Source organism: Nycticebus coucang, chromosome 5 (assembly GCF_027406575.1).
Source record: "Nycticebus coucang isolate mNycCou1 chromosome 5, mNycCou1.pri, whole genome shotgun sequence".
In the NCBI taxonomy this organism is placed as follows: domain Eukaryota; kingdom Metazoa; phylum Chordata; class Mammalia; order Primates; family Lorisidae; genus Nycticebus; species Nycticebus coucang.
Genome location: NC_069784.1, coordinates 21,948,233 through 22,236,590, shown reverse-complemented (window position 1 = coordinate 22,236,590; position 288,358 = coordinate 21,948,233). Strand labels below are relative to the sequence as shown.

General features: G+C 39.2%; 2 protein-coding genes, 1 non-coding gene and 1 pseudogene across 12 annotated transcripts; 1 reads left to right on the top strand and 3 right to left on the bottom strand.

The window, feature by feature from the left end:
• Positions 1–36,702: 36,702 nt before the first annotated feature.
• On the bottom strand, positions 36,703–36,805 carry LOC128586979 (U6 spliceosomal RNA). The gene has a single exon (XR_008380426.1). It is a non-coding gene; the product is annotated as a U6 spliceosomal RNA (small nuclear RNA).
• Positions 36,806–70,748: 33,943 nt separating this feature from the next.
• Positions 70,749–226,323, top strand: ZNF644 (zinc finger protein 644). 10 transcript variants are annotated; one of them, XM_053591313.1, is made up of 7 exons: positions 70,755–71,025; positions 141,601–141,716; positions 144,821–144,881; positions 202,184–205,218; positions 205,404–206,009; positions 223,718–223,820; positions 224,609–226,323. In XM_053591313.1, the coding sequence occupies exons 3-7, from the start codon at positions 144,838–144,840 to the stop codon at positions 224,799–224,801; spliced, it is 3,981 nt and encodes a 1,326-aa protein (XP_053447288.1). In that variant the 5' UTR covers positions 70,755–71,025; positions 141,601–141,716; positions 144,821–144,837; the 3' UTR covers positions 224,802–226,323. The 10 variants fall into 10 exon arrangements, with proteins under 10 accessions (XP_053447292.1, XP_053447288.1, XP_053447290.1 ...); XM_053591315.1 differs by lacking the exon at positions 141,601–141,716 and having other exon boundaries at positions 224,873–226,323; XM_053591311.1 differs by lacking the exon at positions 141,601–141,716.
• Positions 87,105–88,047, bottom strand: LOC128585907 (tRNA-dihydrouridine(20a/20b) synthase [NAD(P)+]-like; annotated as a pseudogene).
• Positions 90,127–91,434, bottom strand: LOC128585908 (RRP15-like protein). The gene is made up of 2 exons (XM_053591322.1): positions 91,341–91,434; positions 90,127–91,081 (listed from the first exon to the last, which is right to left on the bottom strand). The coding sequence occupies exons 1-2, from the start codon at positions 91,432–91,434 to the stop codon at positions 90,333–90,335; spliced, it is 843 nt and encodes a 280-aa protein (XP_053447297.1). The 3' UTR covers positions 90,127–90,332.
• Positions 226,324–288,358: the final 62,035 nt, after the last annotated feature.

The following is a 288,358-nucleotide window of genomic DNA, read 5'->3' as shown; positions in this document are numbered from 1 at the left end:
AGAGGGTACCGAAAAATGTATATGCATTTCAAGAAGGGAAAAAACTATGTTAAAATAGTAATACTTGGCCTGTGGCTCAGTGAGTAGGGCGCAGGTCCCATATACCGAGGGTGATGGGTTTGAACCCGGCCCCAGCCAAACTGTAATGAAAAATAGCCTAGCGTTGTGGCGGGCACCTGTAGTCCCAGTTACTCAGGAGGCTGAGGCAAGAGAATTGCCTAGCCCAGGAGCTAGAGGTTGCTGTGAGCTGTGACCCGATGGCTCTCTACTGAGGGCAACAAAGTGAGACTCTGTCTTAAAAAAAAAAAGAAGAAGAAGAAAAACAAAGGTAATACTTGGGGCGGCACCTGTGGCTCAATGAGTAGGGCGCTGGCCCCAGGTACCGAGGGTGGTGGGTTCAAACCCAGTCCCTGGCCAAACTGCAATTAAAAAAAAAAATAGCCAGGCGTTGTGGCGGGCGTCTGTAGTCCCAGTTACTCGGGAGGCTGAAGCAGGAGAATCGCCTAAGCCCAGGAGTTGGAGGTTGCTGTGAGCTGTGACGCCAGGGCTCTCTACTGATCTCTAAAAAAAAGACAAGAAAGGTGATACTTAATATATACCAATAAAAAAAGATGAATACGAGTCACACTGAACACCTCTTGTAATTGCAGAAATCAAACATGACTTGAGTATTACAATTTTTTTTTTTTTTTTTTTAGAGACAGAGTCTTACTTTATCACCCTTGGTAAAGTGCTGTCGTGTCACAGCTCACAGCAACCTCCAGCTCCTGGGCTTAGGCGATTCTCCTGCCTCAGCCTCCTGAGTAGCTGGGACTACAGGCGCCCGCCACAACGCCCGGCTACTTTTTGTTGCAGTTTGGCCGGGGCGGGGTTGGAACCCGTCACCCTCGGTATATGGGGCCGGTGCCCTACCGACTGAGCCACAGGCACCGACTGAGCCACAGGCACCGCCCGAGTATTACAATTTTAATACAGGTTTTTTCTTACTTAAAATGTGTACATTTTGGCCGGGCGCGGTGGCTCACGTCTGTAATCCCAGCACTGTGGGAGGCTGAGGAGGGAGAATCGCTTGAGCTCAGGAGTTCGAGACTCGCCTGAGCGACAGTGAGCCCCCGACTCATGAAAAAAATGGAAAAACCCAGCCGGGCGCCGCGGCGAGCGCCTGTAATCCCAGCGGCTTCCGGAGGCTGAGGCAGGGGGTGCCCGCAGCCCGAGTCTGAGGTTGCCGTGAGCTACCACGCCCACTGCACTCTGCTCAGGGGCGTAGGGTGGGACCCTGTCTCAACAAAACAAAACAACAAAAACTGTGTACATTTTGGAGGAACCCTCTGGCGCGTGTACTTTAATATGGCTGCTCGGAGGAACTGCAGACACAGAAGCAGCTCTGAAAGGCCGACTTTGGGGGGGAGAGATGCCCGTGTACAGAAAAATATACGTTAGCGAAATAAAGAGTGGATGTAAACAGGCTTTCTCTGCCTCATCCAGATCTAGAAAAGACTAAACCCACAGGAAAATGAGACTGGAAGTCTGATACTTTCACAAGTCTGACAGAGAAACTGACACCACCCGCTACCATTTATTCTTTCTGAGGGCAACTCTTGAGATTACCTGAGAGATTTTTATCTGAATGACAAGACACCCTTTGTTTGCCACACTTTCCTCCCCTTTTTACACAGTAATGGGCTCACTGTCCAATGCACAGAGAAACCGATAGGATTGACACAGGACAAGTGGCGCCCCAGCCAGCTGGGTGGAGCTGAGGGGCGGACTTGCCACCTCCGCCCTGGCGGTGGCGACGCTGCGGCAGCCGCAGAGCAGCCACCAGGCTGGAGGGTGGTGGGTGGGGGCGCGGGAGGCTCCAGTAGCCGGAGCAGCCGGACAACTGCTGTGGAGACACCAGCGCCTGGGTGTCTGCCTCCCCTTGCACCTGCAGCTAAACAGGGACACCCCCCCCACCCCCCAATTTCCTGGGCCTGGTCAATTTCATGTAAGTTTCCTAGGCCTGGAATGAAAGGGACTGTGTCCATTCATTAGTGCTTTCCTTCACTTTGCCCCAGCGGAAGGGACTGTATCCATTCATTCATACACCATTCACCTTGCCCCACCGGGTAGGGCTGTATCGGTTCATTGGTTACCAAGTCCCGGCCTAATGTAACTCCAAAGCACCCAGGCGACTATATGCCGCTGGACAAAGAGCCCAGAGACAGAGCTTTTTCCCCAGACTTAGGTTGTTTCTCTCTGCCCAGAGCTTTGGTCTTTTGTATTGTTTTCTGTAAAATAAATTCTGTCTTACCACTGATCTGTGATCCGTGGATTCATTCTTCGAATCACCAAAACCAAGAACCTACTGTGTACAAAATTCTGGTATCATTATGGCACCTGCCTTTGAAAAAAGAAAGGCCTTATACTTACAGTGAGTATGAGCAGCAAGGAGTCAGGAGGAGCAGCTTAAATCTGTCTCCCAGATTGGGGGCTTGGGGCACATTTTAGGGGTTTGAGGGCAAGAAAATGTCTTAGGGATGTTGGTGTTGCAGGATCAAATTGAAGTGCTTCAAATTTGACCCCTTACGATAAGGTATATTGAAGCAGATTTTAGTCCTGACTTTCCTGGCCAATAGGCCCCTCACTTCTGAAAGGGTTCTGGCTTTCAGACCCCTAACAGGAAGGAAATGTTATTTCCAGGTGTTGTGAGAGGTTAAAGCCTTTTCTGCTGTGCAGACCTGCCTACATGACTTGCAGTTTTGGCTCCATTAGAGCAAGGAGGTAACTTGATATTCTTATTATCAATGGAGCAGGGCCTGTTTGGGGTGGTCCTGCAGTTATACCCTCACTCTTCCAAGACCTCTTACACCAATTCCCCACCTCTGAAGGCCCAAGTCCCCATTCATTCTGAACTTCAGAATGGTGTAAGAACTTCAGTCTGGCTCTTCTTTGAGTCTCATATTTGTAGGACTCCCATGTTAATATACAGGTTAAGGGTGGCGCCTGTGGCTCAGTGGGTAGGGCGCTGGCCCCATATACCAAGGGTGGCGAGTTAGAGCCCAGCCCCAGCCAAACTGCAACAAAAAAAAAAATAACTGGGCGTTGTGGCAGGCGCCTGTAGTCCCAGCTACTCAGGAGGCTGAGGCAAGAGCCTAAGCCCAAGAGCTGGAGGTTGCCGTGAGCTGTGATGTCACAGCACTCTACTGAGGGCGACAAAGTGAAACTCTGTTTCAAAAAAAAAAAGAAAAAATATATATACAGGTTAATATATTTGCACTATTTTCTATCTTTTAATCTATATATTGTAAGTTCATTTCAAAAGACTTAGGTTTGAACCTTCACCAGGGGGAGAAATTCTCCTCACCCTTACATCTTGGCATAGTCATCAGTATGACAAATCACTTGGCTTCTTTTGAAGTCTACAAATGGAGTCTAGGACAAGTGAAAAAAGAGCTGATGAGAAAAGGTAAACTTTCTTATCACAGTCATCTCCCCAGATCTCTGGCTGTGATGTCTGGTAGAGTGAAGGTAGTAAAAGTCTTTGTCATTTTCCCTTTCTAAAATTGGGTTAACAGGAGAAAATATAGATGATCTAGTTTGCTTTTAGAATAAAAACATTGGCTATGTTTAAAAGGAAAATTTCTAGAAGAGCTCTCATCTTCAACAACTATTGCTATCTATAGAAAGATCAAATTAAAAAGATAATACAGGAGCGGCGCCTGTGGCTCAGTCCTTAGGGCGCCGGCCCCATATACTGAGGGTGGCGGGTTCAAACCTGGCCCCCGCCAAACTGCAACCAAAAAATAGCTGGGCGTTGTGGCGGGCGCCTGTAGTCCCAGCTACTCGGGAGGCTGAGGCAAGAGAATCGCTTAAGCCCAGGAGCTGGAGGTTGCTGTGAGCTGCGTGATGCCATGGCACTCTACCGAGGGCCATAAAGTGAGACTCTGTCTCTACAAAAAAAAAAAAAAAAGATAATACAAAGAAAATTAATCACTAGCCTTAAAAACTCCCCTGGCAAGGTTAAAAAGCTTTGGATTCCCTGAAAGATTTGTAAAAGAGGCGCCACAGCCTGTGTCCTAAAAGTTATAATGCAGAGACTCCAGGTTCAATCCTGATCAGGGAAACAGTCTATTAGTGATGTAAATCCTTTAACTCAAGGGAAACAAAGGAACATAAGAATTATGTATTTGTTCTCAATTTGTGTTAGTATGACTCTTGGTTTTTAAAGTGCTCATTCTTTATAATCTTCTTCTTTCTATGATTAGCTTCGGGTTTTCTGCTTTGTCTTATCAACTGCTGTGGTTTGGATATCGTTTGGCCCCACCAAGTCTCATGTTGAAATCTGAGCCCCAGCGTTGGAGGTGGGGCCTGGCAGGGAGGTATTTGGATCATGGGGGTGGATCCCTCCTGAATGGCTTGGTGCCCTTCTAGAGGGAGTGCCTGAGTTCTCTGACTTGCTTCCCGTGAGTACTGGTTGTTGAAGAGTCTGCACTTCCTCTCTTTTCTTTACTGCTTCCTTCCTCTCACTATGTGATGCTGGCTGCTCTCCACCTTCCACCAGGAGTGGCAGCTTCTCCAGTCCCTCACCAGAGGCAGATGCTTATACCGTGCTTCTTGTACAGCTACAGAACCATGAGCCAAATCAACTTCTCCTTGCTATAGATTACCCAGCCTCAGGTATTCCTTTATAGCAACATAGAGGGGCTAAAGCAGTAACCATTGGTTTCTTTTTGATTTTCCATCTATCAGGGGCACATAGGTTGTCAGGCCTTTGTCTGCAAACCATCAACTGGAAGTCTGGGAGCCCTGAGAATATGGCCAGACAGAAGCGTGGGTTATACCCCATTTGTGGACAGTGAAACTTCCTTTCTTTAAGCTGTCATTGGGAGTAGTCTAGATGGTGGGAAGACTACAGCTTTTTGCTCCTCGGTTAAAGCTAGATAGGGCATCTTGGTTTTGGTCTGACGTGTGCTTATTTATTTTGGTTTTGAGTCACTTGTTTTGTATACCTTTGGTTTATATTCAGAGTGTGATAGCAACCTCTTTTCCATTCATCTTGCTTTCTCTACTAGACTAAAATGAAAGTTTATACAAAAAAAAAAGGTTTATTAAGACAAAAACCGGACTAAGTCTCTGGAAGCTCTCTTTGCCCTGTCTTTCATATGTTTTTCTATTAGATGTCCTCTGCAATTTTTCTTTGGCATGGGCCAGGGTGGCCCACAGAGCCAGGCACACTCTGTGCCAGAGGGATGTAACTCCTGCTGCTACTGCTACTGTTCCCTTGGCTCTGGCAAAAGCCTGGCTGCTTGTGTAACAAAGTTTGCTGCTTGTCCTAGATTAAAAACCTAATAACAAAATTTTTTTTGGCAGTTTTTTTGGCTAGGGCTAGGTTTGAACCCACCACCTCCAGCATATGAGGCTGGTGCCCTACTCCTTTGAGCTACAGGCACTGCCCATAACAAGATATTTTTAACGGATTTTTTTTTTTTAAGGTCTCTATGGTCAGAAGCCACCTTAATTAAAAGCAGACATTCAGAACATACATATTTTTTTTCATTCAGTATATATATATATATACTTTTTTTTTTTAAGTTTCTCTGTTCCCTTTTGGATCCGATTTCTCCCGTGGGAACTTCTTAGTCAACTAGACTCATTTTGTATGAATTCATGATAAACAGAACTTCATTGGACTTTTTGGAAAACTTTGACTCCGCCCACACTGGCTCCCCTACAAGTTGTTCTTCCATTTACTTTTGCTTCTCCCTTTTGTGACCTTCAGTAATCCTTCTGGTTCCCTTTAATCTCTGCTATATTTGCCTTCAAGCCGCTACCTTCACCATTTAGTGGTAGTGGATGGAAAATTACTAAGAAAAACATCAGAGTTCTGGCTGCATATGAAGGGATCTGAAGAAGACTTCTAGTGACCCCAAGACCCCTTGAGGGACAGAAAAAAGGGATTACTGCTCCTTGTTTTGGTGGGAGAGGGAGTCTTTTGTCCTCAAAGAACCTAAAAAGTCAGGGTGGGTTCCTCTCAGACTTGAAACTCTCGGCTTCTTCACACTGGGATCCCTGTTTTCTCTGGCTTTAGGACATACGTATGTGTCTCTGTGTTCATTATATGTTGTGTCTATGTGTATGTGTCTGCATATGTGATTGTAGATTGTCTACAACATACCAAATTGACTTAAAAATAAATGAATGCTTATAAATTATAAAACTAGCCCAAATGGTTTTCAAGTTCACATGACCCAGGTAAATCTTAAGTAAGTTAGACTAGTTAAATAGTCTTAGTTTTATAGAACAACTTTGTCTTCTAAGTTATCAGCAAAATACCCATGTAATTAACTTTAATACTTTCTTGTTTGAATGGTGATTGCCTAATATACATGTGCTATATAGTTCGTGAATAAAAAATTGTTTGATAAAATGGCCAAGCATTGTTTAATGTCTCATAAAATTTTCCAAGCATAATTATTAAGGACAAGTAAACTGGGCGGCGCCTGTGGCTCAAGGAGTAGGGTGCCGGTCCCATATGCCAGAGGTGGCAGGTTCAAACCTAGCCCCGGCAAAAAAAAAAAAAAAGGACAAGTAAACTACAAAAATATAGGCGGGATAAAATCTATACATGTACTTTTTTTTTGAACTATAATTATGTTTTATAATATGTTTACTTAAAAGGTTTCCCAAATATTTTTTGACAGCTACACCCTTAAAATTTTGCTGAGTTAAGTGATATATATTCATCAAATTTCTATAATAAATCATTCCACATAAGATAAAATACTGAAACATTATCAAGAGGTTTAAATTTATCTACTTTTGACTTCCAATTATAGAGAAAAAGTATATTTGGGTGTGTTAGTAAACATGTTCTACCCCACATTAAGCAAAATTATGGGGAAACATTTATTTTTAGAATTATAAAGTTCTTATGCTCATAGATTAGAAGAATCAATATTGTTAGAGTGACCATTCTATCCAAAGCAATCTACTGACTCAATGAATCTCCTACCAGAATAACAATGACATTTATCACAGAAATAGAAAAGATAATCCTAAGATTTGTACAGAAGCACAAAAGACCCCCAATAGCCACAGCAATTCTGAGCAAAAAACAACCAATGCTGGTATTGCACTACCTGATTTCAAAGTATATTTCAAGACTATAGTAACCCAAACACCATGGCATTGGTATAAAAATAGGCACATAATAGATCAATAGACTCAAATAGAGAACCCAGTCTATGGCCATATCCCTATGAATGTGCCCAATCTTGTCTGATCTTAGAATAGAGAATCCAGAAATAAAGCCATGGATTTACAAACATCCAACTGATTTTTAACAAAGGCACAAAGAAGATTCAATGGGCAAAGGACATCCTCTGAATAAATGGACCTTGGAAAACTGAGTATCCATATGCTGAAGAATGAAACTAGACCCCCATTTCTCACCATATATAAAAATCAATGAAGAAGGATTAAAAAGGTAAAGATAAGACCCCAAACTGTATAACTACTAGAAGAAAACTGAGGGGAAACACTCCAGGTCATTGGTCTAGGCAAAGGTTTTATGGCTAAGACCTTGAGAGCACAGGCAACAAAAAAGTAGACAAGTGGGACTATACTAAGCTAAAAAGCTTCTGCACAGCAAAGGAAACAATCAACAGAGAGAAAAGACAACCTGTTGGATAGGAGAAAATATTTGCAAACTATTCATCTGAAAATGGACTAAAAACCAAAATATACGAGGAACTCAACTCAAGAGCAAAAAAACTCCCCAAATAATCTCATCAAAGAGTGGACAAAAGATGGCATATATGCTGTTGGTGGGGATGTAAATTAGTACAACCATTGTGCAAGATAGTATGGGGGATTTCTTTTTTTTAAATTGCATTATGTTTTCTTTGCAGAATGGAGCTGTCTGCTTTTATGTTTTTTTCTTTTTTAAATTTTTCTTACTTTTTAATCCCTCTTATAATTGTGTCCTGCCTCTAAGAGGTGTGTCACATGTCATGACCTCCCTACCCCCCTCTCTCCACCCCTCCATTCCCCCGCCCCCTACCATGTATTAGCATCGATTATCTTCATAGTGTGGAGATTTCTAAAAAAACTAAAAATAGAACAACCATATGATCCTGCAATTCCAGTGCTGGGTATTTAAACTAAGAAAAAGAAAATCAGTATATTAAAGGGTTACTTACACCATTATATTTATTGTAGCACTATTCACAATAACAAAGAAATGGAAATCAACCTAAATTTTCATTAATGGATGAATGAATAAAGAAAATGGAATACTGTTGAGCCATAAAAAAAATTGAAATCTTGTCATTTACAGATCATGGATGGAACTAGAGGTCATCACGTTAAGTGAAACAAGCCAGGCACAAAAAGACAAGTATCACATGTCCACTGTATGTGGAAGCTCAAAGAGTTAATTTCACGAGGTAGAAAACAGAATGGCAGAATGATAGTTATCAGAGGCTGGAAAGGGTATGTGTTCGTTTAGGAAGTGGAAGAAGGAAGAGAAGCTGGTTATTGGGTACAAGTATATAGTTAGATAGAAGGAATAAGTTTTATTCTAATTCTTATGTTTGATAGCAGAGTAAGGTGGCTATGATAAATAACAATAAAATTCTAATTTCAAAATAATGAGGAGAAAGGCCTTGAAATGTTCCAAACACATAGAAATAACATATGTTTGAGGCCATAGATCTCCTACATACCCCGAATTGATCATTGTAACAAAATATCATAAACACCCCAGATATCTGTACAAATACTATATATCAGTAAAAAAAATTAAAAACTAAAAAAAAAAAGGCTCGGCGCTTGTAGCTCAGAAGCTAGGGCACCGGCCACATACACCGGGGTTGGCAGGTTCAAACCCAGACTGGGCCTGCCAAACAACGACAACTACAACAATAAAAAAAATAGAGCTGTGCATTGTGGCGGGCACCTGTGGTCCCAGCTACTTAGGAGGCTGAGGCAAGAGACTCTTAAGCCCCAGAGTTTGAGGTTGCTGTGAGCTGTGATGCCATAGCACTCTACAGAGGGCGATGTAGTGAGACTCTATCTCAAAAAAAAAGAAATGTTTTATATGTTCATAAAACATTGGTATATGACAGATAATTAAAAGTTGCTTATTTCCTAGGTTTTTCACTACAAACTTAAGGTTACTCAGAATTAAAATTCTAATTAATGTATGTAATTAAAACTACAGGAAATTCAAGAAGCACTTCTGTATGCAGAACATACAAGGAAAAGAAGATACGTTTTTGGTGAAAAGGCTTACAAGGAAGGTATGAAGTTCCTTCAGTTTTTGCTCAAGTAATTTTGTCTGGTTAGAGTTACTTAAAGATTGTTTCAGAATAAGTGATGCAAAAAGGAAAGTTCTAGATAAAAATAAATGGCTATGAAATGGAGGAAAAAGAAAAATCATGTAGAACTAAGATTAAATAAATTTATCATAAGGTTTTTTAATTGATCCTTTATGTGCCTTCTCTGGATCTGGGAGAGATTAACCCACAGGAAAAAGGAACTAAAAGTCTGACAGAGAAACTGTTTATTCTTTCTGAAGGCAGCTCCAAGATTAGCTCAGAGATTTTTATCTGAATGACAAAATAGCCTTTGTTTACCATGCTTTCCTCCCCTCACTATCTCTTAACTTGTGAGGCCACCTCCCTACCCAGGAAGTCCCAGCCCCCAGTCTTTCTATAACCTCAGGATAGAACAAAAACTTTAGCCTTTGGGTTCCTCTTGAGTCTCCTCTGTGTAGGACCCTCCCCCCCCCACCCCACCCCCGTGTTTCTGCACAGGGTAATAACTTTGTATGTCTTTTCATCCTGTGAATCTGTCTCTTGTCAATTCATTTGAACAGCTTTGACTCAAAACTTCAGAGGGGGAGGGAAGGTCTACTGGTCTCTACATTTAAAAAGCTGTAGAGCAGGGTGACATTAGCAGAAAGATTCTGGAATCAGGCAGAGCAGAGATCATGCTTTAACTCTTCTGGTTCTTCTATATAATGGAGATAATAATAGTACTTTTTTCATAGGTATTTTTTGTTCTTCATTTGGGATTGGTGGGAATAAAAGCGACGTTATACAGGCAGTCCCCAAATTACAAACATCCAACAGATGTATGACTCGCACTCATGAATGGAGGTTATTACAGGTAATAGGTAAATGTACCTGTTCCAACTTACATACAAATTCAACTTAAGAACAAACCTACAGCATCTGGGCTGGGTGGCTCATGCTTGTAATCCTACTGTTCTGGGAGCTTGAGGAGGGAGGATCCCTTGAGATGAGGAGTTTGAGACAGCCTGAGTAAGAGCTGGACCCTGTCTCTACTAAAAATAGGAAAATTAACCAGGTGTGGTGGTGGGTATCTGTAGTCCCAGGCTGAGGCAGGAGGATCACTTGAACCCACGCGTTTGATGTTGCTGTGAGCTAGGCTGTGCTACTGCACTAGAGCCAGGGCAACAGAGTGAGTCTCTGTCTCAAACAAACAAAAAACAAAGTAGGCCAGGCACTGCCTATAGTTAAAGCACTATACAAGGGCCCTGTATATAACATGCCACTGTCATGTCCTTAGCAATGTACTTAATGATAAGGAAGATGATGACAATGTCAAGGATAATGAAAAATACATTTTCCATGTAATATGTTGAAGAGCTCTCAGTATGCTAACTACACATGACTTTGAGTATTCTTCTCTCCAAAATACAATGGCATGTCCATCTGAATCAAGCCAAACCGTAGCTGTCTGTAAATAGACTCCCACCTTTATGCTCTGGAATGGCTGAGAATGTGGCAGGGCGCCACAGAGTATACCAAAAACTTTCACACCCATTATCTTTTCTGTTCCTTCCAGCTGTTCTTCAGGATAGAGGCGAGGGCACAGCAATGTAATTCAGAGCACTAGACGAGAGTTGGGCTGGCTTGCACAGCATGCAACTTTGAACAACCCTTTAACCATCCTGGTCTCCATTTTGCTCACCTATTCTGTGGAATCCACAGTGTTGTGGGAATCAAAAAGGGAGGCTGTGTCTCGAAGTGCTAAACTACAGCGCTCACATACAAATATCTGATCTTCCCTTATTTTTAAGGGCGATATGGAAACTAACATTGACAGCAATGACCTGACATGTGCAAAATCTCTCAGCTTACAAGAGGGAGAGGCGGGATAGGAAACTGGGTCAGCGTGCCTTCCTTCACACAGCGCGGCTTCCTGCAGCCTGACATTCCCTGCAGGCCCTTCACCGCAGAGGCAAGACGCAGGTCACACCGAGCCCTGTGGTCAGGGTTTTGCAAAGCAGTCCTGGCTGACAGATCACTGCTCTCTGTGGAAAGCAAGGCTTCCTATATCTGCCTCTGTGCCAAGCCAGAGTCCTGTGGGGATATTTAACTCCTTGCTACACTTCAGTTTATACTAGGGTTGTGAGAGGAAGAGCAAGGGTGAGGGGGGACAGGGTTTAAGGTTCCTGCTGTGACCTTGCAACCATTGCACATTGATGATCTTTGCTTTAATTCAAAGTAAAAATAGTTACCATTTCTTGAGTGCTCCGTACGGGTACGTTACTCAAGTTATCTCATTCAATTCTGCACCGGAGCCCTCTGAGGATGTAGATGTTACTGTCACCACCCCTCAGGTGAGACAACTTAGGCCTCTAAAGGTTAGGACACGCAGCTGTGTCTGCTGTCTCGGGAATCTGCTCTTAATCACTTTCCTGTTTCTCTAAGAATAACTTGCAGGCCTATATATCAAAATCTCCTGAAGTACACTCCCTCTCCCAATCCCACCTTCACCTATCAAATCAGATAGGGGTTGGGGAGCAATCATGGGAACCCGAAGATCTGCCTTCCTTCAAGGCTTACAGTCAATTCCCATGGACATCTGAGTCTGAGAAGCACACTGCCAGCCTTCCAGAAGCTTTCTGTCAAAAGGCAGGCAGGAAATGAAGCAGTGTGACCTTTGATACTGAATGCTTCTTTGGCATCATCGTGGACAATAAGAGCCAAGCCCCTTTCCCCTTATAATTTGCTGAATAACCTACACAGCTTTCCTTTAGTAGGTCTGAGTGGGACAAGGTTGTTCCTGTTGATTGACAGAGATTTTAGCATGAATATTTAATGGGCAGGGCAGCCAGTACCCTTGGCTAATGTAGTATTTCAAGCTCTGCTTTCCTACTGAAGGGATTTGCCCTCCCTTAATGCATGTCTACATCCTGTCCCAGTCCTTCCAACAGCGTTTTGCTCACAGATAATGCCAGTTCAGGGAGCCTCTATTTCCCAGACCTTAGAGTAAGCCAGCACTTACTCTTATTTCAAGATAATGTCCTTCATGCTGATGGAATGCCACTGGGCATTGCCTTGATTTTTATCATTTCCTGCCCAGGCCCTCCATGCCCTCTTGGTTACAACCCTTTGACAGACTGGCCAATGTCATTCAGATGAATCATTCATGACTTACCATTCTCTCTTCCTCTATTTTTCTCTGTCTCTATCTCTTCCTATTTCTGTAATATCTATCTCTATATGTTCCCTAACTTAAAAATTATTTGGATCCAATATTGTACTCAGGGTTTACTTAAACCAATTAGAGGGACAAAGAACTCTGTCATCAAGATGGATGGAGTTTGCCATGTTTCTAAAAATACTTTTTTTTTTTTTTTATTAAATCGTAGCTATGTACATTAATGCAATCATGGGGTACAGTGTGCTGGTTTTATATACAATTTGAAATGTTTTCATCAAACTGGTTAACATAGCCTTCATGGCATTTTTGAAAATTCTTGAAGAGCAATTTCAGCTAGCTTATACTTAATGAAGAAGGACTAAATACTTTCCCACTATGACAGGAACAGGCACGGATATTTATTATTACTCTTCTATAAGACAAATAAATAAGTTCTTTCAGATTGGAAAAGAATACACCTGTAGTCCCAGCTACTTGGGAGGCTGAGGCAAGAGAATCACTTAAGCCCGAGAATTTGAGGTTGCTGTGAGCTGTAATGCCATGGCACTCTACCCAGGGTGACAGTTTGAGACTCTGTCCCCCCAAAAAAAACAGAATAGGTAAAACTGTCCTCATTCACAGGTGACACGATATTATATGTAGAAAATCCTGAAGAATCTACAACTACTGGAACTAATAAACACAAGATACAGGAACAATACACAAAACCCAATTGTATTTCTATGTATTAGCAATAAACAATCCAAAAATAAAATTAAAGAAAACAATTTTATTCATAATAGCACCAAAAATACATGTAGCAATAAATTTAACAAAAGAAGTGGAAAATGTACATAAAAAATACAAAACATAGATGAAACATATGAAAGAGAAAGACAATCTAAATAAATGGAAAGACATTCCATGCCCATGAAGTGGAAGACTCAATTATTGTTAAGGTGGCAATTTCCCCCAAACTGAATTATAAATTCAACACATCCCTATCAAAATCACAGCAGCCTTTTCTTCTTATATGTTTACAAATCAAATAGATCCTAAAATTTATATGAAAATGCAGAAGATTTTTGCAAGGTTAAAATGATTTTTTAAAAGAGAACACAGGTGAAAGACTTATACTACTTAATATTAAAATTTACCACAAAGTTGGGCGGCACCTGTGGCTCAAGGAGTAGGGCGCCGGTCCCATATGCCAGAGGTGGTGGGTTCAAACCCAGCCCCGGCTAAAAATCACAAAAAAAAATAAAATAAAAAAATAAAATTTACCACAAAGCCACACAAAGACAGTGTCGTATTGGTGCAAGGATAGGCCTAGAGATTAAGGAAACAGAACTGAGAGAGTCTAGAAATAACCTTACATATGGTGAACTGATTTTCACAAAGATGTCAAAACAATTCAATAAGGAAATCTTAGCTTTTCCAACAAATGGTGCTGGGAAAATTAGATATCCATATGCAGAAAAGTGAATTTACCTCATAAAATATGCAAAGATTAACTCATAAAACTAAGGGTAGGATCATAGAACTACACATAACAGCTAAAATTATAAAACTTCTAGAAGAATATATGAGAGAAAATATGACTTTGGATTAGACAAGAATTTTCTTAAAAATAACATCAGAAGTAAACGCATTTTTTAAAAAACCTGATAAATTTCATGTCACCAAAATTTAAAACCTAGGCACTTTGTATCTAGAATCTCAAAGAACTCTTATAGCTCAACAATTTAAAAAACTAAATGAGGGAAAGGGTGAAAGATTTGAATGGACATTTTTCCAAAGACATACAAAAAATGGTGATTATACACATGAGAACATAGTCAATATCATTACTTAATTAAGAAAAAGCAAATTAAAACCACAAGAAATACCAATTCCCATCAATTAGAGTGACCCTCTTACAGTGCTGTGGGGATGGAAAAGGCATATATATGGCGAGTTTGGAAAACAGTTTGCCAGTTTTTCAAAAAATGTCAAGCAGGGTTATCACAGCAATTCCAATCTTTTTTTTTTTTTTTTTGTAGAGACAGGGTCTTACTTTATGGCCCTCGGTAGAGTGCCGCGGCCTCACACAGCTCACAGCAACCTCCAACTCCTGGGCTTAAGTGATTCTCTTGCCTCAGCCTCCCAAGTAGCTGGGACTACAGGCACCCACCACAACGCCCGGAGCAATTCCAATCTTAGATATCCATCCAAAATAAGTGAAGACAGATATCCACATAAAAACTTATATGTAAGTATCCATAACAACATTATTCCTAATAGCCAAAAGGTGAAAACAACCCAATGTCCCTCAATTGATGAATGGATAAGCAAAATATGATATATCCGTATAATGGAATATTATCGTCAATAAAACAAGACTAAAGTATTGATGGATGCTACAACATGAATGAACCTCAACAACATTACACCAAATGAATGAAACCAGTCACAAAGGGTCACAAATCATATGATTCCATTTGTATGAAATGTCCAAAATCTGCAATCTAGAGAGACAGAGAGTATAGTCAGTCAGTGATTGTCAGGGGAAAGGGGCGGGCGAATGGAGAATGATGACCAATGGATGGGCTGTTTCTCTTGTGGATGAAGAAAATGTTCTAAAATAAGGGCATGAGACATTGCATGATTTTGTAAGTATAATAAACGCTGAATTTGTATGTTTAAAACAAGTAGACTTTAGGGTATATAAATTATATCTCAACAAAACTACTTTAAATAAACCTGGCTTGGCACCCATAGCTCAGTGAGTAGGGTGCCTGCCACATACACTGAAGCTGGCAGGTTTGGGCCTGGCCTGAGCCTGCTAAACAACAATGACAACTGCATCCAAAAGAAAAAAAAATAGCTGGGCATTGTGGTGAGTGCCTGTAGTCCCAGCTACATGGGAGGCTGAGGCAAGAGAATCACATAAGCCTAAGAGTTTGTGGTTGCTGTAAGCTATAATGCCACAGCACTCTACTGAGGGCAACATAGTGAGACTCCGTCTAAAAAAAAAAACTACTTTAAATAAAATTGTAAAAACAACAAAAGACAACATTAGGAAAATGAAAAGACAACAGACTGGGAGAAAATATTTGCAAATCATATATATGATAAATAACTTGTATCCAGGATATATAAAGAGTATTTGCAACTTAATAAGACAAATGATCCAATTATAAAATCGAGATTTAAATGAACAATTCACCAAAGAAGATACTAAAATGGCTAACAAGTATGTGAGAAGATGCCCAACAGAACTGTCATTAGTCATTAGGGAAATGGAAATTTAAACTATAATTAGATACCACTTTATATCACCTGGAATGGCTATTATCAAAAAGAGAACCTGCGTACTTAGTATCGAAAAGGATATGTAGAAACTGGAACACTCATCCTTTGCTGGTGGGAATATAAAACAATATAGCCCATGTGGAAAACAGTTTGGCAGTTTCTCAAAAGTTTCACGTTGAGTTACCATGCTGTCCAGTAATACCACTCCTAAGATCTAGAGAAATGAAAACATATATGTTTGTGAATTTTCACGCAGCTTTGTCATAGCCAGAAACTGGAAACAATCCAAATATCCATCGACTAATGAAGAGATAAATAAAATGTGGTATGTTTATAAAAATACTTTATACTATGGGCGGCGCCTGTGGCTCAGCGGGTAGGGCGCCGGCCCCACATGCCGAGGGTGGTGGGTTCAAACCCGGCCCCGGCCAAACTGCAACAAAAAAATAGCCGGGCGTTGTGGCGGGCGCCTGTAATCCCAGCTACTTGGGAGGCTGAGGCAAGAGAATCACCTAAGCCTAGGAGTTGGAGGTTGCTGTGAGCTGTGTGACGCCACGGCACTCTACCAAGGGTGATAAAGTGAGACTCTGTCTCTACAAAAAAAAAAAAAAAAATACTTTATACTATTATTTAGCAGAAAAAGAAAAACAAATAATATATTGTTAGAAGACAATGGATGAATGTACCACAAACACTTTCAGAAGACTGAGAGAGAGGGGCGGCACCTGTGGCTCAATGGAGTAGGGTGCTGGTCCCATATGCCGAGGTGGCGGGTTCAAACCCAGCCCCGGCCAAAATATAAAAAATAAAAATAAATAAATAAATAAAAAGAAGACTGAGAGAATTTGTCCCTCTGGAACAGAGAGATGGCTTGTTTGATGCGTAGTTGAATAAAGATAATGTCTCTCTCCAAGGCTAAGGTTGAAGAGGTTTGCTTGCAACCCATTATAAATAACTAGGGTTTCCTAAGCTTGGGGTTCCTCAGCTTTGACATAAACCCACTGCATGTGCAGGGTTCATCTAGGCCTACCTCTGTCACCCACGGGACCTGAGAGGGATGGGGAACTGGCACAAACACAAAACTCGCGCTGCCTGCTGGGCCACGAGTAATGATGTCCTTTCTTCATGACCTGGGAGGCTCATGTTTTCTGTCATTAGATGCGAAACTGCAGCAGGCTAACTTAGCTTGCAAGTACAGTAAAATCTCAGACTATCTGTAGTTCTTGATAAACAGGCTAACCATGGATGAACCTCAAAAAATATTCTGATAAGTGTTAGAAGCCAGAAGCAAAAGACTGCCTGTTGTGTGATCCCATTCACAAGAAATATTCAGAAAAGGTAACTTTATAGAGATAGAAAGCAAACCAGTGTTTCTCTTGGGCTAGGGTCAGGGTAGAGACTGCAAATGGACATGAGGGAATTTTTTTTAAGTGATGGAAATATTTAAAAACTGGTTTGTAGTGATATTTATACAAATCTCGAAGTTGACTTAAAAATCATTAAACTGTACACTTACAATGGTGAATTTTTTTTTTTTTTTGAGACTCTCACTCTGTCACCCAGGCTAGAGAACCATGGTGTTAGCCTAGTTCACCCCCAACCTCAAACTCCTGGGCTCAAGGGATCCTCTTGCCTCAGCCTCTTCAGTCCCTGAGACTGCAGGTGCCAGCTTCAATGCCTGGCTACTTTTTCTATTTTTCGTAGAGACAGGGTCTTGTTCTTGCTCAGGCTGGCCTCAAGGCCTTGAGTTTAAGGAATCCTCCTGCCTTAGCGTCCCTGAATGCTCAGCTTACAGGCGTAGGACACTGCGCCCAGGCCAATGGTGAATTTTTATGGTTTGTAAACTATACCTCGAGCCACAGGCGCCGCCCTGTAAACTATACCTCAATAAAACTATTTAAAAAACACAGTGAGACAGTACTTCATACTAACTAGAGTGGATAAAACAGAAAAGATGGCAATATTTTATAGCACAGGTTGGCAAGGACATCGAGCAAGTGGAACATTCCTGCACTGCTCATGGGAATACAAAATGGGGCAACCACTTCAGAAAACTATTTGGCAGTTTCTTGAAAAGTTAACCTACCTTAGGCCTATGAGCCAGCAATTCTGCTTCCTAGGTGTTAACCCACAGAAGGGAAATGAAAGCACCTGCCCACAAAAGAAATGTCCTTGAATGTTATGGAAGTTTAATTTATAATTACCTTAAATTGAAAATTACCCAAATGTTTATCAACAGGTAAAGGGATAACCAAATTGTGGTATATTCATTGAATTGAATACTATTTGGCAAAAAAACCCCAAAATGCTGGTATATGAGGCAACATAGATGAATCTCACAGACATTATGCTGAGCAAAAGAAACCAGATACAAAGAAATACACCATGTATGATTTTGTTTTTATAAAATTCTAGAACAGATAAAATTGCTCTACAATTGGCGGCGCCTGTGGTTCAGTCGGTAAGGCGCCGGCCCCATATACCGAGGGTGGCGGGTTCAAACCCGGCCCCGGCCAAACTGCAACCAAAAAATAGCTGGGCATGGTGGCAGGTGCCTGTAGTCCCAGCTACTCGGGAGGCTGAGGCAAGAGAATCGCTTAAGCCCAGGAGTTGGAGGTTGCTGTGAGCTGTGTGATGCCATGGCACTCTACCGAGGGCCATAAAGTGAGACTCTGTCTCTACAAAAAAAAAAAAAAAAAAAAAAATTGCTCTACAATAATAGAAATCAAATCAGTGGTTGTGGGTCATGATGAGGGAAGCAAAGGCTATGTGGGAACTTTCTGGGGACTGGCAATTTTTTTTTATATATACATATTTTTTAAGATTTTATTTTGTAGAGACAGGGGCTTGTTTTGTTGCCCAGGCTGGGTGCAGGTGACTATTCATAGGTGAAATCATAGCATAGTCTGGCCTTGAAATTCTGACCTCAGAGAATCCTCCTGTCTTAGCTTTCCAAGTAGCTGGGACTGTAGGTACAGGCCACCATGCTCGGCTTATTTTATATCTTGATTAATATGTTGGGTATACAATATAAATATTTACCAAAAGGCATCAAAGTGTTTCATCAGCCTGTTTAGTGTGTGTAAATTTTATTAAATGTAAGTTACCTTAGCAGAGTTAAAAAAAATTGTATTGGGTGGCGCCTGTAGCTCAAGGAGTAGGGCGCCGGTCCCATATGCTGGAGGTGGCAGGTTCAAACCTAGTCCCGGCCAAAAAACAAACAAACAAAAAAAAATTGTATTATCCTCCCTTCAAATCGTCTTTATCACGAATGATAACCAGGTCAAAAACCTCAAAGGTTTTGTTGATTTTTCCCTCTTCTTTATCTTTCAAATCCAGTTAGCTATAGGCTCAGGGAATTTTCCCTTAATCTCTCCATTCATTACCACCTTCTCCCCTATTTTCATGGGTCTTGCATAGGCAGAGTGGTGGGGTAGGACGGGAAAGGAAGAAGAGAGACAAGGAGGGAAACTTGTAAGAATGAATTTTTTGTTCGGCGAGGTGGCTCATGCCTGTAATCCCAGCACTCTAGGAGGCCCAGGTGGGTGGATTGCTCGAGCTCAGGAGTTCAAGACCAGCCTGTGCAAGAGCAAGACCCTGTCTCTAAAAAACAGCGGGACATTGTGGTGGGTGCCTCTAGTCCCAGCTACTCGGGAGACTAAGGCAAGAGGATCACTTGAACCTCAGAGTTTGAGTTTGCTGTGAGCTGTGACACTATAGCACTCAACTCCTGGGCAACTGAGTGAGACTCTGTCTCAAAAACAACAACAAAAGAAACAATGAATTCTTTGTTATTTTTTTGTGCAACAGGACTATTTAAATTTAAGCTTTGGGCTGGGCGAGGTGGCTCACACCTGTAATCCTAGAACTCTGGGAGGAGGCCTACATGGGTGGATTGCCTGAGCTCATGGGTTTGAGACCAGTCTGAGCAACAGCAAGACCCCACCGTCTCTAAAAATAGCCAGGTGTTGTGGTGGGTGCCTGTAGTCCCAGCTACTTGGGAGGCTGAGGCAAGGGAATTGCTTGAGCCCAAGAGTTTGGGGTTGCTGTGAGTTAAGATGCCATGGCAATCTACTGAGGGCAATAAAGTGAGACTGTCTCAAAATAAATAAATAAATAAAAATTTTTGTGTGCCATTATCTACTTAAATATTAAAAAAACACAAATAACAAAAAGAACCATTATATTAGATGGTATAATAGAGATAGTGACAGAGTGCTGTGGGAAAATGGAAGTAGAGCACTACCCAGTTAGCTGAACTTCCAAATTTGAGGGCAATGCAGTCCCCTAGATTACACCCATCAGCTCCAAGTTCAGGGGTTCCCCAAATCACCTGCAGATGCTATAATTAGTTATAGAGACTCAGAACTTATAGAAAACTTTAATTTTCATAGTATGGTTTAATTACAGGAAAGTATGCAGGTAAAAATAAGCCAAAGGAAGAGAAGTGTTGGCCATGAGTCTGAGAGGGTGTCAAAGGCAAGGCTTCCATTGTCCCATCCCCATGGATTCAGGACACGTTGTCCTCCCTGCATCATCAGTGTGTGACACGTGCATGGAGCATTGCCAAGCAGAAAGCTCGCGTGGACTTCAGTGTCCAGAGTTATTTTTTCTTGTTTATCTTTTGAGTTTTTAGAAAGAGGTGTCAGGCTTGGCGCTCATAGCTCAGTGGTTAGGGCGCCAGCCACATACACTGGGGTTGGTGGGTTCAAATCGAGCCCAGGCCTGCTAAAAACAATAATGATAACTACAACCAAAAAATAGCCGGGCATTGTGGCAGGCACCTGTAGTACTAGCTACTTGGGAGGCCAAGGCAAGAGAATCACTTAAGCCCAAGAGTTGAAGGTTGTTGTGAGCTGTGACACCACAGCACTCTACCAAGGTGATATAGTGAGACTCTGTCTCAAAAAAAAAAAAAAAAAGAAAAGAAAGAGGTGTCACTGTGTTGCCCAGGCAGTTCTTGAACTTCTGGGCTCCTGAGATTCTGCTGACTCAGCCTGTGGAATAGCTGGAACCATGGGCTCAGGGTCCAGAGTTTTTACTGGGGGTTCATTATATCATCATGATTGATAGATTGCAATGTGGTTGAACTCCAGTTCTAAGGATACAGTAGGACCCAAATGCCTGACCTTAAGTCACACAGTTGGCCTTTCTGATGTGCCCAGTCTCCATACGGACTGTAAGTTATGGTCAAATGCACCCTAAAATGTGGTGTGACCATTGCCCGCCCTAGACAAAAAAGTGACAGAGTATGCCTCTGAAGTCTAGGGCAAAAACCAGATCTTTTCCTTGGGTAAGGATAAATTCTTTTTTTTTTTTTGAGACAGAGTCTCACTATGTTGCCCTCAGTGGAGTGCTGTGGCATCACAGTTCACAGCAACCTCAAACTCTTGGGCGTAAGTGATACTCTTGCCTCAGCCTCCCAAGTAGCTGGGACTACAGCCACCTGCCACAATGCCCAGCCATATTTTTGTTGCAGTTGTCATTGTTGTTTTAGCTGGCCCAGGCCGGGCTCGAACCTGTCAGCCTCAGTACATGTGGCTGGCGCCATAACCACTGTGCTATGAGCGCCAAGCCAGGGTAACGATAAATTCTTTACTACACCTAACCCATGTTTGGGAGCCAATGTTATGGTCAATATGAAGATAAATTGAAGCCTAAGTGAAGTCTGTAGAAGAATCTGACAAAAGCTATGTTTGATTAATTTGTTATTGATATTTTGATGTAAAAAAGAATCATATTCCTATATGTTTAAATATTTGTGGCAATAATTCTTACCTCTAGCCTTTTGTGTTATCACGGTCATCCTTTCTTTTTTCCTTGTTACTGTTTTATGAATATTTCATGTTTTCCTAAATGTTGTTAGACAAGCTATAACAAAGGTTAAGCACATATATTTTAATTTTCGAAGAAGAAAGTAAAGGAATGGTCAAAATCGGGTTAGAGAGTTTATCTGTTTTAGTAACCCAGGCTTTGGTCTGAACTGCTGTAGATAACTAAAACTTGTCTGAGTTTGGTTTTTGTAAATGCTTAATTTTACCAGTTTTTACAAGATAGTCATTTAGCAAAAGAAATTTCTAAATGATTCCTTATTTCAGCAGTAATAGGAAAGAAAAGAAGATCAAATCCTCAAACTATTTACTCAGATGAACAGAAATATCCTTTTTTGAAATAATGGATATGCAAGATTTAGCCATTAAAACGGTAGGGTACAATGAAAATCCTCTGGTAATTGTTGAAATCTGAGAAAATCTTTCAAGGAAATTAAACACTTGATCAAAAAGAGGAAAGAGTTATTGGTGAGAGCTGAGATTAAACAGCAGCGCTATTTGAGAAGAGGCCTCAATTATGAGAAGCGGGCAGCTAATAACATCCTCTCAGGGATCTGCTTCTTCTCAACACGTCACCTTGGTAAATGCAAGAGGGTTTCATTTTCTTTGAACTAAGACAGGAAAAGGTGCCTTTCCTTTGAAAAATATAAAGAGAACTCAAAAAAAGAAAATTTTTTTTTTTCTTTTTGAGACAGAATCTCACTATGTCGCCCTTGGTAGAGCGCGGTGGCATCACAGCTCACAGCAACCTCAAACTCTTGGGCTTACACGATTCTCTTGCCTCAGCCTCCCAAGTAGCTGGGACTACAGGCGCCTGCCACATCGTCCGGATATTTTTTGTTGTAGTTGTCATCATTGTTGTTTAGCTGGGCCAGGCCAGGTTTGAACCCACCAGCCTCGATGTATGTGGCTGGCACTGTAACCACTGTGCTATGGGGGCCGAGCTGAAAACTAAAAAATTTTAAATTTGAAAAAATATTAAAACCAAGAAGGAAGAATTTAGAAACATATTTCCAGAATAATTGATAATCTGATAGGAAAGTGCCATCCCAAATTGGAATGGAAGACATTTTTAAAGTACTCTTCCATTACATTTAATTTGTAAACTGAAATATAGAAATAATACAAAAGCAAGATAATATAGATTCCCACTTACTGCCATGAAACTTCCATCATTTGAGCACTCTGGCTCATAAGAACACAGAAATTTCCAAATGAGTCTGATATTTGAACCTTGCCGCATGACTGTCATATATTAACTACCACCCAGTACAGGCATTGTGCCATGTACTTTCCATAGTTATTTAATGTAATTCTCATAAAAGCACCAAAGGTTAAAGTGTTATTATTCCCACCTACCAGATGAAAAATGTGGTGCTCAGAGAACGGACGAGAGCTAATCCTGATGGTGCTGGGTCTTAGTAGGCGACAGAGTTAAGTTACAACCTAGTTCTGTGAAGCTTTAAATGCCCCTACCCTTTATCCCTGCCCCTCTGGGTCAATAGTTTAGTATTTCTTATAAGCAATTTTATTTATAATTATAGTCAATATTCAGAACTAGTTTTCACCATGCATATGCTAGGGTTAGCTCAGTGCCTGGAAGGACGGTAAGGATTCTGCCATGTTTATGGACCTACGATTAACACGTGGTGGGTTCCTACAGTTTGATGGGAAATGGGCAGAATGAAGCAAATCGTCTTAACTCGGCTGTGAAGACTGTTCTAATGCAGCTGGTGGCCAGCAGCAGGCAGACCAGTCTCTGACCTGGGCTGAATGAACCACGTGGTTCTGATTAAATTCTCTCACACTCCAGCCCAACACCGAATGTTAGTAACAGGTGCCTGATGCCTCATGGTATTCAAAGTTCTTTCTAATATTCTGACGAGTGCAGAATGACCTTTGTTACAGAATGCTCCCTTCTAAGTAAATATATAAACAATAATGTTCTTTTGATGAAATTAGACCTCTTTGGTAGAAGAACAAAACTCCAACTTTCACCTAAGCAAAACAGACAAATCTACCTAACCACATAGCAAAATTGTGAAAAGGGCAGGAATGAAGTTCGCCTGAGGACACAAAGACCAAATCCAGAAGACCCAGCTCCATCAGGATTATCTCTCATCTCTTCATGGGAAGCACTGGTGACTCCAGGGTCACCCCCTCAGAGGGTCATAACCAGAAAGGAGAAAGAGTGTGCGTGCGTGTGTGTGTGTGTGTGTATACCTCTACTCCAAAAAGTCCTAGGAAGAGTTGTGACCCCAGCTTGGGTCATGTGCCAATCTCTTGAACCAGTCCTTATGGCTGGGGGAGAGGGGGCGCAGAGTCGTGTAAGAGGATGGCAATTCCCATTTAGACCTCAGTAGTAGAATACAGGAAAGAGGGCCAGGCATGGTGGCTCACGTCTGTAATCCTAGCACTCTGGGAGGCCGAGGCAGGTGGGTTGCCTGAGCTCACAGGTCTGAGACCAGCCTGAGCCAGAGTAAGAATTCATCTCTAAAAATAGCTGGGCATTGTGGTGGGCACCTGTAGTCCCAGCTACTTGGGAGGCTGAGGCAAGAGAATTACTTGAGCCCAAGAGTTTGAGTTGCTGTGAGCTTTGACACCACGGCACTCTACCAAGGGCAACAAAGTGAGACCCTGTCTAAAAAAAAAAAAAAAAGAATACAGGAAAGAGGGACAATTTCCCCAAAGAAGGGAATTGCTGCAATTATCCAGGGAATGCCTGTGGCAGCCTCCCTAGTCCTAATCAACAAAAGGGTCACATCTGAAATAGGGGCCCGGTTCTAAAGTCAGCCCAAAGGTGAAGCATTGCATATATCAAAATCATCCTTCAAAAATCTCTAAATTAGGGCAGCGCCTGTGGCTCAAGGAGTAGGCACCAGCCCCATATACTGGAGGTGGTGTGTTCAAACCCAGCCCCGGCCAAAAACTGCAAAAAAAAAAGAAAAAAAATCTCTAAATTGGGTACACAGCCCTAATTCTCAGTCACACAAGCAAAGAAAAACACTGGGCTTGATTAAAAGAAAGAACAAAATAAATGTCTACAAGCTGATGTTTGGCTGTTGAAATGAGCTTGGTTTTAAGACAGTAATCATATCCCTTCCCAGGAACAGGAGATACAGAGAAATTTCCAAGAGTATTCCCCTCTTACCCATTGAGTAATCTCCCTTGTTTTTTGATATTAAGCTTCGACTATCTTAATGCAAAACAGACAAAAATTATTTGTGGCGTGGTGCCTGTGGCTCAGTGGGTAGGGCGCCGGCCCCATATACCGAGGGTGGTGGGTTCAAACCCAGCCCCGGCCAAACTGCAACAAAAAAATAGCCGGGCGTTGTGGCGGGCTCCTGTAGTCCCAGCTACTCGGGAGGCTGAGGCAAGAGAATCACCTAAGCCCAGGAGTTGGAGGTTGCTGTGAGCTGTGTGAGGCCACGGCTCTCTACCAAGGGTGAGACTCTGTCTCTACCAAAAAAAAAAAAAAAATTATTTGTGTAAGTACATAGCACGGAGTCTGGTCATAGAAGGTACTCAGTAAATATTTGTGGGATTTAAATCCAAATCGTCCTTAAAAGTGAAAGAGAAGTTTCTATTTGAGTTGACATTTTCTTTCTTTTTTTTTTTTGTAGAGACAAAGTCTCACTTTATGGCCCTCGGTAGAGTGCTGTGGCGTCACACAGCTCACAGCAACCTCCAACTCCTGGGCTTCCGCGATTCTCTTGCCTCAGCCTCCCGAGCAGCTGGGACTACAGGCGCCCGCCACAACACCCGGCTATTTTTTTGTTGCAGTTTGGCCGGGGCTGGGTTTGAACCCTCCACCCTCGGTATATGGGGCTGGCGCCCTACTCACTGAGCCACAGGCGCCGCCCTGAGTTGACATTTTCAACTGTGGCTCCTCCAAACAGCCATCATTTCCTGCTAATTTGAGCTTGGTCTCCTGACCTTCAGCACAAGCCCCCTTAGAGGAGTTTCCCACAGTGCGGGTTTTGTGCTAGGAGAGGCAGCTTGAGGAATATGGAATGTGCTGGGGTGGCTTAAGAGTTCTAAGTCTGGCTCTGCTGACATTAGCCGTGAAACTCTGGGCCAATCCTTCCAGTTCTCTCCCTGAGTTTCTTCGCTTGCAAAATTGGGACACCAATACCTCCCTATCAATAAAGCCCTTGGCAGGATATTAAATTAAATAGCATATAACTGACAAGCTAGCTCATGTTAAAGTAATGTAAATTTCTTTCCTTCCTGGGAAGGGATCACATTGTGCCAGGCCTCAGGATGCCCACACGAAAGACCAGAATGCCTACATTTGGCATAAAATGGTCAGAGCAACAACTTCTGACTCCAAAAGAAAGGCAGCATGCAGTTCTTCACTGGCCATTCTTCTCGGGTAGGCAAATATTCTCTCTGTTTCTACCAAGTTGTTGAATTATTATTTTTAAATATATTGACTTGTGCCTAGTAGGAAAAAATAATTTTTGATTTGGATTTACACATGTGTCTGTGATAGAATGTTGGTGAAGGGATACAGTGATAGAGTGACTGAGCTTTGAAAGGCATTCTGGACATACTGCTGAATGTTACAAATATTCATTCATTCATTTATAGTTTACAACTTGCTTTAAAAATAAGGATTTTTTTTTTATACTTCATTGCTGGTAATTGAAATTTTTCCTTCCTTAATACTAGCATTAGCTTCTTCAGCATTTCCAAATTCACTACTCCAAAATAGTTTACTGTTGTTCATTGCAGAGTAGCTCATGTATATGTGTTTAACACATGTTATGATTATGAGTAGCCCTTTGACCCACGGAAACCCAGATATGTCACTAATATATATAACATATGGCCCTTGGAAATACCTAGCCTGGAGTTCTAAGATAACATGGGATTAGTTTGTTGTAATTTAAAAAATGAGTATAATTGTGATGGATATGTTACTCAGTTCAATGTACACATTTCACATTGTATATCGAAGCAGTATCCTGAATCCCATAAATGCATCAATGTACAAAGTTATTATTTAATAAAAAATAATAAAAAAATTGATGTAATTCAATCTCTTGGCAAGATTAACATACTTGTCTTAACATTATATTTACTGATTGGTTAATTTGGATAGGAATGAATTCTTTTTGATAAATGTGAATTAGAATCCTGTGCTGATTTTACAGAGGAGGTTAAGTTATTCGTTTTACTTTAATGGGTTCCAGGACTCCAGTTCAATTATTGGTGAAATATAGTGTTGCTCAGTAAGTTGACACCTGGGTTTAATGAGTTTCTTGGGGGAATTATTACAAAATGGCATAGACCATCAACCCAACAACGCAAAGTTTTAAAAACAAAAATCATGTGACATTTATTTTCTTGGGCCACACATTCCCTATTATTGGGTCTTAGTTCTGGGATACATATTTCTCTAGAACAAATAGAATATTCATGATCATTACATATGTTAAAACACCTGCACTCTAAAGCGAGTTTTTCAACCTTTTTAATCTCATGGCACACTTGAACCTATAGTTAAACTTCTGTGGCACACTTTATGTTTATTAAAAAAAAAAAAAAAGGGTGGCACCTGTGGCTCAAAGGGGTAGGGCGCCAGCCCCATATGCTGGAGGTTGTGGGTTCAAACCCAGCCCTGGCCAAAAACTGCAAAAAAAAAAGTAAAAAAAACCAAGGTACTTACTGCGCTTGGAACTTGTTTTCAAAATAATTTAATTAATGATCTTTAAAAACTTTTTCAGCACACTTAAGATCCTCTCACAACACAGCTGTTGAAAATCACTGCTCTGGAGCAAGGTCCAGCATGGGCCTCCAACCTGTACCTAGAAGATGGCTTAACGCACCCTCATGAAATCAGTTCTCTTGCTTGATCATTGACCCAGTGAGAAACGCACTAGAGTGCCGGACAAGAGCATGTAGATATATTGACAACTTTAGTAAACGGGAAACATGAAATGTGACTAGAGCTAAGATCTGACCATTCAGTACAATAAATAGCTCCTGCCACCTCCCTGCCTGGTTCACGTTGCTGGTCATAGCAGAACCAAGTGATTCATACTTTATTTCTTTATTAGGGTGAGAGAGAGAGTGTAGAGCAGTGGTTCTCAACCTTCCTAATGCCGCGACCCTTTAATACAGTTCCTCATGTTGTGGTGACCCCCAAACATAAAATGATTTTCATTGCTACTTCATAACTGTAATTTTGCTACTGTTATGAATTGTAATGTAAATATCTGATATGCAGGATGTATTTTCGTTGTGACAAAGGGGTCGCGACCCACAGGTTGAGAACCGCTGGTGTAGAGCATTGCAGGAAGAGAGACCTGCATCCTTAGGACCTAGGGACATGAGATCTGGGGTTTGGGGAGAGAAAGGAGGAGAGAGCGAGAAGGGAATTCTCATGGAAATGAGTTTGCAGACCAAAGAGAAGAGAAATGAGAATGCATTCCTATCCAAATGAGAAACTGAGGGCATGGGGAAGCCGCTGAAGAGTGCAGAGTAAGGAAGGCCCAGGATCGCGTTTGTGTAAGTTTTTGTCTAGCTACAGGATGGAGACCAAGGGGTTAGGGAAGCAGGAGGAAGGAAGAGGCGGGAGGCAGGAAGGACTCCTAGACTCCTGACTGAACAGCTGAGGTTCAGGGGCCATTTATGAAGCAAACCAACGCTAGAGGAAAGGCAGTATTTTTTGTTCGTTTTGCTATTTTTGGTCATTTGTTTTGGGGAGGAGGGGAGATGATGAGCTCATCGTGAGTAGTTTTGGACCCAGTGAATTTCAAGTGCCTGTGGCACCATGTATGACAGCCTGGCTGTCACAACAAAATACCAGGCAAAGGGGGATTTTGGAGAGTAGAAAAGCCAAGATCAAGGTGCTATGTGGCTGTTTCATCCTGAAGTCTCTTCTCTAGGTTTGTAGGGAGCCGCCAGCTGGCTGTGTGCTCGAGTGACCTCCTCTTTATGTTCTTGAGGAGAGTGAGAGAGCCCGTGGGCAGGAGTGCGCTCTGGGGTCTCTCTTTTTAGAAGACACTAATCCCCTTGGATCAAGACCCTAGCTTTATGACCTTGTTAGTCTTAATTAATCCCTTAGAAGCCCTATTTCCAAACACAGCCACACTGGAATTATGGCTTCATTATATGAATTTGGGAGGAGGGAACACCACAGTCCATCGCATACCCAAGCAGAGATGTCCTGGAGTCGTCTGGAATAGATAGGGGTTGTTGGGGTGTTGGAGCTCAGAGGGAAGGGGTATGTTGGAGGTCCTGGTTTGATAGCCATTGGTATAAAATGGCCAACCTGAAGCCTCAGGAATGGGCTGAAATTTTTCAGGGAGAGAAACTCCAGAGAGAGAAAGGAGTTCTGTCTGGTACTGAACTTAAGATAGAAGATGAGAAAATCTCCTTTTGATCTTTCTTACCTATTACTGCTGAAATGAAGAAATAGCCAGAAATCTCTTTTGCTAAATGACTATCTTATAAAAATTCTAGGGAATTGAGGTGGAACAGCAAGAGAGTTGGAAAGAAACCAGAATAATATAGTAACTTAACAACCAGGAGAAGAAAGATTGATCCCATTTTCCTTCTGGGCAGGCAGCTGGAAGGTCCCAAACACAGCCTGCCCACAGGTCAGGTCACAGCAGACCACAGGTCAGGCTGTGGTCCCATCCCTGGAACAGACATCTGCTGAGCAATTGGTATGTCTAAGCTCTACTGTAGCCTCCCTGGAGGACAGGAACGCAATGAAGAAGCAGGTCTTCCCTATGCTATGGGACATTTTTGTAGAGAAACAATTCACAGGGCAGGCCCATGAATATCGACTGATACAAAGTTTATGCAGTGGACGTGTAAGAGTTTAGAGGAAGCAGAGATTGCTGTGGCCTGAGGGAGTTGGAGGAAATGTGGCTTTGAGTGAGATGGACCACGTCTTTGTGATCTGAGCATGCATTTCAAGTAGAGGGAGACAGAGACATGGTGGACACAGAGACAGCAAATCCACCCCTAACACCAGTTTGCAAGGGCCGGCTGGGGCTTCCGTGCTCTGGCTTCTGTCTGTAGCCCACATTCACCTCCTGCGTCCAACCCTCTCCATCTAGAAGGTTGTATTTGTATTCCAGCAAATCAGAATGGCTTGTAGCTATTCACACACATACACTCACGCACACCGAGCTGTTTCTGGCTTCTGGGCCTTTGTTCATGCTCTCTTCTCTGCTCTCAATGCCAACTTCCCCTCCACTGGCTCCCCCTTACTCTGCCTCTAAGGCCAAGCCCACACCAAGGCCCTCAGGGGGCGGCTCAGGACACTCCAGCCACCCCTCACGGTGCTCACAGAGCAGCTTGAGCAAACCCATCTCCAGGAAGACGTCTACCAACACTCTTCTAATGTCTAATCACTTACGTGGCTGTCGCCCCACTAGACTGCCAGGTTCCCAGGCAGGTACACTGTAGCTCTTGTTTTTGGACATAACCCTAGCATCCAACCCAGCCAACACTGTTGACAGTGTTAATGAAACAAGTGGTGACTCTCCACCCCGCTATGCTAAAATTGACTTAACTGACATTTAACCTTACACCTCCCACTTCTTCCAGAATGCAATAAAATATACCAGAAGTAAGGAAACCCAAAGGAGCCGGGCAAGCTTGCACACCCGTGCCTGGAAAGCTTTAGAGAGGGCTTCTGGGGTCTCGCCCGTTTTGTCACTGTGAGCAGCAGGCTCAGAACTCAGAGTGGTTCACGCTGATCAAATTCAGAAAGTGTCATGTATTAGTGAGAGGATAAGACCAACTGGTAAAAAATGAGAAATTTATTTTAAAACAGAAGAGGAAAATACTCAAATATGAAAAACTAATAGCTAACCTTCAGTGGGAATTTACTGTGTGCTAGGGGCTTACTATTATGAAGTCTTTACAAATATTAACTCATTTAATTATTACAATAGCCCCATGAGATTGTTTTAAGTGAATAAACATTTAAGGGCTTAGTGGAGTATGTGAGCATATAGTAGCACCACACGTATGTTGGCTATTTTCATCTTTATGATCATGTTACAGAAGAGAAGCTAAATGGCAATGTGGATGAACATGTTGTCTTATATAACTTGGTAAGTGGTTAAGTTGAGATCTGAAGCCAGGTCATCAATTTCAGAGCCCAAACTATTAACTACTGCATTAGAAGGTGACCAAATCCTTTCTTGCACTGCTGGTAAAGCTGCTTCAGCTATTTCATTTAAAATAAAAGAGTGGGCTGGCGGTGCCTGTAGCTCAGTGGGTGGGGCAACAGCCACATACACCGAGGGTGATGGGTTCAAACTGGCCCGGGCCTGCTAAAACAACAATGACAACTGCAACAAAAAAATAGCTAGGCATTGTGGCGGGTGCCTGTAGTCCCACCTATTTGGCAGGCTGAAACAAGAGAATTGCTTAAGTCCAAGAGTTTGACGTTGCTGTGAGCTGTGATGCCACGACACTCTACTAAGGGTGACATAGTGAGACTCTGTCTCAAAAATAATAATAATAAAATAAAACCATAGTGTTTACACGACTGAACCTATAATAGTTGTTTGCCACCTACAAAATCTAGTTAGGTTGTGGGACAGAAGAAATCAAACCATGGTTCAGAAAATGCCTTTGGGGCATGGTGTTTTTAGGTCAAGGGGTAAGGTACCAGCCATATACACCAGAGCTGGTGGGTTTGAATCTGGCCCAGGCCTGCCAAACAACAATGACAACTACAACCAAAAAATAGTTGAGTGTTGTGGCGGGTGCCTGTAGTCCCAGCTATTTGGGAGGCTGAGGCAAGAGAACCTTTTAAGCCTAGGAATTAGAGGTTGCTCTGTGATGCCATGGCACTCTACCCAGGGTGATAGCTTGAGGCTCTGTCTCAAAAAAAAAGAAAAAGAAAAAAGAAAATGCCTATGGAAAAAAGAAAATGCCTGGACCAGAAAAACTGACATGAATGGGGAAGGTTGTGAACATGTGTCTAGAGGGAATGGGGCAACCAAACAAAACTTAAGTTCAGGATATTAAAAAGAAGTTATTACCAGTTTCTGTTATTATCATTTTAAAAAAAGAAATGTGGGGAAGAGAACAGATGAGACCATGCAATTATTGAGTACTAGATACCCCTACTGGATTCTTCCCATAGTTTAGGTCATAAAATCATCATGACCACCTGGGAGGTACCAATCAGCATCCTACTTTTGAAGAGAAGAAACATGAGGTTCAGTGATTTGCTTGGATCTCCCAGTTTGTAAGTGGCAGGGCTAGGACTTAACCCTAGACCAGTCCAACCCTGAAGGATACACTCTCCCTAGAAAGCCAGACTGAGGGCCGTGAAAACTTTCCTCCCGATCACATCTTTCTTCTTCCTGTCAGAGCCATGGGAAACCCCAATAGTTTTTTTTTTTTACTTTTTAAAGAAGCTACAAATGTCACACTGCTCCTTTTATTTATTTTTCTTTCTTCCCTTTTTTATTTTTAATTTTTAGTAGCAAAATATCAAGGACCTCTCCAAAAAGGTAAAAAAGGCTGCACGCAATGGCTCATGCCTGTAATCCTAGCCACTCAGGAAGGTCGAGATGGGAGGATCACGTGAGTTAAGGAGTTCAAGACCATCCTGAACAAGAGTAAGACTTCGTCTCTACCAAAAACAGAAAAAATTGACCAGGTGTGCTCCCAGCTATTTGGGAGGCTGGGGCAGGAGGATTGCTTGAGTCCAGGAATTTGAGGTTCCAGGGAGCTGTGATGACACCACTGAACTCTAGCCCAGATGACAGCCCTATCTCTTAAAAAAAAAAAAAAGTAAAAGTAAAAGAAAGAATTACAACATTAAAAAGAAACAAAACCCTCAAATATCAATGTCCTGTACTGGTTTGGAAGGATGTTTTCACCACTAAGAGAAAATGAGAAAAATAAAAATAATATGCTCAGTTTCCCCACAGACTAAATGTATTCTTTTTTTTTTTTTTTTTTTGTAGAGACAGAGTCTCACTTTATGGCCCTGGGTAGAGTGCCGTGGCATCACACAGCTCACAGCAACCTCCAACTCCTGGGCTTAAGTGATTCTCTTGCCTCAGCCTCCCAAGTAGCTGGGACTACAGGCGCCCACCAAAATGCCTGGCTATTTTTTTTGTTGTTGGAGTTCTCGTTATTGTTTAGCTGGCCTGAGCTGGGTTCAAATCTGCCAGTCTGGGTATATGTGGCTGGCACCCTACCCACTGGTAGGCCACCAAACTTTGTCTATTTTCCCTAAGCTCCTCCTCTTATTATTAGTACTGTTTCTAATACCCGATTAAATCTAATGACATCTCTGCATGTCTTTGGGATTGCAACTGTAGCTTGAATAGGCGGCATTTTTGCAAACAGAGAGGTTGACAAAACAGCTACTCTCTGAAACATTTTTCTCTGAACAGAGTGATAATGCTGCCTGCTGAGGCCTCTCACACCAGATATGATTCTGAATTACACACAGTCATGTTTATAAAGCCAAACTGACTCCAAAATGGGTTAGTTCTTTTGTGGAAAGTGACTTTCTGATATCAGAATAGTGTATTGAATAGGATTAAATCAAAATTATTCTTGTGCCCTATGCAGACACTTTTAAGCAAAAAAAAAAAAGTTCTAAGTTGAATAAACTAAATCAGTAAGCTTCTTGAAAGTAGAAACTTAGGTACAGGCATTTATTCCTACAGGATAATTTTAGAATCCCAAAGCACTTCCATCTCCCAAATATTAATGTCGCTGCCAAACTGCAGCAAAACACAGAACTGCCAACAGCAAGTCTCCCAGGTGGCTTCGCCTTTGTAGGGGTGACTTTCCTTTGACCTTATCCGGGGGCCCAGGCTTCCTGCGTCTGGGCTGTCCTACAGCACCCTCCCTCACCTCACCATCTCTTCTCATCCACTTCGTTAAGACCTTTGTGAACTATTTATTTATTTTATTAATTTATTTTTTTGAGACAGAGTCTCATTTTGTCACCCTTGGTAGAGTGCCATGGTATAGCTCACAGCAATCTCAAACTCTTGGGCTCAAGTGATTCTTTCGCCTCAGCCTCCTAAGTAGCTGGGACTATAGGCGCCCCCCACAACACCCAGCTATTTTTAGAGACAGGGTCTCACTCTGCTCAGGCTGGTCTCAAACTCTTGGGCTCAAGCAATCGGCCCGCCTCGGCCTCCCAGAGTGCTAAGATGACAGGTGTGAGCCAATGTGCTTAGCCTATAAACTATTTTTTAGTACAGTGAGAGAAACTCAGTTCCATAGTCAACTCAGGCTTCCTCCACCAAAAAGCAATCCTGGCATTTATGCTTTAACTCCCTCCTGCCCCCTCTACTCTTTTGCATAGGCCATTTCTGGTTGGTTTTCTACAACCAGTGGTATGGTGGAGCCAGCTGCACTGTCTTGATTATATAATATTATATTATATAATGTAAATTAAATTATATATAATTTTAAGAATTTTGCAGCCAGGTGTGGTGGCTTATGCCTGTAATCCTAGCACTCTGGGAGGCCAAGGCAGGAGGATCCCTTGAGCTCAGGAGTTCGAGACCAGCCTGAGCAAAGGTGAGACCCCATCTTTATTAAATATTTAAAGAAATTTAGCTAAGAGTTGTGGTGGGTGCCTATAGTCCTCACTACTCTGGAGGCTGAGGAAGGAGGATTGCTTGAACCCAGGAGTTTGAGGTTGCTGTAAGCTAGGTTGATGCTGTGGTACTCTAGCCTAGACAACAGAGTGAGACTGTCTCAAAAAAAAAAAAGAATTTTGCAAACTGGTGTGAAAACAGTTTTTTTTTTTTTTTTTGTAGAGACAGAGTCTCACTTTATGGCCCTCTGTAGAGTGCCATGGCCTCACATAGCTCACAGCAACCTCCAACTCCTGGGCTTAAGTGATTCTCTTGCCTCAGCCTCCCGAGTAGCTGGGACTACAGTCGCCCGCCACAACGCCGGGCTATTTTTTGGTTGCAGTTTGGCCGGGGCTGGGTTTGAACCCGCCACCCCTCCGTATATGGGGCCGGCGCCTTACCGACTGAGCCACAGGCGCCGCCCAGTGAAAACAGTTATTAAATGTTGAACAATATCAACTTACAATTAAGAAAAGCATATAAACACAAAGGTCAAAACAGTGAAATGAAAACTCATCATTTCCTAATAAAATAATTACATTTTACTATTTTGTATCCATGAGAGCTGAGTGATGGGAACAGAATATAAGAGTGGGCCACTGATCTGAGTTCAGTGGCATCACATTGGTAGCTTGAAATCTGTCACCACTACAAATCAGGGTCCCTCCCATCACACTCCCTAAAGCCAGCTGTGAAGTCCTTAGGAGCACACCGTCATGCTACATGATGGGAAGACCCAGCTGTCTGCTCTTCAGTGCCTGTAGGAAAGCAGAGCCCTGCCTACTGGTATCAGTAGCAATTCAGGCATCATCTCCCGCTGTGCCCTCAGCTCTGCTCTGCAGCTTACCACATCTCTCAGGCCAGTTCTTTCTTCCTGTTCCAGGTGCTATTTTTTTCTTAGCTTCTTCACTTCCTTTCATCATGTAACCCTTCCTCTCTTTCCTCCTTGTCTCTCGTCTCCTTTCAGAAGACAAACTAAATTCCTGCTCCACGGAGAAAACGGAAGTCATCCAAGGAGCCTTCTCCCAACTTACTGGCTCCAAACCTGCCTGTGGACCTGTGTCTTCACGCTGCCCTTTCCTGCTACAACCAGAGGCGTGTCCCCTCCTTCTAGGATTGTCTTTCTACCTGGGCCCTGGGCCCAAACTCTTGCTCTTCAGGAACTTCTCTTTCTCCATTATCTTCTGTCTTCTGTATTTTTCTTGTCACCTCCCGAGCGAGAATTATAACTTGTGTAGTGCCCTCCAGTCAAAGCAAATGAACATTCTTCATGCTAGGTCCGCCAATAACCACTGTCCTACCACTTCCCGTCCCTTCATAGCCAAGCTTGAAAACACTTGTCCAAACCCTTCTGGTCTACATTCTTTTGTCCTACACTCTGTTTACATGGGTTTCCCACCCAATTCCACTGCAACGCTCTTGCTAAAGCCATCAGTAGCCTCTAAGTTACTATGTCTAACTGACAGTCTTTATTTTACTTGATTTCTCTGTAGTTAAGCTGGTTTGACCTTCTGCGACATTGTGATCACTCCCTCTTGGAAATGTTTGTTTCTTCTCTTCTCATCCCTCTGCTGCTGTTCTTCATACTTCTGTGACCACTGCTACTCAATTTTTTGTGCCATTTCCTTTCCTCTTTTCTTTAGGGGTAAGGGAAGAATGTAGAAAACTCAATGTCCCTGGTAAAATCTGGCACTGATTTTTCTATATCACTGTTGTCTCTAGACTAGAATTATCATCAGCACTATCTTGACCACCAGCTGTTCCAGACACCTGATAAAAGGAGGAGGGAATGCAGGCTGATTCTAAAATGTGTCTGTATTATTATAAAGTAGTAGAAGCAAGGAAGAAAAAACTAACATTTATTGACACTTACTATTAAATGTCAGGCATTATGTTAGGTGTATGCGTGTGTTTTATTCCATTTAATCGTCAGCATCATCAACCCCATTTTACAGTTGATGAAATTGCTTAAGCAGATGGTGACCACTAAGCTAGTAAGTAGCAAGGGTAGGACTCACCTCCTCTGACCCCTGGGATAATGCTCTGCTGGCAATAGCATAATTCATCTGCCTCTGGTTTGTAGGGATTCTCTGGAAAATATTAAATGCTTCTTTGGAGCGTGCTAACCTGGGAGGGAAATGTCCTATAGTTGTTCGAAAGCAGTGGGTTGGTGGCCTGGCTGGCTGGCTTCCAGGCAAGACTTCCCAGCACAGCAGTGAGTCACAGAGGACATCATATGATTTTCAGCTCGGCAGATTGAAGGAACTCTGTTCTTTCTAGTGCGCACAGAAGCAGACAGTGTCTAGGAGACAGACTCATACTGCCTGAATCCAAAAGACTGATGTATAAAGCAGAACGCCAGTTTATGCCACTATCAAAACTCTGGTATTCACTCACTCACTGATGTATTCTGAGCCTATGGAAATACAATATCTCTATGAGAAATAAATTTTTAATCAGCAGGCCATTGACCAAGAAATTGAACAAGGAAATCAGAACCAGGGAGCTACACTGGTTATCTCTGTCTCTCTCTCTCTTTAATATGGGAACACGTCATGAATTTGTGTCAGCCTTGCACAGGGACCATGCTGGTCTCTGTATCATTCCAATTTTTAGTGTATGTGCTGCCGAAGCGAGCACTGGTCATTTTTCTTGCTAGAGCAATTGAACTATCACCTTTGCTAACAGAAGAGAGGATGGCAAACTAAATGCCAGGTACCCTTAACCATGAATTAGGTTAGAGATACCACCCCCCTCCAGCAAGTTCCCATCCTCTGAGCCTCCAGGTTGACCATTCATCCCCCTTCTGCTTAGGTTATATACTAGCTGGGGCATGTACCAAGCTGCTGTAGCAAAAGAAGCACAAAATACTCTGACTCAAATATAATGGGGGAAAGGGCAGACAGAGTTGAACAGGGAGAACTATACTTCAGAGTCCTCTGAGAACTTGGGTTCTTTCAATCTTGCTGGTTCCCCATCCCTTATGACCTTGCTACTCAAAGCACGGTCTTCAGAACAGCATCATGAGCAGTACCTGGAAGCTTGTTAGAATTACAGAATCTCAGTTGATCCCAGACCCATTGAATCAGAATTTGCATTTTAATAAGACCCAGGTGGTTCTTATACACAAGAAAGTTTGAGGAGCACTGCCCTGGGGTGTTGTTCTTGACCACTTTGTTGGAACTGGTCTAACACCAACCACCTCTGCATCCAATTTTTGTGAATGAGGAAGAAAGGAAGTAGAGGGAAAGATTTTTCTTTGAAGGTAGTGACAAAGACTTGACACAAATCATTTCCATTCACGTTTCATTGGTGAGAAATTAATCACAAGCCTACACACTCGGCTGCAAGAGGGACTGGGGAATGTAGCTGCTATCTGGGTGTCACGAGCTTTACTAAAATTCATGGTGATTCTACTACCCAAAGAGAAAAAGAAAAGGAAGTTGATCCTGGAGACAATAACAATCTTGGTTATATGTGCTTTAAGACAAAAGAAAAAAGTCATTGTTATTTGGGGGAGAAGTCCAGGAACAATTACATATCCTAACTTTTGTCTTGGAGTATCAAGATACTGAACCTGGTTCACCTTGGTACGACTGAACCACTTATTTACAGTGTGGGATCTTTTGCAGATTTTAATGTTTTTCACAGAATGTCAGAGTGTCTGAATGACAAATACCTTTCTGCCACTGCAGGCATTACGCACCTGAGAAGAGGCTGTGTGCTCCTGTGCAGGACAGCTTATTGACAGGGAATTGACTCATGTATTTTGGAAGCCTCTGTTTATCACATTTAGAGAGTAGGCTTTAAAATAAAATTATTTCACATTTAGTAACTTGGAAAAAAGACTATGCGTGAGGTGGCTTCTATAGGGACAATCAAAACAACAATAAGTGATAATTGTTCACACATGTGGGGTCAATCATGGATCAACAGGGTAGCTCATGTGCTCATTTGTTTGGGGCAGGCAGGCTGTGTGCTAACATAGGCTCACCTTGGCTAACTGTGGCTCTGCTCTTTGGTTCATTCCTGGGTCTATCGGGCTAGTCTGGGCATTTTTCCATAATAATGGCTGTGGTACAAGAGAGAAAGCCCATTTTAAACCTCTGATTTTTGTCATGTCTGCCAAAATCCTACTGGCCAAAGTACGTAACATGGTCAAGTTTACTATCAAGGGTTAAGGCAAGTGTCGCTTCCATGGTGGGAAGAGGTTGTAAACTTGCCCAGCAAAGGATATGATACAGCAAGAGGTAAAAATTAGGATAGGCTGGGAACGGCGGCTCATGCCTGTAATCCTAGCATTCTGAGAGGCTGAGGCAGGTGGATTGCTTGAGCTCTGAGTTTGAGAGCTATGACACCACCAGCACTCTACCAAGGGCAAAAAAGTAAGACCCTGTCTCAAAAAAAAAAAAAAAAATTAGGAACATTTCTGCAACCTGCCATATTTCGCTGTCATAATTAAAATTATTCTATATACAATATAGGCTCATACCCATCACAGACCCCTTATAAATGTATCTAATCACAGCATCAGGCCCAACATCTAGGATCTTGTGTTCTACACCAGATGGAGATCAGATAAGCTCCTCTGAATTCATGGCGTCCCATGAACTAAAGACAAGTTATCTGGGCTCCGCGCAGTGCCGTGCCTAGCACTCTGGGAGGCTCTGTCTTTAAAAAAAAAAAAAATAGGGCAAGTTTTCTTTCCCCTCCATACCCAACAATAGTTGAACAAGGACAGGATAAATGCAACAAAGACTCCCGCTCAAAGGTGGGAAAGAACAAGAGGTAAATAGCAGAGACTGGTCCATACTAATCTGAAATCCTGCTGGGCAGATGTTGCAGATTTCCCTGCTCTGGGGGTGGAGAATGTTTCTGTGTGTGTGTGTGTGTGTGTGTGTGTGTGTGTGTGTGTGTGTGTGTGTGTGTGTGTGATCAAAGTGGCTTTTATTCCATGTGGGTGCAGGTGGGGTGAGATAACCCAGAAGAAATCCATGAGAATGTTTCTTTTCTTTTCTTTTTTTTTTTTTTTTGAGACAAAGCCTCAAGCTGCTGCCCTGGGTAGAGTACTGTGACATCACAGCTCACAACAACCTCCAACTCCTGGGCTTAAGCGATTCTCTTGCTTCAGCCTCCCAAGTAAGTGGGACTATAGGCACCCACCACAATGCCCAGCTATTTTTTGGTTGTAGTTGTCATTGTTGTCTGGCAGGCCCAGGCTGGATTCAAACCCACCAGCTCTGGTGTATGTGGCTGGCGCCTTAGCCACTTGAGTTACAGGCGCCAAGCCAAAAATGTTTTTTTTTTTAGAGACAGACTCTTACTTCATTGCCCTCAGTAGAGTGCCGTGACACAGCTCTTGGGCTTAGGTGATTCTCTTGCTCAGCCTCCCGAGGAGCTGGGAAGGCACCTGCCACAACATCCAGCTATTTTTTTGTTGCAGTTTGGCTGGGGCCAGGTTCGAACCTACTACCCTCAGCACGTGGGGCCGGCACCCTACTCACTGAGCCACAGGCGCTGCTGAGAATATTTCTTGATTAGGTCCTGGTTTGGCTTCCTAGGAGAAGCTCCCAGTCTAGTCTATTTTTCCCCATGCCTTTTAGCTCTCTCTCTCTCTGAGGTGTCTCTCCTTTCCCATACCCTCCTTGGCCACTTCTGATAGTAAAATATCCCTTTGAGCAACTTTCCCAGCCTGCTTTGCACCTAAAGAAAGTTGAGGGTCCCAAAGCCTTTCTGTCACCTCCACCATTTTAAAGCATCAGTCTAGGTTGGCAGCGCTTTTTGTCAATACATCTCTCTCAGAAATTTTGTGAGTTTTTAGTGTATTCAATTTCAAATCATCTGTTTACTAAGAAACATACCCATAGTTTTTTTAAGACATGACTCTGCCTTGAGACTTAATTGTTGCTACTTTGAGCATGTCAGGCTACTGGAAAACAAATGCCCCTATGATTCGTTTATTTTATTTGTTTTCTTCCTGAGACAGAGTCTCACTATGTCACCCTCAGTAGAGTGCTGTGGCATCACAACTCACAGCAACCTCAAACTCTTGTGCTCAAGTGATTATCTTGCCTCAGCCTCCCAAGTAGCTAGGACTACAAGTCCCCCCCACACCAATACCGGCCAATGCCTGGTTATTTTTTGTTATTGTCATTGTTTAGCTGGCCCAGGTCGGTTCGAACCCACTAGTCCCCATGTATGTGGCCAGTGCCCTAACCACTGAGCAACAGGCTTCAAGCCAACCTCTATGATTCTTCAGTGAAAAGATCTATTTGGTCCCATTTTTTTTTTTTTTAGAGAAATAGAGTTTTGCTCTGTCACCCAGGGTATAAGGCTATGGCTTCAACCTCAAACTTCAGGGCTCAAATGATCCTCCTGCCTCAGCCTCCTGAGTATCTGGGACTACAGACACCTGCCACCTGTCTGGATAATTTTTCTTTTCTTTTTTTGAGACACAGTCTTACTTTGTCACCCTCAGTAGAGTGCCATGGTGTCACAGCTGACAGCAACCTCAGACTCTCAGGCTCAATCAATTCTCTTGCCTCAGCCTCCCAAGTAGCTGGGACAACAGGCACCTGCCACAATGCCCAGCTATTTTTAGAGATGAGATCTCTCTCTGGCTCAGGCTGGTCTCAAACCTGTGAGCTCAGACAATCCACCTGCCTCGGCCTCCCAGAGTGCTGGGATTACAGGCACGGCCACTGCAACCAGCCTAATTTTTCTATTTTTAGTAGAGACAGCTCTTGGCTGAGACTGGTCTTCAGTTCCTGAACTCAAGCAATCCTCTCACCTCAGTATCCTATCTAGAGTACAAGGATTATAGGCATGGGACACCCTGCCCAGGCCCATCTTAATTTTTTTTTCAGAGCTACTAGTAGATGACCCAGGCATATTTTCATGGCTGTGACAATGGTATAAAAACCAAAATATACTGAGCAAGCCCATTTCAAGCCTCTGCTTGCATCTTATCTGAAAGCCTTCCATTAGCAAAGGTAAAAACCATGATTAAGCCCAAGGTCAAGGGAGGAGCAGAGACTTCGGGGCCTAGGATAAAGGAATACTCAATCAGAAAGGATTTACATTATCTGTACCAAGTTATCTAAAAGGTCTGAAACTCCAGGACTATTCTCAACTAAATTTATTATGCCTTGAGGTCTTTTGGTATCACCCAGGTGATACAGAATTGGATTGAAAAACAACACAAAAACCAGCCTGTGGTTACAACTTCTCATAGAAGCTCTCTCTTCTCCTCCCCCACCCCCCAGAACCCAGCCAATTTTCCTCATTTGCTCTGCAGGTGAGGACTTCTAGGGGCTTACTTCTGAATTATTCTTTTTTTTTTTTGTAGAGACAGAGTCTCACTTTATGGCCCTCGGTAGAGTGCCGTGGCCTCACACAGCTCACAGCAACCTCCAACTCCTGGGCTTAAGCGATTCTCTTGCCTCAGCCTCCCGAGTAGCTGGGACTACAGGCGCCCGCCACAACGCCCGGCTATTTTTTGGTTGCAGTTTGGCCAGGGCCGGGTTTGAACCCGCCACCCTCAGTATATGGGGCTGGCGCCCTACCGACTGAGCCACAGGTGCCGCCCATTTCTGAATTATTCTACTCTAAGGTCTAGCCCAGGGGTTCTCAAACTGTGGCCCTCCGGCCACATGAGGTGGTGTGATTGTATTTGTTCCTGTTTTGTTCTTTTACTTCAAAATAAGATATGTGCAGTGTGCATAGGAATTTGTTCATATATATTTTTTTTTAAACTATAGTTGGGCCCTCCAACAGTCTGAGGGACAGTGAACTGGCCCCCTGTTTATTTATTTATTTATTTATTTATTTTTTTGTAGAGACAGAGTCTTACTTTATGGCCCGCGGTAGAGTGCCGTGGCCTCACACAGCTCACAGCAACCTCCAACTCCTGGGCTTAAGCGATTCTCCTGCCTCAGCCTCCCGAGTAGCTGGGACTACAGGCACCCGCCACAACACCCGGCTATTTTTTGGTTGCAGTTTGGCCGGGGCTGGGTTTGAACCCACCACCCTCGGTATATTGGGCCAGCACCCTACCGACTGAGCCACAGGCGCCACCCTGGCCCCCTGTTTAAAAAGTTTGAGGACGCCTGGGCCTTTTTGGCTCCAGGTTTGTTAAGGGAGGGCTTCTTATTAGACTGCCCTATAAGCTAAAACTATAAAAACTGCCCCTCAATTTTTCCCCTTTCAGCAAACACCCTCAGGATAAAACTAGTTTTGGTTCTCAGCTACCCTCGGGATTCCTGCCATCACTTAGATTTTGGCCAGATAATTTCTTAGCCAAATGTATGCTTCTAAGATGATATTTAGCTCACATCTGTAATCCGGGCACTCTGGGAGGCAGAGGTAGGCCATTGCTTGAGCTCAGGAGTTCGAGACTAGGCTGAGGAAGATGGAGACCCCGTCTCCACTAAAAATAGAAAAATTAGCAGGCATTGTGGTGGGCACTTGTAGTCCCACCTACTTGGGATGGTGAGACAAGTGAATTGCTTGAGCCCAAGAGTTTGAGGTTACTGTGAACTATGATGCCATGGCACTCTACCCAAGGCATCAGTGAGATTCTGCCTCAAAAAAAAAAAAAAAAAAGACCATATTTTAAAATATATTTCATCTAGCATTTTTAGTTGTTTTTAGCAACAAGATTAGCTCAAATGACCTGCTCTCATATTACTAATACAACATGTTTAAGTTCTCATAAAAGGTCCCTAATATCATTAAGGACTAAGGAAATACACACTTAGACATGCTTGGTCAGACCTGAGTGTCATGCAGTGAGGACTTGTTCAGCCGTGTCACAGAGTGAGGACTTGCTCCGTAGCGTCTCTGCAAGTGCCCTTTTGCACCGTCTTTGTCTTTTGCCAGAAATGCAGATTCTGGGTCCCCGTCCTAGACCAACTGATTGGAATTTGGGGGATCAAACTGGATCTGCATTTTTATAAGCTCTGCAGGAATTTCTTGAGAACACGGTAGTTTGAAAGAACTGAACTGAGGCACAGTTTCAAATTAGACTTCATACATTTCCAGAAATGCCTCTTTTCCAAAACTTTCTCACCTGGAATATGTATTAGCAAACCAGTCATTTATAAGAGCAAGATTAGTTCTCAGCACATATTTTCATTGTCTTTGTATTTATAATACATATTCATAGCAGATTCCTACCAGCATACTTAAATTACCATAAGAAGTATATAAAACTTTTATAAATCCTAAGAATGCTTGACAGCCTAACCTTCTTAAAAATCTGGAAACTGGAAATCCAATTATCAGTTGAATGGGGAAATTTAGACTGCCAACTGTAATTTAAATCATGAACCTACTACTGTATTCCTAATCAGCATAAGCCCTTTTACAGTTGCCACAACAAAAATAAAACAAGCAGAAAGCATCTTCTTGATAGATGAAAGCATTCTGGAGTCCATGGATTGCATTTTCTATTGTAGTATTTCCCTTTGTTGATTTAATACCACAAATATACTCTTAACTTTTTTACTGGAAGTCTTACACAAAGATTATAGTCACATAACCTCTGATTCTAGTGGAAGACCAACTTTAAAAATAATCACCCCCAAATGGTAATAGCCTAAAAGTACCCTTAATTGCCCATATTTTTTTCTTTTCTTTTTTAATATTTGGGTATTTAGATATGATAAAACAGCATAGCAATATTAATGATAGGATCTGGAAAGCAACATGTAGGGGTTCGCTGTGATAGTCTTTTAACTTTGCTTTATGTTTGATAGTTTTCAAAACCACATTTTTATAATAAAAGGGATTAATAGCTACCTATGGCTAATCTTTGCACACAGCACAGTTCTACAACATGCCTCACGGTGCTATCCTGCTCCCTCAGCCTGGACATCCTGTCCCTCTCTTCCCTTGGCCACTTGACCCTTCCTTCAAGACACCATTCGAAGATCAGGTCTTTTCTGATATCCACACCACCACAGATCTAGTCAGGGCCTCTTTCTCTGAACTGCACTTTGTATCCACACCTTCATAGCCCTTATCATGTTGTGTTAAGGCTGATAGTTCACGTGGCTTAGATTCCCATTAAACGGCAAGCTTCCCGAGAGCAGGGGCCGTGTTCTTTCATCCCTGTAGTCTTAGTCGCAGGCCAAGTCTCAGCTCAATTTTGATCTCTGAGAGGCGTTCCTTGCCTGTCCTAGGCTAGGTGAGTTGCCCACTATATATATATAATATCTTGTGCTTCTCCAAATCATAACATACCTCATATATATATATTTTGAGAGACTTTGTTGCCCTTGGTAGAGTGCTGTGGTGTCACAGCTCACAGCAACCTCAAACTCTTGGGCTTAAGCGATTCTCTTGCCTCAGCCTCCCAAGTAGCTAGGACCACAGGTGCCCATTCGGCTATTTTTTTGTTTAATTTTTTGGTTGCAGTTGTCATTGTTGTTTGGCAGGCCCAAGCTGGATGTATGTAAGGCCGCCAGCTGTGGTGTATGTTAGCCGCTGAGCTACAGGTGCCAAGCCAACATACCTTATATTTTATTGTAGTCATTGACTTATGTCTTTCTTCTCTGCTAGACTCTGAGTTCCATGAGGGTATGGACCGTGCTTGCCATTCATCCATGGTATCCCAACATGGATGGGATATTCACAAATATTTGTTAACTATATGCTTAGCACAGAGTAAGTTTTCAGTATACACATTTTAATGAATCAGTGAACGAGTGTTGCCCTCAAAAGAGTAGGCAAGCAAATGTACCATAAAGCCCTTATACCTTATATGGTTCATATACAAACAAAAAGTTTTATAAAATAAAGGGCACGTATATTAAATTTCCTCAAAAGAAAGACTATCCTGTATTAAAGAAAAGGAAACCACATGTCAATACCAGTTTTCTGTTTCTTTTTTGAGAGGTGGTCTCATTCTGTCCCTGAGGCTAGAGTGCGGTGGTGTATGGCCCCTCAGCCTCAAACTTGGTTGGCTCAAGTGATCCTCCCACCTCAGCCTCTGAATACCTAGAACTACACCTGAATGATCCCCTGAATTATTAATATTTATACTTGTAATTTATTATGAACAAAATGTTTCCTGTCTGGAAAATAAAGTGGGGTCTCAGGTTTGTCTCATAAAGCTTTATGGAATGCAACAAAAGTAATAAAACTGGGCTGGGCATGATGGCTCATGCCTGTAATCTTAACACTCTGGGAGGGCAAGGTCGAGGGATGGCCTGAACTCACAGGTTCGAGACCAGCCTGAGCCAGAGCGAGACCCCCCCCATATCTAAAAATAGCTGGGGGTTGTGGGGAGCCTATAGTCTCAGCTACTTGGGAGGCTGAGGCAAGAGAATCACTTGAGCCCAAGAGTGTGAGGTTGCTGTGAGCTGTGATGCCACGGCACTCTACCTAGAATGACATAGTGAGACTCTGTCTCAAAGAAAAAAAAAGTAATAATAAAACTTGAGCTTTATTTACTTATTCATTTATTTTACCATTTTTCTCAAGGGCTTATAACAATTTAGAAACCCTCCTACATATTTGCTTAAACCATATAAAACTACTGATTTTCTACTATTTTTGACTTATAAAAATAACAATTTCCTGTTATTCAACCTAAACATTTTCTCATTTTCATCACATATACACATGTAATCTCCGTCTCTTTGAGAAATGCTTTCATTCAATCGTTTTGTTTGTTTTATCTAGTTTTTTTTGGATACATTCTATTTGGTAAAATGTTCAAGGCTAGCACATTTTTCTGTTGTTGTTGATAGTGGTTAAATGAGCAAGTTATATCTGCTTCTCCTTTACATTTGTCAAATTACTTTTAAAAACTCCAATGGAAGCATGGATTACATTCTAAGAGGTCACTTTGGCTTTAAAACCTTTCTTTCTTACACGGTTCTCTTTTTGCTTCCTTCTCTGTGCTTGAGCAAAGGACATCTGTTTCCATTTTCAGTGTTCCTTTGTTCCACAAAGTGGAATATCAAAGTTCCCCTTTGACAAGGAAAGAATGCTTCAGTTTTGTTTTTAATTTCCTTTTATTTATTTTTATTGGTTTAAAAAGTTTCAAATGTTGTACAGAAAAAAAAGATGAACTTCTTTCTGAAAAAGTTTGAATAATAGAAAGTATGAAGGGAAAGACTCTTATCCTACCTGCTCCAACTCCCCAAGGGGTGGCCACTGAGAAGAGTTGGCGTGTGCCTTCCAGACCTTCTCTATGCACACACATGTATGTGCCGCTATGTGGAGTATATGTGTATGTATACGTATCTTTAAAAGAGAGTCATACTAAACAGTAAGTGTCTGGACCCATAGTAAGCTCTCAACATATGGCTGCCGCCATTATCATTATGCTTTCAACAATTATTTTTGAGTATTACCAATTCTTGGCACTGCATATGTATGTTTCTCTCTTACATACCCCCATATGCATCACAGTTCGTTTTTTTTTATTTTTTTGAGACAGAGTCTCACTTTGTTGCCCTTGGTACAGTACCGTGGCTCCATCATAGCTCACAGCAACCTCAAACTCTTGGGCTTAAGTGATCCTCTGGCCTAAGCCTCCCAGGTAGCTGGGACTACAGGTGCCTGCCATAATGACTGGCTATTTTTTTTTTTTTTTTTTTTTTGTGGTTTTAGGCCGGGGCTGGGTTTGAACCCACCACCTCCAATATATGGGACTGGCGCCCTATCCCTTTGAGCCACAGGTGCCACCCGGCTATTTTTTTGTTGTTGTTGTTGTTGCAATTTGGCTGGGGCCGGGTTTGAACCCGCCACCCTCGGTATGTGGGGCCGGCGCCCTACTCACTGAGATACAGGAGCTGCCCATGACTGGCTATTTTTAAAGAAGGTCTTGCTCTTGCTCAGGGTGGTCTCAAACTCCTAACCTCAGCTATCCACCTGCCTCAGCCTTCCAGAGTGCTAGGATTACAGGTGTGAGCCACTGCGCCCCACCTCAAAACACTCTTTATCTTGTCACCCTATTCATTTCCTTCATAGCACTTACAAAGTGAAATATCTTAGTTATGCCTTTTTTTTGAGACAGAACCTCAAGCTGTCGGCCTGGGTAGAGGGCTATGACATCGCAGCTCACAGCAACCTCCAACTCCTGGGCTCAAGCGATTCTCTTGCCTCTGCCTCTCAAGTAGCTGGGACTATAGGTGTCCGCCACAATGCCTGGCTGTTTTTTGGTGGCAGCCGTCATTGTTGTTTGGCGGGCCTGGGCTGGATTTGAACCTGCCAGCTCAGGTGTATGTGGCTGGCGCCTTAACCACTTGAGCCACGGCGCTGAGCCTTAATTATGCTTTCTTATTTAATGATGCTATTCTTCTCTCCCTGAAATGGAAGCTCCATGAGGACTTTGGAGCTCCATTGGACTTTTAATGTCTTGTTCACAGCATGTAGAATAGTACTTGGCACTTAGTAGGTGTTCAGTAGATATTTCCTGATGATGGGCACAGTGGCTCATGCCTGTAATCCTAGCACTCTGGGAGGCCAAAGCAGGTGGATTGCCTGAGCTCAGGAGTTTGAGACCAGCCTGAGCAAGTTTGAGACCAGCAAGACCTCCGTCTCTACTAAAAATACAAACAGTAGAGGGGCAAGATAGAGCATGTCTGTAGTCCCAGCTACTGGGAAGGCTGAAGTAAGAGAATTGCTCAAGTCCAAGAGTATGAGGTTGCTGTGAGCTATGATGCCACAACACTCTACCCAAGGTGAGACTCTGTCTCAAAAAAAGAAAAAAAAGTTTACTGAGTGAATAAAAGAAAAACTGGGCAAGTCAATGAAATTTTCACAGAGGAGTTATCTTTTGGGTCAGGGCATGAATGAGGAGCTAAGCGTTGCCAGGTTGACATTGAGAAGGTGAGAGAATAATAATCTGCATCCTGAGAACTCGGGCGTAAGGAGGGCAAGAGTGGGGAGATGTGGGAGGGGGTAAGGTGGGAGAGCAAGACAGATGGATAGCTTGTGAGTAGAGAATGATAAGATTTTTATATTATGCTAAGGACCTTAGATTTCTTTCTCTTTTTTTGCAGTTTTTTTTTTTGGCAGGGGCTGGGTTTGAACGGGCCACCTCCGGTAAATGGGGCCCACACCATTTGAGCCGTAGGCACTAACTGACCTTAGATTTTTTATCTTTGGGCCATTGGTTAATTTTGAGGAGTGACCCATAGGTGTCAGTTTTCTATTGTTGCTGTAACACATCACCATAATTTAAAACAACACCTGGAGGCTAAAAGTCTGACGTGGGTCCCAGGGGGTCAAAATAAACGTGTCTGCAGGGCTATGTTCTTCCTGGGGCTCTGGGGGAGAATCTACTTCCAAGCTCATCCAGGTTGTTGGCAGAATCCAGTTCTTTACCATTACAAGACTAAGGTTTCATTTCCTCGCTGTCAGCCGGGTGCTGCCCTTAGCTCCTAGAGCCCATCTCTGGTCCATGCACATGGGCCCCTCCCTGAGTAGTAACAGCCCTTTGAATCCTTCTATCATTGCTATCTCTCTGAGATCCCCTTTTCTCTTCTCCTCTTCATCTCTGATTCCAGATGGGGAAAGTTCTTTATCTTTCAAGCTTACTCAGATAACCCAGGTTCATCTTTCTATCTCATAATCTAAAAACATTTGCCATCAACACTAAAGCAGGACCTTCCACCAGCAAAAGCAAAAAGTTGTAACTCACTGAAGGGTGATCATTAGCACTTTTTATTTTTATTTATTTTTTTGAGACAGAGTCTCAAGCTGTTGCCCTGGGTATAGTGCCATGGTGTCATAACTCACAGCAACCTTCAACTCTTGGGCTCCAGGGGTCATCTTGCCTCAGTTTTTCTATTTTTAGTAGAGGTGGGGGTCCTCACTTTTGCTCAGGCTGGTCTGGAACTCATGAGCTCAAGCAATCCACCTGCCTTGGCCTCCTAGCGTGCTAAGATTACAGGCGTGAGCCACAGCGCCTGGCCCATCAGCACTTTTTAAAAATAAAGTGTTTTTTTAATTCAAAAACAATTAAATCTAAAAACATAATTATGTTGCCATGTACTGTAGCATATTTAAAGGTTCCAGGAATTGGGGCACCTTTTGGAGTGTGGGGGCTACACGACCTCCAAACTCTATGCTCCCAGTTTATTTTAATTACTCAGCGAGCTGTGTTGGACAATCTAACTAGAACTGGGGGTAGAGAAAGACAGGTAATTGGGGGACCAATAACGAGGCACTGAAAAAAATCAAGAACCACTGCAACTAAAATATTTAATTGATTTGATCGCTAGGTATAGGTGTTGTGACCAGGAAAACTCAGGGATGACTTCCAAGTAGTGAATGTCATTTGGTGAGGAGTAGATTTGAGGAGAAAATGATAGATTTCCTGAGGCATTGATGATAACTTACATTTGCTTGATGAGTTATTCCTAACCCTAACCATTACTCAAATGGTTATATTGATAATTTTCAACATACTATTTGTATAGGTGTTCTTAACATTTTCCAGGGGTATTACTATTTTAAAACAAAATTAGCAATATTTACTCACTCCTTTCCAGATTTTAAAAAACAGAAGTAGGACTTTCTTTGCATAAAGTCTAGATATGTAAAATCCTTTCTTCTAGATATTTATAGATGGTACTATAAAAATTTTTATTTCTACCATCTTTATTTTTATTAAAGAAGATGAATAATTGCAATGCCACTGAAGTATGCTCTCAAAGATACAAGAAAAAATGCACTGTCCTTTACAACTTCAATCTTTGTGCTAGTTTTGAGAGGCATACTGAATTTGCATCACACGATTTCAATGGAAAAGCAAGACACATCTAGGAAAAGGAGATTGATATAGAAATAATCCTTGTACTGGAAATCAGGACATGTAGCTTTTGGCAAAGCTTTGTTTTTAAGACTAGCTACCTTTGGCTCAGCGCCTATAGTAGCTCAGTGAGTAGGGTGCCAGCCACATGCCCCGAGGCTGGTGGGTCTGAGCCTGGCCGGGGCCTGCTAAACAATAATGACAACTCCAACCAAAACCAGCCGGGTGTTGTGGCGGGCGCCTGTAGTCCCAGCTACTCAGGAGGCTGAGGCAAGAGAATCACTTAAGCCCAAGAGTTAGAGGTTGCTGTGAGCTGTGATGCCATGGCACGGTACCGAGGGTGGTATAGTGAGACTCTGTCTCAAAAAAAAAAAAAAAAAAAACATAGCTACTGGGCGGCGCCTGTGGCTCAGTCGGTAAGGCGCGGGCCCCATATACCGAGGGTGGCGGTTCAAAGCCGGCCCCGGCCAAACTGCAACCAAAAAATAGCCGGGCGTTGTGGCGGGCGACTGTAGTCCCAGCTACTCCGGAGGCTGAGGCAAGAGAATCGCTTAAGCCCAGGAGTTGGAGGTTGCTGTGAGCTGTGTGAGGCCAGGGCACTCTACTGAGGGCCGTAAAGTAAGACTCTGTCTCTACAAAAAAAAAAAAACATAGCTACTTTTTTTATCGAGCACTTACTTTTAAGCATCTAACTTTATCTCATAATAAACCAGAGAAGAGGGCGGCACCTGTGGCTCAGTGGGTAAGGCGCTGGCCCCATATATTGAGGGCAGTGGGTTCGAACCCGGCCCTGGCCAAATTACAACAAAAAATAGCCGGGTGTTGTGGTGGGCGCTTGTGGTTCCAGCTACTCGGGAGGCTGAGGCAAGAGAATCACCTAAGCCCAGGAGTTGGAGGTTGCTGTGAGCTGTAATGCCACAGCACTCTACTGAGGGCGACAAAGTGAGACTCTGTCTCCAAAAAAAAAAAAACAGAGAAGAGGGGATTATTATTATTCCCATGTTCAGAAAAGGAAACTAAGTCTAAGGAAGATTACCTATCTTTCCCTAAATCCTCTGGCTAGTAAGTGGTAGAGATAGAATTCAAACCTAGGACTGTCTGATTCCAAACTTGATGCTTTTTAGCCCCAAAACCTTACTCCTGGAGGCCAGGAGAAGAAAGGGAATTCCAGACTTCTACTTAACATGCCTTTACTTTGGGTGCTCTTTCTTGATCTCTCTGACACGTCATTTTCTTCTACTTCTGCATAGCTCCACATAGTTGTAATTTACTTACGCAGTTAATGTCTGTCTCCTCCCACTACACTATGAATATCATAGACTAGATACTGTGTGGGTTGTGCTTTACCCTTGAATTCTCAGCTCTTAGCAAAAGGCATGGTACATAGTAGGTACTCCAAACTTATTTGTTCCATAAATGTATGCATGAATGAATGAGTTAATGTCATTTAACTTTTCTGCACCTCCCATCCATGATCTCTAAAATGAAGAAATCAGGACAGATTAATTCATTTGTTCATTCAAAACCACTTTTATATGCCCACTAAATGATCCATATGTCCCTTCAGAGAGAAAAAATACAGCGACAAATATATCCACTAGAAGTGTCACATGTGTTTTTTATCTATTTGTCTGTCTACTTATAACTGTCTATCTATCTCTATAAAATTTCTTTATCACCTGTCATATTTTGGTTACCATTGAGCTATTGCTGTAGCCTTTTTATTATTATCATTATGTTTTTGAGACAGAGTCTCACTATGTTGACTTCGGTAGAGTGCATAGCTCACAGTAACCTCAAACTCTTGGGTTTAAGCGATTCTCTTGCCTCAGTCTTCCCAAGTAGCTGGGGCAACAGACACCTGCCATAATGCCTGGCTATTTTGTTGTTGTTGTAGTTGTCCTTGTTTAGCAGGGCCGGGCTGGGTTCAGACCCACCAACCCCGGTCGGTATATGTGGCTGGTGCCCTAACCACTGAGCTATGAGCACCGAGCTTGCTGTAGCCTTTTAATATTGAGTAAATTAGTAAATATATGGAAATATATTTGTGTTCAGACTGAATGCAACCACTTGCCACTTCTCCATGGCTTTTGTCTTCCTCCTGGGGTCCAGAAATCTCCTCCTGCAATAAAGTGAGACTCTGTCTCAAAAAAAAAATCAAAACTTTTTTTCTGAGACAGCCTCATTTTGTCACTCTCAGTAGAGTACCGTGGCATCATATCTCACAGAAACCTCAAACTCTTGGGCTCAGGTGATCCATTTGCCTCAGCTTCCCAAGCAGGTGGGACTACAGGCACCTGCCACAATGACCCGCCTTGGCCTCCCAGAGTGCTAGGATTATAGGCGTGAGCCACCACTCCTGGCCTATGACCAATATCTTCTAAAAAAAGCAATATTTTTACCTGTTTTTCTTTATGTATTGAAAGTGCTGTCATAACAATTCTTCCAGAATTTTGTAATGATATTTCAATAATTGAAAACGAGTACTTGAGAACCTATGTTCTATATGACTATATGTTTAATATTGATGGAGATGGACAAGTAGAAAGAGCCATTGAGCTCTGTGACCCACTGGCCACACTACTATTGTGCCACTGCCACTTTCTTTCCGAAGGACTTAATAAACTACTAGCGTCAGAGATATTCTGAGTAGATCAGAGCACTTCTCTGAGACTCTGCCCCAGGACACTGAAATTAGGCTATAACTTGTACCTACAAGAGAAATCCATTCTCATTTAGGAATATATGGTACCAACAACAACAAAAACATTGGAGGAAAAAAAATAATATAAAAATATGGGCAGTGCCTGTGGCTCACGGAATAGGGCACTGGTCCCATATACCGGGGGTGGTGGGTTCAAGCCCAGCCCCAGCCAAAACTGAAAAAAAAAAAAAAAAACATCGGAGTAAAGTTGTTTTTTTGTTTGGTAGAAATTGAAGCTGTTCCTATAATTTATACGGAAATACAAAGAACCTAGAATAGGTAAAACATTTCTGAAAAAGAAAGAAAATGCTGGAGGATTTTTACAACTTATTTTAAAACGTACTATAAAAGTATAGCAATCAAACCAATATGATTTTGGAATAAGTGGGAACATATAGATCAGTGAAACAAAATAGAGACACCAGAAATAAATATATGCTTAATTGACTCTTTTTTTTTAACAATGGTGCTGAGCTAAATCAGCAGAAAAGGATTTCCTCTCCAAAATTATGCTGCCATAATTAACAACTTTATACAAACAAATCTAAACAAGAAGTTGGTTCTTACCTCACCCACACACAAAAATTAATTCAAAATATGTAATAGACCAGCGGTTCTCAACCTGTGGTCGCAACCCCTTTGAGGGTCTCCTGCATATCAGATATTTACATTATGATTCGTAACAGTAGGAAAATGGCAGTTATGAAGTAGCAACGAAAATAATTTTATGCTTGGGGTCACCACAACATGAGGAACTGTATTAAAGGGTTGAGGCATTAGGAAGGTTGAGAACCACTGTAATAGACCTAAATGTAAGAGCTGAAATGGTGGAACTTTCAGTAGAAAATAGAAAAAAATTGTTGTGATCTTGGGTTAGGCAACTATTTCTTATACATGGCACAAAAAGTATGAACAATTTGAAATATGATAAATTTAGGCCGGGTATGGTGGCTCAGACCTGTAATCCTAGCATTCTGGTAGGCCAAGGCAGGTGGATTGCCTGAATTAGGAGTTCAAGACCAGCCTGAGCAAGAGCAGGCACCTGTAGTCCCAGCTACTTGGGAGGCTGAGGCCGGAAGATCACTTGAGACCCAGAGTTTAAGATTTCTGAGAGCTATGATGCCACAGTACTGTACCCAGGGTGACAGAGTGAGACTTTGTCTCAAAAAAGGTGGGGTGGGGAAGAGAGAAGGAAGGAAAGACAGAATGGGACCGTAATTCATGTAGTTTTATAAGCTACAAATATGGCTATATTTGATTACTCCTGTAATTAATATATAGTAATTTGATTACTCCTGTAATTAATTGACTCTTCCCTCTCCCAACCTCCATGCAAGATTTAAATAAAGTAAGAAGTAGATTAGGAGTTAGGAAGACAGGAATCAATATGTCAGCTTTACTATTGATGAAGTCCAGGCTGAAGAATATGATTTAGATCTATGGTAAAAGTCAGTTTCCTAACTCTAACCCTAGCGTTAGGAGTATTTATCTACTTTGTCCCTGACAGCACCAGAATACTGCAGCCCTCTCCCCCATAAAAACAAGCTCTTTGTTTTTTTTTTGAGACAGAGTCACACTTTGTCACTCCAGATAGAGTGCTGTGGCATCATAGCTCATAGCAACCTCAAATTCTTGGGCTCAGTGATCCTCTTGCCTCAGTCTCCCAAGTAGCTGGAACTACAGGTGCCCACATAATGCCTGGCTATTTTTAGAGATGGGGTCTCACTCTTTCTCAGGCTGGTCTCCAACTCCTGAGCTCAGGCAATCCATCCTCCTCGAAAACAGACTCTTGATTAAAAAGCCTGACCCATAAAGCAGACTGAGAGCCCAAGCTCCCTGAAGGGAAGGCATGAAGGACTCCAGCCCAGTTACTCTCCCAAACTCATCAGTCACATGGATGGAGAAAGGGATGAAGCAAGAAGCCAGGAAAATATAAAGAAAATTCTTCTTCATGGGAAGCAGGGAGCAGGGAAGCATTCCCCTCTTAATACAACGCAATGCCAAAGCCTATTGATTTTATGTCTGAAATATCTCTGGCAACATCACCGTTTCTCCTTTTCCATTACCACCTCCCTGATGCATCTCTCACCTATCCCTCTGCAATAGCCTTCTCACGATTTTAACTACCAGAAACATCCATTTTCACCTCCTTCCGATCTTTTCTCCACGCATCATCCACAGTGATATTTTCACAATGCAAATCTGATATTTTTTCTTCCTTCCCCTCCCCTCTTCCCCTAATCATGGCTCTTAGTATAAAGACCCAAATCTTCTGCAGAACCCTTAAGGCCTCTGAAGTCTGGCTGCACCTACTACAGCAGCCTGATTTTATCATTTTATAGGCGACTCTTTGGTCTTGGATGTCCAGTTGCATTGGCCTTCTTTCCAATCTTGAATGCATCCAACTGCCTTCTGCCACAAGGCCTGCAATAGGCTGTCTGTCCCCATGACGGAAATTCATTTCCTCCTTTCAACTCATAGTTAACTCCTCCTCAACCTTCAGGCCTAGGTCAATCATCATGTCCTTGGGAATGGCTTTCCTGCCACCAAGCCCTTTTAAAGTGTTATAGACTTAAACTTCATAGCATTTTTCATACTTATAATTTATATTTATGTGATTATTTGATAATTTATGTCGTTCCCATCAGGGTCTCAGCTATGTGAGGAAAGGCATTGTCTCTTTTTCTTCACTAAAATTAATATGTATCCCTAGTTTCAGACACAGTATCTGGCTGGCCCATAGTAAGTTCTTTATAAATGCCTGTAACAGTGAAAAACCAGGAATAGAGGGATGTTAGACCTAGAATGAGGGGTTGTGAAGGTTTCACTGAGGTAGAGACCTTGTGTGATGCCTTAAGGATGACTGGAAGTAGTTAATAAAGAGGAGCAAATCAAAGGCCAGGTGTGGTGGCTCAAGTCTATAATCCTAACCCTCTGGGAGGACAAGGCGGGTGGATTGCCTGAGCTCTTGCATTCAAGACCAGACTGAGCAAGAGCCAGACCCCGTGTCTAAAAACAGCTGGGCACTGTGTTGCATGGCTTTAGTCCCAGCTCCTCAGGAGGCTGAAGCAAGAGAATCGCTTCAGCCAGGAGTTTGAGGTTGCTGTGAGCTATGACACCATGGGACTCTACCAAGGACAACACAGTGAGACTCTGTCTCGAAAAAAAAAAAAAGAGTAAATCATTTTAATCATTTCAGGCAGATGGCACAAGTGGGAAAACTTGTGTGATAAGCAATCACCTGTGTAATGGGTCATAGGAAACAAAAGTTTCAGAATGATTGGATCTGGGAGAGTGACTGTTGGCTTGGTAAAGAGTTTGGAATTTATCCTAAGGGCAATGGGAAGTCTTTGAAGGGAGATATTGTTTATTTTGTTTTGTTTTGTTTTTCTGCGGTACTGTCTCATTCTACCTCCAGGGCTAGAGTGCAGCGGCATCGTCACACCTTACTGCAACCTCGCCCTCTGGGGGTCAAGCCCTTCTCCTGCCTTAGCCTCCCAAGTAGCTGGGACTCTAGGTGCTTGCCACCACACCCAGGACATTTTTCAGTTTTTTGTAGACACAGAGTCTCACTCTTACTCAGGCTGGTCTCAAACTCATGGCCTCCAGCAATCCTCTGGTCTCCACCTCCCAAGTCTTAGGATTACAGATGTGAGTCAGTATTATTTCTTTCTTTCTTTTTTAACTTTTTTTTTTTATTGTTGCAGTTTGGCCAGGGTTGGGTTTGAACTCACCACCCTCAGTATATGGGACCAGCACCCCACTCACTGAGCCACAGGCACCACCCAGTATTATTTCTTTATTCCCTTAAAAGAGATATCAGATGCACAATTGTCGAATATCTATAGTTGTGTGTTTATATATGCACAGAATGTTGAGTTAGGAATAACATTACATTTGCTTTGAGGGAGATGGAAAAGTAAAAGTTTCTATCTTTGAACAAAGTATTGACATGGACAGATTTACATTGTTAGCTGTTGTATAAAGACTGGATTGGGTGGCAGAGGAGGGGACTGAATGTAGGAAGATGTCATGATAATCGGGGGAGACTATGGTGGTGGCAATGAGGGAAATGAACACAGTGAGACATCAATATCTGAGAGGCAGAAATAGCACACTTGAGGGTAAGGGTAGAGTCAGGAAGGAGTGCCAGGTTTGTTACGTACACAGCACTGGAGTGAATGCTAGTGTACTTACTGCGACAGGGCACACTGGGAGGCTGTGAAAAGGGTTAAGTTAGTTTGGGGCATTCTTTTTTTTTTAGAGACAGAGTCTCACTTTATTGCCCTTGGTAGAGAGCTATGACATCACAGCTCACAGCAACCTCCAACTCCTGGGTTTAGGCGATTCTCTTGCCTCAGCCTCCCCAGTAACTGGGACTACAGGTACCTGCCATAACGCCCGGCTATTTTTTTTGTTGCAGTTTGGCTGGGGCTGGGTTTGAACCCACCACCATGGGCCCCACAGGCGCCGCCCAGTTTGGGGCATTCTATTTGTGTTTATTTATTTATTTAGACAGCATTCTATGTATTTATTTATTTATTTATATGTATTTATTTATTGAGACAGAGTCTCACTCTGTCTCCTTTGGTAGAGTGCTGTGGTGTCATAGCTCACAGCCACCTCAGTCTCTTGGGCTCAAGTGATCCTCTTGCCTCAGCCTCCCGAGTGCCTGAGACTACAGGCACCCACCACAATGCTGGGCTAGTTTTTCTATTTTTAATACAGACAGGTTGTGCTCTAGCTCAGGCTGGTCTTGAACTGCTGAACTCAAGCAATCTACCCTCCTCAGCCTCCCAGAATGCTAGGATTATAGCCATGGGCCACCCTGTCTGGCCAGTTTGGGGCATTCTAATTCCTTTTTTTTTTTTTTTTTGTGGTTTTTGGCCGGGGCTGGGTTTGAACCCGCCACCTCCGGCATATGGGACCGGTGCCCTCCTCCTTGAGCCACAGGCGCCGCCCAAGGGGCATTCTAATTTCAAAGTATTCTTAAGACAACCAAATGAAGATATTCACCAAATAGTTCAAAATAGGAATAGTTCATAAACAAGATCTGACATGGAAATAAAAATTTAGGATTTATTATTTAAATGGTAATTGAAACCCTAGGAAACTATTGGCAATAGCTCACAGCAGCCTCAAACTTGGGCTTAAGCTATTCTCTTGTCTCAATCTCCCAAGTATCTGAGACTACAGGCACCTACCACATGCCCAAGTAGCTGGGACTACACGTGCCTGCCACAATGCCCAGCCCCTTTCTCTACTTTGAGAAAAAAAAACATTTCAACCTATAACTCTCTCCTAGGGTCTTTTATAGCACATTTTACTATAGTCAATTGCTTCCTTGGCTGTCTTCCCTATTACATCACAGCCTGGCACATAGTGGGAGTTCAATGAATGTTAGTTGGAACATTCAGTATAAAAAATATTAAGAATGTCTATCATTTTTTGAATATTTACTGTTTCTGGGTACCTATGCTCATGTTTGATTTATAATACCTTTAAAAAGTCTCATAAAAACCCTGTGAGGAGGCACGATTATCCCCATTTTATAGATGAGAAAACTGAGACTAAAGAAGAAAGTTATTTCTCCAAAGTCACACAGTTAGTAAGTGAATTACAGAGCTGTAATTCACAAACAAGACTGCCTGATTCCAAAGTCCATGCTTTTAACCACCACCTCTCCCAAGAGAAGTAAACATTCACATTTTCCAGACATCTGTGGAGGAGACATTTTCGAACTGGCAGCTTTCCCAATTCATCTCAAATCATAGCACATAAACAACAGCCTGCTCTCATGCCAAGAATGCTTTATGCAGGGTCTGACTGAGCTCCTACTAAGCTGCCTTTCCTACCTGCAAAATAATAGATTTTTTTTTTTCATTCTTTCAACTAAAGCTGCCTGCCTGAGCAAATTCTGCTTTCTAAGCAGGAGGCCTCTCTTGGGATCAATACCTTAATTCCATTGTTCCCTGCCTAACAGTATTTTGCCCCACTTGATTCATAGGATTACTTAACAATTCTTTTCTTGGAGTCTCCATAATGGTTTCTTCTCAACTCTTAGTGCTGAGCTATGATCAACATACTAAAAATGCAAGCTTCTGCGGGGGAGATGGCTTGTTGACCTTGTTCATAGCATAGCACCTTCTATTCTGAGCAGTGTGATTCCCGGAACCCAGTAGGCACACAGCAGATAATGGTTGACTGCATTAGTCTGCTGGCGATGTGGTCCCAAACGTGGCTATTATGGCAACATAGGCACGCTGTGCTCTGGCATTTTGCAGAAAGTAAGATCATACACTCATGGATGCCAGGTCCCCATCAAAAGCACAACTAAGAAAAACTTCTCATAATATGGGTTTGCCTGAAGGTTCTGCAGACCAATCTCAAGACGCAAACAAATCAAAGAGTGAGTGAGGGGAGGCAGAGTAGATTACCTTTGGGAGGAGGAGAAATTCTTCACAAGTGACTGTGAAAGTTCACAAAGCAATCTATTTTAAGTGTGATTTAGAATTATTTCTGTAGAAATTCTCTGATTATTCATGTAAATAAAAAGTACTGGGAGCACAATTGTAAAAAGCCTAAGAATTCTCTGTATCAATAGTTAATTTAAAAAGCTGGGGGAAATGACAGATTGGGTTGATGTCCAGCATCAACGTTTTTCATTTTTAAGGGGCCGATTTAGGGATCCTCTCTTTATTTTTTGTCACTGTTTCAGCTATTTCTCCCAGCAAGTATACATACTTGTAGGCAAAACACTGCTTTTTGGCTACATGTATGCTTTACACTGGGACTCCTGGCCAGATTACTTATTATGACACATGGAGAATGTGTGCATTGACCTCCTTTTAGGGGAGTATCTGACACATGGTTACTTTTCCTATTAAAAAAATTCACTGTTATACACAGGGAGGGAGAGATTAATACTTTTTCTCTTTAGGGATATCACAAGGCAGAGTCCCTTTATCTCAATTTGTTCCTGCTTAGGAAATTCTCATTGTCACCAGAAAGCTTCGACCAGGGGCTGTTACAAAACCACTTTATTTTGATGTGCAATGCAAGAAAAGTATTGGTTTTTTTGTTACTGTGCTTTTTGGCACCATTTTTTTTTTCATATTAGTCAGACTGGCTATCACGGCCCAATTCCATATCTTACTGCCAAACTCCTTGGTTTCGGTTCCCAACCTTCAGACATTTGTTTCCCCTTTTCACTAAAAGAAACATCCTTTATGCATTTGTGCATATTTTTTAATTTTTAGAATAAAACAACAGAAGAATAAAGAACGTGGCTATGTCTGTCTGCCTTTTCTCTTTGCTACTGTTCAGCCTTCTTCTGTTGGTGTTCTTGCAGACAGAATATTGACAATCAGCGGACCACTGTACCATGGATTCTAGCCCAGAATCGTACTCTCATACGGGACTTCTTACTATACTCAAAACAGACCACAAAGGTAGAAACTTTTACTTTTCTATCTCCCCTCAAAGCAAATGTTATTTGCTAACTCAATATTCCTCAACATAATGTTATTCCTAACTCAACATTCCTTATATATATATAACACACAACTATGGGTATTTGACTATTGTGTATCTGATATCTCTCTTTTAAGAGAATAAAGAAATAATTTTTTTTTTTTTTGGAGAGACAGAGTCTCACTGTACCGCCCTCTGGTAGAGTGCCGTGGCGTCACACGGCTCACAGCAACCTCTAACTCTTGGGTTTACATGATTCTCTTGCCTCAGCCTCCCGAGCAGCTGGGACTACAGGTGTGCGCCACAACGCCCGGCTATTTTTCTGTTGCAGTTTGGCCAGGGCTGGGTCCGAACCCGCCACCCTCGGCATATGGGGCCGGCGTCCTACTCACTAAGCCACAGGCGCCACCTAGAATAAAGAAATAATTTAACATGTCACTTCCATTTCATGAAATAGTGATGCCTTATTATGTAAAGATTTCCTAATAATCTGTTATCCAAACTGTGGATGAGATAGTATTTCTGTTTCATGAAAAGTCATTGTGAAGGTTTATTGAATTTTAAAGGAAGAAAATACTGAAATCTCTTATCTGTGTGCCTCTTACTAGATGGCTGGGTATGTTTCCTTTTGTCCTCAGGTCTGTAGTTATAGATCTTAGGCATCCACATGCCTCTTCCAACTCATAGTATCCACAATGGAAAAGGGGAACATGATATGGGCCAAGTTTGAAAATGGGGACATCATGCCACCTTGATTATGAGTGGTCAAGTGCTCTGTAGCTGGTATGAGTCCCAGGAAGTACATGGTCCCCTGAAATCTGGGGACAGGTCAGTGTAGAGCCTGTGGGAGCAGCTTGTTTATGCAGGCATGTAAGCCTGAAGGTATGGACCATGTATATTCAGACTAATGTATTTTCATTACCATTAGACACCTTCCACCTGACTTGAAGGGATCAGTAGATAGCTGTTGAGTGAATCAATGGAAAATGTCTTGGCCTGTCTAACAAAATGGTGAAACAGATGCCATAGAATGCTCAAGAGAATAAAGAAACTTCTGGGAGACAAGAGATGTTCATAAAAGAGAGAAGACTGTTCCTCTGCCTGTTCTATTGACACATGCTAGAGAAAATTACATAATTATACACAAGTAATGTTACTATAGATTCTTGGTCTCCAGTGTCAACAGTAACCCTAGTTTTGCCCAAATGCTAAGGGTTCTGGGTCTGGGTTCATATACTCTACAACAGCTGTTTCAAACCTTCCCTACCTTCCTCAAGACTTCTGCCCACCTCTTTTGGGTCACTTTGTGCAGAAAGTCCTGCTGGCAACTTTACAGACAAAATGGACAGCATCTGAATAAAAGAAATACTCTCACTTGGTTGATCCCCCTTGTAGAAATGTGTCAAATGGTCCAAAGGGAGTAACTCTCCCTGTGCAAGTGTCATTTTAATGTTCTTCCTATACCACCACTTCAAGGAACTCACTCCTTCCATTATGTCTCTCTCTAAAACTTTTTTTAAAGTTTTATTGAAACTTTTTTGAAACTCTTATTGTAACAATAAACTATATATGTAATAATTTATGTGTGTAATAAATATATAATTTTATAAGTTTTGATGTATCACGTATATTGCATCTGTGAGGCTGTCACCACAATCAAGAAAAGAACATATTCATCACCCCCTAACAGTTTCTCATTTCCTACTGTGAACCCTCACCCCAACACCTTGTTCCCCACAATGGCAACCACTGCTCTGCCTTCTGTCACTATGGATTAGTTTGCATTTTCTAGAGTTTTACACAATAATAAGCATACAACTGCTCTTTTGGGGGATTTGGCTTTATACATTTGTCTATTGATGGGCATTTTTGTTGTTTTTAGTTTTTGGCTATCACCAATAAAGCTGCTATGAAAATTCTTGTGTAAGTCTTTTTGTGAGTGTATATTTCTTTTATTTTATTATTTTTTTTTAGAGACAGAGTTTCACTTTATGGCCCTTGGTAGAGTGCCGTGGCATCACACAGCTCACAGCAACCTCCAACTCCTGGGCTGAAGCGATTCTCTTGCCTCAGCCTCCTGAGTAGCTGGGACTACAGGCGCCCGCCACAACGCCCGGCTATTTTTTGGTTGCAGTTTGGCCAGGGCCGGGTTTGAACCCACCACCCTCGGTATATGGGGCTGGCACCTTACTGACTGAGTCACAGGCGCCGCCCTGAGTGTATATTTCTTTTATCTTGAGGCAATATCTAGGAGTAAAAGAAATGAGTCATATTCACTATATGGTGTGTATGGTTGACTTTTAAAGAAACCACCAAGCTTTCCCCTAAACCTGTTATACTCTTTTGTTGTACATTCTCAGAAACAGTGTAGTAGAGTTCCAGCGGCTACAGATCTTTGCCAACACTTGGTACAGTCAGTCTTGTTATTTTTAGCCATTCTCTTGGGTGGGTAGTGATAGCTTATTGTAGTTTTAATTTACATTTTTATAATGACTAATGAATACTTTTCTTATGATTATTTGACATCACCATATCTTTTTTGGTGAAGTGTCTGTTCATTCTTTTGTCCATTTTAATCAGGTTACTTATTGCATTTTGAGAATTATTCATATATTATGGCTACAAGTCCTTTGTCAGTTGTATGATTTGCAAACATTTTTTTTTCCCAGCCTGGGATTGCCTTTTCTTTTCTTAACAGAGTCTTTCAAAGAACAAAAGTTCTTAATTTTTTTTTTTTATTGTTAAATCTTAGCTGTGTACATTAGTGCCATCGCCTGTACCCATTCTAAGATGCACCATAGATGTGGCCCCACCCATTACCCTCCCTCCACCAAAACCTCCTCGCTCCCTTCCCCTTCCTTGGCCCTTTCCCCATAGTCTTGTGCTGTAGTTGGGTTATAGTCTTCAAAAAGTTCTTAATTTTGACAAAGTGCGTTTTTCAATTTTTTTTTTATGGAATTTGCTTTTGGTGTCATATGTACAAAATCTTTGCTTAGCCCTAGCTTACAAATATTTTCTCTTAAGAGTTTGTCATGTTAGGTTTTAGATTAGGTCTATGATTAATTTTGAGATAACTTTTATACATGAATTAAATTTTAATTTTTTGCATATATATAATTTTTTGCTGAACATTAATTGACCACAACATATTTGTGGGTCTATTTCTGGACCCTCTCTTCTCTTTTGTTTGTCTATTTGTCTATCTTAGTGCCAATACTACACTTTCTTGATCATTATTTTCCATGCCAATCTTTTCACTGACCCTTGCCAGCCTATGAATTGATTTTCTTTGTATAGGTATCCATATGTTGTCCAGTTTGCTACAGCTGAGGGTGAGGATGAGCAGGCTTGCAGAGTACAAATCAGGGCCACCTCTCCATGTACATTGACAGCAGGGCAGTTCCCTTTAACATTTGCCATGGTTATGCAGGCACCAGCTTTATCCTGACAACATCCTACTTTTCTCTCTGTTCAGTTTTACCACCGTCAGTAAATTGTATATCTTTCTGTGATGCAAATTTGATCACATAATTTCCTTTTAAAAAGCCATCAGTGGCCAGGTGCAGTGGCTTACACCGGTAATCCTAGCGCTCTGGGAGGCCGAAGTGGGTGGATTGCTTGAATTCACAAGTTCCATATCAGCCTGAGCAACAGTAAGACCCCCATCTCTACTAAAAATAGGAAAAAACTAGCTGGGAGTGGTGCCTGGTGCCTGGAGTCCTGGCTACTCAGGAGGGTGAGGCAAGAGAACCCTTGAGCCAGGGAGACTGAGATTGCTGTGAGCTATGATGGCACCACTGCACTCCACCCAGGGCTACAGACAGAGTAAGACTCTAGCTCAAAAAAAAAAATAAAATAAAAACCATCAGTAATTTCCCATTGCCTTTAGGACAAAGTCCAACTTCCTTATGCTTTGTGATTGATCTTCTGCTTCTCCTTGAAGTTTAATTTCTTGGCACTCCCCCACACTTCCCTGTGCTATATATTCTAGCTGTGTGAATTACTTACCCTTCCTTAAACCTGCCATACTCCCTCGAATTCTTAGACATTTTTCATGTTTCTCCATCTGCAAAGAATGTCTGTCTCTTTGCCCTCACTTAGCATTTAAAGGTCTTTTAAGGCTTGGCTTAGAGATAATATCAATTCAATTCCACAAATATTTGCTAAGCAACTAAGAGGAGCTAAGAATTGCACCATGATAAGGAACAACTCATGAGCAAGACTGCTGTGGTTCTTGTCCTCAGGCAGTGTGCAGTCTAGAGGAGGTGGACATTGAGCAAGTAATTCTAGTGAAATCCACAGGTGTCATGTAGAAAATAGCATACAGTGAAATTGTACCTCCTGATAATGCAAAAACCAATCATAATACATCTGGCCAGTAATCCTGTCCTCTGTCCGGTTCTCATTTTCAAATGTGATGGCTGAAGTTTTTATCTTGGCAGGGAAGGCAAAGTGGAATGGAGGCAGTGGGACATCTGCATTCCCAGTAATCTCCCACCCCAATTTTCCTGCATTAGGTAGATTAAATGAGTGTCAAAAAATCTGGAGATTCCTAGAATCAGTGCTAGGACACTGGAATTTCCAGCTGGTCACAGAACCTGGAATCATCCCTACAGTATTTAAGCTGGAGAAGGATCAGCAGGCTGCTCCACACTCTAGCTGAGACCAAGATGAACTTCGATCACACAGCTTGACACCTGGAACTCTCCAGCAAACTATGCAGGCTGACTCCAGACGTTTCCTTAGCCACATAATAATGTAACTTTGTAATTTATAAAATTGAGTTTGGGGCCCCATTTGCTCAGTGATAGTGGGGTTTACTGGACATAGGAGGTGAATGTAACAAAAGAGGAAGCATGGAGTGCTGTGAGTGTGAGGTGAGGGGGTGGCTGAGGGAAAGACTCTCTGAGGGAGGAATATTTAACTGAAACTTGAGTGAGTAGGAATCAGCCCTGGTGAAGAAGTGGGAAGATAGTTCTAGGCAGAGAGAGCCTCCTGCAAGAGCCTCTCCTGGTTCCCTCGGCTAAGGTGGGTCCTACGCTTTGGTATTCCCAAGCTCCTGCTGGGTGCTTCCTCCTGACCTACACCTATCACAATGGTCCTTTTCTCCATTTATCTCTCTCCATTAGACTGTAAGCTCCTTGAGGATAAGGACTGTGAGCTTAGGGCCCAGTAGTCAATCAATTCCCTCTGTGTGAAGTAGGGAAGCTGAATTAGGCAAAGACCCTCCCTGGGCAGAGGAATTAAGAGAGGTAATCCTCAGTGCAGTGTAGAAGAATGAAAAATAGGCTGATGGAAGCTCATGGGTACAAGGATTACTTTACAAAGAAGGGCACCATTGTGGGAAGAAGATGGCACCTTTTCCTGCGGCTGGATTGAGGCTTGTTACAGGGGGCACGAGTCCATGAGTGAGGAGCGAGCTGTGTTTAGACTCCATTCCTCTGCCTGCTGTCTGTGGACAGTGCACGAACGCCCCTAGTGCACATAGAAGCTCCGTGGATTTTTCACTGCAGTCTTCGCTGTGACTAGTACAGAGCAAAGGGTCTGACACGTAGTAAGTAACTAATTACAAAATACCCTACAAAAATAAAAGCTCAGACTGCAGTGGTTTTAGGGTCCTGCCGAAAAAAGTGGTGACAAAACTCAGTGAAGTCTGAGTTACGTTAGAAGCAAAGGACACACTTGCGGATGAATTATCCTCTGATGTTCTGTATCCCATCCCTTACTTAGCTCAATTACGACAGCCCTGATCAGAGTATGAACTGAAGAGAGTAAAGCTTGACATAAGCCTTGAACTTAGGACAGCCTGGGTAAAGATGGAGTGGGGCAATTACCAAGTTTATGAAAGTCAATTTACCAAAACAGAGTTGGGACAGTTTTTAAAAAGTCAGGCAGTTGTATTCCATTGACTCTAAGATACTACTGAAATGTATGCCATTATTTCATAAACCCCTTAGAAAGAAAAAGAACTGCCAATTACAAACTATGATTTGATTTCAGATATGTTACAACTTTTTTTTTTGAGACAGAATCTCACTTTGTCACTCTTGGTAGAGTGCCATGATGTCATAGATCACAGCAACCTCAAACTCTTGGGCTCAAGCGATTCTCTTGCCTCAGCCTCCCAAGTAGCTGGGACCACAGGCTCTTGCCACAGTGCCTGGCTATTTTTAGAGACGGGGGCCTCGCTCTGGCTCAGGCTGGTCTCAAACTGGTGAGCTCAGGCAATCCACCCACCTTGGCCTCCCAGAGTGCTAGGATTATGGGTGTGAGCCACCACGCCTGGTCTGTTACAACATTTTTTAAAAAGTGCCATAGAATTGATGAAATATCAATTATAAATAGTTCTTTTTGTGGTGTGTTGTTATGTATCTTTAAAGAAAATAAGTTATTGACAAAAAAAAAAAAAGAAAATAAGTTATTATCCTGATGAGAACATACTAACAGCTCAAGTTCCCTTGACAGGTACATCTTCATGGCAGAGTACAGATTGCTATCAAAGTTTCCTGATACTATCTATTGAAATAAAATTCCTTTAATTCTATGTTCATCAAGCAAGTAATTTAGTGTTTCTACACCCTCCTCTCCAGGGAGAGAGTGTGCTGACCAGTCAGCCTGAGTGTGCAAATTTACCCTACATTATTATGTTGGCATTTGATTTATCCATTAGCCTCTTGCACATTTCATCTATTTGAACTAGATCAACTCTGGTTCAACTGATTTTCAACCTGCGAAGCTAAGAGCCAATACCTGGAGGAAAATGACTCCATGTTATCATCATCACTAGGTCAGGAACTAGTTGTACAATAAGCCAACTTTTCTTTGCCAATTTTAACATGCGAATAGCACATGTGACTTTTGATCTATTCCAGCATAGATGTTTGAGAGCTGAGTGTGTCGTATTTACATTCACCTTCTCCAGGGGGCCCAGTACAATGATATGCCGATGAGTAATTCTAAATGTGTTCCTAAATATTAGATGTAATTTTTACTAAATATGTGTATACTAAATCTATTTTGTACATGTTTTATGAAGTTTTAACTTTTTTTTTTTTTTTTAGAGACAGAGTCTCACTTTACAGCCCTCGGTAGAGCGCCGTGGCCTCACACAGCTCACAGCAACCTCCAACGCCTGGGCTTAAGTGATTCTCTTGCCTCAGCCTCCTGAGCAGCTGGGACCACAGGCGCCCACCACAAAGCCCGGCTATTTTTTGGTTGCAGTTTGGCCGGGGCCGAGTCCGAACCCGCCACCCTTGGTATAGTATATGGGGCCGGCGCCTCACTGACTGAGCCACAGGTGCCGCCCAAGTTTTAACTTTTTTTGGGGGGGACAGAATCTCACTATGTTGCCCTCAGTAAAGTGCTGTGGCATCACAGCTCACAGCAACCTCAAACTCTTGGGCTTAAGTGATTCTCTTGCCTCAGCCCACCAAGTAGCTGGGACTACAGGGGCCTGCCACAACACCCAGTTATTTTTTGTTGCAGTTGTTATTATTGTTTTAGCAGGCCTAGGCAAGTTTGAACCCGTCATCTTTGGTGTCTGTGGCTGGCACTGTAACCACTGTGCTACAGGTGCCAAGCCATGAAGTTTTATCTTTGATTTTGAGATTTTTCTTTTCTTTTTTTTTTGGCCGGGGCTGGATTGGAACCCGCCACATCCGGCATATGGGACCGGCGCCCTACCCCTTGAGCCACAGGCGCCTCCCGAGATTTTTATTTTCTATTTCCTCATCTCCCCCATTCCCTGGTAAATCGAGGGTTGATTGCATCTCTATGTCTTTTCTTTCTTTTTAGAGACAGAGTCTGACTTTGTCACCCTTGGTAGAGTGCTGTGGCATTACAGCTCACAGCAACCTCCAACTCCTGGGCTTAGGCAATTCTCTTGCCTCAGCCTCCCGAGTAGCTGGGACTACAGGTGCCTGCCACAATGCTCGGCTATTTTTTTTTGTTGCAGTTTGGCCAGGGCTGGGTTTGAACCTGCCACTCTCAGTATATGGGGCCGGCGCCCTACTCACTGAGCTATAGGCACTGCCCTATGCCTGTTTTTTTATTGAACTACAAACTTTCCTCATTCAACATTATTTATTGAATATCTGCAAGGAACTGTGTTATTTATATTTTTTCTGACAGTGCCTAGCATAGTGCCTTGTACAGAGTTAGAAATCAGTGAATGTTGGTTGAATTGGATGGAATTATTTATTGCATACCTGCTATGTGTCAGGCCCTGTGTTGGGGTCAGTGTGGGACAAGAATAAATATAAAACTTGGTCTGATTACTTCTTTGCCTTTCTCTGCCCCAGATAGCCTCTTTACCCCCATTCCAATGAACAAACACACTGAACCACTTGCAGTTCCACAAAAGTGACTTTGCCTTACAGTTTTGGTCCCAAGAAGTGGGTCCAGAACTAGAGAGGTCCTAAGCAAAATCCAAAGTTTGATTCTACTTCATTTAGGATAGTAGGTAGGATAGAGGTAAGAAAGTACCCTTGTCGTGATTCAACTTCATTACTAGACTAGTAGGCTAACTGATGTTTCCTTTTTCCTTTTTTCATTTTGCCTGGAGTGAAGAAGTATCAGAATAAGGAGAATTATTTGTTTTTATTTAACACTGAATTGCTTTTTTTGTTTGAGTGAGTCATTTGAGAACACAGGTTGCTTTTTACCTTTTATTACATTGTTTTAGTCAGTGGGAATAACTAATGGGTTTATATACTGTGCTAATATGGTCAGATTTTAACATCTTAACAGTAACCAGACCTTGATTTTACTTCCTTTCCCTCTTCATCATAGCATCATGTTATTCACAGTGAGTGGATGTGCTGTGTGGATTTTCTCCTAGGGTCAAACTGTTTTCTACATCTTGACTTTCATTCTTACCTGCAATTTCCTTTTAGTATCTTTGAATGTTTTGGCATTGAGCCACATAACGGGTCCTTGGATTTTCCCAGTTGCCTGCATTTTTTTCTTTTTGCATGACCTTATTCAGGCTTTCCGTACTGCTTTTCCCACTCACACACAGCTTTAGAGATCTATTTTGTTTATAAACAACTATTACTACGTCTGCTATTGTAATTACTATTATTACTCCTTCTATAGTATTACAGTTCAGTTGCTCAGTTCTAGTGCACAAAACAGCTTGGTGAGACCAGTTCCTGATCATAGAGATGAGAGTTGTGAGTGATTTTATCTGCTTGGCGTGTGAATCTACACATCAGTCAGTGGTGCACATTCACAACAGTTATTTTGTTAATAACTGCTTTTGTCATGATATAATGTGGGCCTTTCCATAGTGCACAATATTTTTATTTGTTCTAAGTCCAATAGTAAATTCAGAATGCCAAATTTTAATGGATTCTACAAAAGAAATGATCTAAAGGGCACCTCCTAACTGGCTACAAAAATATACACATTTATGTTTTATTTTTTACCTTTTTGAGTAAATGAAGAAGGAAGATTAGCACTTTGAAAGAGACAAAGAGCTATATGACTTTGAGGAAATTACTTAAACTCCCTTTACCTCATTAGGTTATAATGAAATTGAGTTGATTAATGCCTGGTACACTACATAGTAAGCACTCAGAAGTGTCAGTGAGCACTCAAAAATATCAGCTATTATTAGTAAGTAATGAAGCAATTAGTGGTATTTAGTTAAATATCTATTGTTTGGAATCCATGTTTGTTGCGCTGAAGGCACCATCCTAAAGAAAATTTCTCCTTCCTGTCGAATAAACGCTATTATGTTGTATCCCTCTAAATGCCAGTAACATTTTGAGGGTTTGGAGGAGCACAGTTTGATAGTTGCTCAACTATTGAAAACTTCTTAATTTTAAAAAATTTTAATGCGTAAACGGAAGTTCCAAAGAACTTAAGGCAGAACTAGTAGATTCCTCAGAACTTTTGGCTCATCTTAAACATATAGCACCTCCTTGTGTGCTCAGTTCAAAAGCCCAAAGATTAGCCCCTAATCACTGTCTCTGCCCTCAGGATCCTGTGTAGAATGCTTATTAAAACTCAGCTCTTGGGCGGCGCCTGTGGCTCAAGGAGTAGGGCGCCGGTCCCATATGCCAGAGGTGGCGGGTTCAAACCCAGCCCTGGCCAAAAACCACAAAAAAAAAAATAAAAAAAATAAAACTCAGCTCTTGGGACCTAGTGATTCCCTTACAGGTTAACGGGCATCTCAGGTGTTTCTTATATAACTTGTCATGGCACATTCAGTAATGCATGGAGTCAAACTGGAGCAAACCTAGGACACTTTTTAGGCTAGGCTGTCCAAGTAATTGAGGTGCCACACTTGACGCTTTGCCCGGCCATCAAGCATCTCCCAACACTTGTTCCCCTTAAGAGCCTAAAGCCTTCCTCTGCCATTTCTCCACAGTTGTGACCAGTGAATATTGCATTCTTTTGCTGTTTTCCTCAACAGTTGCAACAGAGAAGATTTTGGCATGCCAGTGATCGTGGAAATCAAACGGGCCTGTTCCACCTTAAAGGGCCTAGGCATGCCCAGTGTTTGGGTCTTGCAGAGTTTGGGCACCACCATATTTGGAGCGTGCCTACTTTGGGGCGGGAACCTCCTTGGGAATGATTAGGTCAGCGCTGGGGGAGGTGACCTTGTTTGGTTTCTGGCACCCGAGAACAGTGAAGCACTGTTCCTGCTGCCCCCGTTTGTCTAATTGGCCCAGACGCTCCACCAGCGCGAGGCCGCCCGGGCACTCCACGCCGGCCGCCCCCGCCAGCCGCAGCCCGGCAGAGGCGGGAAAGCAGCGCGCCTGCGCCGTGGGAACCGGGGCCGGAGGCGAAAAGCGGGGAGCGGAGGGGGGCTGTTGAAGCCGAGTAGCGTACAGAGCGGCGTGTGACGCGGGGACGCCGCGCGCTCCCAACGTCGCCCCGGTTTGACGCACACGGCACCAAACTGTGAGTTTCAGGGGTTATTTGGTCTGATTCGCTGGGGCCCAAGTGGGTTTCGGGCCTCTGGGCTTTGGCGGCGGCGGGACTGAGGGTGGCGGAAGAACTTGGGGGACCCGGCCCCCGGCGCTCGGGCCTGGGGAGCTACGCCCTAGGCTGGGTCCCAACCATCCAAAAGGACGCATTTTGCCGCACAGGCTAAGATGGCGGCGGCGGCCGAGGAGGCGGAGTTGGTGCCACACAAGGAGCCCGGGCCCCGGGTTCGGGGAGGCGGCGGCGGCGGCGGTCGCGGGGGGCCGAGGAGCCTGAGGTGAGCGGCGGCCGCCGCCGCGGGGCGGGACTCGGCGGCGGGGGGCGTGGGGGGCTTTCCGCGGCGGCGTCGGAGGATCCGGTAGCGGACACAAAGGGGCTGAGCTGGGCACTAGACTTGGGGGTTTTGTTTAGTCACATGAAGCTGAGCAGCCAGTGAGCAGTAGGGGGAAGGGGCCGAGACCAAACGGCTTGGGGAGCCCGGCCGTCGCCATTGCAATACACTGAGTAACGGGGCGGTCCGAGGGCAGTCACCAGCCCCTCTCGTCCAGGCTATCGGGTCTCGGCCTGAAGCGCCGGCTTTGGCATTAACTATATACACCCCTATCTCCCTGGGGACTGGACTGCAAAGTCCTCCCCTCCCCCTGTTCTGCAAGATCTTGTGCCGCTAGGTGCCTGGGAAGTAACCGCAAGAGGTAAATCGCTGGAAGTGTTTGGGTGTCCAGGGGTGGGTGTCCAGCTAAAGCTTTTTGCCTCTCCACCTCTGATTCCCTGGCCTTTGTGTCCCTGGGAGCTTAATCTCTGCCAGAGGAAAGCAGGTGTGCTCTACTTCTCCCGTGAATCTGAAGATGAGTTGTCCCAGACCCTTCTCAGTGATTGGACACTAAGGTGGTGGAGCTAAAGGTTTCCTGTTACGAGACTTCCACAGACAACTTTCTTGGTGGGATTCTTGTATGGTTTAGTAGCATTAGTGGAAAAGTTTTCTTGCACTGTTTAAGTAATACGGACCTGAGTATAATTGTTAGTAACACCGCTGTATTTAGACTTCAGATTTTGTGTGATCGTTAAAATCAACAAGCAGATACACAGTCGAGGGCATATTTTGTACACAGGTTTACTAATTTCAACAGAAATACCAAAACACCATCATCTGTTCTGGCCAGTCCTGACCAATGCCACGCTGTTGCATCTGGACGATAGACTGGATTTTCCTTAAGCATGTATTCCCTCCTTGCAGTAGTTTGCTTTGGTTACACTTTCTGGTCCCACAAGAAGGAAAGCCTTTCAAAAAATAGACAACTAAAGTTCCTCAAAGAAAGGAAATGCTGTTTGCCTTTGGTGCTATTTGTAAGTATCCAGGAAACTTGATGGCAGCAACGTTGCATTTTGGTAGGTTTGCTATGAAAAATCTAGTGTTTGTTATGAGGTTATAACTTAGCTTAGACATTTTAGTAGATGAAACATGAGGGCTTGCTCAGTATTAATTCAGTGGTATGAAGCTGTTAAAAATCATGGTGTGGGTTAGAATTTTTAACAATTGCAAGTTATACAGCACTTACATCATACTTTGCGTTGGCATTTGGGTAGTAAAAGATTGTGATGCTAATGTTTTGTGTTTGCCATTAATAACAGTTATTTGATTGAAGGTATACTCAAACACATTTAGATGACTACGTAGATCTGTTTCAATTGAAATTTGAACTTTTCAACATTACTTAAAACTTCTAATTTTTCGGGCGGCGCCTGTGGCTCAGCGGGTAGGGCGCCGGTCCCATATGCCGGAGGTGGTGGGTTCAAACCCAGCCCCGGCCAAATTAAAAAAAAAAAAAACTTCTAATTTTTCTTGTTTTTTTCAGATATGTATTTTCCCCTTTTTAGCTTTTCTTAGAGAACAGTCTTGTGTTAGTGAATAGGAGATAATGTTAACATTAGCAAAAATGTATTCCTGGATCATACAATTTTACAGTGGAAGAAATCTCCAAGAACAACTACCCTTAATCTCTTTTACAATATATGGAGGAACAGAGATGATTAAGTTAGCGACATGATGGAAAATGATCTTTCAACTTTTACTCCTTTGTTTCCATTTTTCATATTGCTAGGATGATAAGGTGAATATATGCAACTAATAATGATTAAAAAACAAAAACAGGGTGTTACTGAGAATACTTGTTGACTAAATATATTCATGAGAATGTGACAAGTTACTTATTTAATGTTACATGCTGACTTAATTTTTGAAGTGACTTTCAATGGAACAAATTTGTATACAAATACAGAAATTTCAGATAATTTCAGAGACTTGCTTTTGAATTTTGAGATTTTCCCCAAAGCTGTCTTGACCCAAAAATTGAAAGTTAAAAAGCAACTAGATACTTGATAAATTTCTTGGAAAATTTGAAATAACTGCCAGTTATTGCCAGTTGTTACATAAGAAAAGAAATGAGGTAGATGCTGAAAACAAGTGAGCTAGTGCCTTTTATTTTGTAATAGTGTTTTGGTTGGATAAATGACCATGCTACTCAGAATGTTCCTTTTGTCTAAAACAACTTTTTAAGACTAACAGCTACTACTACTACTGTTGAGTAGAGCTGTATGATGTGTTAGGAAATTAAACAAATAGTATTATCTTTTATGGTGTGATCTCACTAGTGATCTTTTAACTTCTTTGGCAAAAAAGTTTATTTGTTTTAATTAAGTTTTTAAAGGTTTTATGGGTCATTTAAGGTGCTTTTAAATTACTGAATTTTTAAAGAAAATGTAAGCTCTTTGATAATTTTAAACACAGTGTGAGTGGATTTAATTAAACTTTAGTTTTGTGATAATTAGGGTTACAGTTAGGTTGTTTGTAGTTATAAAGTGAGTCTATCACCTATATACTTTAAACATTTTCCAGTTTTAATTTGTCATTCATGTTACAAGAGGGAGAGTTTTGGTTGGATTGAGACTGTAATGGGTAGCAGGAGGGGAAAAGAAAGACTCAAGGAGAGTCAGTAGAGAATATCTGCAGTTTAGACAATAGGTCAGGTCCATCTTTCTGTCATCCCAGATATGCTGTTACTTGTTAGAGTTACTAATTTAGATAACTTTTAGGATGTGATTCTAGAAGGAAAAGAGTGGACCTTATATTTGTGGGAATGCTTTTCTCAGGACTGCTTTTCATTCAGATATTTAGGCAGTTGTAGCTTATAGCGAATGTAGAAATTGGCATGTTGAATCATCTAGCTCTAATTTTGCAGAGCACTAATTTTAGTAGTCCTTTAAAAAACACATTTTTTACATTTTAAATTGATAGCCTTACAAAATAGGAGAATGGATACTATAACACTTTGGATATATATACTCCTGTTAGTTTTGAATGTTTTTACATTTATTGGATATTAATCCCTCTAGTACAGAGAATGTCTTATACATGGGGGAATCTATAGGTATTGAACAAAATTATGAGATATGGCATTGACTGAAGCAAGTCAGGAAGTGGTGTTTTTTATTTAGTTTTATTATAGGAAAATGGTTTCTTTGAACAGTGTAAGCCATTTCCAACCATTGAGTTTTAAGGGACTTCAGAATCATCAGACTGATTCTAGCACTAGCTCACCCTGCTGGTTGACTAATATATTTCTCCTCTTCCTCTGGAAAAAATGAAAACCAAAAATTAAACATAAAACCAAACATAAAGATCCCCTGAAACCTACAGTGTGGTAGAACACCAAATTCAGCTCATTCTTTCTTTAGAGAGAGTTCCTGTGAAAAGGGTGTTTTTCCTCATCTCTAAGGCCTTAGTTGTTCCACCCTTTAATTTTTTCTCAGATCTGCCAAAGTTAACTGTGGAGTTAATACTAGCCTTTTGGAAATTAACTAGGAACTCTTATGTGATTATGGAGTTTTATTTATTTATTTATCTATTTTTGAGATAGAATCTCACTTATTAACCCTTGGTAGAGTGCTGTGGCGTCATAGCTCACAGCAACCTCCAACTCCTTGGGCTTAGACGATTCTCTTGTCTCAGCCTCCAGAGTAGCTGGGACTACAGGCGCCTGCCACAACACCCGCTATTTTTGTTGTTGTTGTTGTTGCAGTTTGGCTGGGGCAGGGTTTGAACCCACCACCCTTGGTATATGGGGCCGGTGTCTTACCCACCAAGTCACAGGCACTCCCCTTATCTTTTATTTTTATGCAGGTTTTGGCTGGGGCCAGGTTGGAACCCGCCACCTCGGGTATACGGGGCTGGTGCCCTACTCACTGAGCCACAGGTATTGCCCTGTTTTTTTAAATTTAAGAAATCCTGTGATAATCGAGAAATGTTAGGAAGAAAAACAGAAAGTCCTGTGAAATAACTTCTGGGAGGAAAAAGGCAGAGGAGGACGAGCCTGCCAGAGCAGAAGCCACAGCAGAGCACTTCTCTTGGATGGGGAAATATGAGAATGGATTAAGGTTATTAGCATTTAAAAGATTTCCTTTCTACTCTCCCTTTACTAATCTTTGTTCTACTTCTTCTGTTTGCAAGATGTAGCCTTCCCATTTTACTTGGTATTCTTGGAAGTGGAATCTTACATATAAAAGTATAGATAAGTGATTTTTTTTCCCTTGAAATTTAATTTTAATTTTGTTAGTACAGATTGTGGTAGAATTGAAGTTGGTTAGAGTGATAAATACGGATTTTATGTGTTAAACCTTTGGCATGTATATTATTCATTTAAATCGAAAATACAGCTTTATGAAAACTTTATATAAACTATATAAATATAAATGTTATGAGCAAAATAGACAACTGAAAATTTAAACAGTAACTAATAAAATGTTAGGATTAAAGTACGTCACAGTTTTTAAAGCATATTTATCTGTAGTCTATCAATTACCTAATTTCTAAAAAAGATTAACATTTTATAGTTTTTGGCCAGAGCTGGGTTTGAACCTGCCACCTCCAGCATATGGGGCCGGTGCCCTACTCTTTTGCGCTACAGGCGCTAAGATTAACATTTTAATCTTTTCTTGATATTTATCATTTAACTTGTAATTATCTTTTTTATAAATGTCACAGGGAAGATGTTAAAGATAGTCACGCACTGTGTAACAATATTTAGGTCAACAATGGAGCACATATTATGCAATGGTGGTCCCATAAGATTATATTTTTATTCTATGCTTAGATGTTACAGTTGCTTACTTATTCAGTACATTATCATGCTGTACAGGAGCACATTATAACTTAGGAGCAATAGGCTATTACTATGTACCTTAGGTGTATAGTAAGCTATACCATCTAGATTTGTGTAAGTATACTCTATGATGCTTGCATAGCTACCAAATCACCTACTGATATTATTTCTCAGAATGTATTCCCGTGCTTAAGGGATGCGTGACTGTGTAACTTGTACTTTCAGAGCCCCTTTTTTAGGGGAGTTGATTCCCAATTTATTTTTGAATGGTTTGTCAAGGTAGGTAGAAGTCTTGCCACAGTTGGAATTAATTGACTTTTGCATACTACTGTTTCACCGAATATTTTATACATATATATGTTTATATCTACACACACACATACAGAATTATAGTTGGCATTTGTAATTATGCAAATATGAGGGTGCAGAATGGTATAAGGTTTAAAAAGTGTAAGCTTTGAAGTAAAATTAGAAGGGTTCAAATTTAGCGGCGTGAGCACTTACACAAGTAGATTTACTAAATTACCATCTTCTTAGAGGTTTAGGGTTTGCATTATATAATTTGCATAAAATCTATAGCTTTCTAGAATATAGTGAATGGTGGGTAAGTGTTAACTGTTACAATAAAAATATTTATTACCATTGTTTAATGGTATCTTGAATTTTCACATATGAGTGATCTAGGGTTCTTATACTTTTGATAATGTCTGTTTTTTTTAGGCCATATTTATAAAAACAAGGTTGTTATAAGGGAAGTGAGAGGAAGGCATGTGTACCTTTTCCCATTCTAGCAGCAAAACCTTATAACCAGGTTAAATATTTCAGGAATCCATTCCCTGTTAATGACTGTCAGCTGATGATTAGATGCACTTGGGAATGAGTGCATTTTGGTGATGTTATTTCCCAAGCAATGTGTTGGTTTATCTTTGTTATAGCGTCCTGAATTTCTTCACTCTTGTTTAAAGTCTTGAAGCTGAGGATGATTGTGGCCATTAGTAGAGAGAAGAGGGGAGTGGCTATGTGTATTTATATGTAAAGTTTATACAGACCCTAGATGGAAGTAAAGAGGGGCTACAATAGTAGCAAGATTGAGGGGGAGAATGTGATCTTTCCTTTGGATAGCTTAAGGTGTATCTCCCCAAACATTTCCTTTTGCTGTTTTACTTTTTGCACTTTATTTTGTATGTGTCTTTGCTTATTTCCCCTCTTTAATCTTCTTTCTACCACCTGCCTCCTCCCACCACAAAGACAAAATTTAAACAGTTGTAAAAGGCAGCTAGTAAAAATAGTTTTAAGTTCATGTAAGGAAGGCTGCTAATGTGAAATATTAAAGTTTTTCATTTATGCTTGAAAAACATTTTCAGCAGTTTGAAAAACGAAAGGGAAGAAAGTTACTATAATTTTACCATTATATAATCATTGGTATTAAAGCGGAAGGGAGATGATACTGACACTAATTATCTGTATGCCTCTTAATAATTCTCCATTTTACATGTGAGAAAACAAACTAAGACACGGGTCATATAGATTATACGGATAGTAAATAATGGACCATCTAGGTTTAAATCTCAGCATATCTTGAAAAAGGTCTACAGATAAGACCTTTGTATTCTGCCTTGTCCTTCCAATATATCTTTCGTTTTAGCTAGTTATATACAGTTTGTAAGTTTAATCTCCTGGTTTTAAAATTTAACATTATAAACACATTTTTCTGCCTACCCTTATTTCAAGTAGTGTCTTCTTGCCCACATTGTCTATTCATATCACCACATAAAGGCTCTTTGTCTTGTCTGTGGACATTGGTACAGTGATAATGGCCAAAATGGGAGCTGCCTTTTTCTTAACTGAATAGTTAAGATGAAAAAAATCAAGTTTAATTGGAACTAATACTCAATGGGATTAGGATTACTACATGCTGTCTATCCTTCCCGGTGGGACATTTAACACAAAATTGGATACTGTATAAATAATATATGATGGCATTCAATTTATCTCCTTCTGAGAACAGTTTTTCTTATATTTCTACATTTTGAAATGCTTTAAACTTCCTTATTACATGTCTTAAAATGATATTAAAATTAAACAGGCACTTAAATTCTGGGTACTATTAGTAATCCCTAATATAATAATAATTATTTTATTTTATTTATTTTTTGAGACAGAGTCTCACTGTGTCACCCTTGGTAGAGTGCTGTTGCATCACAGCAACCTCCAATTCTTGGGCTTAATTGATTCTCTTGCCTCAGCCTCCCGAGTAGCTGGAACTACAGGCGCTTGCCACAACGCCCAGCTATTTTTTTTTTTTTTTTGAGATAGTCTCTCTATGTCACCCTGGGTAGAGTGCTATGGTGTCACAGCTTATGGCAACCTCAAACTCTTGGGCTTAAGAGTATTCTCTTGCTTTGGCTTTCCAAGTAGCTGGTACTACAGGCGCCTGCCACACGCCCGGCTATTTTTTGGTTCTTGTTGTCATTGTTGTTTGGCGGGTCTGGGCTGGATTTGAACCTGCCAGCTCCGGTGTATGTGGCTGGTGCCCTAGCCACTGAGCTACAGGCACTGAGCCATGCCCAGCTATTTTTTGGTTGCAGTTGTATGTTGGTTAGCAGGCCTGGGCTGGGTACCGTCAGGCTCGGTGTATGTGTCTGGTGCCCTACTGCCTGAGCTACGGTTGCCACCCTAATATTATAATATTGAATTTGTAAAAGAAAAAATGACTTAATACTGAATTTTTATGCTCTCATTGGGTAGGTAACATTTGTATGTTAAGAGAGAATTTGTGGGATATAGTGACTGAAATACTGTATGCTCGAAAATTGTGAAGAATGTATGTTTTAAGTGTTCTCACCGCAAAAAAATAAGAATGTGAAATAATGCTTATGTTAATTAGCTGGATTCAGCCATTCCAACAATGTGTACATATTTCAAAACATGTTCTACACTGTTTAAGTATCTGTAATTCTTATTCCTCAATAAAAAATAAAATAATTTATGTAGCCTTTATAAATTGTATAGATCAGCACTGCCCAGTAGAAATATACATTGAGCCACAAATGCAATTTTAAATTTTCTATAACCACATCAAAATATAGGTAAATTTTTATTAATGAATTTTTTAACCCAGTATACCCAGAATATTATTTCAGCATATAAACATGATTGAAATATTTAACATTCGGGCGGCGCCTGTGGCTCAGTCGGTAAGGCGCCGGCCCCATATACCGAGGGTGGCGGGTTCAAACCCGGCCCCGGCTGAACTGCAAACCAAAAAATAGCCGGGCGTTGTGGCGGGCGCCTGTAGTCCCAGCTACTCGGGAGGCTGAGGCAAGAGAATCGCTTCAGCCCAGGAGTTGGAGGTTGCTGTGAGCTGTGTGATGCCATGGCACTCTACCGAGGGCGATAAAGTGAGACTCTGTCTCTACAAAAAAAAAAAAAAAGAAATATTTAACATTCTTTTTTTTTTCCATACCAAGTCTTCAAAATCTGGTAATGTTCTTATTTAAGACACATCTTAATTCAGACTAGACAGACTACAGGTACTAGTAGCCATGTGTGATTACTGTATAGGACTGTAGCAGGTGTAGATACTAAGCTTTGTAAGGGGGTATGGAGAAAAAATAAAGTAGAAATTGAACTGAACCTTATAAAGGATGGCTTAGCAAAGAGAATGCTTGAGAAGAATATTCCTATAGAGAAATGATGGGAATTACAGCAGGAGGTATGATTTGAATCCAGGTAATGGAGTGGCTTGAGTACAGTTGGGGGATGGGATATGAGAGGGAGAGATTATATATTGGAGGATGCCTAATTCATGTCTGTACCTGAGTAGTACTTGATGAATATTGAATTAATAGGAGAATGAGTATGGTACAGAATGCAAAAAATGCTGGAAGAAATATACTAACAAAGTCTTATGGATTTTCAAAGGGGAAAGTGTTCTGTTTAGGGAATGTTGATGTGTGATTAGCAATATGATGGAGATTGGTAAAAAATGATGAAAATTGAGAAAAGATTTTTAGATTTGGCCATTACTAGTGACTTGTCTTTAAAGATTTATTTACTGCCGGGCGTTGTGGCAGGAGCCTGTAGTCCCAGCTACATGGGAGGCTGAGGGAAGAGAATCTCTTAAGCCCAGGAGTTTGAGGTTGCTGTGAACCATGATGCCACAGCACTCTACTGAGGGCAACATAATGAGATGCTGTCTCAAAAATTTTTTTTTTATTTAGGTATAATTTATGTGCAGTGAAGTGCACAAATGTTGTGAAACTCAATGAGTTTTTTTTGTTTTTGTCTTACATACCTAGACCAGGAATTCTGCTATTCGTTTTTTTTTTTTTTTTCTTAAAGACCGAGTCTTCACTATGTCGCCCTCAGTGTGCTGTGGAGTCACAGCTCACAGCAACGTCAAACTCTTGGGCTCAAGCGATTTTCTTGTCTCAGCCTCTCAAGTAGCTGGGACTACAAGTGCCTGCCACAATGCCTGGTTATTTTTTTGTTGTTGTTGTTGCTGTTGTCACTGTTGGTTAGCTGGCCAGGATGGGTTTGAACCTTCCACCTTCGGTGTATGTGGCTGGCGCCTAACCACTGTACTACGGGCACCGAGTCAAACTCAATAAATTTTTAAATGTAAGTATGTTACCAGGTAAGGTAACTTCTACCCAGATCAAGGTATACAATATTTTTTGCACTGAAAAAGGGGGCCTTATGTCCTTCCTGTTAATTCCACCTCACAGGAGTAACCACTTTTCTGATCTATATCACCATAAATAAGTTTTGCTTCTTTCTGAACTTGCTTATGGCGTATTTACCCTCCTTTCCAAGGGTAGTGAGAATTGATGTTTGAATCTGCCTTGTTTGATATGGCATTGTGGTGTTCATTTGGAGGTGTAAATCAGATGATGGTTGGTACTGTGGTCATCCTTTTTCTTTTTGTAGTGTGGTTTATGCTAGGATCAGAGGGGTGCTTCTTAATCTTCATTGATAGTGTTCCTTTAAGAAGTTGGAAATTTGTTTAGAACTCAAGAGATTTGAATTTCCTCCACAGATAACACAGTTGTCTGGCTCGCTTTCATTACAGTATTCTAGGCATATAGCCAAGAACTAGGTGGAGGAGGTCTTGGATTGCCTCCTTATATAGATGCCTGTTGGAGCCTCTTTAGTAGCAGCTTCCAGGCCTTATATAAATTAGCTTTTAGGCATTTTAGGTTGCTTAATAAGGTATTTGGTTTTTTTCTATTGTGATTGTAGAGATAGGAATGTATAGGTATACTTCTGTTTACAGGTAAATGTCCACCTCTCAACCAGAAAGATTTTTTTTTTTTTGAGACAGAGTCTCACTTTGTCACCTTAGGTAGAGTGTTGTAGTGTCATAGCTCACAGCAGCCTCAGTCTCTTGCCTCAGCCTCCTGAGTAGCTGGGACTACAGGTGCTTGCCACAATGTCCGGCTGTTTTTAGAGACAGAGTCTTGCTCTTGCTTAGGCTGGTTTTGAATTCCTGAGCTCAGTCTATTCCTTGGCTTCCTTGAGTGCTAGGATTACAGGTGTGAGCCACTGTGCTTGGCCTCAGAAAGATTTTGATATATGTTCATGTTTAAATAACTAGATTGGTACTCTGTGGACAGTTTGCACAAAAGTTTGAATGACTGAATCTCATGAAGGACCTGAAATAGAATTATTGATTGTTATTTTTACTTCTGTTTGAATCAGTTTTTTTAGAATGGAATTAATAGTAATAGCATTAGTTCACATAAAACCTTGTATAGTATAACAATATTAAACTGGGAGAAAGGATTTTTTCTGAAATATGTAAAGCACATAATAAAGAAATTCATATTCTAGTATACCTAATTTTGAGAAATGGATATGTTTTATAAATTGTGAAGACACGAAAAGACTTTCTCATTAACAATTTGGATTTTCAGGCGGTGCCTGTGGCTCAAAATGCTGGAGGTGACGGGTTCAAACCTAGCCCTGGCCCAAAACTGCAACAACAACAAAAAAAAATTTGGATTTTGAATCCTAGTGAGCTTATGAAGGAAAATATTTACTCTATATACAGAAGTTTTATCTTTTTGAATTTGTAGTATGTTTAGTATACTCTTGCTCCAAGGATTTTTAATAATTATCTTGAAGAGGGTGGTGCCTGTGGCTCAGTCGGTAAGGCGCCGGCCCCATATACCAAGGGTGGTGGGTTCAAACCTGGCCCTGGCTGAACTGCAACCAAAAAATAGCTGGGCGTTGTGGCGGGCACCTGTAGTCCCAGCTACTCGGGAGTCTGAGGCAGGAGAATCGCTTGGGTCCAGGAGTTGGAGGTTGCTGTGAGCTGTGTGATGCTATGGCACTCTACCAAGGTCCATAAAGTGAGACTCTGTCTCTACAAAAAAAAAAAAAAAATTATTTTGAAGAAATAATAAACCTTATCTATCAGCTTTGCTTATTTGTAGCTTTTATGAGGTATATAAGGCTGAAGTAAAATTGGTTAAACATTGAAATAGTGTATGTTTATTAGCTTCAAAATATTAAGACTTACCCATAACTTTTTGGGCTAGATGTAGAACATCAAAAACATGATGTAATTAGAATATTTTTAATTATAGTATTAAGAACAGACATCTATGTGTAGGAAAAAAATGAATTCCAGAGTGTATTCTATGTATTTATGTTGTTTCGAATGTTATATTTGAATTTGGTTTTGAGAGATTTGATTTTTTTATATTCACAGAAGTCTTGTGTGGTTGTGTTTCTTCCAGTCTTCACTTGCTGGGTTAGTTATACAAAATTCACTCCATATCTCACTAGGAATAGCAGTGCACACATGTAGAGAGCAGGTTATGGTTCTTGTTCCCAAGGGCTCATGATCTAAGGTAAGATACAACTTGAAGAGTACTTGATTATGAAACACTTGAGTTACTGAACTGACATAAAATAATAGGAATGGTTTATTATAAGATTAGTTTAATTAATAAAGCTTCTTGAGAAAAATAGGTTTTTTTTTACATACATTTTGAAGAAGTGTGTATAGATTGGTAGAAAGGGAAAGGAATACCATGTATCAGCCAGGGAGAAGAGCATGTTAAAAAGCACAGAGATGGGAACTGTGGAATGAAAGCATTTTCCTTGGTTAAAGTAGAGTCTATTTTAAATGAATGTGGTGTGACTGAAGAAGAGATTGAAGTGAGGAAGGTTGGTTAGAGGTTACTGTCTTGGTGAACGGGGAAAGAATATATTAAGAGTAAGCGTAGGGCGGCGCCTGTGGCTCAGTCGGTAAGGTGCCGGCCCCATATACCGAGGGTGACGGGTTCAAACCCAGCCCCGGCCAAACTGCAACCAAAAAATAGCTGGGCATTGTGGCGGGTGCCTGTAGTCCCAGCTACTTGGGAGGCTAAGGCAAGAGAATCGCTTAAGCCCAGGAGTTGGAGGTTGCTGTGAGCTGTGTGAGGCCACGGCACTCTACTGAGGGCCATTAAAGTGAGACTCTGTCTCTACCAAAAAAAAAAAAAAAAAAAAAAAAGTAAGCATGCATAGTTTCATTTTGTATTTTTTTATTTGTACAAATTTATGGGGTATAGGTGCAGTTTTGTTACATGCATAGATTGTGTAGTGGTCAAGTCAGGCCTTTTAGCGATCTGCACCCAAATAATGTACATTGTACCCATTAACTAATTTCTTATCATCCACCCTCCTTCCACCCACTGACCCTGCTGAGTCTCCATAGTCTAGAATTTTCTCTGTGTCCTTATGTACACATTTTTTAGTACCTACTTATGAGTAAGAATATATATTTGACTTTCTGTGCCTGGCTTGTTTCACTTAAGATACTGGCCTCTATCTCTATCCATGTTGCTGCAAAATACATGATTTTATTATTTTTCTCTTGTAGTTCAATAGTATTTCATGGCGTATATAATCTGTTTCCTTTATCCATTTATCCATTGATGGATGCTGAGTTTGATTCCATGTTTTTGTGATTGTGAAGTTCAAATACCTTTTAATACGATATTTTGGTTTCCTTTAGATACTCAGTAGTAGAATTGCTGGATCTAATAGTAGTTCTATTTTTAGTTCTTTGAGACATCTCCATATTGTTTTCTACAGAAGTTATACTAATTTGCATTCCCACCAAAAAATATGTGAGATTTCCCTTTCTCCACAACCTCACCAGTGTCTCTTATTGTCATTTTAATAATAGCCATTCTGATGATACCTTGTTGTGGCTTTAACTTGTATCTTCTCTGATATTTAATAATGTGCATTTTTTTCATATACCTGTTGGCCATTTGTATGTCTTTTTTTGAAAAGTGTTCATGTCGGGTGGCGCCTGTGGCTCAGTTGGTAAGGTGCCGGCCCCATATACCGAGGGTAGCGGGTTCAAACCCGGCCCCGGCTGAACTGCAACCAAAAAATAGCTGGGCATCGTGGCGGGCGCCTGTAGTCCCAGCTACTCGGGAGGCTGAGGCAAGAGAATCGCTTAAGCCCAGGAGTTGGAGGTTGCTGTGAGCTGTGACGTCATAGCACTCTACCCGAGGGCTATAAAGTGAGACTCTGTCTCTACAAAAAAAAAAAAAAAAAAAAAGAAAAGTGTTCATGTCCTTTGCTCACTTTCTAATGGGATTGTGGGTTTTGCTGTTGAATTGTTAAGTTCCTTTTTATTATCAGTTCCCTGTCTGATAATAGTTTTTAAATATTTCTCCCATTGTACTGGTTGGTTGTCTGTTCACTCTGTTGATTATTTCTTTTGCGGTGCAGCTTTTTAGTTTTATTAAATCCCATTTATCTATTTTTTTTTTTTTTTTTGTAGAGACAGAGTTTCACTTTATTGCCCTCGGTAGAGTGCCGTGGCGTCACACAGCTCCCAGCAACCTCCAACTCCTGGGCTTAGGCGATTCTCCTGCCTCAGCCTCCAGAGTAGCTGGGACTACAGGTGCCCGCCACAACGCCCGGCTAACATTTATCTATTTTTTAAATTGCCTATGCTTTTGAGGTATTAACTCATAAATTCTTTGCCTGAACCAATGTCCAGATGAATTTTCCCAAGGTTTTCTTGCATTTTTATAGTTTCGGACATAACATTTAAGTCTTTCATCCATCTTGAGTTTGTTTGTTTAAGACGGAGTCTGTCGCCTAAGGCTTTGTCAAGGCTCCCTCGGATGTAAATATGTGGCTTTGTTTCTGGGTTCTCTCCTCCTTTTTATTGATCTTTGTGTCTGTTTTTATACCATTACCATGCTGTTTTGGCTAGTATACAATTTGAAGTCAGATAATGTGGTACTTTCAGCTTTATTCTTTTTGCTTAGGATTGCTTTGGCTATTCAGGCCTTTCTGGTTTCATGTGAATTTTAGAATCATTCTAATTCATTGAAAAATGACATTTGTATTTTGGTAGGGATTGACTATGTATATTGTTTTGATTAGTATTCCTTTTTTTTTTTTTTACAGTTTTTGGCCGGGGCTGAGTTTGAACCTGCCACCCCCGGCATGTGGGGCTGGTGCCTTACTCTTTTGAGCCACAGGCCCTGCCAAGTATTGTCATTTTTAATAATAATTCTTCTGATCCATGAGCATGAGATGATTTTCCATTTGTTTGTATTATCTATAATTTCATTCATTAGTTAAGGCTTTTTAGTTTTCTTTGTAGAGATCTTTTATATCCTTAGTTTATTCCTAGGTATTTTATTTTATTTTTTATAGCTATTTTAAATGAGATTGCTTTTTGGTTTTTCAGCTAGATTGTTGTTCTATAGAAATAACTGCTAATTTTTGTACACTGACTTTTGCATCCTTCAATTTTTTTACTGAATTTATCAAATCTAAGAATTTTTTGATGGCATTTTTATAGGTCTAAGATTATATCATCGGCAAACAGGAATGATTTGACTTTCTCTTTTCCAGTTGGATGACTTTCAGTGGGAGTGGTAGAAGTGAGCGTCCTTATCTTGTTCCAGTTCTTAGAAGCTTTTAATCTTTATTCAGTATGGTATTAACTGTAGGTTTGTCTTATATTGACTTTATTATGTGGAGGTATGTTCCTTCTGTACTTGGTTGTTACAGGTTTTTATCATGAAGGGATCCTGAATTTTTATCAGCTGTTTTTATGCATCTGTTGTGATAATCATATGATTTTTGTCCTCCTTTTGATGTATCATGTTTATTGATGTAAGAATGTTGAACCATCCTTGCATTCTTGGTTTAAAACCCACTTGATCATGGTATATTATCTTTTTCAGGTGCTATTGGATTTGGTTTGCTAGTACTTTGTTGAGGAATTTTGTGTGTGTGTTCTTCAGAGATCTTGGTGTGTGTGTTCATCAGAAATCGTAGTCTGTGGTTTGCTGTTTTGTTCTGTCCTTTTCTAGTTTTGGTATCAGGATAATGTTGACCTCATAGAATAAGTAGGGAGAATTCCCCTCTAGAATTTTTTTGAAGAGGTTCACGAGTATTGGTATTAGAAATTCTTAGTACATTTGGTAAAATTCAGCTATAAATCCATCTGGTCTTGGGCTTTTCTTTGTTGGAGATTGTGTTACTGATTCAATCTAGCTGCTCCTTTTTGGTCTATTAATTATTTTTTTTTTTTAGTATTGAATAAGCTTTATTTTAAAATGTTAAAAACATGATTCTAGTAGGAAAAAAATTTCCATCCCTCCACCCCCCCAATCCATAACAGGATTCAGCAATTTTGTAATGTTTGGACCTAGGATGACAAGAATGTTTGAACCACCTGGAGTCTTCTTTAAAACTATCTCTGAGGATGGGGTTTAGGACTGATTTTTCAAAATGTTCCCAGAAACTGTTTTTATACTGTTTAAAAGCCACTGATATAAGGTAAAAACCTAGATGTGACCACCTCTGGTTTCATGATAGGTATAAAATAAAATATATATTAAAATAATTTAGGAAGTCCAGTTAAATGCCATAATGGTCTGTAACGTAATCTAAGACTGCTGATGTGCTTGACAGAGCATTAAATACTCTTTTTTTCCTGCCTAGAAGTTATCTTTTCCATCATGTACATTAAATGTTGATGGAAACACATGTAAGGAGTTCCAAGTTCCACAGCAATGTCAACCCAGTCCCAGAGGCACCTCAGCTGGGTTTCCTCATATCCAGCAAACGTGGCTGCGTTTGCTAAGTGTCCTCTTGCAACCATCACACCATCTGTCCCAATATTCTGCCACACATTTTCTGCTTCTTTTAAGCTTCTGATGTCTCCATTAGCAATTACAGGTATAGACATATTCTCCTTAATTATTCTAATGGCATCATAGTGCACTGGCTGATGTCTTTCTTCAATAGTTCTTCCATGAACTGTGATCCAGGAAACTCCTGTAGCTTCAGCTTTTTGACAAAGATCTATAGTTCTTGAATGTTCATCATGGATCCTTATTTTAATAGAAATGGGGTTTCCCACTTGATTTCTTACTTGTTTCGCCATATCTTGAACAGGCTCTGGCTTGTTTATTAACCAAGCCGCATAACCTTCTGCCATTGCCCACCTCTGAGGACAATTACAGTTAATGTCTATTCCATTTGCATAAGGACAGATTATACAAGCATCATCAGATAAAAGACTTGCATCATTAGCAGCAAACTGGACAATCAGTGGGCAATCACCTTGGTTTGTGGTAAATTCACTGTCTCTGGCTTTTATAGATCTGACAAAATCAGTGGCAACTATCATTGTTGTATAACAAGTCACAACTGTATTTTCTTACTAGTGTTCTAAAAGCCAACTTTGAATATGGAACCATTGGAGCACAGACTTTTACCAGCTGCCCAGAATAAAACATTTCTATTGGATCTTTTTTCTTTCTTGACATATTGTGGTTTGTGTGCAATCACTCTTCATGAATACAAACTTGTTTCAAATTTGTCTTTTTGCTGTTCAGTCTTACTTCTTCATCAACTCTCCCTAATTCCCCACACTGTTGAGCCCCAGCAACTTTTTCTTCTCAAACTTTTCCCGTGGGATTTTATCCCAGGATTGCGAATCGAGGTGTAGGACAGATACGTAGAGCTATGCTACAACTCAGTCCGGCTTTCTGGAAGTGCAAAGGAAGCTCGCTTCGCCTCTGCAGCCTTGTGGCATGAGGCCCCTGTTCTCAGGTCTAATACTTGCTTTACAGGGACGATCTGACGCGGCGCGGTCATAGTCCTAGGCCGGGAGAACCGCTGGGAGCTGCAGCGAGTCGGTGGGGAGCGCTTCCCGGCTCCGGAGCCCAGGCCGGTCCCAGCCAGTGGCCGAGGGCTGGCGGGGCTGGGTCTGTTAATATTTTTTATTTCATCATGATTCAATCTTGGGAGGTTATATGTTTCCAGGAATTTATTTGTGTCATTTAGTTTTCCTAGTTTGTGGGTGGATAGTTATTCTTTCTTTTTTTTTTTTGTAGAGACAGAGTCTCACTGTACCGCCCTTGGGTAGAGTGCCGTGGCGTCACACGGCTCACAGCAACCTCTTAACTCTTGGGCTTACGCGATTCTCTTGCCTCAGCCTCCCGAGCAGCTGGGACTACAGGCGCCCGCCACAACGCCCGGCTATTTTTTTTGTTGTTGTTGCAGTTTGGCTGGGGCTGGGTTTGAACCTGCCACCCTTGGCATATGGGGCCGGCGCCCTACTCACTGAGCCACAGGCGCCGCCCTGGATAGTTATTCTTAATAGTCTCTGGTGATCCTCTGTATTTCTGTGGTATGAGTTCATTTGTAATTTTATTTGAGTCTTCTCCTTGATTGCTCTAACTAGAGATTTAATGATTTTATCTTTTCAAAGAACCAATTTTTCATCAGTCCTTTGCGTTGTTTTTCAGTCTTTATTTCATTTAGTTCTACACTGATCTTTGTTATTCTGTTAATTTGGGGTTTGGTTTGTTCTTGCTTTTCTCATTAATAGAAGTACATCATTAGATTATTAATTTGTAATCTTTCTACTTTTTTGATGTAGGCAGTTCTGTAAACTTCCTTCTTAGCACTGCTTTTGTTGTATCTCACAGGTTTCGATGTGTTTACATTTTCACTTGTTTCAAAAAGTCTTTGAATTTCTGTCTTACTTTCTTCATTGACCCAATGGTTGTTCATGTTGTTTAATACCATTTGTTTGTATAGTTTACAAAGTTCCTCTTGGTATTGATTTCTAGTTTTATTCCACTGTGGTCTGAGAAGATATTTGATTTTTCAGTTTTGAAAAATTTGTTGAGACTTGTTTTGTGGCCTAAATATATGGTCTATCTTAGAGAGCGTTCTGTATGATGATGAAAAGATGGGTATTCTGTAGTTGTTGGGTAGTATGATCTGTAAATGTGGTATCTGTTATATCCATTTGATCTAAAGTTCATTACACTCAGTGTTTCTTTATTGATAATCGGTTTAGATTATCTGCATAATGCTGTGTGCAGTGTTGAAGTCCCCCCACTGTTACTGTATTACTGTCTCACTCTTCATTAGTAAATGTTACATGAATCTGGGTGCTCCAGTGTTGGCTGTGTATTTATTTAGAGTTATTATGCCCTCTTGCTGAATTAATCCCTTTATATAATGCCTTTATATAATGCCTTTCTTTGCCTGCCTTTTTATTATTTGACTAAAAGTCTGATTTATCTGTGTATAACTACTCCTGCTTGCTTTTGGTTTCATTTGTTAGCATGGTATCTTTTCCACCTCTTTGTGTATCTCTAAAGGTAAGGTGAGTTCTTATAAACAGCGTATTATTAGATTATATTTTTAACCCATTCAGCCAATCTATATTTTTTATTTTTTTAATTTCAAAAAGTTTATTTTAATTATGAATTGTACTGCATTTCTGTAGATAATGGTCATTCTAAAACAACACATCAACAGACATGACCAATCTGTAAACATGTAATGATCCTGGCAAAAAGTATCTCTTGCTGGTTAAGCAGAAATATTTTTTTTTTACAATTGTTTTGTGGAATAATACTTAAAACTATACAAGAATTAAAAATATAATCTTAATACAATTTACATGAAAAGGGGGAAGACCAGTATTCTCCCTTTACCAAAGCTAATAAAAGTCTTTAGGCTTTCTTTCAAATGGTATCCTTATAACTCCCCAACTGTAAGAGAATGAAACATTTTTTGTAGGAGATAGCAAGTGATTGCAAATATGTCTCCTACATTGCTTTACGTATCAGAGTCGCTTGCAGATCCTGGTCTGCTGTCATCTGGCCCATCACTTTCCTTGTCCCAGTCTTTCATAGATGCTGCCATCATGAAATCATCACGTAGGGTAGTCCAACTTGTGCCCTCTTCTGATTTCCCTTCAGTCTGTTTGGCTTTTGAGCTCTTCCTAGTTGAACTCGTCTCATTTGTACTTCCATCCATTCCTCTCAAAACACTGATGAAATCTTTCTTGGAAAGAGCTGATACCAACTTAGCACGCCGCCTAACAGAACCTCCAGCTTCTTTAACCTTTTCATCAACATTTTTTTGATGTTTCTGAACAGCATTAAATAATTGCACCACACCCCTTGTTGCAATTCTCTGAAGATTTCTCTCAGTTTCTTTGTTTTTGACAACATCTGGCTTTACTCTGCACATCATTTCCCACTCCAGCCTCTTATCACGCTGTTTTATTTTCTCTAGTCTTTCTTGTTTTAACTTTTCTTTTTCCTTTTCCAGCTCTTTGTTTTTGACCAAAATGGTGGGTTTACTTTTAGGGATTTTTTTGTTAAGGATTTTAGCCATGGCATTTGCCCATCCCATATTAGTCCCAACACTGGATTCTGCAGTATTTTCATTATAGGGTTCAACATCATCCTCATTGTCAGCTTCTCTTGCTTCATCATCAGAAGAAAAGCAATCCTTTTCTAATCCACAGCTTCCTTTGCTGTTGGAAGCGTCTTTGATCTCGTCTTCTAGCTCTGCTCTGGCTTCCAATTTCCTCTTCTTTTTTTTTTTTTTTTGGTAGAGACAGAGTCTCACTTTATGGCCCTCAGTAGAGTGCCATGGCCTCACACAGCTCACAGCAACCTCCAACTCCTGGGCTTAAGCGATTCTCTTGCCTCAGCCTCCCGAGCAGCTGTGACTACAGGCGCCCGCCACAACGCCCAGCTATTTTTTGGTTGCAGTTTAGCCAGGGCTGAGTTTGAACTCGCCACCCTCGGTATTTGGGGCCGGCGCCTTACAGACTGAGCCACAGGTGCTGCCCCAATTTCCTCTTCTTTGGATTCTTTTTCAGCTTTTTGCCCGCACTCACACGTGAGTTCTGAACGGCCGCAGACATCTTTCAACGACGGAAGCCCCAATCTATATATATATTTTTTTTATTGTTGGGGATTCATTGAGGGTACAATAAGCCAGGTTACACTGATTGCAATTGTTAGGTAAAGTCCCTCTTGCAATCATGTCTTGCCCCCATAAAGTGTGACACACACCAAGGCCCCACCCACCTCCCTCGTTCCCTCTTTCTGTTCCCCCCCATAACCATAATTGTCATTAATTGTCCTCATATCAAAATTGAGTACATAGGATTCATGCTTCTCCATTCTTGTGATGCTTTACTAAGAATAATGTCTTCCATGTCCATCCAGGTTAATACGAAGGATGTAAAGTCTCCATTTTTTTTAATGGCTGAATAGTATTCCATGGTATACATATACCACAGCTTGTTAATCCATTCCTGTGTTGGTGGGCATTTAGGCTGTTTCCACATTTTGGCGATTGTAAATTGAGCTGCAATAAACAGTCTAGTACAAGTGTCCTTATGATAAAAGGATTTCTTTCCTTCTGGGTAGATGCCCAATAATGGGATTGCAGGATCAAATGGGAGGTTTAGCTTGAGTGCTTTGAGGTTTCTCCATACTTCCTTCCAGAAAGGTTGTACTAGTTTGCAGTCCCACCAGCAGTGTAAAAGTGTTCCCTTCTCTCCACATCCACACCAGCATCTGCAGTTTTGAGATTTTGTGATGTGGGCCATTCTCACTGGGGTTAGATGATATCTCAGGGTTGTTTTGATTTGCATTTCTCTAATATATAGAGATGATGAACATTTTTTCATGTGTTTGTTAGCCATTCGTCTGTCGTCTTTAGAGAAAGTTCTATTCATGTCTCTTGCCCATTGATATAAGGGATTGTTGGCTTTTTTCATGTGGATTAATTTGAGTTCTCTATAGATCCTAGTTATCAAGCTTTTGTCTGATTGAAAATATGCAAATGTCCTTTCCCATTGTGTAGGTTGTCTCTTTGCTTTGGTTATTGTCTCCTTAGCTGTACAGAAGCTTTTCAGTTTAATGAAGTCCCATTTGTTTATTTTTGTTGTTGTTGCAATTGCCGTGGCAGTCTTCTTCATGAAGTCTTTCCCCAGGCCAATATCTTCCAGTGTTTTTCCTATGCTTTCTTGGAGGATTTTTATTGTTTCATGCCTTAAGTTTAAGTCCTTTATCCATCTTGAATCAATTTTTGTGAGTGGAGAAAGGTGTGGGTCCAGTTTCAGTCTTTTACATGTAGACATCCAGTTCTCCCAACACCATTTATTGAATAGGGAGTCTTTCCCCCAAGGTATGTTCTTGTTTGGTTTATCAAAGATTAGGTGGTTGTAAAATGTTAGTTTCATTTCTTGGTTTTCAATTCGATTCCAAGTGTCTGTCTCTGTTTTTGTGCCAGTACCATGCTGTCTTGAGCACTATGGCTTTGTAGTACAGACTAAAATCTGGTATGCTGATGCCCCCAGCTTTATTTTTGTTACAGAGAACTGCCTTAGCTATACGGGGTTTTTTCCGGTTCCATACAAAATGCAGAATCATTTTTTCCAAATCTTGAAAGTACGATGTTGGTATTTTGATAGGAATGGCATTGAATAGGTAGATTGCTTTGGGAAGTATAGACATTTTAACAATGTTGATTCTTCCCATCCATGAGCATGGTATATTCTTCCATTTGTTAATATCCTCTGCTATTTCCTTTCTGAGGATTTCATAGTTTTCTTTATAGAGGTCCTTCACCTCCTTCGTTAGGTATATTCCTAGGTATTTCATTTTCTTTGAGACTATGGTGAAGGGAGTTGTGTCCTTAATTAGCTTCTCATCTTGACTGTTATTGGTGTACACAAAGGCTACTGACTTGTGGACATTGATTTTATATCCTGAAACATTACTGTATTTTTTGATGACTTCTAGGAGTCTTGTAGTTGAGTCTTTGGGGTTCTCTAAGTATAAGATCATGTCATCAGCAAAGAGGGAGAGTTTGATCTCCTCTGCTCCCATTTGGATTCCCTTTATTTCCTTGTCTTGCCTAATTGTATTGGCTAGAACTTCCAGCACTACGTTGAATAGTAAAGGTGACAGAGGACAACCTTGTCTGGTTCCAGTTCTAAGAGGAAAAGCTTTCAGTTTTACTCCATTCAGTAAAATATTGGCTGTGGGTTTGTCATAGATAGCTTCAATCAGTTTTAGAAATGTGCCACCTATGCCTATACTCTTCAGTGTTCTAATTAGAAAAGGATGCTGGATTTTATCAAATGCTTTTTCTGCATCTATTGAGAGGATCATGTGATCTTTATTTTTGCCTCTGTTAATATGGTGGATAACGTTTATAGACTTGCGTATGTTAAACCAGCCTTGCATCCCTGGGATGAAGCCTACTTGATCATGATGAATGACTTTTTTGATGATAAGCTGTAATCTATTGGCTAGGATTTTTGCATCTATGTTCATGAGTGAGATTGGTCTGAAATTCTCCTTTTTGTTTGGGTCTTTTCCTGGTTTTGGTATCAGGGTGATATTTGCTTCATAGAATGTGTTGGGGAAGATTCCTTCTTCCTCAATTTTTTGGAATAATTTCTGCAGTACAGGAATAAGCTCTTCCTTGAAGGTTTGATAGAATTCTGGAGTGAAGCCATCTGGACCAGGGCATTTTTTGGTTGGAAGATTTTTTATTGTTTCTTTGATCTCAGTGCTTGAAATTGGTCTGTTCAGGAGCTCTATTTCTTCCTGGCTGAGTCTAGGGAGAGGGTGTGATTCCAAATATTGATCCATTTCTTTCACATTGTGAAATTTCTGGGCATAGAGTTCCTGGTAGTATTCAGAGATGATCTCTTGTATCTCTGTGGGATCAGTTGTTATTTCCCCTTTATCATTTCTGATTGAGGTTACTAGAGATTTTACTTTTCTATTCCTCATTAGTCTGGCCAATGGTTTATCTATTTTATTTATTTTTTTCAAAAAACCAATTCCTTGTTTCATTAATATTCTGAATGATTCTTTTGTTTTCAATTTCATTGATCTCTGATTTGATTTTGGATATTTCTTTTCTTCTACTGAGTTTAGGCTTAGATTGTTCTTCTTTTTCCAATTCCATAAGATCTCTTGTGAGGTTGTTGATGTGCTCTCTTTCTGTTTTTCGAATGTAGGCATCTAAAGCGATGAATTTTCCTCTCAAAACTGCTTTGGCAGTATCCCACAGGTTTTGGTAGCTTGTGTCTTCATTGTTGTTATGCTCAAGGAAGTTAATGATTTCCTGTTTTATTTCTTCCTGCACCCATCTGTTATTCAACAGAAGATTGTTTAGTTTCCATGCCTTTGGGTGGGGTCGAGCATTTTTGTTAGAGTTGAGTTCCACCTTTAGTGCCTTATGGTCTGAGAAGATACAAGGTAAAATTTCAATTCTTTTGATTCTGTTGATATTTGTTTTGTGTCCCAGGATATGATCAATTTTGGAGAATGTTCCATGGGGTGATGAGAAGAATGTATATTCTTTATCTTTGGGATGGAGTGTTCTATATGCGTCTATCAAGCACAGTTGTTCTAGGGTCTAATTTAAGTCTCTTATATCCTTGTTTAATTTCTGTTTAGAGGATCTGTCCAGCTCTGTAAGAGGAGTGTTAAGGTCCCCTGTTATTATGGTATTATCAGATATCATATTGCTCAGACTGAGTAAGGTCTGTTTCAAGAATCTGGGAGCATTTAAATTGGGTGCATAGATATTTAGAATTGAAATGTCTTCTTGTTGTAGTTTTCCCTTGACCAATATAAAGTGACCATCTTTGTCTTTTTTGACTTTAGTTGCTTTAAATCCACATGTATCTGAAAATAAGATTGCAACTCCTCTTTTCTTCTGAATTCCATTTGCCTGAAAAATTGTCTTCCAACCCTTGACTCGGAGCTTTAATTTGTCTTTTGAAGCCAGGTGTGTTTCTTGCAGACAGCAAATGGATGGCTTGTGTTTTTTAATCCAGTCAACCAATCTATGTCTCTTCAGTGGGGAATTCAAGCCATTAACATTTATTGAGATAATTGATAAGTGTGGTAGTATTCTATTCGTCTTATTTTGTGAGAGTCCATTGCTTAGTTTTATCTTTTGCATCAGTGTGGAGGTTTGGTTCTGTCCTTTAATTTCTGAGTTCTTACTTTGCTGCTGATCCATTGTGGTCGTCAGTGTGCAGAACAGGTTGAAGTATTCCCTGTAGAGCTGGTCTTGTTGTGGCGAATTTCCTCAATGTTTGTATATCCGTAAATGATTTGATTTCTCCGTCAATTTTGAAGCTTAGCTTAGCAGGGTACAGAATTCTGGGCTGGAAATTGTTCTGTTTAAGTAGATTAAAGGTAGATGACCATTGTCTTCTTGCCTGGAAAGTTTCATTAGAGAAGTCTGCAGTCAATCTGATGGATTTGCCCCTGTCGGTCAACTGGCGCTTACTCCTGGCAGCTTGCAGAATCTTTTCTTTGGTCTTGACTTTGGACAGGTTCATCACAATGTGTCTTGGAGAAGCTCGGTTAGAGTTGAGGCGACCTGGGGTCCGATAGCCCTCTGAAAGCAGTGTGTCAGAATCTTTGGTGATATTTGGGAAATTTTCTTTTATAATATTGTCTAGTATGGCTTCCATTCCTCTGGGGCATTCTTCTTCCCCTTCTGGAATTCCTATATGTTGGAACGCTTCATAAAGTCCCATAATTCTGACAGTGAACGTTCTGCTTTCTCTCTCTTCTTTTCTGCCTCTTTTACTATCTGAGTTATCTCAAAAACTTTGTCTTCTACCTCTGAAATTCTTTCTTCTGCATGGTCTAACCTGTTGCTGATACTTGCCATTGCATCTTTAAGTTCCCTAATTGACTGTTTCATTTCCTTCAGCTCTGCTATATCCTTTTTATATTCTTCATATCGTTCATCTCTGATTTGATTCTGTTTTTGGATTTCCTTTTGGTTATTTTCCACTTTATTAGCAGTTTCCTTCATTGTTTCCATCATTTCTTTCATTGTTTTCAACATGTGTATTCTAAATTCCCTTTCTGTCATTCCTAACATTTCTGTATAGGTGGAATCCTCTGCAGTAGCTACCTCATGGTCCCTTGGCGGGGTTGTTCTGGACTGGTTCTTCATGTTGCGTGGAGTTTTCTGCTGATTCTTCCTCATGAGTGATTTCTTTTATCTGTTTCCTTGCCCTAATTTTCCTTTCACTTCCTCTTGCTCTTTAAGTTCTCGTGCCTGTGGACTAAGGGTTACAGGACCAGAAGGGGTTAGAAGGTTTAAGTGCAAAAAAGGGATGAAAGAAAGGAGGACTGAGTGACAAGAAAAAAAAAAAAGAAAAAATAGAGAAAGGAGAGGGGGTGGGTAAAAGGAATATTGACAAAAAGAAGAGAGCCACAGAAAGAGGGAGACAGAGCAATATAGGCGTACAGTAGGGTACTTTGATACAACCTTAAAAAAAAAAACCCCACCTTCTGGGGGTGCCCAGTTGGGTGGTTCCCTTGAGGTCAGCAGCTCTTTGCTAACCTGATCAGACACAGTACCCCACCTCCACCAAGTAGAGAGGAAAGAAAAAAATGCTATAAATCAAACCAAAACAAGCAAACAGAAAACTACGGGATAAAATTGGCTGGAAAAACCAAATAATAGCGGTAGAAACACTAACAAAAATGAAGTTTTAATTATTGAAATAGGCAGCAATGGGAAATTATAATTAAACTAGAAAGAATGAGAAAGAAAAAGGATCTGTATGGAAAAGGTTGAATTTAAAAAACAAAACAACAATCCACAACATCTAAATAAACAAGAAAAACAACCAAACCAAAAAAAAAAAAAAAAAAAAAAAAGAAAAGAAACACAACCAAAAACAAAGCAGTATGTATATGTTATTGAATATTGTCTGGGCAACACATGGTCTTCTGGGGTATGAGATGTTAATCACAGTTCTGATACGATTGGAGGCTGCTAGTTTCTCAACCCCCAGCAGGTAGACACCCTAAATCTCTCTTCAGCCCACTTAAAAGGCACTTTGAACTTGTTCACTTACTGAGCAGAAGCTTTCTCAGGGAAGTGCTTTGTTGCTGGAATCACTGCTGAAGTGGCTATCCACTTACCCTGTGTGTCAAAACTGGTCTCCCTCTGCCCCCGAGGGTTAGGGCTGCAAGGCGGCTCAGACCCCACCCTTAGGTTACTTGGTCGCTGGGTTACCAGCTCCCACCCAATTCCAGCTCTGCGACTCTGAGGGCGGAGCTTGCCGGGGCAGATCGCTCACAATGTCTGCCTGTGACCCAGAGCCAAACACCATTAGCTCCGTCTGGCTCAGCGGCTCAGACTGGCGCCCTAGACAAAGGCCAAAGTTCTCCGCATTTCCGCTCAGGCTCTCCCCAAGGCAATTCAGCTGAGTGCCAAGTCCAAAGACACCAAAACAGTTCACAGGTAAGGCCTTTCTGGTTTGCAGTCTCGCTGCTACTGAACTTACAGTTGCGGGCGGGTTTAGACGGATTGAACACACGCGACCACTTGCCGGTTTTCTACTGTTTTAGTCCTCCTCTTGGGGTCCAGAAGTCTCTTGCTGACTCCCTGTATCCTCTCAGGGGTGATGATAGGCAGATCCCAGCAGCCAGAGACGCCTGGAGTCCTATCTCCCCAGACTCACGGTGCCCAGATGCAAGGAAGCTGCTACTCGGCTGCCATCTTGCTCTGCCTCCCCCCAATCTATATTTTTTAAGTGGTGCATTTAATATAATTATATTTAAGGTTAATGTTGATATGTGAGGCTCTATTCCCATTATATTAATAAGTTTTTATAGTTGTCTTATGATTCTTTGTTTCTTTTTTTTTTTTTTTTGTAGAGACAGAGTCTCACTTTATTGCCCTTGGTGGAGTGCCGTGGCGTCACACGGCTCACAGCAACCTCCAGCTCTTGGGCTTACGTGATTCTCTTGCCTCAGCCTCCCGAGCAGCTGGGACTACAGGCACCCTCCACAACGCCCGGCTATTTTTTTTGTTGTTGTTGCAGTTTGGCCGGGGCTGGGTTTGAACCCGCCACCCTCGGTATATGGGGCCGGCAACCTACTCACTGAGCCACAGGCGCCGCCCTCTTTGTTTCTTTTTCTATTTGTCAATATATAGTTTGGTGGAATTCTGTACAACATATAATTAGATTACAGTTTTTCCCTTTTATTAAGGCACATACACACATCATGAATACATTTATGCATTTTGGATGACACTTGTTTTTTTCTTTCTGCAGTTTTTGGCTGGTGCTGGGTTTGAACCTGCCACCTTTAGCATATGGGGCCGGCGCCCTACTCCTTTGAGCCACAGGTGCCGCCCTTTAGATGACATTTTTAACCCATTCAGCCAATCTATATCTTTTAAGGGGTACATTTAATATTATAATATTCAAAGTTAAGGTTGATATGTGAGGCTTTGTTCCCATCATTTTATTAATTTTTATAGTTGTCTTTGTATAATTCTTTGTTTCTTTTTCTTTTTGTCCATATGGTTGGAGGAATTCTGTAGTGGTGCAGTTTGATTCCTTTTTCCTTTGCGTGATTGCTTTACCAGTGAATGTTACACTTTGATGAGCTCTAATGATGATGAATGTTGTCTTTTTTTTTTTTTGAATGCTGTCTTTTTGCTTCCAAGTTTAGAATTCCCTTGAGCATTTCTTGTAATGAGGATCAAGTGGTGACTAATTCCTTTTGGCATTTCTTGTGTGGGAAAGAGTTTATTTCTCCTTCATTTATGAAGGGTAATCTTGCTGGATGTAATATTCTTTGCTGGCTGTTCTTTTATTTTAGTGCTTTGAATATGTCGTCCCATTCTCTTTGTAAAGTTTCTACTGAGAAGTCTACTGTTAGCCTGATGGGGTTTCCTTTAAGATAACTTTTTCTGATTTTAGAATCCACTTTTTCACTGTGACTTTAAATATTCTGATTATGATGTGGCCTGGTGAAGTTCTTTCTGCATTGTATTTGCTTGGGGATTAGTCAGCCTCTGGTGTCTGGACTTCGGAAAATTTCTTGCTAGACTTGGGAATTTTTTATCTATTATTTCATTAAATAGGTTTTCTATATCTTCTTATTTCTCCTCACTTTTAGAAAGTCCAATAAGATAAATTCAGTCACTTTATGTTGTTTCCAAAGTCTCAAAGGCTTTTTTCCTTTTTTTATTTTGGACTGTCCAGGATGAGTTTGTGAATTGTCCAGTCTCATATGATTACAGTTATGATGGTTATTCTAGGAAAAGGTGCAGGCTCTATCAAAGTGGTGGAGTAAGTGAAAAGATGAAATAGGATTGTAGTACGTGAGAGGGGTGAAGAGAATTTCTAGGATGATGGTGAAGGATGATGGTCAGGTATGTAGTTTGCTAGTGCTTTCTCCAAATCTGTCAGTTGTTTTTTATCCTTTTAACAAGATATTTTAGAGAGTAAAGATTTTCATTTTGAAGTATTAATTTATCAAATTTATAAATTAATACTAATTTATAGTATAATACTAGTCTCACTATGTCATCCTTGGTAGAGTGCTGTGGTGTCACAGCTCACAGCAACCTCAAACTCTTGGGCTCAAGCAATTCTTCTGCTTCCACCTCCCAAGCCAGACAACAATGACAGCTGCAACAAAAAATAGCTGGGCGTCATGGCAGGCTCCTGTAGTCCCAGGTATTTGGGAGGCTGATGCAAGAGATCCTTGCGTGGAACTATGATATATTTAGAGGGATTACAGAAGGTGTATAGAGTGTCATCATTTTCTTAAGTAGGAGTCATTTGGATCCAAAGTAAAGAATTAAGATACAAGTTTAAATATATTGTTTAGTAGGTAGTGTTTTTTTTTTTTTTTTATAAAAAGGCTTATTTGATTTATAAAACATGCTTTTGTGTGATTTTGATGAATTAAAATGAAAAAAGGGAATACTACAGTGTAAAGCCAGCACCTTACTAAGAGGAAAATTCAAAGCCTAAAATACTATATTGAGAATAGTGCATGGAGAAAAATGTACAACTTAAATATTAAAAAGTGAGCACCTGCTTAATCATCACCCTTTAGGAGGAATTAAAACATTGGCTAGATCCCCTCTCAGCTACCTTACAATTAAACCTCTTTCTCTTAGATTACCATCCTGTCTTTTATGGTACTCATTTTTTGATTTGTATTTTTTACTTCCTGAAAAGTGTGTGTGTCTTTGAGACAGTTTCACTGTTGCCCTTGATAGAGTGCTGTAGTGTCATAGCTCACGGCAATTTCAATCTCTTGGGCTCAATTGATCCTCTTGCCTCAGCCTTCCAAGTAGGTGGGATTACAGGCATCGGCCACAATGCCCAGCTATTTTTAAAGATGGGGTCTTGCTTTTGCTTAGGCTGGTCTCAAATTTGTGAGCTCAGGCATTCCACCTGCCTGGGCCTCTCAGAGTGCTAGGATTAAAGGTGTGAACCACTGTGCCCAGCCTGATAGTTTATTTTTGAACTGTTTTTTCTTAAAAAAAATTATTTTTATTACAAATCAATGTGAGGGTACAATTAGGTTACAATGTTTGCATTTGTTAGGAAAAGTCTCTGTTGTAGTTGTATCCTGCTCCCCAAAGATGTTCCATATACCCTTACATTGTGCCAGATGTTCCATATACCCTTACATTGTGCCCACTAAGTGGGAGCACACCCATCCCCCTCACTCCTTCCCTCTTTCCCGTTCCACCTCTCCCCCCCCACCACCAATCTTGAATCAAATTTTTTCCCATTATGCTGGCATGTATTATATCTTCTACTGGCTTCATATTAGTATTGAGTACATTGGATACTTGTTTTTCCATTCTGTTTATACTTTACCAAGAAGAATGTGTTTCAGCTCCATCTAAATTAATACAAAAGATGAAAGTCTATTTTTTTTTTTTTGGTAGAGACAGAGTTTCACTTTATTGCCCTCAGTAGAGTGCAATACTGAGATGAAATTAATACAAAAGATGAAAGTCTATTTTTTTTTTTTTTTTGGTAGAGACAGAGTTTCACTTTATTGCCCTCAGTAGAGTGCTGTGGTGTCACACAGCTCACAGCAACCTCTGACTCCTGGGCTTAGGTGATTCTCCTGCCTCAGCCTCCCGAGTAGCTGGGACTACAGGCGCCCGCCACAATGCCCGGCTATTTTTTTGTTGCAGTTTGGCCGGGGCTGGGTTTGAACCTGCCACCCTCGGTATATGGGGCTGGCGCCCTGCTCACTGAGCCACAGGTGCCACCCGAAAGTCTATTTTTTATTTTTGAGACAGAGTCTCAAGCTGTCATCCTGGGTAGAGTGCTGTGACATCACAGCTCACTGCAACCTCAAATTCTTGGGCTTAAGCGATTCTCTTGCCTCATCCTCCTGAGTAGATGGGACTATAGGCACCCGCCACAACCTCTGGCTATTTTTATTTATTTATTTATTTTTTTATTAAATCATAGCTGTGTACATTGATGTATTCATGGGGCATCATTCACTAGCTTCACAGACCGTTTACCAAGTTTCACATATACCCTTATAAGATGCACTGCTGGTGTAATCCCACCAGTCCCCTTCCCTCTACCTACCTCCCCCCTTCCTCCCCTCCCTTTCCCCCTTCCCCCTATTCTTAGGTTGTAACTGGGTTATAGCTTTCATGTGAAAATCCTAAATTAGTTTCATAGTAGCGCTGAGTACATTGGGTACTTTCTCTTCCATTCTTGAGATACTTTACTAAGAAGAATATGTTCCAGCTTCATCCATGTAAACATGAAAGAGGTAAAGTCTCCATCTTTCTTTAAGGCTGCATAATATTCCATGGTGTACATATACCACAATTTATTAATCCATTCGTGGATTGATGGGCACTGTGGCTTCTTCTATGACTTAGCAATTATGAATTGGGCTGCAATAGACATTCTAGTACAAATATCTTTGTTATGATGTGATTTTTGGTCTTCTGGGTATATGCCCAGTAGAGGAATTACAGGATTGAATGGCAGATCTATTTTTAGATCTCTAAGTGTTCTCCATATCTCTTTCCAAAAGGAATGTATTAATTTGCATTCCCACCAGCAGTGCAAAAGTGTTCCCTTTTCTCCACATCCGTGCCAACATCTCTGGTCTTGGAATTTTGTGATATAGGTTAATCTTAATGGAGTTAGATGGTATCTCAAAGTAGTTTTGATTTGCATTTCTCTGATGATTAAAGATGATGAGCATTTTTTCATATGTCTGAAGGCCGCGCGCCTGTCTTCTTCAGAGAAGTTTCTCTTCAAATCCCTTGCCCAGCCTGCGATGGGATCCCTTGTTCTATTCTTGCTAATGCGTTTGAGTTCTCTGTGGATTCTGGTTATATTAAACCTTTGTTGGAGACATAACCTGCAAATATCTTCTCCCATTCTGAAGGCTGTTTGCTTGCTTTATTTACTGTGTTCTTGGCTGTGCAGAAGCTTTCTAGTTTGATCAAGTCCCAGTAGTGTATTTTTGAAGCTGCTTCAATTGCCCGGGGTGTCCTCCTCATAAAATACTCGCCCAGACCAATTTCTTCAAGGGTTTTCCCTGCACTCTCCTCTAGTATCTTTATACTTTTCATGTCTTAAGTTTAAATCTTTGATCCAGTGAGAGTCTATCTTAGTTAATGGTGAAAGGTGTGGGTCCAGTTTCAGTCTTCTGCAGGTTGCCAGCCAGTTCACCCAGCACCATTTGTTAAACAGGGAATCTTTTCCCCACTGAATGTTTTTAATTGGCTTGTCAAAGATCAAATAACGGTAAGTAGCTGGATTCATCTCTTGGTTCTCTATTCTGTTCCAGACATCTACTTCTCTGTTTTTGTGCCAATACCATGCTGTTTTGATCACTATCGATTTGTAGTATAGTCTGAGGTCTGGTAGCGTAATTCCTCCTGCTTTGTTTTTATTTCTGAGTAATGTCTTGGCTATTCGAGGTTTTTTCTGATTCCATATAAAACGAAGTATTGTTTTTTCAAGATGTTTAATAGGGATTGCATTGAAATTATATATTGCTTTGGGTAGTATGGACATTTTAACAATGTTGATTCTTCCCAGCCATGAGCATGGTATGTTTTTCCATTTGTTAATATTTTCAGCTATTTCTTTTCTTCGAGTTTCATAGTTCTCTTTATAGAGATCTTTCACGTCCTTCGTTAGGTAAATTCCCAATATTTCATCTTCTTTGGCACTATTGTGAATGGGATAGAGTCCTTAACTGTTTTTTCAACTTGACTATTGCTGGTATATATAAAGGCTACCGATTTATGCATGTTGATTTTGTAACCTGAGACGCTGCTGTATTCCTTGATCACTTTTAAGAGTTTTGTAGTAGAGTCCCTAGTGTTTTCCAGATATACAATCATATCATCTGTGAAGAGCGAAAGTTTGATCTCTTCTGACACTATATGGATACCCTTGATCGCCTTTTCTTCCCTAATTGCGGTGGCTAAAACTTCCATTACAATGTTAAAAAGCAATGGAGACAATGGGCAACCTTGTCTGGTTCCTGATCTGAGTGGAAATGATTCCAATTTAACACCATTCAATATGATATCGGCTGTGGGTTTGCTGTAGATGGTCTCTATCAGTTTAAGAAATGTCCCTTCTATACCGATTTTCTTAAGTGTTCTGATCATGAAGAGATGCTGGATATTATCAAAAGCTTTTTCTGCATTGATTGAGAGAATCATATGGTCTTTGTTTTTTAATTTGTTCATGTGCTGGATTACATTTATAGATTTACGTATATTGAACCAGCCTTGAGACCCTGGGATAAAACCAACTTGGTCGTGATGTATAATTTGTTTGATGTGTTGCTGGATTCTGTTTGTTAGGATGTTGTTGAATATTTTTGCATCTATATTCATTAGTGATATTGGTCTATAATTTTCTTTTCTTGTTGGGTCTTTTCCTGGTTTGGGGATCAGGGTGATGTTTGCTTCATAGAATGTGTTGGGTAGTCTTCCTTCTTTTTCTACCTTTTGGAACAGGTTGAGTAATATAGGTACTAATTCCTCTTTAAAGGTTTGGCAGAATTCAGATGTGAAACCATCTGGTCCCGGGCTTTTCTTTTTAGGGAGGTTTTGTATGGTTGATGCTATTTCTGAACTTGATATGGGCCTGTTCAACATTTCCACTTGATTCTGGCTAAGTCTCGGAAGGTGACGTGCTTCCAAGTATTGGTCAATTTCCTGCAGATTTTCATATTTTTGAGAATACAGTTTCTTGTAATATTCATTAAGGATCTTTTGGATTTCTGAGGAGTCTGTTGTTATTTCATCTTTGTTGTTTCTGATTGATGAGATTAGAGATTTTACTCTTTTTTTCCTGATTAGGTTGGCCAAAGGTTTATCTGTTTTATTGACCTTTTTGAAAAACCAGTTTTTTGATTTATTGATCTGTTGTATTATTTTTTTGTTTTCAATTCATTTAATTCTGCTCTAATTTTGGTTATTTCCTTTCTTCTACTGGGTGTGGGGTTGGAATGTTCTTCCTTTTCCAGATGCTTGAGGTGTCGCATTAAGTTGTTAACTTCCTCTCTTTCCGTTCTCTTGAAGAAGGCTTGCATTGCTGTAAATTTCCCTCTTAGAACTGCCTTTGCTGTGTCCCAGAGGTTATGATAGTTCGTGTCGTCATTGTTGTTTTGTTCCAAAAAGTTGGTGATTTCTTAATCTCATCTCTGACCCAGCTGTCATTCAGCATAAGGTTATTTAACTTCCATGTTTTTGTATGAGTATGCAGATCTTGTTGTTACTCACCTCAGGTTTTATTCCATGATGGTCCGAGAAGATGCAAGGAATAATTTCTATTCCTTTAAATTTACTGAGGTTAGACTTGTGATCTAAGATGTGATCGATTTTGGAGTAAGTTCCATGGGCTGATGAGAAGTATGTGTATTCAGTTTTGTTGGGATGAAATGTTCTGTAGATGTCTGCTAAATCCAAATGTTGGATGGTTAGGTTTAAATCTAAGATTTCTTTGCTCAGCTTCTTGTTGGAGGATCGATCCAACACTGTCAAAGGAGTGTTGAAATCTCCAACTATTATGAAGCTGGAGGAAATCAAGTTGCTCATGTCTGTTAGAGTTTCTCTTATAAATTGAAGTGCATTCTGGTTGGGTTCATAGATATTAATAATTGATATCTCATCATATTGAGTATTACCCTTAACAAATACGAAGTGACCATTCTTGTCCTTCCTTACTTTTGTTGGTTTAAAGCCTATTGTATCTGCAAATAAAACTGCAACACCTGCTGTTTTCTGATTACCATTTGCCTGAAATATGGATGACCATCCTTTCACCCTGAGTCTGTATTTGTCTTTTAAGTTAAGATGTGACTCTTGTATGCAACAGATATCTGGCCTGAGTTTTTGTATCCAGTCAGCTAACCTATGCCTCTTTAGAGGACAGTTTAAGCCGTTCACATTAATGGAGAATATTTGTAAGTCTGGTAAAGTTTTGGGTATCGAGTTTTTCAAAAGTCCAGTGGGCATTTTTAATCCTTTCGCCAGTGTGGAGATTGGAGTTTGATCCGAAATTTCTGAGTGAGTTTACTTTTGTGGTATAAGATTGGGTTGGTCATTATGGAGGATAGGTCTGAGAATATCCTGAAGAGCTGGTTTGGTTATGGCAAATTTCTTCAACATATGAATGTCATTAAAGTATTTAATTTCTCCATCATAAATGAAACTCAGTTTAGCTGGATACAAGATCCGGGGTTGAAAGTTATTTTGCTTTAGGAGATTAAAAGTCGTTGACCACCCTCTTCTGGCTTGAAAAGTTTCAGTAGAGAGATCTGCAGTCATTCTAATATTCTTCTCTTTGAAGGTAATGGTTTTCTTTCTCCTGGCAGCTTTGAGGATTTTGTCCCTCATATTAACTTTAGTGAAGTTAATTATGATATGCCTTGGGGATGTCTTATTGGGGTTGAGTCGTGCTGGGGTTCTGAAGCTGTCCGCTATCTGAATTTCAGAATCTCTAGGCATGTCTGGAAAATTCTCTTTCATAATTTTATGCAGAAGGAACTCTGTGCCCAGCGAGGCCACTTCATCTGTTTCTGGACCTCCTATGATCGGATATTCGCCTTCGAATTAACCCAGAGCTCTCTGAGAGAATGATCCATTTTTCTTCCTCTTTGAGAGTTTGGGAGCGTTCAAAGGCTTTATCTTCGATGTCAGAAATCCTTTCTTCTGCTTGCTCCATTCTGTGGCTGAGGGATTCTACTGTATTTTTCATATCTTTGAGGACTGCAAATTCTTTCTTCAGTGTGTCTAAGTCTTTGGTGGTTTTGTCTTTAAATTCGTTAAATTCTTGAGACAGCTTTTGAATTTCTCCTCGAATTCCTAATTCCACTTTGTTAATCTTGTCTGCAATCCAAATTCTGAATTCAATTGCTGACATCTCAGCCAGTTGTTTATGAATGGGATCTTCAATTGCATCTGCCATATCTTTCCTTGTGGGGGTTGATCTATTCTGGTTATTCATGTTACCAGAGTTTTTCCGCTGATTCCGCCCCATGGTTGTTTTACTCCCTCTGATTTTTTCCCCTGGGGCTTTGTGGAGGGCCTGTACAGTGTTGTGGCCTGAGAAACTGGGGCCCTGTCCGGTGTGGTGGGGCTAAGTGGTTCTGTCTTGTGTGCAGCTGGTTTCTGTTCCACCCTAGTGAAACAGATACTCTGGATTGAAGTCTCAGCTGTGGAGAAATATCAGCAATTAAGTCACCCCACTCCCCACCTGCAAACAATTAAAAGAAAAATCAAACCTTCCTACCACCCTGCACCCAGGGCACCACCTGATTTGTCCTCAGGCGATTGGTTCAGTTCAAAAAGTCCAAATCAATTGTCTCAGTCTGCACCTGTCTCGGGTGAGAGAGTTTAAGAGGTCTCTGGGAACTGGATCACAGGGGTCTGGTGACTACTCTGGTGTGGCTTGCTCCAGTGCTGCGTGGAGTCAGGAGGAGCCACCCAGCCAATAGATCAGTCTGGGAAGGTTGATGCCTCCTTCCCCACCTTGCACTGCTGTCACACCCAGTCACTGATAGCCGTGCAGTTGGCTGACCAAGTTGCCTGTAGTGAATCGGTACTCCAGGAGTTTGCACCTGCCTGAATCACAAGGAAGTCTGCCAGGCCACTGCGCTCTGCCTCTCTCTAGCAGGAGGAGGTGAAGCCTGACAACCTCAGGCGCTTGATGAAGGTTGTGGAGTTTTCACTCAGGTCCAGTCTCGCCCCTGATTAATGTTACTGACAACAGAACAGAACAACACTGTGGTTCTCCTGCAGAAGAGAAGCTGAATTGAGCTCCAAATCAGCTTGTCTTTGCTCCTGTATTGTCTGTAGGCTGAAGATTCCCTGAAGGCCAGGTGCGTCTTAGGTTTAGTAAGGCGGACCTCTGGGTCAGCCCCGCCCTGGGAGTTTCCCCGGTTTGCAAGTTGGAATAGCCTCAGGGAAATCCTATACTCAGAGTCTCTGGTTGCCCAGGGAGACGGGGTGTGGCTTAAGAATATTCGGTAGTAAGCCGTATTGCTAGCAAAAGAGGGCTGCTGTTCCATGGCTCAGGCAACTGCTGCTCCGGTGTAGCTCCCTTCCGGCCAACCGTCCTCTCTCCGCTACTGTACCCTAGAGTCTGCACTGACCAGCTGCAGCCCAGCACTGTCTACATCCCTCGAGCAATCGCCCAAGAGTCTGGACCCCTGGGGGACAGGCCTCCAGACCTTGGAGCAAGAGCAGAGGGGAGCGCAGGGAGCGCTGGGAGCCTGGGGTTGCGGGCAGAGAACACACACAACTCTACACAGTTTTATGCCTGGCCCTTATTGTCACCAAAAGATGGCCGTCGCACTGTGCCTCAGGGAACTGCCACTCAGGTGCGGTCCCCTCTCCGCCAACCGGGACTGGCCTCCAGACCTCAGTGTGAGTAAAGGGGAGCGCTGGGAGCTCAGAATTCCAGGTAGAGACTATATACAGTTTATACAGTTTTATGCCTGGCAGGAGGATGCCGTGGCACCTAGTAGGGGAGGTAGGTCCAGTTTTTAGAGGGTCTCTCCCGTGGAGTGTAGTGGGAGGACCTTTGAACTCTGCCCGATTGTTTGTGGGCCACTCCGAGCCGTTCTCATGGGGGAGGGGATTCCCGTCTGCTTGGTGATGGATTTTGTACCTTTTGTTTGTATCCTTGTGGTCGCAGCTCACCTCAGCAGGGTTGTCGTGCGTTCTTCAACCTTCTCTCTTAGTGCAGCTCAAATCCACCAGGTTACTTGCTGAATTTTTGTCCTTTAACTCTCCTACTGGTCGGGAGCCTCTGTGGAAAGCTGGCTTCAGTCAGCCATCTTGTCTCCTCCTCCCCAGCTATTTTTTTTTGTTTGCAGTTGTCCTTGTTATTTAGCTACCCTGGGCTGGGTTTGAACCCGCCACCCTTGGTGCACGTGGCTGGCGCAGTAACTACTGTGCTACTGGTGCCGAGCCAGTCTGTCTTCTTTATAGCTGAATAATATGCTATGGTGTACATATACCACAGTTTATTAATCTGTTTCTGGGTTGATAGGCATTTATGTTGTTTCTCCATATCTTGGTAATTGTAAATTGAGCTGTGATAAAAAATCGTATGCATATGCCCTTATGATAAAATGTTGTTGTTTTTTTTTTTTTTTCCTTTTGGGTAGATGCCTAGTAATGGGATAGTGGGATCAAATGGAAGGTCTATTTTAAGTTCTTTGAGGATTCTCCGTACTTCTTTCCAAAGAGGCTGTTTTAGTTTGCAGTTCCACCAACAGTGTTAACATGTTCCCTTCTCTCCATATCTGTACAAGCATCTGCAGCCCTGGGACTTTGTGATGTGGGCTGTTCTTTTTGGGCTTAGGTGATATCTGAGGGCTTTTCTGATTATTAGGGACAATGAGCATTTTTTCAAATGTTTGTTAGCTAGTCATCTGTCTTCCTCAGAGAAGGTTCTGTTCCTATCTCTTGCCCAGTGATCTATGGGATTGTTTGCTCTCTTTTGTTGAGTTCTCTGTAGACTCAACCCTTTGTCAGATTCATACAATGCAAATATTTTTTCCTATTCTGAAGGTTGTCTATTTGCTTTACTTATCTCCTTAGCTGTGCGGAAGCTTTTCAGCTTAATTAAGTCCCACTTGTTTATTTTTGTTGTTGTGATTGCCACTGAAGTCTTCATAAAATCTTTCCCAGGATGACATCCTTAGGAAATTTTCCCATGTTTTCTAGGATTCTTTTTATTGTTTTATGTCTTAGGTTTAAATCTTTTTTTTTTTGTAGAGACAGAGTTTCACTTTATTGCCCTTGGTAGAGTGCCGTGGCGTCACACAGCTCACAGCAACCTCCAACTCCTGAGCTTAGGCGATTCTCCTGCCTCAGCCTCCCGAGTAAGGTTTAAGTCTTTTATCCATCTTGAGTCAATTTTTGTAAATGGTGAAAGATGTGGGCCCAGTTTAGTTTTTTACAGATAGTTATGCAGTTTTCCTAGCAGCATTTATTGAATAGGGATTCTTTTCACCAGTTTGTGCTTTTGTTTGGTTTATTGAAGATCAGATGGCGTTAAGAGACTGGTTTCATCCCTTGGTTTTTTATTCAGTTCCATATGTGATTCTTTCTATTTTTATGACAGTACCATGCTGTTTTCATCACTGTGGACTTGTAATATAACCTGGAGTCTATTAGAGTGATGTTTCTCGCTTTGTTTTTATTTCTAGGGATTGCCTTGGCGATCTGGGTTTTTTTTCTGGTTCCATACAAAATGAATTTTTTTTCCAGTTCTTCAAAGGATGATGTTAGTATTTTAATTGGGATTGCATTAAATCTGTAGATTGCTTTTTGTAGTATACACGTATTAGCAGTGTTGATTTTTTTTCCAGCGAAGAATGTGGTATATTCTTCCACTTGTTATTGTCTTCTGCTATTTTTTTCTTTTTTGGGGGGTGGGGTTCATATTTCTCCTTATAGGCATCCTTCACCTCTTTTGTTAGGTATATTTTTAGGCATTTCATTTTCTTTGAAGCTACTGTGAAGGGAACTGTGTCCTTCATTTGCTTCTTGATCTGGCTGTTATTGGCATATACAGATTGATTTTATATCCTGAGACATTACCATATTTCTTGATCACTTCTAGGAGTCTTGTGGTTGAGTCTTTGGGGTTTTCTAAATATAAGATCATATCATCAGCAATGTGGGGGATTTTGACCTTCTCTGCCCCCATTTGGATGCCTTTAATATACTTCTCTTGCCTGATTACATTGGCTAGAACTTTTAGAACTATGTTGAATAGTAGTGGTGATAGTGGGCATCCTTATCTAGTTTTAGTTCTAAGTGGAAAAGCTTTCAGTTTTACTTCATTCAGTATTATATTGGCTGGGGGTTTGTCATAGATTGCTTCAATCAGTGTAAGAAATGTACCACCTATGCCTGTTATCTTGTGTTCTTGTTAGAAAAGGTGCTGTGGTTTGTCAAATGCTTTTTCTGCATCTATTTGAGAGTATCCTGTGGTCTTTTTGTTTCTGTTGATATGGTGAATTACATTTATGGATTTGCATATGAAAACCAACCTGGCTTCTTTGGGAGAAAGCCTGCTTGATTGTGCTGTATACTTTCTTTTAATGTGTGGCTGAAATCTATTTGCTGAGATTTTATTAGGCATGTGTGAAGCTGTCTGGTCTAGGGCCTTTTTTTGTTGTTGGAAGCTTTTTTATTACTTCTTAAATTTTAATGCTTGATATTGGTCTGTTCAAGAGATCTTTCTTTCTGGCTGAGTCTAGGGAGATGGTGTGATTCCAGATATTGGTCCATTTTCTCCACATTGTCAATTTTATGGGTATGGAATTTTTTTGTGGAAGTCAGACATAATCTCATATCACTATGGTATCTTTTGTTATTTCCCCTTTCTTATTTTTGATTGAGATTATTAGAGAGCTTACTTTTCTGTTTCTAGTTAATCTGGCTAAAGGTTTATCTTTTTTCTTTTCTTTTTCTTTTGAGACAGAGTCTCACTTTGTCACACTCGGTAGAATGCTATGGCTTTATAGCTCATACAACCTCAAACTCTTGTCCTTAAGTGATCCTCTTGCCTCAGCCTCCCAAGTAGCTGGGACTACTGGCACCTGCCACAATTCCTGGCTATTTCTCTTTTTTAGAGATGGGGGTCTCATTCTTGCTCATGCTGGTCTTGAACTCCTGAGCTCGGGCATTCCATTAGCCTTGGCCGCCTAGAATTATAGGTGTGAATCACCACATCTAGCCCAGGTTTATCAATTTTGTTTATCTTTTTGAAGATTTAACTTTTTGTTTCATTAATTTTCTGAATGATTCTTTTCTTTACAATTTCATTTATTTTTGATTTAATTTTGGTTATTTCTATTCTTCTGGTAAGTTTGTGATTAGATTGCTCTTCTTTTTCCATTTGCTTGAGATGCTTCATTAGGTTGTTGATCTCTTTCTGTTTTTCAAATGTAGGTATCTAATGTGATATATTTCCCTCTAGGATTACTTTTGCAGTATCCCACAGGTTTTGAAAGCTTGTGGCTGTATTGTTGTTATGTTTAAGGAATTTAATAATTTCCTGTTTTATTTTCTCCTTGACCCAACTATCATTCATTATAAGGTTGTTTAATTTCCCTGCCTTTGTGTGGGGGTGAAAATTTTTGTTGGAATTGAGTTCCACATTTATTGCCTTGTGGTCTGAAAAGATACAGGTATAATTTCAGTTCTTTTAATTTTCTTGTGATTTATTTGTGTCCTATGATATGATCAGTTTTGGAGTATGATCCATGAACTGATGAGAAGAATGTATATTCATTAGCTTTGGGATGGTATTAAGCCCAGTTGTTCTAGGGTCATATTTAAGTCCCTCTTGTATCTTTGTTTAGTTTCTTTTTCAAGGATCTGTTGAGTTATGTCAGAGGATGTCAAAGTCCCCAGCTATTATGGTGGTGTAGGATATATTGTTCAGGCCAGTTAAGGTGTCTTTCATAAGTCTGGGAGCATTTATGTTGGGTTTATAAATATTTAGAATCAAAATATCATTTTGTTGTATTGTTCCCTTCTGCAGTATGACATGACCATCTTCTTTAGTTCCTTTAAATCCACTTGCATGTGAAAATAAGATTGTAACCCCTTTTTCTTTTGATTTCCATTTGCCTGAAATGTTTTCCAACCTGTTACCCTTAGTCATTTTGTCCTTCAAGTTTAGGTGTGTTTCCTGGAGACAGGATATAGATGGCTTGTGCTTTTTTAAATTCAGTCAGTGAGCTTGTGCATCTTAAGTGGGGAATTCAAACCATTTACATTTATTGAGAGAATTGGTAAGTATGGTGGCATTCTATTCATCTTATTTTTGGAGAGTCCATAGCTTAGTTTTATTTTTTGCATCATTATGGAAGCTAGATTTTGTCCTTTTAGTTTCTGGGTGGTCCTTTGTGATGGTCACTGTGGAGAATAGGTGTGTTTCCTGTAGAGCTGGGCTTGTTGTGGAGAATTTCCTCAATGTTTGCATGTCAGTAAATGATTTTATTTCTCCATTGAATTTGAAGTTTAGTTTATCAGGGTACAGAATTCTTGGCAGAAAATTCTTTTGTTTAAATGGGTTATAGGTATATGACCATTGTCTTCTGTCTTGCAAAGTGTCAGCTAAAAAGTCTGCTGTCACCTGCTAGATGTGCTTCTGTACGTCAATTGGTGCTATTCCTGGCTGCTTATAGAATTTTCTCTCTCATTTTGACTTGAACAAGTTTATTATTCTCTCTCGTTTTGACTTGAACAAGTTTATTACAATGTGTCCTGGAGATGGTCTGTGTTGAGATGACCCGGGGTTCAATATCCGTTTGACAGGAGTATGTTGTAATCTTTGGTGATGCTTGGGAAATTTTCATTTATATCCTCCAGTAGGGCTTCCATTCCTTTGGTCATTCTTCTTCCTCTTCAGGGATACCTATAATTCGTATGTTTGAGTGCTTTGTGAAGTCCTATAATTCTCTAAGCAAACTTCTTTTTTTCTCTTCTTTTCTGCCTTTTTAAATGCCTGGGTTAGCTTGAGAGCCTTATCCTCTAGTTCTAAGATTCTTTCCTATAGTCTCATCTGTTATTGATAACTTTCTACTGCATCTTTAAATTCCCTGATTAACTCCTTCAATTCCCGAAGCTCTTCTGTAGCCTTTCTAATTTTTTCATAGCTTTCTTTCATTATTTGGGTCTGTTTTTGGATTCCTTGTGATTATTTTCCACATTCTCTTCTCGCCCCTTCATTGTTGTTGCCATCCATATTTTAAATCCTCTTTATGCCATTTTCATTATTTCTTTATAGGTGGAATCCTCTGATAGCTCCCTCATGAAGCCTTGGGGAGGTTGACCTGTTCTCGTTTTTCTTGTTGCCAGAATTTTTTTTTTTTTTTTTTGGTAGAGACAGAGTCTCACTTTATGGCCCTCGGTAGAGTGCCGTGGCCTCACACAGCTCACAGCAACCTCCAACTCCTGGGCTTAAGCAACTCTCTTGCCTCAGCCTCCCGAGTAGCTGGGACCACAGGCGCCCGCCACAACGCCCGGCTATTTTTTGGTTGCAGTTAGGCCGGGGCCGGGTTTGAACCCGCCACCCTCGGTATATGGGGCCGGCGCCCTACCGACTGAGCCACAGGCGCCGCCCGTTGCCAGAATTTTTATGTTGATTCTTCCTCGTGTATTTTTTTCTTGTTCATTTCCTGTTCCTGCTTTTTCCTCTCACTTCTTCTTTAAATTAGCTTGTCTCTATACTTAGGTGTTGAAGTGTCTTTTTGGTATTAGGCCAAAATGAGGAGAAGAATGAGAGAGAAGGGTAAAAAAAGAAAGAGAAGGAATAAAAGGGGAGAGGTGTTAAAAGGAAAAATAGAGGGCGGTGCCTGTGGCTCAAAGGAGTAGGGCACTGGCCCCATATGCTGGAGGTGGCGGGTTCAAACCCAGCCCCAGCCAAAAACTGCAAAATAAATAAATAAAAATAAAATAAATAAATAAATAAAAAATAAAAAGGAAAAATAGGGAAGAACAGAAAGAGAAAAACAGGAAGTAATAGTGGTATTCAACAGGATGCTTTGACCCACATCCACCATTCCAGGACTCTGGAGGGCCATGCTGGGTGGTTCCCTCGAGGTCAGGAGCTCCTTACCAGCCTAAGCAAGAGCAGGACTCCACCTTTGCCAAATATAGAAAAAAATCAGTAGTATGTCACAGTGGCAACCTATTGATACCATTCTTCCGAAGGCTAAAGCTAGAAGGGCATCCTTGAGACCAAGGGTTCAAGGCCTCCTTGAGTCAGGCCAGTGCTGTGGCACCCCACCCCAGGCCTCAGAATGAAGTTTTATCCCATAAATAGAATACAGAATGAAATAGAATAAAACAAATCAGAGAAAGGAAAAGAATAGCCACAAAGAAAATTAAAAGTAAAATTAGGTAAGATGTAAAAAAAATTAGGTATCTTAGTTGTTTGAGAAATTTATGTGGGAAAGATGAGAAAAGTGGAAAAATCTCTACAAAAAGAGGAAAAGGGAGAGAAATAGAAAATAAAGAATAAAGGGGCAGAAAAACTGTAGCAAAAATGGTGCTCTTGGGTTGGCACCTGTGGCTCAAGGAGTAGGGCACCGGTCCCATATGCCGGAGGTGGCAGGTTCAAACCTAGCCCCGGCCAAAAACAAAAAAAAAAAAAAATGGAGCTCTCGCTATTGAAGAAAGTAATAATAAAGAATGAAAACAAGAAAATAAAGCAAACAAAAAAACTTAAGAAAAAAATTGAAAAATAAAATTGCCTTGACTCCAATTGGTGCTCTAAGAGGATGCATTGCCTGGTCACTTATTGCATTCTGGGGTTGGTAGACACAAAATACCACACACTAGCTCTGCTGTATAAGATTTGGGCCGGAAGCCACAATCTAGTTGCCAAGGAGACCTGTTTCTGTTTTCCTGATTTATTTGCCTTCACTGAAGGTGTTGATGGTCTCTGTAGGGCTGGGAAACCTGAAGTCCTTGCCCCAGTACTTTTTTTTAATTACAGTTTTTGGCTGGGGCTGGGCCTGAACCCGCCACCTCCAGCACATGGGGCCGGCGCCCTACCCCCTTGAGCCACAGGCGCCGCCCCCTTGCCACAGTACTTTGGAGACCCACTTTGACATTCCAAACAGTGCTCCTTGGCCACAAAGTGGCTTCCTGAGGGAGCCAGAGCTGCCCAACTCCCCCCAGGGGTGGCTGCCCAGCTCAGTGGGTGTGCCAAAGCTGGCCTTGCTCTAGGACCTTGTGGGGAGGACAATGGTGGTGCCTTGCTACCAGCCAAACCTGTGAGAGCTCCACCCTGCCTGGTGGTTCTATCCCAGCTGCCAGATGCTGTTCAAGTTCACTCACTAGCTTACTCTTCTAAGGTAGCTTTGGTGAGCATCCAAGTCCAAAAAGAAACTGTAGGAGAGGCCTTCCCTGTCCCTTGTCTTTTGTCAGGTGACTGACCTCTGCTCTCCCCCAGGCACTTGCCTTCTGTACTGGTCTTCCACTACCCCTGACCTCTTTCTAGGCTCCTGGATTCCCCCTGCTGCTGTACTGTGCCTGTGGAGTGATGTTTTTGGGCAGAAATATCAGCTGGAGGTGGCTGGAGTCCTCTTTCCCCATGAGTGGCTGCCAAGGAGGAGTCTCTAGACTGCCAAATTGCTTCACCCTCTCTTTTTCAGTTTTTAAAAATGAAGTTTATTTAAGTGGATCTTTGCTTCTTTTCAAGTATTATGTTTATAGAATTCAGCTCTATTCTTGGATATAACTGTAGTTCATTTATTTTCCTTGTTGCATAGTATATTGTTTGAATGTCCCACAGTTTATACATTCTGTTGTTGATGGAAATTTTCGTTGTTTTCTAGTGCACACATTTATAGTTAGTAAATACCTAGGAGTTTAATAGCTCAGTTGTAGGGCATATTTATGTTTGATTTCACAGTCTCAGTATGTTGCCCTGGGTGGAGTGCTGTGGCGTCACAGCTCACAGCAACCTCAAGCTCTTTGGCTTAAGTGATTCTCTTGCCTCAGCCTCCCAAGTAGCTGAGACTACAGGTGCCCCACACTACACCCGGCTAGTTTTTTGTTGTAGTTGTCATTGTTGTTTGGCAGGCCTGGGCTGGATTTGATCCCACCAGCTCCAGTGTATATGGCTGGCGCCTTAGCTGCTGAGCTACAGGCACCGAACCAAAACTTTTTTTTTTTTTTTCAAAGTGTGTGTAACAATTTAGCATCTTATCAGCAAAGTTCCTTTTGTACTTCATCTTCATCAATACTTCGTATTGTCAGTTTTTAATTTTAGCCATTCTAGAGGTTGTATAGTAGTGTCTCAATGATTTTGTTTTACGTTTCTCTGATTCCCAATGCGATTGAGTACCTTTTTATATGTTTATTGGCCAGGTTTTATAAATGTTTTTTGTGTATTTGAACAGAATGTGTATTTTGGAGTTTTTTTGACTACAGTATTGGTATGTCTTTGTCTTAATTGGGATACTGTTACAAAATAGGATAGGCTTATATAAAAACCAGAAATTTAGTCTTCACAGTTCTGGAGACTGAAAGTCTACATAGGTTGTCAACTTGATCAGGTTCTGATGAGGGCTCTCTTCCAAATTTCAGACAGCTGTCTTGTTATTTCCTCACATGGAAGAAAGAGGGTTGGAGCTTTCTAGGGATTCTTCCCCCCTCCCCCCACCCCAGGGATCCTTTTTATAAGGGCTCTAAAACCATTATGAGAGTTCCACTTTTGTGACCTAATTACCTTGCAAGGCCCTCCCTATCATATTGGGTGTTAGGATTTCAACATGTGAATTTGGGGATAGATGCAACATTTTGTCCATTGTAGTCTTATTAAGTCATGTTGTCCTAAAATTCTGAATCCCTACCAATTTAATTTTTGTATACTGATTCAATTGGTTAAAATCTTTTACTGCTATTGTGGATTTGTCTTTCTTGTGTTGCTTTCCATTTTTGCTTTATACATTTGAATTCATGTTATCAAGGCACACACAATAAGTTTTGTGCATCTGATGAATTGAAATTAAACCTAATATCATTGTTTCCTGTTTTGTTTGATGACATGTTTTGCTTTGAAGTCTATTTTTTTCACTTTCTTATACAACATTTGTTAGAGAATATCATATGAAATCATATATAATCAAAACAGTAAAATCATACAGACAGTATCATATAAAATCAATACAATTACTGTTTTCTCACGATTTAATTATTCTTTCTGAAGAACGAGTCAATCTTGACCTGTCTCTTATTACAAACATAAGTGCAGAAAGCGCTCTCAACGCTGGCCACACCACTCAGCATACCTGGGCATTTTTCTGCAGCAAATGACTTCAACTGCATTATCAGATGCCTGACATCCTCTTCCTTCAGAGTCTCTTCCACAACTTCTGCTGAAAAGTCTTTGGATTCACCATACAAGACTTTATGGGAGATCTTGTTTTGTAGTTTAAATTTTTCAAGCCAACCACTTGATGCTTGGAAATCTGCCACCCCGAATTCCTGTGCGAATTTCTTTGCCACTTCTCAATCATCGGCCCAGAGATCCGGGCATTAACTGCCCTCATTTGTTTGAACTAGCTTAATGTGGCTTGATTAACTTCATCCAAGGAAGTTTTTCTCTTTTTCCGCTGTGGGTCTCCACTGTCTTTACTGTATTTCTCTAAGTACTCATGTTTACATTTTTGGATGTTGCTAACTGGTCTTGCTAACACCAAAATGTTCTGCTGTCTTTCTCTGGCTGCTGCTTTCTAGAAAATGTAAAAGATAGACCTTTTCCTTCAAAGTCAGCTCTTTGAGTTCTTTCCTTTGGGCCATTATGTCTCAATTAAATATAAAAGTTTTCAGTCATTGCAGGATGTACCAGGCCTTCACATTGAAAAATCTTTCCCAACACATGATAAACAATAGGACATTAGGCCTGATTTAACAATAGGACATTAGGCCTGATACAGTAGTAATATGACATGGAAAAAGAACTTATACTAAAGAAAAAAATAATACAACTAATGAGCAAAGTTTACAGTTTCTACCTCTTGGTGTAGAGTGAACTGAACTGGTCAAGTTATAGAGGGTAAATTAATATTGTATGTTACACCATTCAAGTAGTCAAGATACAACTTACGGAGGTGGTCTTCCAGTGAGTTCATGTGGTACATGTCCAGTCTACGAACATTGCATCAACTGAAGGAGATGTCAATGTAGGAAGGTGGTCAACTACTGTATTTTCATATATGCAGCAGACTTACGGAAGAAAAGGAATGATCCACAGCAGCCCAACCATGTCGTACACGTTGAGCACCACTAACTGGTAGCCTCCATTCTCCTCCCTTCGGCTGCTCTGTCTCTGCTGGGCCCGAGGCCGCTGTCGCCCCCACCAGCGCTGGGGACCCTGAGCCGGGCACTAAGCGCACAGCCCAGCCCGCGGCGGCCAGGACAGAAGCATCGGGCAGCCGGACAGCTCCGAGGCGCCGCTGACCGGGGACTCTGCGCGGATGGGGCTGGACCCTCGGCAGCCCGCTTTGGCTCAGGCGCCTCCTGAAGTCTACTTTGATTGATAGTAACATAACTGAATTAGCCTGATTATAGTTTGTGTTTGTGTGGTTTGCTTTTTCTCCTCACCCTTTTATTTTAATGTTTTCTGTGCCTTTATGTTTTAGAACTGTTTTGTGTATACACTATATTGTCATTGTTTTTATTTTCTTTCTTTTTTTGAGACAGAGTCTTACTGTGTCGCTCTCGGTAGTGTGCTGTGGCATCACAGCTCACAGCAACCTCAAACTCTTAGGCTTAAGCGATTCTCTTGCCTCAGCCTCCCAAGTAGCCAGTACTACAGGTGCCCGCCACAATGCCCAGCTATTTTCTTTTTTTTTGGAGACAGAGTCTCACTTCATTGCCCTGTAGAGTACTGTGGCGTCACAGCTCACAGCAGCCTCAAACCCTTGGGCTTAAGTCGTTCTCTTGCCTCAGGCTCCCAAGTAGCTGGGACTACAAGCACCTGCCACAATGCCTGGCTAGTTTTTGGTTGTAGTTGTCATTGTTGTTTCACAGGCCCAGTCCGGGTTCAAACCCACTAGTCTTGGTGTATGTGGCTGGTGCCCTAGCCACTCAGCTACAGGCACAGAGCCAGCCTGGCTATTTTCTCATTGCAGTTGTCCTTGTTTAGCAGGCTGGGGTTGAAGCCGTCAGCCTTGGTGTGTGTGGCTAGTGCTGTGACCGCTGTGCTATAAGTGCTGAGCCTTTACTTTCAATTCAAACTGATACTCTTTGTCTTTTATTATAACATGAAATTTATTTAGATTTTATGTAATTATTAACATGTAAGGGCTTAAATGTACCATCTTATTATGTGCTCTCTATTTATTCTGACTTTTTTTTTCCTCAACCTTTCTTGCCATCTTTTACAAGGCAGTCCCTGGGTTTAAGAATAGTATAGGTGCTGTAGGTTGGTTCTCAGGTTGAATTTGAAGGTAAAGTGGAACAGTTATATTTACCTATTACTTATAATGGTCCCTGTTCCTAACTGTGAGTTGCATGTCAAGTCGGATATTTGTAACTCCGGAACTTACAGAAATAGTCTCTGTAAGTGCAAATTGTTCATAAGTGAAATGTTTGTAACTTGGTGACTGCTTGTATGTTTTTATTACTTTCCCTCCCCTCTCACTTTTAAAACTGTTGGTTTTATCTGCTTGCCACGAACTCAGTTTTTATTTGAAATAAAAGTTTTGAAGTATAATATTACTGGATAGAGAAGATAGTGTTCTAGTATCTCCATTTTTTGGATGCTAAGTCAGTTGTTAATTATACTGTCATTTCTCACATGTAACCAGTCTTTTTTTCTCTGGGTGCTCTCAAGGTTTTCTCTTAATTTTTCAGCAACTTGACTGTAACATGTAGTAGTGTAGTGTTTTTTTGTGTTTATTCTACTTGGGTTTGTTGAGATTCCTGAATCTGTAAGTTAAATGTTTTCTTCCAAATTGAAGATAATTTTGGCCATTATTCTACAAAAATTTTTTTGTACTTTTTTCACTCTTCTGTTTTTCTGAAACTTGAGTTTTATGTATGTTGGACTGTCTGATACTACCCTACTGTTCTGAGGGTTTGTTTATTTTTCTTTCTTTTAGTGTCATACATTTTCTGTTGAGCCAATCCGGTAAATTTTTTTTTTTTTTTTTTTTTTTTGTAGAGACAGAGTCTCACTGTACCGCCCTCGGGTAGAGTGCCATGGCGTCACACGGCTCACAGCAACCTCTAACTCCTGGGCTTCCGCGATTCTCTTGCCTCAGCCTCCCTAGTAGCTGGGACTACAGGCACCCGCCACAACGCCCGGCTATTTTTTTTTGTTGTTGCAGTTTGACCGGGGTTGGGTTTGAACCCGCCACCCTCGGCATGTGGGGCCGGCGCCCTACTCGCTGAGCCACAGGCGCCGCCCAATCCGGTAAATTTTTAATTTCAGTTATTTTTCAGCTTTCTTTTTTATATTATAGTTTTATATTATAGTTTCTATGTTTGAAATACATTTTCTTTTAATTTTTATAACATACTTAGAAAAGCCACTTTGGATTCTTTGTGTGTTAACTCCAACATTCAGATCTGCTCAGAGTCAGTATCTATTTTTTTTTTTTTTTAATTGTTGGGGATTCATTGAGGGTACAAGAAACCAGGTTACACTGATTGCATTTGTTAGGTAAGTCCCTCTTATATTTGTATTGCCCCCAAAAGGTGTGGCACACACCAAGACCCCACTGTACTCCCTCCATCCCTCTCTCGGCTCTTCCTTTCAGAGTCAGTATCTTTTAATTGAGTCCCCTCTTTTCTTGCACATGGGTCACATTTTCCTCTGTCTTTGCATGTATTATTCTGTTATTTGAAGTGTAGCATTGTCTCTGGTTTCTGCCTACCCTTAAATCTCCTCTCTGCATGTATCAGTCATCCAGTGATTTGAGCAAAGTTTATACTTACAAGTTTTGTTTCACTTGTCCTAGGGCAGTGTTATCTTTCTCTAGAGATAACTTTTGTTTGCTTGAGCCAAATGCCTGGGATCTCTAGCAGTCTGTGATTACCTATGTTAAGTTTTAGGGATTGTGACTTTTTTGTTTTTTTTTGGTCACCTACATGTCTTCAGGTAGAGCTAGGTTATCTGCAAAGACTCATTTTACTTCTTGCTCACTAAAGTTTAGTCCTTTGGGGTCTGAACTTAAATAGTGGGTGGCATGTAGTATGGTTCCTGCCATATATGAAATAACTCTCTTTCGTTATCCCTAACTTTCTTAGCTGCCTCATCTGTATTAGGTAGCAACCCTAAGGCACAAATATTTCCTGCTGCTAGTTCACATCTGTAGGTTTCTATCTTCTTGTGCATCTTGGCCCAGTCTTTTTTTTTTTTATAGATACAGTCTTACTTTGTCGCCCTCAGTAGAGTGCTGTGGTGTCATAGCTCACAGCAACCTCCAACTCCTCAGCTTAGGTGATTCTCTTGCTTCAGCCTCCCAAGTAGTTGGGACTACAGGTGCTCGCCACAATGCCCAGCTATTTTTTGGTTGCAGTTTGGCCAGGGCAAGGTTTGAACCCACCACCCTTGTATATGGGACTGTAAGGGCCTCAAAGAGCCCTCGGATTGAGAAGAACACCCAATCAAACGCGGAGCCGATCCTTGATGCAAAAGCAGGAGGAATTTATTCGAGTACAGCACCCGGACGGACTGATTACAAGAGTCCGCCCAGTGTAGCACCCGGACGGACTGTTTACAAGAGTCCGCCCCGGTTTGGGGTTTCAGGCCCCTTTTAAAGGAACAAACCAACCGCCTAGCCCACGCGCAGGTGGGGCAGTTGGGCAGTTTCAGCGGTTACAGCGTTCCGGAAGACATAGCCATAGCCCACACGCAGGTGGGGCAGTTATCCAACTGTCCGTGGATAGTTGAGTCATCTTAGTGGGGGGGTTGGCCTAGTTTTGATATCCTAACATTCCCCCCTTTGTCTTGTTGGGGAAGTTTCAATCCTGAAACTGAGAGGGATCTCGGGGGAGTGGTTGATACCTCTGCTGAAGTACTAATACTTGGACCGCACTAATGCGTTCTTTTACAAAGTTGATTAGCCTGTTTAGGATGCAAGGGCCGAAAGTGAGCAGGAGGAATAAGAGGACGAGGGGGCCTGTGAGTGTGGACAGGAAAGTGGTGAGCCAAGGGGATCGGTTGAACCAACTTTCAAACCAGCCTTGTGCGGCTTCTCGTTCCCGTTTACGGGTGTCGAGACGCTCTCTAAGTTTGGACATAGAATCTTGAATTACTCCCGAGTGGTCTGCATAAAAGCAACATTCTTCTCTAAGAGCTGCACAAAGTCCACCTTCCTTGAGAAGGAGGAGTTCCAATCCTCGCCGGTTCTGGAGAACCACTTCAGAAAGTGAGGTCAGGGATTCTTCTAGTTTCGTTATGGAGAGTTCAATGGATTTTAAATCTTCATCTATGGCTGTTTGTAATTCTGTGACGAGAGTGGGGGTATGGACTAGGGCAGCGGTGCCAGTAGCAAGACCGGCAGCGGCCCCTATGCCTAAGAGAGCGGCTAGGGTGAGGGAGATAGGCTCTCTCTTAATTCTGGGTGGTAGGTCTGAGAAAGAGGATTGGAAGTTTTCAGCAGTGTAATATGAGATGTGTGGGAGTATTTGGACTAAAACACAAGCATCTCGGGAGGTGTTGAAGACTGATCTAGAGAGGCAGGGTGTGAGCCCTGTTGTACAGGCCCACCAAGTGCCGTTGGGGGAAATTGCCCAGCTTGAGTTGCGGGGTAGCGGAATCGTATGGTTGCACAAGTGTGTGAGGGAAGAGTTGTACCCGATACAAGTACCTTGTCCAGAGACTTCGGGGAGGGTGAGTTTTCCATGTCCCCAGGCACAGCGGGTGGAGGAGTTGTCGAATGCAGGGGTACCACGGACTGCAATTCCCTCGTAGTAAGGGGGCTTTGGGTTCAGGCATAACCAGCAGGGGTTGGTTAGGTTTGGGTTTGAGGTATTGAGGGTGCTAAAGGCTCCCTGGACTAGGTTACTTATCAGAGGGAGGCCTAGAAACAGGAGGAAAAGACCGTTTAACGCGGAGCTTGAGGGGATTCTCCATCTTCTCCACCGTCCATTGCTGGCCTGCAGACGGCGGGGCGGGTTTGATGTGGGATGCATGGATCCAAGATGAGATGCCATCGACTTTGACTGCAGTCGGGGTGGTGAGAAGGACTATGTATGGTCCCTTCCACCTGGGTTCCAGAGTGGCGGCTCGATGTCGTCTGACGTAGACTGAGTCCCCAACTCGGAACTGGTGTGGCACTTGGAAATCACCGGGGATGTATGCTTCAGCTATTTGGCTCCAGATTTCTTTCTGTATTGTTTCTAGGGCTTTTAGTCTGGTGTGTAGAAACGGATAAGAATGAGAATCGGGTATAGGGGTACAAGAGGCAGTTAAAGGAGGGGGGGCACCATATAGTAGTTCAAAAGGGGTCAGCTTGAAAGGGGTAGGAGTGTTTCGTACCCGAAAGAGGGCGTAGGGGAGGAGGACTGTCCAGTCTGTTATGCCAGTCTCTACGGATAATTTAGTCAGGACCTCTTTTAAAGTTCTGTTCATTCGTTCTACCTGTCCTGAGCTTTGGGGTCTATATGCACAATGTAATTTCCATTTGTACCCCAGGATTTTGGCCAGTCCCTGACTTACCTGGGCAACGAATGCTGGGCCATTATCTGAGCCAAGTACCTTAGGTATGCCATACCGCGGGATGATATCTTCTAAAATTTTCTTGGCCACGATCTGGGCGGTTTCTGTCTTTGTTGGAAAAGCTTCCACCCATCCTGAAAAGGTGTCTATAAACACTAGTAAGTATTTGTACCCGTATTTGGCAGGTCTTATTTCAGTAAAGTCTACTTCCCAGTAGCTGCCAGGGCGGTCTCCCCTGAGGCGTTTGTTGTAGGTTGCTGTACTGCGGTGGGCATTTACTAGCTGGCAGGGTTGGCAGGTCTTGGTTATTTCTTCAGTTAACTTATTCAGGTTAAAGACATAGTAAGGGGAGGATCGGACTAGAGCTCGGAGGTGCTTGGGTCCCAAGTGAGTGAGCTTGTGTAGGTAGGTGATGAAGGATCGGGCTTGTTCTTCCGGTAGGATTTTGTCTCCCGAAGGGGTTCATCTGACTCCTTCAGGGGTCTCTTGTCTGAGTCCCAAATCCTCCATCCTCTGGAAGTCTGCTTCCGCATAGTTAAAAGTTAAGGTGGGAGGTGCTGCGATGGGGGGGTGCAGATACACTGAGAAGGTGGGAATGCCTTGGGCAGCCTGCTTGGCTGCGAGGTCTGCACGGCAGTTCCCGGTGGCTATGCTGGAGGCCCCTTTTTGGTGTCCGGGACAGTGAATTATGGCTACCTTCTTTGGGAGGTGTATGGCCTCCAGTAAGTCTAAAATTTCCTTCTTGTTCTTAATATCTTTTCCCACCGAGGTGAGCAACCCTTGTTGCCTGTAAATAGCCCCATGTATGTGGGCCGTGGCAAAGGCATATCTACTGTCAGTGTAGCTGTTTACATTTTTGCCTGCTGCCAACTGGAGGGCCTGAGTCAGAGCGACTAGTTCGGCCCTCTGGGCTGAAATGTTTCCGGGTAGATGCTCGGCCCATATAGTTCGTTCAGTGTCCACTATGGCAGCCCTGGTGACTCGCTTACCTTCTAGGAGGTAGCTGCTTCCATCCGTGAACCAGGTGAGTTGTGCGTCTGGTAGAGGTTGATCACGGAGATCTTGCCGGGTGCCTGTTTCTTCGGCGAGAATGTCAGAGCAGAAGTGCAGGACCTCTCCTGAGGCCCCAGTCTCCAGTAGTAAAGTAGCCGGGTTAAGGGTGACAGGAGGGCCAAAGCGAATCCTGTCTTGGTCTAACAGGAGGCTTTGATAATGAGTCATGCGGGCATTGGACATCCATCGGTCAGGGGGTTGGCGGACAATGCTTTCGAGAGCGTGTGGGGCAATTTTTGTCAAGATTTGCCCCATGGTTAGCTTGTCAGCATCCTTGATCAGCACGGCGGCTGCCGCTATTGCTCTCAGGCACATTGGCCAGCTACTGGCGACTGGGTCGAGCTTTTTTGAGAGGTAAGCAACTGGCCTCTGCCATGGTCCTAGAGACTGGGTCAAAACTCCTTTGGCTATCCCGTTCCTTTCATCAATATACAAGGTGAAAGGTTTAGTTACATCAGGCAGAGCTAAGGCTGGAGCAGATAGTAGCGCCTTTTTAATACTCTCAAAGGCTTGCTGTTGTTGGGGACCCCATAGAAATGGGGTCGCCTCTTTAGTAAGGGGATAAAGAGGAGCGGCGAGAGCAGCGAAACCAGGGATCCAGAGACAGCAAAACCCTGCGGTTCCCAGAAACTCACGTACTTGACGAGGTGTCGGGGGGGGGTGGGGGGGGGTGGAATCTGCGTTACTGCATACTTCCTTGCCGTCGTCAGCCATCTTTTCCCTTCTTTGAGCTGGTAACCGAGGTATGTGACTTCTTTCTGGCATATTTGGGCCTTTTTAGCGGACACTCGGTAGCCTAGGGCTGCTAGTTCCTGAAGTAGACGTTCTGTGCCTTGTTGGCAGTCTTCCTCGGTATCCCCTGCAAGTAGTAAGTCATCTACATACTGTAGGAGGGTTACCTCTGGGTTGCGGACACGAAAGCAGGCTAAGTCTTGATGAAGTGCCTCATCGAAGAGGGTGGGAGAGTTCTTGAAGCCCTGCGGTAGTCGGGTCCAGGTGAGTTGCTCCGTGCTGCCGCTATCCGGATCTGTCCATTCAAAAGCGAAGATGTCCTGGCAGGAAGGGTGTAAGCGTAAACAAAAGAAGGCATCCTTGAGGTCTAAGACGGTGTACCAGATTTTATCTGGGGGGAGGGAGCTAAGCAGATTATAGGGGTTTGGCACTGTGGGGTGTAGGTCTTGCACTCTCCTGTTCACTTCTCTTAGATCCTGGACTGGACGATAATCTTGGGTGCCTGGTTTCTTGACAGGGAGGAGGGGGGTGTTCCAAGGGGATTTGCATGCTCGTAGGATATCTTGTTGAAGAAGGCGTTGGATGTGGGGCCGTATCCCTTCGCGTGCCTCTCGGGGCATAGGATACTGGCGGACCGCAATAGGGGTAGAAGTTGCCTTCAGTTCCACCACTGGGGGGGGCGATTTATCGCCAGTCCCGTTCCAGCTGTTTCAGCCCAGACCTGGGGGTACTTGGCAAGTAAGTCAGGCGGGGGTTGGGTGCTCGGCCTGGTGTCTTCAAAAAGCCGGTGCTCATCACTTAGTTGGGTGGTTAAAGCTGTAGTTACTTGGGGCCCCTCGGAGGTAAAGCTGATTTGGGCTCCCATTTTGGTCAAGAGATCTCGTCCCAAGAGTGGCATCGGGCACTCAGGAATCACCAGGAAGGAGTGGGTTACTGTTCCCCTACCCAGGTCAACTGTTCTATGGGTGGTCCATGGATATTGTTGGTGTCCTGTTGCCTCTATGACCCAAGATTTTTTTTCCCGTTACCGGCCCAACTGGTGTAGTCAGGACAGAATGTTGAGCTCCTGTGTCTACTAAAAAGTCAATGGGCTTCCCCTCCACACATAAGGTTACCCTGGGCTCGGCGAGGGGTTCCGAGCCCCGTTGCCCCTAGGCGTTATGCCCTCCGAGGGTCAGGATAACTGGGTCTCCTTTACCCCTTCGCTTGGGACACTCATTCTTCCAATGTCCTTTTTCCTTGCAGAATGCACATTGGTCTCTATCCAGTGGTGGTTGGCTAGTCTGTCTTCCTGAGTTGCCCAGGTTCCCTGCCTGCCTTCTCCTAAACGTAGTTTGACCTGACTCACCTATTACTGTGGCCAAAATGCGAGTTAAATTCTTTTCCTGTCTGCGCTCTTTCCTGACTTCCCTATCTTCTTCTTCTTTTAGTTTACGCTGCTCCTTCTCCTCCTCAGTTTCCCTCTTATGGTAGACTCTCTCGGCTTCCTTAACTAGGTCTTGCAAGGTATCGTCCTGCAAGCCCTCTATTCTCTGGAGCTTCTTCCTAATATCTAAGGCGGATTGCCCTATGAATGCCATAGCAACAGAGGCCCTTTGCCCCTCTGACGTTGGGTCGAAAGGGGTATAGCTGTGAAAAGCATCCATGAGATGCTCAAGGAAGACGGAGGGGGACTCCGTGATTCCCTGGGTCACTTCCCTTACCTTAGCCAAATTAGTAGGGCGCCTTGCTGCCCCCCGGAGGCCTGCCACTAGAGTCTGGCGATAGACTGTCAGTCGCTCCCTACCGTCAGCCGTGTTGTAGTCCCAGTCTGGTTGGGAAAGGGGAAAAGCCTCCTCGATGCGGTTTGGGAGTTGCGTTGGTCTCCCGTCCACCCTGGGCACGTTTTTCCGCGCCTCAAGGAGGATCCGCTCCCTTTCCTCTGTAGTGAAGAGGGTTTGCAACAATTGCTGACAGTCATCCCATGTGGGCTGGTGTGAGAACATCAGCGACTCCACCGGCCCAGTCAAACGCTGGGGTTCCTCGGAAAAAGGGGGGTGGTTAGTTTTCCAATTGTATAGGTCGGCGGACGAAAAAGGCCAGTACTGGAGGGGCTGGAGGGGAGCGGGACCCTCATCTTCAGGGGGAGGAGGAGGGGGTCCGTAGGCTCTGAGGGGGCAAGTAATAGTGGAATCTGGGGAGGGAAACTCTCCTCGTCGTCCGCGGGCGCTTCTGGTTCCGCGTACCGGCCCTCCTGGGGGAGGAAGGGTCGGCGCGGAGGGTAGTATGACCTCCTCCTGTGGGGCGCCTGGAGGCGGCGGGGGGTGAGGATAAGGAGGTGGAACATCCTCTAGGAGGAGCTGGTCATTTTGGGGGTCTTCCAAAAGCTTCTTGGCTCTTGGCGAGTGGAGGGCTAAGACCTGTGAGGTGGCTGGTATTAGCCATGGACGGACCCAGGGGGGCGGGTTCTGTACCAGATCTTGCCAAACAATAATATATGGCTGTTGGTCCGGGTGCGAGCCAGGACCTGCTTGGAAGACAATACTTTTAACGGTAAAGATAAGGGAGAGGTTAAAGGTACCTTCAGGGGGCCAGCCCACATTGAAGGCGGGCCATTCAGAGGTGCAGAAAGTTTGCCACGGTCCCTTCTTTATGAGGACCGAGAGATTACACCCCCGTTTCTTAACCTCCTTCCAGTGATCTAAGGTGAGAGATAGAGGTGTACTCATCCCATGACCCATTTTAAGAGATAACAAATGTACGCAGGACAACACTCAGACAAAGAGGAAGACAAACAGAAAACACAGACACCGAATCCACCAGGGCCGACACTGACGGTGACCAACAGTAGTTGGTCCCCTCCTGATTCTGAGGCGTCCCTCAGCCTGAGAGCGGCACCGCTCTGATAAATCTGACGCCGGCACCTGATACAAGACACGGACAGACCACTTACAGACACGGACAGACTACACAGACTCACAGACACGGACAGACCACACAGGCTCACAGACTCACAGAGGCCTCTTCTCAAAGACACGGACAGACCACACAGACTCACAGAGGCCTCTTACCTCCAAGGATAGCGGGTCCAGCGCTTGAGGGGGTGGTCGTCTCTATCTCGGTGGAACCCCCAAATGTAAGGGCCTCAAAGAGCCCTCGGATTGAGAAGAACACCCAATCAAACGCGGAGCCGATCCTTGATGCAAAAGCAGGAGGAATTTATTCGAGTACAGCACCCGGACGGACTGATTACAAGAGTCCGCCCAGTGCAGCACCCGGACGGACTGTTTACAAGAGTCCGCCCCGGTTTGGGGTTTCAGGCCCCTTTTAAAGGAACAAACCAACCGCCTAGCCCATGCGCAGGTGGGGCAGTTGGGCAGTTTCAGCGGTTACAGTGTTCCGGAAGACATAGCCATAGCCCACACGCAGGTGGGGCAGTTATCCAACTGTCCGTGGATAGTTGAGTCATCTTAGTGGGGGGGTTGGCCTAGTTTTGATATCCTAACAGGACCATTGCTCTACCCACTGAGACATAGGTGCTGCCCAGCTCAAGAGTTTGAAGTTACTGTGAGCTATGATGCCCCAGCAGTCTACCAAGAGTGACATAGACTGTCTCAACAACAAAAACAAACTTACAATATTAAGTTAGAATTACTTATCAGTTGGCTATTGCTCTGTAACAAATTACTCTGAAAATTGGTGATTTAAAGCAATAAACTTACTGGAACAAGTCTGTGAGTTAGCTGGGCAATGTTTCTGGTTTTGGCTGGGCTCATTTATGATCTATAGTTGGCAACAGGTTGGGAAGGTGGCTCTACTTTTGGCTGTGTTCTCTGACACATTTGGGAGTTGGTTGGCTATAGGCTGGTCTTGAATGGCCTGTGTTAGCCGGCTATTGTTTGGTCTAGGACAGCGGTTCTCAATTTGTGGGTCGCAACGCACAGGAACTGTATTAAGGGTCGCGGCATTAGGAAGGTTGAGAACCATTGGTCTAGGAAGAGGTGGGACATAAAGGTTGCCCTCATCCTACGGATCAGAGTGGGCTTGTTCTCGTAGCAGTGCCAAGATTCTGAGAGAGGGAGTGCGAAGATAAGCATGCAAGGCTTCCTGAGGCCTAAATTCACAACTGGTAAAGGGTGATTGGTGTTCCTTATGAGATTAATGCATTCAGAATTAAAGGGTCAGGTAAAGGACTTTACCTCTTGATGGAGAAGCTGCAAAACTTCATTGCTGAATGCATGGATAACAAAGGGTGCTGCAGAATTGTGCTATTTTTGCAATCAGGCTTTTCGATTTAGTATGTAAAATTAGGTTAATTTTCAAAGTTGTTTAGTTCTGGTCCAATTACATTTCAGTAGGAATTGTGTTTGGATATAGAAGTTGGGGCAGGTAGGAATTACTTATATTAATCTGCCCAATAGCTTTTTGCTATACTTATTTGATAAAGCATGGCTACTGAGATTTTGAAAGCATAGTTTATGCATTGAATTACCAATCGTAGGTGGGTAATTACCAGTTGTTGATAAATTATCAGTTGTTGAAAGATGGTTCATTTGTCCTTCTACTTTTTTGGTTATAAATGACATTTTTCTTTTGGTATCCATTTATCATTCTAACTTTCTTAATTTAAGATTTGACTTTTCTGTTTATTCTTAGCATATTATTAATTATTGGAAGATTTATTTAAGTATAATTGACATAGGATATCATGTTTAAAGTGTACAAGTTTGAACAGATTTGGTATTTATATACACCCATGAAATCAACACCATAGTCAAGATAAGAATATATTCTTTACTTTAAAAAGTTACCTCGTGCCCCTTGGTAATCTTTCCTGTTTACTCCTGTTTACTTTCTGTTGTTTTAATCATCTAGTTTGTGGCAATTTGTTAAAGCAACCACACATACTAATATACAGAAGATGGCACATTTCAAGGACATAAATAGGACACACATACAAAAAAGGTATAATGGTCTGGACTGTGCCCCCTCAAAATTAATATATTGAAGCCTTAACCCCAAATATGACCATGTTTGGAGCCAGAGCCTTTCAGGAATTAACAAAGTTAAATAAGGCCATTAAGGATGTGGCCTCATCCACTAACCTGTCTAAGAAGCGGTACCACGCATGCACACACAGGGGACAGGCTAGCTGCAAGGAGAGGCCTCAGGAGAAAGAAAACCTGCCACCACCCTGATCTTGAACTTCTTGTCTTCAGAACTGTGAGAAAATAAATTTCTGTTGTTTAAGCTGCCCAGCCTGTGGTGTTTTGTTATGACCATACTAGCAGGCTAATAATATTTAAAAAATACATTTACAGCAATGCAAATATATTTAACGCCACAGAACAGTATACTTAAAAAAAGTAAAACATACATAAATATACACACACATACATATACTCATACATATACACACACAAACACCATAAACTGACTTAAACTATTTAATATTTTTATCTTGCTCTGATTGTAATTATACTTAAAACATGAAAAAAAAACCCTTCTAAATGCCTTTGTTCCCCACAAACAAAATCAGAACATTTTACACATATTTTTTTATTCATTTTTAAAATTTTATTTTAAATTGACAAATAATAATTGCACATATTTTATACTTACGGGGTACAATGTTTGATATGTATTTACATTGTGGAATGATTAAATCATACCAATTAGATCTATCATCTCACTTTTTTTGTGAAATCTTTTTTAAATGTTTGTGAAAACATTTAAAATCCATCCACTTAGCAACTCTGAAATACACAATGTATTACTACTGTATTTTTTAGTCACCTTTCTGTACAATAGATTACTAAAATTTATTCCACCTAACTAAAATTTTGTACCATTTTATCAACATCTCTCTTCTCTCCGTACTCCCTACCCCCCACAGCCTCAGGAAAACACCATTCTACTCTCTTCTTTTATGAGTTCAACTTTTTTAGAATCCACATTTAAGTGAGATCATGTGGTATTTGACTTACTGTGCCTGGTTTATTTCACTTAACATGGGTTCATCTATGATGATGCAAATGACAGAATTTTCTTGTCAATCCTATCCCATTGGGTATATACCACATTCTCTTTATCCGGATTGCTTCCATATTACAGCTATTACGAAAACGCAGATACCTCTGTAGCACATTGACTTCAATTCCCTTAGATATATACTGTGAAGTGGATTACTGGATCCTTTGAAAATTCTGTTTAGTTTTCTGAGGAACCTCCATGTTGTTTTCCATAATGGTTTTATTAATTGACATTCCCGCCAACAAAACACACAAAGGTTTCCTTCTCTCTACATCTTTTCTAATATTTGTTATTTTTCGTCTTTTTGATACGTGATTAAACATACTTTTTAAAAGAATATTGTAAGAAAACTTTAAAATCCATATCTAACAAATAAAACATAATTCAAATATTCTTTAGGTAAGTGGTAGGGGGCAGGTATAGAACAAAGGAGAATACTTGAATATAAAAATATAAAATAAGTTCTCCCCAAAACCCACAGCCACAGTCTAACCAGGATAAAAACACCAAATTTCAAGAAATTTGGTCATCCGACCAATTCCAAAATTGTTAAGGTCATCAAAACAACACCTTGAGGAACCTTAAGTAGACAACTAAAGCATGAAAACCTACTCTGAGAGGCCGAGGCGCGTAGTTTGCCTGAGCTCAGGAGTTCCAGACCAGTCTGAGCTAGAGTGAGACCCCCATCTCTAAAAATAGCTGGGCGTTGGTGGTAGGCACCTTTAGTCCCAGCTACCTGGGAGGCTGAGGCAAGAGGATCGCTTGAGCCCAAGAATTTGAAGTTGCTGTGAGCTATACAGACAGCACTCTACAAAGTAAGACGAAAAAAAGAAAAGAGAAGAAAGGAAAAGAGAGAGAGAGAGAAAACCAATGGCATATATCTTGGAACAGAAAAAGAACTCAGGAAACCTGAAAAACTATGGTTTTAGTTAACAATAAAGTGCCAGTATTGGTTCATTAATTTTAACAAATAGACCAAGCTAACATAAGATGTTAATAACAGGAAAAAATGTTGGGGGGTGTGTGTGTGAAAATATGAAACATTCTATACTATCCTGCTCAAATTTTCTTAAAATCTGAAACCTTTGAAAAATAATGTTGACCAATTTTCAAAAATATTTTAAATATGAACAGACATAATCACATTTTAGAAAATTAAACACTGACAATTCAAAACTTTCAGAATTAAATTCAAAAGTTCAGATACACCTCGTGGAAGTCTAAACAAATATGCAAAGACTGAAATAACTGCAAGTATCTTCTCTAACCACAATGGAATGAAACGAAACACCAACAGCTGAAGGAAAACAGAAAAATCTACACATCTGGAGATTAAAACAATTCATGCTGAACTAACCAATGGTTGAAAAAAGAAATCATGAGGGAATTTAAAAAATATCTAGAGACAAGGGAAAACAAAACACAATGTATCATTTATGGGGTGCAGCAAAAGCAGTAATAACAGGGAAGCTTACAGCAGCCAAAACTTACATTAAAAAAGATCTCACATCAATCAACAACTTAATTTTAGGCCAGATGCAGTAGCTCACAGCTGTAATCCATCACTCTGGAGGTCAAGGCAGGTGCATTGCCTGAGTGCACTGAGTTCGAGACCAGCCTGAGCTACCTCGAGAGTCCCATGTCTAAGAAACAACAAACAAACAAAATAGCCAGGCATTGTGGTGGGAGCCTGTACTCCCAGCTACTCAGGAGGCTGAGGCAAGAAAATCACTTGAGCCCAAGATTATGAGGTTGCTGTGAGCTATGAAGCCAAGGCAACTCTACCAGGGCAACAAAGTCAAAAAAAAATTTTACACGTCAAGGAACTAGAAAAATAAAAACAAAACAAAACAAACAGCAGAAGGAAGGAAATTATAAAATTAGGGCAGAGCTAAATGAAACAGAGAATGGAAAACAGAGGGGGGTAAAAAATAAAACCAATGAAACCTAGAGTTTTATTTTCTTTTAAACATTAACAAAATTGACAAACCCTTACCTAGACTAAGAAAAAGAGAAAAGACTGGGCAGCACCTGTGGCTAAGGAGTAGGGCGCTGGCCCCATATACCAGAGGTGGTGGGTTCAAACCTGGCCCCGGTCAAAAACTGCTAAAAAAAGAGAGAGAGAGAGAGAAAAGATTGAAATAATTAAAATCAGAAATGAAAAAGGAGACATTACATATGATGCCAAAAGATTACAAGGAAACACCATGAACAAACTATACATCAACAAATTGGATAATCTAGAAGAAATGAATATATCCCCATAAACATAAACCTATAAAAAATATATTATGACAAATAAAAATTCTGAATGACCTATAAGTAGAAAGGAAATTGGTTGCACTAATAAAAAACTTTCGAACTGGCTCAGCGCCTGTAGATCAAGCAGCTAAGGCACCAGCCACATACACCAGAGCTGGTGGGTTAGAATCCAGCCTGGGCCAGCCAAACAACAATGACAACTACAACCAAAAAATAGCCAGGCGTTGTGGCAGGTGCCTGTAGTTCTAGCTTCTTGGGAGGTTGAGGCAAGACAATTGCTTACGCCCAGGAGTTGCAGGTTGCTGTGAGCTGTGATGCCACAGTACTCTATCCAGGGCGACAGCTTGAGGCTCTGTCTAAAAAAAAAAAAAAAAAAACTTTCCAACTATGAAAAGACCAGGACTAGATGGTTTCACGGGAGAATTCTACCAAACATTTCGAGATACCCCCAATTTTCCTCAAACTCTTACAAAGAATTGAAGAGGAGAGAACACTTCAAATTCATTCATAAGGTCAATATTACCCCTAATCCCAAAACCAGACAAAGGCACAAGACAAAAACTACGAGCCAATTATCACCATTGAGTAATGACATAAAAATCTTCAACAAGGGGGGCGGTGCCTGTGGCTCAGTCAGTAAGGCCCCGGCCCCATATACCGAGGGTGGCGGGTTCAAACCCAACCCCGGCTGAACTGCAACCAAAAAATAGCTGGGTGTTGTGGTAGGCGCCTGTAGTCCCAGCTACTCGGGAGGCTGAGGCAAGAGAATTGCTTAAGCCCAGGAGTTGGAGGTTGCTGTGAACTGTGTGATGCCATGGCACTCTATCGAGGGCCATAAAGTGAAACTCTGTCTCTACAAAAAAAATAATAATAATAAATAAAAAATAATCTTAAAAAAAAAAAAATATATATATATATATAAATCTTCGACAAGGGGTGGCACCTGTGGCTCAAAGGTGCTGGCCCCATATGCCAGAGGTGGCGGGTTCAAACCCAGCCCCGGCCAAAAACTGCAAAAAAAAAAAAAACTTCAACAAAACACTAACAAAACAAATTTAATAGCACATTGAAAAATTTACACACAACGAGCAAGCAGTGTTTATTGTTGCAATGCAAGGATTTTTCAGTTTATGAAAACTAATCAATGTTATCTACTACCTTAATAGAATAAAAGGGGAGAAGAAATCACCCCCAGTTGTTACAGAAAAATAATTTGGCAAAATTCAACATCATTTCATTATAAAAACATTCAACATACTAGGAATAAAAGGAAAACTATTCCAACATAATAGAAGCCATGTATGTATGAAAAGCCCACATCTAGGGCGACGCCTGTGGCTCAGTGAGTAGGGCACCGGCCCCATATGCCAAGGGTGGCGGGTTCAAACCCAGCCCCGGCCAAACTGCAACCAAAAAATAGCCGGGCGTTGTGGCGGGCGCCTGTAGTCCCAGCTACTCGGGAGGCTGAGGCAAGAGAATCGCTTCAGCCCAGGAGTTGGAGGTTGCTGTGAGCCGTGTGACGCCATGGCACTCTACCCGAGGGCGGTACAGTGAGACTCTGTCTCTACAAAAAAAAAAAAAAAAGAAAAGCCCACATCTAACATCATACTCAATGATGAAAAGAGTGAAAGCTTTTCCAATACTAGCCAGAGCATCTAGGCAAGAAGAAGAAATAAAATACATTCAAATTGGAAAGTAAGTAGTAAAATTATTCCTGTGCTCAGATGATGTGAACTTAAATGCAGAAAACCCTATACTTTTAAAGACCAAAACCACCAACTGTTAAATAATTTCAGCAAAGTTTCAGGATACAAAAATCACCAAAGAAATCAATTACACTTCTATTCACTAACAATGACCAATTCAAAAAGGAAATTAAGAAAATAATTCACAGTATCAAAAAGAATAAAACACTTAAGAATTAACCTAGGATGCAACAGACTTGCACACTGGAAACTATGAAACATTACTAAAAGAAACCAGTATACAAATAAATAGAAAGATATCTTGTGTCCAGAGAGTGGAAGACTTATTGTTAAATGTCCGTTCTACTCAAAGCAATCTACAGATTCAGTGTAATCCTGTCAAAATCCCACTGACATTTTCAGCAAAAATAGAAAATCCTATCCTTAAGTTTATATGGTATCTCAAGGGGGACCCCCCCCAAAAAAAAAATATTTAAAAAAACCAAAGTTAGAGGCTTCACCCTTCCTGACTTCAAAACATACTAAAAACCAATCATAATCAAGATGGTGGTGGTACTGGCCTAAACACAGATAATACTATAAATCAATGTAACAAAATAGCCCAGAAAATACCTTTGCATCTAAGGTCAGATGGTTTTTGACAAAGGTGTCAAGGCTACCCAATGGAAAGAAAATGGTCTCTTCAACAAATGGCATTCAAAAAACCCAACATCCATAAGCAAAAGAATGAAGGTGGATCCTTCCTTTACACCATATACAAAGTTTGACTCAAAATGGAAAAACATCAGAACATAAGACCTTTGAAGAAAACATAGAAAAATGCTTCAGGACATCGGATTTAGCTAGTCATTTTCTCAATATAACACCAAAAACCAAAAACCCAAGGCAACAAAAGGTTATCAGAATTCAACAAATGGGACCACATCAAACTCAAAATCTCTGTACATCAAAGGAAACAATCAACAGAATGAAAAGACAACACACATAATAAGGGGAAAAAATGGCGAATCGTGTACCTGATAAGGGGTTAACAGTCAAAATATATAAGGAACTCATACCCAACAACAACACAAAATGGCCCTATTTAAGAATGGACAAAGGGCAGTGCCCATAGCTCAGTGAATAGGGTGCTGGCCACATATACCGAGGCTGGCAGGTTGGAACCCTGCCCGGCCAGTTAAAACAAGAATGACACTGCAACGACAACCAAAAAAAAAAAAGCCAGGCATTGTGTTGGGTGCCTATAGTCCCAGCTACTTGGGAGGCTGAGACAAGGGAATTGCTTAAGGCTGGGTGCCGTTAGCTCAGAGGTTACAGCACCAGTCACATACACCAATGCTGGCAGGTTCGAACCTGGCTGGGGCCTGCTGAACAATGACAACTACAGTTAAAAAAAAAAAAAGTAGCTGGGCATGTGGCAGGCACCTGTAGTCCCAGCTACTTGGGAGGCTAAGGAAAGAGATCACTTGAGCCCAAGAGTGTGAGCTATGATGCCACAGCACTCTACTGAGGGTGACAAAAAGAGACTGTCTCAATTTAAAAAAAAAAAAGTTCTACAGTTGTATTATACAATGTGTATACATTTAATACTACTGAACTATACACTTAACAGTTAAAATGGTCAATTTAATGATATGGGGTCCTTTTTACCACAATAAAAAATAAATAAATATTAAGGGGAAAAATACACACCAGAAAACTTTTGGGGGTGACGAATGTATTATCTTGTTTGTGAAGATGGCTTCCTGAGTTTACACAGGTCAAAAACGGTCAAATTGTATACTTTAAATATGTGTACTTCACTGCATGAAAATGCCTCAATAAATCTGCTTTTAATACCTCAATAATAACAAAGCAATCCAATTACAAAGTACAAAGATTTAAAGCAACACTTCACCAACTATATATAAAACACAAGCAAGCATAAGAAAAGATGCTTAGTAACTGTTGTCACTAGGAAAGTGCAAAATAAATCTTTAGCGTTATTACAAACACAAATACAAGAATGACAAAAATTTGAGGAAGGCTATGTTAACCAGTGTGATGAAAATATGTCAAATGGTCTATAAAACCAGTGTATGGTGCCCCAGGATCGCATTAATGTACACAGCTATGATTTAATAAAAAAAAAGACAAAAATTAATAAGACTAACTATACCAAGCATTGGTAAACAAACAGAGGAACTAGAACTCTCACACAATCATATGAGAAGATAAAATGGTACAATCACATTACGAAACAGTTTTATCATTTCTTTTTTTCTTTTTGAGACAGACTCTCACTTTGTTGCTTTCAGTAGAGTGCGTGGCGTCACAGCTCACAGCAACCTCAAACACTTGAGCTCAAGGGATCCTCTTACTTCAGCCTCCCAAGTAGCCAGACTACAGGTGCCCACCACAATGCCCCACTATTTTTTGGTTGTAGTTGTCATTGTTGTTTAGCAGGCCCAGGCTAGGCTCGAACCCACCAGCTTCGGTGTATGTGGACAGCACCCTACTCACTGAGCTACAGCCGCCAAGCCATCCTCAGCCTACTTTCACCATTTCTTAAAATGGTCTAACATATACCTGCTACATGATCCAGTCATTCTCCTAGGTATTCATCTAAACAAATGAAAGGATAAGTCTATATAAAGACCTGTGTATAAACGTTCAAAGAATCTGTATCTGTTAACAAGCCAACAACCGGGGAGGGGGAAAATGTCCATCGACACGTGAATGCATGTCTCCACATGGAGTAAGTAGGACAGAACTAGTGATGCATACAACATGGATGAATCTCAAGTAATTATGCTGAGTAAAAACTCTAAACAAAAAGAGTACACATAGCATGGTTTCATTTATATAAAATTGTAAGATATGCAAACCATACTGTAATTGACAGAAAGCAAATCAGTCATTGCCTGAGCACAAGGGAAGGAGTAAACAGGAAAGATTACCAAGGGGCACGAGAAAACTTTTTAAAGTAAAGAATATATTCTTATCTTGACTATGGTGTTGATTTCATGGGTGTATATAAATACCAAATACTCCTTATATACCAAATACTTGGTATATACTCCTTATATACCAAATATAAATACTCCTTCCTTCTGCTGTTTGTTTTGTTTTGTTTTTATTTTTCTAGTTCCTTGACGTGTAAAATTTTTTTTTGACTTTGTTGCCCTGGTAGAGTTGCCTTGGCTTCATAGCTCACAGCAACCTCATAATCTTGGGCTCAAGTGATTTTCTTGCCTCAGCCTCCTGAGTAGCTGGGAGTACAGGCTCCCACCACAATGCCTGGCTATTTTGTTTGTTTGTTGTTTCTTAGACATGGGACTCTCGAGGTAGCTCAGGCTGGTCTCGAACTCAGTGCACTCAGGCAATGCACCTGCCTTGACCTCCAGAGTGATGGATTACAGCTGTGAGCTACTGCATCTGGCCTAAAATTAAGTTGTTGATTGATGTGAGATCTTTTTTAATGTAAGTTTTGGCTGCTGTAAGCTTCCCTGTTATTACTGCTTTTGCTGCACCCCATAAATGATACATTGTGTTTTGTTTTCCCTTGTCTCTAGATATTTTTTAAATTCCCTCATGATTTCTTTTTTCAACCATTGGTTAGTTCAGCATGAATTGTTTTAATCTCCAGATGTGTAGATTTTTCTGTTTTCCTTCAGCTGTTGGTGTTTCGTTTCATTCCATTGTGGTTAGAGAAGATACTTGCAGTTATTTCAGTCTTTGCATATTTGTTTAGACTTCCACGAGGTGTATCTGAACTTTTGAATTTAATTCTGAAAGTTTTGAATTGTCAGTGTTTAATTTTCTAAAATGTGATTATGTCTGTTCATATTTAAAATATTTTTGAAAATTGGTCAACATTATTTTTCAAAGGTTTCAGATTTTAAGAAAATTTGAGCAGGATAGTATAGAATGTTTCATATTTTCACACACACACCCCCCAACATTTTTTCCTGTTATTAACATCTTATGTTAGCTTGGTCTATTTGTTAAAATTAATGAACCAATACTGGCACTTTATTGTTAACTAAAACCATAGTTTTTCAGGTTTCCTGAGTTCTTTTTCTGTTCCAAGATATATGCCATTGGTTTTCTCTCTCTCTTTTCCTTTCTTCTCTTTTCTTTTTTTCGTCTTACTTTGTAGAGTGCTGTCTGTATAGCTCACAGCAACTTCAAATTCTTGGGCTCAAGCGATCCTCTTGCCTCAGCCTCCCAGGTAGCTGGGACTAAAGGTGCCTACCACCAACGCCCAGCTATTTTTAGAGATGGGGGTCTCACTCTAGCTCAGACTGGTCTGGAACTCCTGAGCTCAGGCAAACTACGCGCCTCGGCCTCTCAGAGTAGGTTTTCATGCTTTAGTTGTCTACTTAAGGTTCCTCAAGGTGTTGTTTTGATGACCTTAACAATTTTGGAATTGGTCGGATGACCAAATTTCTTGAAATTTGGTGTTTTTATCCTGGTTAGACTGTGGCTGTGGGTTTTGGGGAGAACTTATTTTATATTTTTATATTCAAGTATTCTCCTTTGTTCTATACCTGCCCCCTACCACTTACCTAAAGAATATTTGAATTATGTTTTATTTGTTAGATATGGATTTTAAAGTTTTCTTACAATATTCTTTTAAAAAGTATGTTTAATCACGTATCAAAAAGACGAAAAATAACAAATATTAGAAAAGATGTAGAGAGAAGGAAACCTTTGTGTGTTTTGTTGGCGGGAATGTCAATTAATAAAACCATTATGGAAAACAACATGGAGGTTCCTCAGAAAACTAAACAGAATTTTCAAAGGATCCAGTAATCCACTTCACAGTATATATCTAAGGGAATTGAAGTCAATGTGCTACAGAGGTATCTGCGTTTTCGTAATAGCTGTAATATGGAAGCAATCCGGATAAAGAGAATGTGGTATATACCCAATGGGATAGGATTGACAAGAAAATTCTGTCATTTGCATCATCATAGATGAACCCATGTTAAGTGAAATAAACCAGGCACAGTAAGTCAAATACCACATGATCTCACTTAAATGTGGATTCTAAAAAAGTTGAACTCATAAAAGAAGAGAGTAGAATGGTGTTTTCCTGAGGCTGTGGGGGGTAGGGAGTACGGAGAGAAGAGAGATGTTGATAAAATGGTACAAAATTTTAGTTAGGTGGAATAAATTTTAGTAATCTATTGTACAGAAAGGTGACTAAAAAATACAGTAGTAATACATTGTGTATTTCAGAGTTGCTAAGTGGATGGATTTTAAATGTTTTCACAAACATTTAAAAAAGATTTCACAAAAAAAGTGAGATGATAGATCTAATTGGTATGATTTAATCATTCCACAATGTAAATACATATCAAACATTGTACCCCGTAAGTATAAAATATGTGCAATTATTATTTGTCAATTTAAAATAAAATTTTAAAAATGAATAAAAAAATATGTGTAAAATGTTCTGATTTTGTTTGTGGGGAACAAAGGCATTTAGAAGGGTTTTTTTTTCATGTTTTAAGTATAATTACAATCAGAGCAAGATAAAAATATTAAATAGTTTAAGTCAGTTTATGGTGTTTGTGTGTGTATATGTATGAGTATATGTATGTGTGTGTATATTTATGTATGTTTTACTTTTTTTAAGTATACTGTTCTGTGGCGTTAAATATATTTGCATTGCTGTAAATGTATTTTTTAAATATTATTAGCCTGCTAGTATGGTCATAACAAAACACCACAGGCTGGGCAGCTTAAACAACAGAAATTTATTTTCTCACAGTTCTGAAGACAAGAAGTTCAAGATCAGGGTGGTGGCAGGTTTTCTTTCTCCTGAGGCCTCTCCTTGCAGCTAGCCTGTCCCCTGTGTGTGCATGCGTGGTATCGCTTCTTAGACAGGTTAGTGGATGAGGCCACATCCTTAATGGCCTTATTTAACTTTGTTAATTCCTGAAAGGCTCTGGCTCCAAACATGGTCATATTTGGGGTTAAGGCTTCAATATATTAATTTTGAGGGGGCACAGTCCAGACCATTATACCTTTTTTGTATGTGTGTCCTATTTATGTCCTTGAAATGTGCCATCTTCTGTATATTAGTATGTGTGGTTGCTTTAACAAATTGCCACAAACTAGGTGATTAAAACAACAGAAATTTATTGTCTCACAGTTCTGCGGGCCAGAAGTCCAAAATCAGTATTAGTGTGCCAAAATCAAGGTGATGTCAAGGCTATGTTTCTTCTGAAGAGAGACTCTAGAGGAGAATAGAGAAGAGAATCTGTTCCTTACCTCTTGGTGATTCTGGTGGCTGCTGGCGTTTCTGGCTGTGGCCCACATCCTTCCAGTCATCAAGGCCAGAATTTTCAAATCTCTATTGTCTTCACATAACATTTTTTGGGGGTAATCAGATTTCCTCCTACTTCATTCTCATAAGGATGCATGGGATTGCATTTAGCTAGGGCCTTCTCAAATAATCCAGGGTAATCTCTTCAAAGACTTTTTTTTGACACATAAATTAGTATTCACAGGTTTTAGGGATTAGGGGGTAGATATCTTTTGTAGAGCGATTTTTCAGTGTATCATGTCATACTTAGCAAGTTATAGTAGACTTTCTTGCTTTGATTATAGTTTAGTTTGTGACAGGTACCAATGTCTTGGTTCTGGGTAGGTGGAAGTTGATGTCATTGGGTGGTAGAACATTTTTGTCTTTTCCAGATACTGTGCAGAAAATTCTAGGTCTGTGGTTTTGTGTGTGATTAGCATCACTTTAGCATTTATTAGAAATGAAAATTCTCAGGATCCAATGTAGACGTATTAAATCAAAAACTCTGAGGGTAGGGCTTAGCAATCTGTGTGTAATAAGCCTTCCAGATGATTTTGATGCACACTAAAGTTTGAGATCTACTTTTCTAGATTATTGACACTGTTAGTACTAAAACTATATTTACCTTCCTCTCCAACCCTTTCCTGCTTAAGGCTAATACTGAATTAGTCTAGGATTTCTAGTCCACAAACTTTGTTTTCTGTAGGGATAGAAACATTTAGTACCCAAATCTTGTTACTGATAATCAATGAAATTACTTGATCGCTCAATAAAAATTGAGCGATTGCCCTGGGTTGTGTTTTTACTTAGATGTGGTTATTTCACAAAGTAATGTTACTATGTCTAGAAGTGATATAATTCTTTTCCTCCTATTCTTGATAATGTGCACTGAACTTGAGTTTACTTGATTATCTTCTATATCCCTAGTACATTTTGGGATATGACACAAAATTTGGATCTTTTATTCAGCCCACATTGCTGTGCTTTTATTATGTGCCAGCCAGTGACAGTGCTGAAATGAAATAAATGAGTTTTTACCCTCAGTATGTCCATACTGTAGTTCACAGTACCCACAAGTAAATGGAAAGGGCTAATAAAGAGCTTTTTAGGAGTTTTATAGCAAATTTAAAAACATAGTTTTGTACAGCTGAAGGAATTAAAAATGAAGAACCTGCCAGAGTGACTAAGCTAAATAATAAAGGGCTAGTTAAAAGGTGATAGCAAAGCTAAAGAGAGAAAGTAGTTGCGGGTAGGTAGTTACAGCTCACCATGTGCAAAGGTGTGGCAGCTGAGAGAATGGGGGCCAGCCTGGGAATTAAAGAGTTTTGGTATGGTAGAAACATGGAGTGAATGGAAGAGTAGTGATTGGGAATAGGTAAAGCTGACGTCATTGACAAGCCACTATTACAGAACTTGAAGCACAGATGTGACATGTTAAGACAACCATTGTATAGTTCTGGGAAGAACAAATTTGAGATGATAGTGAGTTGGAGAATGACTTTACCTAACAAATGTGAACAGTGTAACCTGATTATTTGTATCCTCAATTAACCTGAAACAATAAATAAAAAGAAAAGATAATGAGTTGGAAATAGAACAGTAAAAAAAAAAAAAAAAAGACAGTGAGTTGGGAATAGAACAGTGATGTAAATCTAGGTTGAGAGTGGAAGTAGGTGTGGTGGTGCCATTTTTTAAGAATAGAGAATTCAGAACACCACCACGCTGGTTTCAGGTTTTGGGAGATGTGTAGTGTTTAGGGTACAACATACTGAGTTTTTAGAACTTATAAAATTTGGTAAAATTAATAGTGGTACATACTTTTGGCAAGTACTTGTTTATTGGATTGTTAGGGTAGAAGTCACTTTATACTAAATAGAAGTAGTAGGAATGTATCAATACGTGCTCTTTTCTTGAATAATGGTATTTGGCATTGGGATGGTATTTAATCAGTGTTAACTATTGCTATGATTCCTCTTAGTATGTACTGTTAGGCATTCCCATATTGTACCTTTTCTTTTGCTTTTTTATTTTTTATTTTTTTTATTATTTTTTTTTTGTAGAGACAAGAGTCTCACTTTATGGCCTTCGGCAGAGTGCCGTGGCCTCACACAGCTCACAGCAATCTCCAACTCCTGGGCTTAAGGGACTCTCCTGCCTCAGCCTCCCGAGTAGCTGGGACCACAGGCGCCCGCCACAACGCCCGGCTATTTTTTGGTTGCAGTTTGGCCAGGGCCGGGTTTGAACCCGCCACCCTCGGTATATGGGGCTGGCGCCCTACCGACTGAGCCACAGGCGCCGCCCTTCTTTTGCTTTTTGATATTTTTTTGTATGTCATAATTTTAGGTAAATCGTAATCTAGAAAGAAGTGTGTTATTAATAAATTTAATTATTGCCATAATATTAAAATTAATAAAACAAGTCATTGTAGAAATATTCAAAAAAGAATTAGAAAGTTTAGGTTCCTTATTTGAATTATTAGTCCTCGAAAAAAATGTACAGAGCAATAGTTTTCAGAAGGTTAGAATGATCATGTTTTAGTTGAACACATTTTTAGTTGTTGTATCAAGAATAATTTGATTTGCATCAAATCAGTTTTTAATTTGAAAGTATATTGTATTATAGATATAGTTATTTAGAGCTGGAAAAAAAAACTAAACAATTGTCTTTACCTGTATTCTTTCAGGTTTGATTTAATTTCGGATGAGATTGTTCTTGAAGCAAGATGTTAATAAGGCAAAATCTAGGTAAGTAGAAGACTACTTTGTTAAATGTTACATACATATCAAGGTAGGAATAATACCAAAAAATCATGTCTTAAAAATGTGCCTTTGATTTGAAAATCAAAGAATTTTTAAATAAGAATTGATTTTGTAATACAATTGGTCCAATTGATTTAGAGGGAACTAAATTCTTAGTTTTTCTTTTTTTATGTTGAGGTAACTAAAGCATCCAAGTTTCCAGTGAGTATTTTAACGTAGTTCAGTAAGAGATTTGTTTGATTGCTTCATTGTTCTTACCTGATTTGATATAGAACATGTGTAGTCATTGCTTTGTTCTTACTGTTGATGAAACACTTTCACAAATTGGTTAAATTCACCAAATTGTGATTTATTTCTGTTAATTTAGTGTTCAGAATTATAAATTACTATTTTAATGTTTTTCTTGTGAGTGTCTAATGTAATGACTTTTTCTAATGTAGCATTCTGATTAGCTTTCTTTTGACTTCCAGAAAATTAAATTGTGATCATGTATTTTTGGCCTGGTGTGTGAAAGAGTGCTTTTCAATAAGCTGTTGAAATGTTAAACAAAAAACAACCAAACACATTTACTGTCTATTGGAAAGTGACCTCAACAGTAAAAAGCATACCTTGATAAAATTACAGTTAACTTGGTTGTTCTCTAGCATGTTTTTCAGCTGTCTAAAATTTGCTGATCTCACTGATCTCAACTTTTTTTTAAGAAAAAAGCAGCATTAGATGAAAAGTGCTGTAGTTGACTAATATGCACTTAAATAATGGAACCTCAATTAATAGTTCAGGTATCCTTTGAAGCAAAGTTTCCCTTTTAGTTATACATAGTAATACATAGTAATAGTAGTGGGGGTAGTTGGAAGAATCCTAGTGTGCTCTAATTTCTATTAGTGCCTTAGTGATCATTACAGTACCTCCCATGGGGTAGGTACTGCTATGTGGAAAAATCTTAGCGTTTTGGTTAACAGTGGGCTATTTCTTTTTCTTTCAGGATAGTAGTTTATTCTTAATAGCATATATTAGAAAGAATAATTGCCTGTATGTCTTGTTGAACTGGAGAAGCAGCTAAATGTTTGTACTTGATTTTGTTTGCTAGGTGAATCTATAGGGTCTATTAGAGCCTTTGTCCTGATTTTCTGTGAATTCAGTGTTGAATATGGAATGACACTGGATTAACTTATTCTGACTTAATAATAGTAGTATGTATACTTTTTTAAATTATAATTTTCATATAGTAATGTATAAAATTTGAAATAATAGAGCTGAGTGCCTTTTTACATTTATATTCACAGATGTAACCACTGTCTAGGTCAAGATGTGGAACATTTTCTTATTCCAGAAAGTTTCTTGTGCTTTTCCCCTTTCCAATCCAGTAGCTGTTCCCACTGAGATATCTTTCTGAATTCTTTCAGCATAGTTAGTTTTGACTGTTATTAGACTTTGTATACACAGAATTATATATGTACTCATCTGGCTTTTTTAATAAAGCACAGTGTTTTTGAGTTTTGTCTGTGTTATTGTGAGGGTATCAGTAGTACATTAATTTTTATTGCTGAGTAACATTCCACTGTATGAACATACCACAAAGTGTTTATATGTTGTCCTTATCATTTTATTTATTGGACTCTTCAAGTCTCTGGCCTCACTTGTCAACCTCACTTGTCAACCTCACTTGTCAACACTGCTTTCCTTCTTGTCCCCTTCATTGTTCCCCAACACTTGAAGGATAAAATATAGTAAAGCCATATAGCATGACATACAATTAATCTCACTGCACCTATACCAAGATGGCTAGAGTTTTGTGAATAAACTTCAGTATAATGTTTTATGTTCCGAGTTCTAGGCCTAAGTATATGTTGTTACTCTCCCCCAACCTGCCTCCCCATTTGCCCTTTCTTCTGATTGTCACCTTTCCTGAAATAGTCTTATCTTTTGTTTTTTGAGACAGAGTCTTGCCATGTCGTCCTCGGTAGAGTGCTGTGATGTCAAAGCTCACAGCAATGTCAAACTCTTAGGCTTCAGCGATTCTCTTGCCTCAGTCCCCTAGATAGCTAGGACTACACGTGCCTCCCACAACGCCTGGCTATTTTTTGGTTGCAGTTGTCATTGTTGTTTAGCTTGCCCAGGCCAGGTTAGAGCCCGCCAGTCTTGGTGTGGGTAGCTGGTGCCATAACCACTGAGCTATGGGTGCCGAGCCTGAAAGTCTATCTTAAGCATCACCTCTTTTTCTGAGACAATTCTGGCTGTGATTAGCTCTTTGAAGGTGAATACCATAGCACAGTGCTCAGTATACTGTATGCATGCTGTGAATGTTTATTAAATATAGATCAATGAGAGGAGTTCTGTCTCAGACAAATAGGGATTTAGAATGTTGGCTGGAATGGAATGGCAGCATTGGCACTTCACTTCTGGGCTGTTGGAAGGAGCCAGTGAGGGCATTCCAGAGCCAGCAGTGTAGGCAGTTTGGAAAGAGAAATAAAATATCTCCCTTAAGCCCAGTTGAGAGAAAATAGCTAGTAGTATTCTTAGTTCAGACCTTCAGTATGAATAAGTGTCCTTGTTTTTGATTAATATTTGTAATTGATGGCATTAATCCATGTTGTAGAAATTAAAGTGTTTGCTACAAAGAGAATGAGTTTGTACTGGTTGCTTCTTTAAAGATTTTTAAGAAATGTGTTAGAGTAATACAAATAGGAAGACCAGTCACATGTATGAGAATTGAAGAAAACTTTTCCTCATTGCTCTGAAGGTAAAAAAATGTTAGGATGAAGAAACTGAAAAATCATAGTCTGGAACTGTGGTAACATTTTTGATTTCTGTGGCTTAGTTAAGTTGCTGTTTGCTGAAAGGTATTTGAAAATTGTTTTGTTATTGTAGATATGTAATTTCTATAAACAATATACTTTCTAGAAAAATATTCTTAAAAATTTTAATGCATTTTGACTCATTTTTTTGTTCTGTATTTGAAATTTGGCTAGTTGGCTTGGCTGTAGTAATTACCTGGGGATTTTTATGCCTGAAGCTTGATTGCCCTCTAGCAGGTCCAAAGCAAGGAGAGGTTCTTCCCCACTGGGATCAATTTGTTGCTTTTCCTCTCTGCAGCTTCCGCCTTAGTGGTCGAACACAGAGTGGGACTTCGACATTGACCCTATCTCTTGCTGTTCCTTCTGTCTCCCTATAAGGAGATTCTTAGACATGGATTCTTTTTTTTTTATTATTATTGTTAAATCATAGCTGTGTACATTAGTGCAATCGCCTGTACCCATTCTAAGATGCACCATAGATGGGGCCCCACCCATTACCCTCCCTCCACCAAAACCTCCCTCCTCCCTTCCCCTTCCTTGGCCCTTTCCCCATAGTCTTGTGCTATAGTTGGGTTATAGCCTTCATGTGAAAGGCTTCATAGTAGGGCTGAGTACATTGGATACTTTTTCTTCCATTCCTGAGATACTTTGCTAAGAAGAATATGTTCCAGCTCCATCCATGTAAACATGAAAGAGATAAAGTCTCCATCTTTCTTTAAGGCTGCGTAATATTCCATGGTATACATGTACCACAATTTGCTAGTCCATTCGTGGGTCGATGGGCACTTGGGCTTCTTCCATGACTTAGCAATTATGAATTGGGCTGCAATAAACATTCTGGTACAGATGTCTTTGTTATATTGTGACTTTTGGTCTTCTGGGTATAAACCTAGTAAAGGAATTATAGGATCGAATGGCAGGTCTATTTTTAGGTCTCTAAGTATTCTCCAAACATCCTTCCAGAAGGAACGTATAATGGGCATTCCCACCAGCAGTGTAGAAGTGTGCCCTTTCCTCCACATCCACGCCAACATTTCTGGTTTTGGGTTTGTTATGTGGGCTACTGTTACTGGGGTTAGGTGATATCTCAGAGTAGTTTTGATTTGCATTTCTCTGATGATTAAGGATGATGAGCTTTTTTTCATGTGTTTGTAGATCTTGCGTCGGTCTTCTTTAGAGAAGTTTCTCTTCAAGTCCCTTGCCCACCCTGAGATGGGGTCACGTATTCTTTTCTTGTTAATACGTTTGAGTTCTCTGTGGATTCTGGTTATTAGACCTTTATCGGAGGTATAACCTGCAAATATTTTCTCCCATTCTGAGTGCTGTCTGCTTGCTTTACTCACTATGTTCTTGGCTGTGCAGAACCTTTTTAGTTTGATCAGGTCCTAGTAGTGTATTTTTGATACTGCTTCAATTGCCCGGGGAGTCCTCCTCATAAAATATTCACCCAGGCCGATTTCCATCAAGAGTCTTCCCTGCACTTTCTTCAAGTATTTTTATAGTTTCATGTCTTAAGTTTAAATCTTTTTTTCCAGTGAGAGTCTATCTTAGTTAATGGTGAAAGGTGTGGGTCCAGTTTCAATCTTCTACAGGTTGCCAGCCAGTTTACCCAGCACCATTTGTTAAATAGGGAATCTTTTCCCCACTGAATGTTTTTAATTGGCTTGTCAAAGATCAAATAACGGTAAGTAGCTGGATCCATCTCTTGGTTCTCTATTCTGTTCCAGACATCTACTTCTCTGCTTTTGTGCCAGTACCATGCTGTTTTGATCACTATGGATTTATAGTACAGTCTCAGGTCTGGTAGTGTGATTCCTCCTGCTTTGTTTTTATTGCTCAGTAATGTTTTGGCTATTCGAGGTTTTTTCTGATTCCATATAAAACGAAGTATTTTTTCAAGATCTTTAAAGTATGACAATGGAGCTTAAATAGGAATTGCATTAAAATTATATATTGCTTAGGGCAGTATGGACATTTTAACAATGTTGATTCTTCCCAGCCATGAGCATGGTATGTTTTAACATTTGTTAACATCTTCGACTATTTCTTTTCTTAGAGTTTCATAGTTCTCTTTGTAGAGATCTTTCATGTCCTTTGTTAGGTATACTCCCAAATACTTCATCTTATTTGGCACTACTGTGAAAGGAATAGAGTCCTTGACTGTTTGTTCGGCTTGGTTATTGTTGGTATATATAAAGGCTACAGATTTATGGGTGTTGATTTTGTAGCCTGAGACATTGCTATATTCCTTGATCACTTCTAAAAGTTTTGTAGTAGAATCCCTAGTGTTTTCCAGATATACGATCATATCATCTGCGAAGAGTGAAAGTTTGATCTCTTCTGACCCTATGTGGATACCCTTGATTGCCTTTTCTTCCCTAATTGCAGTGGCTAAAACTTCCATTACAATGTTAAAGAGCAATGGAGACAATGGGCAACCTTGCCTGGATCCTGATCTAAGGGGAAATGATTTCAATTTAACTCCATTCAATACGATATTGGCTGTGGGTTTGCTGTAGATGGCCTCTATTAGTTTAAGAAATGTCCCTTCTATACTAATTTTCTTAAGTGCTCTGATCATGAAGGGATGCTGGATATTATCAAAAGCTTTTTCTGCATCAATTGAAAGAATCATATGGTCTTTATTTTTAAGTTTGTTTATGTGTTGAATTACATTTATAGATTTACGTATATTGAACCAGCCTTGAGACCCTGGGATAAATCTGACTTGGTCATGGTGTATAATTTTTTTGATGTGTTGTTGGATTCTGTTTGTTAGGATCTTACTGAGTATTTTAGCATCAATATTCATTAGTGATATTGGTCTGTAATTTTCTTTTCTTGTTGGGTCTTTCCCTGGTTTGGGGATCAAGGTCATGTTTTCTTCGTAGAATGTGCTGGGTAATATTCCTTCTTTTTCTATATTGTGGAAGAGGTTTAGTAGTATAGGTACTAGTTCTTCTTTATAGGTTTGGTAGAATTCTGACATAAAGCCATCTGGTCCTGGGCTTTTCTTTTTAGGGAGATTTTGTATAGTTGATGCTATTTCAGAACTTGATATAGGCCTGTTCATCATTTCCAATTCGTTCTGGCTAAGTCTTGGTAGGTGGCGTGCTTCCAGGTATTGGTCGATTTCTTTCAGATTTTCATATTTGTGAGAGTAGAGTTTCTTGTAGTATTCGTTAAGGATTTTTTGAATTTCTGAGGGGTCTGTTGTTATTTCATCATTACCATTTCTGATTGATGAAATTATAGATTTTAGTCTTTTTTTCCTGGTTAGGTTGGCCAAAGGTTTATCTATTTTATTGATCTTTTCAAAAAAACAGCTTTTGGATTTATTGATCTGTTGTATAATTCTTTTGTTTTCAATTTCATTTAGTTCTGCTCTGATTTTGGTTATTTCTTTTCTTCTGCTGCATTTGGGGTTTAAGTGTTCTTCTTTCTCCAGTTGCTTGAGATGTTCCATTAAGTTATTGACTTCCTCTCTTTCCGTTTTCTTTAGGAAGGCTTGCAGTGCTTGCTATAATTTCCCTCTTAGGACTGCCTTTGCAGTATCCCAGAGGTTCTGGTAATTCGTGTCTTGATTGTTGTTTTGTTCCAAAAATATGGTGATTTCCTTCTTAATCTCATCTATAACCCATGTATCCTTCAGCATAAGGTTGTTTAGCTTCCATGTTTTTGTATGGGTATGCAGGTTCCTGTTGTTACTGAGTTTAACTTTTTTTTTTTTGCACACAAATGTTAGTATTTATTTACATTCTCTAAGGGGAAAGATTACAGGATTTTTTTTTTTTTTTATTGTTGGGGATTCATTGAGGGTACAATAAGCCAGGTTACACTGATTGCAATTGTTAGTCCCGATTGCAATTGTAAAGTCCCTCTTCCAATCATGTCTTGCCCCCATAAAGTGTGACACACACCAAGGCCCCACCACCCTCCCTCCGTCCCTCTTTCTACTTTTCCTCCCCCCCATAACCTTAATTGTCATTAATTGTCCTCATATCAAAATTGAGTACATAGGATTCATGCTTCTCCATTCTTGTGATGCTTTACTAAGAATAATGTCTTCCACTTCCATCCAGGTTAATACGAAGGATGTAAAGTCTCCATTTGAGTTCAACTTTTATTCCATGACTGTCTGAGAAGATGCAAGGAATAATTTCTATTTTTTTAAATTTGCTGAGGTTAGATTTGTGGCCTAGGATGTGGTCGATTTTGGAGTATGTTCCGTGGGCTGATGAGAAGAATGTGTATTCAGTTTTTTGGGATGAAATGTTCTGTAGATGTCTATTCAGTCCAGATGTTGAATGGTTGAGTTTAAATCTAAAATTTCTTTGCTTAGCTTCTTTTTGGAGGATCTATCCAGGACTGCTAAAGGGGTGTTAAAATCTCCAACTACTATGGAAGTGGAGGAAATCGAATTGCTCATGTCTGTTAGAGTTTCTCTTATAAATTGAGGTGTGTTGTGGTTGGGTGCATAAATATTAATAATTGAGATGTCATCCTATTGAGTATTACCTTTAACAAATATGAAGTGTCCATCCTTATCCTTAATTATTTTGGTTGGTTTAAAGCCTGTTGCGTCTGTGAACAGGATTGCAACGCCTGCTTTTTTCTGCTTTCCATTTGCCTGGAATATAGATGACCATCCCTTCACCTTGAGTCTATATCTGTCTTTTAATGTAAGATGCGATTCTTGGATGCAGCAGATATCTGGCTTGAGTTTTTGTATCCAGTCTGCCAACCTATGCCTCTTTAGAGGACAATTTAAACCATTCACATTAATTGAGAGGATTGATAAGCCTTTCGAGAGACCAGTGGACATTTTTAATCCTTTTGCGACTGTGGAAGTTGGAATTTGATCAAAAAGTTTTGGGGGGGGTTTACTGTTGTGCAGAATTACGCTGGTCTTTATGGAGGATAGGTCTAAGAATGTCCTGGAGAGCTGGTTTAGTTGTGGCAAATTTCTTCAACATGTGAATGTCTTTGAAGTATTTAATTTCTCCATCATAAATGAAGCTCAGTTTAGCTGGGTACAGGATCCTGGGTTGAAAGTTATTTTGTTTTAGGAGATTAAAAGTCGATGACCATCCTCTTCTAGCTTGAAAGGTTTCAGCAGAGAGATCTGCAGTTATTCTGATATTCTTCCCCTTGTAGGTAATGGTTTTCTTTCGTCTGGCAGCTTTCAGAATTTTCTCCTTCATATTAACTTTAGTGAAATTGATTATGATGTGTCTGGGGGATGTCTTATTTGGGTTGAGTTGTGCTGGAGTTCTGAGACTGGTATCTGAATTTCGGAATCTCTTGGCATGTCTGGAAATTTCTCCTTCATGATCTCATGGAGAAGAGACTCTGTGCCTTGTGAAGCCACTTTGTCACTTTCGGGGATCCCTACAAGACGAATATTGGTTTTCTTCAAATTATCTGAGAGCTCTCTTAGAGAGTGGTCTGTTTTTGCTCTCCATTTCTCTTCTTCTATGAGGGTTTGGGAGCGTTCGAAAGCTTTGTCTTCAATGTCAGGAATCCTTTCTTCTGCTTACTGCATTCTGTTACTGAGGGATTCTACTGTGTTTCTCAGATCTTTGAGGGATGTAACTTCTTGTCTCAATGTGTCGAAATCTTTGGTCATTTGGTGTTTGAATCCATTGAATTCTTGAGATAACTTTTGGAATTCTAATTCAATCTTATTTGCTATCCAGATCCTGAATTCAATTTCTGACATCTCAGCTATTTGTTTGTGCATGGGGTCTTGTGCTGTTTCTGCCCCATTGATCCTTGGGGGAGTTGATCTACTCTTGATTATTCATATTGCCAGAGTTTTTCTGTTGATTTCGCCTGATGATTGTTTTTCACTGTTGCCTCTGATTCTCCTCAGAGTTGGGGAGGTGTCTCTCCAAGATTAGACCGCAGCGGGATCACTCTGTTGTTGCTGGATCCTTGTAGGGAGTGACCCTGTCTAGTTCCTCTGGGGCTGCTCTAGCTAGGGAGTTCTGGTTGTGGAAGCAGCTCCCGTTTGTGACACACCCGGATCCAGCAACAGGGCTGGGGGTGGTGCGCACGGTTCTGGGAGTGCCAGGTGCCCAGTGACTTTGGTGCAGAGAGCCCAAGGCTCCAGCAGTCTCTGGTCAGGAGAAGAGCTCTGCGCAGAGGCAGGAAGGGCTCCAAAGGGCACGCAGCTACCAGAGTCCCTGTCCAGATGAACGGGCTAGCGTGTAAGCTGGGAGGATATAGGAGGGAGGACTCAGGGTTGCGTGGCTCCTGCAGTTCCTGGTCAGGGAATTTGGAGGCCCAGTGGGTGCCCACTGGTTGGGGGTCGCTGCACAGTTCTTATGGAGGTCTGGGCAGCGCCAAGCCCAGGAGTTTGAGGTTGCTATGATCTGTGACGTCACGGCACTCTACCCAGGGCAAAAGCTCAAGGCTCCAGTGTGCCAAAACCGTCTCACTCTGCCCCTAAGGATTAAGGCTGTAAGGCAGCTCAGTCCCCGCCTTTAGGCTGCTCAGTCAGTAGGTTACTTTGACCCGCCCAATCCTTGCTCTGAGACCCTGAGGGCGGAGCTTGCCGGGGCAGTTCTTTCAGAATGGCTTCCTGCGCCCAGCTCAGTGGCTCAGTCTGGGGCCCCAGACAATGCCCAGAGTTCTCCACACTCCTGCTCAAACTCTCCCCAAGGCAGTTCAACTGAGTGCCAAGTCCAAGAACACCAAAACAGCTCACAGGTAAGGCCTTTCCGGTTTGCAGTCTCACTGCTGCTTGTACTTACAGTTGCCCGCGTGATTAGGTCGATCGAACACATGCAACCACTTTCCAGTTTTCCACTGTTTTTGTCCTCTTGGGATCCAGAAGTCCCTTGCTGGCTCCCTGTATCCTCAAAGGGATGATTATAGGCAGATCCCACCGGCCAGAGATGCCTGGAGTCTTGTCTCCTCAGACTCGCTGTTCCCAGTTGCAGGGAAGCTGTTACTCGGCTGCCATCTTTAATCTCTCTCCCTCCATGGATTCTTATTGAATGTAGAACCTTTGTTATTTTTTTTTTCCATCCTGAATGTGAAGTGTATTGAGTTTTCCTGTAGATAAGATTCGAGGGTCCAGAGAAATTTAACCTTGAGATTGCCTGACTTATATGTTTCTAAAAGATTTTAGACTAGTTTTTCTTTTCAGAGAATCACTTTCACATTCTTTTTCTTCATTTTGTGCTTCAGTATTTCACAAAGGCAGTTGCCTCTTAAAGTATTTCATTTTACAGAATCCTTGAATTTGAAATTCTGTATGGTTGTTTATCTTATGCTGGATTAATTTCTTTAATTTCAAAATAAACCTCTCTATACTTTAGTTTCTTTAGTAGCACTGTAGATGTGCTGCCGTTTGTTGTACCATGAAGAAGAAAACTTTATTAATAAAATGCTTTGTTCTTCTTTATAGATGAGATAGCACAATGTACATTTCACGTTTTCCAAGTATATTGCCCAGTAACATTTAGTATTTGCAAAATGTAATTGTTATATTAAAGTCACATGTGTTTATATATGTATGAGCAAATAGTACAGAAAGTTTAAAGTAAAAAGTAAAAGCCACTCAGCACCGTGCTCCTAACAAGTTACCAAAAATAGCTAGTATGGATTCTACATCTTTCTTACCCCATTTACCAGTATATCTTGGACATTTTACCAAATTATACCACATTTAACTGTTTCTTTATTAATATTTCTGTAAGTCTCAGGGATTTTGCTTCTACATAAGCACAGTGCAATAAATATTCTTTATGTCATTGGGAAAGTGTGAGGGACAGTGTCAGGATAATTTGTAGCTGGGTCGAGGGATACATGGACTTTAACTTCTGATTGGTATTATAAAATTGCAGGTAGGTTGTACCACTTGGTATTCTTAAAGACAATTTATGAAAGTATCTTTTCCAGCATCCTTCTAAATATTAATGTTTTAATCCTCACTAGTCTAATTGGCAAAAAGTATTATTTATTTTAGTGTGCATTTCTTTTCTTTTTTTTTTTTTCTTTAAGCAGTTTTTGGCTACGGCTGGGTTTGAACCCACCACCTCCAGCATATGGGGCCGGTGCCTTACCCCTTTGAGCCACAGGTGCCGCCCATGTGCATTTCTTTAATTGTGGGATTTCTCGAAGATTTGAAATGTCACCTTCATTATAATTTATATCCTGTTGGATATAATTTGTGGAGTTTTTTTCCTTTACTGTTAAGTCTATCAATTAACATTCCTTTGTGTTTTATATATTACATTCACAGTTATTTAATATCTTTTTCCCTTTCATTTATTTAGGATAAATATTTCCTTATGATGAATTTCTTTATAGTCTGCTACAAACTAATATTACCATAGACTATAAGTGAAAAGAAAATAAAAGCCATTTTCTAAATATTAAGTACATCTAGATTAATAGCAAACTGCTTGAAATCTGTTATCTTTTGTAATTCATGTGTTATAATACTTCTTTGTGGGTTTTTTTTTTACTGTCTTTATCTTATAGAAAAAGCTATAATTAATAGTTTGAGTTTCTGCTTTAAAATCAATGAAGTTGTTTTTTGGAATTTAAATTTAAGACCAGAAAAAAGAGAGCTGAGAAAATTCTTAACATTATTATGATGATTTTCTCTGAGTTTTTAAGAATTAAGAAAACAAGGATACTGGCTTGTTGGGGGGTTTATTTATTTATGTTTGAGCAGTATTTTCTACTGTGAGTCCTTTTTTAATACTAGATACATTTATGGTATTATACCTTATTGTATAAAGAGTAAACTTAAGGATTTGCAGATTTTGATATCTGTAAGAGTCCTAGAACCAATCTCTTGTGAGTATAGAGGGCCAGCTGTCTCTTAGACTGCATCACTTAAAATTCATTCTTGCCTTCATTATGCTGTTTTGTTTGTTTAGTAGGCTACATTGAGCACTTTTGAAGCTGAACTGTATTTCTCCAAAGAAAGTTTTATACAGGCCTTGGTGTAGTATAAAAGTTTCTATCCCAAAGTGAGGTGTTTTTTAACCGAACAATTAAAGGCTAAGTGGCAAATATTCCAATATGTGAACAGGAAATGATAAAACTGCCCCCTCGGATGAAAGAATTTTGCCATTGTTATAGTTTAGCTATCTATGGTAGGTCTAAACTGTAAATAGAGATACTAAATAAACAAAACAAAGCATTCGTATGCCTTTATTGAAATCTAATGTTCTAGAGTTGATACTGTATGTTAAGGATGCATTGATCATTAGAATTCTTAGTGCCATACAACTAATTATAGTACATGTCAATGAATAGAATCCTGGCAGGTCTGACTAGTTTAGTATAATAAGACTTATTAGGCAAATTTTTTTTTTTGTTGTTTGTTTTTTTGTGCAGTTTTGGCCAGGGCTGGGTTTGAACCTGCCACCTCTGGCATATGGGGCCAGCGTCCTACCCCTTTGAGCCACAGGCGTCGCCCCTTATTAGGCAATTTTTAGGGAAGAAATCCCAAAAGGATTCATAGAGGAAGGTGGTGACATTTGAGTTGAAGGAAAGAACATAACCTTTGACCTTGGGGGAAAGTTTGGGCACACGAAAGCTCTTTACTTTACTTTCCAGAAACTGTTTTGCAACACCATTTTATTTAGCTGGATGTCCCTGTACCAAAGTTACTGGCATTTTCTTAATGTACTAACGTTTCTCTTTTACTACAGGTTAGGAATTTGTTGTTTGAATTGTTACCTTATTCTGTTTTTTCAGAATGTTTAAACGAGTTTGATTTTGAAGCCACTAAGAAATAAATTGTATTGTGAAAGTCTCTATACCAGATAGTTAATTTAATTATTAGAATATTATACTTTAGGGTATCAGATTCAGAAATAGTAAATAACTAGTTTGAGGTTAGGAAGGTAATTCCAAAGACAGAATTAGAACCTTTGTCTTCTTGATATGACCATTAAAGCAGATACAGACTGTGGGCCTGCTGATTGGTGCTCAGTAAATACTTGTTTATTGTTTTACTGATCATTTAATGTTTTATAAATTGGTTATTATAGTTAAACTGGTTTTAGTACATACTTGATGCTAGTCTTATGACTGTGTAATTACAGTCAACTATGATAGGTCATGTTTGTTTTACTTATTAACATATTTAACACTTTATTAATGACAATACTTTACTCATAGTAGACACTTAACTATTTAACAATTAAATGGAAATACAGCAAGGTCTCCCAGAAGAAGTGACCCTTAACTTAAAACTTTAGAGAAACTGTTGGTAACTTATCTAGATTAAAAATAATTGTTACCAGAAGAAACAGCATGTGCAAAGGATGAGAGAGGTAAGAGAAAGGGAAGATTGGTGGAACTGAAAGAAATGTTTTCGTATGGAGCTCAGTTTGGGGTGGTGATGGGTGGAGTGGTTAGTGTCAAGAGATGACACTAGAGAATAAAGCTAGGGCCATTTTATTGAGGTTCTTATAAACCATTTTAAGGAGTTAGATTAACGGATTAGTGAGAAACCATTGAAGGAGTTTAAATGTGATTACATTGGTGTTTTAACAAATGGACCTAATTAAGACGTGAATAACTGATCACAGGGGAAGCTAGATAGGATTCAGGATGGCCAGTTAGTGAGGGGAAAATGCTGGCATGACTTTAGAATGGTAGGTGCAGGGATAGAGAGATAAGGTTGAATTTGAGATAGAATTAGACAACAAAATCTGTTTTGGTGATGAATTACAATGGAGATGGAGTGGGGAGAGTAAGGGGGGAATTAAGGAGGAGTTGTATTTCTAGTCTGGGCAGTAATGCTATATTCACAAATAGGAACTGTGAAGAAATATTTGGAGATAACAAGAACTAGGTTTTAGATATATTGGGTGTGAAATAATTCAGGACATCTGAGTAGAGATATCAGGTGGCAGTTAGATATGAGAGACCTTGTAACTCAGAGATCTGAGAGTCATCAGCATTATATCTTCATATGTCACAATCATTTTTTGTTCATCTCTTTTGTGAGATACTGTAAAGCATGTTTATACAGTAAATATTCAATTGGTGAAAAAGTTTATATGTCAGTTGAGATTCTGGCTGAGTAGGGTGGCTCATGCCTATAATCCTAGTACCTTGGGGAGACCGAGGAGGGAGGACTGCTTGAGGCCAAGAGTTAGAGACCAGCTTAAGCTACATGGTGAGACTCTATCTCTACAAAAAGTAAAAAGAATTAGCCAGTGTACGCATGTACTCTAGCTACTTAGGAGGCTGAGGCAGAAGGATAGCTTGAACCCAGGAATTAAAGGTTGCAGTGAACTATGATGATGCCACCGCACTCTAGCCTGGAGAACAGATGAGACCCTCCTCAGAAAACAAATAAGAAAACATTTGTTAGAGATTCTGGCCTTTGCGTATTCTTAACTAAACAAGATTTAATAATATTAGTGAATAGTATACTACCCATGGAAAGAGTCTTAACAAAAAATACTTGAATAGCAAAGAGTATGTTATTAATAAATGTGCTAAATCTTGGATTTGTATTAATAGTGTCTAATATTACATACATGGTAGCCAAATATGAATTCTGGTAATATTTAATAATACAAACATTTTCTACCCTGAATAGCAACATTTAGGTTAAAGTGATCTTGAAATCTTTAGGTTAATCATAATTTAGCAAATCAGTAGGATAAAAGGTATGTGTGAGAACAGGATGTGGTGTATCTTGTTAACCAATGTATACTCATTATCTAGAACAATTCTGTTCCTCAATAAATATTTATTGAACAATCAATCAGTATTCACACACTGCTTTGATAACGAATCCAGTTTTATTTTTAGTCAGGTAACAGCAGTGGCAGACTGACTTTGTAAGGTTAGATTTTTAAAGAGGATCTTGTTGCATTTATTGTATTTTTATTTATTTATTTTTTTTTTGTTTTTTTGTTTTTTTTTTTTTTTTGCAATTTCTGGCCGGGGCTGGGTTTGGACCTGCCACCTCCGGCACATGGGGCTGGCGCCCCACTCCTTTGAGCCATAGGCGCCACCCTATTGTATTTTTATTTTTATTACACTTTTATTTGTCAAGTATTTTCCCCCTTAAATTACCCTATAACAGTTTCTACTTACACTACCTTCCTTCTATATACTTTCCTACCAACAATAGACACATTTCTCTTCTTAATTGAAACATTTTTACAAACATCTATGAAAACCTGTCTTCTAGTAAGAAACAGTTTGGACATTTTCACTTGGGTATTCTGACATGACCATGTCTTAAACTAAATCACCTTTGCATTGAAATCTGTTCTTCATTCTCTTCATTGAGGCCAAAATCCCTCTGAATATTTACATTGCTTCCTTTCTGTCTAAAGATTTGGTCAGTTAATACGTAGATGTTTTTACTTTTTCTTTTTTGGCAATGTAGTGTGTATTTACCTTTTTTCTGTTCCCATTACTGTTAATTTTGTTTATATGGCTATTACATTATCTGTGGATAATCTTGTCTTGTTCTCTACATTTCATTTGTAGAAGATGTTTTGATTCAGCTTTTTAGGAAGTTACCCCAAGTGTATTACTTACTCTAAAAATATTACCAACTCTTAAGGATAATTTTAATTCTTAGGTCTTAAATCCAAGAGATTCCAAATTTGTATTCCAATCAGCTGCTCTTATTTTTAGTAAACATTTTGTGGCAGCCTAATTGATTATCATTGTTCTTTTAAAATACCCACACTTAAACCTTTATTTATATGTTCCTCACCAGTCTCATTCCCATTTCATCTCTACTCTTGAACAAATCTAACTCATCCAAGGAAGCTCAGCCCATATTCTGCTTCTGTCTTGAGGCAACATAGTCCTTAATGTATAGGAGAAAATACTTCTTTCTTTCTTTCTTTTTTTTTTTGTAGAGACAGAGTCTCACTATACTGCCCTCTGGTAGAGTGCCCTGGCGTCACATGGCTCACAGCAACCTCTAACTCTTGGGCTTACCCGATTCTCTTGCCTCAGCCTCCTGAGCAGCTGGGACTACAGGCGCCTGCCACAACGCCCGGCTATATTTTTGTTGCAGTTTGGCCGGGGCTGGCTTTGAACCCGCCACCTCTGGCATATGGGGCCGGCACCCTACTCACTGAGCCACAGGCGCCGCCCAAAATACTTCTTTCTTTACCCATCTCTCGGCAGAGATCCCTCTAACAAAAGGCAGATTAAAGCCATGCACGGTGGCTCACACCTGTAATCCTAGCACTCTGGGAGGCTGAGGTGGGTGGATCACTTGAGCTCACGAGTTCGAGACCAGTTTGAGCAAGAGTGACACCCTCATCTCTACTAAAAATGAAAAACTGAGGCAAGAGGATCATTTGAGCCCAAGAGTTCGAGGTTGCTATCAGCTATGATGCCATGGCACTCTACCAAGGGTGACAAATGAGATTCTGTCTCAAAAAAAAAAACAAAACAAAACAGGATGGTGCCTGTGGCTCAGTGAGTAGGGCGCCGGCCCCATATACTGAGGGTTGTGGGTTCTAACCAGGCCACGACCAAACTACAACAACAACAAAAAAAAATAGTCCCAGCTACTCGGGAGGCTCAGGCAAGAGAATCGCCTAAGCCCAAGAACTGGAGGTTGCTGTGAGCTGTGATGCCACAGCATTCTACCGAGGGTGACAAAATGAGACTCTGTCTCTAAAACAAAACAAAACAAAAGACAGATTAACAAGAGGAATACAAATTTATCTAATAAAAGTTTTGCATGGCACAGGAGCTTTTAGAAATTAAAGACCTGGGGAAGACTGGTACTTACGCATAAGTCTCATCAGAGAACAAAGTGGTATAATCTAATGGTAGGTAATACACTGGGCAGAACTTAGCAAAAGCCTGTTTGTAAATATTCTTCTTGGCATCTCAGACTTTTCTTTTCTCAATATGGGGCCAGAAATCTATCACACAAAGCTCTCTCTGTAGAGGAGAAAAGAGAGAGGTCAGAGAATGACTTTCCTAAGTTTTATAGCCTGCTATAAGGAGAATCAGAGGAGATCAGAGAGACCTTTCCTCTGTGTTTTCTCAGATTCCAAGGTGCCATATTGTATAGCAGCATTTCCTGCACCTCATCACTAGGAATTACTTTTCTGTCAATTACCATAGATAATTGTAGCCTGAACATCCTATTGATTGAATGACTTAAAATGATAAGATAATAAGATTATAAATATTCGGGTGGCGCCTGTGGCTCAAGGGGTAGGGCGCCGGTCCCATATGCCAGAGGTGGCGGGTTCAAACCCAGCCCCGGCCAAAAAACAAAACAAAACAAACAAACAAAAAAGATTATAAATATTCACATCTACAATAGTGCCCTGTGTAGTTGACAGGCTATTGTATTTTTTTGACGGATTAATAACGGAAACCATGGTAATTTATTATTTTTTAAAGTTCATACATTGTATACTCTTTCTGTGCCTGACAGACTTTCAGACATTTTTTGCCTGGTTGATTAAAAAACAAAACCATGATAAACCCACACCTATTTTACTTAACATTTATATAGTGCTTACCCTATGTCAGGCATTGTTATAAGAATTTTATAAATATGAACTCATTCCTCATTTTACTGATAACAAAATTGAGAGATGATTAGAGTAATGGTAGAAAAAGTAGGATTTGAACCAGGTATTCTAGCTTTGGGAGTCTTGAAGACCTTTTAAGGACTGTTAACACTGTTCTCATCAGAGCAGTAAAATAATTCTAGTAATTACTAAAATACTTCAGTGAAGTAACAGAAGAAATCTTACATAGAAAAATATATAATCGTATATATACTCTTATTTCATTTACTCTCTCACCTATTTCTTCCTCCCCCTCAGGTTGTTGTGGAGCAAACCCAGACATGTTATTGGTCCCCACCTCATCCCCATTGGTAATTTTTTTCCAGTTTTTTTATTGTGGTAAAATATGCATAACGTAATGTTTACTGTCTTTATCATCTTAAAGCATACAGTTCAGTGTTACTAAATACATTGGTAATGTGCAGCCATCACCACTATCCATCTCTAACTCTGCTCATCTTGTAAGACTGAAACTCTTTACCCATTAAATAGTAATTCCCCATTTCTCCCTACCCCAGGCCCTGGAAACCACTATTTTCCTATCTGTCTTTGAATTTTACTTTTGTAAGTATCTCATATAAATAGAATCATACAGTATTTGTCATTCTGTGACTGGCTTATTTCACTTAGTGTAATGTCTTCCAGGTGCATTCATGTTGTAGTATTTTGTAGAATTTCCTTCCATTTCAAGATTGCATAATGCTCCGTTGTTTGCCTGTACTACATTTTTTTTATCCATTTATCCATGAATGGACACCCAGGTTTCTTCCACTTCAGCTATTGCAGGTAAAGCTGCGGTGAACTTGGGTATACAGAATACCTCTTTGTGACTCTGCTTTCAATTCTTTTGGGCATATATGCAGTGGTGGAATTGCTGGAATGTAAGATTATTCTATTTTTAGATTTTTGAGGAACCACCATGCTCTTTTCTGTAATGGTGAACACATTTTACATTTCCAGCAATAGTGCATAGACGTTCCTATTTCTCTGCATCCTCATCAGTACTTGATATTTTCTATTGTTTTTTAAATAATAGCCATGCTAGTGCGTATGAGGTGATAATTTCATTGTGGTTTTGCTTTAGTGATGTTAAATATCATTTCACTTTCTTTTTAGACATTTGTGTATCTTCTTTGGTGAAATATCTATTCAAATGTTTTGCCCATTTTTTAATTGGGGTTTCTTTTTTTTTAATTTATTTTTATTGTTAAATCATAGCTGTGTACATTAGTGCAATCAAGGGGTACAATGTGCGGATTTCATATACAATCTGAATAATTGGGGTTTCTTTTTCTGTTGATGTTAGGACTTTTCTGTATATTCTGAATCTTAATCCCTGACCAGATAGATAATTTGCACATATTTTCTCCCATTCCATTGTTTGTCTTTTTACTCTGTATGTCTTTGGACACACAAAATGTGTACATTTGTCTGTTTTTTTCTTTTGTTGCCTGTACCTTTTGTGTCATATCCAAGAAATCATTGCCAGTGTCGTGAAGGTTTTGCTGTATGCTTTCTTTTAGGAGTTTGATAGTTTTAAGTTTTATGTTTTGGTTTTTACCCATTTTTTAATTAATTTACATATATGGTGTTAGGTAAAGGTCCAACTTTGTTCTTTTGCATGTAAATATTCAGTTTTCCCAATACCATTTTTTGAAAAAACTGTCCTTTCCCCCCATTGTGTAGTCCTCTCAGTCTTGTCAAAAACAATTTGGCCATAAATGCACAAGTTTATTTCTGAGCTTTGTTCCATTGGTTTATATTCTAATTTATATGTCTTGTACCAGTACCACCACTGTCTTGATGACTGTTGCTTTTTAATATGTTTTGAAATCAGCAAGTGTAAGGCCTCCAACTTTGTTGTTGTTTTTTAAGATAGTTTTGGCTCCTTGGGGCCCCTGGAGCCACATGAATTTGAGGATTGGTTTTTATATTTCTGCAAAAAATGTCATTGTGATTTTTACATTGAATCTGTAGATTTCTTTTGGTGCTATTGACAATGTTAAGTCTTTAGTCTCTGAACATGGGGTATGCATGTTTCCATTTATTTTTGTCTTTTATAATTTTTCTCAGTATGCTTTGTAGTTTTCATTATACGAGTCTTTCACTTCCTTCATTTTCTTGGTTAATTCCTAAGTATCTTATTATGAATGGAATCATTTCACTAATTTCCTTTTTGGGTTGATCATTATTACTATATAGAAATGCACATGATGTTTGTGTGTTGACTTTGTGTACTGCCACTTTGCTGATTTCATTTGTTAGCTATAATACTTTTTTTTGTGGACTCCTTAGGTTTTTTTTCTATATAAGGTCATATCATCTGCAAATGAAGATAATTTTATTCCTTTCTTTCTAAATTGGATGCCTTTTATTTCTTTTTCTTGTCTAATTGCTATGGTTATAACTTCTGGTACTGTGTTGAATAGGAGTGGTGAAAATAGTCATCATTGTCTTATTCTTGATCTCAGAGGAAAAGCTTTCAGTTCACCATTATTCTTTTTCTTTTTTTTTGAGACAGAGCCTCAAGCTGTCACCCTGGGTAGAGTGCTGTGGCATCACAGCTCACATCAACCTCCAGCTCCTGGGCTCAAGCGATTCTCTTGTCTCTGCCTCCCAAGTAGCTGGGACTACAGGTGCCTGCCACAACGCCCGGCCATTTTTTGGTTGCAGCTGTCAATGTTGTAGGATTCGAACCTGCCAGCTCAGGTGTATGTGGCTATGAGCTGCTTGAGCCACAGGCGCCAGCCACATTATCAGTTCACCATTATGATGTTTGCTGTAGGGTTTTTTTTACACATGGCTTTTAAGATATTGAAGTAGTTATCTGGTGGTATTTTATTGTGGTTTTGACTAGTGTTTCCCTCATGATTAGTGATGTTGACTATCGTATATGCTTCTTGGCCATTTGCGTATCATCTTTGAAGAAATGTCTATTCCAGCCTTCTGCCTACTTAAATCAAGTTGTTTGGGTTTTTGTTGTTGTTGAGTTGTAGAATTTCTGTGCATATTTTGGATGTTAACCCCTTGTCAAATACAGGATTTGCAAATATTTTCTTCCTTTATAAAGGTTGCCTTTTCATTTTGTTTTTTCTTTTGGTGCACAAAATTTTTTTTTTTTTGTAGAGACAGAGTCTCACTTTATGGCCCTTGGTAGAGTGCCATGGCATCACACAGCTCACAGCAACCTCCAACTTCTGGGCTTAAGCGATTCTCCTGCCTCAGCCTCCTGAGTAGCTGGGACTACAGGCGCCTGCCACAACACCTGGCTATTTTTTTGGTTGCAGTTCAGCCGGGGCCGGGTTTGAACCCGCCACCCTCTTTATATGGGGCCGGTGCCTTACCAACTGAGCCACAGGCGCCGCCCTAGTGCACAAAATTTTTTAAGTTTGATGATGAAGTTTCTGTTTCTGCATAAAGGTCACTGGGATTCTGATAGAGATTAAATTGATTCTGTAGATTGGTCTATCTGGTATTTATACCTTAACGATATTAAGTCTTAAAATCTGTGAGCTTGGGATGTGTTTCCATTTATGTCCTCTTTACTTTTAGGAACATGTTCTAGTGTTCAGTGCATAAGTCTTTTGCTTCCTTGGTTAAATTTATTCTGACGTATTTTATTCTTTTTAATGATAATTTTAACTGTTCGTTTCCTTTAAGGTTTGATCATTGTTAGTGTAGAAATACAGCTGATTTTTATGTGTTGTTTAACCTGTAACTTTGCTAAATTCTTTTATTCTCTCAGATGTTTTTGTGCCATCTTTAGGGGTTTCTACGTATAAGATCCTGTCATCTGGGGTCTGGACTTAGACCTATAATCTTACCACATTGGGAGTCTGAGGTGGGGGTATCACATGGGGCCAGGAATTCAAGACCAGCCAGGGCAACATAGTGTAGGACCCCTATTTTTCCCTCTCTCCCGCCAAAAAACAAAACAAAAAATTAGCCAGATGTGGTGATATGTGCCTGTAGTCCTACCTACATCTGAGAGTGAGGCAAGAGGTTGCTTGAGCCCAGGAGTTTGAGGTTACCGTGAGCTATGTTCTCACCACCACACCTCAGCCTGGGTGACAGTGAAAACCTGACTCAAAAAAACATCATCATCTGACAACAGAGATAATTTTACTTTTTCCTTTCTAAATTGGATGCCCTTTCTTCCTCCCTCTCTCTTTTAATTGTCCTGGCTAGGAATTCCAGTACAATAAAAAAGAAGTAACAAAAGTAGCATTCTTGTTTTGTTTCTGATCTTTGGGAAAAAAATATTCAGTCTTTCACTGTTGTGTATGATACACTGTTGTGTATCCTTCTATTCCTAGTTTATTGAATGTATTCATAATGAAAGACTATTGAATTTTATCAAATGCCTTTTCTGTATCAATTGAGATGATCATATGGTTCTTTTGTCTTTTTGTAAATGTGGTGTATTACATTGATTATTTTAAAATGTTGAACCAACTGTGACTTCCAGAAAAAAGAGCCTTATTTGGTTACAGTTTGATTCTTTTAGTGTGCTGTGGAAGGTTAGTATCTTGTTTGAGGTTCTCAATCTCGTCTCTGTTTGGATAAATGAAGGCACAGGGATGACTTTCATAATGAAGCCATGCTGTATACTGTCTTTTACCTTTTACTCTGTCCTTTACTAGTAAGGAAAGTAGGTTTAATGTAATGTAAACAACAATTTATTTGTATACCCTGATACTGGGTTACATATACTTCACATTGATCACAACACATGATAATCATACTCTGTGATTCTAGACTGTTGTTTAGATTCTAGACTATTGTTTCCAATTACGGCTGTGTATTATAGCCAAAGGAAATATACATAGAGAGAGACACACATACACACACCAATGCCAGAGTTACTTAGATTAGAATTTTTCAGGGGGGACTGAGAGACACACATACACACATATGCACACACACACCAATGCCAGAGTTACTTAGATTAGGATTTTTCAGGGGGGACTGAGAGACACACATACACACATATGCACACACACACCAATGCCAGAGTTACTTAGATTAGAATTTTTCAGAGGGGGACTGAGAGACACACATACACACATATGCACACACACACCAATGCCAGAGTTACTTAGATTAGGATTTTTCAGGGGGGACTGAGAGACACACATACACACATATGCACACACACACCAATGCCAGAGTTACTTAGATTAGAATTTTTCAGAGGGGGACTGAGAGACACACATACACACATATGCACACACACACCAATGCCAGAGTTACTTAGATTAGGATTTTTCAGAGGGGGACTGATCATCAGTATTTTTTAAAAGGTCTGCAAGTTTAGACATATTTGAAAACTATGTTCCATATATTCCTGGCTACATATCAGCATTATATAGGGTGCTTTAAAAAAAAAATCTATAAGCAGGCTTGGTGCCTGTAGCTCAGTGGCTAGTGCGCCAGCCACATATACTGGAGCTGGCAGGTTTGAACCCAGCCCGGGCCTGCCAAACAACAATGACAACTATAACCAAAAAACAGCCGGGTGTATGGTGGGCTGCTATAGTCCCAGCTACTTGGGAGGCTGAGGCAAGAGAATTGCTTAAGCCCAGGAATTTGAGGTTGCTGTGAGCTGTGATGCAATAGTACTCTACCGAGGGTGACATAGACTCTATCTAAAAAAATTAAAAAATGAAAAAAAAAATTTATAAGCAGGCCAGGCGTGGTGGCTCATGCCTATAATCCTAGCACTCTGGGAGGCCGAGGAGAGTGGCCTACTTGCTTGAGGTCACGGGTTCAATACCGGCCTGAGCTAGAGCAAGACTCTGTCTCTACTAAAAATACAAAAAACTGAGGCAAGAGGATTGCTTGAGCCCAAGAGTTGGAGGTTGCTGTGAGCTATGATGTCACCATGGCACTCTACCCAGGGTGACAGCTTGAGACTGTCTCACCAAAAAAAAAAAAATCTGTAAGTATTAGTGAAGTTGAATCAAATTCCAGGGAAGGAATTGTTTTTTTAAAAAGTCTCCCAAATTTTTTTGAAGCACAGCTAAGTTTTTAATAGTATAGAATTTTCTGGCCACAGAAAAGAACAGTTAGCAAATTATTTTAATTAAAATAATTTATAAGGGCCCCAAATAATAAGTTTTCTATTTTATGGGCTGAAAGGAGATACATACGTTTTATATTTCAGATATATTGGAGCTAAGTTGTTTACTTCTAAGGTAATTGACACGGGCACCTATATAGATAGAGCTCTATCTCATTGCTGTATAGGGTTGCAATAGTATGGGTAGACAGGACCAAGTATTTTCTTAGGCAAATCTACTCATGTTTCCAAACATGTATTCTGTTTACATACCCAGCATTTAGCATAAAGCATAGTGGAGGTGAACTTAATTTGATGTTTTCAGAGTGCAGGAATTACTAGTTCATTTAAATCACTGTAGACCTTATATGCAGTGTAATTTAAAACATTTCATTGATTCTCCAAGATGAGTATTTTAGTCTGCTGTGATTGTCATAAGAAAATGCAATAGTCATCCCTCTTCTGTGGGGGGATAAATAGTACTGAACTCTACATATACAGTATGGTTTTTCCTGTGTATACATACTTGAACTTAAACTATAAATAAAACTTTATCATGATAAAAACAACAATAATAAAATAGAATAATTAAGTTAAGGAGTTTCTTAAGCACAAGCAGTGCTATCTATGGACAGTTGAACTGGTAACTAAAATGGCCGTTAAGTGACTAATGTGTGGGAAAAGTCCACAGTGCGGATACTCTGAACAAAGGGATGATTCACAACCTGGGTGGGATGGAGCAGGACATCATGAGATTTTGGCATGCTACTCAGAGTGGCATGCAATTTAAAACTTAAGAACTGTTTATTTCTGAAAATTTCCACTTAATATTTTTGGACCATTGTTGACTGTGGGTAATAAAAACCTTAAATTGAAACAATGGGTAAAGGGTCAGTACTACCACAGCCTGGGTAGCCTAACGATGGAAATTTTGTTTTGTTTCATTCCTGTAATTGATTAATTGCAGGGCCATATTCATTTATAATTAGCCTGCTTTTTCTGTGTCCCTTTGTTTAGGCTATATGTTACCTTTTAGTGCTCAAAACAGCATATAACACAGAAGACATGTTTCCCATTCTGGTGAGACCATGGGGAGGGTTTTTCTTGATAATCTCTAATTGAATATTTATTTATTTTTTTGAGTTAGAGTCTCATTTTGTTTCTCTTGGTAGAGTGCCATGGTGTCATCGCTCACTGCAACTTCAAACTCTTAGGCTCAAGTGATCTTCTTACCTCAGCCTTCTGAGTAGCTGGGACTATAGTGCCCAGCTATTTTTAGAGACAGGGTCTTACTTACTCTTGTTCAGGCTGATCTCGAACTCCTGAGCTCAGGCAATCTCCCACTTCCTGGCTTCCCAGAGAGCTAGAGTTATAGGTCTGAGCCCCCAGTCCCCCACCTGGTCCTATTAATTGAATATTTAAAAGAGTTGTAAAAGGAACAGTTCTGTAAGAGTATATGACAAAGGAACTTGACACAGAGTGGGTTGAGGAAGGCTTTCCAGAGTAAGTGACCTTGAGATTTGTGATCTGAAGGGAGATTATGAGTTAAGGTTAACTAGATATGTATGATGAAGGGCTGAGAAGAGACCAGAGGATTCTGGACCAAGGGGACTGCCATATACAGAGGCCCTATGATGAGAAGTAACATACTTGGGGGATTTTAGAGACAGTGGGTTGGATGGACCACTGAGAAATGGGTGGGAGAGACAGAGTAGAGAGATAGGTAGGGTACAGCAAAGCCACTTCAGTTACGTTAAGGAACTGTCACTGAAAAAGTGTTTTTCACAGACAAGTGATGCACTTGAAAAGGTAATCCAGCCTGTGGTGTGGAGAATGAACCAGTAGATTACAATTAGAAGTCAGAGAGGTGCATTAGCTTAAGAATTCTTTCTGCTGATGGTAATGCACAGAGAAATAGTTACCAGTTGTGTTCAGCATGCTAGGTACTATTTTTAGGTGGCAAGGTCACGTCAGTGAGCAAAATATGTCTCTGTTCTCAAGAAGTTTACTTTGCAGTGGGGGAGAAAAAACAATAAAATAGTGAGTGTTGTAAAAAAAAATATCAGCTGAGTGGGGAATAGAGAGTTACTAAGAGCGCTATTTATTTTATTTAGGATGATCTAGGAAGAACTAAGTACAAATGTGAAGGAATTTATCTCTGTATATACGTTTGTATTGAGAGGAAGACCTCCAGGCACAGAATATAAAGCACAGAATACCTAGAGTATGGTCTAGGAATGGCAAGGAGACCATTATGAGTACAATGAGAGAGTGGTAGGAGAAGAGGTCTTGGACTAAGTGCATTGTAATTGGATTGGACATGAACTATATGATACATTACTTTGACATTTCATATATACAATTTTTATGTTAAAATTCAGTCATTTCTTTTGCTAGTAATATTTTATGAAATTAAAATAGTATTCTGTATTTGAATATTTTTGATGAGTGCATTTTCTTATTTATAAAGCAGACAAAAACAACTCCTAGAGGTTGTTAAATAGAATTATTTAGGAATTGCGTTAAAATTATTTATCACTTTGGGTAGTATAGACATTTTAACAATGTTGAGTCTTCCCAGCCATGAGCATGGTATGTTTTTCCATCTGTTAACATCTTCAGCTATTTTTTTTCTTAAAGTTTCATAGTTCTCTTTGTAGAGATCTTTCACGTCTTTTGTTAGGTATACTCCCAAATATTTCATCTTCTTTGGCACTACTGTGAAAGGCATAGAGTCCTTGGCTGTTTTTTCAGCTTGGTAATTGTTATATATAAAGGCTACAGATTTATGGGTGTTGATTTTGTAGCCTGAGACATGGCTGTATTCCTTAATCACTTCTAAAAGTTTTGTGGTAGAATCCCTAGTGTTTTCCAGATATACGATCATATCATCTGCGAAGAGTGAAAGTTTGATCTCTTCTGACCCTATGTGGATACCCTTGATTGCCTTTTCTTCCCTAATTGCGGTGGCTAAAACTTCCATTACAATGTTAAGAGCAGTGGAGACAATGGGCAACCTTGCCTGGTTCCTGATCTGAGTGGAAATGATTTCAATTTAACTCCATTCAATACAATATTGGCTGTGGGTTTGCTGTAGATGGCCTCTATTAGTTTAAGAAATGTCCCTTCTATACCAATTTTCTTTCTTTCTTTCTTTTTTTTATTGTTGGGGATTCATTGAGGGTACAATAAGCCAGGTTACACTGATTGCATTTGGTAGGTAAAGTCCCTCTTGCAATCATGTCTTGCCCCCAGAAGGTGTGACATGCACCAAGGCCCCGCTCCCCTCCCTCTTTCTGCTCTTCTTCCCCCCCAATCTTAATTGTCATTAATTGTCCTCATATCAAAATTGAGTACATAGGATTCATGCTTCTCCATTCTTGTGATGCTTTACTAAGAATAATGTGTTCCACTTCCATCCAGGTTAATATGAAGGATGTAAAGTCTCCATTTTTTTTAATAGCTGAATAGTATTCCATGGTATACATATACCACAGCTTGTTAATCCATTCCTGGGTTGGTGGGCATTTAGGCTGTTTCCACATTTTGGCGATTGTAAATTGAGCTGCAATAAACAGTCTAGTACAAGTGTCCTTATGATAAAAGGATTTTTTTTCCTTCTGGGTAGATGCCCAGTAATGGGATTGCTGGATCAAATGGGAGGTCTAGTTTGAGTGCTTTGAGGTTTCTCCATACTTCCTTCCAGAAAGGTTGTACTAGTTTGCAGTCCCACCAGCAGTGAAAAAGTGTTCCCTTCTCTCCACATCCACGCCAGCATCTGCAGTTTTGAGATTTTGTGATGTGGGCCATTCTCACTGGGGTTAGATGGTATCTCAGTGTGGTTTTGATTTGCATTTCTCTAATAGATAGGGATGATGAACATTTTTTTCATGTTTGTTAGCCATTCATCTGTCTTCTTTAGAGAAGTTTCTATTCATGTCTCTTGCCCATTGATATATGGGATTGTTGGCTTTTTTCATGTGGATTAATTTGAGTTCTCTATAGATCCTAGTTATCAAGCTTTTGTCTAATTCAAAATATGCAAATATCCTTTCCCATTGTGTAGGTTGTCTCTTTGCTTTGGTTGTTGTCTCCTTAGCTGTACAGAAGCCTTTCAGTTTAATGAAGTCCCATTTGTTTATTTTTGTTGTTATTGCAATCGCCATGGCAGTCTTCTTCATGAAGTCTTTCCCCAGGCCAATATCTTCCAGTGTTTTTCCTATGCTTTCTTTGAGGATTTTTATTGTTTCGTGCCTTAAATTTAAGTCCTTTATCCATCTCGAATCAATTTTTGTGAGTGGGGAAAGGTGTGGGTCCAGTTTCAGTCTTTTACATGTAGATATTATACCAATTTTCTTAAGTGTTCTGATCATGAAGGGATGCTGGATATTATCAAAAGCTTTTTCTGCATCAAACTAAAAAATAAGTTTGTTTACGTGCTGAATTACATTTATAGAATTACGTATATTGAACCAGCCTTGAGACCCTGGGATAAATCCTACTTGGTCATGGTATTTAATTTTTTTTATGTGTTGTTGGATTCTGTCTGTTAGGATCTTATTGATATTTTAGCATCTATATTCATTAGTGATATTGGTCTATAATTTTCTTTTCTTATTGGATCTTTACCTGGTTTGGGGATCAAGGTGATGTTTGCTTCGTAGAATGTGTTGGGTAATATTCCTTCTTTTTCTATATTTTGGAAGAGGTTTAGTAATATAGGTACTAGTTATTCTTTAAAGGTTTGGTAGAATTCTGAGGTAAAGCCATCTGGTCCTGGGCTTTTCTTTTTAGGGAGATTTTGTATAGTTGATGCTATTTCAGAACTTGATCTAGGCCTGTTCAACATTTCCACTTCGTTCTGGCTAAGTCTTGGTAGGTGGCATACTTCCAGGTTACACTGATTGCAATTGTTAGTCCCGATTGCAATTGTAAAGTCCCTCTTCCAATCATGTCTTGCCCCCATAAAGTGTGACACACACCAAGGCCCCACCACCCTCCCTCCGTCCCTCTTTCTACTTTTCCTCCCCCCCATAACCTTAATTGTCATTAATTGTCCTCATATCAAAATTGAGTACATAGGATTCATGCTTCTCCATTCTTGTGATGCTTTACTAAGAATAATGTCTTCCACTTCCATCCAGGTTAATACGAAGGATGTAAAGTCTCCATTTGAGTTCAACTTTTATTCCATGACTGTCTGAGAAGATGCAAGGAATAATTTCTATTTTTTTAAATTTGCTGAGGTTAGATTTGTGGCCTAGGATGTGGTCGATTTTGGAGTATGTTCCGTGGGCTGATGAGAAGAATGTGTATTCAGTTTTTTGGGATGAAATGTTCTGTAGATGTCTATTCAGTCCAGATGTTGAATGGTTGAGTTTAAATCTAAAATTTCTTTGCTTAGCTTCTTTTTGGAGGATCTATCCAGGACTGCTAAAGGGGTGTTAAAATCTCCAACTACTATGGAAGTGGAGGAAATCGAGTTGCTCATGTCTGTTAGAGTTTCTCTTATAAATTGAGGTGCGTTCTGGTTAGGTGTATAAATATTAATAATTGAGATCTCATCATATTGAGTATTACCTTTAACAAATATGAAGTGTCCATCCTTATCCTTCCTTATTTTGGTTGGTTTAAAGCCTATTGCATCTGTGAACAGGATTGCAACGCCTGCTTTTTTCTGCTTTCCATTTGCCTGGAATATAGATGACCATCCCTTCACTTTGAGTCTATATTTGTCTTTTAATGTAAGATGCAATTCTTGTATGCTGCAGATATCTGGCTTGAGTTTTTGTATCCAGTCAGCCAAACTACGCCTCTTTAGAGGAGAGTTTAAACCATTCACATTAATTGAGAATATTGATAAACCTTTCGAGAGTCCGATGGACATTTTTAATCCTTTTGTGACTGTGGAAGTTGGAATTTGATCAAAATGTTCTGGGTGGGTTTACTTTTGTGGTGGAGGATTACGCTGTTCTTTATGGAGGATAGGTCTGAGAATATCCTTGGAGAGCTGGTTTAGTTATGGCAAATTTCTTCAACATGTGAATGGCATTGAAGTATTTAATTTCTCCGTGATAAATGAAACTCAGTTTAGCTGGGTACAGGATCCTGGGTTGAAAGTTATTTTGTTTTAGGAGATTAAAAGTCGATGACCATCCTCTTCTAACTTGAAAGGTTTCAGCAGAGAGATCTGCAGTTATTCTAGTATTCTTCCCCTTGTAGGTAATGGTTTTCTTTCATCAGGCAGGTTTCAGAATTTTCTCCTTCATATTAACTTTAGTGAAATTGATTATGATGTGTCTGGGGGATGTCTTATTTGGGTTGAGTCGTGCTGGAGTTCTGAAACTGTCTGCTATCTGAATTTCAGAACTCTTGGCATGTCTGAAAAGTTCTCCTTCATGATTTCATGGAGAAGAGACTTTGTGAAGACTCTTGTAAAGCCACTTCGTCACTTTCGGGGACTCCTATAAGATGAATGTTGGTTTTCTTTGAATTATCCCAGAGCTCTCTGAGAGAGTGGTCTGTTTTTGCTCTCCATTTCTCTTCCTCTTTGAGAGTTTGGGAGCGTTCGAAAGCTTTGTCTTCAATGTCAAAAATCCTTTCTTCTGCTTACTGCATTCTGTTACTGAGGGATTCTACTGTGTTTCTCAGATCTTTGAGGGCTGCAACTTCTTGTCTCAATGTGTCAAAATCTTTGGTCATTTGGTCTTTGAATTCGTTGAATTGTTGAGATATCTTTTGGGTTAGTGCTTGGAATTCTAATTTGATCTTATTTGCTATCCAGATTCTGAATTTGATTTCTGATATCTCAGCTATTTGTTTGTGCATGGGATCTTGTGCTGTGTCTGCCCCATTGATCCTTGGGGGAGTTGATGTACTTTGATTATTCATATTGCCAGAGTTTTTCTGTTGATTTCGCCTCATGATTGTTTTTCACTGTTGCCTCTGGCCGTCCTCAGAGTTGGGGAGGTGTCTCTCCAAGATTAGGTCCCAGCGGGATCACTCTATTGTTGCTGGATCTTTGTAGGGAGTGACCCTGTGTAGTTCCTCTGGGGCTGACCCAGCTAGGGAGTTCTGGTTGTGGAAGCAGCTCTGGAGTGTGACACACCCAGATCCAGCAACAGTGCGGGAGGTGGTGCGCACGGTTTTGGGAGTGCCTGGCGCTCAATGACTTTGGCACAGAGCACCCTAGGCTCCATCAGTCTCTGGCCAGGAGATGGGCTCTGCGCAGAGGCAGGGAGGGCTCCAGAGGGCACGTGGCTACAAGTATCCTTGGCCAGATGAGTGGGCCACCATGGAGGCAGGGAGGATACAGGAGGGAGGACGCGGGGTTGCACTGCTCCTGCAGTTTCTGGTCAGGGCATGCGGAGCCCCGGCAGGCATGGGTCGCGGGTTGGGGGTCGCGGCGCAGCTGTTATGGACGTCCTGGCGGCACCAAGCCAAGGAATTTGAGGTTGGTATGAGCTGTGACACCACAGCACTCTACCCAGGGCAACAGCCTGAGGCTCCAGTGTGCCAAAACCAGTCTTACTCTGCCCCTAAGGGTTAAAGCTGTAAGGCAGTTCAGTCCCCACCTTTCGGCTGCTCCGTCACTAGGTTACTAGCTCCCGCAGGATCCTTGCTCTGGGACCCTGAGGGCAGTGCTTGCTGGGGTAGTTTTCTCACAATGGCTCCCTGCGGCCCAGCTCAGTGGCTCAAGTCTGGGGCCCTAGCTCAGCAGTTCAGTCTGGGGCCCTAGACAATGGCCAAAGTTCTCCACACTCCTGCTCAAGCTCTCCCCAAGGCAGTTCAACTGAGTGCCAAGTCCAAGAACACCGAAACAGTTCACAGGTAAGGCCTTTCTGGTTTGCAGTCTCACTGCTGCTTGTACTTACTGTTGCTGCCGGGATTAGGTCGATCGAACATATTGCAACCGCTTGCTAGTTTTCCACTGTTTTTGTCCTCTTGGGGTCCAGAAGTCCCTTGCTGACTCCCTGTATCCTCAAAGGGATGATTATAGGCAGATCCCACCAGCCAGAGATGCCTGGAGTCTTATCTCCCCAGACTCACCGTGTCCAGTTGCAGGGAAGCTGTTACTCTGCCGCCATCTTGCTTCACCCCCCCATTTTTAATTTAATTTTTAAGTTTTTTTTTATTATTTGGGATTCATTGAGGGTACAAAGAATTAGGTTAACACTTGATTGCATTTGTTAGGTAAAGTCCCTCTAATAATTGTGTCCCACTCCGAAGAGCTGTGCCATACACCATTATCCCAAACCCCCTTCCCCTTCCCCTGTCTCCACTCCCTCGTTCCCTTATCCCCCACCTTGTATTAGACCATTTACTGCCTTCATATTAGAATTGAGTACATTGGATTCTTGTTTCTCCATTCTTGTGATGCTTTACTAAGAAGAAAGTTTTCCAACTCAGTCCAGGTTAATACAAAAGATGTAAAGTCTCCATCTTTTTAATGGCTGAATAGTATTCCATGGTGTATATATATCACAACCTGTTAATCTGTTCCTGATTGATGGGCATTTAGGTGGTTTCCACATTTTGGCTATTGTAAATTGAGCTATGATAAATAGTCTAGTGCAAATGTCCTTATGATAAAATGACCTTTTTTTCTTCTGGGTAGATGCCTAGTAATGAGATTGTGGTATCAAATGGAAGGTCTAAACTTGAGTTCTTTGAGGATTCTCCATACTTCTTCCAAAAAGGTTGCATTATAATTTGCAGCTCCACCAGCAGTGTAAAAATGTTCCTTTCTCTCCACATCCATGCCAGCATCTGCAGCTTTGAGCCTTTGTGATATGGGACATTCTCCCTGGGGTTAGGTGGTATCTCAGGGTGGTTTTGATCTGCATTTCTTGGACAATGGGCGTTTTTTCATATGTTTATTAGCTGTTCATCTGTCTTCCTCAGAGAAAGTTCTATTCATGACTCTTGTCCAGTGATCTTTGGGATTGTTTGGTCTTTTTTTGTTGATTAATTTGAGTTCTCTGTAGTTTGTAGTTACCAAGCCTTTGTCTGATTCATAATATGCAAATATCTTTTCCCATTCTGATTGTTTTCTCCTTAGCTGTACAGAAACTTTACAGTTTAATTAAGTCCTATTTAGTTTTGTTGTTTTTGCAGTTGCCATGGTAATCTTTCTATAAAATCTTTCCCCAAGCCTGTATCTTCAAGTGTTTTCCCTACACTTTCTTCGAGGATTTGTATTTTTCATGCCTTAGATTTATTTATTTATTTTATTATTATTATTTTATTTTTTGCAGTTTTTGGCCGGGGCTGGGTTTGAACCCTCCACTCCTTGTATATGGGGCTGGCGCCCTACTCCTTGAGCCATAGGCGCTGCCCCATGCGTTAGATTTAAATCTTTTATACATCTTGAATCAATTTTTTGTAAGTGGTGAAAGGTGCGGTTCCAGTTGCAGTCTTTTAAATGTGGTTATCCAGTTTTCCCAGCACCATGTATTGAATAGGGATTCTTTTCTCCAGTGTATGTTCTTGTTTGGTTTATCAAAGATTAGGTGGCTATAAGAGGTTAGTTTCATCTTGTGGTATTCTGTTCTGTTCCAAATGTCTATGTCTTTGTTTTTGTGCCAGTACCATGCTGTTTTGATCACTGTAGCCTTGTAGTGTAGCTTAAAATCTGATAGGCTGATGCCCCTGGTTTTATTTCTGTTACTGAGAATTGCCTTGTCGGGTGGTGCCTATGGCTCAAAGGGATAGGGCACCAGCCCCATATGCCAGAGGTGACGGGTTCAAACCCAGCCCTGGCCAAAAACCACAAAAAACAAACAAACAAACAAAAAAAAAGAATTGCCTTGTCTATATGGGTTTTTTTCTGGTTCCATACAAAACGAAGAATTTTTTTTTCCCAAATCTTGAAAGTATGATGTTGGTATTTTAATGGGATTGCCTTGAATCTGTAGATTGCTTTGGGAAGTATAGACATTTTAACAATGTTGAGTCTTCTCAGCCAGGAGCATGGTATGTTTTTCCATTTGTTAATATTTTCTGCCATTTCTTTTCTTAGGATTTTGTAATTTTCTTTGTAGAGGGCCTTCACCTCTTTTGTAAGGTATATTCCTGGGTATTTCATTTTTTTTTTTTTGAAGGTAGTGTGAAGGGAATTGTGTCCTTGATTAGTTTCTCAGCTTGGTTGTTATTGGCATATACAAAGGCTACTGATTTGTGGACATTGATTTTAAATCCTGAGACATTACTGTATTTTTTGATCACTTCTAGGAGTCTTGTGGTTGAATCTTTGGGGTTTTCTAAGTAGAAGATCATATCATTGGCAGAGAGTGAGAGTTTGACCTCCTCTGCTCCCATTTGGATGTCCTTTTTTTCCTTTTCTTGCCTGATTGTATTGCTAGAACTTCTAGCACTACGTTGAATCGTAGTGGTGATAGAGGACAACCTTGTCTGGTTCCAGTTACAAGTGGAAAAGCTTTTAGTTTTACTCCATTCAGTGTATTACTAGCTGTGGGTTTGTTATAGATAACTTTGATCAGATTAAGAAATGTGCCACCTATGCTTATTTTCTTAAGTGTTCTAATTAGAAAAGGATGCTGAATTTTATCAAATGCTTTTTCTGCATCTGTTGAGCAGATTATATGGTCTTTGTTTTGCTTCTGTTGATATGATGAATTACGTTTATGTATTTGGTATGTTAAACCAGCCTTGCATCCCTGGGATGAAACCTACTTGATTGTCATGTATAATTTTTTAAAATGTCTAGCTGTAATCTATTAGCTAGGATTTTACTGAGAATTTTTGCATCAGCTTGGTGGCCTGTAGAACAGTGGTTATGGCGACAGCCACACGCACTGAGGCTGGTGGGTTCGAACCTGGCCTGGGCCAGCTAAACAACAATGACAACTGCAACAAAAATATAGCCAGGCATTGTGGCAGTTGCCTGTAGTCCTCACTACTTGGGAGGCTGAGGCAAGAGAATCACTTAAGCCTAAGAGTTTGGGGTTGCTGTAAGCTGTGATGCCATGGCACCCTACCAAGGGTGAAAAAAAAAAAAAAAAAGAATTTTTACATCTATGTTCAATAGCGAAATTGGTTGAAGTTCTCCTTTTCAGGTGGGTGTTTTTCCTGGTTTTGGTATCAAGGTGCTACGTAGTGTTTCATTAATTTCTAAAGCAACTTATGTCTTGTAAGGAAATGTAGATTTAAAAACAAGCAACAAAAGTAAATGCTATACCATTATATTTGGAGTTTTTACCTTCCAAGAAAATCTTAACTTTAAACTCCATCACAAGGTAACACATGTAACTTTTTTCTGCAAAAAGTACTTTTTCTTTGTTATTAAACTTTCATACCAAGATACCTCACAATTTTATTTAAATTTATTATAAGATTGACTTTTTTTTCTCATTCCAATATAATATTTGAGTGTAACTTTTCTATTGCTTCTGGGTGGCATTTTAGAAAAAGAATTTACTACCACTTGGTGGCACTATGTGGCTTAAAAATGAATCAGATTGTCTTCTGTTAACCATATACTGTTCTACATAAATGATTAAATACAAAAGGGATCTGCTTGATATTGAGCAACTTAATATTGTAAATTTTTGATTCTTGTTTTGTAGATGAAGTAATAATTGGTATTGTAAAATAGAGTTTTAGGAAAATGTTATGGAATATAAAATATAACCCACAGCTTAGTTTGGTGGGTAGGGAAGTATATAAATTTTGATAGAAACTTCATTTAGTTTGTCATTTATTCTGTCTTAATCCTCTTCTGTGTCTAAATGTGAGAAAACATAATATTAGAAGGATCCTCAAGCTTCCTTTAATATTAATTAACATTTTCTAAAATATCTATTTTATTTTTTGTTATATAAAAAATTGAAATTTTAAGAAATTGAAATTTTTTTCAGGTGATCAAGGTAACCAAAACTTATAGGAAAACAGAAAAATCAAATCTTTTAAATTATGTCTTCTTGCAGCATATTGAAAACTGAATCCTTTTAAGATATTTTATTTGTTTCATTAATTAGACAAGGATGTTGAAGTATAATAATTGAAAAGTTATTGTGTTCCAGAACTGATTTTTGTTCCTAAACAGATGACCTCTAATATCATAATAAAGTATTTGTATAATGTGTTGTTTTTTTAGGTTGCATATGCAGCATATAAAGGTAGTGTTCCATGTCTTTTAAAAAATTTAAATATAACCTATATAAGAAAATGCACAAAATACAAGTCTACAGTTCAGTGAATCACTACAAAGGAAACACTCAGTGACCACCACAGATCAATTTTTCCCCAAAAAATGTGGGTAAAAAAGATGATCAATAAGTAGAATATTGTCGTCATCCCAGAAGCCTCTTAGGTTTCCTTTCCAATCACTTTCCCTTTTTTCTTTCCCAGAGTAACTTCTATCCTGACTCCAAAGAATATAACCTTTTTTGGCCTGCTTTTGAACTTTTATATAAATAGAATTATACAGTAGTACTATTTGGTCTCTGGCTTATTTTGCTCAACATTATGTTTGGGTGTTGGGAATGTCAGATGTAGCTATAGTTCACTTATATGATTTTATCTTAATTTGTCTTTTTACTGTAGGACATTTGGGTTGAATGATGCTGTCATGAACATTCTTATATATTCTTGGTGTATGTGCACATTAGTGTTGAGTGTTTACCAAGAGTAGACTCCAGATCATAGTGTACATATGTTCAAATTTAGAAAATAACACACAAATTGGTTTCAAAGTGGTTGTATTGATCTCATCGATAATGTATGAGGATTTCTGTTGCTGTATATCCTCACCAGCACTTGTTGTTAATAGACTCTTTAATTTTAGCCCTTTGGGAAATGCGTTTCCCTGATTCCAGGTGAATTGAGTACTTCTTCATAAATGTATTGGCTGTTTGGATGTCCTCTTTTGTAGAGTCTCTTTTCTAACTCCCACCTCTTTTTAAAAAATTACTGTTATGCTTTCTCTATCTTACTGATTTATGGGAGTTATATGTTTCATGGATGTTAACCCTTTTTTCCTTTTCTGAGGTTTCTTTCCTTTTCCTTTTTGTTCAGAGGAGTTTTTTATATTCCACATACAAGCTCTTTGTAAGAAAAATAATTTGTATTTTACCTTGTATAATGTGTTCTGGTGTATAATGTGCACCCATGTTTTTTGGCCCATACTTTCAGGAAAATAAAATCTTTCTTTTTAATTCAGATTTTTATTTGTTTATGTATAAATACTTTTTTGTATTATAAAGGAATTTTAGCATTCATTTTTTAACGTATGATATAAGCAATGTTATGTAACAATTGATATTTACTCTTCATGGAAGGCTGAGAGCTCTTTGTCACTGTGAATAACAGAAGTATTGTATTCAATTTCTACATTACCAGTGTCCTCATCCCAGTAAATTTCATTGTCCTCAGTTCCATCCATAGCATTGCTGATGCCACATTTTTTAAAGGATTTTGCAACCACTTCTTGACATGGGTAATGTCAAGCCTGGGCAATGGATTCTTTTCATTCTGCTTGTAGGTGTTAAATCATTACCAACTGACTATATCCACATTGTCCACTTTTTCTTCATTAGGGCCTTAAAGGGCTTGTTTACTGACACATCAAGAGATTGCAGTTGGCTGGTTAGCTAACCAGGTATTACAGCAAGTTGGGTTTTAAGTCCACTGTGATTGCTTTTGCACTTTGTTTGTAACATGTGCTTTGAAGTGATCAAAACCAAGCAAAGCTGGGTTTTGCAGTAATTCTCTAGGCCTTTATGACCAGACTTTGTTAAACTAGATTTTCATGCCTTCTTCATTCATCTCTCCTTTTTCATGCACATGGACAATAACTTCACTTGGAATCTTTTCTTTTGGAAGTGTTTCTTTTAAAGGTGATCATAGGTGATAGCTTTGTCCCATCTGTACAACAGATTAGAACAGCAGTGAAATGTATTTTCTCATGTCTGCTAGTTTTAAAAGCCACAGTTCTTGCTCCTTTCACATGCACAGTTCTGTTGGATGGCACATCAAATGTAAGTGCCACCTTATCCATATTGGCAATTTGGGACAGTTGTAAGTCTTTTGAACATTGATCATATAAGGAAGAAAATCTGAAACTTACTTCTCATAGATTGCTGGAAGTTTGGGGGCAAGTTTTGTTGGTGTCCTAATACTCAAACCTTCTCTCTTCATAAAGTTAAAGCACCAGTTAGGTGTCCCTGAGAAGTCATCACTGTTTTTTTGTTGTGCATTCCTTTTACCCTCTTCTTGTACCATCTTGGTCGAAACAGAGATTCCAGGTTGATGCTCCAGAATCCAGTTCTTCACCTCGTGCTCCACCTCCAACCCCTGTGGAAGTTTTCCTTGCATTGCCTCCTTCTGTCTTGGCGTCTAAAGAAGTTTTTTTCTTGTTGCCTCCATACTTGGTGACACTCTCTGGGAGAAGGTCCAGAGTATTTCTTGGCAGCTCTGTTGCCATGCTCTTTAGCATATTTTAGTAACTGTTAGCTTTAAGATTGCAGTGTATGAAAACCATTTTGGCCTTTTCCAAGGGATTTTTCAATATTTTTGTAAAAGTACCAGCTTGATTGCTAGCTCTCACCTAAAAAGTATGAAGAGAAATATGCCATTCTTTTTTTGGCCAAAAGTGTTTTCATTGCAAGTTCACTGTAAGTTCAACAAAACCAATGACCGTATTCCAGGGTGTTTTGCACACAGATAATATTATTCTCTAGAGTTAACTTTTATTTTTTGTAGAGACAGAGTCTCACTTTATGGCCCTCAGTAGAGTGCAGTGGCATCACAGCTCACAGCAACCTCCAACTCCTGGGCTTAAGTGATTCTCTTGCCTCAGCCTCCCGAGTAGCTGGGACTACAGGCGCCCGCCACAACGCCCAGCTATTTTTTGGTTGCAGTTCAGCCGGGGCTGGGCTTGAACCTGTCACCCTCCGTATATGGGGCCGGCGCCTTACCGACTGAGCCACAGGCGCCGCCCTAGAGTTAACTTTTAATACATAAGCATAAATAAAAGAATTACTATCATTTATATAGACAAGAAATTAGTACTACTCATGTATTATGTGCATCCTTCCTTTTCCCTCAAAAATGTAGGTAAAAAAGATGCTCATTATACATGGCAGGATATGGTATATTCCACTTTGGCTTATGTTCATCCTTTTTAGTGTTATCTCTTGATGAAAGGAAGGTCTTAATTTTAGTGTAGTTCAGTTTATCTTTGTTTTCCCTTATGGTCAATGCTACTTGTGTCTTTTTTTTTTTTTTTTTTTGAGACAGAGCCTCAAGCCGTCGCCCTGGGTAGAGTGCTGTGGCATCACAGCTCACAGCAACCCCCAACTCCTGGGCTTAAGCGATTCTCTTGCCTTAGCCTCCCGAGTAGCTGGGACTACAGGCACCTGCCACAACGTCTGGCTATTTTTTGGTAGTTGTCATTGATTGTTTGGCAGGCCCAGGCTGGATTCGGACCCACCAGCTCTGGTGTATGTGGTTGGTGCTTTAGCCGCTTGAGCTACACAAACCTACTTGTGTCCTTTTTGAGATATCTTTTTTTCTGCTCCAAGAATATGAAGATATTCTTTCATGTTATATTCTAGAATTATGGTTTTCAACTAGAGGCAGTTACCTTATCTCTCACCCTACATCTTCCACCCCTAGTGGGACATTTGCCAACATTTAAAAACATTTTTAGTTTATAACTTAGTGATGGAGTAGTCTTGACATCTAGTGAGTTGGGCTAGGGCTGCTGCTGGAATGTCCTACAGTGTACAGAGGGCTAAGAGTCGTACAGTGTACAAAACAGTTATCTAGCCAGAGTGTCGCTTGTGGTAAAGTTGAGAAATGGTATCCTAGAAGCTGTCTTACTTTGTTTCCTACCTTATCTACCTAGAACTGATTAATTGTATATTTTGCGTGTTACTATTGATATGTATTTCGGTCTCCTTTCTATCTAGAACCTGTGTATATTGTGTGAGACATAGAGGTCACCTTTTCTTTTTTGTACGTGAATATACATTTTATGCCACACTGTTTTTTGAAAAATGTCTCCCTACTGCTCTGTAGTATCACTTTTTGCATAAATCAAGTGACCATATACACATAGATCTGTCCCTGAAATCTTTCCCTTGTTGCTCTACTTTGTTTATCTAAAACAACAATATGGTGTTTTAAATTTATGTGACATTTAGTAAGTCTTTAGATCCAGAAAGACAAGCCTTTCCACCTTGTGCTTCTTGGCTTGTTGCATTTCCATAATTTTTTAGTCATATTGTCAGTTTTATAAAAATTGAATCTGTTGATTGAGGTAGAGTTGATATCTTAATGATACTGTCTTTGAATTCATGAATGTCATTATTCATTTATTTTAGGGTAGTTAGTATTAAATTCTTTGTTCTTAGGACCCCTTTAAACTCTCAAAAAGAATTTTTGTTTATATGGTTATATCAGTGTTCCTTAACTTTGGCACAGTTGACATTTTGGGTCAGGTAATTTTTTGTTTTATGGACTGTGTGTGCACGAAGACTGTGCATCATGTGATTCAGCGTACCTAGCCTCTATCCACTAGGTGCCAGTAGTACTCACCCATTGTGACTATCAAAAATGTTTCTAGGCATTTCCAACTCCAAATGCCAGTTGAGAATGCCATTTACTGCATTTAAAATTAAATGGAGGCATTTAAATGTTTTTTTTTAGTTTATTTTAAAATAACACTCTCCCATTACGTGTTGAACAAAGCAATTTTATGAAAAATACTTTGTAGAACAAAATTTAATGAGAAGAGTAGTATTGTTTTGCATTTTTAAGAATCTTTTTAAATGTCTCACTTAATAGAAGACAGCTGTGAGAATACCTGCTTCTGTTTTATTCTGATGAGATATCACAAGTTATGTTAACCTGGAAAACTCCACTGTATACTTGAGAAAAATGGGAGTGAAAAGGCAGAGTGTTGTTATTATTATGAAAATAGTTTTGATTTTTGAAAATCTCCTAATTAGGATCTCAGGGATCCCCAAGGATCCACAGATCACACTTTTGAGACCTACTGTCCTAGAGATTACAGTATACTTCCTTGACCTATAAGAGTCTAATTATTTTATCTTCAGAGAATGAAAGAAACCTAAAACACTTTAATCCCATTCGTTTCCCTTCCACCTTCAACCCCGTAATCAATTTATTTGCTGTTCATGTATTTTTAACTCCATATGTATTTTAATCACTGTGAGACATAATCATTGTATTATATCATTTAGATTTACCCACATATTTACCGTTTTTATTGCTTTTTATTCCTTCCTGCATCTTTAGTTCTCCTGTGATCATTTTTTATTTTTAAAGAATGTTCTTTAGTATAGCCTTTAGTATAGGTCTGTAGTGAGAAATTATCTTAGTTTTTGTTGTCTGGTGATGTTCTGTACTTTACTTTTGAGTGATTATTCCTTACTGGTTAAGATTCTGAAAGTTATTTTAACTAGGATATTGTTCCTATATGTTGTGGCTTTTTTTGTTTCTGTTGTTAAATTAGTTGCTGGTCTTTTTTTTTTTTTTTTTGGAAACAGAGTTCACTTTGTTGCCCTTTGTAGAGGCTGTGGGGTCATAGCTCACAGCAACCTCAAACTTTGGGTCTTACGTGATCCTCTTGTCCTCTTGCCTCGGCCTCTCAAGTAGCTGAAACTACAGGTGCCTGCCACAATGCCCAGTTAATTTTAGAGATGGGGTCTCCCTCTAGCTTAGGCTGGTCTCAACCTCCCAGATAGTTGCTAGCCTTGTTAATGCCCTCTAGCAAAAATGACTAGCAACAGATATAGGAGTTTACTTGGTAGTGGTAGAGGAGACCACACACTAAAGGTTTGTTCTAGATGGGGTGTTTTTAAGATGTGGGGCATTTTATGATTGGCCATCTTTCTTTAAATTGAGGTGAAATTCACATAATATACAATTAACCATTTTTAATGTACAATTGATTGGTGTTTAGTGTACAGTAGCCCCCACTATCTGTGAGATGTATCTACCAAGACCCCTATTGAGTAGATGGCCTGGTACTATGGATAGTTATTGAACCCAGTTGCCATTAGTCAGAACATGTTTCTGTTTCTGTTTTCTATTCACACATTTAATGCCTTTTCCATTTTAACTAACCATTCATCATATATTGCGGCCATAATTTTTACAGTTTGAAGTGTGACAGCAAAACTAGCACACATTTCTTTTTCCTTCTTCACAATTTCACAGATAGAAGATTCATTTTTACTGTAGATCTTAGCAGCCTTAGCATATGATCTTTTTTCTTTTCTTAGTAAGTTGAGAGCTAAACCTTTGCACTTAAAGGAAGCACTTTATAACTTCTTGTCATATTTGAATTGCTGGCATCACTACTGTTGTGCTGTAGTGACATTATTAAGTAAATAAAATATGGGTTGCTTGAACATAAGCGCTGCAGTATCATGACTGTTGATCTAATAACCAAGATAGCTAATTAACAGGCTGGGAGTGTATGTATCCTGGTTACGCTGGACAAAGAGATTTCATCCAGCTTCTCAGAATGGTGTGCAATTTAAAACTTAAGAATTTCTAGCTGGGGGCATTGTGGCGGGCGCCTGTAGTCCAGCTACTCGGGAGGCTGAGGCAAGAGAATCGCTTAAGCCCAAGAGTTGGAGGTTGCTGTGAGCTGTGTGAGGCCATGGCACTCTACCGAGGGCCATAAAGTGAGACTCTGTCTCTACAAAAAAAAACAAAACTTAGGAATTTCTTATTTTTGGAATTTTCCATTTATTGTATTTGGACTATGGTTGACAATGAGTAACTAAAACCTAGGAAAGTAAAAGTGCAAATAAAGGTAGACATATTCACACCAACTTTTAAGTTTCTGAACTGTTTATCACCACATAAAAACACCCTGTTTCCATTAAGTAATTCCTATGTGCCCCTTCCATTACCTGGTAACCTTTACTTTCTGTCTTTATAGATTTGCCTGTTCTGGATGTTACCTATGAAAGGAACCATACAATATATGACTGTTTGGGTTCAGCTTCCTTATGTTGGCATGTTCATCCAAGTTGTAGCATCATGTACTTCACCTCTTTTATGGTTGAACAATACTCCGTTGTATGGATATACCACATACCCATTCATTCCTTAATGAACATTCAGACTGTTTCTCTCTTTTGGCTTTTATGAATATAATGCTGTGAACATTTGTATAGACATGTTTCATTTCTTTACAGTTTATTTTTATTTTTATTTTTTTTGGTAGAGACAGAGTCTCAGAGTCTCATTTTATCGCCCTCGGTAGAGTGCTGTGGCGTCACACAGTTCACAGCAGCCTCCAACTCCTGGGCTTAGGTGATTCTCTTGCCTCAGCCTCCTGAGTAGCTGGGACTACAGGCACCTGCCACAACGCCTGGCTATTTTTTTGTTGCAGTTTGGCCGGGACTGGGTTTGAACCTGCCACCCTCCGTATATGGGGCCCAGCACCCTACCCACTGAGCCACAGAAGCCGCCCAACATGTTTCATATTTTTAAGGTATGTGTGTATATCTAGAAGTTGAATACCTGGATCATATGGTAATTCTATTTTAGCCCTTTGAAAAACTATCAAATTTATTTTCCACAGTGGATTCACCATTTTACATTCCCAGTAGCAATGTATGATGGTCTCTGTTTCTCCACATCATGTAAACTCTTGTTACTTTTTTTGTTGTTATTTGTTAAAGCTATTTTAATGGCTGTGAGGTGGTATTATTATAGATCTGATTTGCATTTTCTTAATGACTACGATGTTGGATGTCTTTTGTAAGTGGCCATTTGTGTATCTTTTGTCAAATGTTTAGAATTGGGCTTTTGTTGTTGAGTTGTTTGTATATTCTGAGTATTAAACTTTTCATGTATACTTTGATAACGTCCTTTGATATTCAAAAGCTTTTTATTTTGATACAGTCAAATTTTTCTATCCTTTCATTGTTTGTGCTTTTGATGTCAAACCTAATAATACATGGCCAAATCAGATGTCATAAAGATCCATCCCATGCCTTCTAAGTGCTTTACAGATTTGGCTCTTATATTTAGATTCATTTTTGATTTAATTTTTGTACTTGGTATAAAGCAAGGTTCCAAGTTCATTATTTTGTATGTGGCTATCCACTTTCCCCAGTACCATTATTTGAAAAGACTGTTCTTACTGCATCGAATGGTCTTAGCACCTTTGTTGAAAATCAGTTGGCAATAGATGATTTGGTTTATCTGAACTTTCTAATCTATTTCATTGGTCTTTATATTTACCCTTCTACCAATACCATAATGATTACCATAGTTTTGTAAGAAGTTTTGTACTCTTCCTACTTGTTCTTTTTCAGTATGTTTTTGCTGTTCAGGGTCTCTTACAGTTCTATGTGAATTTGAGGATCATCAGCATTTACATTTCTGCAAAAAGGCCCTTAGAATTGTGATAGGAATTGCATTGAATCTGTAGATCACTTTGGGGGAATTTTACAATCTTAACCATATTAAGTCTTTAAATCCATGAACATGGTATGTCTTTACATTAATTTTCTTTAAATTTATTTTGGTAATGTTTTGTAGTTTTTAGTGTGTAAATCTTTTACTTCCTTAGTTATACTTAATTTTTAGAATTCTTTTGGATGCTATTATAAATGGAATTGTTTTCTTAATTTTCTTTTGGATCATTCCTTGCTGGTCTGTAGAAACACACCTGATTTTTTTGGTGTTGATCTTGTACTTGCAAGTTTGTTCAGTTTGTTTTTTAGCTCTTACAGTGTTTTTATGGATACTATGGGCTACATATAAATTAATGTTATTTGCAAATAGAGTTTTACTTCTTTTCCAACTTAGATGTCTTTTATTTTTCTTACGTAATTGTTCTGATTAGAACTTCAGTTGAATGATAGTGGTAAAAGTGGTAGCCTTGTCTTGTTACTAATCTTAGGGGGAAACTTTGTCTCTCACCATCGAGTCGAGTCTGGTGTTTGCGATGGGTTTTTCGTAGCCCTATATCATATTGAAGACATTTACTTCTCTTGCTAGTTTAATTTACTGAGCTTTTTTTTTTTTTATCATGAAACAATTTTGAATTTTGTCAAACACTTTTTCTGCATCTATTGAGATGATCATGTAGAGATTTTCCTTTGTGCTGTTAATGTGCTATATGACATTTGTTGCCTTTCTTATATTGAACTATTCTTGTATTCCTGGAATAAATCATACTTGGTTATGATATATGATCTTGCAGTGTGCTTTTGGCTAGTATTTTGTTGAAGATTTTTACACGTGTATTTATAACGGATATAAGTCTGTAGTTTTCTTTCAGTATCTTTGTCTGACTTTGGTATTTAGGATAATGCTGACCTCATAAAGTATGTTAGAAAGTATTCCCTCCTCCTTCACTTTTGAAAAAGTTGGATTGGTGTTAATTTTTAAAGTGTTTTTATATAATTATCCAGCAAAACCATCTTGTTCTGTACTTTAACTTTTGGGGAGGGTTTTTTTGTTTTTTTTTTAATCTCATGTCTTAAGAGATGGGGAGATTTTTGATCACCGATTTGATCTTCACTTTTTATTAGGTCTGTTCACATTTTCTGTTTCTTCTTGATTCCTTCTGGTAGTTTGTGTTTCTAGGAATTTTTTCATTTCACCCAGATAGTCTAATCTTTTGGCATCTAGTTTATAGTATTCTAATTTTTCTAAGGATATTATCAAAATGTCACCACTTGATTTCTCATTTGTTACTTGCATTTTTGTTATTTTTGCTTCGTTAGTCAATTTCTTTGTCAATCTTAATGATCTTTTTATGGGGTTATTTTATTATTATTTTTTATTTTTGTGGTTTTTGGCTGGGGCTGGGTTTGAACCCGCCACCTCCGGCATATGGGACTGGCCCCCTACTCCTTGAGCCACAGGCGCCGCCTTAATGATCTTTTTAAAGAACCAACTTCCCTTTTTAATTAGAGGGGACAGTCAGCAGGTATATTATTTGTTTTTTGGTTTTGAGATAAGGTCTCACTATGTTGCCCAGAACTCCTGGGCTCACGTGGTTCTCCTTTCTAAGCCTCCTGAGCAGCTGAGACTGAAAGAACCAACTTTTGATTTTGTTGATTCTATTATTTTATATTCCCTTATCACTGTTCTAATACTTATTATTTCCTTCCTTCTTCTGGTTTTGGATTTAGTTTGGTCTTTTTATAATTACTTGAAGTATAAAGTTAGGTTGCTAATTTGATGTCTTTTTTCTTTTTTAATGTAGGTATTTACAGCTATAAATTTACTCTGGATACTACATTTGCTGCATTCCATAAATGCAGGGTGTACATAAAGTTCGTGTGAAATTTAAATTTAAATCGATGTTTTTTATTTTCATTTTCATTTGTCTTGAGACTGGACAGCTTACTAAATCTCATCTACAAGGAAGGCAGACTGAAGCTGGGATAAACTTACAGAGGCACACTGACTTGGATCATGCTTTGCTTTGTGGTGCTCTGCATATATTCCATTTTTTTTTTTTTTTTTAGCAAATTGAAGTGCCTTGGCAACCCTGCCTCAAGCAAGCCCATCAATACTATTTTTTTTTTTCAGAAACACATGCTTACTTCATGTCTCTGTATCATATTTTGTTATTCTCACAATATTTCAAATTTTTTCTTTCCTTTTTTCTTTTTTTTTTTTTTTTTTAAGAGACAGTCTTACTTTGTTGCCCTTGGTAGAGTGCTGTCGCATCACAGCTCACAGCAACCTCCAGCTCTTGAGCTTAGGTGATTCTCTTGCCTCAACCTCCTGTAGCTGGGACTACAGGCACCCACCACAATGCCCGGCTAAAATTTTTTCATTTTGTTATATGTTAGGGTGATCTTTGTTGTTACTCTTATAATTACTTGAGTGGTGCCATGAACTATGCCCATTTAAGATAGTGAATTTAATCAGTCAGTATTGTGTGCATTCTGACTTCTCCAGTGATTGGGCTTTCCCATCTCTGTCTCTCTCCTTGGGCCTCCCTATTCCCTGAGATAAAACATTATTGAAATTAGGTTAGTTAATAACCCTACAGTGGCCTTTAAGAGTTCAAATGAAAGGAATTGTCATAAGTTTCTCACTTTAAATCAAAAGTTAGAAATGATTAAGCTTAATGAGGATATAGCATGTCAAAAAGCCAAGACAGGACAAAAGCTTGGCCTTTTGTACCACACAGTTAGCCAAGTTGTGAATGTAAAGGAGTAAGTTTTTTGTTTGTTTGTTTGTTTTTTATTGCCCATGGTAGAATGCTGTGGCATCATAGCTCACAGCAACCTCCAGCTCTTGGGTTTAGGCAATTGTCTTGCCTCAGCCTCCTGAATAGCTGTGACTATAGGCACCCATCACACGCCCAGCTATCTTTTTGTTGCAGTTTGGCTGGGACCAGATTTGAACCCACCACCCTTGGTATATGGGGCCGGTGCCCTACTCACTGAGCCACAGGTGCTGCCCCAAGGAGAAGTTTTTGTAGGAACTTCAAGGTACCAACTTACTAAAGCAAAACATCCCTGTTGCTGAAATGGAGAAAGTTTAAGTGGTCTGGATCAAACCGGCTATAATATTCCTTTAATTCAAAGCCTAATCCAAATGTAGAACATAACTAAGGCTGAGAGGGGTATAGACTGCAAAAAAGTTCAAAGGTAGCAGAGGTAGGTTCATGGTGTTTAAAGAAAGAAGTCATCTTTATAGCATAGAAGTGCAGGATGAAAGTAACAAATGTTGATGTAGAAGCTGCAGCAAGTGATTTAGAAGATCTAGCTAAGATAATTGATGAAGGTGGCTACACTAAACAAGAGATTTGGGATGTAAACAGAACACTCTTATATGAGATGATGCCATCTGGGACTTTTATAGCTAAAGAGGAAAAGTCAGTACTTGGCTTCAGACCTTCAAAGGACAGGCTCTCTGAAAATCCTACGGCCCTTTAAGAATTACACTATCTCTACTTTGCCTGTGCTCTATATATGGAACAACAAAGGCTAGAAGACAGTATATCTGCTTATAGCATGGCTTATTATTTTAAGCTCACTGTTGAGAACTACTGTTCAGATTAAAAGAGTCCCTTCAAAGTATTACTGCTCTTTGGCAATGCATCTAGTCATCCAAGATCTCTGATGGACATATACAATTAGATAAATATTGTCTTCATGCCTACTGACACAGCATCCATTCTGCAGCTCGTGGATCAAGGAGCTTTCAACCTTCAAGTCTTATTATTCAAGAAATAAATTCTGTAAATCTACAGCTGCCATAAATAGAGTGATTCCTCTGACAGATCTGGACAAAGTAAATTGGAAAACTTTTGGAAAGGATTCAGTATTCTAGATGCCATTAAAAACATTTATCATTCATGGGAGGAAATCAAAATATCAACATTAACAGGAGTTTGAAAGATGGTGATTCCAACCCTCATAGATACCTTTCAGGGGTTCAATACTTTATTAGAAGTCACTGCAGATGTAGTGGAAATAGCAAGAGAGCTAGAATTAAAAGTGGAGCCTAAAGATGTGACAAAATTGCTACAGTCCCATGATAAAACCTTATAATAGATGAGAATTGTTTTCTTATGATGAGTATACAAAGTAGTTTCTTGAGGTGGAATCTATTTCTAGTAAAAATGTTATGAAATTGTTCAAATGAGAACATAAAATTTAGAATATTATATAAACTTAGTTGATAGCAGCAGGGTTTCAGAGGATTAAGTCCAATTTTGAAACATTTTACCCTGGGCAAAATGCTATTAAACAGTATCACATGATATAGAGAAATCTTTCATGAAAGGAAGAGTCAATCAATGTGACAGACTTTACTGATGTCTTTAAGAAATTGCCACAGCCACCTTAACCTTTAGCAGCCACCACCCTAGTCAGTCAGTAGCCATCAGTATCAAGGCCAGACCTTCCATTAGCCAAAAGTTTATGACTCAGTGCCCAGAATGTCATTGGCATTTTTAGCAATAAAAGTATTTTAATTAAGGTATGTACATTTTTTTTAGACATAATGCTTTTGCACACTTAGTAGACCACAGTATAGTATAAACATATTAATAAAAGTACAGGGGGACTAGAAATTTTTATGGGCCATCTTAGGACTATATTCACTTTATTGCTATTGTCTGTCACTGAACCTGCAGTATCTCCAAGGTATCCCTGTAATTGGTAATGAGAATGTTTGGTAGTTTGTATTGTACAATTACCTTGTTGGATGTGGATGTTCTGTGAGATATCCTTATGTTCAGTGGATTGGGGGAGTAGGAGTTTGCTTGGTGGGTACAGTGTTTGTTGCTTTGGTGATGGATGCATTGAAGTTCTTGACTTCACCACAGTACAATATGTGAATGTAACAAAATTATGCTTGTACCCCCATGAATATATACAAATAAAAAAATAAATGAGAAGACGGGGGAAAAGATAATGGTTGATCAAACATGAACTGAGATAAGAGAGTTTTCTATGAGATTATATGGGAGAAAAACATTCAATCCATGCTATAGTAAGAAAGTCAGTGTCTAGAGTAGAATGAGTGAGTATGACATGAGGTCAAAAAGTTATTAAAGAGTGTTTCTGTAGTGTCTTAAACAGGACTTTTTTTTTCCTCTGGGGATAAAAAAAAAAAACAGGGAACCATTGCTAGGGTATTGAGGAACATTATTCTTTTTAGGATTTCAAAGGTTTGCTCTGGTTGCCCTTGAGAGTGCATGGTAAGTGGGCAAGGATGGATAATGCCAGATTAGGCAGCTGTTGAAGTAATGGGGTGAGAGGGAAAGAGGTAATAGTGGACCTGGATGCAGCAGTAGTGAGAAGTGAATGTGGTTCTGGTTGTATTTTGAAGATACAGGTAGTAAGATTTCCTGGTAGTTTGAATATGAGGAGTAAGAAAATGAGAATTATTAAGGTTGCTGCAAGGTTATTGGCCTGAAGAGCTGGTGGTGGAGAAAGGCTGATTATGAAGGCTGTAGATTGTATTTTGGAACCATTATTTTGTTAAGTGAGAGAAGGATGATCTTTAAAGGGGAAGTGGGTAAGGAGAATTAGAATGTCGCAAGTGCAACGTGCAGGTCAGTTTTATGGTAAGAGTACATGCAGAAATTGAGAAACTGAAAATTGTTATAGTACTTGAAAAGTCTTTCTGTACTTTCAGGAGTATGTACAGCCTAGTTTGAAAGCTGCTGTTTAGATCAACCTTAGTAATTATGTTATTAAAATTCTCTATATTTTTTCTTACTTTTTTAATCTGCTGGATTTATTAACTTTTGAGAGAAGTTTTTAAAGCCTACCTTTGTGGCTGTCGCTTTGTCAGTTTCTCCTTGTACTTGTAAGTTTTTGATTTATATATTTTATAGCTGTTAAAAGATTCATGAATATTATTATCTTCATGGTGGACTGATTATTAATATATGATAGTCAGCATTAGTGGGGCTAGCACTTAATGTCCTCAGATTCTGTAAAGTAGTATGTTTAAATAAAGCAATACAATCTGGTTTTGAGAGAAGGCTAACAAAGCACTTTGAAATTAAAAATTAAGGACAACAACAAAGCACTATTAGCTCTATATTTTGAATCAATAAATGAACAGCAAAAAGGATTCAGGAATTATGTTTGATAGCATAAGCAAGTATTTTCCTTCTGTGCATACTGAGAATCTTATTGCTAAAAAACACAAATGGTTAGCTGCAGAATGAAAAACTTAAATATATTAATTGCTGGTTATCTATGAGGGATTGGTTCTAGGACTCCCTTAGATAATAAACTCCAAGGACCCTCAAGAACCTTATATAAAATAGAGTACTATTTGCATATAATCTACACATATCCTCCTGTATACTTCAAATCATTTCTAGATTACTTCTAATATGTAATATGATGTATACAATTGTTATGCTGTATTTTTAAAATTCGTATTATCTTCTGTTGTAATTTATTTTTCTGATTCACAATTGGTTGAATCTATGGATGCAGAAGACCGACTATTTTTTTTTTTCCTTTCTCTTAAGACAATACTGTGAGAAAGAAGCATACTAATAATAGTTTGTTTCAGGGAAAGCAAATTTCTTACATTAGAATTTTTATCATTTTAAGATAACTGTGGAATAATAGTTATCTTGAAATATTTTTCTTAGACGATACTTAGATTTTTTTGATTTCAAAAAATACATAAATTGAGTAAATGATAATAAGAGAATTCATATTTAATAAAAATGTTATTTTCTAGGACGGCGCCTGTGGCTCAAGGAGTGTGCTACGGGCACCAAGCCATGGTAATTTTCTTAATGGTGAATTTCTCTTTGCCCATTAAAAATTATTATATTCTGAAGCAGTTTATCTCTCACATATATATGTAATATTTATCTCACCACTTTGAGTATCATTATCTCCTGTTTTCATTTATCTAATTAGATGGTCCTCAACTTATAGTGGTTCATCTTTACAATGGTATGAAAGTAATATGCATTCAGTAGAAACTATATGTCAAATGTTGATTTTATTTTTATCATAACAAAATAGGCTTTGTGTCATAATTTTGCCCAACTATAGGCTAATGTAAGTGTTCTGACCATATTTAAGCTAGGTTGTCTAAGCAGTGATGCTCAGTAGATTAACAATTAATTACATATTTTCAATTTACTGTGGGTTTATTGGATGTGAGTCAAGGAGCATCTGTGTATGGTTTGTCTTCCTACGACTTTGAACACTCACTTCTTTTGCACTTATTAGACATAATGGATTAGTATTTATAAACTGTCTCAACTGAACACAAACAGCAGTCCCATGATGAAGAATACCACAAGATTCAAAGTAAAATGATAATTCATGGCATTTAATACTCTGTTGGTGGAGGCCAAAGTTGGCATACTGTCTCTGAAATGTATCATTGACACACTTTAGCAACATTGGTTTCTTTGAAAGTTTGTAAAGTTAAAGTTTTGAATAGGGATGTTTAACAGTGGAGTGACCAACTGTGTCAAGTGGTATTACAAGTGTGATCAAAATTTAATAAATTTGAAAAAAAATACATAACAAGTTATCACTCATTTTAATTTGAGCATAAGGTGGTCTTGTTGGAGCCATGTACATAAGTCATTTACCCTACTTATCAAAGCTGAGATCATCATTTAACCTTGTTCTGACTGTATGAGAGAATGAACAACACAATAAGCAGTCATTCTCTGCTACGTATGACTTAGCACTCTCCTTGGTTACAACTATAATTTATTGTCTTGCTTTAATTGTAAGATTCTTCATTAGGAAATTAACCTTTGATTAGTGAACATCCATTTGGTTTTCTACTACTATTGATTTTTATTATTACATAGTGTTGTCATGCTCTTAAAGTTATACCTTTGTAGCCCTTTCCTCCCCCAACTTAAATTGATCCTTACAGTTATCTGCTTTGCTTTACCATATGGCAGCTTCTTGAGATGTGTCAGATTATGTTTAATATTTAGTATACTTTTCAGTAAGAACACCTTGAAGCATTAGATGTTTATGATCTGGTGACTGGCTATTTGTAATATCTTCCTATTAAAAATAGAAGATGGTACCTGGTGTCAGGAGCAAAACTGTTCAAGAAGTTCAATGTAATTTGGTGGTAGATGGTAAAATCACATATAAATTGTTGGTTTGTTATGGCAGTGCCCTTTGTTGCTAGCAATAATATGTTACTTGCCGATGTATTTTATTTTTGCTTTAATTTTCTGTTTGTAATGTATGTATTTTCTAGATGTTTGAACTCAGTGACAGTTTGGCATTGCCAATAGAAAGAAAACATTTCTGGGTGTAATACAGAGTTTTCATGATACAGATAGCACTGTGGCCTCAATATGTTAGTCATTTGGTGCCTTTTTTTATTGTTTAAGAATCAACATATTACATATTAATTAAAGAATTATTTCAGGTTAATTGTGCATTTAGAGAATATTTTAAGGTTCAGTAATATAATTTTTCAGCTTTTGGCTCATGTTTCAGTTAATGGTAAATGTTAAAGTAATAATTAAATATTATTTATAGTAGGCATTAGACCTTAGAAATCATCGTATCCAATCTCAAACTCCATATTCCTTTCTATAGCTTACCAGCTGAACCGTTGAATAAGACAATGTTGAGTGGTTACTGTTTCTAGTTTTCCTTAATCTTTAATGAAATCTACATCTTTATGATTTGAACGCATTGATTGTATGTTCTGCCTTCCATATGCCAAACCTTCAAACACTTGAAGATTATTAATTGTATGGGCTAATTGTTAGCATAAACATACCAAGTTGTCTCTTTCATTTCATTATATGGCTTTGTTTTCGGTCTCATGCTGGGTTTTTTAAGTGTTTCTTTTCAATGTGACATCCAGAATAGGATATGCCTGCCTGGCTGATATGATTATATAATTGTGTACTGCGTCTTCTCTTGAATTTTGCACTAAGATTTAGGTACGTGTGCTTGTACATTGTATGTAGCATATATAGGCTTAAATACTACAGTAATTTTAGATGTACTATTCAGTTAAGATTTGTTTTGCAGTTAGAATGGCAGTTGTGGATAATTTTATCTTCTTAATGTCTTATATTACTAACAGTAGTTGTCATGTGTGTTCAAAGATAATTTAAATGAACATAGGGTTTGTGAAAACCTGACAGATCCTCCTAAGTATAACTCAGATGGGGGGGAACATGATACTTTATTTATATCTATTAATGAACTGATATAGAATGAGGGCAAACCATACTATCATTTTCTGTAAAATTATAGTACATGACAGAGGTTGGCATTATGTAATAAGTACCCATAAAATGTTAACCTACTTGCAATAAATACAATTAATAATGTACATAAAAATGAAATTAAGCTAATTTTCTATCAAAAAAAGAATTATTCATGAACAGAAAGTGGACAGCATAGATTTGATGACAGGGAGGTTGTATCTAATCTGAATTACTGAGTGACCTGGGAAACTTGCTCAGAGGGATTACAGAATAATTATGTTAATATGCAATTATCACCTCATTTCTTCTGTAGTAACCTCAAGATGTAGTGTAGTGAGGGTGTTATAGCAAGTGCTGATAGTTTGCAAAAATACTGATGTTTGAGATCTCTGAGACAATAAGTCTAGCTTGAGGCATATAAGTGATGATCTGTCATCTTGAAGACAGATCTGACCTTTGGACTCTTTTTTAATCCTCGCAGTATATAACTAGAGGCAGTTATAGCTGTAGAACTCATTATGATTTTCTAGAAACGGAAATATGTTTTATGTAGATTTTAAATTCCATTTGCAACTTTTTAAAAAAGTGTGTGAATTTTTTAAAGAACATTTTAAGATTCAATTAAAAGGAAAAATTGTGTGGTTATATGGGGGAGGGCTTAGTAATGGTGTCTAAACATTGCTTAAAAAGATCTCCACTGATAGAGCAAATTCATTGAATTCATTAAATTAAAATTTAGGGAGTCCAAACAACACAAGTTTATTTATTTATTCAATTGATTTTACCATCTGTTTTTATAACTTAATGAATGATGCTTACCTTCATATATGTCCCTACTTTGTTATAGTAACATAAACTAGCATGGGTGACTCTGTTTTTTATATTTGACTATACAAAGGTAGAAAAACTATTTGAGACAATGTAAAATTAGCTTCTAGATCAAATACTTGTCTGGATGCTACATAACCCAATATGAATGTTAGGGAAATAATTTTTGATGTTTTTAAAATTCTAGGCCCATCATTCAGTGCCACGATCCGGTTGTTCTGTATTGTATCTGTGCAACAGCTGTGCGTATTGAATACTGTTGAGAAAAAGTGTATTTAGAACATTTTATAATTAAAATACATTCTGAACATGAAACCAGGAAAATTTCAATTATTCCTAAAATAAGTTTCCCCAAAACAGTAGCCTACTTGCAATAGATACAATTAATAATGTACATAAAAGAATGAAATTAAGCTAATTATTTAAAAAATTATTTATGAACAGAAAGTAGACAGCATAGATTTGATAATAGGAAAATTGCATCTTATCCGAATTACTGAATGATGTAGAAAGCTTGGTTATTGAGTTAATTTCTTAAAGCATATTTAGTAACTGATATGGTAGATTTTTCATATTAATGTGCTAAGAAAGTCTACTTGTCTGAAAAAGAATAACTTATTATATTTTTAAATGGAGATAATTATTAATTTGGAGGCAGGCAAGCCATATTTTATTACATAGGTGTAAAGGAAAACTTTTGTAAAGACTTCATTTTTATATTTTAATATTTGATTTTTTGCTAGATGTGTTTTGTAGATAATTTTACCTGTTACGCATATTTATTTTTTCTGTTTTTGGGCAAAGCAGTTTGCAGAATGTGAACTTAACGCAAAGCTCTTATAAAGCCATTCTGGTAATGAGGTCGTAGTCTCTAAACCGACAGGATATTCTCATAGTTTGTCACCCTGCTGTTCAGGGGGTACCAATGAAGTTGCTTTAAATGGGAAGCGTCTGTTCCATCTCTGAACCCCTAACACCAGAACAGATGGGTGGAACATAGAACATGGAAGGTTTTACCTCTGAGGTGGTAACAGTGAAGCCACTCATTAACACTGAATTTACCACTTGGTTAGCAACGTTGCTTCCTGTTGAGAAAAGCTAATACAGGCTTTCAAATTGACTGAGCATATATTTGTGTACCTCTGTGATTACAATAAGTGAGAGCAGAAAGTAAATGTCTTTCAAGCTAGTTTTTAAAAATAAATTCTGTCATTTTATATTTCTGAGATTGTTGCTATTGAGTCATTTTACTTTGTCTACCTTGTTTAATGAGAAACCTCAAGAATGAATAATAGTATAGCATTCAGGCTTGCTTTTCTTTTCATTGACATTTGTACACGCCTTCCTAACCCATATTTATGTGCTGCCCATTTTTAACTTCTATGTATGTGATGTAGAGTCTCCTGCTGGGTGATGCATTAGCACCATTTTGGAGTGATATCATTGAATATGATCTTATTGGAAGTCTATTTTTATTACTGCGCAAGTTTGGCAATCTCAAAACAGAATTCTAAAACCTATCAGGGGTGGAAAATGATTGTATGACTAACACAAATGCCACAAAAGATATTTTTAATACTTATTTATAATGTTTGTTGCATTAAAGAAAACATTTTGTGGAAAGAATAAGATTAGATTTTTAAGTGCCTGTTCTAAGAAAAAAATTATTAGAAACAATTTTTTTATTCTTAAACTAGATTTAATGTTTTATAAGGCATGAAATTGATACCACAGTGAATGGTAGGAATATTGAACTTTATTGAACATGTTTTCATTTCTAAATATTAGATTGTAGGGTTCTATTGTCCTAAAATAGTATTACTCATTATACAAGTTAAAAATACTATAAAGGAAAAATGTGGAGGCTTTATTCTTTGAGAATAGAATGTGGTCTGTCTTGATTACTAGTGCGTGGTCTGTCTTGATTTCTAAAGCTAGAGTAGCAACTGGCACATAGTAATTGCCCAGTAAATATTTAGAGACTGAATAAATTGCACTTAAACTACTATGTGTAGAAGGAAAAGAAATATGAAGGTTTACTTCAAATAGTTTGTACGTAGGATTGCCAAATAGCAGGTTCTTTAAATTCTACGTGAAGATTATTGCATATTTTGAGAGCTTTGCTACCTGTGATTACTGGAGCAAGAAAACATAACCTGATGAAACTTGTGTTTGAATGGGGTATTCAGATTTCATAGGAAGGACATTTTTTCTTCTTTCCTTTTGGAACTTTTACTTTGATTTTATAGTTTTTATTCATTCAATACTTCTTCATGTAATCCTTTATTCAGCCAATATGCCAAATGCTATGCTAAGTTCTAGAGATAGGATGACAGTGACTAGGTTATAGTTTGTGCTCTCAAAGAACATACATTCTTCTAGTATAAAGGAACTCCTCATAGTGGAAATAGTCATATGGCTTTATATGACTTCTCAAACATTCAGAAGTATCCTTTCCTTTTAAAATATTGTGCTGTTTTCACAAGTGATTAAATACATTATAAAAAATGTCTAGAAAAATTTTATTTGAAATAAGTATGTATGTTTATGCTGTAACTGTAAAATTTTTTTAGGCCATTTCACTAGACTGTCAGGTCATAATGGGATAACTGCCTTTAGAAAATGCTTAGAATTTGGGGCCCACTATATGAAAATTTAACGTGAAACTTCATTAATTTTGATTCTTCTGAAGTTAAAATTAGAATTGAGATTAATTTGAATAAGGAATGAATGAAACTATGAATAAAGCATTTTTACATTTGGTAGGACGTTAGAAAAACATTAAACATTTTGAGATCATAGTCTTAAAAAAAATACTGTATCATACATACATTGATGTTGATAGTAATACAGTCGTTCAAATAAAGTTCTTTATTGAGTGGTATTTTGTTACCTTTCTCCAGAAATGAACTTTTAATTGGCAAAACTTTTACTTCTCTGCAACATTTGATAATTTAAATTATTCTCCACTATAGAGTGACTGCCCCTGATAAACCTACCTAAGTGAAATAATTTTCTTTATATTAGGAGTCTATGTATGACATGAAAGGGTTTTTTTTTGGATCTGTAGCATATTTATATTGTATGTGTGTATATGTACGTATATGTTGTTTTTCTCCAGACATTTTTGTATTTATGACACATTGGATTATCGTTGCCTAGCATGAAAAACTATTAATTTTTGAGGTGCTTTTAAAGTGTTTCCATTTTTATAGTGTTTCTTCATTCTTGAAAAATTTTAGGATCTCCATATAGCAGTAGAACATTAAGCTAATAAAATGTTACTTTCTACTCTCCATACATTCTAATAGTTTCTTTCATGCAAATCTAAATTTTTTTTTTCCATTTTCTAGACTAAATGTGTTAAATGGGCTTGCCAACAATATGGATGATTTGAAGATAAACACCGATATTACTGGTGCTAAAGAAGAACTCCTAGATGACAACAGTTTTATCTCAGAGAAAGAGAGTGGAGTTCATAAACCAAAAGATTGTCAAACATCATTTCAGAAAAACAGTACATTGACTCTGCCTGAAGAACTGTCAAAGGACAAATCTGAAAAAGCCTTAAGTGGAGGCCAGTCTACTCTCTTTATACATGCTGGTACTCCTACTGTTTCTAGTGAACACTTTATGTTGCCTAAAGGAGCTGCTGTTAATGGACCAGTTTCACACTCCTTAACTAAGACTTCCAATATGAATAAAGGCAGTGTTTCATTAACCACTGGACAGCCTGTGGATCAGCCAACAACAGAATCCTGTTCAGCTTCAAAGGTAGCAGCTGATATGCAGCTGTCTACACCACAGAAAGCAAGTCAACACCAAGTTTTATTTTTGTTACCAGATGCGGCACATGCTAAGAACCCAACCCATTCCATTAAAAAACTACCTACCTCTGCTTCAGTTGGTTGTGACATTCAGAATTCAGTAGGGAGTAATAAAAAGTCAGATAGCACTTTAATAAAACAAGTAGAGGTGGGTGAGGATAGTGAAGATGTATTAGTAAAAGATGATCGTGTCAATACATTAACTGGAATTTCCTCAGGTACAGATGAATATAGGTCAGAAAATGATAACAGCTGGGATCCTCAAAAAGAGTTCATTCACTTTCTTATGACAAATGAGGAAACAGTGGATAAAGCTCCAGTTCACTCTAAAGTAGGTCTAGAAAAAAAGAGAAAGCGAAAAATGGATGTAAGCAAGATAACTCGTTACACTGAAGATTGCTTTACTGATTCTAATTGTGTGCCCAATAAATCAAAAATGCAAGAGGTAGACTTTCTGGAACAGAGTGAAGAGCTACAAGCAGTAGACTCACAGAAATATGCATTATCAAAAGTGAAGCCAGAATCAACCGATGAAGACTTGGAATCTGTGGATACTTTTCAACATCTAATTTATAACCCAGATAAATGCAGAGAAGATAGTTCACCTGTTCATACTAGCACTTTTCTTTCAAATTCCTTAAAAAAGAAATGTGAAGAGAGTGATTCTGAGTCGCCTGCTAGTTTCAGTACTGAAGAGCCATCATTCTACCCCTGTACAAAGTGCAATGTGAACTTTAGGGAGAAAAAGCATCTCCACAGGCATATGATGTATCATTTAGATGGGAATAGTCACTTTCGCCATCTTAATGTTCCAAGGCCATATGCTTGTAGAGAATGTGGACGGACCTTTCGAGATCGAAATTCACTTCTAAAACATATGATTATTCACCAAGAAAGAAGACAGAAGTTGATGGAAGAAATTCGCGAATTGAAAGAACTTCAGGATGAAGGAAGAAGTGCACGATTACAATGTCCTCAGTGTGTGTTTGGTACCAATTGCCCTAAAACATTTGTGCAACATGCTAAAACCCATGAAAAAGATAAAAGGTACTACTGCTGTGAAGAGTGTAATTTCATGGCAGTGACAGAAAATGAATTAGAATGCCATCGAGGCATTGCCCATGGGGCAGTGGTAAAATGTCCTGTGGTTAGTTCTGATATAGCCCAGAGAAAAACACAAAAAAAAACCTTCACAAAAGACTCTGTTGTAGGATCATCCAAAAAATCAGCTACCTATGTATGTAAGATGTGTCCTTTTACTACTTCAGCCAGAAGTATTTTAAAAAAGCACGTGGAATATTTGCACTCATCATCATGTGTTGATTCATTTGGTGGTCCTCTTGGACTTGATAAAAGAAAAAGTGACATCCTTGAGGAACCTATAGATACTGATAGCACTAAACGATTAAATAAACAGTCAGCCACATTTCCGAAGAACTCTGCTTTAAAACAAGATGTAAAGCGAGCATTTGGATCAACCTCACAATCAAGTAATTTTTCAAAATTTCATAAGCGGCCACACAGAATACAAAAAGCTCGGAAAAGTGTCACCCAGTCAGGTGTAAACATGTGCAATCAGAACAACTCTCCTCACAAGGCAGTTATGGTAAAAGGCAACACTGACCAAAAACCTAAATATTTCCATCAAGCAGCAAAAGAAAAATCTAATGCCAAGGCAAATAGCAACTATTTATATAGACATAAATACGAAAATTATAGGACGATCAAAAAATCTGGTGAATCCTATCCTCTGCATTTCAAAAAAGAAGAATCTAGTTCATTAAATTCTTTACATCTGTTTTCATCATCAAGTAATTCTCATAACAATAGTTTTATTTCAGACCATCATAAGCCTGATACCAAATGTCCAGAAAACTTCAAAAACCACAGGCGTCGTGTAGCTGTAAAGAGAGTAGTTAAGGAATCTAAGAAGGAAAGTTCTGTTGAAGGAGAAGACTTGGATAGCTATCCAGATTTTTTGCATAAAATGACTGTTGTTGTTTTGCAAAAACTTAATTCTGAAAAGAAAGATAGTTATGAAACAGAGGATGAGAGTTCATGGGATAATGTTGAGCTAGGAGACTACACTACACAGGCCATAGAAGATGAAACCTATAGTGATATTAATCAAGAACATGTAAACTTGTTCCCTCTATTTAAAAGCAAGTTGGAAGGTGAAGATCCTGGAGAAAATGCTACCCTTAGTTATGATCAAAATGATGGCTTTTATTTTGAATATTATGAAGATGCTGGAACTAACAACTTTTTGCATGAGATACATGATCCTCAACATTTAGAAAATACAGACACTTCATTGTCAAAGCATAGTTCTGTTTTTCATTGGACTGATTTGTCTCTTGAGAAGAAATCGTGTCCTTATTGTCCAGCAACATTTGAGACAGGTGTCGGGTTGTCTAATCATGTCCGGGGACATCTTCACAGAGCAGGATTAAGTTATGAAGCTCGTCATGTTGTATCACCAGAACAAATAGCCACAAGTGACAAAATGCAACATTTTAAAAGAATTGGCACAGGGACACCTGTTAAGCGAGTTAGAAAAGGTAAGTTCTCATGTGGATAATTTGAGTTAATAGGTCTGTGTTCAAGTTCAGAAGATTTGAAAGTTTTGTGTGTGTGTGTGTGTGTTTTTTTTTTAGAATCACTTAATTTAGTAGAATTAATTCATTTTAGGGTGGTCAACTTATTTTTAAAAATCTGATATTCACTCTTAAAAAATTTTTTTTAGCTATAGAGAAGTCTGAAACCACTTCTGAACACACTTGTCAGCTCTGTGGTGGTTGGTTTGATACTAAAATTGGATTATCAAATCATGTTAGAGGCCACCTAAAAAGACTTGGAAAGACCAAATGGGATGCTCACAAATCTCCTATCTGTGTTCTGAATGAGATGATGCAAAATGAAGAAAAATACGAAAAAATCTTAAAGGCATTAAACAGTCGTCGTATTATTCCCAGACCATTTGTAGCTCAGAAACTTGCATCAAGTGATGACTTTCTGTCTCAAAATGTTATACCTCTTGAAGCATACCGTAATGGCCTAAAGACTGAAGCTCTGTCAGTGTCTGCATCAGAGGAAGAAGGGCTGAATTTCTTAAGTGAATATGATGAAACAAAACCAGAACTGCCCAGTGGAAAAAAGAGTCAGTCTCTTACACTGATAGAACTTCTTAAAAATAAAAGAATGGGAGAAGAAAGGAATTCTGCTATTTCTCCTCAAAAAATCCATAATCAGACAGCAAGAAAGAGATTTGTTCAGAAATGCATTCTTCCATTAAATGAAGACAGTCCTTTGATGTATCATCCACAAAAAATGGACTTGACTATGCACTCAGGTAAGAGGACATTTATGACTGTCTTATCATTTATAATTTAAACAGTTACACCTCCTTTGATGGAATATTTGTGGAAATTACTTTCTCAGGATCTTCTTAGTTAAGCTGCTTTTTTTTACAGAGCACAGATTGGTTATTCTACTGACGTTTCAGTGTAACTCATCAGTTGATGTTCATCAGCACTGAGTTCTCTGTGCCTCATTTCTTGGTCTGAATGTAAGGTGAGAATAAAAGCAAAAGCAAACCGTAAGAAAACAAACAAAAAGCTGATGTGTAAAACTAAGTTTTGCTATGGCTGAAGGATGGTTGTGGATGAGAAGTTGATGTTCAAAAGCATAGCATTACTGAAAAGGCATACCTCAGTTATATTTTTGCCAGTGTTCCAGAGTGATAATGTTTTCAAGATTTAGCTATTGGTTTTCCACTGCTTAGATATAACAAAGCAGACTCTTTAAACTGAATGGGTTGGTGTACGGATTGGTGTCTGTTGTATGTCGTGATTAACCCAAAGAAACCTCTTCCTCTCCCGATTCCTTATCGTGTTGTGGCATAGTTTGGTTTTGGAGAACAAGGAATGGCATTTGTTTGGGGTTTTAGATTTTAAGGTAGTGGAACAGAACAGAGGATTAATTTAGTGCTTGTGCACCGATGGTTTTTTTCTCTTTGAAGGAATGTATTGTATGTATTGGCAAATGATAGCCAAGTTTTATTTGGTATTGCTGTATTGCTGAGTCTGGTTTATACTTTTAAATTAGAAGAATAATGTCTTTATAGATTTCTTTTGGCGGCTAAGAATGTTGAAGTTTCTCTTAGCTGGTCTCATAAATGAGAGTCCTAAGTTGAATGTGTCTGAGGTAGTAGTAATTGGCCAAGGGATTAGTAATAAGTAAAATTACTGTAAGGTAATGCTTTTTTACTTTGGGTAGACATTGGGATATCCCAGATACTTGTAAAGCAGTTTTGATTAAGAAAAGATCACCTTGTATTGTAAGTGATTTGAAAAACAATTTATTTTATATGGGCTTCTTTTTAATAGGGCTTTTTCTTTCATACAAAGAGTCTTTCAAAGTCAGTATTTTTTCAGAAGGATAAAATGCAAGGAAGATGTGTTAGCTATGTGGACCAAGGTATGGTGTACTTCAGAGATGGAAAGCACTCTGTGTTGAAGAAACCACTTGAAACGTATTGGGGGAGTGAGGGTTGAACTCTGAGAAGTTAGGAGTTTCTTATTGTTTCAACATGTTTTCTTTCCTGTGATGACTAAGATGTTAGCTTGTTGATCATTTATTTAACACAGAGATTTTAGCAAAAAACTTTAAATCATTAACTTTCATTATTGATTGCGCATTCAGAGTAATGAACATAAAATGCCCTGAATAAAATGTTGTGTCTAACAGCTGTTCAGTGGTGTGTTTTACCACCTTTTCTCCCAGCCTTCATCAGAAAGACTAATTTAGTATTGAGACTTTTACGGTTTTGTGGGTAAAACACTTTAATTACCACTTTGTCAACTAGACTTTTTAATTCTTTTTATTGGTAATGTTGTAAGCTTTGAAACTTCTCAATAGAACTGTGCTGTTCAAATCACAGGATTATATTTTAGTAGACTTAAGAAATGATCTGCGTAACACAGAAATCTGCAAGAAAGTGATAATAGGTGTTAAATCCAGAGGAGCTCAAGGGTTCAAGTCATTCCCCTTCCAACCTTTCCAAAGAGCATGAGTTGGCGTAAATACTAACCACAAACTAATAACAGTTTTCTTAATTCCCCCTCTTTATTTAAGTTACGCTAATTCAATGAACGTTCTTAAACCATCTTTGTTGTGGTACTTTTCTACACGCTTTAAGCTAAGAAAATTTCACTTTTTGAAGTGAGAACTGGATTATAGTTTTCTTTTGAATGATAGGTATGCCTGTGAAGCTTAGAACATGTGTGCATTGCAATACGACGTTTACAAGTGCTGTTAGCCTGTCCAACCACTTACGCGCTTATGCACGAAAGAAGAGTGCTGGACTTTTGACTGGTACAGGTATGTTTGAACAGATAACACAGCAAGTCCGTTTGATACGATACTTTTTTCTCACCAGACTGGTGCTAATTCAGATGATAGCTTTCTTTGGTAAGCTGCAGTTGAGTCTGAAAACACGTAAAATTTCAGCAACTTGTAAACTGTTAAATATAATTTTAATAAGCAAGTTTTCATTTAACTCTTATTGACTGGATTTTGGGGAAAAGTAACCCAATAGAGGTGTGGAACTTCTTAGTTTACATAAATCCCATAGATTTTTAAATTATATTATTTTTAATTTTTAAATTATTTTTGTTAGTAGATTTTAGTAAGACACCTCTCTTTGGTTTTAAAAAGAATGTAGTTCTAGCTGAGCAGAGTGGCACATGCCTGTAGTCCCAACTGCTTAGGAGGCTGAGATAGGAGGATCACTTGAGCTCAGGAGTTTGAGGCTGCAGTGCACTACTAAGATTGCACCTGTGAATAGCCCCTTAACGCCAGCCTGGGCAACAAAGCATAAAGATTGTACTTATAGCTTGGGGAAATGCTTCATTAGAAAAGGAAATCATAGTGAAATTTCAAAATTGCAGACTTGATTAGAATACTAAACTAATGAGTTTTCATTTATAGATCAGATCTTTGAAGGGGCAAACCTTAATAATGGTTTGTATTGACAACTGAATAGATTTTTTTCTTTTAATGCCCCTCATCTGTATTTAGGATTGATAGGTTCAGCTATGCACGTAAGTGTTAACATGCACATTTCTGTGTTATTTTGGGTTGGTTATTCCAACCTTGCAGATACCTCTTCATACTGCTTATCTGTGAAACTTTATTAGCTTACTCAGATGTAATACGCTTCTTATTCCCTGCAAAATGCTTTGCTCTTTCATTTGTAGTCTTTTAAGCTACCTGCTTCAGCAAATCCCATTTTTCTCACATCTTAAAATATACTCTTTCCTAAATAGATCTACATAAATCCCTTTGCCTATAATTCTCTTTTCAATACTTTTCTTTCCCTTGTTCTTTTAGGTTACTGTCTTCTGCTTTCTTCTAGTTGTTGTTTTCCCAACTTTTTTGTTCTTCCTCATGTCTTATGACTTAAATCCAATATTTTCTTGCTGCCAAAGAACTACTGTTATTTGGACTGGTGTCTTTCTTCTGCTTCTTTTCTTTATTCCTGGACTTGATACTTGAATGACCAGGAATGACTGTTGACCCTTTATATTAAATGAAGGGGAGTAGAGTGAGTCTTACTTTACTGAATTAGTACTCCTACTTTGAAGTTATAATTTTTGTATACCCCCACTTTCATCAGACACGGAGTGTGATCGTAGACATTGGAGATGGAGGGCAGTGAAAATAAGACTGTGGAAATGGGACATCATCATTTACTACAATGCTCACTAACCTTTACCTACTGTGTCAGGCACTTAACTTGAATTGAGTGTGGTGCCCTTTAAAATTGCCTTTTTTAATTCTTTTTCATTAATCATTAATGCTGGTCATGACACTGCCTTGATTTACTACCCACTAACAAGTCACTACCTTTAGATTCAAAACACTGCCTTAAGTGCCTCTTTCTCCTAGGTGCTGGTGCTGACTAGAACCAACGTTGTGGTAGTAGTAATATCTTAGAAATCATAACCCTTCTTCTTAGCAGCAGGTGAATTTTCTTCACTCATTTTGTTAAAGTTTTTATCTGTAGGTCACATTCTTAATCAAATGCTGACCTTCAAGATTTAAAGAAAATTGGAAATCCTTATACTTATTTAAATTGAATGGAAAAAATATTTTTAAATATGCAGATATATTTGGAAGGGTCTTCATTTCATTATCTTCGGAACACTTTCTTGATAACATTTTGTAAGTAATGCACATTGTTTTACAAGAACAAATGACTCATCCATCATAATTAAAGAATGACTTTTCCAATGAGGAAAAAAGAAATAGCTAATACCACTGGTACAAATGTATTTACATCTTTTTTTAGTAAAATGTTTTATTTTTCATACCATCCATTTTTGTCCTAAGTGTAAGGGTAGATTACATAAATAGATTTTTTTTTTTTTTGGCCTGTTTTCAGCTTTAGTGATATAATTGGCCATAGAGGCTTCTAACAGCAGCAGCAAGTGCTAATGAACACATAACACAGTGCCAGGTGCTGGGTGGGTTTGTGAGCCACTAGAAAAGTCGTTCTTATGTTGTCGAAAGTGCTATGGGAGCACTTTCTGCTGTGATAGAAAGTAAAAAAAAAGAATACTGTGAAAGCTTCCCAAATAACTTATTCTTTCATAAGTGTCTCTGCAGGGTCTTAAAAAAAATTATAATACTGCATCTTCGAGAAATTGCATTCTTTAATAGTGATTCATTTAGCCTGAAAGAATGTAAGTAGAAATTTTTGATCTTACTAAGATTAAACTCTGAAGGAGTAAACCAGCTTCTACTTAAAGCAAATAACTTGATAATTCTTCCAGAACGGGCAGTGTAGGGGATATGAGAGAAGTGAGACAGACATAGCATCATCATCAGAGAATTCATGAAAGGATTATTGGCAACATATATAAAACTATTGACATTAGAGAACAGTGCAAGATAGTATGTAATTAAATGGCATATTGACAGTAAGTGCAGAAGGAGTTCAGGTTTTGTCTTTTAGTTTGGGCCTCTTTTTGAGGAGAGCTGGGAATTAAATGGGGCTCCTTTTTTTCCTGCTGCCTTTACTACTAGTCTCATTGTTAGCTATAGCCTGTAAAAGAAAGAAAAAGAATAAAGTAAAATAGGTCATGCTGGTATGTTTCTTATCATTATTTTTTAAAAGAGAGAGAAAAATAAAACTAGTCGTCACAGAAAATTTTTATTCATTCAACAAAAGTTTTAAGTTCTTGTACCATGACTGTGTTCAACTCTGAGCCAGTAAAGACCCTGGACTCCAGCTACATAAACATAATCATAACCCAGTAGAATAAAGCTTTATAAGGTTTCATCCAGACCTTGAACTTGAAAAATGAGTAGTTTTAGAAAGAGGAGATGAAGTGGAAAATTCTAAGCAGAGAGAAGAACATATGGACACAAAGGGATTAAATTTGGATTTGAAAATTTGATTATAGATGTTTGGGAAGAAGGTGAGGCCAGAAAGATGAGGTGCTTTTTAATGCTTGATAAAAAAATATTTTAAGAAGTCATTGAAGGACTTTTTCAAAATAAGGGAATGGCATGATCAAACGTGTATTCTACAAAGCTGTTCATGAGACAAATAAAAGATATGTTTCTGTGTTTCCTTAGCTATAACTTACTTCTGTAGTACAATTCTTCATTAAGAACACACATACATGTTTATCTGCTCAGTAATATATCATTTGTAAAAGATAAAGGTAATACATTATCTGAGTTAAGTAAATTATAAATGTCCAACTTGATTTTTCCTAACCATTTTAATGGTAATCTCTTAAAAATGTTATTTCAGCCTTGTTATGAAAATGATTTAATCATCTGAATAACAATAACTAGGCAATTTGCCTACTATATTAAAAGATTATTGGCTGATTATTTTTTTCGCCTACTATGACTTGTGCAGTGTCTTAAGTATGCAGAGATAAATTGGGTGTACAATATGGTGTACATTATATACTTGGGTATGTATATATACATAACTGTACATATATACATAACTAATAGAAGACAGATTGGTGTGTGTCATTGGGGAGGTATGTGTGAAATACTTTGGAAGTTCAGAGGAAGAGGAAGCTAGACTAGGACCCCAAGAGGCCTTTAAAATTGGCATTTGAATGGATCCTAAAGGTTAGGGCTGGTGGGAGGTTCAGGCCAGTTGATTGCTTGAGCTTAGGAATTCAAGACCAGCCTGAGCAAGAGCAAGACCTAGGCTTTAAAAAAAAATCGCTGCGTATTGTGATGGGCACCTATAGTCCCAACTACTGGGGAGGCTGAGGCAAGAGAATAGCTTAAGCCCAGGAATTGAGGTTTCTGTGAGCTATGATGCCATAGTACTCTAATGAGGGCAACAAAGTGAGACTCTATGTCTCAAAAAACAATAAAAGATGTGGGGAAGGTGCATATTTGAAGGGGAGAGTAATGTGGGACAACGTGGCAAGTTTACTGAAAATGCTAGCTCTTTGAGGATTTTCTATACTTCTTTCCAAAAAGTCTGTATTAGTTTATAATCCTACCAACAGTGTGTGTTTCCTTTTCTCACCCATTCTAGCAAATGTAGCTTTGGGACTTCGTGACATGAGCTATGCTTACAGGGGTTAGGTGATACTTCATGGATGTTTTGATTTTCATTTCTTTGATGACTAGAGAAAATGAGCATTTTTTTCATGTGTTTGTTGGCCATTTGTCTTCTTGGGAGTAGGTTGTGTTCATACCTCTTGTCCAGTGACTAATTGGATTGTTTGCTCTTTTCTTGTTGATTTGCTTGAATTCTTTATAGATTCTGGTTATTAGCCTTTTGTCAATTTGTGACATGCAGATATCTTCCCATTCTGAAAGTTGTCTATTTGCTTTGTTTATTATGTCCATAGCTGTGTAGAAGCTTTTAAGTTTAATTGGGTCCCAGTTATTTATTTCTGTTGTTGCTGCTATTGCCAATGGCGTCTTTTTCATAAAATCTTTTCCTAGCCTAATACCATCATGTCTTAGATTTAAATCTTTTTTTTTTTTTTTTTGAGGCAGTCTCACTCTGTTGCCCTGGGTGGAGTGGTGTGGCTGCAGGCTGGCTCATAGCAACCTCAAACTCCTGGGCTCAAGTAATCCTCCTTCCTCAGCCTCCCAAGTAGCTGGGACTCCAGCCACCAGCCACCATGCCTGCTAGTTTTTCTATTTGTAGTAGAGATGAGGTCTCATTCGTGCTCAGGCTGGTCTCAAACTCCTGAGCCCAAGCAATCCACTTGCCTCAGCCTCCTAGAGTGGTAGGATTACAGGCGTAAGCCACCATGGCCTGCTTAGATTTAAATCTTTTATCCAGCGTTAGTTAATTTTTGTAAGTATAGTGAGAGGTGAGGGTTCAGTTTCAGCCTTTTCATGGGCTAACCAGTTCTTCCATCACCATTTATTAAATATGGATTCTTTTACTCAGTGTATGCTTTTGTGTGGTTTATCAAAGATCACATGGCAATATGAGGCTGGTTTCATCTCTCGGTTTTCTGTTCTGTTCCATAGATTGATGCCTCTATTTTTATGCCGATACCATACTGTTTTGATCACTATAGACTTGTTATATAACCTTAAGTCTGATAATGGGATCCCTCCAGATTTGTTTTCCTTCTTACAATTGCATTGACTATTTTGGATATTTTTCTGGTTCCATATGAAAGGAGGCAGCTATTTTTTCAAGTTCTTCAAAGTATGATGTTGGTATTTTTGGGGATTGGTGTTGGTGTTGTTGGGGATTGCATTAAATCGATAGATCACTTTGGGTAGTATAGACATTTTAACAATGTCGATTCTTCCCAGGTATGAGCATGGTATATTCTTTGTTAACAGCCACTGCTATTTTTCTCAGCATTTTAATACTTCTTTCTGTAGAGAATTTTCACATCCTTTGTTAGGTGTATTCCAAGGTATTTCATTTTCTTTGAAGCTACTGTGAAGGATATTGTGTCTTTGTTTTGATTCTCTGCTTGGTTGTCATTGGCATATATGGAGGTTACTGATTTGTGGACATTGATTTTATAACCTAAGACATTACCATATTTCTTGATCATTTCCAGGAGTCTGGTGGTTGAGTCCCTGGGGTTTTCTAAGTATAAAATCATATCATCAGCAAAGAATGAAAGTTTGACTTCCTCTGTCACCATTTGGATACCTTTAATATCCTTTTCTTGCCTAATTGCATTGAGTAGGACTTCTAGCACTGTGTTAAATAGTGGTGGTGATAGTCTGGTTCCATTTCTAAGTGGAAATGCCTTCAGTTTTACTCCATTCAGTACGATATTGGCTATGGGTTTGTCATAGATGGCATCTGCCAGTTTGGAAAGAAGTATGGAGAATCCTCAAAGAGCAAATAGACCTTTCATATGCACTTGAATATTTATAGCAGTTCAGTTCATAGTCATGAAGATGTGGAAACAACCCAAGTACCCATAACCCTCCCACCCCCCGCATGGATTAATAAACTATGGTACACACATTCACATTCATACACGCACCATGGAATTTATTCATCCATGAAAAATGATGGAGATTTTACACCTTTTGTACCTACCTGGATGGAGTTAAAGAATGTTCCCCTTAGTAAACTGTCTCAAGAATGGAAAAGCAAGCACCCTATGTACTCAGTAGTAATTTGAAACTAGTAGACAAACAACAATAGCCTCATACAAGAGAAATTAAATTAAAGATGGGGGGAGGGGGAAAGAGATAAAGGGGTTTCAGTAAGCTCCCACCTAATGGGTACAATGTAGTGGTACATCTTCTGAGAGAAGGACTCAACTCAGATGCTAGCTAACAAATGCAAACAATGTAACTCAATTGTATGTACCCTTATATTAATCTGAAATTTAAAAAAAATACAATGCTAAAATACTAGGAAGTGAGAGATAAGTGAATTGGGTTCAATTGATAAAGTCAATCAGATACAGGATATAGAATGCTGGTCTAAGATGTTGGAAGTTTTTTTGTGAGAACTCTTAAATTTCTGAAAACTGCTTTTACCATGAAAGTTCAAATACTTGGTAAAGAGGTGGTGAAATTGTAGGTAAGGTCATTTTAATGACCTTGTATCTGAATAATGACAGTAAGAATATAAAGGAGGGATAATAGATACACAGATAATACTGTGGAAGTAAAGTAAGGAGAATTTAGCAGATTACTTAGAGGTAGAGGAAACAGAGATGGCTCAAGGTTTTAAGTCTTATTACTGGGAAGGTGGTCTTGATAGTACCATCTGCTACCCTACTGTCTGGTAGAGGGCGGGCTTCATTACTTCTCTGTCATTTATCTAGCAACACATCATCACCCAGTCATTCACTACAGCAAAGCAAATAACCAGACTTAACTTAATCTTGTTTTTAGGAGAATAGAGCTTAAGAGTTTTATACCAGTGCATGAACTATTTAAATTTTGATGATGCCTGTTTTTGCTGGTCATTGTTACAAAATTTAGTTCTCTTCAGTTGATTATCTTTTTTGGCCAACATCTTGTTCTTCATAAAAGTCTTACCTAATTCCCTGCATTCCTGTGGGTTTTGTTACTTACTAATTTTCTGGGTTTTGCTTTTTATATTAAGTTTGGGCTTTTTAAATGTGTCTAATATCTTTATATACTTAGTTACAGTGTTTGTGTTTGCTATGATTTCTATTCTGTTAAATAATAAGAGTCAAGAAAGTATAGTTTATTCTAGCCCAAAGCTTAAGGATGGCCACCTCCGGGCATAGATTCAAGTTGCCTGGTATACACTTCACTTAGCAGCATTACAAACGGATTCTTAAGGAAAAAAGAAGAGGCAGTTTCTAAGTTATTTACCAATAATTTATATCATAACAAGCTATCGTTTGGCTGAACATTGTTCTTTTTATCACATATTTCAGAACTGGAAGATAGGCAGTTAGTCAGGAGCAAAATGCCTTTCAATAGTTGCTCCGGAGCAAAGGAGGGAGGAGAGGAGGAAGGGACTGAAATCCCATACTCATGTCCTGGGCTTGATAAATTTTACATACTTTACATAGCTCAGACTGCTCCATGCTTTTTTTTCTCAAGTCTAACATGAATTTCTTGTTGTTTTTAATCTAGATTAAGATACATTTAAAATTGTAATAATCATGTTGCTGACCAAAACTAAATTTTAGGTAATCTGTTTTAATTGACTTTGTGGAAATAATAAAATAATTCACAGATTTTTCTTTTCTGGAGGTTAGGATAAAAGGATGACTTGTTGGAGATTAGTAGTTCTTCAATTGTCCAAGGAAGTAGAAAAGTAGAATCCACTATTTCTTTAATGTGTCTAGGATTTATGTCTAGGATTTGAGGAGCGAGATTGGTTTTTGTTGTCCATTGTTTAAAATACATCGTTAATTGTTGCCTTAGCTGGAAGTAAGCTGAAACAGAAAACACCTGCTCACCATCATGTTTGCTATGGTTTGGATTTTGGCTGGAATGTGTAGCTCTTGAAAATTATAAAAACTCGTATCCCATCCCTTGGGACCATGGATTTACAACATCTAGAATTACTGTTATATTATCATGTATCCTATCTAATGTAAGACGAATATGATTATATTGAAGAGAATTTAAAGGAAATGTTGAAGTAAGGTGGTTTCCTTACTGGCTAGTTTTATGATCAAGAGCGACTTAATTATTCCTATATCTAAAATGACACTTTATAAATACTGAAATGTTAGAGGGCAGAGAGTGTGATATTACTTGGTAATTCAAAATAAAAGTGACTTAAAGCAGATTTATCTTTATGTACTTTAATGTTATTCTCATTTTATATGTCTTAGTCTTAGAAAAGTAGTTGATATGGACAATAAGTGCCCTATTTGCTCAATAAAATAGCATTCAAGTCTAACCTACTTAGAAAATTCTACTTTTTTTTTTTTTTTTTTGTAGAGACAGAGTCTCACTTTATGGCCCTCGGTAGAGTGCCGTGGTATCACACAGTTCACAGCAACCTCCAACTCCTGGGCCTAAGCGATTCTCTTGCCTCAGCCTCTCAAGTAGCTGGGATTACAGGCGCCCACCACAACACCCGGCTATTTTTTTGTTGCAGTTTGGCTAGGACCGGGTTTGAACCTGCCACCCTCCGTATATGGGGCCGGCGCCTTACCGACTGAGCCACAGGCGCCGCCCTACATGTTTTTTTCTTACCCTTACCACAAAGTAGTACATTTGCTATTCTGTTAATTCTTAACTGACCAGTAAGCCACTTGTAGCTGGGGTATTGCTAGATCTTTTAGCTTTCAACAAGCTGTTAAAACGAGTCTGCCTCTAATTTCTCTATTTGTGAAAGTGTGTGATGAAATTATCATTTGTCTAATTTTTCCCTTTACATCTTGAGAATATTCGCTCAAAATATTCTTTTATTGATCATCCCCCTGTACTTTGAAATAGCACGTGTTTCTACGAAGTGTGTTTTTCTTTTCCCAAATAGACTCAAGTTTCAGTAACGGACTACTTTGATTTCCTTTAACTCTTTTTTTTTCTCAGAACTAAGCTTGTAAGGCTTTTGCTACTCTTAATATAAGCCACTTTGTAGGCAAACGCAAACTACCTGTCTCTTCTAGACTAATACTTGTTAAACCACAAACCTAATCCTTAAAGCAAAAGAAATCTGTTTCCAGATATTTTGCATTTCATCCTTTCCTTTTCCAGAAAAAGTGTTAAAACATGCAAGATCTAGTTAACTTCACCACTGATTGCCATGTGATTCTGAGTTAATTGGTTTTTAGCCACTGGAAATGGAAACGAAAAATTGATGAAAGTTATTTAGAGTACTGAAAAATACCCAGTTTTAGAGTGAAAGTGCCAAGGGAAAATAATGGTGAAAATAAATACTTCTGAGGTTACTAATTGTATATCTTTATGCTTAATTCTTGTTTGAAATAACAAGCCACTTAAATTATTCATTTTAGGACTAATGATTGATTTGATTATGGTGCTGTAGCTAGGAGCAAAAAACTGATGTTGGTTGGAGTATGGGAAGGCTCTTCCGATTTTAATACTCTGTAGAGAATTAAAAACAACAACAACAACAACAAAAAAAAAAAACTTAATAGCTACTTTTCTTTATGGGCCTAGAGATTAAGGAGTGGAATTTGAATGTAGCCTTTCTCATTTAGGGTAGTAGGTATTTGGGACCCAGGACTGACTATGTAATTTGCAGACTACAGTGCATGAAGAATATGTGGTGTTGCTTTTTGTTCAAAAATTAAGAATTTGAAGACTCTGATAGTGTTAAACTGAGTCTGGAATTTTCTCTGTGCTACTGCACAGGCCATACACTCATGAAGCTGCTTTTGTAGCTTTGTGCAAAAAGAAAAGTATAAGCTAAGGAAATAAAGAGTTTGGCTTCTCAACAAATGGCTCCCCAGAGCCCCCATCTCTATTTAATATAAGCGAACATGTTTTTTCTTTAAAAAAAAAAAAAGAAGCAGCAGCAGCCCTGATTCATTCTCTCAGTTGAGGCTGAGGGAAAGAAAGTTCTGTCTGCACAGTCTTTTTATATGCTGGGTCGTATGAACCTTGAAGAATTAGTGACAGCAGTTAGAATTCCATTTATATATCGTACAGTTTTATATCCTTTGAGACATATGTATCCTCTTCCCACCTCACCACTGTCACTACCACTCCCATCACCAGCTTTTTAATGGTAGTGTAATGATGCTTTGCCTGTTTGTGTCATTTTTATCCCTTCTGTCTCCCTAAATGAGCTCATAGCTGCTATTGCCTCCCCAATTTTCACAGGCAGGCTAGATGGAGAAGAAATTTTCTTCCCTCTAGTATAGCTATACCATGCCTCTTATTTTGGGTACCTATAACCTGGCTGTCAGGTTTTGGTTTACCCCAGAGATGCCAGCAACCAATTAGAAACGAAACAGATAAAAGAGAGCTTTTTTTTGTTTTTGAGACAGACCTTTAAGCTGTCACCCTAGGTAGGGTCCTTTGGTGTCACAGCTCACAGCAACCTCCAACTCTTGGGCTTAAGCGATTCTCTTGCCTCAACCTCCCAAGTAGCTGGGACAGGCACCTGCCACAATGCCCAGCTATTTTTTGGTTGTAGTTGTCATTGTTGTTTGGCGGGCCCAGGTTGTATTTGAACCCGCCAGCTCTGGTGTATGTGGTGGGTACCTTAGCTGCTTAACCTATATATAGGTGCCAAGCCAAAAGAGAGCTTTTAAATAACTGAGCAGGAGGAGAGTGATTGCAAATAATATTTTGGTGGTGAATGTTACTTTAGTTTTGGTGTGCTTCTTTGTCACAGTAGCTTCAGGTGTTTTTATGAAATCTTCATTCTCTGAGGTCATTTGTATAGTGAAGGATAAAGAAAATGAAATTCATTGAAGCAGTTATTATACATAATGGGCAGAAAGGTGGAAAGGGCAAAGGATTTTATTAAGTAATGTCAGAGCCAAAAATGAATTCTTTTTCTTGTATGTATAAAACCAAATGGTGGCTCAGAAAACAGACTTGAATTTATATATGTTATATTATCTATTGCTTTGCTTTTCACTGGTTTAGTGCTTTGGATGTGTTGTTGTCATTATTATGTTGTATTTCATAGCACAGCAGTCTGATGTTCTTGTTGAGGACTCATAAATATGTTGACCAAAACATCTGTTCGACTGAAAGGTATATTCTAAAATTTTCTGCACATAGCCTTACAGCTCAATTTGTTCTCTTTACAAGTAAAGCATGCTCAGTAACAATTCAGATCCTTTATAAATTAGGTAACTTCAAAGATTTTGACAGTCCTCTGGTTGAAATTGATCACTTAACCAGTTTCCACCTCCCTGAAATAGGAATATTAAGAATGTTTGAGTGCCTGGATTTGTTTCTTTCTGAAGACACAATTATATTCAAGGAGAAGAAAATTCTAAAAATAATCTACTATTTTAATATATTTCAAGTATAGAAATAATCTTACATTTTAAATACTATGGAAAGGGAAAAAGGGTATGTGGATTTGGGGGGTTTGGGATTTTAGTGTTTTTGTGGGGTTTGGGGTGGTGGTGGTCACTAATAAGTACAAATAAAATCCTGTTACAAAAAAGCCTTTATGTAACACCATTAACTATTTGGCATATTCTGTATGTAAACAACTTGGTTAATCCTTTGGGCTTTTTATCAAAAATATTGATGAGTTGCATTTTCTATAACTGCGCGTGTATCAGTGGTATTATGTATTTAATCTTCTAGTGACTCCTGGTGTTCCCTTTAAACAAATGAAATCTGTTAAAAGAGAATATTGGTATAATAGAAATGTTTGTACCTCATGTTTTTCATTTAGTGGAACATTTTGTGTGAATCATTTTTATGTAGAAAATGCCATATAAATGTTCCCTTTATGTGTATATTATGTTAAATACTAAATTTTTAACAGATTTTTCAAAACGTAAGGGCAATATTATCATGGATGAGATTGGATATTGGCATTGTAAAAAACTGAGGGAGTGGGGTGGGGCCTTGGTGCGTGCCACACCTTCTGGGGGCAAGACATGATTGCAAGAGGGACTTGACCTAACAATTGCAATCAGTGTAACCTGGCTTATTGTACCCTCAATGAATCCCCAACAATTAAAAAAAAAAAAAAATGGGAAAAAAACACCAAAAAAATACTTCTGTAAAATGTGTTCATGTTTTACCTGCTTTAAAAAAATACCATTTTAGGGGATAAGAAATTTAGAATTGATGATGAAGATATTAAAGTTCACAATTACCAGATAGCTCAGATTTTTAATATCTTAACCTTACGGATAAGTTTGCAAGGATTCCCAGTGCATGAGGTTCTCTGTGTACTGGATGGAGTTTATCAGTCACATGCTGGCAAGAGTTGTCCTACTCTACAAATACTACTTCTGGCTCTGGCATTCTCATTTAAAATTCAAATCAAATCATTCATAAAACAGAGTAAAACGTCAGTGTCTCTACAGTCCATAAAACATTAAAAGTCAGAAAATATTCTTTTTCCTCCTGTATTAAAGACAAAGTAAAAAATATTTCTGTACTTTAGAGTAAACATGTCTAGTTCCATTTTCAAAGTATCACAGCATCTAAATATACTTAAATGCTTTATAACTGATAAAACATTCTTTTGTATACTTCCCCACCATCCTCTGCCCTTCTCCCTCAATTTACTTTATACCCCTAACATTCACATTCTGTGGACAATTTTTTAAGGATTGTTATAATGTATTCTATTTGTATCCTACAGTAATTTATTCACATTTAAAAAGGAGTTTGAGAAAAGTGTAGCAATTTTGACAACCAGAAAGCTCATCAAAGAAATCTCATGATACACCAAAAGCTTTGCTCTGTGTGGTGTAACAAAGATTGTGTCCTTAGAGGTAGAAGGAGCAGATGATACCGAGGAGCGAGGAGCGCTTCTCCTTTGAGTTCCCTGAACTCTGCTAGCAGTGTATCAATTAGTTAAAATCCACTTAAATTCACCAAAGCAACTAGGAAGAAGAAGGTACTGGTTACAAAGTACAAAGTACTTCATTCTTTGTACTGGTTGTAAAGGTCCTAGTTAGTTTCTATACAAATGCTGGGCTGGTCAGTGATTTATATCTAGGATAATGAATAATGTGTGGCTGTAGCAACGTGTTTAAACAAGTGGTACAGAGGTGTTGTACAGGAATGTTACCTATGTTAAATAGTGATAGAACAGATTTTTATTTATATGCCGTCTAAATGTCAGTGGTTAAATTACAAGGTTTTGCTTTATATTTTACTCCAGAAGTATTTGTCCCTAGTACGTGTCAGGCTCTTGACTGAGATAACTAATGAGAACTTTATTTTTCTATTCCAGATTTTGACTGTTTAGCTTTGAATTACGCATTCCTTGAAACTTGACTTCTAGTAGTTCTTTACTTATTAGACTCTTCTTCTAAGGATGAACAGAAAAGTTTGTGGGTCCTAGATTTTACTTTTGAATAGGCAGGTGACAGGAGGTTGAAACCAGTGGCTTGAATGAGATTTAGTTTTCTCATGATTTTGAATTTTCTATGTGATATTTCTGTTAGCATTGGTACTTGACTACTATAAGGAACTATATTTATTGGTTTTTTAATAGTAGCATCTATTCTTTTGGAATCTGGACTTGGGATAGCTCATTTCACAGAATCATTGAATAGCCAGTTCCTGTTCTCTCTTACTTAGAATGTTTCCAAGGAGTTTCACGTGGCAAGATAATAGAAGAAATGCCATTTGGGTAACTCTTCTGATGCATTTGTGCCCCTCCACCCTTGGATCCCTAGAAATTAACTCTTACCTTCTCTTCCTGCTAATTGACCGCAGCACCCTGGATTACTGTCATCCTTTTGTCCAAAGGAATGATGTAGCTTTATTCAGAGACCTGTAAAATGTTATGTCCTATCTACTTCTACCTATAAAAAAAATATCTTTTCCCCCCACTATTAAATCAGATTGTGTTAGAGTAAATGATTGAAGGAAAAGTCAAGTAATGGAAAAATTTTAAGAACAATTCACACTAAAACTTTGGTCTACTTAAATATAAAAATCTTTTTTTCCCTTTTTAATCACATTTTTTATTTTTTTTGAAAGTTTTTATTATATCTTTATTGTTTATAATTCAAATTTTCTTCACCTTATTGTCAGTTACGATAAGTTTCCAGGAATTTTCCCACTTTTTGAAGTTATGTAATTTGTTTGGAACAATTTTTTATTTCAATTTTCTCTGTACATGTACATGTGTTTATTTGGTTTCCACTTTTTTCCTTCACAAAGTTAAAGAGGTTTAAAATTTAATAACAATAACAATGTTTAAGATAAGGACTAGAAACAAAAACCATGTAAAGAATGAACGAAGATAAATACAATCGGAAAATAAATTAGATGATTGCTGCAACAAAATATTCAGTAATAATAAATGACAATTAATGACACGATGGGGGTGTGGGCAGGGGAGAGCAGACAGGAGGGGGGAGGGAAAGAAAAAAAAGAAAAGAAAATAGTGACTAATTATCACATAAATTGGATTTTGACCAAAGTACATTATTTGAACAATAATTTTTAATTCAACTTGTTAATATGTTGTTTAGGATATTGCATCCTCATTTGTAAGTGAAGTATGTTTGTAATTTCCCTTAAAATAATATATTTTTTCCAATTTTAATATCAGGTATATGCAGATGAATGATTTTAAAGTATTTTTTTATTGTCTATAGGATTTGGCATGATTTTTTTTTGAAATTATCTTCTATTTTTATTTGTAAAAATAAATATTCTCTATTTTTTGAGACTTTGGGGAAACAAAAAAAGTTAACTGATGAACTCCATACCGAACCTCAGGGTCAAAGCATTCAATGATAGACATACTTTTATCTGATAATGGGAATGTTACTCTTTTTGCATTATTATTATTAATCATATTTTTAAAAATAAGCTATTGAAGAAAATGTAAAAAAATGTAAAAAGTAAACATTTAACATCAGATCCAGTTGTAAATTTATGTGAGATAATATGGATTTATATTTTCTAGTAAAATAAAAATTATATGATTACATGATCGTACATGCCATACAAATTAAGTTCAAAAATTTATTACAGAAATCAAAGTGAATCACTATGAAAAGTGATTTTTCATCGAGCTTTTAGTTATGTTGTTAACATTCCCTTAGTAAGTTTTCAAAGCATGTGAAATCTACTTAATGGAGTAGTAATCGAATGCAACTTAGTAAGATGTAACCAAAAGTTAAAATTATATATGATAATATGAGTATCATTATTGTAATAATTGACCAAGATAGTAGTTTCAGGTTATTTAGTTACATTTTCTCAGTTCTAGTTTGATATGATAAAGCATAATTTGAAAAAGACAGAGTATATGTAGATAATAGTACTGTTATTAGAGAATTAGCTGCAAATTAGTGCATACTTCAGGGAAACGAATGCAAACTTTTTCTAACTTGGTTTAGGTGATCTGACCTCTCTAGAAATATGTATATGTGTATATTGTGAAATAGATACGAGATGTTAAGTCTTTCTCTTCCCTTTTTTTAGCCTTAGATTGTAAGCAAAAGAAATCAAGGTCAAGATCTGGAAGCAAGAAGAAAATGCTGACATTACCTCATGGTGCTGACGAGGTTTACATTCTCCGATGCAGGTATCTGAATATATTGCCAAATCTGATTAGTTTCTTCAGATTTTGCTTTGAGATGTATTAGCTATTTTATTTGAGATTTTAAATTTGTGTCAGAGGGTACATTCTCAACAAAGTTATAAATGAACTTTTGGAGACAGGCTTAAAATCTTACTCAGCCCATAATATAGTATACTTTAACAACTAATGAATCAAGTTTTTTTTACATTAACCAAGAGCTTCTATGATACTATAATTTATAAAAGTGGCTTTGTAATTGTTGTTCTTTATTTATTTGGTTTGTTTGGCTTAATTTGTTTGGGTGCAATTTTGTTTTTTTTTTTTTACTTTACTGTCTTGAGTTCCTGCTTGTTGGGAACACATTTTCTCTCCCCTCATACTCATGCCTCCTTCCATACTCAAACTTTTAACACACATGAATGTATTTAGGCACAATGGGGCAGGGAATTCCCTAAAGATGGCACATTTTGGAGTAATAGATATTTTGAATGAATTAAAATGTGTAGGTAGTAAGACTGTTCAGTTAATTTTAACCTACTTCAATTTGATTTAATTTAATTTAACCCACAGTTAATTTGATCCCACTTCTACAAAGATCACTGGGGTTTATAAACATATGAATTGAAAGTGTTGATACGATAGTAAATCATTTTGACTTTATTTAGAAACTATTTAAGAGCTATCTCTAAAATATGGTAAAGTATTCCTTATGTTTATGGATTTTATGTGAATTGGTTTTTTAAAAGCCGAATTGGTCATGTTAAGACAACTGTTATCAACTCTTTCTGTAGGTTTTGTGGCCTAGTTTTTAGAGGACCATTGTCTGTTCAGGAGGACTGGATTAAGCACTTACAACGACACATTGTAAACGCTAATCTTCCACGGACTGGAGCTGGCATGGTGGAAGTCACATCACTACTTAAAAAGCCTGCCTCTATTACAGAAACTTCATTTTCTCTACTAATGGCAGAAGCAGCTTCATAGAACCAGGAAATCTTTTAAATAGCAAATTTGAATTGGATGTAAATTTGAAATTCTTTCTTTCTTTTTTAAAGCCACATTAAATTATCCATTTATAAATACTGAAGCAGGAAAACGGGGGAAAGTGAATTACAGTGACATCAGAGCAAATTGAATACTTAAAAAAGTAAGTAGTCTACTATATTTTATATAGGGTGGAAGGTGTGTATTTAAGGTTTACTAAATTTTGTTGGTTAACTGTTCACTCAATAAACGATCAGTACATGTAAGCAGCCATTTATAAACTGTTGCACATGAATACTTAGAGACAGACATGGTTATTTAAAGGCAGACTTTATTGGAAAATTATGTTTCTTCAGTGTTACCACAATCAAGGCTCTGTTTTTTCCCCACAAGACTTGCATAGAAAAATAAGATATTATATTTTGTTTGTATGTATTTAGTGTTTTGTATAATACCAGGAACTGCTAACTAAATTTACTCAATTTAGGGCATTAAATATCATGTACTTCATAGTTTCAGACTGTTCACTCAAATAGGGCAGAGTACTATTCTATCTAGATGTGTAAGTGTTTTTTTTAAATCACATGGAACGGTTTTTTTTATACTAAAAAGTGGAGGGAGATTTGTTTAAACAAGTATTTCTAAAAGAAATATGTACATAGTCCTGGAAATTATTTGTGGTAAGGAAATATTCTTTACTCCAGTTGCATTTCTCAGACAATAAAGTGGTGCATCCATGCTACCTCCTACTTTGTCAACAAAGATACTATTTACCCTTTACATTTTTGTATCATAATAGATGAAAAAAATCTAATGTTCTTTATTGCAAGACATTCTTTTGTTAACAGATTTGTTTCTTTTTAATGTTTTACTTAAAATTTGACATGCTTACAGGACAGGTTTGCCTCTTTATTTAACATTGTAGAAATGTAATTAATAAACAATGCTCACTACACAATTTAGAATAGGTGTTCTCATTTATATTATCTTCCAAATTTTATCAGTTAGCAAAACTTAATACACCAATTAAAATATTTCTACATATTATGAGAATGTTTACAATTTAAATTTTAGAACTTGTTTTGGATGTGATTATATGTACGGAAATCTTGTAACACTATGCTCATGCTAAGAACCAACATAACGGAATTACTGAAATAAATGTGCTGTGAGGAATGGAAAATATGGTGCAGGTGTCTTGGTCATGATAAATTGTGATTTTCTTTTAAACTTTTTCCACAAAAAATATTACTTCTTTTAATCTGAAATCAGATTCCTTTACAAGTAACAGTTTTTGTATGCAAGCACCGTTTCATTTTGTTTCATGTAGTATGGCTAATAGTAGAGTTGAACCAAGGATATGCATTGATTCTTTGCTTTGTCTGTAAATAAAGTTAAAAACAGTTAAGATAAGGAGTATTTTAGTAGAGTATACATACCTCACTGCCAGTGAAATTGCTTTCCTATGGTATATCTCCTTACCAGAAAAATCTCTAAATAAAAAAAGACTTACAGAAAATTAGTGTGTATAATGTGAAACATTTCTTAATTTTATCATTGGTGGAAATGATAAGGTTGTTTCATTTGATTTAAAATTGTTTATATACTTAAATCAGGTTACTTTGTTCACAGTATGTAATTTTTCTGGAAACACCTCATTGGTCAACATACCATGCATAAGAAATGTCATTCTCTCCCCACCCCACCCCCCGCTTTATGATAAATGAAGCCTCCAAATTCAGAAACTATCTTATAGGCAAAATTAAAAGGTTGGACTTTTATGAATCATTCCCAGCCAGTGGTCTCCTGATCCTTGAAATATGCAATAAGGAAAAAGTTCTTCTGAGTTATTTTCAAATAATTCAAAAGGCCTGATAGAAACTTGTCTGTAATAACAAGACTAAAACATCAAATTTCTCTCCTTTTGACTGAAAATATACTAAGTTTGTGTTTACCGGTTATTTCTTACTGAGTAAGTTTCATTGATATATAACTATGTCTTTGAATAGGCAGACGCGGTACATAGCAAATTGAAATCAGAAGTGGAAAAAAGAGAAGAAAAGGAAAAAAAAACTATAACAAGATTCCTAGTGGGAAGACTAGCAATCACTAGAGCCCCTTTCAGCTCTTACAGTTCTATGATTTTTGTTTTATCGGGTCAGTTATCAACATGTATGAATACAAGCAGAAGAGTGAGTTTGACCATACGTTTCAGGGTCAAACCTGTGTCCAATTTTAAGACGATTATTTTTGCTTCTATATGTATTAAAAAATTCAGTCATCAAAATAGAATATTTCAAATCAGAAACAGCAAACTAGAGGGATTCCTGAAAAGAAAAGTAAAGTAAGCAAAGAATCTTTTTCATATTGAAGGTATTTGGGTTGCAGAATTCGTTAGGAAGCAAAATTCAACTTTTATTTGGCAACTAGAAATTTAATAATGTATTTTCATTTGTCTCCCCCTAGGAGATTATAAATATGGTCTCAAATTAGGTGATAGGTTTTTATGTAAGAATTTGGCCTTATTTATTACTAATATTGACTAATTTTCTTTTAATTCTTTCAATTCTTTTATCATTGCCTGAAATATGTGAGCTTTTTTCATATTAGGACTTTAAAAAAATCCAGTCACAAGTGATTTATTTAATATTAATAGCAGTAAGATAAAAACATTACATTCTCCGTAAGTAATATTTTTCACTCTCTTTCTTTGAAATATATTAGAACTGTGGCATAGCTATATCTCTGTTTTAGATTTCTGACTTATTTAATTATGGGCTGGAGAGATAACTTCTCAAAGACTGTACAAGAACATATTAGTCCAGAGAATAGCTTTTTTTTCCTTTTCTTTTTTGCTAAGAAAATGTAATATATTCCTATTTTAAAATATTAGAAAACCAAATAGGTAAAAAATGGGGGAAATCACCTGTGGTGTCATCACTCAAAGATACCTACTTTTTATAGCTTAAAACAAATATTTCTTTCTCTTGTCTTTATTATTTCAATTTGAAAATAACTGTTGGCTTGGTACCCATAGCTCAGTGGTTAGGATGCCTCCAGGCTGGCAGGTTCAAGCTCAGCCTGGGCCTGCTAAATGACAATGAGAACTGCAACAAAAAAATAGTCAGGTATTGTGGTGGGCGCCTGTAGTCCCAGCTACTTGGGAGGCTGAGGCAAGAGAAAAGCCTGTTCTCAACCTGTGGATCGTGACCCCTTTGTAATAATGAAAATACCTCCTACATATCAGATATTTACGTTACGATTCATAACAGTAGCAAAATTATAGTTATGAAGTAGCAACAAAAATAATTTTATGGTTGGGGTTCACCACAACATGAGGAACTGTATTAAAGTGTTGCAACATTAGGAAGGTCGAGAACCACTGAATTAACCCCAAGGGTTTGAGGTTGCTGTGAGCTGTGATGTATTTATTTCAATGAAGAAGAAAACTGTTATATGTATTTATTTCAACAATGGGACCTTGTTTTCTTATTTTGAGTACTGGTTGATTCAGATACACATCTTCCATCAATAGCCCATACCTTTAGTACAGCCTTTTTTATTACAACCTCTTGATTATCACAAACTATTTAATAATACCTTTAATTGTTCAGGCAAGCAACAGTAATAATAAAAGTTATACACATGTAGACTTATACCTCATACTATATGGTTCTTAGATTAGGCCAAAATCCAAGATGAACTATGAGTGCATATAATCTAATAAATTACAGATTTTTTTTCTTTTATTAAAATTTTAGGCTGGCCTACGTAACCCACATGTGTTAGTTCCAGCACTTTGGGAAGTTGAGGCGGGAGGATCGCTTGAAGCCAGTTCTAACAACATAGCAAGGCCTCATCTCTATGAAATTTTTTTTAAAAATTAGCTGGGTGTGGTGGCATGCATATGTAGTTCCACCTACTCAGGAGGCTAATGCAGGAGGATTGGCGGATCACTTGGGCCCAGGAGTTTAAGGTTGTAGCAAGCTATGATCACACCCCTGCACGTTAGCCCAGATGACAAAGCAAGACCTTGTTGAAAAGAAATGAAATTCTCCCACGTTGAAAATTTGTCATATACCTCTGTAGATTTATTTTTCTGTGTATAGACTTTTTTTGCTTTGTTTTAAAAGAAGAGAGAGAAAATGCTTTGTAGAATTGACCGTTTCTTATTGGAAGATCCATGAGTATTTTCATATCACTAAGTACTGTTCTTCAATGTACTTTAGATTTTTGGGCAGTGTTCTGTTATACCTTACCTTATTTACTCCTCCATTATTGATTATTTTATGTTGTCTCCAGGATTTTAGCATCATAAAGAATGCTTTTGATGAACATTCTTGCAGCAAATCGTATACATCCACAATTTTTTCCTTAGGATAAATTTCTAGTAGTAAAATTGGTACATCAAAGAGGTACATATTGCTCACCACAAGTGAGACGTTATATATGAACTTTCAAATTGTTATTCAGAAGGGACATGTAAATACGTACTATTACCTGTGATGTATGAGAATGATTTACAGTTCTTCTCATCACTGTATTCTTTCAAATAACAAAACGTTGCTTATTTAATAGATAAAAAGTGGTTTCTTAATTCATTTTTAAGTGACAAATGAAAATAAAATATGTGGACATTTGATCTTTAAAGGCATCAGCTGTCTAATTTAAAATAATAAATATAGTTATATTTAATAATATAATACAGTTATGTTTTGCAGAATGATATATCTAACATAGCTTCAGCTCTGATTTCATAATTGGCCATTGAATCAACAGAGATTTTTGACTATTTCCAAAATGTTGTGTGTCTGTGTCCATTTTTCTTGGAGTTCCACAGCATTTGTCATGTGTTCAAATTGATCTGTGACCCCTGCTCTTCCCAGAAAAGTAAAGAATAACTACTTTGAAAGTAATAAATGCCGCCTCATCAATTGTTAAGTGGTTTATGTTTTTGAATATAATCCTAGATGAATTTTAATTAAAATTAACACTCAGAATCTTCTGGGGTAGGTTTCTTTGATTATTGTTTTATGTCTTCTGAACAAGTTGGCTGAAAAAGATGATAAGGTCAGACTATGGAATTTTATTTTTCTCTTGATGAGCTTACCAAATTTTAGCAAATACTGTTAAGTAAGGAGCTTTAGGATAATGTTTAGCTGCATTTACAGCCCAATTAAACATTTTAAAACGTTTTAAACGGTACTTTTAAATTTAGTATACTGTTTCTATTTTAGGAACCTAAATTCCCTGATTTAAAACCTTTTCAAGTATATAAATATCTCATAATAAATTAAATTTTTAATAAATATGTAGAACCTTGAAATCTTTTGGACATTTTAGTGCCTTAGTAGGATTTCTACTTTAAATCAGAGGTTGAAGTTGATTATTTATTTAGACGTTTTGAATTGGATTTAAAAGGCTGACCTGTTAGTCTAATCAGCCAGATATTCTTAAATAAGATAAATACTCAAAAATTTTAAAGTATGCACAAATTGCCTCTTAACAAGCTTGCTTTTTTGTGAGTTACAGTACATAAACATGTTACTATTTAAACATTTTAATTACTCTTAATATAAAGACAATATTGCCAATATCCCCAGATAAATTCTCTCCCCCCATTACCATTCTTCTGACTTTTAAATAATTGTTATTCATAACAGTTTGACCTTCTATGAATGCACATAGTTTACCTAGTCACACTTAATCGGCCTCAGTAGAGTGCTGTGGCGTCACAGCTCACAACAACCTCCAACTTCTGGGCTTAGGCGATTCTCTTGCTTAAGTCGCCGGAGTAGCTGGGACTACAGGCACCTGCCACAATGCCCGACTATTTTTTTGTTGCAGTTTGGCCGGGGCTGGTGCCCTACCCACTGAGCCCCAGGCGCTGCCTATTTTTGTATTTTATAGAACTGAAATTATCCACATGTATTCTTTTGTGACTTAGTTGTTTTTGATAAGTATTATTAACACAGTTCATCTGTTTTTGTCTATAGCTATAGGTTATTCATTTTCATGTTCCATATTACTGCATTAATAGAGATAAGCCATCATTTAATTTTTCATTTTTATTGTTAATAAACATTTGGGTTTTCAGTTTATGGTTTTTGAGAGTTACAGAGCTGTCAACATCCTTATTATGTCTCACGATGAATAAATATCTGAAAATTTCTCTAGGGTACATGCCAACAAGTGTAAATTTTTGGTTATATAGTAAGTATATTTTTCTTAGATAAAGCCAAACTGCCACAATGATTGTGTTCATACCCCCAAAAGGAGTACATAAAAGTTTGCTAATTAGACTTTTTTAAAAATTTTTTGCTGGTCATTATAAATGGTATTAAGTAGGAGATTGATTGTCCTTTCTTATGTTTATTGGCCACTTAGTTTTTTCTTTTGAGAAATGCCTTGACAAATTTTTTCTATTTGGGCTACTTTTTTTGGACTTTTTGATATCGACTCTTAGGAATTCAGCTCATCCTTAAAATTTATGTGTTGCAGATATCTTTAATTTTTTATTTTTTATTTTTTTTTAGAGACAGAGTCTCACTTTGTCGCCCTCAATAGAGGGCTGTGGCATTACAGCTCACAGCAACCTCCAGTTCTTGGCTTCAAGCGATTCTCTTGCCTCAGCCTCCCGAGTAGCTGGGACTACAGGCACCCGCCACAATGCCCGGCTATTTTTTTGTTGCAGTTTGTCCTGGTCAGCTTCGAACCCTCCACCCTCAGTATATGGAGCCGGTGCCCTACTCACTAAGACACAGGCACCGCCGAGATATCTTTAATTTTGTCACTTTATTTTTCACTTGCTTTATGATGACTTTTGATGAGTTCTTAATTCTGATGTAAATTAATCCTTTTCAGATTTCCTTAAGTCGTTTTGTGGCATAAATTCTTGGATATTTGTCTAATGATGCTTTTATTCACTTAAACTTTATTTTTCACTTTTCAAGGATTATTTGGTATTTCATTGGTATGACTATTCACTTAATTCTTGAATGGCACTTTTTGTATTAGCAGTTATTTTTTCCTCACATATTGAAGCTGTTACTCAATCATATTCTGCCTTGTTTTTGCAAACCAGTTGTTGCTCTTTTTAAAATAAGCAGTTTTGTATTTTCTGGCTGCTTTTAAGCTATTTATCTTAAGTTCCAGTTTTCTAAAGTTTTACACTGATATGTTTGTATGAATTTCCTTTTTTATTTTTCAAGTGTGGGATCTCTGTTGGGATTCTGGATATTTCCTGGCTGTTAACTATTTTTGGTGCTCTGTTTTCTCTCTCATTTTTTTGGAGACTCTAATTCATGTTAAATCCTTCTTACTCTGTTCTTTAGGTTATTTATCTACACTATTTTCTATCTCTTTGTGCTGCACAGTTTCTTATGCTTGGCTTGGCTTTTGTTTCTCTGAATATGGTCCACATAGTTGTTTTTATATTCTGCATCTGATAATTCCAGAATCTAAAATAATTGTGAGCCTGATTCTGTTGATAGTTACTGTTTCTGCTTCTTGTATCTTATTTTCTTGTGTGCCCATATGTTTGACTATTTGCTTGACATTATATTTGAAAACTATTACAGAGTTATTTTGAGGCTTTTGGTTGGTATGTTCCTCCTCAAGATTTTTATTACTTCTGCTAGGTTATGTAGGAGTGCTGCTAGTTCAGGACACCTTAATCTAAGTTCAAGTTTTAAGTTTGCCTGGTTTACTCAGATGACCTAGTCATACTAATTTGACTCATCTATATTGCAAAGAGGGTGGTTTACATCTGGTTCACCTTTTTACCCTGTCAGTATAGTTTTGTTCTCCCAGCTCCATGAGGCCATCAAAAGTGCAAGTTTGTTTTATACCTATTTCTTCCAGAAAGGATACTTCGTCAGGGCAAAAATATTACTGCTAGATGGCCTCACTGGGTTTCTTGTCTTGAGATTTTTGAGTTGGTAATTCTTCACGGTCTTGTTAATTCCTTGGTGCTTATATGAAAATTTATTTTTGTTAATCTAGCATTTCAAGAAATACTTATCTAAATTTTCTGAGATTGGGGGTTTTGAATGTTTTATTCACTTCTGTTTTCCTGGAATAGTTGTGGCATATAGTATGCATCCAGTAAAATGTTTATCAAATAATTAGGTAAATGACCTATTTTAATTTAAATGAGTTTAAATTTGAGGGTATATATTTCTCCTCATGTTTCTTCTTAAAAATAAAATTTGGCTATTTTGAGCAGTTTTCTCTTCCACATGTATTTGAGAATTAGCTTGTCAGATCCCTTCAGGACATCCTGTCTTAGGTCCCTTCCCCAGTATATCTTACCATAGTTATGTGTATATAATCTAAAATCTGAAAAAATCCAAAATCTGAAGCACTTCTGATCCCAAGTATTTCAGATAAGAAATTTTTTTTTTTTTTTTTAGACAGAGCCGCAAGCTGTTGCTCTTGGTAGAGTGCCGAGGCGTCACAACTCACAGCAACCTCCAACCCCTGGGCTTAAGCGATTCTCTTGGCTCAGCCTCCCAAGCAACTGGGACTAAAGGCCCCCACCACAGTGCCTAGCTATTCTTTGGTTGCCGTTGTCATTGTTGTTTGGCAGGCCCAGGCTGGATTTGAACCCACCAGCTCTGGTGTATGTGGCTAGCACCTTAGTCGTTTGAGCTATAAGCGCTGAGCCCAGATAAGAAATTCCCTCTCTCTCTCTTTTTTTTTTAATAAAATCATAAACACATAAATCATGTATACATTAATGCATTTATGGGGTACAGTGTGCTGATTTCATATAGAATTAGGAGCGCTTACTGGTTAATATATACCTCGTCTCGTTTACTTAATTATTGTGTTAAGACATTATACTCTGTGCTAATAAATCTGATATGTACCCTTGCATTATGCACCATAGGTGTGATCCCACCATTCACCCTCACTCGATCTTATCTCCCTGCTTTTCTCCCCCTCCCCCCTCCTTCCTCCTTCATCTTGGGCCATAGTTGTGATCTGTTCTTCATATGAAAGTGTGAGTGATTGTAAATTGGTTTCATAATAGTACTGAGTATGTTGGATATTTTTTCTTCCATTCTTGAGATACTTCACTAAGTAGGATTTTTAAGGCTGCATAATATTCCATGGTATACATACAACACAATTTGTTAATCCATTCATGGGTGATGGGCACTTTGGGCTTCTTCCATGACTTGGCTATTATGAACTGAGCTGCAATGAACAGTCTGGTGCAACTATTGTTGTTATAAAGTGATTTTTGGTCTTTTGGACCAAAATTCCTAGTAGAGGAATTGCAGGATCAAATGGCAGGTCTACTTTTAGATCCCTGAATATTCTCCATACTTATTTCCAAAAGGGATGTATTAGCTTGTCTTCCCACCAGCAGTGCAGAAGTGTTCCTTTTTCTCCACATCCATGCCAACATCTGTAGTTTTGGGATTTTGTTATGTGAACCACTCTTACTGGAGTTAGATAATATCTCAAAGTGGTTTTGATTTGCATTTCTCTGATTGATTAAAGATGATGAGCATTTTTTCATGTGTCTGTAGGCCATGCACCTATCTTCTTCAGAGAAGCTTCTGTTCAAGTCCTTTGCCCACAACGAAATGGGATTACTTGTTCTTTTCTTATTAATATGTTTGAGCTGTCTGTGGAGTCTGGTTATCAAACCTTTGTCAGAAGCATAACCTGCAAATATCCTCTCCCATTCTGAGGGCTGTCTGCTTGCTTTACTTACTGTGTTCTTGGCTGTGCAGAAGCTTTTTAGTTTGATCAGATCCCAGTAATTTATTTTTGGTGTTGCTTCAATCGCCCAGGGGGTCCTCTTCATAAAGTATTCTCCCTGGCCAATTTCTTCAAGTGTTTCTCTTGCACTTTCTCCAAGAATCTTTATAGTTTCCATGTCTTAAGTTTAAACTTTTTATCCAGTGAGAGCCAGTTTTTGTTAAAAAATTGGTTAAAAAAAATGGTGAAAGGTGTGGGTCCAGTTTCAGTTTTCTACAAGTCGCCAGCCAATTCTCCCAGCACCATTTGTTAAATAGGGAATCTGTCCCCCAATTTATATTTTTGATGGGTTTATCAAAGATCAAATGATGGTAAGTGTCTGGTTCATCTCTTGGTTGTTAATTCTGTTCCATACATCTACCTCTCTATTTTTGTGCCAGTATCATGCTGTTTTGATCACTATAGATTATAGTATAGTTTGAAGTCTGGTAGTGTGATTCCTCCTGATTTGTTTTTAGTACCGAGTAATGTCTTGGCTATTTGAGGTTTTTTCTGGTTCCATATAAAATGAAATACTATTTTTTCCAGATCTTTAAAGATGACAGTGGTGCTCTGATAGGGATTGCATTAAATTTGTAAATCGCTTTGGGTAATATGGACATTTTAAGAATGAACAGATAAGAAATTTTTTTTTTTTTTTTTTTTGTAGAGACAGAGTCTCACTGTACCGCCCTCAGGTAGAGTGCCGTGGCATCACACGGCTCACAGCAACCTCTAACTCTTGGGCTTATGCGATTCTCTTGCCTCAGCCTCCCGAGCAGCTGGGACTACAGGCGCCCGCCACAACGCCTGGCTATTTTTTTGTTGCAGTTTGGCTGGGGCTGGGTTTGAACCCGCCACCCTCGGCATATGGGGCCAGCGCCCTACTCACTGAGCCACAGGCGCCGCCCTAGATAAGAAATTCTTAACCAGTATTTCATTGAAGAATTTTTTCATGTTCATTACTAATTTTGTCTTTACTTCTCTTCTGCTTTGTGCTACCTTCATAAAATGAGTTAGGAAGTTTAAATGAGTCTGTTAGACTCTGAAAGTTTTCATATTATGGACAATATTGCCCTTTTTTTTTTTGGTTTTTTGGCCGGGGCTGGGTTTGAACCCGCCACCTCCGGCATATGGGACCGGCGCCCTACTCCTTGAGCCACAGGCGCCGCCCAAATTCTTTTTTTTTTTTTTTGTAGAGACAGAGTCTCACTTTATGGCCCTTGGTAGAGTGCGGTGGCCTCACACAGCTCACAGCAACCTCCAACTCCTGGGCTTAAGCGACTCTCTTGCCTCAGCCTCCCGAGCAGCTGGAACTACAGGCGCCCGCCACAACGCCCGGCTATTTTTTGGTTGCAGTTTGGCCGGGTCCGGGTTTGAACCCGCCACCCTCGGTATATGGGGCTGGCGCCTTACCGACTGAGCCACAGGCGCCACCCTTTTTTTTTTTTTTTTTTTAAAGACAATGTCTATCTGTTTTAAAGCCCAGGCTAGAGTGCAGTGGCATCATCATAGCTTACTACAGCCTCAAACTCCTGGGCTCTGGCAATCCTCCCGCCTCAGCTCTTCTGAGTACCTGCTACTTCAAGCGTGTATCAATCACAGCCAGCTAGTTTTTCTGGGTTTTTTTGTAGAGATGGGTTCTCAACCTTGCTCAGGCTGGTCAACTCCTGACCTCAAGCAATCCTCCCTCCTCAGCTTCCCAGAGTGCTAGAATTATGGGCATGAGCCACAGCCTAAAACTGCTTTCTTAAACATTCAGTAATAGTCAAACTTACCTAAGTTTGTTACCTTTTGAGAGGTCTTTTGACTGCTTTTACTGTTTCTTCTATAATCATTAGGGTTATTTCCTCTTTTTGAGCCAATTCTGGATTTATTTTCCTAGAAGAATATTCTAGATTTCCCAACATTTTAATATAATTTTTTTTTTTGAGACAGAATCTTGTATGTCCCCCTCAGTAGAGTGCTGTGGCATCATAGCTCACAGCAACCTCAAACTCTTGGGCTTAAGTGATCCTCTTGTCCTCCTTGATCCACTCCCAAGTAGCAGGGCCTATAGGTGCCCGCTGGCCTATGTTTTGGTTGTCATCATTGTTTGGCATGTCCAGGCTGGATTTGAACCCATCAGCTCTGGTGTGTTTGGCTGACACCCTAGCTGCTGGGTGTCAGCCACCAACATTTTAGTATAATTTTTAGATAGTATCTTTTTCCAAGTTATTTAATCTATATCATTGTTTCTTCACTTACTAATGATTACTACTTTTTTTGTTGTTGTTGGTTAAATTCTACTAGTCTTTCCAAGAACTTGCTTGTGGTGTTTTATTCATTAATCTACCAGAATCTAAAGTTTAATAGCTTTTCTGGTTTTCCAGTAATTACATGTAAAGCAACATGTTTTTCTATGCATATCAATTTGAACATATCCCACAGGATTAGATATATTAGAGCTACTGTCATTTTTTACATTTCAACTTTTTGACCAATTTCACCTTTTGAGAATTTGTTGAAATTTTCTCAGTGGTCTAAGATACATATTTACTTGGTTATAGCTAGTGTATTTGAAAATAGTGTGCAATCTCTGAACTTTATATATATGATGAATAGTTTATATACATAAATTTTACATGTGCTTTATACCATACGTATTCTCTGTCTGTCAGATTCTATGAAAAATAGAATCAGTGTGATTACCTTTCTGTCAGTTTCTTCTCATCTTGGAGTTTTTGCTTTCTGAATTTACATGCATTGTTTTTGAGTATATAAAGGTTTTTGACTATTATGTTTACTTGGTAGATTGTTCAATTTTTAAATGAAAATAAAAGGGGATGTGATATCTTTTTTCCTTCTTTTATAATGTCATTTTGTTTTCGGTTTGACTTTTGTCAATGACATTATTATTTCACCGAGTTTTTCCCATATTATTTCTTAAAATTTATTAATTTCACTAAGTCTTGATCTTTCATTACTTAATATTGTTTGAAGAAATGAGAAAAACGCATAAAGCATTTCTGCAGATCTACTCAGTGTGGTTATCTCACATGAAAATGTGCATATAGTTGTTTTGAGTTCCAAACTGAATTAGTCATTTTTTCATGGAACATTTTTTTTAGACTAATGTAGGGGTACAAGTGATTAGATTACATAGTTTTACATGTATTAGAAGGTGCCATATACCCGTGCAATGTATTCTTTGGGTGGGAATTTACCTAGCCCCTCCCTCCCACTATTCTACCTTCCCCACACACAAACACACCTGCTTGAGTTTTTCTCTCATGTGAGCATGCAGGTATTAATCTACTTGTTCCAATTTAGTACTGGGTATATGTGGTGTTTGCTTTTCCATTCTTGTGATACTTCACTTAGAAGAATGGTCTCCATTTCCATCCAGGTTGTTGCAAAAGTACATAATCTCCATTTTTTGTTATGGCTGGATAATATTCCATGGACTACAAATACCACTATTAAACCATTCGTGTGTTAAAAGTGCACTTGGGTTGTTTCTACATCCTTGTGATTGTGAATTGTGGTGCTGTAAACATTTGATTGCAAGTGTCTTTGTGATAGAATTCCTTTTTTTTTTTTGCATAAATACCTAGTAATGGGATTGCAGGATCAAATGGTAAGTCTACTTTTAGTTCTTTGAGGAATCTCTATATTGCTTTCCATAGAGCTTGCACAAGTATGCAGTATATAGTGTTCCTTTCTTTCCATGTCTGTGCCAGCACCTATTGCTTTGAGACCTTACGATGTGAGCCGTTCTTTCTCAGGTAGGTAGTATGTCAGCATGGTTTTGATTTGCATTTCTCTGATGATTGGAGATGATGAGTGTTTTTCCATGTGTTTGTTGCCCATCAATCCCACCTTTGAAAGAGAGGTTCCTCTTCTTATCTCTTGCTCAGTTTTTAATGAGGTTGTGTGATTCTTTATATTGTTGATTTGTTTGAGTACTTTGTAGGTTCTGGTTATCTTTCCTATCTTGGGTTGGTAACATGCAAGTACCTTCTCCTATTCTGTAGGGTTGTCTTTTTGCTCTATTTATTGTGTCCTTAGCTGTGCAGAAATCCTTTAACTTGATCGGGTCCCATTTATTTATTTTTGTTGCTGCTACAGTTTCCAGTGGGGTCTTCTTCATAATTTTTTTCCCTAGACCAGTAAGGTTAAGAGTTTTTCTCATGTTTTCTTCTAGGGTTTTATAGTTTTGTGTCTTAGATTTAAATATTTTATCCATTGTAAGTTAATTTTTGATAGGTGTTGAGAGGTATGAGTCCAGTTTCAATCTTCTACATGTGACTAACCAGTTCTCCCAGCACCATTTATTGGATATGGATTCTTTTCCCCAATGTGTGCTTTTGTTGGCTTTGTCAGAGATCAGATGAAAGTATAAGGCTGGTTTTATCTTTAGATTCTTTATTCTATTCCATAGGTCTATGTTTCTATTTTTATGCCAGTGGCTTGTTTGGATCACTGTAGACTTATAGTATAGCCTAAAATCTACCAGGTGATGCCTTTAGATTTGTTATTTCATAGAATTGCATTGAATATTCAGGTTTTTTTTCCTGATTCCATATGAATTGCAGAACTATTTTTTTGAGATCTGCGAAGTATGATGTCAGTGATTTAATGGGAATTACATAGCATCTGTAGATCATTTTGGGTAGCACAGACATTTGAACAATGTTGATTTTTCCAAGCCAGGAGAATGATAATGTTTTTCCATTGGTTAATATCCTCCCTAATTTTTTTTCTCAGTGTTTATAGTTCTCTCTATAGAGATCCTTCACATCCTTCATTAAATATATTCCAAGGCATTTCATTTGCTTGATGCTATGTGAAGGATATTGTGTGTTTGTTTGATCCTCAGCTTGACTGCTGTTAGAATGGAATATATGAAGGCTGCTCATTTGTGTACATTAATATTATATCCTGAAATGTTGATGTATTTCTTTATCAATTCCAAGAGTCTTTTGGTTGAGTCTTTGGTGTTTTCTAGGTATAAGATCACATCATCTGCAAAGAGTGATAGTTTGAATTCCCAGGTCCCCATTTGGATGCCTTTGATGTCCTTCTCTTTTCTGATTGCTTTGGCTAGGACTTGGAACACTATGTTGAATAGTAGTGGTGGTAGAAGACATCCTTATCTGGTTCCTGTTTTAAGCAGAAACAATTTTAGTTTTTTTTTCTGGTCAGCATGATGTTGGCTATTGGTTTATTGTAGATGGCTTCTATCAATTTTAGAATTGACCCATCTATGCCAGTTTTTTTAAATGTTCCTATCCCCCCCAGCCCCCCAAAAAAGTGTTGAGGCCAGGAGCAAAGACTCACACCTGTAATACTAGCATTCTAGGAGACCAAGCTGCGTGGATTGCTTGAGTTCAAGACCAGCCTGAGCAAAAGCAAGACCTCGTCTCTAAAACTGAGTGTTGTGGCAGCCATCTGTGTCTCCCAGCTATGCAGGAGGCTGAGGCCAGAGCATCTCCTCAACACAAGAGTTGAAGGTTGCTGTGAGCTGTGATGCCATGGTACTCTACCAAGGACAACAAAGTGAGACTTTGTTTCCAAAAAAAAAAAAAAAGTGTTGAATTTTGTCAAATTCTTTTTCTGCATCTATTGAGAGGATCATATGGTTTTTGTTTTTACTTCTGTTTATGTGGTGAATTATATTTATATATTTGCGTATATTGATCCAGCCTTGCATCCCTCAGATGAAACCCATCTGGTTGTGATGATTTTTTTTTTTTTGATGTGTGGCTGAATTCTGGTTGCTACGATTTTGAGTATTTTTTGCATTTGTAATCATTAAACATAATGGACTATAGTTTTCTTTTTTTATTGTGTCCTTTCCTGGTTTCAGTATCAACGTGGTGTTTGCTTCATAGTAGACAATGAAGAAGTTTCCTTCCTTCTGAATGTTATGGATAGATTTTGTAATATAGGTACCAGCTCTTCTCTGAAGGTTTAGTAGAATTCTGTTGTGAAACCATCTGGCCCAGGACTTTTTTTTGGTCTTTTCAAGACTTCTTATTTCTTCCTGGTTGAATCTAGGGAGATGTTATGATACCAGGAATTTGTCCATTTCCTCTATATTTTTAAATTTTAGGACACAGAGTCTTGTTTAGTATTAAGTGATGATATTTTGTTATTTCCATGGTATTTGTAGTTACTTCCCTGTTTTTGTTTCTGATTGAGCTTATTAGAGATCTTAACTTTTGTTTATGGTTCATCTGGCCAGTGGTTTGTCAATTTTCTTTATTTTTTCAAAGAACAGACTTTTTGTCTTGTTAATCTTCTGAATGGTTCCTTTCTTGATTTCATTTATTTCTGATCTGCTTTTGGTTATTTCTTTTCTTCTGCTGGGTTTGGGATTGGATGGCTCTTCTTCTTCCAGTTCCTTGAGATGGCTCATTAGGTAGTTGATTTGTCCTCTTTCTGATTTCTGGATATGGACATTCAAGGCAATCAATTTCACTCTCAGGCCTGCTCTTATAGTATCCCACAGGTTTGGTAGCTTGTAGCCTCACTGTCATTTTGTTCAAGGAGTTTACTAATTTCTTTCTGTATCTCCTCCTCGACTCAGCTGTCACTCAGCAGTAAGTTGTTTGGTTTCCATGACTTTTGTGTGAGGATGAGGTTTTCTGCTGGAATTGATTTATACTTTTATTGCATTGTGGTCAATAAGGATACATGGGAAAATTTTTATTTTTTAAAATTTGTTGAGGCTTGATTTGTGACCTAGAATATCATTGATGTTGGAGAGTTATCCATGAGCTGATAAGAAGAACGTTTGTATATTCTTATCGAACGTTGGGGTGAAATCCAACGTTACTGGATTATATTGGGGTGAGATCTTCTGTAGATGTCTGTTAGGCCTATTTGTTCTAGAGTCATGTTTAAGTCCATAATTCCTTTGTTTAGTTTCTGCTTGGAGGATCCGTCTGTTTTTGTCATTTGGCAGTTGAAGTCCCTGACCATTACATTGTTGTTGTTTATAATATTGTTTAGATTGAGTAGAGTTTGCTTTATAAATCTGGAAACATTTAAGTGGGGTACATAAATATTTAGAATTGATATCTTCCATTGACTGGTTCCCCTGACCAGTATATAGTGTCCATTTTTGTCTTTTTTTATTTTTGTTACTTTAAAGTCAATTGCATCTGCAATAAGAATTGTGTTTCCCAGTTTCTTTTGGTTTTCATTTGTATGAAATATTGTATTTTAACCCTTCGCCTGGAGTCTTGATTTATCCTTGGGAGTTAATGCATTTCCTGAAGACAGCATATACTTGGCTTATATTTTTTTTTATCCTATCAGCCAACCTTTGTCTCTTCAACAGGTAGTTCAAGCCAATCACATTTATTGAGAGAATTAATAAGTAGGGTGAATTTGTTTGTTTTGTTTTGCAGAACTCTGTTGCTCTATTACTTGAACCATTATGGTAATTAGGCTTTGTCCTTTAGTTTCCAAGTACTTTTCCTTTATTGGGAGTCCACATTGTGTTGCTCTGTTACTACTCTGAGTACTTCCTGCAGAGCTGATTTTGTAGTGATAAATTTCCTCAATGTTTGCATGTTGGTAAAAGATTTAATTTCTCCACTGAATATGAAACTTAGTTTTATAAGATACAGGATTCTAGCCTGGTAGTTGTTCTGTTTGAGAAGATTGAAGGTAGGAGCCCTTTCCCCTCTGCCTTTTAAAGTTTCAGCTGTTAATTTGTTATTACTCTGAGTACTTCCTGCAGAGCTGATTTTGTAGTGACAAATTTCCTCAGTGTTTGCATGTTGGTAAAAGATTTAATTTCTCCACTGAATATGAAACTTAGTTTTATAAGATACAGGATTCTAGCCTGGTAGTTGTTCTGTTTGAGAAGATTGAAGGTAGAAGCCCCTTCCCCTCTGCCTTTTAAAGTTTCAGCTGTTAATTTGACCGGTTAACTCTTAATAGGGCTGATGTTGCTTGTGCCTGGCTGCTTGCAGAATGCTCTTTTCTTTTTGACTTTGGCCAGGTTAATTACAATGTGTCTAGGAGATGCTCTGTTTGAATTGAGTTGTCCTGAGGTTCAATATCTATCCAGTAGGTATATGTCTGAATCTTTGGCAATGCTTGGGAAATTTTCAGTGGCAATATGATCAACTAGAACTTCCATGCTTCGGGGACTCTCTTCTTTCTTCTCCTTCAGGTATACTTAGGATTTGTATCTTTGTATGTGTTGGGTAGTCCCATAACTGTCTAAGAGATTGCTCTGCTTTTGCTTTCTCCTGCCTCTTTAATGACTGGGTTAGTTGGGAGTGGCTTGTTTTTAAGCTCTGAAATTCTTTCTTCTCCATGGCTTAATCTGTTGCTGAAACTCTCTACTTTGTTTTGAAAGTCCCTAAATACCTCTTTCGATTCTTTAAGCTTTGTTATATCCTTTCTGAATATTCCAGATAGATCCTTGGTGACTTTGCCTAATTTCATGGAAAATTTTTTGGACTTCTTTTTGCTGATTTTTCTACTTTCCCTTCAGTTCCCTTCATCATATTTGTTGGGATCAGAATTACATTTCTGTCATTTCAACAGTTTCTTTAAAGTTGGAATTTTGTAGTAGCTCCATTATGATCCCTTGGGGGAGTTTATCTCTTTGGGTTTTTCACATTGGTGGAGTTCTTCTGCTGATTTCTTCTCATGTATGGTTTCTTACTATTTTTTCTTTTTTTCCTTCCCCTCCTTTCTTCTCTCCTTTTCCTCCTCTCCTTTCTTCTTCTTTAATTCTAGGCTATACGGTTAAGATGGCCCACTTGTCATCAATGAAACCACCCGTTCAGCTAGGTCAGGGTTGAGAACATTCCATATTATGCATGTAGATGACTCTTGCAGACTGTCAACAGCTATTCCTCGGAAGTTTTTTCTCATTTGGGTTTGAGGTTTCACTCAAGGATCCACACAGTCAAAACTGGCCCTGTCATCTCTTTTTGTCTCAGCCATTCTAGATACCAGCCCAGCACTTTCTGCTGTCCCCATGCCCGCAACTGTGCTCCTCAGGGTGCTCAGTGCTTCCAGGTTCCCTCCTCCCCAGACTTACTTATGGCCTCATGGAACACTTTTGTATATTGGAGTGAAACTGATATAAAATTAACGAGTTTGAAGTAGTGTGTTCAAAATATGTGCCAGGCACATTTTATACCTAGTTCCAAAATGTTTCATTACCCCCAAAAGGAACCTTGTACACTATAAGCCTTTGCTGACCCATTTTCATCTACCACCAACCACTGGCAACTGTCAATCTACATTTTGTCTCAATGGATTTATCTATTCTGCTTTCATATTTTTTATTTTATTTTAACACTTAAATTTTTATTTTTTTCATGCTTAGTGATTTTACATACACATCTCACTCTTGGAATAATTTATGTTTTGTTGGAATACATCCTCAAGGAACTTTCCTCAAAAAAGGGCTCATGGGTGATAAGCTCTGTGACTCTTTATACATCTGAAGATGTATTTATTTCCAGCTTGACTAGGAGTATAATAGATTTTCCCTTACACTTCTGAAGATATTGTTTCATTGACCTCTTACATCCAATATTATCAATATTCTAGTGCCAATCTGATGTAATTCTTTCATCAGTCTCCCTATCCTCCCCCCCAATTACCCCTGGAAATTGTAAGATTATTGTTTTCTCCAGCTTGGCGCCCATAGTTCAGTGGTTAGAGCACCAGCTACATACATACACTGGGGCTGGCATTTTCAAACCTGGCCAGGGCTGCTAAACAAGAACAACTACAACAACAATAAAAATATATCCAGGCATTATGGCTGGCGCCAGCTACTTAGAAGGCTGAGGCAAGAGAATCACTTTAGCTCAAGAGTTTGAGGTGCTGTGAGCTATGATGCCAAGTCACTCTGCCCTCAGTAGTGTCTCAAAGAAAAAAAAAAGGTATTCTCCTTCATGTTCTGAAAGTTCACCAAGATGTGTCTTTTTCTTCATTCTATTTAACACTTTAAGAGTACGGTCAGTTTGAGGACTTACATCTGTTTTCACGTCTGGGGTATTTATTATTTCTTTGCTTATTTTCTTCACTTCTATTCTTTTGACATTTGGGGTGAGGGGGTTATTACAACTCCTATATCTATCGTCCATGTCTCTCTTACTCTTTTTTTCTTGAGGCAGTACCTCACTATGTCACCCTCTGTGGAGTGCTGTTGTGTCACAGCTCATAGCAACTTCAAACTTGTGGGCTCAAGCAATTCTCTTGCCTAAGTCTCCCAAGTAGCTGGGACTACAGGTACCTGCTACAATGCCCGACTATTTTTTTGTTGAACTTGTTTAGCTGACCCGGGCCGGGTTTGAACCCACCAGCCTGGGTGTATATGGCCCGTTCCCTACCCACTGAGCTACAGGTGCCGTCTGCCCTGGGAGAGTTCTTTAGCTTAGTTTTTCTAACACACTATTCACTTCTAAGCTATGTTTATTCTGCTAATAAGCCTCTCTGATGTCTCTTCACTCTGTTGATTTTTTTGCTGTACAGAATCTTTTTGGTTTAATTAAATCCCATTTGTCTATTTTTATTTTTGTTACCTGTGTTTTTGAGGTATAACTATAAAATTATTGCAAAAATGTCCTGAACGCTAGTTGTATTAAAGTTTCGGCTGTTTTTCTTACTGGTAGGTTTCAGAAGATTTTTTTGTTCCTTATTCAATGTTGCTATGCATTATTGGTCTGTTCAGGTTTTCTGTTTATTCCTGATTCAGTGTTAGGTTATATGTTTCTAGGAAATAATTATTGATTTCCTCTAGGTTTTCTAATTTGTTCTCATATAATTGTTCATAATAGTCTCTGATCTTTTGTATTTCTTTAATATCCGTTGTAATCGCTCCTTTTTTATTTCTGATTTTTTTTTTGTTAGAGTAACCAAGAAATGAAAAAACTCAATCAATTTTATTTATCTTTTTGAAACACCAAATTTTTATTTTATCAATTCTGTATTTTTAGTCTTTATTTTGTTTGGTTTTGCTCTGATCAGTACTGTTTCTTTCCTCTTGCTAATTTGGGTTTTTTTTTTTTTTTCTTTTTCTTTTAGCTCCTTGAGGTGTGTCATTAGTTTAAATATTTCTATTTGTTTAATGTAAGCATGTATTGCTATGTCTCTCTTAGGATTTTCCTTGCTGTATTCCACAAGTTTGGTTTATTGTGTTTCCATTTTCATTTATTTCTAGAAAAAAAAATTTATTTTTTTCGTAATTTCTTCATTGACCCAGTGGTTGTTCAGGGACATGTTTAATTCTCATGCATTTGTATAGTTTACAAAATTTTTCTTGGTATTGATTTCTATTTTTATTCTGTTGTGGTTTGAGAAGATATTTGACATGATTTTGGTTTTTTTTTTAATTTATTGTGATTTGTTTTATGGCCTAATATATGTTCTATTCTGTAGTGAGAATGAGAGAAATGTGTATTTTGTAGTTGTTGGGTAAAATGTTATGAAAATATCTGTTAGATCCATTTGATCTAAAGTCCAGTGTGAGTCTGTTTTTTTGCTGATTTTCTGTCTAAGTGATAATGAGTGTTGAAATTTTCCACTATTATTGTAATAGTGTCTTTCTTTAGATAAAATAATTTGCTTTATGAATCTGAGTACTCCAGTGTTAGGTGCATATATATTTAGAATTGTTATATTCTCTTGGCAGGTTGATTTCTTTGTCATTACATAATGACCTTCCTGGTCTTTTTTTTTGTTTGTTTGTTTTTAACTACTTTTAACTTTAAAGTCAGTTTTATCTGACATATGTATATCTACTTCTGCTAACTGTTGGTTTCTGCTTGAATGGAATCACTTTTCCCACCCCTTTATTTTCGGTCTGCATTTGCCGTTACAGGTAAAGTACATTTCTTATGAATAGCATATAGTTGGATTGGGGTTTTTTAGCCAGTCCGTATCTTCTTAGGTGGAGAATATTATTCATTTACATTCATGGTTGTTACTGATAGGTGAGGTTTTGTTACTGTCATATTTTTACTTGTTTTTTGTTTGTGTGGAATGTCTTTTTCTTTCTTTTCTCTTATTATTTGTCCTTGTGATTTGGTGGTTCTCTGTAGTGGTAACATTTCTCTTCCTCATTTGTTTGTTTGTTTTACCATTGGGTTTTATATTGTATGTTTTCACAATAGTAAATGTCACCCTTTCAACTACAGATTCAGGATTTCCTTGAGCATTTCTAGTAGGACTGTTCTAGTGATGGTGAATTCCTCAGCTATTACTTATCTGGGAGGATTATTGCTCCTGTGTTTATGAAGAGTAATTTTGTTGTGTATAGTATCCTTGGTTGATAGTTAATCCCATTTTCTCCTGCCTTTGAAAAGGTTTCTGCTGAGAAATGCATAGTTAGTCTGATGGAGTTTCCTTTATGCAAAGTTAATTAGACACATTTTGTTTGCTGTTTTCAGAATTACTCTTTGTCCTAGAGTTGGACAGTTTGACAGTAATTGCTGTGAATACTCTTTACATTGTATCTGTTTGGGAAATTTTGAGGATCCTGTGAGGATGTCTAAATCTCTTGCTAGAATTATAAGCTTTCACTTATTATTTTGTTAAATAGATTTTCTTACCCTTTTGTTCTCTCTTCACCTTTGGGACCTTAGTAATCTGAATATTTGGTCTCTTTATGGTGTCTATATGTCACAAAGACTTTGCCCATACAAAGAAAAGTACTTTTCTTTTTTATTTCTGTCTGGGTGATTTTGGAAGACCTGTTTCTGAGATTCTTTATTCTGTTCAATCTAGTCTATTGTTGAAGCTTTCAAATGTATTTTGTATTTCATCTAGTAAATTCTTTAGTTCTGGAATTTTTATTTGGTTCTTTTTTATGATATCTATCTTTTTGATAAATTTGTCATTTGTATTGTGAATTATTTTTCTGATTTCTTTATATTGTTTTTCAGAATTTTTTGTATCTTACTGATTATTTAGAATTAATAATTTGAATTCTTTTTAAGGATTTCTTGAATTTCTTTTTGATTGAGATCTGTTTCTGGGGAATTATTATATTTCTTTGAAGGTATTATATTTCCCTGGTTTTTCATGTTTCCTGTGGCCTTACTTTGATATCTGTGTATCTGTTATAATAGCTGCTGCTTCCAGTTTTTTTCATTTGCTTTTGGGCGGACTTTTTTCTTGAAGATACTTCTATGGTCTTGGTTGGACTGGGCATTTTGGCCTTGATTCTGTGTACATATAGTTTCTATATGGCTTTAGGGTCAACTTACTAGTTGAGGCTTATGGTGAAGTTTTCCTGAGGAGTGAGATACAAGGTGGGCCCCTTGTATCTCACTAGTGGTTGCAATAGTGAGCTGAGCATGCCCGTCTTTGGTCCCCAGGGTAGCATACACTGGCACACATGTTACCAGATCCAACCAGGCCAAACTTGGGTCTCTGGGTAGGTTACTTGTTTGCTGGTAGTGGCAGCAGTGGTTCAGATGGGTAGGTGGGTGGGTTTTCAGGCCCCTGAGCAGCCAGCATGGTGTGGGAGATGGCAATAGGTGAACTGGAAAGACCCTCTGAGTGCCAAATGGTGTGTACTGGTGATGGCAGTAGTTGTGATGTGCTGGGTAGACCAGTCTCCTGGCCTATAGGTAGCACCTGCAGGTATCTGGCAGCTGTGGTTTGTTGCAGCAAAGTGGGCAAGCCCAACCTCAGGCCACCAGGAGGAGTGCTCAAGTGCTAAAGGTTGCAAATGGGCTGGGCTATCCCCTTCCACCAGACTGCATGCTCTGACATGGCAGGGAAAGGAAAGCTAGGCTGGGCAGCCTTGTCCTTAGGCCTCATGGTGTGGGTGGACACCAGCTGTGGTAGGCAAGGGCAGAGCAATCCCTAGATCCCCAGTGAAGTGATTGGATAGGGGTTAGCAGCAGTACCTGTAGCCCTGACACTGGGGAAGACAGGGCTGCCGTCAGTGGAGGAAGCCTAGGCCAGTGGGTGGGAAACACACCTCACTCACATCTCAACTCTGATACCACTGGGCCTCAGAACAGCACACAATCTATTGGGTGAAGGGCTCTAAAGTGTCCTCTTAGCTGTAGCTCCTCAGGTCTTGGGGAGTGTATGGGACCTAACATGAGCGCCCTCTCCGGAGCAGTGCTATTGCTCCATCTCCTGGAAGCTCCTGATATGAGTTTCAGATTCTACAAGGGTCAAGGGGGGTTTTGTTGGCTTTTTGCTGGAGTCCATGGTGGGAACGTATGTTTCTAGGGATCCCACTTCCTTTTCTCACATGGGAGTCTTTTCCCACTCTCAGGAGGTCCTGGGTTAGGCTGCCTCGTTTACCTCTTGCTTTAGACATTACCTGGCACTTCCCTGTTGAATTCTAGCATTCTCCCTTGGATGATCTATTTGAATCGTGATTATATACTCACTATTTTGGTTCTTCTCAGTGTAGGAGCTGAGTAAGGGATACCTCTAGCTGGTCATCTTGAAGCCCTCTGTCAATACTTCTATTTCTAAGATGTTCAGTGTTCCTAACTGATCTTAACTGTTCTGAGATCTTTAACTGATTTAACTGATCTAAGATCTTTAACTGATCCATTGTGTTTCATGGATGTCATTTCCTCTTAGCCCTCTTAAGAACTAATTATGTATGTTTTTAAGTCTTTTTTTTTTTTTCTCTATTAGTTGTTTTTTTAGGGTTAGCTCTGTTTATTTGGCCTTCTTTGGGGATGGTGTTTTCTCTCAAATGTTGATTCTTGTTTGCTTAGATTCCTTGTTAGCCTTTCTGCAGATTTTTTATTATAGTAATTATGCTTTTTTCTAGTGATTATAGGAAGGATTTCAACATATAGAGTCTTCAGAAATGGGGACTTTTTTTTTTATATTGTAGAGCAATATCATGCCCCTACCATGTTTGAACTAAAAATGCCCCAGCCTTCTCACCTGTTGTAGCAGTCTTCTCCGGAATAATTTGAGTTAAATTTTCTACTTTAATCATATTTTATTTATCTTGTTTTTTTCATGGTTTACTTAACGATTTCTGATTTGCCAAAATAATACTTTTTTTTTTCTAACACTGTGACTTTGTAAATTTTTCTTGGTCAATTTTTAGGAATTAGAGGATCCTGCAATATTCCCTTTCAATGAATAGTTCATGCAAATTAGAGAGATATATTCTTTCCCCAAACCGTTATGAAATCACATCGTAAGACATATGCTTCAAAATAGTATTCTTCTTAAAATGGCTCAAATCCTGTTTTTTTCTGCATACAATTTTTAAGTTAGTCTTTTTACAGTATTAGAACATGCTTTATTCTCTGCAGCCACTATATATATAATGAGATTGATAGAAATAGATAAGAAATAAAAGTATATTATGATATTTCATAACTGAAACACTAGTGAACATAGGGGAAATACTGTGGGATTATGGGTTTCCATACCCTGTTAGTATTTTGTATAATATCAATATATTCAACCCTTTGGGAGACCCATAGATCATATTTTCATGAAACCTCTTTTCACCTAGAAGGCCAATACAATGAGACCATAATACCATTTACTAGGAAGATGTAAGAAACTTACATTCTCTTATATATGTTAAAGATCTATTTTCTTTATTAGACATTTGCAACTGTTGTATTTCCTTTTCTGATACAGCAGGGAATACCCTGGTCTTTAAGACTAAAACTAATGTTCCTGTTTGAATTGAGGCCTGGGAACTCTAGTGGAGTATGTGCAGTCTACAGTGTGGTGTTTGGGTCACACAGTTTAAAAGGAAATCACTTCCCCACATGGTTACCGCTAATACCAAAGGGCTCTAAATGTTAATGCTGAAACAACAGTACATTTTTAAATTCTCATTAGAAAAAAGGAAGTTAAGATCCTATATGTTCTTCATTGTTACTTCTATATTCTGCCTCCCTCCTCTCTAAAAGTCTTCAGCTTTGAAGCTCATGCTTCCAGATTATGCCACTCACTACTCCTTGTTGAAGTTACCTAACTCTTCCCCCCACACCCCCATGCCAAAGCCGAACATATTTAGCTTCTGGTCACTCTATACAGCACTACCACCATCCTAAATCTTGAGATTTCTTCATTTTTGAAAAAGTGACATTAGCGCAAAAGAAGGAAGGAGTGAGGGAGTTAGCAGTAATTCTTTGAGGCAAAGTGGAATGGGCTGAAGGAAGTGCAAGTGCAGAGGCTGCAGCAGGAAGGCCATTGTGACTAGGGAACAGCAAGGGAGAACATGAAGTCAGAGAAGTAATGTAGAGCTGATGCAGGAGTCCTCAGACTTTTTAAACAGGAGGCCAGTTCACTGTCCCTAAGACTGTTGGAGGGCCGGACTATAGTTAAAAAAAAAAAAAAAACAACAACTATGAACAAATTCCTATGCATACTGCACATATCTTATTTTGAAGTAAAAAAACAAAACGGGAACAAATACAATCACACCACCTCATGTGGCCTGCGGGCTGCAGTTTGAGGACGCCTGGTTTCCATGTCACTGTAAGGAATGTAATACCATGCCCCTAACTTACCCTACACCCTATCTTGGTCCCTTACTCTCATGATCATAAACCTTACCTGTATCTACAACTTCAGCCTCACTTTTTCCCTCAATTTGAATATTCCTATTCTGAATTATCACTTCTTATCCTTCCAGTTTTATTCCCTCTTTTACTTTGACTCAATAATTCTTCAGCCCCTTTCCTGGATGAAACAGGTTGTAGATTTTATCACTATACCTAGAAAGGAGTTTATTAGTGTTTATTAAAATTTATGGTTTTTTTGCTTAGTTGAATTTTGTTGGTTTGTTTTTGAAAGTTATCCTCACGAGCTAATTTAAAACTCCTATTATAGTGGTGGCGTCCATAGCTCAGTGGGTAGGGCGCTGGCCACATACACCGAAGCTCGTGGGTTCGAACCCAGCGAAAACAACAATGACAACTGCAACAAAAACAAAATAGCCAGGCGTTGTGGCAGGCACCTGTAGTCCCACCTTTTTGGGAAGCTAAGGCAAGAGAATTGCTTAAGCCCAAGAGTTTGAGGTTGCTGTGAGCTGTGACACCATGGCACTCTACCCACGGCGACAGCTTGAGACTCTCTCAAAAAAAAAAAAAAAAAAAAATCCTGTTATAAAGAGCAGTCAAGCTTTCCAACCATATTGTCTCCCCTTCCCTCCCTTTCCCTCAACTGTACCCCATTACTGGTATTCCTTCCTATACCCCTGAGCGTGTCTTAATTATATTGAGTTTACAAAAATATTGAAACTATATTAGTTCACAGTAAAAGGTTTAATGAGTCCAAAAGGAGCTATGTTAACATGAAATTACTAAAAGATAAAAAGGAATTAACCTACAAAAACTACCATGATGGGATGAAAATCCAACCATTTCCCAAAAGATTACTTTCCACTCCAGAGGTTTTATTTCTTAGTCAAGATAAAGCTGAATAATTCTGTCAAACTGGCTTAAATGTAGTGAACAAACTCCATTAGTCTTTTAGGAGTAATATCTGAAATACTTATCTCTTTGGTTCTAAAGAAAATATATAACTGTTGGTAGAGTTTTAGTTTGAGAGTTGTCAATTCTATGTGCTTTGGGGTGAGTTGATCCCTTTATTAGACATCTGTCTTAGGGCTTTGGCCTAATCACTTTTAGTAAATAAAATATTTTCATATTAATAACTTAAAGAAGAGCAATATAGCCAGACACATTGGTGCAGTGGCTCACAACCATAGTCCTGGCACTTCGAGAGACCAAGGTGGGAAGAACACTCAAGCCCAGGAGTTCAAGACCAGCCTTGGCAACATAACAAGACCTCATCTCTACAAAAAATGAAAAAATTAGCCGCCATGATGGCATGTTTCTGTAGGTCTAGTTACGTGGGAGGCTGAGGCAGGAGATCACTTGAGCCCAGGAGTTGAAGGTTGTAGTGGAATGTGACTATGATGATGCTATTGCACTCCAGCCTGGGTGACAAAGTTAGATTCTGTCTCTTAAAAATAAAAAGTAAATTATTATTAAGGATTGTGACTAAAGAATTGTGACTCAAGATCTTACTGTGATGAATCCAGTTGTACCTGTGTTGGGTCTTGCCACTTCTGCAGAGAACAGCATTTTATGTCAGTTAAAGGTTTATATTAATCCTTGTCCTTCAGGTTGATGCCAGTAGTATGGATGAGAATGAAATCAGACAACTAAGAAAGATGCCACAGGGATTATACGTGTGTATATTGAGTAGGAACTGTAGAGAAAATGATGAGAAGTTAGAACTAGCACCAATTGCTGTTAGGAAGGAGACTTCCTTTAAAGCAATTTCAAATTCAACCTGGTGGACATGTTGGAAGAGTGGGCAGAGTGGGTGAGGTCAACTTTGCTTCTACATAGATTAGACTGAGGAAGGGAGAAGTATTCCAGAAAACATTTGTTAAAACTGACGAAGGAAGGAAGAGGGCTTCTGTTCTGACAGTAGTTCTGTCTATCTTTCATTAAACACAGATGGACAGATTTTCAAACAACTACTTTCTCTGATACTGTAACACAATCAGTGACACCCAAATGATAAAGGCATAGATAGTTGACTTTTCCCTTTACTGAATAAATACAAATTTTCCTCTGACCATAAGAAAGAATAAAATTATACAAATAGAAGATCTTTTGCCATGGTTTTTCAAAAATGACATGGCATTTCCCAGTGTGGTCAGTTGATGATATAATGATGACGATGACAATGATTAAGGCAGTTTTGAACTCTAGTGGTTGTTGGAAAGAAGCTGAGGAGCAGTGGAAAGAATACTAAACCAAGTATCATAACTTAATTTCTAGGCCTGGGTTGTACCCTGCCATCACCAAACAAGACCCTAAATTCATAATTGATTTTTGTTTCCCTATCACTAGGGGTTAGGCTACATGATCTCTTACCTTTCAACTTCTAAAATCCTGTAATTACAACAAAGTGCCTCATTAACAGTACTGAAATTGGCCTGAACAGTAAGTATGAAGAGCATGAGAAATAGCATATAAAAAGAAAAGTGTTCTTTTAATTAAGTTTATGCTTAATTATAATTGATGTGTGTTTAACAATTTTTTTTTTCCTGGAAACTACTGCTAAAAGGGATACAGAGTTCATTTTGGCAAAGATAGAACTGGTAGTACATCGTATCGCCACATGGAGGCAAGCAATTAGACATAAAGTCAGACAAAATCACAAGGAGAACCATAAATAAAAGAGTCTTAACGTGATTTAAATACCGTGACTGAGTTGTATTCAGCGCCTGCCAGGTCACCAAGTCCAATGTGATGTCATCCTCTACAGAAATGTATTCTAGCAAAAGACTTCATCCACCATCTGGCCCCTGACTCGGAGCACATCTCACTGAATGACACAGCACCCAATGGGATGCACCAATTCCCTTAAACATGAACCTGATTTTGTATTCTGTAAACTATGTTGTGGAAATTATTGGAACAACTGCCTTGTGGGTAGGCCTAGAAACACCCACTGCTCTTCCTTCCTCTGTCACAGCCACACCTTCAAAAAAATATTATAAATTTCAGTTTAAATTGAGAAGCCAATTAGATACACTTAAAAAAGTTCATTCTTTAATAGAATAGAATAACACTTTTTAGTTTAGTAAAAGTATAGTACTGTTTCTGACTTGGTAATCTGACCTTCCAAACAGGAGTTTGAACAGAAAGTTTCAAAAATTAGAGTTTCTGTTCTCTGTCACAACCTTCTGGGAAGATGATGCCAAATGAGCACTACTCAGGAGAAATTTCTCCTCGGTTTGACCTTTTAGTTTGCGTGTGCCTGTGATTTTAGGCATGTTCCAGGATAAAGGCAGTCACATCCAGTCTTTCTGGTATCTGAGATGATATTTGAGAAATAATTTATGCTTCAGGAGTAACAGTATAATTTGTCTAACCAGGACGTATTCTTCTTTTAGTATTTTGGCATTCTTTAGGCTGCTAAATATTTGTTGGCTATTGGGAGGGAAGGGAACTGTTATTACCTTTTCTGTTACATCAAAAGCACTCCAAATCTACTGGTAATGCTAAGGAAACTTTTTGATGGTTTGTACACTCTTTTTGAAAAAGATAGATGCTAAAGAAGGAGCATTATGTGGCAATCGTAGGAAAATTAAAAGGAACCATTTTTCTTCACAAAGTTCTATGAAACTATAAACCTTTATTGGAAAAAAACAAGAACCTTTTTTCAAGAGCTAAGCTGCAATTAATGGAGTAGAAGGAAATATAAGCGTTCTTTATAGACACATCAGATTTAGAGAAGGAAAATAGTTTTATAAGTGAAAAGCAAAAAGTTCAAAATGATGTGAGAAAGTAAATACTGATAAATTTTAATGCCAATTCTGTAAACCACCAGAAATCAGAATGGAAATGGAGCATGTGACTAATAAGGTAAGAAATAATACAAATTTCTGGGGGAGAACTTGCCGAAGCTAGAATTCTTCAGGGCTTATACACATTGATAACATGTTTCATGCTGTGCATTTTGAGAATTGACCCAAATTACTGTGGAACTAAATGATTGTGAAGGGTAGTAAGGTGACTGAAGACCACAAAACAGCAAAAAATGGTAACATATTCAAGTGTCTAGTCACTTGGGCTTCCTAGCCTGGAAAACCACTGAGATTGGGGTGGGGGGGGCAATTATAGACTCATTTAAGAGAGCAGTAGGATCGGTGATAGCAGTTTTAACATTTTTTTAAAGAGCAAAGCCTGTTCAGCCAGTGTAATAGTGAGCCCTAAGCTGCTGTCTTGAATGTAATCTCCATCCAAATACAAATATGAAGGGCCATTATGTGGAAGATGGTGACCAGCTGTTCTCTGTCTCCCCTGAGTTCTGAAAATGAAATGGACACAAGCTTCAGTGTGAGAGATTGGGGCAAGGAATGAGGAATTATTGTTAATTAAAGTGGGTTACTGAGTGAATCTTATTCTAGAAAAGTCTTAAAAATGTATTACAAATCCCTAGAACAATTCTTGTCTATCTGTGACATGGGTAACCCTGTAGTAAGAAATGCGATGAGTAACATGAGAATTAGAAAGTCTCTGATCTAGAGAATAATCAGTACAAACTCCAGATAGGAAGATAGAAATACAAAATTACACAACCCTGAAAATGAGAGAGAGATGTATATAACAACATAATGATAGCCTTTAGCTGTGGTACTGGCAAACTAAGGTACTTGTGATACCCAGAGTTGTGAGCTGTCTATGTGGATGACAGAAGTTACTGAGGGAATCTTACTGCTTCAGTAGTAGTGACTGATCATGGATCTTCCTAATTCAAATTACAGTGTTACCAACCAACTTTGAATTTGACACAAGCAGTGACTCTCCATGATGGCAAGGGATATATTGATAACTTAGGTGTTCTTCTGAGACATCTGTGCCCTACAGATCATAAACAGATTATGTGTATTGTTAGTAAGAAAAAAGTGCTATGAAGGAGTTAGATAAAAAAGAAGACTCACTAAAGGTTTTCTAAGGCAAACACTTCCCCCAAATTCTGGAATGCATGGTCAGGCCTGAGCCACTTGCCAGAGTATGTAGGTGCAGTTTGTGTGAGCTCCAAACACCGAGCCAAACCGGAGGCTCAGTTCTGTTTTTCATATGCCAAATTTTATAAATGGGAGCCAGAGCAAGAGGCATTGCTTCTGTGTAGAACCACCAAATGGCATTCTGTGTGGAATGAAAGAGTATTTATATTCTCTGGAAGGTGGCTGCTAGTGTAAATCATCTTACTTTATAAAGGATACTGCTAAAACATCTAAGTTCAATGATTAAGAAGGAATAAAAGGCTGGGAGCAGTGGCGTGAATCGTAGCACTCCCAGAGGCCGTGGCAGGTGGCTCATGTGAGCTCAGGAGTTTGAGACCAGTCTGAGCAAGAGCAAGATACCATCTCTATTAAAAAATAGAAAAACTAGTTGAGCATTGTGGCAGGTGCTTATAGCCCTGGCTACTTGGGAGGCTGAGGCTAGAGGATGGCTTGAGCCCAAGAGTTTAAGGTTACTAAAACTACAGAACTACAACATCATAGCCTTCTACCCAGGGCCACAGTGTGAGAATCTGTCTCAAAAAAAAAAAAAAAGAAGAAAGAAATGAAAGAACAACTGCTTACTTCCAATGGTGAACATAGCTTTGTTCAGCTTGTAAAGGTTTATGATTTGATGACACTTTTGGAACAACCAAACACCAAATGTATTTATAAACTGTATTTCCAGGAAAGATTGAAATAATCATTAAGCCACCACGGGGTAAGGCAGGGCAAAGAGCAAGAAGATCTTAATAAAAAAATCAACTATTAAGTTGAGAAGGACCAAAGAAAAAGCATCAAAAGGTAAGTAGAAATACTGAAGTAAATTGGGTGTTTTCACCAAATAGTAACCCATTTATCAAAGAACACCACGTCTTATTCACAGTGTAATTAGGTAAAACCATGTGAAATTGCTAATATACAATCATCTTTGACCTATAAAAATGTTCATGGAATGTGATTCAGCTTAAACAAGGAATTATTGGAAACAAGATAAATTCATAAAATATGTTAAAAGCGCACAAAACTAGCCCTTGGCTTACTGATAGTAGAAAACAATAGTCAAAGATAAATTATTTTTAAAAGATATAGTCAGCGCTAGAGATACCATCTAATCCCAGCGAGACTGACCTATATCACAAAATCTCAAAACTGCAGAATGCTGGCGCAGATGTGGAGAGAAAGGAACACTTTTCCACTGCTGGTGGGACTGCAAACCATTGCAACCTTTTTGGAACTCTAAACCTAGACCTCCCGTTTGATCCTGCAATCCTGTTACTGGGCATCTATCCAGGAAAAAAAAGTTTTACTATAAAGACACTTGTACTAGGCTGTTTATCGCAGCCCAATTTACAATTGCTAAAATGTGGAAACAACATAAATGTCCTTAAACCCAGGAATGAATTGGTAAGCTGTGGTATATGTATACCATGGAATATTATTCAGCCATAAAAAAATTGAGATTTTGCAGCATTTGTACTAATCTGGATGGAGGTAGAACACATTATTCTTAGTGAAGCATCACAGGAATGGAGAAGTATGAATCCTATGTATTCGATTTTGATATAAGGACAATTCATGACATAGTGGGGCATGGGGGAAGGGGAGACCAGACAGAGAAGGAGGGAAGGGGTGAGGGAAAGGAAAAGAAGAAAAAAAAAAAAAAAGACAAGAAAGTAGTGACTAATTCTCACATAAATTTGATTTAATTTTGACCAAAGTACATTACTTAAACATTAATTTTTAATCCAACTTGTTAATACGTTGTTTGGGATATTGTATCCTTATTTATAAGTGAAATATGTTTGTAATTTCCTCTTTGTAATAATATATTCTCTCCAATTTTAATGTCATGTGTACCCAGATCAAGTAGAATGATTTTGAAGTATTCCTTTTTTTTCTATTGTCTGTAAGATTTGGCATGATCTGTTTTTTGAAATTATCTTTTACTTATAAATATTAGTTGTCTATTTTTTGAGACTTAAAAAAAAAAATAAGTTAACTGATGACTCCATACTGAATCTCAGAGTAAAAGCATTCTATAATAGACATACTTTTAAAAAAATTTTTTTTATTAAGTCTATTGTACATAGATCATAAATACATTTATGCCAATTTCAGTTTGTTGATTATTTGTACAAATTGGAGTGCTTACATCATACTAATCAATATAGCTTTCACCTCATTTACCCAATTATAACATTAGGACATTTTTGCTCTACACATGATAGATCCAACTTGTACTTGCAATGTGCTCTATAATTGTGGTCCCCCTACTATCCCCTACTATCCCTCCACCCAATAGACATACTCTTATGACAATGTGAATGTTCCTTTCTTTGCATTATTATTATTATTGCTTAATATTTCGATGCAGCAATTCTCTGATTTCTTTTCTGAATGTAAAATTTATGTTCGTTCATTCTTTATGAGGTTTTTGTTTCTAGTCCTTATATTAAATATTATTATTTAAAAAAAAGCAAAATCATAACTAAGGATGACAAAAAAAAAGAGTCAGCTCATTATTGACATATTCTAATGGATTTTTAATCCAGAGTACTCTCTATATGCCCACAGATGATTTGAAGAAACAGCAAGTTCTAGAGAAAGCATATCTTTTTAAATGGGCATTTTCTATTAACCTTAAAAAAATTTACCGCCAAGCTGCACTTGCCATTTTTAAGGAAGATAACTGTAGAACATCAAGAAGGGTCACGTGGTGTTGAGTATTATTTTCAGTTTTTCTTCACAGGTGGTGCAGAACCTCCTCAACTGTGGAGTCCCCTACCCACAATATAACCTTCACCTGTGATAGCATCCAGAGTCCTCCACCACCCCACAGTGGGAGTGTCAGGGGGTACCTGTAAGCAAGCAGGTGTTGCTGGACCTGGCCGTGTGAGCCTCACTTAGGCCTACCCTTGGTTCATGAACACTGAACAGGGATATTTGTGTGTTGCTCTTGCCAGGGCTTATGTGGTTTCTTGGTCGTTTGAGACCAACTTTTAGTGTATGCTAACAGATCTTAAAAGGCCATAGAAAATGAGAAAAAGAAAGTACTTTTTGGTTGTGAACACAGGAAAGAAGGCAAAAGCATTTGAAAGAAATATTGAATAAAAACATACTGTTTTTTCTATATATTCCATATTTAATAATCTGATTACAAAAGGAGGCAAAATAATACTTTCATAGCATTTTTATGGGGTAAAAAGCCAAAGAGAAATTATCAAGTTTTCCCCAAATTACAAGAAAGTACTAAGAAAATAAGCCATTCCTTAGCGTAGTTTTGATACATTTCCTTGTCATACGCAACCATCCTCACGGTACACTTGAGATAATGGTTGTCATTTTCTAAGAAACTGAGACCTTCTGCTAGAGGCTTAGTGACCTCTCCAGGGTCATGACTAGCCAAAGAGGGAAGTTGCAAACACAGGTTTTACTGAAGCTTATTGCATGGTAGAAGGAAAAGATCAGCACTTTGGCATCATATGTGTTTGGGTTTGATTCCTGGTACTGTTCTAACTTTGGTTGCCTTATTCTCAAGTTAACCACTCTGACTTTCAGTTTTGTCATTTGCAAAATAGCAATGATTACTGCTTTTCTTTCTTTCTTTCTTTTTTTTTTTTTTTTGCAGTTTCTGGCCGGGGCTGGGTTTGAACCTGCCACCTCTGGCATATGGGGTTGGTGCCCTGCTCCTTTGAGCCACAGGTGCTGTCCGCAATGATAACTTCTTTAGAAAATTGTTGTCAAGGTTAAAGTTAAATTATTGAAGGTACATAGAGCATTGTAAGTACTCAGAGGATAAATTTTACTTCATAAAAATCGAAAACATAAACTTTTCCAAAGTAAACATTAAGAAAACACAAATGCGGACAGTGCCTGTGGCTCAGTAAGTAGGGCACCAGCCCCATATACCAAGGGTGGGGCGGGTTCGAACCCAGCCCTGGCCAAACTGCAACAAAAACTAGCTGGGTGTTTTGGTGGGCGCCTATAGTCCCAGCTACTCAGGAGGATGAGGCAAGAGAATCACTTAAGCCCAGGAGTTGGAGTTTGCTGTGACCTGTGATGCTACAGCACTCTACTGTGGGCAACATAGTGAGACTCTGTCTCTAAGAAAAAAAAAAAAAAAAACAGTCCATTAAGAAGCTAAATAGATTTCTCAGCCTGCTTCCTGCTCTAGTAGTTTAGCAATCCAAGAGGGTTTTTTTGTTTTGTTTTGTTTTTTGAGACAGAGTCTTATGTCACCTTTGGTAGAGAGCTATGACATCACAGCTCACAGCAACCTCAAACTCTGGGGCTTAAGCAATTCTCTTGCCTCAGCCTCCCAAGTAGCTGGGACTACAGGCGCTGGCCATAATGCCTGGCTATTTTTTTGTTATTGTAGTTGTCATTGTTTAGCAGGTCCCAGGTTGGGCTTGAATCTCCTAGCCCCAGTGTATGTGACTGGCGCCATAACCACTGTGCTATGGACACTGAGTCCCAAGAGTTTCTTTTTTGTAATGTCTCTGTTTCTTTTAGTTCAAGCTGGCAGGATTTCTGCCGATAGCATTTTCTTAAAATTTTGTGGATTTCCTGTGAATCTTGTTGAAATTTAATCCATTAGATCAGTGATTTTCAACCATGTACCATGAGAAGATCTTAGGTGTGCCATGAAAATTTTTAAAGATCATTAATTAAATTAATTTTGAAAGAAGTTCAAAGCACAGTGAGTATATTCTTTTTTTTTGTTGTTTTTTTAAATCAACACAATTTAAGTGTTGTGCAGAAGTTTACTGTAGGTTCAAGTACAGTAATAAAAAAAGTTGAAAAACACTGCATTAGACAGAAGTAGCATTCACAGATCTTGTCAGAAGTCATTCTCTACCGTGGGCTTTCTGTAAGCTTGCCATGGAACAATGACCATAGGTTCTTAGAAGCCATACTATTTGATGGAGGGGATCTGTAAAGCATACTCCTAAGATTTTTACAAAGACTTTTGTCTGTTTGAGGCATCATCTTAAATCATTCTGAGGTCTTATCAAAAGTCTTACAGTCATATGGTCAGCTGCATTTTTATATCGTGTTTTTCCTGACAGTACCACTAAGATTTGAACTCTGCCTTGGAACCATTTTTTAAATTTTAGAAACATTTACCATCTGGAAAAGCTGGAAATGGGAAATAGTTTTATTTTCCAAACCAGTAAGCCCCTCCTTGTTAATTTGTATTTAACAGTTATTCTTTAGTACTTCTCTCTCCTTTTGCATTTTACTATAAGCAGCCAAAAGGACCGAAACAATAACTTGAACACTTTGCCTGGAAATCTTAGCTAGAAAATCCCATTCATTACATGAATTTCCTGGTTTTTATGTTAACTGAAAGGAACAACAAAGCTATCCTTTCTCCCCTATATAACAAGGAGAATTATGGTTATATTTCTCTCCAGTTTCCAATTACATTTTTCACTTCCTTTAATTCCTTAGATTAAAGGCCATCACATTTCCACTAAGAGCATCATCTTTGAGACCATTTTGATGTCAATTGACACTCCCCTTTAGCCTCTTTCACTTCCATCAAAGCCACTGCCTGTAATTTGGGTTTTTGGTTACAGCAGTTTACCTCTTTTATATATTTGACTCTTTTAATTGTCTACTGATATGTGAAAATCAACTCCAGAACTTAATGGTTTAAAACAATAACATTGACTTTAGCCCTGAAACTGCAACCTGAGCAGGGCTTACTGGGGGAACACTCATCCCTGCTCCACTTAGGTAGAGCTGCTCCAAGGGACTGGAACCCATGAAAGGCTCATTCACTCCTATGTCTCCTTGGATGCTAGCTGGGCTGTTGGTTTGAACATGATTATGTAGCCTCTCCATCCATATATTCTGGGCATTCTTCCAAAATGGTGGCTGTCACCATTTGTCACTCATTCCAAGGGTAAATGTTTCAAAGGAGAGCCAGGCGGAAATGCATCACCTTTCTGATCTAACCTTGGAAGACATTTGGCATTACTTCTGCTCCATCTATCCATTAAAAGTGATTCAATCAGGAGTAGTGTCGATGAACATGGCAGAGTTGGAAACTGAAACTCCACTGCTCCACAAGCGCAACGTAAAAACTGGCAAAAACTGACTCATCTTTTTCCCCCAGAACTTCAGAAATAAACCAAAGGCTTGAATCAACCTAAGTAATATCCATTCAAGAAAAATGGCTGAAAGCAAGAATAGATCTATAGTAAAGAGATTGAGCTAGTAATCAAAATATTTTCGGCAATTTAACCAAAGAAGTACAAGATTTATACACTGAAAACTACAAAATACTGAAAGAGATGAAGAGCTAAATAAATGGAAAGATAGCCTGTGCTCTTGGATTGCAAAACAATGTTGTTTACATGGACACTCTCCCCAAATCGATATACAAATTCAGATAGCTTTCTTTTGCAGAAATGGAAAACTTGCTCCTAAAATTTATATGGAAATTCAAAGAACCCTGAATTAGGTAGCAATCTTAAAAAAGAACAAGGTAGGACAATACAGAATTCCCAATTTAAAAACTTACTACGAAGCTATATGAATTAACAGTGTGGTAGTGGCATAAAGATAGGCATATAAGTCCATGGAATAGAATTGAGCGTCTGGAAAGAACCTATACCTAGATTTTCAACAAGGGAATCGACATATGGTCCTGGGACAACTAGCTAATATCATGCAAAAGAATGAATTCAGATCACTATCTCATTTCATATACAAAAATTAACCCCAAATGAATCCACAATCCAAATGAGCTAAAAACTCTTAAAGGAAACATAGATGTAAATATTTCTGGCCTTGGATATGACAACAAAACATGAATAGCAGAAGAAAAAATAGATTTGACTTCATCAAAATAAAGCTTTTGTATCAATGGACACTATCAAAAAAGTATAAAAGCCCACAGAATGGGAGAAAGTATTTACAACTCAAATATCTGATAAAGATCTGGTACCCAGAACATACAAAGAACCATTATACTTCAATAATAAATAACCCAATTTTAAAAGAGGCAAGGGAGCCAGGCATGGTGACTCATGCCTGTAATCTTAACACTCTGGGAGGTTGAAGCGGGTGGATTGCTTGAGCTCAGGAGTTCAAGACCAGCCAAAGCAAGAGTGAGACTCCTGGGCAGTGCCTGTGGCTCAGTGAGTAGGGCGCCGGCCCCGTATACTGAGGGTGGTGGGTGCCTGTAGTCCCAGGTACTCGGGAGACTGAGGCAAGATAATTGCCTAAGCCCAAGAGCTGGAGGTTGCTGTGAGCTGTGATTTCACCGCACTCTCCAGAGAGAAAAATGAGATTCCCGTCTCTAGAAAACTTAATAGGGTATTGTAGCTGGAACCTATAATCCCAACTACTTGGGAGGCTAAGGCAAGAGGATGGCTTGAGCCCAAGAGTTTGAGCCTGCTGTGAGCTAGGACTCCAGAAAGTGAGGCTGTGTCTCAGTCAATCAACAAACAAACACACAAGGGATTTGAATAGCTATTTCTCCAAAGAAGATATACAAATAGCCAGTAAGCTCAACATCAGTCATTAGGAAAATGCAAACTAAAACCACAAAGAGAACTACTTTCCACCTACTAATGTTGATGCAGTTAAAAAGTCAGTAAAAGTATGGCAACAATGCGGAGAAATTGGAAACCATAATATTGCTGGTGGGACTGTAAACTAGCATAGCCACTTTTTTTTTTTTTTTTTTTGAGACAGAGTCTCACTTTGTTGCCCTTGGTAGAGTGCTGTGGCGTCACAGCTCACAGCAACCTCCAGCTCCTGGGCTTAGGCAGTTCTCTTGTCTCAGTCTCCCAAGTAACTGGGACTGCAAGTGCCTACCACAATGCCTGGCGATTTTTTTGTTGCAGTTTGGCCGGGGCCAGGTTTGAACCCGTAACTCTCGGTATATGGGGCCAGTGGCCACCTTACTCACTTGAGCCACAGGCGCCGCCCTAGCGTAGCCACTTTGAAAAACAGTTTGGGAGTTCTTCAAAAAGGAATAACTGAAACATAATTACACAAAAATTTGCACATGAATATTCACAGTCGCATTACTCATAATAGCTAAAAAGTGGAAACACCCAAATATACATCAATTGGTGGATGGACAAACAAAATGTAGTGTATCTGTACAATGAAATAATATCCATAAAAAGGAACCAAATACTGATACATGTTACAACACGATTAACTTTAAAAACATCAAAAAGCCAAACGCTGTCTGATTTCATGTATGGAATATACAGAATGGGCAAATTCATACAAAGTAGATTAGTAGTTGCCAGGAAATAGATAATTGGGTGGGGGGGGCGGGTTGTGGAGGAAAGTTGAGAGTAACTGCTAACAGGAAGGGAGTTTCTTTTAGGTGTGAAAGAGATGTGCTGGAATTAGATACCTGTAAATCACACATCATTATGACCATAATAAAAGCCACTGAATTGCATACTTTTAAAATTGTGAATTTTATGTATATGAACTATCTCAAAAAATTGGAAAGATGAAGATAAAAAGTGAGTCACTAAGTCCAACCCACATTCAACGGGGAGGGGAATTAAACTGCACCTTTTGGTGGGAGATGTGTCAAAGGATTTGCTGAGGAAATGTCTCCAAATCACACATGCTACATATCCACGAGAATGGGGTTGTAGACTGTAAGTGTTGGCAGAGTTGTGGAGCACCCCAGCCTTTCATGCTTTGCTGATGAGAATGTCAAAAATACAACCACTCTGGAAAATATTTTGGCAGTTTTTTTTTTAAAGTTTAACATATTTACCATGATCTGTGATGTTTCCCTGATCATATTCCTAGGCATTTACTCAAGAGAAACCAAACATACCCACACAAAGACTTGTACACAAGTATGTATAGCAGCTTCATTCATTTCTAGTCCAAAGCTAGAAATGACCCATGTGTCCATTAGCAGCAATGAATAAACAAACTGTAGTTTATCCAAAGAATGTAACATTACCCAACAATAAAAATGAATTATTTCATTCATGAGCATATTTCAAAAACAAGCTGAGTGAAGGAAGCCGACATAAAAGAATATATGGTACAGTTTCAGTTTACATGAAACTACAGAAAAGACAAATTTAATGTATAATGACATAAAGCAAATCAGCGGTTGGCTGAGGTGGGGTTGGGGTGCATCAACAGCAAAGGCACAGAAAGGAACTTCTGAATGATGAAATGTTCTATTCCATGATTGTGGTAATGGTACACAAATTTGTCAAAAACACATAGAAATGCACACTTAAATAGGCATATTTTATTGTGTATCAATTATATCTCAATAAAGTTAAGGGAAAAAAATACATCCAGAATCCAACCCCTTTGTTACCATCTTGCTATTTCCATCTTGATCAAAGTCACCATCATTTAACACCTGACTTAGTGCAATAAACTTCTAGCTGTTTTGTGTTCTTCTGTTCTCAGCATAGCATTCAGATGATTCCATTAAAACAGGTCACATCATTCATCAGCTCAAAATCCTCCCATGGCTTCCAATTTCACTTCAAGTAAGAGCCAAATTAGACCAATTTACAATAACCCAAAAGTTAGGGGAATTTTCTTGTGGTTTATATGGTGTGATTGCCTTTTATTGCTCTCTCAAAAACACTTTCCATAAAGATACACATTATCAATAAAGTATTTTGGAATTGAAATAAGGATTCCGTTGGATTTGGACTATGTGACTGTGGGTTGAGACCCATTTAGTGGCAAAATTTAGACTAGAACCCAGTCCTCCAGAATCTTTTATTGGCTACTAAAAAGATACCACTTGAATCACCTCAAGAAGTTGGTCCAGCCCCTGCTGTTACTTCACTTGAGCGCTGCAGGAGGGATCAGTTTGAGTCAACCTGTGGACTCGAGGTGTCAGAACCTGATTGCATGTGGGTCAGGGATGGGCAGGGTGTAATAAGCATAGAAAAAGTGTGAACCATTGGTCAAATATAAGAAAAACACAAATGATTTCTGAATGGATGTGTATGTAGGAAAAGGCATAGGAAAGCTCTGAAAAGGGATAGGCCAAGCTGATTGTCACAGTCAACACTTAGTAAGTAACCATGTGCCTAGCACTGTTCTAATCTCTTTACAGTAATTAACTCATCTAATTGTAACAACTCACCGAGGTAGGTACTTTTATTATCCCTACACCTCAGTGACGTAGAGGTAAGTAACGTACTAATGAGGAGAAGATAAGTAAGTGCCTGAGATCTCACAGCTAATAAATACAGAGCTGGAATCTGAATAGCCAGCAGCCATACACTTAACCAGACTTAAAAAGCAAGGAGAGAAAGGAGATGGGCAAACCTGTGGCAGAAGACATGAATAAGGTATTTTGTTTTAGCTACATACCTTCTTATTATTTGAACTTCTATAGTGAGGATGTATTCATGGATTTACTTGTGTGATACTAAAACATAAAAATAAACTAAAATCATAAAAAGTTATGCCAAAAACCAAACCCAATTAAAAAATGGGCAAAGGACTTAAATAGTTCTCCAAAGAAGGTATACAAATGGCCAATAAACATGAAAAGATGCTCACTGTCACTAACCATTAGGGAAATGTAAATCAAAACTGAAATCAGATGCCACCTCATACCCATTAGTATGGCTGCTAGCAAAAATAAAAACAAAAAACCAGAAAGTACTGTGTTGGTGAGGATGTGGAGAAATTGGACCTCTTGCGCTCTGTTGGTGGGATGGTAAGTGCAGTTGTTGCAGAGAGCAACATGACATTTCCTCAAAAAAATTAAAAATACACAATCTATGAATTCTACTGCTGAGTATATACTGAAAAGAATTGAAAACAGGTCTCAGAGAGATTTGTACACTCATATTCAAATGAGCAGCATTATTCATAGTAACCAAAAGGTGAAAGCAATCTGTGACCATCAACAGATGAATGGGTAAATAAAATGTGATAGACACACACAAAAGGATATTATTCAGACTTCAAAAGGAAGTTTGACACATCCTGCAACATGGATGAACCCTTAAGACATTATGCCAACTGAAATAAACTAAAGCATAAACACTGTTTGATTCCACTTACATGAGTTACGCAGAGTAGTCAGAGTCATAGAGACACAAAGTAGAATGGTGGTTGCCAGGGCCTGGGGAAATGTATATGTGGCCCTATTTCAAAAAAAAGTTCCCAGGTCAATCAATGGAGAAAAATAGTCTCTTCAGTAAGTTAGCTCTTTGGAAAAAAAGCTGATTCCCCAACTGGGGTAGGAATAGTAAAAGGAACTCAGGTGGCTCCAACTCAGTATGTTCCAGGGGAAAGGTGGGGATTGTTGTCTTTCTCTACGGGGGTCACAGTCTGCCTCCAGGAGCATCAAAGCATCTCTGCTCTTTCCCTCAAGGCTCTCAGAATCTTTTAGGAACACACCCCCAGGTGAGGGTGAGGCTTTATCTTCAGGACCTAGGCATGAGCCATTGGTTTGAGGGACCAAGAGAAAATTTCTGGTCACTTCCTGAAACCTTCTCTCACCACCTTCACACTCTTTTTGTATAGTTTAAAAAAAAAAAATTGTTACAAAATACACATAGTATATATCTTAACCATTTTTAAGTACTGCATGTAGTTCAGTGGCACTAAGTACATTCACATTGTGCAGCTGTCACCACTGTCATCTCCAGAACTCTTGTCATCTTGCTTCACTGAATCTCATTACCCATCACACACTAAGGCCCCTCGTCCTATTTCTAAACTTTCTATTCAGTTCAATTGTCCATGCTGACAACAATACCATACTGCCCTTGATTGATGTAATTCACAAAGTCAGGTAATTTAAGTCTTCCGTTTCTGTTCTCCTTCAAGATTTGAAAGGAAGGAATATAAAAATCTTTGTTACCTCTCTATGTAGATGAATTTTATTAATTAAAAAAGTTAATTTAGGCTCGGCGCCTGTAGCACAGTGGTTGTGGTGCCAGCCACATACACCGAAGTTGGTGGGTTTGAACTCTGCCTCGGCTAGCTAACCAGCAACAACAACTGCAACAAAAAATAGCTGGGTGTTGGGGCAGGCGCCTGTAGTCCCAGCTATTTGGGAGGCTGAAGAAAGAGAATTGCTTGAGCCCAAGAATTTGAGGTTGCTGTGAGCTGTGACACCACGGCACTCTACCGAGGGCAACATAGTAAGACTGTCTCAAAAAGAAAAAAGTTAATTTAACAAGGTAGAAACATTGTTTTGACTATTTTAGCTCTTTTGCATTTTTATTTTTTTACTTTATTTTTTTTTTTTGTAGAGACAGAGTCTTACTGTATCACCCTCGGTAGAGTGCTGTGGTATCACAGCTCACAGCAACCTCCAACTCCTGGGCTTAGGTGATTCTCTTGCCTCAGCCTCCTGTTGTAATTATTTGCCACCTGGAAGAAAGACTCAGACCCCACTTCAAGTATCAATCAGATGGTGATTTATTACACATGTGCAGGTGAGCCGCCACCCAACGGGCCAATGGCCCCGAAGGGAAAAGAAGGCTGTCTTTCATACCCTTTTTGTGCCACGTGGCAAGCCAAGCAAAAACAGAAGCAGAACGTGGCTGGTTAGCTCGGGGGTGGGGCAGGGGGGCTACAGCGTGGCAGTTGGCACGAGGGCGGCGTCACAGCGAGTCGGGGTTTGGCACCCGTTACAGTTACATCATGGCAGCTGGCACAGGACAAACTTGGGGGATGCAGTACCTCGGAAACTTCGTGTAGGTAATTTTTTTTCACCATTCTTTCGCCATAGCTAGGGGGTTGGGGGAACTGGGAGAACTTCCCTGTTCTATCGGGGTAAGCTTTCCCATTGTTTTACCTGTTGCTAGGAGTTCTTGGGAACTCGGGGAACTTCCTTGTTCTATTCTGAAACCTGTTTGAGGAATTAACCCAAGGCGGGGTTTGAGACGTGGGGACTCAGGCTGAGACTGTTAGGGGCCTGTAGGGGTCCTTTTGCTGGGTATGACACTCCCGAGTAGCTGGGACTACAGGCGCCTGCCACAATGCATGGCTAACCTTTGCATTTTTTTGTGTGTGTGTGGTTTTTTGGCCAGGGTTGGGTTTGAACCCGCCACCTCTGGCATATGGGGCGGGTGCCCTGCCTTTGAGCCACAGGCACCGCCCTAACCTTTGCATTTTTATATAACTTTTAGGATCAGCCCTCAATTTCTTTTTTTTCTCCTTCCTTCCTTCCTCCCTTCCTTCCCTTCCTTCCCTTCCTTCCCTTCCTTCCTTCCTTTTTTGTTGTGGTTGAGACAGAGTCTCACTTTGTTGCCCTTGGTAGAGTGCTGTGGCGTCACAGCTCACAGCAACCCCAGACTCCTGGGTTCAAGTGATTCTCTTGCTTCAGCCTTCCAAGTAGCTGGGACTACAGGTGCCCGCCACAAAGCCCGGCTAGTTTTAGAGATGGGATCTTGCTCTTGCTCAGGCTGGTCTTGAACCTGTGAGCTAAGGCAATCCATCTACCTCGGCCTCCCAGAGTGCTAGGATTACAAGCATGAGCCACTGAGCCTGGCCCACCTAGTCAATTTCTTTTTTTTTTTTTTTTGTAGAGACAGAGTCTCACTTTATTGCCCTCAGTAGAGTGCCGTGGCGTCACACAGCTCACAGCAACCTCCAACTCCTAGGCTTAGGCGATTCTCTTGCCTCAGCCTCCCAAGTAGCTGGGATTATAGGCGCCCGCCACAACACCCGGCTATTTTTTTGTTGTTGTTGCAGTTTGGCCGGGGCAGGTTTGAACCCACCACCCTCGGCATGTGGGGCCGGCGCCCTACCCGCTGAGCCACAGGTGCCGCCCCAGGGCGATTCTTTCTTTCTTTCTTTCTTTTTTTTTTTTTTGTGGTTATTGGCCAGGGCTAGGTTTGAACCCGCCACCTCCGGCATATGGGACCTGCGCCCTACTCCTTGAGCCACAGGCGCCGCCTATATTTTTTAATTTATTTTTTGAGATAGAATCTCTTATGCCCTGGGTAGAGTGCTACTCACTGCAACTTCAAACTCTTGGGCATGGGCAGCCCTCCTGCCTCAGCCTCCCCAGAAATTGGGACTACAAGCACCTGCCACAACACCCAGCAAAATAGTTATTCTATTTTGAGTAGAGACGAGTCTTACTCTTGCTCAGGCTGGTCTGGAACTCCTGAGTTCAGGTGATCCACCAGCCTCGGCCTCTCAGAGTGCTAGGATTACAGGCATGAGGCACCATGCCTGGCCCTCAATTTCTATTTTAAAAGTCTACTAGTATGATTGGGATTGCATTGCATATAAAGATCAATTTGGGGAGAATAGACATCTTAACAACACAGAGTCTTCCAATTTATAAATGTGAAATACCTCTTTATTTATCTGGGTCATACTGAATAACCCTCAGCAATGTTCAGTAGTTTTTAATGTAGAGATCTCATAAATATTTTGTGAAATTTATTATTGAATGGTTTATGTTATTTGATGGTATTGTAAATGTAATTGTTTTTCTTATTTTATTTTCTAATTGTTTGTTCCTGGTATATAAAACACAACTGGTTTTTATATTCTGATCCATATCTTCTTATCTTGATAAATTAACGTTTTAATTAATTAAATTCATCTACAAATAGAGCTAACAGAAGACTTTTATATTCCTTCCTTTCAAATTTTTATGCCAGGCCAGGCATGGTGGTTCATGCCTATAATCCTAACACTCTGGGAGGTCAAGGTGAGCGGATTGCTTGAGCTCAGGGGTTCAAGACCAGCCTGAGCAAGAGCAAGACCCTGTCTCTAGACCCCATCTCTATTAAAAATAGAAAAACTAGATACACATGGTGGGACATGCCTGTAGTTTCAGCTATTTGGAGGCTAAGGCAGGAGGATCACTTGAACCCAGGAGTTTGAGGTTACTGTGAGCTATGGTGATGCTTTGAAAGAAGAGTGGACATTGTTGCCTTATTCCCACTCTTAGGAAGAAAGCATTCAACATATCACCATTATGCATGATGGTTAGCTGTTTGTTTTTCATAGAGGCAGAGCTCTAGTTTGCTGAAAGTTTTGTTCTTAAAGGGTGTTAAATTTTATCATATGTTTTTTCTGTATTTATTGAGATGTTCAAAGGATATTTCTCCTTTATTTTACTAATTTGCTGAATTATCCTGATTTTCAAGTGACAGAGACAAACTTTGAATTCTCAGGATAAACTATGCTTAATTATGATATACATCCTTTTTACATATTGTATTTAATTTGTTAGTTTGTTAAGGAGGTTTGCATCTATATTCTGGTATATCTAGTTTGTAGTTTTCTTTCTTTCTAATGTCTTTTTAAGGTTTTCGTATCAGAGTTTGGAAATGGTTTCTACTCTATTTTAAAGTTGATATTGGCTGGGCGAGTTCACACACGCCTGTAATCCTACAATTCTGGGAGGCTGAGGCGGGCGGATTGCTTGAGATCAGGAGTTCAAGACCAGCCTGAACAAGCATGAGACCCCATCTCTACTAGATCACTTGAGCCCAATAGTTTGAAGTTGCTGTGAACTACGATGCCACGACACTCTGCTAAGGGCCCCAAAATGAGACTCTGTCTCAAAAAAAAAAAAAAAAAGTTGGTATCATTACTACCATTAAGATTTAATGGCCTGGAGTTTTGTTATTATTGTTGTTTTAATAATGAATGCAACTTTTTGGATAGATAGAGGGCTATTTGAGTTTATATTTAATTACATGTCAGTTTTTATAAATTTTGTCTTTTAAAGAAATTTTCTATTTAATTACATGTCAGTTGGGATAAGCATTGTTCAGTGAAGATATAAGTTCATTTTGTCCACATTGTCAAATACAATTACTCTGGACAACTTGGCAGGAGTGCCAGCTCTCCCTCACAAAAGTCGAAAATTATCCATAACTTTTTCTTTTAAGAGAGAGAGTCTCAGTTGCCTAGGCTAAATTGCCATGGTGTCAGCCTAGCTCAGAGCAACCTCAAACTCTTGAATTTAAGTGATCCTCTTGCCTCAGCCTCCCAGATAGCTGAGACTATAGGTGCCTCCCCGGACGTTTGGCTCACTTTCCTATTTTTAGTAGAGAAAGGATACCACTTTTGCTCAGGCTGATCTGGAACTCCTGAGCTCAAGCAATCACCTCGGCCTCCCAGAGTGCTAGGATTACAGGCATGAGCCACCATGAGTGACTCTATGTAGCTATTTAATCAAATACATCCATTTTTTTGGCTTTTAGGGAAAAATACATTTCTTTTTTTTTTTTTGAGACGGAGTCTCACTATGTCGCAATTCTCTTGCCTCAGCCTCCCAACAGGTGCCCGCCATGACACCCAGCTATTTTTTGTGGCAGCTGTCATTGTTGTCTAGCTGGCTGGGGCTGGATTCAAACCTGCCACCCTTGGTGTATGTGGCTGGTGCCATAACCACTGTGCTACAGGTGCCAAGCTAGAAAAGTAATTTTCAGGGTGGCGCCTGTGGCTCAAGGAGTAGGGCACCGGTCCCATATGCTGGAGGTGGCGGGTTCAAACCCAGCCCCGGCCAAAAACCACAAAAAAAAAAAAAAAAGTAATTTTCAAGGTATTGGGACCAATGTATGATTTTGCCCATTCTTTATCTTGTCTTCCCAAGTTAAGACATTAATTAAAAGCATCTTTCATTTATTATCCTCATTATTTATAAAAGAAAGTCTTTAGCATCTTAAAAGGATATACTCTTAATTTTTCTAAGAGATTAACGTTTGCTTTATAAAATCACATTAGCTTAGTTTTGTTCATATATTTACCACAGACAGGTGACACTTCTTCATGGATTGGCATGAGCCTGCAGGCCAGAACGTGGAAACCATTGATTTCAATTATTTCCTCCCAAATCTATTATGAACTGGAAAATGTTTACCTTCATCTTTCTACACTTAAAAATAGCTTTTTCCCTTGTATTCTATGACCATTATATTAGTGACATGCAAATCCTCTTGGAAACCATTTTGAAGAACCCCAAAACATGTTAGAATTAGCTCCTGACCTTTGGCCCTTTGATGCCTTGACTAGGCCATGAAACACGTTACATAGAGTCAGGCAAATCTTGTGTTCTCTGAATGAAGTATTTCATATTTATTAAAGTCTAAATGCCAGTGGATTGTTTTTGTTTTTATTTTTTATTTACATCTAGCTTAATTTCTTTAAGTTCTGAATCTTGTATGTCTTTATTAATTGGCAGTGGAACAGCAATGCTGATTTGGGTAGTGCTGGAAACCAGAGACAGTGTTATAAGGGGTAAAGTTAAAGCCCATGAAGGGACCATTAGAGAAGAGTGTGAAGATTGCAGCACCCTATGAATAGGAGCCCAGCCACATGTGGGTTCAGCTCCTCTGGGTCTGTTCTTTCTGGCTCCTTGTTGAGATTTCTTTTTCTAGCGCTCTTTGAGCAAATGAATGGAGAAATATCCCAAGTGTTTCTGTGTTCTCTGATTTGTCTAGCCCTCAAATTCTGCTCTAAGAATGCCTGGATTTGATCAGGACCATAAGATGATTATGTTCTCACTACAAGGGGATTGTGAACTAAATCTATCAAGTTGGCAGCCCAGATCAATAGCCTTCATGCTTTTTTTTTTTGTCATTGTTTTTTTTTTTTTTTTAAGGAAGTTCCCTTTGGCAGAGGCCATTAATGGACATTCTGTCCATCATAACTCAGCATATAGAGTTTTCTGGGTTTGTCTACTGGGCAAAATTAGCTCCAACCCAATGCTAATTTGGTTCAATAAGAAATAACTCCCTTACATTTTTTCAAATACATCATGACAGTGTTTAAAAACCAAAACCAAATAGTTATTTTCCCCAACACACATTCAAGGCACTTCCATGTTATTTTCAAGCCTTTCTTTCTACTACAAACAAATCAACACAGGTGTGCAAAAGCATCCTAATAATTCTGTCATAATTTCATATATTAGGGCTCTCAGAGAGCCAATATATTTTGTTTTTTTCTCAACTTCTTTTTTCTGTGAGATTGTTTTATAACAAAAAACATTTTAAATATTTTCCTCCCAAAGTGCTTCTCTACACGTATCTTTCATAAAAGGTATATAAAGCGTGTAACATATAGTATAAATACATGTATATCGTGTTTACGGAAGATAATGGTTTGGCTAATTGCTAGTGCTAACCTCCAGTTTACTTATTTTTATTTTTTATTTTTATGAGACAGAGTCTCACTTTGTCACCCTCGGTAGAGTGCTGTGGCATCATAGCTCACAGCAACCTCCAACTCTTAGGCTCAACCTATTCTCTTGCCTCAGCCTCCCAAGTAGCTGGGACTACAGGCACCCACCACAAAGCCTGGCTATTTTTAGAGACGGGGTCTTGCTCTGACTCAGGCTGGTTTGGAACTCCTTAACTCAGGCAATCCACCCGCCTCAGCCTCCCAGAGTGCTAGGATTACAGGTGTAATCCACTGTGCCTGGCCCTTAGCCTACACTTTATTTAACATGCAAGCCTACTGTTAAAGCCCTGATGGACTACCTGGGGTCATTTAAGGAAACTACCCGAGAAAAGGACCTCTTCTTACATATATATATCCATGATATTTTGGAACAATATTGTCAAGAAACACAAGCAATCCCTGAAACTTTTTCCCCCTCGGTTATCAGAGTCTGAGACAATTGATGACATTACATCAGTCGTTCATTTTAGATTCGTGGAGCCCACAAAAATCAATAGTTTTCCATTATCAGGTCCAGCTGGGTCACTAGTCTGTCAATGAGCTGTTACAATTGCTGTACAGGGGTGAGCCTGACCAGTCAATTGCTGCTGACAAGAGGAAAACATGCTGACAGCCACGGGAACAAGTCAGAACACAGATTTGCACTTCAGTTTGCTATCCAAAGAGACTCAGAGCAAGGCCATTTTCAAGACCTAGGGCACACTCCTTGGGAGGCCGGGGGGAGGGGTGTTCCCCTCTGTGTTTGATGGTATAAGGGCCTGTCCTGGCTCTAGCCAACCATCTCTTGGAAACTACCTAAGTCACTGCCTTTCTTAGTAAGAGGGCAGGTACCAGCTGGAATTGTACCCTACATTGTACCCAGAGCAAGATTAGGAGTGAGGAACCCTATACTATCGCTGACACAGATGAAACCACTTGGGAAATCTTGGGAAATATAAAAAAGAGGAAGAAAATGGACCAACAGTATCAAACTGAAGAAATATAACCAAACATATTGCAAATAAGTTTTGATTGAGGATAGAAGTTCCTCTAGTGTCTGTACAAAGGCCTTTCCCTTGTTGCTTCATTATTTATAATATTACCTATGCTTTGATCTCAGTGTGGTCTATTTAACTGAACTAAATGTCCCTGTTTTGTCTTTGATCCACAGCCCTCTGTCTGAGGTGGTGGGCATCAAAGGGAACTGAGATTTAGGCCCATCACTAGAAAGTAGGGGGTATAGAGTGTTGAGTTTGGACAAGTATCTTCACTGCTTCACATTAATAAAATGGAAGCCTGTTTACCTTACCTGTATGACAAGGTTTATTATGAGATTGAAAATGAGATCAATTGAGAGTAAATTCTGTCCAAGGGAAGGACTCGTGTGTGTGTGTATGTGTGTGTGTGTGTCTTTTGCTTACTGGAAACTATCCATGTAGCAAGAAGTTTAGAAACAACTGAAAGACGTCCTGCTGCAGAATAATTCATTTGTGGTCTAGCCTGAATGCTGCCCTTAATTAGTTGAATATATGAATAATCTCTAAAGACTATCATGAGTGAAAGCCAGAATTTAGAGAACAGATCAAAAATCTGTTTTATGGCCATCCTTAATTCATAGAAAAAACAATTTGGATGCTAGCAGAGTGGATACACAGTGTCTGGAGCTTCCAAGGCATTGCAAATTTGTGTGGTGCTGTGGTCTTACATTGGTTTGATTTCAGACATCAAACTTAAGAGCTCAAAAGATAAATATTTTAAATTTATTTCAATATTATGATTTTTAATGTTTCACTTTTATTAACATCTTTCAAATATTAAATTATAGTCCTCCCCCCCCCCACCAGTGCCTCCAGTCTTGGGTTGGAATCTTTTGGAAGTCAACATTCACTGTGTTCCATCATCAAAGCTGGTAATCAACTGTATAACTGGAAGCCAACTAGCTAGGGATTTTTTTTTATACTACCAAAAAAAATTTTTTTTCTTTAAATGAATAAAAAAAAATGTAGTTATAATAAGAGCAAATTTGCTTGTAATTAGATGAACCAGTCTTATGTCTTCCAGCACTTGGAAGCATGAAATTCATCAGAACTCTCATAGCATTAATTAAAAAGAATTTATGTTTTTTTAATAAAATGCTTCATGTTTTAGCTCCTTTATTCCTCCACCAAATGTGATTATATGGGGGCTGAAGGGAATTCAGGTTAATATGTTGACACACTTAACAATGCAGGGTCATGTTGCACAATACGCTTCACTGGTTTGGTTCAGTACACCCCCTGACAGGGCCTAATCATCCCCTGCCCTAAAGGCAGAGAGAAAGAGAGGATTTTAATTACTGCTCTGTATGCAAGTTTGCCAGCATTAAATTGAGACATAATTAGGCCTCTGAATTTTAATAATTGTCCTAGCTAATTGGGCATACAAGTACGTTATGCAGCATGCCATGATTAGATAATTAGTATTTCCAAATGACAAAATTGGGCTCTTGATTACAAATTCTACACGAAGGGGGGAAAAGGTAGCAAGCAAATCTTTACAAGTCTATTAAGGGAGAGTTTAGCGATGTTGGTAATTTAAAGTCCATTAGGAAGCAACATTTCATTCTCAGAGGTGGGTGTCTGGGACAAGGGCCTCTGGCCTACTCTGGCTCTCACAAAGGCTCCTCCCCAGGGTGCTAGGCTTTTTCTGGAGTCCACTGCATCCACCCTCTCCTCCCACCCCAACCTTAGCAGCCATCACTGACCTTGGGTGATTTCTCTTTGGCTAGATGGTAGGTGATAACTGAAAAAGAAATCATGGGACGTGGGAGAGGTAGAACAGAGAAGAGGTAATCTACCCAGGCAGGACAGGGTGTGTAAGTTTCCATTGTAGCTTTCTCTTAGAAACAGCTATTCTTTCTATTTTCTCCCTTAATTTACCACTCTCGTATCATCAACTCCACTAAAAAAAAATTTTTTTTTGGCAGAAGAAAATCTTAAATCTAAATCTTAAGTTTCTGGAGGCATTATATTATTGGGGTGAAGAGTATGAGTTGGAGACTGACCTGAATTTGAGGTCATCATTTCCTAAGAGTAAATTACTTGACCTTGGATAAATTACTGAGTCTTCCAAGACTCAGTTTTCTCATTGGCAAAATGAAGAACCTTCCCATTAAGACTGTTGAAAGAATTACATAATACGTATACAGACAGTGCAGACTTATGATGGTTGGATTCACAATTTTTAGACTCTGTTATGGTGCTAAACCTCCTTAATTGATGATGGGACTACATTCAAACAATATTAAAATATTCAATTTTCACTTAAGATATTTTAAATTTGTGATTGGTTTCTCAGGACAAGCCCATCATAAGTTAAGGTGCATGTGTAATTTAAAGCACAGTGCATAGCATGGAGTAAGTGCTCAATAAATATTAGGTATTAAATGCAAATTAAGTAATGTGGAAGGTAACAAGGTAGAGATGGAGGGGGTCTGACTCATTGCTATGCCAGTCTTTAAATAAAGCAAGGGTTCCTACTCCCAGCGCTTTCTGAGAGAAGAAGATGGCACCCCATTTATGCTGGGAGCAGCCCAATGGCAACATCTGCCCCTACAACTCCAGTGCCCAGATTTCCTTCCTGCCCATTCTTCAAGGGTTGGCATTACACACTCTGCCATACATAAGTCATGGCAACAGTTAACCTAAGTTAACCTAATGTGGCATAAATTCTGCATCTTACCCTCACACTTTGTGACTCACTCTGCATCAGTGTCACTTTTATTACCACAGAGGCATAGCTGCTAAATTTTTCTCACAACCAATTCGGGTTAGGCTAGGCTTTACAGCTGTATTTTTCAGGCAAAAGAAATGTTAATTAGATGCAAACCAGAACTCTTCTAAAAGCTGGACGGCGCCTGTGGCTCAGTGAGTAGGGCGCCTGGCCCATATACCCAGGGTGGTGGGTTGGAACCCGGCCCCTGCCAAACTGCAATAAAAAAAAAAAAAGAAATAGCAGGGTGCCCATGCTGGTAGTCCCAGCTACTCAGGAGGCTGAGACAAGAGAATTGCCTAAGCCCAGAAGGTGGAGGTTGCTGTGAGCTGTGACACTACAGCACTCTACTGAGGGCCATAAAGTGAGACTCTGTCTCTTTAAAAAAAAAAGTACTCTTCTAAAAAATGATTGATAGGTGGTTTGTGGATGACTATCTGATGAAAGTTTGTTAGGGGAAAAGTTCTGGATGCATACTCCTAACCGTGGAGGATGATTATAAGGAAAATAATGTCTCCATGGTATGGCCCAGTCAGGACAGCCTACCAGACTGAATCACCATTTCTTATGTATTTTCTTAGAAGATTGTGCCAGGGTGGTGCAGAGAGTGTGGTGCCAGCCCCATAAACTGAGGGTGGCTAGTTCAAACCTGGCCCCAGCCAAACTGCAACAACAAAAAAATAAAAATAAAAAATAAACTTAATTAAAGAAAAAAAGAAGATTGTGCCATTTACCAATGATGGAAGAGTTCTGTTGGAGAGTCTAATTCAGAATGCAGGGTTCTTTCTAGGTAAACTTTGTATCACCTGGACATAATTTCTACCCAACATTATTACTAAATAGTGAAACAGGAGGTCACCACCTTGAGACCTGAGGAAGAAGAAAAGAGATGAGATTATGTGTGGATTGCAAACATTCTGTTAGTACCTTAGAAGTAAAGAGTAAGATGCTACCCTCCTTAATGAGATGGAAGATGGAAAGACAGAGTGAGTGATCCTTATGCCTGACCTGTATTTACACAATAAGGAAACCTCTCATCTGGGGCGGCGAGTGTCTTCGTGGCTCGCAGGGATGCTGCTCACAGGGTCATACGTGGCCAAGAGAATCCGCTGGAGCTCAGGCCTTCACTGCTTTTCCCGATTGCCAAGAAAACATCTTTGGGTGGGGACAACTGTCAGGAGGATGTTTTCCCCACTGCACAATGCTGAGCTACTACTCTCCCTCTCCTTTTGAAGAAGTGCGTTTATGACTGATCGCTCAACACCTTGTTGGTTCTGATTGCAGAAAACGCACCTTATAAATATATGATAACCATCCTGTAATAGTGTGACAATTTACTTCACAGTGCGTTTCAGGCTGCTAATTGATCGTTTCAGTCCAGGGACGATTTGGAATAAATTATAGCCATCAAAAGGATATCACAGCTCATTTTGGTGGAAGAGGTTCCACGTCACTTCGTGTTTATCTCCGGGAGAGGCGGATAGCACCCGGCGGGCGGAGAAGCGGGGAGGGCGGGGGCAGGAGAAAAAGAGGTCTGGGGGCGGGGCCGGGGCCCGGGCGGCCGGGCTGGCCGCGGCTGCAGGTCCGCTGCCGGACGGTAGAGGCCTCCCTTCCCGGGAGGTGCGGGCGCTGCGGGATGAGGCTCCGCTCCCCGGCGTGAGCCTCCGCATCCTCCCTAGCCAAGTCTCCGCGCTGCCGGGCTCTGCGTGACTAGTCTCCACCTGCTCTCCTCCCCCTGCGGCGGCAGCTCCAGTTTATGTGAGGTGAGAGTCTCGCCGGCGCAGGACCCTGTTTGGGGAGGGGGTGCAGGCGTGCGCGCGATCTCACCGTCTGCTCGAGGCTTCCCCTCGCCTGACCTCCCCGCTGGGCAGGCGCGGTGATCCCGGGCGCTGCTCCCTGCGCTCCAGGAGCTGGGGACAGCGCGGGGTGGAGGAGCCGTGGCCCCACTGCGGGCTTTGTGCGCAGCTGGGGCCCTGCGGCTGGTGTATCTCTGCTTCTCACGTTGCCATCGGGAAGAAGGTAGAGGAGAGAGACAGCCTCGGGGCGAGCTGTGCCCACTTTGACCCCCAGGAGAGGGCGGGCCTGGAAGGTCGGCGCAGCGAGGTCGTGCCGTGGCCTCCCGGTCTTGGGGTAGGAGGGCAGCAGGTCACGCCCCGTGGAACACACTGAGAGGGACAGCCCCCGAGGCCGGAGCGCTTCGCCATGGCCTAGCGGATGTGACTCGACCCTGGCCCACCCGTCAGACGGGTCTGGACCCCGGCCAATCTCTCCGACTCCTCGCCTAGGTTTCGGCTTCCAGCAAAAGTGCGTGTGCCCTTGTGTGGTTATCATGGAGAAGGGAGACCCAAAGGCCTATTACTGAATGGGATTAGAATTTAAAAAAATTATTTTCCTTACCTATCTGGCCGCCTCCAGTCCTCCCCAGAGACGTCCAGGTAACTTTCTTTGTCTTCCTAAATTAAAACACCAAAAGAATTGAGGCTCTTCAGGTCCCCATAGCTATCCCTCCGTCCCCAGAGTTCAAAGCCGGCTTTCCCCGGTGTTTTTTAGTTTTAGTTTTTTTATCCCACTAATACATTATGTCAGTTTAGGGCAGGGATGTTTCCACGTAGGCAATTTCCTTTCTTTTCTTTTCTTTTTTTTTTTTGCAGTTTTTGGCCGGGGCCAGGTTTGAACCCGCCGCCTGCGGTATATGGGGCCGGCGCCCCTCCTTTGAGCCACAGGGGACGCCCCCATGTAGGCAGTTTTGACAGCAATCATCATACCATCATACGAAGCTATTATGGAGTGTGATGTCAGTGTGTTCTGGAAGGACAGATAATATATAAACCAGTTCTTGACATAGTGTCTTACAAGGAAACTGCATTCTAAAGAATTTTGTTTGGTTAACATCTTTCAAATGCTGAAAGAAGTAATAGTGTTTATCATTTTGTAAGTTATTTATCAGTGCATTCACAAAAGTCCCCATTGGAGGGAGGAGGGTTTTGTCTTAATGCTATCATAAACTAAGGAACAGAGGGAGATGTTATGTAACCTACAAATAGCCCAAGTATGTCAATGAGAGAGCTCCATTTATGAGATCAAACATTTTCTAAAACTGGAATAACTGGGAAAATCAACTCCAAACCAAAGCATATGCTTTAGGCTTAACGTTATATGATAGCAGAAGCTGTATTTACATCACCAGTCCTTTGGGAGGATAAACTATGGGAGTTAATTTTCCAATGAACTCCCTTATAGTGTTGACCCAAGATACAGTTTTCTTTTTTTCTATCCATCCATTAAGTACTTATTCATTATTACAAGCCCCCCACCTCTGACCAAGTCAGGTTAATAGTATATAATGTGGGGTCAAAATAAGTTGAAGGACAATTAGAAGGCTTTCTTGAGTGACTTTGGCCTTGAACATGATCCCTATAGGCATTTAATAAATAACTGTTGAAATGTAACTAAAATAAGAATATTTTCTCTTGGCTCCAAGGAACATTATTATGAAAGTGTTAAAAATTGTGACCTTTCATTCATGCAAATGGAAAATTATACTGACTACCTTCAAATAGAAAGTCAAGGGAAGAAAATAAATTAGGAATCAAAGTTTTCCCCAGCTTGTACCCTATTTACAGTACCATGTTTTTTTTTTTTCCTTCTTAAAACATTTTACACCTAGTTGAAAGGATTTATATGATTGAAGGGGCTTTTGATATTCTTTTACTTATTTTGTAATGCATAGTTTTCCTAAAAAGGTCTTGCTTGCTCTTTACGTGGTATGCTGGACTGGCTGGTTTCATGTAAATGAAAGCACTATATTTTTAGTTAAGCTCAAAACCACATACAGTACTTCCCCATCCCACCCCCTCCCACCTGCCACCTGAAGTAATTGTCTACAATTAAGGAAACAAAACACAACCCATGTTGTAATGCTTACACTTGGTTAAAATTAAGTGATTAAGTAAACGTAGAAACACATACCCAATAATAAGTTTGTCCCAATTATTTATAGTTTTAATTTTTCTTGGATAATGCTTAAAATCATTTAGAACACCTAGATCCTTAAATACCAAAACATTTTTATATGAAATCTGTAAGATGCACCTAAAGGTTGTAAAATTTTGTGAAGTGCAATAATAGAAGCCATTGTGTTAGGAATAATTTTGTCCCTAAACCTTAGTATTGTGCCATAGGGCTGAAACTGTATAACCAAAATATGTCTATAAACTAATGTCTGTGTTTCAACAACTATACCAGCACTTACATATATATTTTAGTGTGTCCTCATCTAACTGGTCATCTTGGAAGGCTGTCACCTACTGTATACATTCTTCCATTGCTGTCATTGCTCAAACCTTTTCTTTTTGGCCGGGGCCGGGCTTGAACCTGCCACCCCCAGTATATGGGGCCAGCACCCTACTCCTTGAGCCACAGGTGCCACCCATTGCTCAAATCTTTTTTAAAGTTCTTCACTGGGCACAGCTTTCAGAACCCACAGTACATCTTGTTTAAAAGCCTTGGAGGTGATGAGTCATTTTTCTTTAGAATCCTTCAGGGTCCTGAAGAATAAGGGGGATGACCAAGTCAGGGTAATAGAATATAATTTGGGGTCAAAATAAGCTGAAAGGCAATTAGAAGGCTTTCTAAAGTGACTTTTAAACTAGTTCTAAAGTCATTATACCAACATAGTTTGAGCAATGGCAGCACCATCAGAATAAGGGTAGTTGCCAAGGGACCGCTTTAAGAAACATATTCATTTGGAACTACACATTCTTTCTGATTGTCAATGAATTACTAATGTGATGGTCATATGCAAGGGTAGTACATTGGTATGCACTATAAAGATACTTCAGAAAGTTGTGTTGTCTAGAATTTGGTTGTTGGATTCTGTATTTCATGAGAGTATGCAATTCTGGTATGATGTAAAAAGTTGTTAAATTCTAGAATATGGGAAATTCAAGATGTCTTGGCTAAAATTAGGATTGCCCTATATAGTTTCACAGAAGTGGTGCTCCACATTCCTTGAAATATAAAAGGATCTTACTCAGTTACAAAATCAAACTTAACCTGTACGGGTTTAGTGAATAAGGCATTTCACTATTACAAGTGAAATAAGCCATCTCTTAGCCTATGGGTAAGATGTAATCTGTGAACTAAATGAAATGCTTGTCATTTTTAGTAGTTGATTATAATTATAGACCCAAATATATAAGCAGTAGAACCACTGTGTACTCTTGTAAGTTAATAACATACTACCTATCATACAAAATACAAAATCATGGAACTCCTAACCCGGTGAACTTAAACTCTTACAATATTCAAGATCAGAATATGGAAGAGAGTGTACAAAGACACTCAAGAAAAAGTGAGTTATGGGGAGGAAAGAGAGAGAGATTATGAGGCTTTTGGATTATAATTAATTGAATTCATTTGAGGGAAGGATTTACAACTGTTTTCCAGAAACAACCAGCAAACAATTTAAAATTTGAGGAAATAATTCAAATTCAACTCCAACTGAGACTATATGGAGAACGAAGAAAAGCAGAAAGAATGTAATTAGCTGAGTAAGAATTTTTCTAAGAGTTCAGGTCTAATACCTTTAGTATTATATAGCAGGCCATGGGATCATTAGTGATTAGCAGGAATCCAGACCATAATGATCAAGGCCAGTGGACAAAGATGAAAGAGCTTTCCTGCTAAACCATATGTTGTAAATGCTGATGCTGTTACATAGGGAAGGTCAGCTAGCAGACAAAGAAATAGGGCAGCAGTCCCAATGCAACAAGTACATTCCCTTCTTTAGCTCCAGAGTTAGATTGGATATGGAGATTAACCAGGTTTGAGCTGAGACAAAAAGAATGTCTTTATTTCAGTCACTTATCAAGTCTGGAACTTGGAGTCCTGTCTGCTTTCAGCTTGATTATTGCCCCCAAATTGGGGAAGGGGACCTGCTGGGCCCTGCATACCAGGGTTGCACAACTAACTAAAAGGTCAGTGAATAAGGTGAACAGAACCAATTCTAGATCTTTTCTGGGGAAACACCCTGGACTGTTTGTCTATTAGCTGGACAAAACAGCTCTTAAAATTTGTTAGGAGCAGGAGGAAGTATCATGTACTCAGCAAACCTTCCATAACTACTAACAATTGTAATAAGACAAGTGATAGTGATTTTAGCCTTTCTTTTGAAGTGGATAACCTAACCATCATGACGGTCTATCTTCTGTAGACTTAAGAGTCACATTTTAAAATTTGAGTCTAAATACTAAATTTTGTATATAGTGTTTATATTAATAGTTTCAGGAGTGAGGCGGGGGGAGTTCTCAGTGTAACCTAGGTAGTTGTAATAGAAGTCTGGGGAGCGTACCTTGAAGCTCATCTCTTTCAGAATGAGAGGTTCCTGTCATTAGATTTACAGAATTTACTTATAGATTCAGAATATTAAAAAGGTGGGGAATGGCCCTGAGAATTGAGAGGTATCATCATTTGGTAGAAAGGTCTATCATGAGGTAGAAAGCGTCTTGGACCAGGAATAGGATCTAGGTTTACCATGTATTAATTGTTTACTTGAGGAAAATTTTAGTTTTCCTCATAGGCAAAATGCAGATAGTAGCAATACCCACTAAGTTTACGTCACAGGGTAGTTTGAGCCTAGTCTGAGATGAAGTAAATGACAGGACTTATTAAGTGCTACGCATGTGTGAAATTTTGTGTGGTACAACACAGATTTTGTAGGTGAAGGTAAGGGTTGTAGCCCTAGGGCTATTCAGATATTTGAACCAAAATATAAATGAAGTTGGAAACCGACCAATGGGAACTTGGAAGAGTAGACTAGAGTCAGCATGGATTCTAGAGACACATAATACAGTCATTATTACACCTTTCTCAGATTCAGAGGGAGCACCCTTTTGCCATTGCAGTAGATTTTTGACCCATCCTGAACAACCTGTTGCATGTAGAGAACCCTGGTATCCCCCTTAATACTATCAAGCCCATATCTGCAGCACTGGCAATGAAAAGGCAACCTCCTTGTGGAGAAAATTGGCCAGATTTCTAGGCCTTGATTCTTGTGCTCTTGACAGTTCTTCTTTTCTTGGAGATGTCATCATTCCCTATTGCCACGCTCATGTTCTAGAGACGAGCAAGAAGCTGGCTTCTGTTCTACATATTGGCTTCACTGGTCATCTATGAACATTTTTTTTGATTATTTTTCTTTCCATGTAGCAAATCATTTCTGCTGCACATACAGCATGACCACATACCCTGTGGGCCATTAAAAAAAATTAACACTTTGATTTTCTCCCACTTTGTGTATAAAAAAAGGATTCAGGAGCAAGGGCAATTTGCCTCTACCTCACAGAAACACCTCTACGGATACAGATGGAGTCACTGACTCCTGCCAACATGGGGCATGGCTCTTAGGAGGGGAGTGGAATGTGGGGGGTTCTAAGGTATATACTCATCCTTTCTTCTGCTGAGGTTCAGGATTTAACCCAAAGGAGAGTAAAAACTGTGCCCCTTGTCTAAAGTCGTAGTTAGAGGGGTATTTTCTGGAGGTTGAGTATCCTGCACACAGCGACACTTCATAAATTCACATTGTGTGAGGCACATGCATTTGAATCAGTATAACGTAGTGGCTAAGGAAAAGAGGCCTTTGATTCAGGCAGCGTGTATTGGAATATCAGATCTGCAGCTAGTTGAGTGACTTGGGCATATTTCTTAATCTCTCTGAGTCTCAGTTTTTTATCTGCAAAATGGCAATAACAGTATTCACTTCTAAGGGTAATTAGAGGTGAGTGCTTGACAAATGGGTGTTGCAATACTAGGCTCTAGAGAGTCAGAGAGGAATATAAAGAGAAACAAGGCAAATTCCCACCTTCAGCCTACAGTGTGGTTGGAAGGATTGAATGAAAAGAAAACTGACAATACAGGGCAACAAATGGGAGCAGTAGGTGAGTTAAAGAGATAACCAGCTTGCCAAGGACCTCAGGGGGATGGTCAGGAGTTGCAAGACAGAAGTCAGAGTTTCTCTCTGGACTTGCAGGTTGGGAAGGGTTTAGGTATGTAGAGTGGGATTGAGAAGACATCCCAGATGGCAAGGGGCAGGAGGGTTCAGAACATGCAGCACGTAATACAGCAGGGGTGGGAGTATCCCTGAGTGGAAGGATACCAGCTTTCCTTTCCAGAGAAGCATACAAATCTTGGCTCTGCTGTGAGGTCTCGGTTGGACAAATACCTTAACTTCTTTAGCCACAGTTGCTATAGCCTTAAAATGGGTATAACTATACCCATCTCTTAAATTGAAGAATCATACAAGATGTTTGTAATGCTTAACATGGTCCCTGCCACTTTCGTGAAATAGAGATAATTCACATGATGGGGACAAAGAGAGAGCTAGTTTGCCTGAAGAGCTGTCTTGCCTTGTGTAAATAAATAGTTGAAAATAAACCAGGAAAGGCTAATTAGTGCCTGTCGGGAGGGTGGGAGGAGGCTTGAAAGCCAATTTAAAGAGCTGGGCCTGTTATAGGCAATCAGAGCTATCAAAGCTTTAGTAGGGGTTAGGATAATCTTGAAACATGCTCAAGGCTGCAAACTTCATGTGTAAGATGATCAGGGTCTAGGTTAGGACAGTGGCAGGGTTACAAGACCTGGTTGGTGTGGTCTTTCTGAAGTTTCCATCATAAAAATAGTTTAGGGTTCAGCAGTGTGGAGTGAAGGGGAGCTTTCCATGTTTAGTTTTATTTGTAGATTCCCAATATTTAATTGTCTAGGATAAAACTAGGATAGACATACAACTTTGGAAAATTGAGCTCACTTAGTATCCAGGCATAATAAAAGGTGGGAAGTTACTTTGATGCTCAAAAAGCCTTAAAATTTGCTTCAACTTATAAAGAAAGCCCTATTTAAAAGTCCTTTCCCTCTTCCTGTTGTTGTCAGGAAGACACAAGTATAGATCTTTTATAGCTATAGGGAGTCTGAGGTTAGGATCATAATACCAAGAGGCATTGAGATAAAATGGGGAGACGCTGCCAGCAAGATGGTAATTTAGATGACTATATTTACTTGGTGATAGTGTGATTTGGAAGAGAAAATTATGTCTTCTCTCTGGATTTTAGAAGTGATTTAATTAAAAACACAAACCTAGGACATAGCTTTGGATACCAGGAGTTTATTTGTAGTATCTTACATTCTTCTCCTGCCTCTTTTCTATCTCCAGTAGTTTTGTCCAGTAATGGGGGAATCCATGGTAGATAATTTTATTTCTAAAGAAAATCACACTGATTACATGGACACCAGTTTCAGAAATGTTTGAAAATCCCAACTGTGGTAGGCCTTAAACATACTAAGTGGTAAAGGATAACTGACCCACCACTGATTTCCTGCACTTTGCTATCCTCTCCTGTGGCTGCAAGGGCAGCCTGGTGCTGGTGCCTCTGGGGTGACTAGTGCACTGCTCCCCTGGGAAGGACGATGCACGCGAGAGGGGATTGTGTGCAGTGGCTGGCAAAAACAGAAGGTAAGTGACGCAGGAAGAGGTGGGTGCAGTAAGGTTAGAGGCAAAGCAAGCCGGCTTAGTCCCGGTGCTACTGAGCAGGGGCGAGGAGTGTATTTCATTTCTCATCTCCTGAGTTTATTTAAATCTTCTGCTGGGATGCAGAAGGAAAGAAAGCACGATGTTTTGAGGCTGATTAAGATGCAGATATGCAGATTATATCCCGTTTCTGATGCTCCTCTTCACCCCAGCCTATAAACAGAAGGCTGCAAAAGAAATCTGATCCAAAGGAAGGGAGGGGAGAAGACAAGTCATCTCTCCAGGGTTAAATGAAAGGTGTTATGAATATATATGGTTTGGGGATTTCTGGTTTCCATGTCACTCTAACAGATGATCCAAACTAGCCCCTAGCTGAACCCCCGGCCACGGGGTTTGGGCCAGTGCAGGTGGCATTGGGAAGAGGGTCTTCAGGGGCTGCTGGCATTAATTTTGCTGAAGGGACCTAATCGGAGAGCAAGCCTCCTCCTCCTGTGGTTGGTGGGCCTTGGAGGGGCCTCCATGCCTTGCCCCCTCCTCCAAACTCCCTGCTTTTGCATTGGGACCTCTCTTTCTCTCTTCCCCCTTTTTTCAATTAAATGAATTAATTACCACACATTTAACTTTTTGCCAGACTCTTTCATTATGCCCAGAGTTGTTGCCGAGTGGCAAAGGGAAGTAATAACATTCGCAGTGAGGGGCAAATCCTGTTAATGAACAAATTAAAGTTCAAACAGTGATTCAAGTTCACAACCCCTCTGTGGCTCTTCTCTTTAATAAGAGTTATACATGTTACTTTCCTCGCTCTTTTCTCCCTTTTATTACTTTTTAAGCTTTTCATCAACACTGCCAGAGCATATTTGAGGCCCCCAA

Excerpts from the sequence above, each read along its gene's own strand:
- ZNF644 (XM_053591311.1), top strand. The coding sequence starts at position 144,838 with ATGAGATTGTTCTTGAAGCAAGATGTTAATAAGGCAAAATCTAG. Across the intron at positions 144,882-202,183 it reads GTTAATAAGGCAAAATCTAG|ACTAAATGTGTTAAATGGGC; the intron begins GTAAGTAGAAGA and ends TCCATTTTCTAG. Across the intron at positions 223,821-224,608 it reads GTTTACATTCTCCGATGCAG|GTTTTGTGGCCTAGTTTTTA; the intron begins GTATCTGAATAT and ends CTCTTTCTGTAG.
- LOC128585908 (XM_053591322.1), bottom strand. The coding sequence starts at position 91,434 with ATGTCTGCGGCCGTTCAGAACTCACGTGTGAGTGCGGGCAAAAAGCTG. Across the intron at positions 91,082-91,340 it reads GGGGCAGCACCTGTGGCTCA|CCAGAGCAGAGCTAGAAGAC; the intron begins GTCTGTAAGGCG and ends GGAAATTGGAAG.